The sequence below is a fragment of the Neovison vison genome, chromosome 12 (genome assembly GCF_020171115.1).
Source record: "Neovison vison isolate M4711 chromosome 12, ASM_NN_V1, whole genome shotgun sequence".
In the NCBI taxonomy this organism is placed as follows: Eukaryota; Metazoa; Chordata; class Mammalia; order Carnivora; family Mustelidae; genus Neogale; species Neogale vison.
The window spans coordinates 137933835-138201828 of NC_058102.1; the positions used below are offsets into that span (position 1 = coordinate 137933835).

The 267994-nt window shown below is 42.4% G+C and overlaps 1 protein-coding gene, 1 non-coding gene and 1 pseudogene across 4 annotated transcripts; 1 reads left to right on the forward strand and 2 right to left on the reverse strand.

Moving 5' to 3' along the window:
* Positions 1 to 72703: 72703 nt before the first annotated feature.
* On the reverse strand, positions 72704 to 73304 carry LOC122891053 (annotated as a pseudogene).
* A 15814-nt stretch (positions 73305 to 89118) lies between these two features.
* Positions 89119 to 243091, forward strand: USP6NL (USP6 N-terminal like). 3 transcript variants are annotated; one of them, XM_044229336.1, is made up of 15 exons: positions 89119 to 89142; positions 91053 to 91139; positions 169646 to 169713; positions 171739 to 171821; positions 181372 to 181411; positions 192647 to 192727; positions 200668 to 200775; positions 207133 to 207242; positions 209843 to 209891; positions 211417 to 211537; positions 215195 to 215289; positions 215951 to 216016; positions 216109 to 216208; positions 218904 to 219056; positions 239898 to 243091. In XM_044229336.1, the coding sequence occupies exons 2-15, from the start codon at positions 91136 to 91138 to the stop codon at positions 241304 to 241306; spliced, it is 2487 nt and encodes an 828-aa protein (XP_044085271.1). In that variant the 5' UTR covers positions 89119 to 89142; positions 91053 to 91135; the 3' UTR covers positions 241307 to 243091. The 3 variants fall into 3 exon arrangements, with proteins under 3 accessions (XP_044085271.1, XP_044085269.1, XP_044085270.1); XM_044229334.1 differs by lacking the exons at positions 89119 to 89142; positions 91053 to 91139 and adding an exon at positions 115469 to 115541; XM_044229335.1 differs by lacking the exons at positions 89119 to 89142; positions 91053 to 91139 and adding an exon at positions 165777 to 165905.
* LOC122892821 lies at positions 157508 to 157613 on the reverse strand. Its single transcript, XR_006381501.1, has one exon. It is a non-coding gene; the product is annotated as a U6 spliceosomal RNA (small nuclear RNA).
* Positions 243092 to 267994: the final 24903 nt, after the last annotated feature.

Here is a 267994-nt window from a genome sequence, read left to right on the forward strand (position 1 = left end):
ACTGTTGGGAGTCTCCTTCTGGAAGGTAGGTTAGCCCCAAGAATGCTTTTTTTTTTTTTTTTTTTTTTCCCCCTGGAAATCAGGAAGGCATTTGTAAGCCCAGGGAGACGCGGATCTTGCTGGACGGTGACATCACTAGTTCACGGTGTGTTTCTCCTTCCCACAGCTGTAGGGCAGCCCGGAGGGCCTGAGGAATGTCACTCAGCCCCCCGGGAGTTGCGGGGTGTCGGCGTGCGGCTTGTCCTCAGCTTGCCTTCTGTTCCCTCGCCAGCTCCGGAGCTGTGGCTGCGGGTCCAGCCACGGACCTAGAGGGCCGCCCCCCCCCCCCCGGGCTCTGTGCCCCGCAGGTGCGCTGGAGGGTGGAGAGCCGCGGGGCCCAGGGCGCACCGCCCGCTGCTTGCGGGGACGCGGTGGGACCTGGAACGTTGGGCTCAGGGCTTTGTCTCGGCGTCTTCGCCCCAAGAGCGGAGGGACGTGCGGCGCTTGGCGTGGCGCGTGACAAGCTCGACAGAAACGTTCGCTATTTTGGTGCCGAGTGATCCACACGCGGGTGCGCTCGGCGGTGACGTGCGCTTGGGGAGCTCAGGGGAGGGTTCGCTGCTGTTCTTTTTATATAATACAATGTCATCCAATTTCAAAATAGGTGGGAGTTATTTTCGGGAGCTTCCATGTGCGTTTCTGTGTTTCTTTCTTAGTCAGAGCTGCCTTTAAATTGTGTTTCTTTTCTCAACTCCCGGACCTGCCCTGGTTTGGGCGGGGGCCATACTCTGCCGCCCTCCAGCTCCGAGAATGGGTCCTGGTTTTTCTAAGCGGTTCAGGATGGTCCCACCCGACCCCACCCCCTACATGCGGATTGGTTCAGAGATGGGCACGTGGTTAACGGTGTCCATCAGGGGGATCTCCAGGACTTCTGATCCATTTGGGGGAGGGATATTTTCTTCCTACTCTGTGGGGCGGAGGCAACTTATCTAGTTACCTTATAACTAGAGAGGAGAAGGCCCTTGGAGGGAGCCAATCCCAGGAAAACAAACAGGGACAAGAGACGAAAAGCAAGATGGGCTCTTGGTGGCATTGTGAAATGCTGGATCCAGCCTCACCTAAAGCCTAATCTACCTTTGGGCTTTTCCTTTATGTAAACCAAGTTCCCCCTATTGGTGAAGCCACTTGGAGTTAGGTTTGCTCTTACTTGCCATTGGAAGAATCCCAACAGACAGAATGTGTTTAAGAATACAATGATTTTACAGAGTGGAGCAATGGGGTCCTCCCAGTTGGGGTCAACAGTGGAGTGAGGAGTGGCCCCTGGCAGAGCAGGGGGGCACCCTGTTGGAGGAACAGTGATCCCATGTGGAGCTCTGGATCAGATGGGGACAGCCCTTCTCCTTCCATCATCATACCTTCCCAAATACCCCAGACAGGTGACACTCAGAGGGAGGGAGAGTCTGGGCCTGAGTCACGCTGGGAGGCAGTGGGCAGTGGCTGGCACGTGTTTGCCCCAGGAAAGAGCTGTACCGTCTGCGTCCTCTGAGGCGGACTGGGCGCTAGAGCAGGTTTCATTCACCAGAGGACAGATTTGAGTTTTCCCTTCTTCAGCAAAGACTGTGCCTAAAAATTACCTCACTGTTCTGGGCTGAGTTATGTCCCCTCAGAATTCACGTGTTGCAGTCCTTACCCCCAGGACCAAGGTGGTGAATTTAGAGACAGCTTCTCTTCAGAGGTGATTAAGGTCCAATGAATTAAGGATCAGTGAAATGGGGCAGGTCTTAGTCCAATCTGTCTGGTGTCCTCGTAAGAAGAGGCGGTAGGCAGAGATCCGCTCGGGGCAGACAGACCATGGGAACACTCAGGGAGTGTTCATCTAAAGCCAAGAAACCAACCCTACCGACACCTTGATCTTGGACCTTTAGCCTCCAGAACTGTGAGAAGATAAATTTCAGTTAAGCTCCTCAATTTGTGGTATTTTTTTTTTTAGCAGTCCTCCAAACTAATACACTTATTTAAATATTTAGCAAATATTTATTGAGCACTGGGGTGCCTGGGTGGCTCAGTTGCTAAGCGTCTGCCTTGGGCTCAGCTCATGATCCCAGGCGCCCGGGATCGAGCCCCGCATTCCTGCTCGTCAGGAAGCCTGCTTCTCCCTCTCCCACTCCCCCTGCCTATGTTCTCTCTCTCACTGTGTCTCTCTCTGTCAAATAAATAAATAAAATCTTTTTAAAAATATATTGAGCGCTTTCTGGATATCAAGTACAAGGTCATGCTCTCACTGGGAAAATGGGAGTTGCTGAAGTGAATTTAGAACGTGAATAAGGGAGAAGTCGGGGCGTGGGACTCCCTACGAGGATGAGAGAAGGATGGGGTGGGAGGTTGAGGGACCTACTTCGGACCCAGTGTGCTGCTCAGGCGCTTGGCGCGGGCCATGAGAGCAGGCCTCTTAGAAGAGAGGGCGGCATGTTGGCGTCTATGAAGGGCCCTAAGAAAGGCAGACGTGGGTACCCTTGAGTCCCTAAAGGTGCTCCCTCTGGAGGAGGCAGAGCTGCATTTCTCAGCTGAGTTTGCACAGGAAAAGGGGATATGATTAGACACTTTGTTTCAGAGGATTTGAAAGGAAAAGCTGTCTCACTCCTGGGCCCCGTTCCAGGTTCCGGAGCGGACAGGAACCTGACCCAAGTGGCGCAGGCCTCCTGAGCGGGCCAAGGTCCCTGGCCGAGGGCTGAGTGGGATCTGAGAAGATGCTTATGTGGTGTTGAGGCCTGATTTGAGTCCTTCCATAATTCATAGGTAGAAACTCTCATCCCTGGTGCCTCAGAATGTGAGTGTATTTGGACTTAGGGTCTTTAAAGAGGTGGTTAAACTAAAATGAGGCTATTAGAGTGGGCCCTAATCTACCTGAGTGGTGTCCCTCCTCCCTTTTTTAAGGTTTTACTTATTTATTTATTAGAGGGAGAGGGAGCAAGAGCTCACACAAGCAGGGGAGGGGTAGTGTAGGCAGAGGGAGAAACAGACTCCCCGCAGAGCAGGGAGCCCGATGTGGGCCCATTCCTAGGACCCCGAGATCATGACCTGAGCCAAATGTAGATGCTTAACTGGTTGAGCCACCCAGACACCCCTAACCTGACTGGTGTCCTTTTCAGAGAAGGAAGTTTGGACACAGAGACATCAGGGAAGTACAGACAGAAAAAGGCCATATGAGGACATATGGAAAAAGCTGCCTTCTGCCTTGTCTCAGGAGAAACCAAACCTGCCAACACCTTGATCTTGGGCTTCCAGAACTGTGAGAAATAAAAGTCTGTCTTTCCAGCCCCCAGTCTGTGGTACTTCCTTATGGCCGTGTGAGAAAAGACACCTGAGTCCAATGGCGTTCCCCTAAAGATATGTCCACCAGACCTGAGAATATCACCTTATTTGGAAAAAGTGTCTTTGCAGACGTCATTAAGTCCAGGATCTCAAGATGAGAACATTCTGGAATGAGCAGGTGGGCCCTAAATCCAATGACACGTGTCCTTATAAGAGAGAGAAGAGAAGGAGAAACACAGAAGGCTGTGTGAAGAGGGAGGCAGGGATTGGAACGGCACAGCTACAGGAGTACTGGCCGCCAGCGCCAGCAAAGGAGAGAGGCCTGGACCGATTCTCCCTCTGAGCGCCCACAAACACCAGCTCTGCCCACACCTTGCTGGTGCATTTTTGTCTTCTGAAACCGTGAGAGAATACATTTCTGCTGTTTTCAGCCACCGGTTTGTGGTCTCTTATAGTGACAGACCTGTGCAACGGTACCCCTGAGAACCCATGTCTGGGGCACTCCGGGCTAGACGGGAGTCCCTAGGGAGTGGCTAACTCGACCTCTGGGAACTCAAGCAACTTGTGTGCAGCTCTGGCTGGTTGGTAGGATGAGAACGACCCGTCTCCAGCAGTAATGCTGTGTGCCCGTCAGAAGCGAAGACTTTTTATTTTTTTAAAGATTTTATTTACTTACCCGGGAGAGAGAAAGAGCAGGAGAGAGAGTGAGCAGGGGAGAGGAGCAGAGCAGGAGGGAGAAGCGGGCTTCGCACTGACAGGGGAGCCCAATGTGGGGCTCGATCCCAGGAACCCAGGATCACGACCTGAGCCGAAGGCAGACGCTTTACCGACCTGGCCCCCTGGGGGTCCCCAGAAGCAAAGACATTTTAGAACTCTGGGTTTTCTCTGCTCAGATGGTGTTGGCTTCTTGGGGTGAGGAGGGCAAGGGAGAGTCCCCCTGGAGATAAATGGATTTCCTGTGAATTAGACAGGGTCTGAGTCTTCAGGGTCTGAAACAGGTTGGTGGTGGGGGATGGGACCATATGGACACACTGATTGGAGCCATTTCTACCCATCATGAGGGGCTGGACCTGCTCTGCTAAGTCTGTTCCGAGAGCTGCTTTTGAAAGTGGAGACTCTGTGTGTCTCCAGACCTGTGAGAAACTTCTCGAAACAAACGTTCTTACAACACAGGTGCTCTGACGTTTACCATGCAACTTACTACCTAAGCCAGAGATGGGGCGGCGGGGTGCAGTGGGGTGCCCTGTGTCCTGGCCAAGCCGACACCCAGCCCCAGGTCCCTCCGTGCCAGCTCCAGGGCCCCGCACACCACGCGTGCAGAGCCTCACGCCTCCTGGCCCTGCCCGGTGGAGGAAGTCCTGTTGTCACAGGAGAGGCTGTGCCCCGGGCTCGGGTGAGGATTTCCTAACATCCCTGGCAGACAAGTGCGGGGTCTGCCAAGTATGGCTCCAACTCCCGCCGTGTTCCTTCTCCCGCTCTAGGCTTACGGCAGTGCTTGGCTCTGGGGCCCTGATTTCTTGCTCCATCTGACACTCTTTCTTGGTTTCTCTGCACCCGTGGCTGCGTCACACACTGTGTGAGTGTGAGGGAATATGCGATCGTGCCCCAAGATGGGGAACCTGATGCCGGGAGAGGCTGGAACCGACCCCAGGGCACACTGTCCACCAGGAGCCCTTCTTGGATGATGTGAAACCCAGATCAGGACAGGAAGCTTGTCCTTTGCTACAGAACCCCGAACTGTAGACTGTTTGCAATAATGGACTTTTGTTTTTGTTCTTGTTTGGAGAGAGAGCGGGCATGTGAGCAGGGGGAGGGGCGGCAGGAGAGGGAGAGAGAGAATTGCAAGCAGATTCCGCACCCATCGTGGGACCTGCCTGCGGGGCTCGATCTCATGACCCTGAGATCAGGACCTGAGCTGCAGTCATGACTGACGGACGCTTAACCAACTGAACCACCCAGGTGCCCCCAAATAATGGTTTTAAAAGACTGTACAAAGTTATGAGCTGATAATTCCTGAGGAAATGCTCTAGCATGCTTCTCCTCTCTCCCATCCCCACCCCGGGGGCAGCTCTCTGGCTGGAGAGGCAGGGTGACCCCGGTGTCTGTGTCAGGTACCGAGGACGTCAGGCCACATGGAGGCGGCTTTGCAAACTACACTCTCCCCTCATTTTTCACTTTGAAAAGGACATTTTTCATATTCCTAGCCCGAAATGCTGAAATCGCTAGTTCCTGCCTTGGGAAGATTCTTTGGTGGGGGAAGATAGAATCCCGCACACCTGTTGAAGGAACAGAGAGTGTGGGACCTTTACGAGGTCTTGCTGAGGTGACAGCCAGTGAAGTCATCCTTGTGGGCTGAGTGTGAGAAGGCCGACGAGTTTTGAGGGTGGAGGCTTCTGACAGAAATGAAAGGATTTCTTTCTCTCAGATGTCAGCGGAGTTGAAAGCAGGTCTCTGTTTCCCTGGCTGTGGTTGAGGCCAAGAGGAAGTTCATCTCCAGGACTGAAGGATGGCGAAGGTGTTGTTTGGTGGCCCTGGGGCCCACTGTTCAGAACCACGAGGTGACCCCGCAGCCTCGTATCCTGCTCTGTCCTTTGCTGCCCATACCCTGCTTGCTGGGACGCTGGTTTCTAACTCCACGGACCTGCATTTTCCTGAGGATAACCAAAGTCAGGCCACAGCTCTCTTTCTCTCCCCGAAGCCTAAGGAGATCAAGAGAACATGGTCCTGCCTGCAGAAATAAAACAAAACCCACGGCTGATGATCAGATACGGAAAGGAATACGGTCCCACAACGTCAGCTTTGACAGGTGGGCACCAAGGAAGGAAGCTTGATACCTGGAGGAGCTCCTGATGCCACCTGCCCCTCCCCCACACCCCTAAACCAGGATGTGAAAAGGAAGATTGATCAGTAAGATCTCTAGAATTCTCAGGAACACTCTCAAGTCAACGGAGCCGCCTAAAGAACGCCAACAGGGAAATCGCCTGAGGGTAAAAGCTCTCACTCACCCCCAAGGCTCTCGGGAGGTTAGCCCTTTTCCAGAGCTCCACAAAATTTGGAGGAATGACCAAATTTTTTAAGATGTTATGTATTTATTTAAGAGGGAGCGAGTGCACTAGTGGTGGGGGGGTTGGGGGCAGAGGGAGAGGAAGAAGCAGATTCCCGGCTGAGCAGGGAAGGTGGGGCCCTCCTTCCCCAGTGCAAGGCTCCATCCCAGGACCTTGAGATTGTGACCTGAGCCGAGGGCCCATACTTAACCGACTGAGCCACCCAGGCGTCCCTAGAAATGTTCTTAACAACGTGGGATGAAAACTGGACCAGGATATTTCACACAAAGAGAAGGCAGGCTGCAGCTTTGCCAACACAGTCCGTGCAGAAGCCCACAGCAGCTCTCTGCTGTGTTGTCCGTGCCAAGTCACCAGGCACTGAAAAGTGGCTATGGCCTCACGCCCTCCCCGCCCCCACCCCACCCCCAACCTGAAACCATATCTCAGAAGGGGAGACATAAAAGCAATCAGGTAAAGAGTAAGTATGTCCTGCAGGATTCACACTCTGAGACTCAGAGAGAGAGAGGAACAGAAGGTTGGAACAGCAGACATGCAGAAATAAGAAAAGGAACAAGGGGACGTAGAGACATCAGTACCGATGATGGAAGAAGAAACCTGTCTGGAGAAAAAAACAACAACAGCAGCAAAAAATGAACCAAAGGAACAGACTAAATTCAGATTCCCTTAATGTTCCATGCTGTGACAGACACCGGTGGCTTCTCCAGCGCCGCTCGGACAGGCCGTGTTGGCTGCTAACGGCGTCTAGCTGCCTCCTTGCCCAGGACGGTACGCAGCCTCCGTGATGGGCAGGGCAGCTGGAAGCCAACGACTGTCTGGTGACCAAAGGCTGTTGTGAGGTAGGACTACCCTTGTGGTGTGGTCCGGGCTCCAGCGTGCTAACCGATGTGGCCCACACCTTTGCAAATGACTTTGTTGGGCAATGCTAGAGGAACGTAGGAAAGCGACTGTTCCTACCAATTGGGAGTCATGGGTCATCTATTTTTTGATGAGCACAGAAAGTCTTATTCTTTCTGCATTATTTCTCTACCCAAGAAGAAATATTTCAAAGTCTCTGATGCAGCTGGGAAGGGAGGCATTTCTGCCTAGGCACTGGGTCTCCTGGAGGCTTTTCCTGGGCCTGGCGTCTGAGCCCAGTGTCAGCAGGCTGTGGGCGGTGAGCAGGAGTAACTGGTTCTCCAGGCAACAACAGGAATGAGGTCACCAGCAAGCCGTCCTTCCTGTGTGTTTAAATGACACAAGCCCAGAATCGCTGCATGCTTTTCTCCTGGGGTGATGAGTAGGAAACACACCTGGGGCCAGTCTGACTCTCGGCAGTGCCATTTTCTATTTCCAGATACTTCCCTCAGCCCTGTGTGTGAAGCTCCTTTGTCGGGAAGGTCTTCTCTTCTGGGAGTCAGAGCCCCCATCCCCCAGCACAGAGCACTACTGGGGCCACCCCAGACACAGCCCATGGCAGCTGGGTCACCCCTGTTCCCTGGCTAAGGAGATCATCTGAGGTAGTTAAGGAGAAAGGTCTGCGACACTGTGCAGTGGTTTCTCTTGGACAACTGGTCTACCCCACGGTACCTGGCCTGCTTTTGTGTGTGGCTCACAGGTGACAGCTCCTCAGTGAGCCTTAGGGGTTTAGGGGTTTCTCTGCAGCACGCCTCGCCCTGCCTCACACTTGGTGGAAACTCCTCCTCCTGCCATCTGAAATTCCAGGTAGACTCTATTCCTTTCTGTTTTAGACTTTTCCGGAGAAACAACAGGAGATAGGTAGATAGACAGACAGACACAAGGAGATTTGTGGGCAACGATGGAGGCTAGGAAGTCTCATCAGCTGCAGGCTCAAACCCAAAGGCCTGAGAAGCAGGATGGCCCATGGTGAAAGTCTCAGTCCAAGCCGAGAGGCCCAAGAACCAGTGGGGGCAGGAGGCATGTCCCGGCCCAAGGCTAAGGAACGAAGAACCAGGAGTGTCAGTGTCCCTGGGCAGAAGAAGATGGAAAGATGGACGTCCCAGTTCAAGCACTGAGCAAATCATGTTCCCTCTGCCTTTTTATTCTCCTCAGGCCCTCAGAGGAGCAGAGGACACCCACCCACCCTCAGGAGGGCCATCTTCTTTCCTCAGTCTACCGATTCGAACACTAATCTCTTTTGGAAACACCCTCCCAGACCACCCAGAAATTCATGTTTTCCAGCTACCTGGGCATCCCTTGGCCTGGTCAAGTTGGTACATAAAGTTAGCCATCGCCTCTTCCTGGAGGTTTTCTCGAGAATACAGATGCTGCTCAGAAAGTTCCAGCAGCCAAAGTTCAGCCACTTAATGTTTTGGTGAAGGGCCATGGTAGTTTGCTTAAAGCCTAAGCTGGAGGAGAACACAAGCCTGGGCCGGGGACTGCCTGGCAAAGGAAAGGAATGCTAGACCCCCAGGTGGTCAGGCTGAGGATGCATTTTACATGCTTTGCACTTTGGCTCTGGGCACGTCCAGCTGTGGGCCGGATGCGGGAGAGAGGGTCAGCGGGAAGACGAGCCCGTGAGAAGCCTGCCCCTGTGCACCTCCTCCTGGGCACGTACCACACCTTAGCCTGGCTTCACTGCTGCCGTGGGGAGCCCTGGTGAGCTCTGGGGGCCGTCAGGAAGCCAACCCCACCTCTCCAGCCCGTCCAGTTACAAAGGAGGAAGCACCAGGAGCACGGCCACCGTGGCTTCCTGCCCGGGGACCCCGCCTCGCCTCTGAAGACCAGTCTTATGGGTCGGGTTTGTTATCACGTTTGGCTCCTGGATTGTATTTTTAAGACGTTTGAAGTCCTTTGATGAGCTGGTGTTTATACTTCATGTTCTTTCTTGCCAAGTGAGTACTTATTATTATCTAGAATTACAAAAGCATTTGGTGTTTTCCAAGCGTAGGCAGCTAGCTTCAGAATCCAAGAATATCTTGCATAGAGGCGTCCAAAAAAGTATGTATATAAATCGGATTTCAGACAATTTGGTAATATTTGAAATTCACTAGAGAAGCGACCAAAGGGAAGCTTGGGTTTGTTTTTTTTTTTTTTTTTTTTTTTTGGTGATTGGTAGCAAAATGAAATAATCACATTCTGTAAGGCACGTAATCGCCTCTCTACTAGACCCAAAGTGTTGTCAATTGAGGTCTGGGTTGGTGTTTTCGGAGTTGGGCCACTGACATCAATGTTTCCTTGCCTTGTGCTCCCTACATAGTTCTGGCTTTTCTCTCCATCTTTCTGCCTCAGCCACTTTTGTTCTAATTGCACTGTGACTCACGTAACAAGTCAAGTGCTTTGGAAGCCAGACCAAGACGTTCAGGGATAGTCCCAAGAACCCAGGCTGGCAGTCCCCACAGCTGTAGGGGAAGTCATCCGTTTCCCGGACCGGTCCAACTGGCAAAGGGTGATTACAGTCCGAGCTGCTTGTTAAAGCCACGGGTGCACTGAGAACAGGTTGGGCTGCCCCTTTGTTTCCAGCCCACGACAAATGAAACAACTCCTGTCCCCAGCCCCATCCCACAGCACTGGGGGGAAACTACTTCCCAGCACATCTTTGCAACTTGGCCTTGAATGCAAGTCCCCACTGCCTGGAGGCAGGAGCATGGGGCAGGGTCTTCGCACTTGGCTCCAGGTTCTTCCTAAGCCTGGGGATCTTGGGATTCTAGATCCTATAGGAAGGGAGGGCCACGGGAGCCAGGGTCCTGAAGGACTTGCCAAGGGAAGAAGCAGTGACTCATAGGGTCAATGACGGTTTTAAGGTGCGAGGCAGCTGGCTCATTTAGATGAAATGTAGTCACCTTCTGTCTTCTCTAAGAGGGAGCAGTCACAGCCCTGGCTTAACAGGGACTCCAGAGGTCCCTAGGAACAAAGGACACTCAGCCCGCAGACCTGGTTTAGAGGTTGCTTGTGCAAGCCCTCAGGGTAGGGCCACCCCCATGACTCTTGGCCCAGCCCTCCTGCAGCCCCACGGTCCCCAGTGGCCTGCACTCTGGCGTGAGGCAGGTGGCTGTCAAGGGGCTGCTTTTCTCCACGATTCAGGAGACCTAGAATCTAAAAGTGGGTCTTCCTCTTTGTTATACACACAAGGGTGCACACACGCGTGTGCATGGGAACAAGAAGGGTTAGTGTCCACAGAGGACAGAACAGGTCTCCCAACCCAAGCCTTCTCCAGAATCTTCCTAAACTGAAACTCTGTTCCCATTCAGCAATAGTCCACCATCCCTTGTCCCCCAGCCCCCTCTGTTTAACACAGGTGGGAGCAGGGCAGTGCCAGAGGCTTAGGTCCATGTCACCCCACCAGCACAGAAAGAAGCACAGACCAGATGGTGACGCAGACCCGTGTAGGCCTCTGTGACGGGAGGCAGAGATTGGGAAGGGAACAGCATATACAAGTCCTTCTGTTCTGCTCGGCTTAGTGTTGGTGGGCAGAGAGGAAGAGGAGATGCGCGCTGGGGGGCAGGCTCTGGAGACAGGCGATGGGATGAGGGCTGAGTTCATCTTGCAGCTTTGTGCCTTCTTAGGACACAGAGATTTATTTGCTCAGTGCCCTGCCTGGGAAACCGGCTGGGTATAGCGTCTCAGTTGCCTGGATGGGACCTTTTGGGGAAAAGCTAAAACAAAAGCCAAGGGACGGCAGAGTGCTGTCCCTCATCCGACCACGGCTCCCGGGATGCTGTGTTGAGAAGCGCTCTGAGTCTCGGTCTTAACTTTCGGGTTTCGCCAAGGCTGTCAGGAGGCTCAGGAGGTCCTCAGACGGCAGGCTGTCTCATGAGGACGTGAGGAGGCTCGTGAGGAGGCTGTGTTCATCTGTCCTTAGCCCCACCACGCACATGATGCCGGTCACAAGAGTGCTGTTTCGGGGGCCTTCGGGTCCCCTTTCTCCAGAGCATGGTGACATCTGGGCCGGGAGGCAGCGGCGGGCAGAGACTGGCAGGCTGAGCCGGCCGCGAGATGGGGGCCTCCTCTCATGAAGTACTGGCCGGTTGGGGCAGCGGATTCAATCACTGGCTGGGGACAGGAGCATAGAGAAGGCTGTGTTCTCTCTTCCCGGAGAGAGCCGGGCCTGAAGCCCAGCATGGCGGGCTGAGGGGGTGGGGAGGTGGTGGGCGACCACTCTGGCGTGTGACCAGGTGTGGCTGCCGGCGACCTTACACAGAACCCAGGGGATACTGTTTGGGATTAAATAAACTGAAGCTTTTATAGCACTCAGGGCAGGGCTGATATGTATTAGGTGCTCAGTGAAGTTAAATCATTTTTAACTTCTCTTTTTTATTTTATTACTTTTTATTTATTTATTTTTTAAGGATTTTATTTATTTTTATTTGAGAGAGAGAGAGAGTGAGAAAGAGCATGGGTCGGGGGAGGGAGAGGGAGAAGCAGATTCCCTGCTGAGCAGGGAGCCTGGTGCAGGGCTCCGTCCCGGGACCCCAGAATCATGACCGAGCCGAAGACGGACACTTAACCAACCGAGCCATCCAGGTACCTTGCCTTCTCTCTTCTCTCTCTCTCTCTTTTTTTTAAGAATGTGATAAAATATATATAACATGAAACTGACCCTTTTAACCATTTTTAAGAGTATAGTCCAATGGCCTTAAGGACCTCCACACTGATGAGGAGCTGTCACCACCATCCTTCTCTGGAATGTTCCTAAACTGAAACTCTGGCCCCGTTAGGCGGTAACTCCCCATTTCCCATCCCCAGCCCTGCCAGCCTTCGCTGTCCTTTCTGCCTCTGTGGTTTCGGCGGCTCTAGGTGCCTCTTGTAAGCGGAATCACACAGTATCTGCCCTTTCGGGACTGGCTTCTTCCGGTGACTGCCGAGTACTCCTCCGTGCTCCTCGGTGCTCCAGCGCGTGTCGGGCTGTCCTGTCTCCGTAAGGCTGTGGCGTGTTCCTTCCTACATAGGGATCAAGTTTGGTTCCTCCGTGCATCCCTCAGCGGGCGACCAGGCTGTTTGCACCTCGTGGCTGTTGTGAACAGCGCTGCTACGAACCTGCGCGGACAAAAAATGATCTTCTCCAGTCCCTGTTTTCCACGCTTTTGTGTCTATACCCAGAAGGGGGTCCTCTCTCTTGAAACTCACCGGGGGCACATTTGACTTTCAAGAACGTTAACGGACACGATGGAAGTAGCCATCTGCCCACTGGGGTCCGGTTCCTGCGCGGGTCCTCACTCTCCCCCAAAGACACCTTTCATCTCCCTCGGCCCCTGGAACATTCACGGATCAGCCTAAACCCCTCACCTGGCCAGGCTTCCCCCATGCAGGGGCCACAGTGGCGGCCTTCCTTCCTTCCAGCCTGCGTCCTGGCCCCCTGTCTCGGTTCCTGCAGATCCGCCTTTCCAATCAGCCCGAGACTCCCCGGCTATGATGCCGTGGGACCCCATCACTTCCCACTGCCCGCGGGGCACAGGCTGAGCTCGGGAGCGGCGCCCCACTGCGCCTCCCCGCCTCTCACCGTTCACACCATGGTTACTCATAGTTTCACCGCGTCTGTGGCTTCTCTGCTGTCCCCTCCGAATGCCATCCACCTGCCACTCCCAAACCCATGCCTCCAAGTTCACCGATCTCTCCTGTGAGACTCAGGTGGAGAACACGCTCCTCTGGAAAGCTTCGTTCTGTGGCTGGACACACAGAGACCTCAGATGAGCAGCATCGCCCGCGCTGTCTTTCCTGGCGAAATGCACTCACCATCTGAATACTGTCTTAGAGGCTGTCCTGCCTGTGCAGGGCGTGGGCTCGGGGGAGTCCCGCTGGGCAGCCGTCCCTCCTCAGGTGCACAGTCCCGTGTCCTTGGAAGAGGTTAACAGAAACACGGAGAAGCCGGCAAAGGACGCTGCGTGATCAGAAGCTGGCCGTGGGATCTAGCGGGGTGGCCATGGCCCTTGAAGGCATCACTGTAGAAACATACAGGCGTGGCTCTGTGTGCGGATCTCTGTGCATGGACCTCGCTCCACAGGAGTCTTTAGGCTTTCTCGGGGAGCCATGAACAGCACCGGCTCCCTGACGAGTCCCCTGGCCCCCAGGGCCTGGCGTGGGAGCCGGAGCAGGGCGGCTCATCCAGGAAACACTGCTTGTGCCATCTGGGTTGTGACACATATTAAGAACTCCATTTCTCGGTGTCCTCGATCTGGTGGGTTAGACCTCCGCTGCGGGCTGCTTGCCCTACATGTGAGCACATTCTCCCTTGTTCTCTGCAGTATTTCATGCTTAACCACTGCCCTTTGCAAGGAAGGGGATCGCCGGGGTGAGGCGGTGAGAGTCAGATGGTTGATTTCAGCAGCGGTGACTTCGCCTCTCTCTGTCACGCCAGCTTCGCCATCAGCCCCGCGTCTGTGCTCGACCCTGTATCTGGGGGCTGCTTTAAAATCCCCGGAGGAGAGGGGCTCCGAACGCAGCCGCCTTGGCTTTAAACCAAGATCAACCTAACGTTTGAGGGTCTGTTCTGTCGACGGGGAAGCCCAAGCCATTGTGACATGGATTGAACCGTTTAACCTCAGGGTCGTGGGCAGTCCGTGTCTGGCGGTTTCTGTCTTCCGACTGTTAAATAAAAATAGTGTCCCAAAACCCTGTGCGAGGAGCACAGACTTTCCTTTCCTTTCATACCTGCTAGCTGAGGCCGGGAGAGAGGGGGCAGATCTCCCTGGGAATGGGCCTCCCTGCACCAGCCAGCCTGCTGTGGTCCCCCAGGCGGGCTCTCGCTTCGTTCCAAGTCTGTCCTAACAGGGAGTCCATCCGTAACGTGCATCATTCCCTAACCTGTGGCGTAGCGCAGGGAAGACACCTCCCACTCATTTCTCACACTTCTCCCCTCCGTTCTTTCTTCTGCCTGGTCTCTGCCCTCGGGAAGGTCACGGATAGATGGGGACGGTGGGCAAGTAAATAGATTGTTACAGGGCAAAAGGCCAGGTCAGTGCAGGAAAGTTGAGGGCACCAGGAGAGCCAGGTGAAGTCCCCTCGCCCAGGCCACAGGAGGGGAGCTCAGGCATTCTAAAGGAGAATTTAGGGGGTGGGGAACACAGTGGGGAACGTTTCTTAACTCCTGGTATTTTCCTTCCATGTAGAGGGAGCTCTGCCAGCATAATACTTCTGGTCTCTGTCTGCCATGTCTGCTCCCAGAGGAAGCAGGATCACTTAGATTTGGAAAGAGAAACTGGGATTGCAGAGTCCCGATGTCCTCCTCTCTCCTCGGAGGGCCAGCCTGCCTGCAGACGGTGCAGCGGCCCCCCCAACCAGGACCCCCAGGGGGAGGTCTGCCGGGACACAGCGCAGCCTGTGACTGGGTGGACAGTGTACTCGAACGCAGGGCTGGTACGAGGAAGCCACTTGTTTGCAGATACAGTCAGCCACTTCTCCGAGACTGATCCTGTCACTGATACATGGGGTATTGTTTTCTCTCCATCTGCTGGCATCTTCATTGGATTTCTCAAGGGCTCAGAACTTGGAAAGAAAGGAAGGGTGCTATTCTGGGGCTTTATGGAACTCCAATAGAGACAGTCAGCTCAGCCCCAAGCCCTGATAATGAAAAGGAAAAAGGAGATCGGGAGTAGGTTCTCTATCCAACGTGGCAGCCCCTGAGGTGTGTCGGGTGAGTGCACGGACAAGAGAAAACACAGATGCTCAAAGTGGAAAGAAGCAAAAGTATTCAGAGACGGATCAGCACTGAAGTTGCTGGAACATCATGACTGAGGACAGAATGATGGAGAAAAGGCTTGAGAAATCACCAGGTCAGATCACACAGGCTTTGTAGGCTTAGGAACAGAGTTTGAATTTTATTCGAAGGGCGATGGGAAGTCCGTGAAAGATTTACACAGGGCAAAGGTACGGTCTTCCTTATGCCTCTCTGTATCATTCTTTTTAAGTCTGCCAAGAATGGTCTGGGGGCGGGGCAATGAGAACAGAAGATCTGGGGACAAACCCTAAGTTCTGTCCGGGTGTGTAGACGGTTGTGGGTGTGATTGACAGAGTCGTCCAGGCTGGCAGGCGAAGGGGGAGGTAATGAAATTTCAGATGTTCCCAGACTGCTCAGTCAGTTGCTGGTCGGGTGTGGCCTCTGCTGCTCTGAGAGTCTTGTGGAACCCAACACTTCAGGATGCATGTGGAAGGACATCCATGCAAAGGAGACACAAGAACGGATCTCTCGCTCGTCCATGTCATCCTACCTGGATGGTCATTGACTAGAAAACAAGAGCAAAGCACTTTTTTTTTTTTAATTATTATCATTTAGCAGGGTTTGGGGCTGAATGATTCAACCTCCTTTGGAAAATCTTGCATGGAGAGCCTCACATTATAAAGAATGATTGCCAGATTTTGTTTGGAGGAGATTTCCCAACTTCCAGGATTTTTTTCTTCTTCTTTGTACAATAACTAGTTGCCAATCATTTTCCCGTCGAGGGCAAAGAACGCAGAAGACTTTTATTCATTACAATGGCTGTCTTTCGAAAAGGTCCCCGTAATTAATGTTTATATGGGGCGCATAGCTTTTTCAAAGACACCCGTCCCTTCCTGAGACACGCAGCTGTGTTTCAGAGCCCGATTTTTCACCCAGCTAAAGGTTCCCGCAGGGATCCACTATTCATCTCTGCCTCTGCCTCTCCATGGTCGTCTTAATGGAGCCACTTCCTTGCACAGCTCCTGCCGGCTGGATCCCATTCATCGCCATGAAAGGGGCTGCTGATATTGAAAGTTCGGCGCAGGAAGGTTGCATAATGAGACCTGGGGAAAATCACATAATCTCCTTTTAAAACATTTCCTTCCTCTGTTCTGCTGATAGAATCAAACAATTCCAAGCTCCATCTGCCTTGTAACAGGTCCAGATTGCCTGATGTGGTTTTGAAGCTATTTGTTTCCTTTGTTTCAGGGCACCTCTGGTGGGATCGCCTCCCCTCCTCGTTGTACTCAGACCGTGCCGTGTGAGCCTTGTGCTTGCCATTCCAGAAGCAACAGAATGAGCCCGCGTTGGAGGAAAATGTCACTCTGCCCCAGCAATCAGTACAGAGGGCTGGGGAGGGAAGTCAGGCTCCGAAGGAGAGTCCATTTTCATTTAAAGGAACAATTTTCCAAGTTAATATAAAAACACACAGGTTCTAAAGAGAACAACAAGGGGGCACCTGGGTGGCTCAGTGGGTTAAGCCTCTGCCTTGGGCTCAGGTTATGATCTCAGGGTCCTGGGATCGAGGCCCACATTGGGCTCTCTGCTTGGCAGGGAGCCTGCTTCCCCCCCTCTCTCTCTGCCTGCCTCTCTGCCTACTTGTGATCTCTGTCTGTCAAATAAATAAATAAAATCTTTGTAAAAAGAGAGAGAGAAAGAACAACAAGAAGCTAAATGCAGATCTGTCTGTAACGGGCTGACATGCTCCCGAGTGTTCACTAGTCTTTGTCCCTCCGCGGGCCTCTGAGTGACACCAGGAATCCTTCAGGCTACGTACGCACTGGTCCGAGAAGTCCCTGAGAGGATTTCCCTCCGAAATGTAGGTGGGAAGGGATCACCTCCTACAGCCCTGCCTGGTTGTTGCCTTCCCACTTCCCAGGTTCCCACTTTGCCTATCCCCTTCCCTCTAGCTTCCGGTTCCAGGGCTGGCAATTTTTCTTCTGTAAAGTGCTATGTCTTACCTGTTCAGGCTGTTAGAGCAAAATGCCACAGACTGGGTGGCTTATAAACAACGGACATTTCTTTCTTTCTTAAGATTTATTTATGTATTTTTAGAGAGAAAGAGAGAGAGAGAGAAAGCCGGGGGGGTGGGCAGAGGGAGCAGAGAAAGAGAAAATCTCCAGCAGGCTCTGCATTCAGTGGAGAGCCTGACATGGGGCTCGATCCCACAACCCATGAGATCATGACTGAGCCAAAATCAGGCGTTGGACAGTTAACTGAGTCACCCAGGTGCCCCACGACGTTTATTTCCTACAGGTGACTGGGAAGTCCAAGGTCAAGGTATGGCAGATTCAGTGTTTGGCGGGGACTCAGTTCCTTGACAGTGCCTTCTAGATATAACCTCACATGGCAGAAGTGGGGGAGGGGGCTCTGTGGGGCTTCCTTTATAAGGACAGGAACCCCATGCACGAAGGCCCCGCTCTCATGACCTCATCACCTGGCAAAGACCCTGCTTCCTCATATCATCTCATTGGACGTTAGGTTTCAACATGTAAATTTTGGAGGCACAGAAACATTCAGACCAATTGCAGGCAAAATGGTAAATATGTTAGGCCCCGTGGAACGCACGATCTCTTTTACTACTATTCAACTCCATCAAGTCACATGAAAGCAGCCACAGGCAGCGTGTAAAGGACGCAGGGTGACTGTAATCCAGCAAAACTATTTATGGACATCGAAATTTGAATTTCAAGTAATTTTCACATGTCACAAAATAGTAGACTTCTTTTGATTAAAAAAATTTTTTTAAAGGTTAAAAAAAAAGATAGTAAGAGGGTCCATGTGTTGTACAAAAAGAGGTAGTAGTAGAACAGATTTAGCCCATGAGCCCTAGTTAGCTGACCCTACTCTCGTTTGCAGCTTTCATGCTAATCTTCCTCCTGGCCACTAGGGGCGCACAACTTCCTTCTTCCACTCTGATGAAAATCCCTTCTCTACAAAGTCAGGGATGAGAGTAAGAGTTACTAACTGATTGCAGTGGAAAAGTAGAAGGATCATTCTTCTTTCTTTCTTTCTTTTCTTTTTCTTTTTTTTTTTTAAGATTTACTTATTTATTTTAGGTGGACGGGCCGGGGAAGAGGAAGAGAGATGGTCTCAAGCAGGCTCCACAGTGAGCATGGACCCCTGATGGGGGGCTGGAGCTCACAACCCTGAGATCATGACCTGAGCCAGAACCAAGGGTCCTGTCACTTAACCAACTGAGCCACCCAGTTGCCCCTCTATTTTTTTTTATTCTCATTTTCTACTGTTGTTTTTCCTCCTTGCTCTGCCATTCTTCCCACCCCAATTAAGGTTTTATCCTCTCCCATTTTGCTTTCTCTGATGTGCTTTCTAAATCCTCTTCCAAGGTGTTCTCCCCACATCTCACAGTTTGGGCTTCCCTCATGTCTTAGTCTGGGCACATGCAGACGGGACAGACAATGACACAAGTGTCTTAGGTTTGCCACCAAATGGGGAAAAAGGAGATGCTTGGGGGAGGTTTTCAGAAGCCTAAATATCTATTTTAAAGGAGCCTTCTTTATCCTGAGAGAATGGCTTTTATGTTTTGTGGAATTAAAATTTCTGGCCTTTTTTGAAGTGCTGGTAACTGTAGACCATTATGTTTCACAAAGTTGAATTCTTGACATTGTTGACAAGGCTCCTGCATATCTTCCATGCATCTGCTCTACGTCTAATATTGGAACCTCATTTCTCACCATGCCTAGGATGCTTAGTTTAATGTGTCAACTTAACTGGGCCACCGGGTGTCCAGATATTTGGTGAAACATTATTCTGGGTATTTCTGTGAGAGTGTTTTGGAGGAGATTAACACTGAATTGTTCAAGACAGATTGCTCGCCCTCCCTGGTGTGGTGGACCTCATCTAATCAGTTCACAGTTTGAATAGAACAACAGGCTGACCTCCCTAGAGCAGGGAGACGTCCTCCTGCCTAACAGCTTTTAGAATGGGACATCGGCTTTTCTCCTGCCTTTGGACTTAAACTACAACATCTACTCCCCCTGGGTGTCGAGTCTGCTAGAGGTGAGGCTGGGGTATGCCGTTGGCTCTCTTGGGTCTCCACCTTGCCAACTCATGGGCATATCTTGGGACTTGCCTGCCTTTGTAAACATGAACGTATTTCTTATAGGTTATACACAGCCTGTGTATATATACATATACATCCTATTGGTTCTGTTTCTCTGGAGAAATAATGCAATCCTTTTTCATTCTAATTATCTGCAGCCACAAATACCTTTCAGTTCCTTGAAAGCACTAAGTCCCTTATGTCCTGGCTAAAGGCTGCTCCACCTCAAGTCTCAGCCTAATCATCCCCTCCTTAAGCAAGCCTGCCCCCACTGGGTCCCCTCTACCCCCACTATCTGGACTAAGTCCCTCTAAACTTCACTCCGAATACTCACTATAACTGTAATTTAAATGTGTGTTGATGACTTGACTTATGTACTTATTTAATACCTGTGTCCCTTCCAGGACAATATGCTTCCTGAGGGCAGAGATCACAGCTGTCTTTTCACCACTGTGGTCCCAGCATGTGGCACAGGGCCACGCAGGGGGTGGGAGGAGCCCCTGTGCTTCTGGCTGGTGTTGACCAGAAATGATTATGTTCTGCAGAAGATGACAAAAATGTCAGGGCAAGGTGAAAAAATAAATTGCCTGCCCGCCTTAGTTTGTGTCAAGAGCTGTCGATCCTGAAGAGAAAGGTGTTTGTTCTTCTACTAGTTAGGAAAATCACTATTTCCTTCTGTCCCGGCTATGAAAAAACTCCATCGAATTAAGGCAACAAGGTGTTTTCTAGTTCGGTAATTTTTCTTGTAGTTTTTGTTGTTGTTGTTGTTGTTGTTTGTTTTTTTTACGTGTATGTCTAGCTTGGGGCGCCTGGGTGGCTCAGTCAGTTAAGTGTGTGTCTAGCTGGATGATAATCAATGGCTAGGATGAAATCCTGATTGTCATGTCTTCACTGTTTTCATCTTCCACTTTCCATAACGACTTCCATGTGAAGATATACACCATTCATAACTTGTGCTTTTAAGTAGAAATGTAGGGACTGTAGCTCCTTGGTATGTCTCATTCCTTTCTCTTAGTGGAGATTTCCTGTTAAGCCAGGTTGTCCCTAGGCTCTGAGGCGTCCTGGATACGGGGAAGAGTGAGGTCCAGCTCACTGATGCTGGGTTCCCGGTTCCCGTGGGTGGTCCAGCCACACCACTTGGTTGGCTTATCCAAAGTACTTTCCCTCCTTCTTCCATCTCTTCTGCCTCCTGCCTCCCTCTGTCCTCTCACATATGGCCTTGGCCTGTTTCTGTCGGTGGTTTGGAGTGGGCTCTTTCTTTTATTCCTTTATCGTGTCCTGTGTTCTAGTTACAGTTTGCCAAAGGACATAACATGAAATCAGCTGAAGAGAAGGGTTTCAAAATAGCAATGAAGATGCTGGTGATGTAGGAGGCCTTCAACTCATGACTGGCTAGCAGATGTGTTCTGAGAGCCTTCTCTGAAGTCTGTGCTATCATCATTGAATGGGAGTTGGAGAGTTTAGGATTATCTGTGTGTTCCCCACTTAATGTGCATTGGAAATATGTCACAAGCCGTGCAGAAGGTAGTGTTGGAGCTGGACGGTCAGCACTAAAGAGAAAAGGAAGGAAAGAAGGTCTGTTAGAGAACATGGCGTTGTGTGTGGGGTACTGAGTGCCCACGCTGAGATGAGACTCATGAGACTCAGTCCTGTGTAGCTTCCCTCTGCAGCCTGCCTGGAATGCTGTTCGCCCAGACACCTGCACGGCCAGCTGCCTCGCCTTCTTCCAGTCTCTTTGCAAATGTCATTTTGTCAACAAAGCCTCCTTGTCTGTGATATTCTGCCTTTTGTGTCTCCCCCAGAATCCCTGTGTTGGATCCCTAGAATGTGGAGGTGGGGCCTTTGCGAGGTGATCAGATCATGAGGGCGATGTCCTCAGGAGTGGGATTAGTGCCCTTAGAGAGAGAACCCAGAGAGGTCCTCCCACGGCTCCCACCGTGTGGGGACACAGAGAGAAGATGGCCATCCAGGAACATGAAAGTGTGCCCTCACCACACATGGAATCTGCCAGTGACTTTATCCTGGACTTCCCAGCCTCCAGACCTGTGAGAAACTTCTGTTACTTAGAAGCCACCCAGTCTGCAACATTCTGTCATAGCAGCTTGAACAGAGGAAGACACTCTCCATGCTCTTAATGCTATTTCAAATGACAACACTTCACCCCTCTAGAACATTCCTTGCCTTGCACTCTCAAATCCCCTGTGACCTTCCCAGTGTTTTCTTTTTATAGCATTTGTCATCTTCCAATATACTATCTAACATGCTTATTTATTTTGTACCTTCGTTATGTTTACTTCCAGAACCTGTGCTCTATGAGGGGTCATATGTTTTCTTGGTTGGCTTATCCAAAGTGTGTAGAAAGGTGTCTGCATATGGTCGATGGTCACCGAATCTGTGTTGAACACACACATGCTTACATAATTTTAGTGAATTTACTTTTGTTTACTTTTTTAAAAAAAAGATCTATTTATTTTAGAGAAAGAGTGGGGGGAGGGGCAGAGGGAGAGAGACTCTCAGCCAGGCTTTTCCCTGAGCGTGGGGCCCCATTGTGGGGCTTGAGGTGGGGCTTGATCTCACGACCCTGGGGTCATGACCTGAGCTGAAATCAAGAGTCGGAGGCCTAGGATCTACGCCACCCAGGCACCCCTACTTTTGTTTACCTTTAGAGTTATCCTGTCACTGAAATTGATGAATAATTTACCTACCAGCATCTGTTAGTGGTGCTCATTCATTTCATCTCCTGGTTTTTAAGTGGCTGAGAGGCAATCACCGAGGTGGTAATTTTATTGCTAATGGAAATGCTAAATTTGCCTCCAAGCAGCCAGTGTGTACTCTTTCTGGATGTTTACAGTTCAGACCTCAAGGGCTAATGACAGGGGAGGAGTGGGGAGGAAGGCCAAGGACGGGACTTGCCCGGCTCAAGTGGAGCTGGAGGAAGGTTCCGGAAGCATGGGCCCCGCAGGCAGAGGTGCGGTGGGGAAGACACGGAGCTGGTCAGAAAAGCAGCCTCATGACTGATGGGGGCAGGGTTGGGGGGCGTGGAGGCTGAGAACCTTGAAAGTCAAGCGGAAGAGTTCTGGCTCTTTGTGGCAAGTGGCAAAGAGAGAAGACGGGGATGAAAGCTCGTGGGAGAAGAGCCACGTGGCCACTCTGTAGAGGCCGGCCTGGAAACCGGGGTCAGAGAAAGTCTGAGAAACCAGCTGCATGGTCATCCCCCATAAGCAAGTGAGGGTCTGAGCAAAGTGCTGGTCAAGGGTGATCTGAAAGAGATTTTGAAAGTAACAACAGAAGTTTTTCTAAATTTTTATTATGAAAAATTTCAAACAGAGAAATATGTAAGATGTTGTTTATCATTATACATACATATGTATATAGACACACAGCCTCGATTTAACCACTGAAACAACAATTATAATTGGATCTTATTTAGCTTACTGAGAACCAAAAAATGGTGGGTTACAGTAAATAGGTTATAGATACAGAAGATTTTTCCCAGTTGTTATAGCCGGACTTCAGATTCAACATGTGATTATATTTTCTCATTAGAGTTTTAAATTCTTTTTTTTTAGAGGTTTTATTTATTTATTCGACAGAGATCACAAGTAGGCAGAGAGGCAGGCAGAGAGAGGGGGGGAAGCAGGCTCCCTGCTGAGCAGAGAGCCTGATGCGGGGCTCAATCCCAGGACCCTGAGATCATGACCTGAGCCTAAAGGCAGAGGCTTAACCCACTGAGCCACCTCATTAGAGTTTTAATAGGGAAGACTCTAATACCATTTGTAGTATACTTAGTCCTTTGCTATGAACCTCCAGATGAAGTCACATTTCATGAAATCAGCGAGGAAGGCAATGTGAGGCTCTTTGGCCTAGTGCATCTGTGTTTGTAATCTTTTGCCAGCAAAATATTTTTAAAACGTTCACATTAGGTGGGTCGAGATGAAAAATATTGTTTTGTTCCTCTCTAAGGAAAACAAGAGCTTGTGTGGTTAAGATTTTATGCCAAATGTTTTCTGAGGACGAAGGGTTCATTCATGCTTTACCAACTGAACCTCTCATGTGAAAAAAAGAAAAGTAAAAGCGTGAAGAATAAAGGTGAAATTACTGGGGAGAATGATACTCACTGGCCTGCCTTGTGCCGGTCTTCCTCAACTTACAATGAGGCTGAGACCCGATAAACCCATCAGAGGTCAAAACCAGTATCCATGGACAATGCATTTCTCACCTCTGGTCCACCAGGCATCACAGCTTATGTAGCCTGGCCTGCCGTAACGTGCCCACAACACTCCCATCTGCCGGAAGGTGCGTCAGTCACCCCGCACAAAGTCTATTTGATCATCAAGAGTCAACTGTCTCGCATCATGTGTTCAGGACGGCCCTGAAAGTGACAGATGGGTAGAGAAGGTTGTCAGGACGGATCATCTGTCCTTGTGATCGCTAGCTGCCTGGGCTGCGGCTCGCTGCCCAGCGTCCGAGAGAGGACCGATTGCACATCACTGGCCAGGGACAAGGTCCAACGTCAAAATCCCAAGTACAGTTTCTACTGAATGGTTGCAGTTTTGCAACATCATACAGTAAAAAATCGTAAGTTGGACCATCGTTGAGTTGGGGACTATCTGTAGTATTTTTTTAATTTCCAGTTTCTGTCCTCATTTAGGTTTTTTTTTTTTTTATTGCTTGTTTTAAGTTGTTTTTATTGCTGCTTTTTTCTTTGTTTGTTTTTCAGTCTGACCCAGCGTTGCTTTCCCTGTCTGTCAGTTCTTAGGCGGGAGAGAAGTGCACCATTTATTAAAATGCCAATTCCATAAATGCAAGCCTTTCTAGCATCTCTGTTTTAAAATCACAGATACCTTGGAGTCCCGAAGCTTGAGTAGTGTGAGGTGAGGTCCTTTGGATTCCTTATGTGATGAGACTCCCCTAGAGGAGGGTCAAGAAGAATGATCTGACGTTCAGGTGGGAGCTATAGATAGTTCTATAAAGTGAGGCTCCTCCCAGTGAGGTTCCCACAGCCATCCTTGGGCCTGTGTATGCCCCATTCTGAGGGAGTGGGAGTGCCATCTGTGGGATTACAGTGCTTCAGAATAAATGACTGGGGCTGCCCAGCTCATGGAGATAGGTAGGACCCGTGTGTCAAACATCCGGTCCACTCTGGAAATAGAGGGCATGAGGGAGAAAATGGAGACCCTCTTGGTTAGTTGCTTGGGAGGAAGCGCCATCCTTTTCAGTGGTCAACTCTATTTATTTGCCTCATGAAGACAGATGCTCTTTTGTTTCTTTCCCATTCTTTTAAAATTCATTTTTACTTGCACAAGTAGGGATGCCTGGATGGTTCAGTTGTTTAAGCATCTGCGTTCAGCTTGGGTCATGATTCCGGGGTCCTGGGATCGAGTACCACATTGGGCTCCTTGCTCAAGGGGAAAGCCTGCTTCTCCCTCTGCCTGCTGCTCCCCCTCCTTGTGCTTTCTCTTTCTTTCTTTCACAAATGGATAAATAAAACCTTTAAAAAATAAAATTCATTTTTACTTGCACAAGTAACACATGAATATATTCTCATTGTAAAGGAAACTTCTATACAGATTTAAAAAAAAAAAAAAAAACCTCTTAACTCCCCAATTCCCAACCTATTCTTTGCTCAGAAGTCATCACTATGATCAGTTTGGTATAAATCTGTCCAGATTTTCTTGTTTGCATTTGCATGACTGTGTTTACATAGAGAAATGTATAGTCTTCTGTATGCATTGCATAGATGATGTCATGCTTCCTCTAGACTTCCCCACCAGCGGCTTTCAGGGAACCGTATGTCTCTGAGGTCTTTCCATGAGATCATTTGTGTGGTCTTTTCCATGTAAATTCACTTCATTCTCTTTCTACTGCTACATTATATTCCATGGATATTCCAAACTGTAACCAATCTGCCTAGCGATGGCTATTTAAGTTTGTTTCCTTTTTTAAAACATTTTAAACACTGCTATAAGAAATATTCTTTGCCTTTTTTGTGCATACACTTGACTGATGCTCTAGAACAGATAGAAACTGGGAGACACGGGGAAATGAATTGTTGGATGAAAGGCATGGCCATTTCATAAGGATAGACACTGCCAAATTGCCATCCCCAAAAAGTGTTAGGAGTATAGCACCAGCACATAAGACAGAATCTATTTCTCCACTGTGGCTGTGGATAATTTTGAATGTTTACCGCTCTGTTTTGCCAAAATGTAGTATCTCGCTGCCTATCATAATCTGTATTTCCATGAGAACTGGTGGGGGTTGAGCAAACTTACTGCCCACAACCCCAGTCTTTTTTTTTTTTTTTCCTCATGAAGATGCCTTAGATGTTTCTTTCCACAAATGTGTGCGTGCATAATTACAGAAAGATGTGCATGATCTGAGGGGGTTGAAATGGAGATTCAGTCATCTTGGACCTGGCCCCCCTGCCACCAGCTACAGTACTTATGTTTGGGGTCTGGACTGTGGTGGGACCAGGGGTCCTGCCATTGACCTAGAATAGGGTTTTGTTTGTTTTTTTAGTTTGACAGACAGAGATTACAAGTAGGCAGAGAGACAGGCAGAGAGAGGGGGGGAAGCAGGCTCCCCGCCGCAGAGAGCCCAATGCGGGGCTTGATCCCAGGACCCTGGGACATGACCCAAGCCAAAGGCAGAGGCCTTAACCCACTGAGCCACCCAGGTGCCCCGACCTTGAATAGTTTTGAAGGCTTATAGTTACTAATTAGTAAACATGATGGCTTTTATTTTTTTTTTAATTTTTCAAAGATTTTATTTATTTATTTGACAGAGAGAGAGAGAGAGAGAGAGCATGTGAGCATAAGCAGGGGGAGCCACAGAGGGAGAAGGAGAAGCAGGTTTCCCATTGAGCAAGGAGCCTGAGGCGGGACTTGAACCCAGGACTCTTGGGATTATGCCCTGATCCAAACGCATATGCTTAAACACTGAGCCACCCAGGTGCCCCAGCATGACGGCTTTTAATGACAAAATTCTTGGGGTACCTGGGTGGCTCAGTGGGTTAAGTCCCTGCCTCCGGCTCAGATCATGGTCTTGGGGTCCTGGGATCGAGCCCCACATTGGGCTCTCTGCACAACAGGGAGCCTGCTTCCTCCTCTCTCTCTGCCTGCCTCTCTCTCTGCCTGCCTCTCTCTCTGCCTACTTGTGATCTCTGTCTGTCAAATAAATAAATAAAATTTTTAAAAATTAAAAAAAAAAAGACAGAATTCTCTCGTACTTTCGAGGCTGTTGATGCCGAGTCAGCTTTTGCTAATTCTCCATATTGCTTTCACAGGGTCTGATGCTCACTCCGGTCAGCTGGTCAAAGGAAACCTTACGTCTCCTGTTCATCCTCTGCTCTGTGTTTTTCACTCACCTGCAGAAATACCTGGGCCTTTGCTGGGAGCTTCTCGTCATCAACAGCAGATCCAAGGATGTTGTCCTCCTGGCTAACCAGGCTGGGGTTGATCCTGTCACTGACCAGCATTTCCTCTGGGCAGGACATGTTTTCATCCTGTTCCCTCTTTGATGTCCAATCACACGTTTTAAGCTTGACCTACGCCCTCTTCTCCATTTCCACCAATGAGCATTCTAGAAATCACCTTGGGTCTTGAGCACAGCTGAAGGCTGGAGAACTCCCTGGGCTGGAGGCGTGGTTTTGTTTCCCTCCCACCTCACCCCGCAACAGCCCTCTCTGCTCCTCTGCTAGCCACACCCTTGCTGTGCGCCCTCTGCGCCTCCTCCTCATCCAGCCCAGCCGCGTATCCCAACTGCGTCCTGCCTGCCTTCAACGCCATCCTGCAGCCCCCCTGCCCACCAGGAGACTGACCTGGCATCTTCTGAGAGGTGTGGGCAGTGTCTACCACTGGACATAGGCATCCCTAGAAACCCAACAGCGACTCGCCCCTGGACGCTCTCTTTCCTGGCTCCCTGCCCTGAAAATGCGCTGACATTGACCCTGTGGATGGACTCACCGGTGTCCGGGACCTGGCGTGCTCTCAGTTCCCCACTCAGTTCCCCATCTGCTCTCCTTGTGTCCTGAACCTGGTGGCCCAGGTGAGCGCAAACTCCCTTTCCCTGATAAAGTCTTTGAAAAGGGGAGGGTCAGACTGACTGGTTCAATGCAGTCGTCTTTCAACAGGGCTTAGCCTCAGGCTATAAGCAATTAGGTACTGGGGGAAATGCTTCCTGGTGGTAGAATATGAAATCTACAAAAAATTATTTCTTTAATTATGTCATTCTTGGACTTTCTTGGACTTACCTCTTGGCTGGTTGGAAGGTGGGTGGAAGAGGGGTACAATGCTGGTAATTATTTTTGAAGACTTTTTCCCAGGGGTCGAATGTCTGCTTTTCATCTATTCATCTATTCCTTGGAGATGTAAATTGTCTTTCCAAAGTCAGGGTCACATTTAGTCCCCGAAGGAGCTGCCATGCCCAGATCCGAACACACATGAACGAGGCTCTCCCCATCCTCGGCATGACGTCACTCCAGTTCTGCTTTGGAGACTGAACCAGATCGCAGGGGAAGGCATCTTTCCCCATCCCTGTGCCTCCCAGACTCTCTCGAGAAAGTCTTCCGTGGCTAGGGGATTCTGCTTTCTGTCAGATTCTTCTTTTTTAACAGTAAATGTCTACAACTGAAGGACTTGTTTAAATTTACACAACTTAAAGAATTTTTTGAAAAGTATGACATTTTTTTGGAGAGGGCTGTGGGCGTATGTGTTTTATTTGAAGACGGAATGTTTTAGAGGAGGTATATGGTATTTGGAATCAGAAAAAGCTGTGGGTTTTTGTTTTGGGTTGTTTGTTTTCGTTTATGAAACTTAACCCTTCTTATGGTGCCTGGGTGGCTCAGTTGGTTAAGTGTCTGCTTTTGGCTCAGGTCACGATCCCCGCGTCGTGGGATCGAGTCCCGCATCAGTAGGGAGTTTGCTGTCCCTCTGGCCAGGCAGCCCCTCCCCTGCTCATGCTTGCTCATGCACAAAAAAAATAAATTAAATCTATAAAATTTAAAAAAAGGAACTTAACCCTTCCCAGCTTCTCCTGTGTCACAACAGAACATGTGTAGTAACATTTGAAAAGGTGTGAGTAGACTCATCTATGACCTCTTACAGCTTTATGTCCCTCCTCATGAGGCACTCCCAGCGTGCCAGGCAGACAAGGATAAGACTTGGGGCTGGCGACTGGGGTGTTCTCCCCTTGATCCAACCCAGCGCCCCACCTTGAGATGTGAGACTGTTGGTTTCGCCGTGTGAGTTGGAGTTCTAAGGTGGGAATTGTAACAGCAGGTGGACGTCTGTCACCCTGGGCAACCCAGGAAAAAAATTGCTGAGTGAATGCAGAATAGAAAGGGAGCCCGTGTTTAAAGGGTTTGTCCCCGGACGGTGTGGCATAGCTTTAAACAAACAGAAAAGAGCCCACGACTTCCTGGCGGGTGGTCTAGTGCCCGGGGCCAGATGTTTGATGGGACGGGAAGTGGAGGGAAAAGCTCTAAGAACGTGCACTCTCGCAAGCGGCCGGCTAGCCTGGCATCAAGGGACCATCTCTGGCCACTTTGTGAACGTGGTTCCTCCTGGATCCGTGAATGACCCTGGGGTGAGGGCTGGGGACACCGTTGCTTGGGAGCCGGGTGTTAGGGAAAGATCACGCAGGCCTTCGCCACTGCTGACCCCCAGGGTGGTCCCAAGGCCTGTGCTCCCTGGGCTGGTCCATGGGCATGTCCATAGGCTCCCTGGAGGACAGGGAGGTCCGGTGTCAGATTCTGAATGGGAGAGAGACACAAAGGTGGAGAGGTGTTTGCATGTTGGTGCGCGGGAGTGGGAGACTGGTATTAAAACAAACAAACAAACAAACAAAAAAACCAGGAGAAGGAAAGCAAGCTCTCTTGTCCCATTTAACTTAATTTTTATTTCAAAATTCAAAATTCTTACAAAATTTTTTTTTTCCTGATGCTTTATTCCCAGCTGTCTCTTTCACTTCATTTCCTAATGTTCTGACAATCGCTTTGGGGCGCCTGATTCCGTTGCTCCCCTGGCCCTTTGTCTGGTTCCCACTTTTGCTGCATTCATCCAGCTTATTTTTTTCCCCTTCCTGCTGGTTCCTGCAGTTTCCAGAACATACTTTAGAGACAGCACTTGTCTCTGGCATTGGGCGAAAAGCTCTGTTTTTTATAAGAGCATATTTTCCCCTTTCTCTTAAAAAACAAAACAAAAAAACCTTCTCTTTACCTCCCTCTGATTTCCAAAGTCTCATTGTTCATTTCCCCCTACGTCGACTTAATCCTTTACCCCCTTACCCTCACCGCGAGTTGCTTTCTCTGCAGTGGCTTTATTGAGATGTAATTCACGGACCACACCATTCATCCATTTCAAGTGCACCATTCAGTGGTTTGGGGTATATTCACAGAACTGTGTATCCATCCCCACAAGCAACTTCAAATCACTTTCATTCCCCCAAAAGAAATCCTGCACCCACTGGCATTCCCCCTCCTCCCGGCCCCTGGCACCCATGTTCTATTTTCTGTCTCTCTGGACTTGCCTCCTCTAGACATTTCACATTAATGGAATCATTATGTAGCGTTTGTCTGTTGTGACTGGCTTCTTTCACTTTGCCTGTGTTTTTAAGATTCCTCGGCGCCTTAGTATGCCTCAGTGCCTTGTTTTTATTGCCAACGCCCAGAGACGTCCTGTGTCCTCATGGCGTGGACAAAGGCAGGGCCAAGAGTCCAAGGGGGTGAGGAGAAACATGAATCCCATGGAAAGGATTGCAAAGAGATGGTTTATTGAGATATGAGGAAGAGCCTTTGCCGAGGCGCTGACAAACCTACCATCTTAGAAGCATGTAGAGGACCATTAAATGCACCCTGGCAGAAGCTAGGATGTCATCTCCAGAATAGAGAAGGGGCTCGGTCTAGAAAGTTCTTTCCTGCCAATCTCAATGCTCCCAACTCCCTTCCCTTGTCCCTATCTCCCTTCTTCCCTCCGGTCTTTCTGTGCACAGGAGCAGCAGCCGTCTGCTTGGGACCACGTGCCCCTGGGGTTGTACCTACGTGAGGGAGTTTCCGTTCTGGTCTTGGTGGAGAAGGAGGGAAACGATTCCTTTCCTGGGAATTTGGAAGGGCCCAAATGAAGACGTGGAGCTAGATTGAAAAAGAAATCTGTTCTCAAGTCAAGAGGAGATGAAAAAAGACCCAAGACATTGAAAGGAGAGAGCCGGGAAACCTAATGTCTGGCAGGGCACCTGCGAGGGAACTTGGGTCGCTGTGTGTGGAGAGGGAGTTGAGGACACAGTGTCTTGGATTTCCTTTGTTTTCCTGGCAGAGGTCAGACACCTTCCCAGGGCCTCCCGCATAGCCTTCAGAAACAAAACAACTGATGTGTTTAAAGTTAAGAATGACAAGCCGTTGGTGTGACTTGGCACCCTAGGCTAAGAAGGGACTCTGTGAGCAGGATGGGAAAGTTCTCCTCTTGCCAGAGTATCTCAAAAATTATATTAATAGTTACAAAATCCATTACAGTTAAATATGATTAACTTGATGAATGTGGCTCCAAAACATTCGTAGAGGAAAAGAAAGGGCCGTTTTTCAAGCTCTTTGATGGCTGAAATCTGAGATCTTTTGAGTTTGGATTGGAGAGAAAGAGAAGACAGAGTGTCACTGACCCCGCCTCCCCAGCAGGGAAACTGCTGCTGTGAAGCCTGAAAATCTGAGACTCATCTTGGGAAGCTCTCCTCTGTCTGTCCTGCTCCCTAAAGGTCCCATGTGGTGTTGCTGAGGCTCCCAAAGTGTCACAGAATTTGCGCAATGGCTTCTGCGTCATTGACAGTCTGGGGTAGCTCCAGGACCCAGACAAGTACCCCCAGAGCTGGGAAGCGAGAGATTCTACTCACAATCACTGTACTGTACTCAGAACTCATTCATTTACTCAAATATGTCATGAGCAGGTATGCCCACCAGGATCCTTAAACTGGGTGCTAGGGACAAAGCCATACATAAATATTCATAGGCCTGACCACAGACTGAATGTGTGACCTCCCTCATACACCCCCAAATTCCTATGCTGAAGTCCTAACCCCCCAGTGATGGTACTCGGAGGCCAGGCAGTACTCTGGGAATGATTAGGTCACGAGAGGGAAGCCCTGCAAATGGGATTAGTACCCTCACAAAAAAGAAGCTGGAGACCTCCCTCACTTCCTCCCGGTGATGTAGACGATGCCATCTGTGAGCCAGGAAGTGGGTCTTCACCAGATGCTGGATCTGTGGGCACCTTGATTTTGGACTTCCAGCCTCTAGAACTGTAAGACAGAAGTGCTTGTTGTCCACAAGCCACCTGGCCTGTGGCTCTCTTAGATTTCTCTCCTTCTGTAAGACGCCTGGAAGAACAGAGACAGACCCGCGCTGGCAGCTGTCAGTGCAGGAGGAGAGGCATTACACGCGTTTAGAGGTAATTGCAGGAAATGCTACGAAGACTAGCGGTGAGACTGTATTATGGGGGACCTACCACAGTTGGAAATGTGCTCTTGCCTCCTGAGGAGTCAGGTGCCTGGGGCCTGGATCTTTCCACATTTAAAATAAGTTCTCAGCCCCCTTGCCCGTCTCTCGGCTACCCTGCTATGTTTCCAGACCTGCCCACGTATATGCCATCATAGGACGGGGTGATAGTCGGAGCTCAAGCTGAGATCCCTACTATGTAGGTGACAGGTATTTGAAACGCTTTCTCTTTTGTCTTTATTGTGACAAAAAATATAGATATAACATAAAAGTTGCCATGGTAACTATTGCTAAGGGCACAGCGTCAACTATGTTCGCATCTTCGTGCAGCCATCACTGCCAGCCCTCTCCCGACCTTTCCATCTTTCCCAGCTGAAACTGTCACCCTCCCCTCAGCCCCTGGCAACGCCATTTTTCTTGCTATTTGACTATTCTAGGTGCCTCATGTAAGTGGCTTCATAACAGATTTTATGTCTGGCTTGTTTCACTTGGTCTAATGTCTTCAAAGTTCATCTGTGTTGTAGCAGAAGATTTGTGTGTTTGTGTGTGTGTATTGTGTGTTTGTGTGTGTTGTGTGTGTGTATTCAATTCTAAGTATTTCCAAGGCCCCTTCCCCACTCTGTTGTCAGGGTCCCTGCAGGAAATACATGGTTTTAGATACTGACATGGACATTGAACAGAATTTAATGAAGGGATCATTTATAAGGCTGTGGGTTTAAGGAGGCCAACAGGGGTGAGGGGTGATGATTACCTGTAGGGGTACTGCCTGGAGGGGTAGGGGGTAATGATTACTAGAACCTGGAGGGAGAATTGTAGTTGGAGGTAAGGCCACCAGACAGGAGCTGAAGCCTTGGGGTGAGGGGAGCAGAGACCCCCACCTCCTTCCTCCTTCACCCACCATGCTTTGTGGTACCCAACCCAACCAGGAGCCAGAGGGCAGGGCTGGCCTTCCCTGGCACAGGCACTGTGCAGAAGGGTGGAAATGGGATCTGGAGGGGCAAATGATGTATCCAACACACCCACCTTCCACAAGGAGTTGAGTGACGGGTGAACAGGGATGCAGGACAGGGAAGCTGAGAACAGAAATGGCTGAGTTCCTTGAAGAGAGAAAGAGTGGAAGATACTCAGAAGGAAAATAGGTTGGGAGGGAGAGGGGAGATGGGGAGAATGAAGAGAAAGTCCAGTTAAGAGTTCCCATTAGGAATGCTGGGTAGAAAGTTCAGGAAGAAGAGACAGTTAAAGAGAATTTTCTGTGTGAGGACCTAGAACTCCCTTCTCAGTGTCCTCAAGGGATCTTCAGTAAAGATCCATCCTTTATGGTCAGGGTTTTTGTAGACTTGTGAGTGTAACACCATGTCGGAGTATAACTGGGAATAAGAAAGTCCAAGACAGAATAGGTACCCCCAAACGTGTCCACATCCCAATCCTGGAACCCGTGAATATTGTCAGTTTATGTGGAAAAGGGGAGTTAAGTTTGAAGATGGAATTAAGGCTGCTAATCAGCTGACCTTGAAGTGGGAAGGTTATCCTGGTTGTCTGGGTGGGCCCAATGGAATCACAAGGGCTCTTCGTGGGGAAGAGGGAGGCTGAAGAGTCAGTGTCACAGCCATGTGATGTGCAAATGACTCAACCGGTGGTTGCTGGCTTCTAAGATGGAAGCAAGACACAAGGCAGTGAGGCGCAGCCTCTGGGAATTGGAAAATCCCTCAGAACACCCTGATTTTAGACCAGTAGGACCCACTTCAGAGATCCAACCTCTGGAACTATAAGATAATATATTTGTGCTGTTTAATAAAGCCACTGAATGTGTCGTACTTGTTACAGCAGCAATAAGAGACTAATACACTTGGGTTTTATGAGTTTGGGGCGAAGTTAGCTAAATTTAGGATAAAAATATGGAGCTGTTTATAATTACCATAAGTACTGTATTTACAGCAAAACTTGTAAACTTGACCAATGAAGGCTTTGATTAACTATCAGACTCCTCAGTAAGCAGCTACCCAGCTCAAGCAGGCCAGGCCTCCCTCTTGCTCCCGGGGCTGTAGGAGACCCATTGTTCTTGGCATCCGGATTCTCATTCAGCTGCTGTCACCCTGATTCCTTGATCAACGTGGTTTTCATTTTGCATCTTCATCTGTCCCCTTTGAGATACCAGGGCTGTGGCCCAATTCTGAGCCCCGCACTCTGTTTTTAGAGCCCTCCCTGGGGGCAGGTTCATTACCAATCCACCTTGCAAACATCTTGCTGGTTTTGGGGAGCCTCTTTTTTGCCTGCATAAACTCTCATTTCAATCTGTTGGACATAAAAATATAGCAGACTTATGGTGGAAAGGATTAAGAGATTGGCGCTCTGGCAGTAGACAATACCCACGGAGTAAACCTTCCGATCTCGGTTTCTGAAACAGTTATGCTTCTCCGCATCAGCATTTTTGTGCTGATCGAGGCATTTTCAGGCACGGCTGGCAAGAGTACAGAGCCTTTAAACAACGAACGAGGAGAGTTAGAAATATTTAATAAAACAAAATCAAATGGGTCTTCTTACTGGGCTGGAATCAAGGTGACAGAAGGGCTGCATTTCCTGGCGTCAAGCAAACAAGCTTAGATCATTTTATTCTGAAGAAATGCCCCGCAGAATGCAAAACAACATACAGAAGAAAGGTTATTGATTGTGGAATTGTGTTACAATCACACATACTGAAAACACAATCAAAGCTCCTGCCCGTCCGAGACTGGTTGAATCAGTCATGGAATAGCCACAGACTAGAGTATCACACAGCCACGAGAAAAGACTAGAAGACTCTGGGAACTGATGGGAAAGGATTTCTAAGCCATACTGTTAAGTGAAGAATGTAATGTGGAAAAGAACATGTAAAATATGTTGCCAGTTATATACCAAAAGGTCGGGTAGGGATTTTCGTGTGTGTGTGTTTCCTGTTCTCATCAGAATCACAGGAAAGGTAAACCAGAAACAAAGGAAAACGACCTGGAGAGTCATAGGTGTGAACAGCACGGAAAAAAGAAGGATGAGAGGGACCGTGAACTTCTCTGAGGATCTTTTCATGCAGTTCTGAATTTTGAACCATGTAAATGTTTTATTTTATTTTACCTTTTTACTTTACTTTATTTTATTTATTATTTATTATTTTATTTAGGACAGAAAGTTTGCTTTAAATATTTCTTTGGAGGAGAGGGCACCATACTTCTACTCCATTAAGAAACACTTTTTTAGGGTCGCCTGGGTGGCTCAGTGGTTTAAGCCTCTGCCTTCAACTCAGGTCATGATCTCAGGGTTCTGGGATCGAGCCCCACATCGGGCTCTCTGCTCAGCAAGGAGCCTGCTTCCCCCTCTCTCTCTGCCTGCCTCTCTGCCTACTTGTGATCTCTCCTTGCCTATCAAATAAATAAATAAAAATCTTTAAAAAAAAAAAAAGAAACACATTTTTATAGTCTTGAGGTCTTTTATTTTTTTTTACGCTTATCATGCCTTGCATTCCCAAGGGATGGGCTTAGGCAGCTCCGGCTCCTTCCATCAGCTCTCACATAGCAGGCTTCTCTGGGTGGGGCTGGCTGGTGTTTCCGCTGAACCCAAGTACCTTTCTCTTTGGCTTGCATCCGATCATTTTCCTTCGCCCTTTTCAGGAAGTTTTCTCTGCTCTTTGAGCACTTAATATGCTCCATGCGTATACTAATCCAATCTTACCAATCCTCTTGGTAAGAATCTTGCCTTTAACTTGTTTGTTTGTAACAACGCCAATAGCAAGCCGGGTAACACTGTGGACTCTTCCGGTTTTGAGCATAGCAATATTGTGGGACGCCCCTTCATGAACAGTGCCATTCCTTGATGTCCACGCCATCACTTTTTTCCTTACAGAGTCTCATGTAAGCGGCCAAAGAAACAATTCTATGTTTTCTAAGAGGCCTAGAGAACGGCGCCTGGGGTGGCTCGTCGGTTGGACATCTGCCTTGCGCTGATCTCTGCCTTGTCATGATCTCAGAGTCCTGGGATCAAGCCCCAACCCCCCATCAAGCTCCAGCCTCCCATCAGGCTCCCTGCTCAGCGGGGAATCTGCTTCTCCCTCTCCCCTCCCTCTGTGCTCTCTCTCAAATACATAAAATCTTAAAAAATGATTTTATGTATTTGAGAGAGAGTAAACAAGACAGAGAGAGTGTGTGTGAGTGAGCCAGGGGATGGGCGGAGGGAGAGAGAATCTCCAGCAGACTCCAGGCTGAGGGCAGAGCCTGACGTGGGGCTCGATCTCACCACCATGATATCATGACCTGAGACAAAAACCAAGAGATGGAGGCTTAACTGAGCCACCCAGAGGCCCAATAAATAAAATCTTAAAAAAATGTTTTGTTTTTTTTTTCTAAAAAAAAAAAAAAAAAAAGACCTAAAGAACATAGAGCAGGTACCTCTTTTCTTTCCTTTTGTGTTGGTTGTTTTGGTGAGTTACTGGAAGATGGCAGTTCAGGCCAAAAGGAAACTGAACCATGTTGCTTTTTTTAAATATTTAAAAAATTTAAAGATAATTAAGAAAAATGTTGAACCTGCACAGAAATGAAGGAATCTAAGTGATTAGAAAATTGATGGCATGAGGAGGATGTCAGTAACTCTTGAACCCCATGCTCTGGCTAATGGGGTACGGTCAAAGGGAAAACAGACTTGCAGGAGGCTTATGCGTTTGGGTTGTAGTTGGTAGTAATACCAGTGTCAACACGACGAAACTCTTCTCTCTGTGTTATAAGACCTGGAAAATGCATAAATACACTGACTGTGTGGGGGCGACCTCGGACTGTCGAGGTCAGAGGAGGGGGTGTTACATGGAATGGAGAAATGCTGTGCTCCTGCATTAGAATCGGAGGCATTGGTATGAGTTCACAGTTTCCCAGCTCTATCTGCTGTCCAAGATTATCCAAGATAAACCGGGACATTAGTTAAGCTTTAAAAGCAGATTTTATACAAGACCTACTGACCGTAGGGACAAGATCTGAGTCCTGTACTGATTTGTATAGGGTAACTTGGTGTTTTAAAGTGAGAACGAGGCCATGGAGAGGGGGACAGAGGGGTGCTCAGTGAAAAATGACAAAGGATCCGTCAGTGTCAGTGTGACTTAGGCCAGTTGTGCCTGCAGGCTGGCAGTAAGAGGAGTCAGGATTCTTCCTCCCACAGAGACTGGGAGACAGAGAGGCCCCATCCTGGCTGCTGATTGCCTTCCACAGGCATGATTTTCAGAGCCCCAGGAAAGGCATTCCTGAGTTGTGGGAGAGGCACATACATCTCAAAGGGTCCAGGGAAGGCTTCACAATTCTTTTTTTTTTAAGGGTTCACAATTCTAAGCCCTTTTTAGTGAATGCTTTAAGACAGAGGAGTCAGTAGCCTATCTCAAGTTGTTGGCTGGAATGAACAGAATTCTCCTGGCAGTGCTGAACTTTCCAGACAGGCATATGAGGGAGGGGCGGGGGACCAAACAAGGAGTTTGGTGTCCCTTAGCCTAGAGGTTTGGAAGGGATGGTTGTGTTCAGTTCTTACTACTGAAAGTGACTTGAAGCAGTGTCACTCCCAGACCAAAGGACGCATTAGTCCTCAGATCTTGGTTTCTAAATACCTTTCCCTTTAAAAGGAACAAGTCTCCTTGGATAAATCGGTTGATTCCAGATTAGGGACAGGGAAAGTACAATGTATTTGGAACATCTTGTCTAGAAAGAAAGTCTCAAAGACCAGTAGGTGGGACCAGCTGTGTAATTTGCAGGACCCAGTCCAGTGAAAATGCAGGCCCCTTTTTGAAAAATGACCGGGAATGTCAGAATAGTAATAGCAGAGCAGTGAGGCAAGCAGGTGGCTTCCCTAAGGGCAAGGTCTTGTGCAACCACCCAGGTCACATGCCTCGATGCTGACCCTGATAATGGAAGATGTGTTAGAAGTTCAGAGGAGCCAGCTCGAACGGGCTCCTGCTGGTTAATTTTGGGACGATTTGAGCACTGAAAACAATAATAACAGCAGTGGGTTTCAAAGCACAAAGTCAGAAAGGAAGCCATGAGTTTATAATGATACTTAAAGGATGTGTATGGAAGGGATGGAAAATTTTAGGAAGAATGTCTGCTGATAAATGTAGACAGAATGATAAAGAATTGGGGACATTACCATTTTTTGCAGTCACCAATGTAACAGTGATGCTATAAAACCATTGGATTAAAGATTGTTGAGGAAAAGAATATGCACACAATTGATGTCTGCCTTTATTACCCCAGAGGTTACTTGTTAATTACAAATGGGGAAAGATGCTTTCACAATAAAGATGCTTTCACCTTTACCAAGTGAACAATTCTGTATGGCTGACAATGAGACAATATGTCCATCATGTGTCTCTTGATAGAAATACCATGTAGTGTTTGGCCCAAGACACTGACTGTGAATCTGATCATGAGAAAGCCATCAACCAAACAAGGCAACTGGCCTGAACCCTTCCAAAATGAAAGAAAAGAGAAAAAAAGAAAAAAAGAAGAGAAAAACACCCCAGGGCTGTTTTGGATAAAAGGAGGATAAAGAAACATGAGAACCAAGTGAATTGCGTGACTTTTAATGACCTAGATTGAAAAGGACTTATGGAGGACTTTCAGGGGACGACTCAGGAAACTGGGATTTGGGAGCACAGATAACGCTATGCATCAGTGTTAAATTTCTTGGGTGTTACGATCGTGTAGGAGAATGTCTTTGTTTTTTGAAGATACATGCCAACAATTTTAAAGTGAAATGCCCTGATGTCTGCAGCTTGGCTTCAGATGAAAGGGACGGGGGAAAGGAAAGAGAGAGGGAGGCACAGAGGGAGAGATTCAGAGGGGGAGAAAAAGGTTGCGGTGGGGAGAGGGATAGAGAGGGCAAATGTAGCAAAATGCTAGCAGTGTTTGAATGCGGGCCAAGAGTATATAGCTATTATACTATTTTTTTTTCACTTTTCTGTAGGACAGACTTTTTAAAAATAAACTAAGCAGAAAAGTTTTCTAAGCTAAAGTTACATATCAAGGAGGAACAGAGTTCCTAGCCCATTAAGGGCAGAAAGGCTCTCTAGCTTGATTGACAGGACCCCTGAAGGGGCAGACATGCCTCCAGGCACCTTAACATAAGTCAAGTGTGTCTCCGATCTGTGTGCCCAGCACCATCAGCCGTGGTGAGCAGAGCAGAGCTGACAGCAGACAGCAGTGTCTTTCCCCAGCGCGGACTAACGAAAGGAGAGCTGAGACTGGGGTTGGTTGACCAGCTGGCCGGGGCTGAGGTTCCTTCTGCGCTCAGCTGCCAGTGCAGGCTTGGACAGCTTCTTTGGTCTTACTTGAAAATTGGAGAAAATAAGCCTGCTCTACTTATGCCACAGAGATTGAATAAGATAATGTACGAGGCAAAACATTCTTATTTCATAGATTTATGTTGTAGATTATCTCATTATATTTTATTTTATGGATTTTAATTCTGGAAGTAAGAGATTTTTAAAATATATATGAGCTCTTATAAATGTTCTTGCTGTTTGTAGTCTTGTTATAATTTGTGTCCTGTAAATACGGGATTTATGATCATTCTATTTCACACAATTTCCATCAAAAAGAAAAAAAGCGCAGTGCATCTAAAATGGTCATCTTAGCAGCACATTTCAAATTTGTTTTTCCTCTTTACTACCTGTATCGTTTCAGGGCTGGGTATAGTGGGACACGTTCATGTCATGACATACCTTCTGCTTGAATCAGCCTAATGAACAATAGGGATATCCCTGGAAGCCACCCCCAGACGAGGATGGCTACTAATCATCATACACCCAGCTGATTGTGAATCACGGAGCTCTACCCCACCAACCCCTGGCATCCCTGCCTCAACTTCCCCTTTTTGCTTTTTTAAAGATTTTGTTTATTTATTTGTTAGATAGAGCACATGCGTATGAGCAGGGGGAGGGGCAGAGGGAGAAGGAGAAGCCGACTTCCCACTGAACAGGGAGCACGATGCAGGACTCTGTCCCAGGACTCTGAGATGGTGACCTGAGCCAAAGGCAGACACTTAAGTGACTAAGCCAACCGGGCACCCCTCACTCAACTTCTCCTTAGCTGGAGTCCAAAATGTCACAGTCATTCCAGTGGTATCTGTACTGGGGAAAGTATGATGGAGAGAAAATCCAAGAGGACAGAGATAATGGTATTAACCAATTATAGTTAAAATATCTTACTTAAGGGGTGCCTGGGTGGCTCAGTGGGTTAAGCCTCTGCCTTCGGCTCAGGTAATGATCTCAGGGTCCAGGGATCGAGCCTCTCATGGGGCTCTCTGCTCAGCGGGGAGCCTGCTTCCTCCTCTCTCTCTGCCTGCCTCTCTGCCTACTTGCGATCTCTGTCAATTAAATTAAAAAAAAAAGTTAAAAAAATTCCTACTTAAAAAAAAAAAAAGAAAGAGAGTGAAAGACCAAGACAACGGAGAGAGTTTATCAGCATTCGTGACATGAAATGGGAGGTAGAGGCATCCGTCCCGCAGTCAGAAATGTGGATTTGAAGAGATGATGGATGGCAATGGAGAGATGAGGAAGTCGTTTCACAATCATTGTGGTGGCATGAGTGGATGAGCTCCCCCAAAAGAAAGGGTGTGGAAGAAGAGAAGCGAACTAAGGGCAGGACGGTGGGTGATGCCTGGATTCCGTTGCGAGGTGTGAGAGAGGAGACTGCTGTGAAATCTTGGGCCAAAAAGCTGATCCTAGCCAAGATAAGAGGGCTGGACAGGATGAGCACAATCAAGTTGATTTGGGTTTTTGTCACTTACAGTGGAAAGGTTTTGATAATACACACATTTGAATATTGAAAACTGGATGTAAACCCATGTTTATAGCTCTTACACGATTATAAAATCAAAACATATAAGATGCTAGCAAAACTACGAAACTCATAAAGTAAAAATTAGCATTCAGTATGACAGATGGAATTGTTTTGTTGAAATAAAATCACTGCTCTTGGTGGTAATATCTCTTGGTAGAAATATCTATTCATATGGTCAAGACTTCACTTGTTGGTTTGGCTGTGTTGATTTTGAATGTACTGCCCATCCTTTGAGTAATTGTCATGATCTGTGCTGACATTTCTTCTCTTTTTTAAAAATTTATTTATTTATTTTTATTTTCTCTTTAACAAAGTTTGTTTTACATCCCTTATCTGTTCTTTAGAAGGGGTAGTCTAATAGTGTATCTCAAACATGATGACAAAATCTATTCATTGATTGTTCACTCTGCCCCTGAATGATGTGTGGTAAGTCGGTATGTGTTCTTACCATGCGATCCTTATTCCTCATGGATCACGGTATGAATGTGGAACTCGTCACTGGATGCCCACTTCTGAGGTCCATGTGCTTCTATCATCAGACGTATTTCGATGACTCCGTTCTCCCGCCATTCTTCTCCCATCAAACTACTACAGTACCTTCATCTTGATAGTCTGACTTCAGATGGCCTGCAAATACTTAACTATATAAAGAAAAGAACTAAAGTTACATGGTCTGCTAAAACTGGGGATGGAGAGAAGCTCAGAAGGGAGAAGAAAGGAGAGACCTACTAATGCACCATTGCTCAAAAAAGGTGTCCATACTGTCCAGAGGATGTATATGCCAACCTTCCCATGTCAAAGGCTTTTTGGGAGGCAGCGTGATGTGGTAACAAGGGGCATAAATTTGGGAGTGAGACAACTCTGATTTTGCCTGATGCTCTCACTGACTTTGACACTGCGAAGTTATTTATTTATTTATTTTGGATTTTATTTATTTATTTTTCAGAGAGAGACACAGCAAGAGAGGGAACACAAGCAGGGGAGCACAAGAGGGAGAAGCAGGCTTCCCACTGCCGAGCGAGGAGCCCAATACAGGGCTCGATCCCAGGACCCTGGGATCATGACCAGAGCCAAAGGCAGACATTTAATGACTGAGCACCCCAGTTTTTTAAATTACTTGGTTTTCTTGTCTGTAGAGTAGTGTTACAATGATTAAGTGAGATCTTATAGGAGCCCCTGGGTGGCTTGGTTGGTTCTATGACCGACCTTGTTTTCAGCTCTGGTCATGATCTCAGGGTCATGGGATTGAGTCCTATGTCAGGCTCTGGACTTAGCTTGGAGTCTGCTTGGCTCTCTCTCTCCCTTTCCTTCTGCTCTTTCCTGTGCTTACACATGTGTGCTCTCTCTCTCTCCCTCTAAAATAAATAAATAAATCTTTAAAAATAAAAATAAACAAAATAAATGAGGTCTTGTAGCTGATATGTGTAAATCTGTGTCTGCTACAGAGTTCTATTAGTGTCTACTAATAGTAGTTATTATCAGTTATAGACATCGAGAAGGACTAGAATAAATGTGGAACTCAAAATGGTGGCAGATTAGGTAAGTAAGGCTCAGAGGTATGATGGTTTTGACCATAGAGAGGGCTCTGTCCAATCAGACCCACTGAGCAAAGGGTGGGTGTTGGCACCTAGGGCTACCGACTACAGATCCACATTATTGCCCGTTCTGATGTTTGACCCGCATTGTAATGCCCCACTGTATTTGTGTCAAGATAGTTTCTCCTGTTCCAAACTGTCCAAAAACCCAGCATTAATCGCAGTATTTTAAATGAATTTTTTGTCAAATTGGGAAAATCTTTGGTACACTGTCCATTCCTGCGGATTAAGATAATTATGTCTTTTGTCTTTGAGGATTATAATGCTTCTGGTCTTCTTTGCAGTTTTTTCTTAAGGAACTAATTTGTATTCTTTGTTGTTGTCGTTATTGTAAAGAATTCAGTCCTAATCATGTAGGAGCTGAGGTTCAATGCAAGCAGACCTGGCTTTCATCCTCGCTGTCTGATGTTTTTGAGCACTGATTTCCTAACCTGGCAGATTAGGAGTAATAACGCCCACCTCCTCTGGATTGGTATGAGGATTAAATGAGATGATGTCTCGAAAGCTCTGGGCTGATCAGCAGCAGTATCAATAAATAACTTTAGTGCCATTATTCATATCCTCCAAACTCCTCCCATCCCAACTAGAGAGCTCTTTGCAAGATGAGCCGTTCTTTGGCATAAATATAGAATATTATATATATATTAATATATATATTTCTTTATATTTTATTTTATTTTTGTAAGTAAGTAATCTCTGTACCCAATGTGAGGTTTGAACTCACAACCCCAACATCAAGAGTCACACGCTCTACTGACTTCACCAGCCAGACACCCTCCCCCTACCAAACATTTAATTCACAGTGAGAAAATATTAAAAACTATAGTACCAGGCTTAATCTTAACCACATTTGAGAAAATCAGAGAGGAATTTTTAATTATAAGCTTACTTTGTCCACGATGAAGAGATACTAGAATTCCTGGGCAAGGGGAAAAAAATCTGCCGTTAACCTAAATATGTGATAATCATCAGAATTTCCTTTTTCCTGAGGAGTACAGCTAAAACATAAATGATTCCCAGAAATTATCCACAAACACATTTACTGAGAGGCAGTAGGGTGCAGGAGAGTCGCTAATGAGTCATACAATCTAAGCAAGTCACTGCCTCTGCCCTTCTTCTTGTTTCCTTGCCATCCAGTGAGGTGGTTACCCTTTAGCTGGGGAGGCGAGGGTGGTTGGGAATATGTGTAGGACGTTTCTGTTATTGGTAGCCTCTGGACATATTCTGTATATGGTAGCCATTTTCTAAGATGGCCTCCAGCGACCTCTGCTTCTGCTGGTCACACCACTTTGTGGTACCTCCCATGGTGCAGCAGAGTTGGTCTATGTGACCAGTAGGATGGCACAGAAGTGAAGGAAGATCAGCCACTTCCAAAGGTTAGAAGAGGTGTTGCAGCTCCCCTTTTGGACTCTCTCTAACGAGTTGCTCTGTCGAAAGCCTCCTTGTGAGCAGCTCTATGGAGTTGACCGTGTGGAAAGGAACTGAAACCTGCCGCAAAGCAGCCATGTGAGTGACCTTGGAAGCAGGCCCTCCAGACCCAATCAAGTCTTAGATGACTGCGGCCCCAGCTGACCTCTGGAGTGCAGGTTTGTGAAGACCCCGAGCTTGAACCACCCAGCTAAGGTGCTCTGACCTAGAGAAACCAAGACAATAAAAGGTCATTTTTTTTAAGACGCTAAGTTTAAAGAGACTTGTTGTAAAGAGTCAAGGATGCTAGGTGTCCTGCAGTCTTTGGAACAATCCTATTCAGTGAAGCCTTGTCCTACCTTCTCATAGACTGAATGTTTGTGTCCCCCACAAAACTCCTATGTAGAAACCTAATCCCCAAGGTAATGGTATTTGGAAATGAGGACTTTGTGACTGGGTCAGGAGGTGGGGGAGCCCTCAGGAATGGGGTTAGTGCCCTTATAAAAGGACTTGGAGAACTCGCTTGCCCCTTCTGCCTTATGGGGGCACAGCAAGAAGACAGCTGTGAATCAGGAAGTGAACCTTCACCAGACCAGAAATCTGTCACTACGTTGACCTTGGACTTCACAGCCTCCAGAACTGTGAGAAAGAGATGTTTACTGTTGAAGTCACAGAGTCCATGGTATTTTTACTGTAGTCATCCAAATGGACTAAGACACACCCCAATGTGGGATTCAGGCCTTTGTTCACCCTGGCATGATCCTTTGGGTTTGAAATGTGTAGGATTGTATCCATTCCTCTACTCAAAGCACAGCTCCCTTGGTCATTGGCTGGATGCATTTTTATCTTTGCAGGCTTTTGCCAGATAAAACATAGGATAACTGAGGAGGCCTCATTCATTATCAACCAACAAAGCTTGGAGTTCTGTCTCCAAAGTCCAAATGTGTACAAACAATGGAGATGAAGATGAAAGTAACATGTGTGACCAAGAGAAGCTGAAAGTTTTGATTTCTGTGTGAAGATAAGGCAGCAGAGATCAAGAGTACAAATGATAAATAGAACCTAAAGATGAGAGATATGGAAACAAAGAAAAAAAAAAGATGAAGGAAGACAATTTCTAAAGATTTGGTTGATCACTTCATCAAGATCAAGACCATCATCTTAAGAAAATATAAAATGTGTGTGTTTTGGGTTGTTTGAGAACCAAGACTCCCAACGTGCCCTCTTGGCCTGGGGTTCATTATCAATAACACTTGTTCCAGAGAGTGAGACCTTGTGTTTTTTCTCCCCACAACACACAAACACCTCACTCAGGAGAGGAAACGCACATTCAGTGAAGGACTATGTCAAAAACACAACCCATAAGAGAATGGACAAAGCACTTCTTTTGTGTGGAATTAAATTATTGGAAGGCAGCCAAGGAAGTGACACATTCACCTCCTGTTTCTGGCTGAACGAACAATCCTTAAACCCACAGTAGTGGTTCATCAAATCATTTTGGGTCTTAGGTACTGTAGGTTAATGAATTTATTTCCCAGTCAACAAATTTTAATTTTCTCATATTTCCATAAGGAGATGAGATACAGTACCTTTATGTCGATTGTAAATCTATTCTACCTTTTATTAAAACTAGGGGGAAAATATCCTTTGCTTGAACAGGAGTTTGGCTCCTACCTTGAGCAGGCTAGTGTTGATTTTTCAGATTTTTTAAGTAACTTCTCTCTGACTTAGTCAAGGCAGAAAATAAATCCTATTTCTGGCATGTTTTTCTGAATGTAATTGACTTTTCACTCCCTGTCAATAGTTCTAGCGTCCTCATTTGTAAAACACAAGCATTTACTATAAAGACCACATACATACCCTATACATTTTATACTGTAAACATGTGTATAGAGATGAAAATACTTGTGAACAGTAAGTGATAGAAAAATGCTAACGACTTTGTTTCCAATCCAGTGTATGGGAGTTGACTATTTTTTCCCTAAATCTAGGACAGGATAAGTTTGTATATATGAGAAAGCATTTCAAGCCTAAGTCAGTGGAGTAGAAAGTGAAAAGAGCCAGTTGGATACATGACTTTTTTTTTTTTTTAAGATTTTTTAAAAAATTTAATTATTTGTCAGAGAGATAGAGGATGTGAACAGGGGGAGAGGCAGAGGGAGAGGGAGAAGCAGGGTCCCTGCTGAGCAGGACTCCATCCCAAGATCCTGGGATCATGATCTGAGCCAAAAGTGGACTCTTAACCGACTGAGCCCCCCAGACTTCTCTGGATACATGGTTCTTAGAGTTGGGCCAGGGGTCTAAGCTGGGTAAATCAGAGATGCAGATTAGGTGCCATAAGGAGGAGAATGTATAGAACCAAAAGAGGTGAGGATGACCAGGGACTGAACCCTAACTAATACCAGCTGTTTGAGGTAGAGGTCTTTAACCAGGATAGAGCACTCCTTGTGAAGACTTCTGATGGGGTACGTGTACTCCGGTGTTTTAAGGGAGTCCAGCTGGTGAAGCTTGTCTTATTCTTGAGACCAGTAATACTAGCAGATGACTAAACTTGGCGGGGGGAACATGTATATCTCTCCAATCCCAGAAATTAAGAGATACATTTCTGTCTTAGTTCAGGCTGTTGTAACAAACAAACAAAAAAAACACACTGGGTGGCTTATAAACAACAGGGATTTATTTCCCAAGGGGCACTGGGAAGTCCAAGATCAAGATGCTGGCAGACTCTAGTATGGTAAGAACCTTCTTCCTGGTTCATACATGACATCTTTTCCCTGGGTCTTCACCTGGGGGAAGGGGCAAGGGAGCTCTGTGGTGTCTCTTTATAAAGCTACTAATCCCTCCGACCTAATCACCCCAAAAGGGTCCTACCTCCTAATACCATCACATGGAGGATTAGGAATTTAACATGTGAATTAGGGGGAGACATCAACATCCAGACCACAGCAATTTCCAATAAATGTTTGTTTAGGGCAAAACTGTAGTGACTTCTAGAAGGCAGATCAGTGAGTGGTTGCCTAGCGTCAGGAGTAAGAGTTGAGGATTGTCTGCAAAGAGGCAAGAGGGAGGTTTTATTTATTTATTTTTTTAAGATTTTATTTATTTATTTGACAGAGATCACAGTAGGCAGAGAGGCAGGCGGGGGCGGGGCAGGGAAGCAGTCTCCCTGCTGAGCAGGGAGCCCGATGTGGGGCTCGATCCCAGGACACTGGGATCATGACCTGAGCAGAAGGCAAAGACTTTAGCCCACTGAGCCACCCAGGCGCCCCAAGAGGGAGGTTTTAGAGTAAAGTTTTATATCTTGATTTTGATTGTGGTGTTGGTTATGGAAGTGAACACAATTGTCCAAATTTATCAGTATGTCCACCTAAAGTAGGTGAAGTGTTTTTAGATGTATCTTCTTGCATGTAACTAATTTATTTAATGATCTCACTAAAGCTGGGGAAAAGGTTTTCTTTTCTGTTTAGTTTTTATTTATCAAATTTATGGTATTTATGTTGTTTTGCTCAATTATGTACCAGTAATCAATGTAATGGCAACTCAACACAGAAGAAATTTTTAACATTTAGAGGCTTGTGGCTATGGGAAACATAGCAGATTTTAATTCATACTTTTTCCCCAGAGCTATAAAATATAAAATATATTAAGATTAAATTCTGTGGGAAGGGAAATACAATATCAAAGGGGAAAAGAAGCCTTATAAAATGCCAAAGGTTAAAATAGAGGTTGGTTCAATGGTTTAAAATATGAATGATAGTGAATTATAAACAAACACCACGTTTCATAGATTCCATTAGATTTATTTATAAGAATGATGTAACATGAGATGCCTGGAAGGCTCAGTTGGTTAAGTGTCTACCTTCAGCTCAGGTCATGATCCCAGCGTCCTAGGATCAAGTCTTGCATCAGGCTCCTTGCTCAGCGGGGAGCCTGCTTCTTCCTCTGCCTGCCACCACCGCTCCCCCTCCCCCGGCTTGTGCTGCCTCTGTCTCTTTCTCTGACAGATAAATAAATAAAATCTTTTAAAAAAAGAATGATATCACAGTTTCATTTTCAGATAATGAGATTTACAGTATACTGGAGAATTCATTCTTCGTAACTATTTGGACTTAGGATAACACTTTAAAAATATCAACTTACAAATGTACAGGAACAGTATATAATCTTTCCGGGTATTTTTATTTTTATTTTTTTTTAAAGATTTCTTGATTGATTTGAGAGAAAGAGAAAGCATGAGGGGGGAGGGGAGAGAGGCAGACAGAGGAAGACAAGTAGACCCCTGTCTTCACTGGGCATGGAGCCCAAAGCAGGGCTCAATCCCAGGACTTAATTAAGCCAAGACCGAGAGCTGGACACAACTGACTGAGATGCCCAGGTGCCCCTCAAGGTACTTTTAAGAATAATAATAGGGGCGGGGGCGCCTGGGTGGCTCAGTGGGTTAAGCCGCTGCCTTCGGCTCAGGTCATGATCTCAGGGTCCTGGGATCGAGTCCCGCATTCAGGCTGTCTGCTCAGCAGGGAGCCTGCTTCCCTCTCTCTCTCTGCCTGCCACTCTGCCTACTTGTGATCTCTCTCTGTCAAATAAATAAATAAAATCTTTAAAAAAAAAAAGAATAATAATAGGGGCATCTGGGTGGCTCAGTGGGTTAAAGCCTCTGCCTTCGGCTCAGGTCCTGATCCCAGGGTTCTGGGATCGAGCCCCGCATCGGGCTCTCTGCTCAGCATGGAGCCTGCTTCCTCCTCTCTTTCTCTGCCTGCTTCTCTGCCTACTTGTGATCTCTGTCTGTCAAATAAATAAATAAAATCTTTAAAAAAAAAAAAAAAGAAGAAGAAGAAGAATAAATTGGCAGAGCAAAGAGGACCAAGAAAGAATAACCACAGAGAAAGAAGGGAAACTCAGAATGTGCAGACTTTTGAGGAAGGAGAATTGTTCTATACCTCAGAGAGACTCAGGCAGGTAGGTGCCACAGCATCACCTCCTGAGGCTTTGGCTCATGAGTGTGTGTCGGTGGGAGATATCTTTGCCTTTCGATTGTCCAAGCGGGGATGTTGAGTTTGGAGATCAAGCATTCCTTAGCCCCTCTAAGGACTGAGAAGTTGATCTGTTTGAGAGCAGAGAGGGGCTCCAAGGAGATTGCAAACTTGAGGGTGATTGGGGTGCCTCAGTCAGCCAAAGTGTCCTAAAGGGTGGGGGAATGAACCCAGGCCCAAGGACCCTGAGAGCAGTGGGGTTCAAGGCCTTCCTGCTTAGGATCCCCAGGGCAGGTGCCAGGTACAGTGTGGACCTAAGAACACCCAGTGTTCAGTCTAGACAGCACCTGCTGTGCCCAGCTGTGACTAGAAGGAGGGGTGACACTTGTCCCCAAGGAAAGTAGACTTGGACTCTTATGAACCAAATACCTTATCCCCAGTGTTCTGGTCTATCTAAACCCCTCTTGACTCTTGAGTGACCCAAGACCTGGGAACCCTAATCATGGCTACGATCAGACGTCTTCCCTGCCCAGTGGGAAAGGGAAGCTTAGCAATATTGAGTTTTAGAGGCCGAAACACAAACAATTCTTGAGGTCTGCATGTTGTTGTTTACTGAAAGCCGCTCCATAAGGGCTGACTTGTGTTGGGTTGACTGTGACAGTGAGGAGGTCACAGTGCAGCTTTGGCAGAGTGGGGGACAAGATCTACATTGTACAAAATTATGGAATGAGCGAGAGGTGAGGATGTGGGGACAATGCATGTAGACAGCTCTTCCAAGAAAGCTGGCTGTGACTGGAAGGTGAGGGATGGGAAGGAAGCTTGAGGAGGACGCTGGTTAGAGGATTCAGCTGGGAGGCCATGGCCAGCCGTGTTCTAGTATGCTTTCTTGCCTACTGTTGCTCTCTTGTCCAGCTTCTCTGGGAAACTTTCATTTCCCTGGCATTTATAAAAGTGACTGAGGGTAAGTGAGCTGCTGTTAAGGAACCCCCACATCTCAGTCACTTAACATAGTGAAGTTTTCTTTCTCATGAAGGCAAAGCCCAGTTGGGGCTTCCTACTGGGTGGTCATGTTCTCCTGCAGAGAGGCAGGGGCCCAGGCTCACTCTGTCCATCTGATCTTGCACACTCAGCTTCCAGAGCTGCCCCAGGAAGGAAAGTAGCATAGGGAATTGCCTGTAGGAGGCTTACATGGGCCAGAACTGGAAATGGTGGACATCATTTCTGCCCACTTTGAGCAGAGCAGTTGCGTGACCATGCATCACTGCAGTGGGCTGGAAACTGCCACGTGGCTGTGTACTACTTCAAGATATGGGTCTGATGAACGTGCACTAGTCTCCGCCACATTATTCTGCCCCTTCATTACTGTGACCCCCTTAGCCCACACCTTAGCCTCTTAGGACCTTGCCCTTGGTTTGGACTGGTATCTTGACTGGGGTACCTAACGCTCAGACTCCTGTGCCAACCTGTTTCCAGCCTGACACTTTCAAGTCTCAGAGTTTCTTTTTTCTTTTCTTTTTTTCCTTTTAGGATATATTTATTTATTTATTTTAGAGAGGGGCAGAGGGAACGAGGCAAGCAGACTCCCTGCTGAACGTGGAGCCTGACTTGGGGTTCGATCCCAGAACTCTGAGATCACGACCTGAGCTAAAATCAAGATTCAGATGCTTGGGCGCCTGGTGGTTCAGTGGGTTAAGCCTCTGCCTTTGGCTCAGGTCATGATCTCAGAGTCCTGGGATCGAGTCCCGCATCGGGCTCTCTGCTCAGCAGGGAGCCTGCTTCCTCCTCTCTCTCTCTCTCTCTCTGCCCGCCTCTCTACCTACTTGTGATCTCTGTCTGTCAAATAAATAAATAAAATCTTAAAAAAAAAAGTTTCAGATGCTTAACCAACAGAGCCATCCAGGTGCCCCTCAGAGTTTCTTATAGAGACTGTAAGGGGATCATCTCTGCTTGTAAATCAAGTCACAAAACGCCTAAGATCTTGGCTTGGGAGGTACCAGAGGGAAAGGCTTATGGGGTTGGGTGTGATAGGCAGCAGGAGCAAACAACTTCCCGTGAAACACGGGCATTTCACTTTTTCCTTGTGGTTCTCTGCTGTGATGACCATTGTTGGCACCAGGGCCACAGGAACTTTCTCCATGAGCATCCCACACCTGGTAAAAACAAGACCCAGACTCACACAGCTGGGATAAGATGGCATTTCCAAGAGACTTTGCCAAATTTGAAGGGAGGACACATGGAAATAAATAGAGGTGTTGTGGGTAACCAGAGGTCGCTGTTCAGGCACAGCTGCAGAATTACTGTCCCCCTCTTTAAGAAGTGCTGCCCTCATGGCCAGCAGACTTCTCAGTGGGGACTGCTGGGTTTGGTCTGACTCTAGACATTCTGCTAGTCTTTGCTGCCTGACTCTTATGCACCATTGTATCGGGTTGGCTTACTGAGGAATCATCGTGTTCGTTTTGGTGTCCGGGATGAATTTGAAATGAAAAGATAAAATTTTTAATAGTTCAAATTCTTTTGTCTTTCATTCATAGTGTTCTTTTTCTCTTTTGGTAAGAATTTGCCTGAGGAGCCTAACAGTGATGAGAAAATTGTTTGGAGAGAATAGAACCTGAGTAAAGGGTGTTGAAGGGCTTTTAATGATAGTTCATCCAGGCCATGATAGGATTTGGAAAATCATCTCCATAAGAACTATGTGGTATAGATTTTTCTTGTGGAAATATCCCTTAGGTGTAGCATTTCCTCTTGATGGGTGAGGTTGAATAAGCACAACTTCTTGCCATTTGATTCTTTTTTTCCCCAAGAATTAATGTGTGTGTGTGTGTGTGTGTGTGTGTGTGTATTCTTTTTAAGTAGCCTCCCAGCGTGGAGCCCAATGCAGAGCTTAAACTCACGATCCTGAGATCAAGTCCTGACCTGAGATCAAGAGTCAAATGCTTAAAGGACTGAGGCCACCCAGGCGTCCCTAGACGTCTACCTTTACATTTGAGGACTTGTTTTCTATTTGGTGTTAAGTTAGTTAACTTTGGATTCATTCTATTTAATCAAATTGAGGATTAGGACATGGTTTAAATTTCACAGTAGTGCTTTGGGCAAGTTATTAATATCTCCAGATAGGTAATCTCATTCTGAATTTTTCTTTTTAATTTTCCTATTGAGCCATAATTGACAAAAAATATAATCCCCCCTTTTAAAGTGATTAGAGTTTTTTTTTTAGTATATTCATAGGGCTGTGTCATCACTGCTGCTAATTCCAGAACATTTTCATCAACTTAAAAAAGAAACCACACTCAATTAGAAGTCACTCTTCATTCCCTTGCCCCCAACCCCTTGCAACTACTTATTTTCTGTCTGTATGGATTTGCTTAACCTGTGTATTTCAGATAAACGGAATCATATAATAGGTGGCCTTTTACATTTCACTTCTTTCAATTAGCATAATGGTTTAGGTTTATCTGTGTTGTAGCGTGTATCACGTATCATTACTTCGTTCCTTTTTGTGGCTGGATCATATTTCATTGTATGGAGAGGCCGCATTTGGATTATTAATTTGTCATTTGATAGACATTGCGCAGTTTTGACTTTTAGGCTATTCTGAATTATGCCGCTATGAACATTCACAGACAAATTTGGATCCGAACACTTGTTCTCAACCCTCTTGGGTATATACCTCTGAGTAGAACTTCTGGGTCATATAATAAATCTGTGTTTTGCTTTTTCAGGAACTGTCAAAATGTTTTCCAAAGCAGCTGCATCATTTCTCATTTCCACCAGCAGTACACAAAGGTTTCAGTTTCTCCTCAGCCTTGCCAACATTTGTTATTTTTGTTGTTTTGATTATGGCTTTAATGTGTATTTCCCAAATGGCTAAGGATTTTAAGCATCTTTTTCTGTGCTTTTTGGCCACAGGATAAATGTGTATCCAAGTATTCTGCCCAATTTTTTTTGTATTTTGCCCATTTTTAATTGTCTTCTAAAAATTTTTTTTAAAATTATAGTTGTAAGAGTTCTTTATATAGGGGGACCTGGGTGGCTCAGTTGGTTAAGCATCTGCCTTTGGCTCCAATCATGATCTCAGGGTTCTGGGATTGAGGCCTGCGTCAGGCTCCCTGCTGTGCAGGGAGTATGCTTCTCTCTCTGCCTCCCATTTCTGCTCACACTCTCTTTCAAATAAATAAATAAAATCTTTTTAAAAAGGAGTTATATATATGTATATATATATATTAAAGTATTAAGTTTTCTATTTCTTTGTTCATCTTCTGTCTAGTTGTCACCATTTTTTAAAGATTTTTTTTAAAAATTTATTCATTTGAGAAGAAAGAGAAAGAGCACAAGCAGGAGGAGAGTCAGAGGGAGAACCAGACTCTCCACTGAGCAGGGCACCTGATGCGGGACTCAATCCCAGGACCAGAGAAAGCCAAAGGCAGACACTTAACCATCTGAGCCACCCAGACATCCCTGGTTGTCACTATTAAAAATGGAGTCCTGAAGTCTTCAACTATCATTGTTGAGTTGTTTGCTTCTCCTCTGATTTCTGACAGTTTTTGCTTCATGTATTTTAGGGCTCCATTATTCAGTGCAGTGTTTTCATAACTATTATATTTTCTTAATGGATTGACACTTTTATCATCATAAAATGTCCTTCTTTGCTGCAAGTAGTGATTTTTTACTTAAAATCTATTTTTCCAGATATGTAGTATAGTCACTACAGCTTTCTTTTGGTTACTATTTGCATGGTGTGCTTTTCCATTTTTTTTACTTGAAACCTATCAGTATCTTTGTATCTAAAAGGTGTGTCTCTTGTAGACTGCGTATAGGTGGATCATGTGTTTTTATCCATCCTTCCAGTCCTTGCCACTTTTAATTGGAATGTTTAATCCATTTATGTTTAATGTAATTATTGGTAAGGTAAGATTTGATTCTGTCATTTCACTATTTGCTTTCTCTATGTCTTTTGCCTTTTGTGTTCCTCTATTCCTCTGTTACTGTCTTCTTTTTAAAGATATTTTCTAGAGTAGAATTTAAATTCTACTTAAATTGTCATTTATTATCTTTTCTGAGTTACTTTCTTAATGCTTGACCAGTGGATTTTAATTAAACTTTTACTTTATAACAAACTAGGTTCAAATTAATACCAAATTAATTTCAGTAGTATATCAAACCTTTATTCTTATGTATCTCTCTTCCTTCCCCCTCCTTTGTGTTATTATTTTTGTACCAATTATATCTTTATATTTTACATTCCCACCCCAGGATTATTGGTGTTTATTGTTGACTCTTAGATCAGGTGGGAGGAAAAAGTTATAAACAAAATATACAGTTATGCTGTCTGTATGTTCCACACCTTTAGTGATTTTTATTGATGCTCTTTATTCATGTGAATATAAGTTACTATCTTGTGTCCTTCCATTTCAGCCTTCCTTTAGAATGTCTTGTATTTCAGGTATGCTAATAACAAATTCCCTCTGTTTTTGTTTATTGAGTAATGACCTGATTTCTCCTTTAATTTTGAAAAATAATTTTCTGGTTATAGAATTCTTGGTTGATGGTTTTCTCACTCATCAACTTTGAGTACATCATCCCATTACCTTCTGGCCTCCGTGGTTCTAATGAAATTCGGCTATTTATCTTGTTGAAGATCGCTTGTATGTGATGAGTTACTTCTCTCTTGCTGCTTTCGAGTCTTTGTATTTTCGACAGTTTATATTGTGTCTAGATGTGGATCTCTTTGAATTTACCCTACTTCTTGGATAACAATTTCTTGGATGTGTAGATTAATGTTTTGCTTCACATTTGGGAAGTTTGGGGTCATTAGTTCTTCAAATATTCTTTCTTCTTTTTGTTCCTAATGATTGTCATTATAGTCTGTTGGTATGCTTGATGGTGTTCTACAGGTCTCTGAAGTTGTATATAGATTCCGTTTTCTACATTCTTTTTTTCTTTTTCTCAGACTTGATATTCTTGGTTGATATATATTCAAGTTTTCTGTTTCTTCCATCTGATCCAAACTTCTTTTGAGCCTCTTTAGAGTGAATTGTTTTATTTCCATTATTGCACATTCAATTCCAGAACTTCTATCTGGTTTTTCTTTGTGAGGTAAGGTTAGAATGTGAGAAGGTAAGGTAGGAATGTGAGAAGTCACAGCAACTGAATCCCCAATTTAGTATAGTTGAAATATCAAATGGGTGGGAATAGATAAGATGCTTTGAAAATCACCATGTTTGATAATAATTTATTCATACATTCTTTATCATCAGAAATCTAATGACAAGGCATCAAACAAATTGAAACTGAGGAATCTTTCTGCAAAATAACAACCCTATAGTCTTCAAAAATGTCACTGTTACAAAAGGCAAAAGAAGGCCAAGTGACTATTCTGAGTTAAAAAGTCTAAGGAGACATATCTACTAAGCATAGTCTGTGATGATGGACTGAATCTTCTGTTAGGAAAAAATTTTGCCATAAAAGACATTATTGGGATCATTGATAAGATTTGAATATGAAATGTATATTCATCAGCTTGTTAAATTTCTTATTTTGATCATTGTGCTGTGATTATGTCCTTATTCTTGGAAGGCATGTGTTTAAATATTTGAAAGCAAAAAAGCATGATGCTTACATATTATATTCAAATGGTTCAGAATATGTGTGTGTGTGAGAGAGAGTGTGCATGAGCACAAATGTAAAAATGTTAATAATGAATTTGGTTAAAGCATATATGGAAGTTCTTTGTACTTTTTTGAGGTAGATTTTCTATACATTTGAGATTTTATCAAAACCAAAAGGTAAAAAATAATTTTTACAGACTTAGGTTATGCCAGACATTCTAATTATTGAGACACAGCAGTTTACAAAAGAAAACTCTGGCCATCAGGTCATTTACTTCCTAATGCAGGAGACAGAATGAACTAAAGAAGTAAAATGATATTGTATTTTGGATGGTGATAAGTGAAATGAAGACAAATAAGCAGGTGAGAGTGATAAATTCCAGAGTGAGATATTTACAATTTTAAATAGACGGTGGGTTAGACACCTCTTCTGTCTTTAAATCTCTGGACTGCAGACTCTGATCAGCCAGATACAGGTACAACCTGGTAGCCACCACCTTCCTCTTGTCTCCCAGTCTAGGGCTGCTCTGTTGTTGACAAGATGTGGGACACACCTCCCAGTGCCCAGTCCTATGCATGCCTGACCCAGATTGTGGGTCACCCACATACGTGCAGGGCAAGAAGAGACCAAAGAAAGAGACAGGCTATTCCAGATTGGTAGGTGGCTGGTTTCGTAAGAAAGGGGACTTACATATGTGACTTTTGTAGATGGAGGCAAGATGAGTAGACCTCCACACCTGCCTGCCACGTTTTAAAAGCCTACAGAGGCCTTAAGTGGGTTCAGTCACAAATACCATCTAGATATAGCAATAACACCTTACCTTCTCAAGGCCGAGTCTTTGGAAGAGCTCCAACTCTGAGGACTGTAGGCAGAGTGTACTTCTTAAGGACAGGGGTGGGGGTGAGCACCTCTGACTGCGCAGGTCCAGCTTGAGGTTCAACCAGGGGTCATGTCCTCTAGATTACTTTCTCCTACACCAACAGGGGCTAACCTTGGAGCTGACAGATACATGCTTCCTCCTTTCTTTTCTACCTGCCCCCATAAATGAAGGCTTCTGACAGATCTGTTGAAAGACTTCTCAGTTGGTCCTAAAGGACTGAGTGACCAGTCATCAATTTCATTTTTGTTTTGGCCCATTCTCCCTGCTTTGCCCCTTCCCTCTGTCTTCTGATCTCCAAAGTTACAATCCCCAATAAAGTACACAGAAGCATCTTTCTCAGATTCTGGCCCTTTTGGTGGAATCTAAGCCAAGATCATAGCAGGAAAGGGCCCATTGAGAAGACGCCTTCTTAAATGGGAATTCATTGAGCATTTAAAATGGTTCAGTGATCGGGGCACCTGGGTGGCTCAGTGGGTTAAGCCTCTGCCTTTGGCTCAGGTCATGATCCCAGGGTCCTGGGATCGAGCCCTGACTGGGCTCTCTGCTCAGCGGGGAGCCTGCTTCCCCATCTCCCTCTGCCTGCCTCTCTGCCTACTTGTGATTTCTGTCTGTCAAATAAATAAATAAAATCTTTTTTAAAAAATGGTTCAGTGATCTAGGTTCTATTACTATCATCTCTTATTTTATTGTTAAGGAACCTGGGGTTTGGGGGGATGGCGCAGCTGCCCCAGGGTCACACAGTGTAGAAGAAGACATGGAACCCAGCTAGTCTGTCTCCTGGCTCACTCTCATTCTGCCCCCTCTTTTTTCCCCATTGCATTTATTACTGCCTTTTCAAAAGTTCCAGTTTTACCAGTGAAGTCAACAGGAACGTAAGAAAGAGTTATTTTCATGTCAGGATCTCACTTAAAGGAAAATTTATAATGAGGATCCAGGTGCTAGTAATCATCATCATCATCATCATCATCATCATCTTACTGTGTTAGTTAGTATAGGTTAGACTTTGCTGTACTAACAAAAAACTCCAGAATTTCAGTGGCTGAACATAAGATCTCATTTTTGTCCATGATATATTTCTACGGTAGAACAAGCAGGGGTTTCCACTCTGCATTGCTTCGTAATCCAGGCTAATGGAGCAGCCACCAGCTGGAGCATTGCTGGTTGCTCTAGAGGAGGCAAAGGGTGCCCTGGAGGGTCTCACACCAGCAATTAAGTATTCTGTATGGAAGTTACATATGCCACATCTGTTCACAGTTCATTAGCCAGGGCGACTGTACCCAACCCACTGGGGCCAGGAAGCAGTCCTACTCTATGTACAGAGATATTTGTTGAACAGTGTTAATGACTGTGTCACACCCACTGAGAAATCTTCAAGGGGAAATGAAACTCGGTGATAGAGGCAGGTTCTCCACTGTTATCATCTTATCCTCTTATAGAGGTTGTCTCTGTATATCTCTATATCTCTTATAGAGAGCATCTTCTCTCTGAGATGAGGGAGATGGTACTATATGTCCTGGAGTGTGGGGCTGGCTAGTCGGTAGAACAGGTGACTCTTGGTCTCCGAGTGGTGAGTTCAAGCCCCACATTGGGCATAAGGCTTGCTTAAACAATGAAAGTAAGGAGGCCTGGGTGACAGAGACCATTAAGTGTCAGACTCTTGGTGTTGGCTGAGGTTGTGACGTCGGAGTCATAGGACTGAGCCCTGAGTCGGGCTGTGGGCTCAGCATGGAGTCAGCTTAGGTTTCGCCATCCTTCTGTCTCTGCCCCTCTTTCCCCCCATTCCTGTGTATGCTCTCTCTAAAATAAATAAACCTCAGAAAAGGATACCCTGCTTTTTTAAAAAATTATTTTCTGAGTGTTTATCTTAAAATGCCTAGTGCTTAGCTTAAAATGCCTTTTCAGTTGATTTTTATTATTAATATTTTAAGGAAGGATAGCAGTTTCTCCAAACCTCCACAGGCATCAATACTTCTGGAATAAATGATGACATTCCTTTTAACCTCAACATGGTTATGTTTTATTTATTGTTTTATTTGTATATGCCCTATTTACTCAATGACACTCACAAGTTATACATTGCCCAAGTAAGTACACGATGCAGAAGGCTTATCACTAGCTATTATCTATAACATCAGCCACCATTTTGAGCCTATCTAAGTGTAGATTTTGTTATTCAGTTTCTTGATATAAGGAAAATGAGAGAGGGTTCCTATATTGATTTGATTCTTTGTTCTAGATTTTGAAACACTGGAAAAGGCGAGTTTTTTTTCTAAGGTTTTATTTATTTATTGGTCAGAGAGAGAGTATACAAGCCGGGGGAGTGGCAGGCAGAGGGAGAAGCAAGCTCCCCGCTGAGCAAGGAGCCTGATGTGGGACTCGATCCTAGGACTCTGGGATCATGACCTGAGCTGAAGGTGGACACTTAACTGACAGAGCCACCCAAGTGTCCCAGAAAAGGTGGATTTTAACGTTTCCTTTGTAAAAGAGTATATTTGCTGTTCTTTGAGAAATGCCTTGGTGTTGGCATCCCATACGAAACCGAAGTTAGCTACCTTCAGCTGAGGTGCATTGTCCCAGCTTTGTCGGACAACATCCCATCAGAATCTTTATTGCAGAGTAGATTGTATCCGTTATAGCTATGGCTTCTTCCTTACCATCGCAGCTTGTCAGTTCATCCTGGAAAGAATTGAAATTCTTGTTAATTATTGTTACATGGCTTACACTTTCCCAACCTCGGTTAGCTGCTCCTTATGCCTTTATTTCCTCTTCCTTTTATTTGGAAATGAATTATTTCATAGTTTATCTTAGTATCTTCCAGGTAGCGAAAACTCAATGCATGATATGTAATTACCAAAGTGATCTTTTATTTTTCTACTTTACTTTTTTAAAGATTTTATTTATTTATTTAACAGACAGAGATCACAAGTGGGCAGAGAGAGAGGGAGGAAGCAGCCTCCCTGCTGAGCAGAGAGCCTGATGCGGGACTTGATCCCAGGACCTGACACCATGACCTGAGCCAAAGGCAGAGGCTTAATCCACTGAGCCACCCTATTATTTCTCTTTATTATTTTTCAGCCCCTATTTTCTCACTTTAAAAATGCCTTTTTCGGGACGCCTGGGTGGCTCAGTTGGTTAAGCAGCTGCCTTCGGCTCAGGTCATGATCCCAGTGTCCTGGGATCGGGTCCCACATCGGGCTCCTTGCTCGGCAGGGAGCCTGCTTCTCCCTCTGCCTCTGCCTGCCTCTCTGTCTGCCTGTGCTCGCTTGCCCTCTCTCCCTCTATCCCTGACAAATAAATAAATAAAATATTTTAAAAAATTTTTTTAAATGCCTTTTTCCAATTCTAGGCATGTTGGGTCCTCTCTTACACCCACAAAAAGTTGTTGTGACCTTGTATGACATACCAGTGTCCCCTTTGAACTTCTTCTTGTGGGATAGTGAAAAATATGAACAAGTAACATGTAACAGAACCTAAGAACACCTGTTTTGACGCTTTGCCTGGAGACCAGCTGGCATTTGATTATTATAATAATAATAATAATAATAATATAGATTATTATTATTATTTGATTAGCCGAAAGCTATCCCAGATTGGAAAGGGCTGGCAATCTTGTTCCATGGAGAGTCCTCCCTTTCTTTGGTAAATCAGTTAGTCATTTATTGAATATTTACCCAACATTTCATTCTGAAGCTCAGAATGGGTGAGTGAATGCTGCGGTCAGGTTTAAATTTTAGGAAAATTGTGCTGTAGCAGTGTGAGGCATAGGCTGGAAATGAGAGTTGTAGTGACCCACACACTAAGTGATGAGAGACCGAATTAGAATGGTGGTGGTGGGAATAATGAGGAGGGAATGGGTTCTGGAACTCTCCAGAGGGAGGATCTACACTTCTTGACTTGTTGGCTACGGGGAGCGATGAGACGGAGCACGAAGCAGGAGGCTCAGTGGTTAGCCTGACAACTAGGTGCATGGTGGTACCATTCCATTCATTGAAGTGAACACCCAAGGAAGAATGTGTGTGTGTGTGTGTGTGTGTGTGTGTGTGTGGTATCGAGTTAGTAGCAGAGGAGCTGTTGAGAGAGACATGAGGAGTTAATTATTTGGAACCGGAAGCCAGCAGAAAGTTTCATCGGTGTAATACACTTTCCTTGTATGCCTGGGCTCTGGCTATAGAGTGTAGGGATTCCATACCAGTGGTAGTTAAAACCATGGTGTGGATGAGACCAGATCAAGACCACGGGTGGACTGAGAAGAGCTCCCCCTCCTCTGTTCCCCTACTGGATGCTTCTCTCAGCTCTCATTGTTTCCTGCCTCAGAAACCCTCTCTGGACCGCCCCTCCCCTCCATTACCTATCCCCCGTCCAACCCTCTCCCACGTGGCTTGGCCATTGCACCCAGCCTGCTCTGGCTAAGGCAGCCGGGTTTTCTGTCTGTGTTGCGGCATCTGAGGAAAATGCCAGCGTTCCGGCCTTGAAATGCCCGGATGGGGCAGCATTCCCAGAGGCCTTCAGTGCTCCTTCATGCTGCTCTTTGTCCTCCTCTGTGTCACCTGCCGTACACCCTGTCTGAGCACTGTAGGGACACTGTTTATACCTCTCTGTCTCACATGTCCCCAGGGAAAACATCTCGTGAGTCCTTGCTTGTGGCCTATCTTGCCATTAGGTTCGACCTAGTCTGGAGGCCTGGACTGTAGGTTGGATCCTAATTATCCCCTTCCTCCTCCTTCCAGACCCTTCCATGACTTCCTATTCTCCCCCATTCTTGCTCCCTGCCCACCCTCATAGAGTGACATATAAACTGCCCTAGGGTCTAGTTTTTCCATGAAAATTCCCTTGCAAATATAAAATAGAATGAGTTTTAGAGGGGAGGAGCTTTTAAAGGAACATAGGCTTGCTGCAGAAATCATTCAGAAAATGTAACAATGTACAAATAAAAATTTCTAGTATAATTACCCAGAAATCATCACTCCACATTTTTAGTAATTTCCTTCCCATGATGTACCTCACATTTATTTTACTTAAAAGTAAGATTATACTATACATGTAGTTTTTTTTTATATAGGTAGTTTTTAAAAAGTCAGTTAAATGTGTTGTTGTTAATAAATATAGATGACGTGATTTTTAATGGAATTGCACTTTGTTGGATGTTACTCTCTTTTAATCAATCCTTTATTAACAGGTAAGTTCCAATTTTTAAAAATATTTTATTTATTTATTTGAGAGAGAGAGCATGAGAAGAGGGAGGGTCAGAGGGAGAAGCAGACTCCCTGCTGAGCAGGAAGCCTGATGTGGGACTTGATCCCAGGACTCCAGGATCATGACCTGAGCTGAAGACAGTCACTTAAGCAACGGAGCCACCCAGGCACCCGGTTCCGATTTTTTATATTGTAAACAAGGCTATGCTGAATGGCCTTATATGTAAATCTCTGTGGGCTTTATTTGTGTATATGTGTGACTTACTTCCTTAGGAAATACTCCTAGAAGGTAAGTTACTACATCAAACTATTTATACTATAAAACCTAAACTCTATTGCCAAGATTCCCTTCACTTAACTTCTACCAATTTACGCTCCTGCCAGCAATGTATGGGAGTATCCTGATCATCATAGCTTTGACACATTCTGGGTGTTTTAAAATCTCCACCAAAGGGCACCTGGGTGGTGTAGTTGGTTAAGCATTTGACCCTTGGTTTGGGCCCAGGTCATGATCTCAGGGTCCTGAGGTCAAACCCTGCATTGGGCTCCATGCTCAGCTTGGAGTCTGCTTAAGACTCTCTCTTCCCGGCCTCTGCCTTCAGCTCAGGTCGTGATCTCAGGGTCCTGGGTTCGAGTCCCGCATCAGGCTCTTTGCTAGGCAGGGAGCCTATGCCTTCCTCTCTCTATCTCTACTTGTGATCTCTCTCTGTCAAATGAATAAAATCTTTGGGAAAAAAAGAGACTCTCTCTTCACTCCCTCTGCCCCTACCATGCTTATGCTCGTGTTCTCTCGAATAAATCAATCAATCTTAAAAAAAAAAAAAGAATATGTCAAAACAGGACAACAGTGATTATTGTTATTACTTCGAGGTTGAGGTTAAGTAAAATCTTTTAGGTGAAGCCCGTGTCGCCTCATCCAAATAGGGCTAAAGAGTGACCTCTCTGTAGTGAGGTATCAGCTGGCCTTGGAGGACTTAGAAGAGGGATGGATTAGCTTGACAAGGCACATGGAGGTTTCCGTCAGGTTTGGGAACTCTGGTTTGAATGCTTTCTTACCTTGTTTCCCATTGACTGTGAGTGACAGTTCTGACCCAGAATGTAATGCTTTCCCAAGGCAGATGAGACAGTAGAATCTGATGCCATGATGACATAGATGACAGGCTCTCCAGAGGCCTGTAGCCTTGACCGGGGCAATGACATTACTATTTTTCACCATTGAGTGTCCAGCTACTGCCAGAACAGTGCCAGGCACACATTAGATGATCAATATTTGCCAAGTGAATGAGCAGGTTTCAATTCTTTATTAACAGGTAGGTTCCAATTTTTTAAATGATTTTATTTATTTATTTGAGAGAGAGAATAAGTAGATAAGTAGCTTATCAAATAGCAAGACCTAGCATTAGCATGAATTCTTCTAAAACTCTTTCATTTCATACAGTTTTAATTAGAGAAATACTTTTTTTTTCTGAGAATAAGGTTATTTTCTTTTTCTTTTTGTTGCTTGAGTAATTGAGTCTACATTGCTTAGTCAGGCGTTTGAAGTCCTCCATTATGATATGTTCTCAAGTTACTGTGCTGGGCTTACTAACTTTCAACTGACACCCGTGGTCCAACTAAAACGGAAGATTATTCCCTATTTTTATAAATGAGCCCTCACACTGTTCTTCTTTTCATTGAATACAAGTTTGTTTTATTTATTTAAATAAATAAATAAATATTTGTTTATTTATTGTGTTAGTCACCACACAGTACATCATTGGTTTTTGATGCAGTGGTCCAAGATTCATTGCTTATGTACAATGCTCAATACTCCATGTGGTACTTGCCCTCCTTAATACCCATCACCAGGCTCACCCATCCCCCCAACCCCTTCCTTCTAAAACTCTCCATTTGTTTCCCGGAGTCCGTGGTCTCGCATGGTCCGTCTCCCATTCCGATTTCTCCCCTTTCCTTTTTCCCTTCTCCTCATGTCCTCATGCTATTCCTTATGTTCCACAAATAAGTGAAACCATATGATATTTTACTTTCTCTGTTTGACTTATGTCACCCAGCATAGTCTCCTCCAGTCCTACCCAAGCTGATGCAAAAGTTGGGTATTCATCCTTTCTGAAGGCTGAGTAATATTCCGTTGTCACCCTGTTATTCTATTCAATTCCCTCTGACCAGATCCCTTCTCTTCTGTTAAGACGTCTCTGAGATGACCTGTGACGAACATTGTGATGACACCCTCATATCCATTCCTGTTTTCTTTGTCACTTGCCCAATTTCCATTTGAGAACCGTATCTTCCCCTTGTGGGAAGAAGTCCGATTTCATTCTGATGTAAACAGCAGTGAAAGCAATTGATGTAATCATACCTCCCGGCCATAAGTCAACAGTTACGGCATGTGAACAACAGCAATGGGCATGTGAATCAGGCCCTACCCGCAAGAGGCAGAGACGAGAATTAGCTGGGGTTTTCTCCCTTTCCCTGACTGAGATGGGGATGCACGTAGCTCTGGAAGTAGCTGGCAGCCATCTTGGTTGGATGGAGCTGACAGGATGGGAGGTAGAGAAAGAAGCTGGTCCTTGACAAAATCCTCGGACACCACAGAGCCCATCTTCTGTTGGCTTTCAGTGCCATGAGCCAATAACTCATCTGTATTATTGTATATCTGACCCAGTTTGAGTTGGCTTTGTTTTTCTTCTTTTAATTTGAACATAATGCTCCTCTTCTCATACGCTGGCAATTTCATCTTTCTTGTTAGCACTTCTACAATCTTCCTGTTAGTCTATAAGAATAATAGACTCTACTAATACATAGTATATGCACTAATACACATATGTGTGTATAGTCTACAGATATACATACTATCTAGTATAGTGATTTGTTCACAGCCATGGCTAAACCCTTTTTTTTTTTTTAAAATGACTCAAGGGTGAGTGAATTTCAATGGTTATAGAGTTAATCTAGGTCAGTGGATTTACCTTATTTCTCTGAAAATTTTATGGTGAGGTTTAAATTGTATATAAATATAAAGGCTAAGACATAAACCTCTTAGGAGAAAACATGAGGGTAAATACCCATGATCTTAGATTTGAAGTTGATTCATAGATATGAAGTAAAAGCAAAAGAAAAGAAAGAAATAGGTAAATTGGACTTTATCAAAATTGAAAGCCTTTGCCCATCAGAGAACATTACCAACAACGTAAAAAGGAAACCTACAGAACAGGAGAAGGTATTTGTAAATCTCCTATCTGAGAAGGGTCAGAATACAGACAAAACTTTCACAACTCCATAGTAAAGAAGATAACCCAATTTTTAAAAAAAAATTTATTTATTTATTTGACAGATAGAGATCACAAGTAGGCAGAGAAGCAGGGAGAGAGAGAGAGAGAGGAGGAAGCAGGCTCCCTCCTGAGCAGAGAGCCCGATGCGGGGCTCGATCCCAGGACCCTGGGATCATGACCTGAGCCGAAGGCAGAAGCTTTAACCCAGTGAGCCACCCAGGTGCCCCGATAACCCAATTTTTTAAATGGGCATAGGACTTGAAAAGGCATTTCTCCAAGAATGATACACAAATGGCCAGTAAACACATGAAAAGATGCTGAGTGCCATTAGTAATTAGTGAAACGGAAAGACATCATTTTACACTCACACACTTGTGAGGGCTATGATCACGAAAGCAGAGAGTAAATAGCATTGGCAAGGATGTGGAATGTCCCTGCTGGCGGGAACGTAAAAGGGTTCTGCCACTATGGGAAACAGTTGGGTAGTTAGTTCCTCAGAAAGGTGAACATAGACTCACCATACTATCCCACACTTCAGTCCTCAGTGTACATCCAAAGTAACTGTGGAACAGATACCAAACGAGATACATCTGCATGCATGTTCCTAGCTGCACTGTTCACAGTAGCCCAAGGTTGGAGACAACTCAAGTGTTCATCCCTGGATGAATCAGTAAGTAAATGTGGTCTATCCATCAATGCGGTGTTTTTCAGCCATAACAAGGCATGAGGGACTGGTACACGCTACAGTGTGTATGAACTGCGGAAACATTATGCTTAGTGAGAGAAGACGGAAGGTCATATATTGTATCATTCCATTCACACGTATCATCCGGGGTAATTCCGTAGAGACAGAAAGCAGGTTAGTGGTTGCCGGAGCCTGGGGAGAGAGAAAAGGGAAAGTAGCTGGTTACTGGGTATAGTTTCTTTTTGGGGTGATACGTATGTTTTGGAACTGCATACAGGTGGTGATTGTACAACATTGCAAATGTATTAAATGCTACTGAATTGTTCACTTTGTTTTTTTAAAAATATCTTTTATTTATTTTTTTAAAGATTTTATTTATTTATTTGACAGAGAGAGAGAGCGTGCACAAGCAGGGTGAGGGGCAGGCAGTGTGAGAGGGAGAAGCAGGCTCCCTGCAGAGCAGGGGAAGCTGGATCTGGGACTCTATCCTAGGACTCCAGGATCATGACCAGAGCCAAAGTCAGTGGCTTAACCAACTGGGCCACCCAGGTGCCCTATTAAAATATTTTTTATTTATTAATTTGACAGAGAGAGCACAAGCAGAGGGAGTAGCAGAGGGAGAGGGAGGGGCAGGTCCCCTACCAACCAGGGAGCCTGATGTGGGGCTCGATCCCAGAACCCTGGAATTATGACCTGAGCTGAAGGCAGACGCCCCACCAACTGAGCCACTCAGCCCCTGAATTGTTTGCTTTGAAATGGTTTCTGTGATGGGGATTTTACCTCCACATGAAAAATGTCTTCTGTGAATGAGTCAGTAGGAGCAACACATGCTGTCATGTGTTTAATACCTGGTTAATAAGTACTTTTCAAAATTGAATTAATCAATACCCTGATTCTGAGCTCAACTTTCAAAATTGATAGGATGGAAGTCAGGGTTACCTGAAGTGTGGGATGTACTTGGAAGTACAAGGATGTACTTGGAAGGTAACATGGGCAAGAAAGGCTTTAAATAACTTTGCCTCATACGGTGAGAAATTTAATTTCTTTTCAAGGATTTTAGTCAAGGTTTAGGCCTGTGAATGTGTCACTGAGAGAGGCTCAGTTTTGTGTTGGGATGTTTGCTGTTAGTTTGTCTAGCCTCTCCAGCACATGCTAAGCCCAATTTTCAACAAAGAGAGAGCAGGCTTCAGGCTCAGTGCCCTCTGAGTGGGCACTGCTGAGTGAGCAGTGCTGTCTAAGTGATCTGAATATCATGGTTGTTTTCTGTACGTTTATTTTTACTTTTATCTTGCATTTATGTTACGTGACACCTGTTTTCTACTTCAGTGCTTTGCATTAGACTTCGACAGTGATGCAAAATTTCCTATATAAATTAATTTCAGGAGAAATGTGAGTCAACAACAATGTGTAAATGATAATATAAATGGTGTGAGGACTTGGGGAAAAACCTGGGACTCCGATGAGCACCAGCATAAAGATACACTTTAGATTTGGAATATGTGCTCCTGAGTGTCTCGCTACACGGCCAGCCATGGACCTGCCGCTCAGCCCCCCTGTGCTCTCAGTTTCTGCGTACCTCGTGGAACCTTTACGGCGGATACTTTACAAATGTAAATCATTATTGTTAAATTATTTGTGTTGGATAGCGTCTGTATTGCAAGAGCTGCATTTCCCTTGCCAGCACCTTTCTGGTAAGGTGTTATTCTTCCAGGGAGATGCCCTCCTGGGATGGGAAAGGCACACGGAGTGTGTCTTTCTTCCTCTGGCAGCCGGGGCTGAAATAAGGCTTTGGAAGACACGTATTTTTGCAGGGAGGCGAGACTACAAAGAACGCCCCTGACAGTTACCAGCTTCCAAGCTGCAGGGCAGCCGTGACATTGGCAGTGATTCCATGTCATTTCCTGTGATTTCTGACTATGGGGCAGCAGTTTCCTGACAACGATCGGGTCCACATCGAGTGGTGGGCTGACCCGGGAGTTGGTGCTGGTCCCCTTCCCCCTTTCAATCCTCCCAAAGATTTCGTGCCTCTGATTCCCTGTGTTAAATATCTTCCTGCTGGGATGAGCCTCTGCCTTCAGCTCAGCTCAGCTCAGGGTCCTGGGATTGAGCCCTGCCTCCTCAGGCTCTCTGCTCAGCGGGAAGCCTGCTTCCCCCTACCTCTCTCTGCCTGCCTCTGCCTACTTGTGATCTCTCTCTCTCTCTCTCTCAAATAAATAAAATCTTTAAATATCTTCCTGCTGGTAATACCTTGAGTAGTTTCCTGAACCCTAATGGAGATATGATTAGTTGTGTTGAATTTTTTAAGAAGCTTCTGTTGAATCATAGTAAATAAGAGTTAACATTTGTTGAGTGTTTACTAACTCCTAGTCATTGGGATAAGCCATGTACATGTATAACCTCATTCAGTTCTTTTATGAGGTAATTCTATTACTGTCTTCATTTAGCAGAGGGGGAAACCGAGGCAGATGGTTACTCCCTCACCTGGGCTCAGAAGTGACAAACAGTAGAGGAAGGATTTGAACTCAGGCTGTCTGCATCGCGTGTTCAATGACTCCACATTATATCGTCTCACACCTGCGCACACAAAAAACGTTACTTCAGGTCTCCAATAAGGTCTGCTGTAGGTCTGAAACCAGAACTGCTTTGGATTTCAGAACTTTTGATTTTTAGAAGGGTGGCAGGAGCTAGTAATCAAACACACTGCTAGCTGTGTAATGGGATGAGGGTTCATATGGAATAAAATAGAGGCCATACATAGCCAAAGGAACGTGCAGTTGCTACCAAAGGAGTTTAGGTGCCACACTTAGGGGGAAAATACTTTTGGTTTTCAGAGCTTTTTAGATTTCAAAATTGCTGAATAGGAATTATGGACCAGCAATCTTCAAGAAGTATTAGCAAATAGAAAAGAGAAGTTGAGTAGATAAAAAAAATATTTTTCCCCCATCTATTGTCTCGTTTTCATTGAATCTGTCGTACTGGCTACTTGTGACCACTCCTTTCTTTTTTTAGCCAAAGCATGTGGGCAGGAACTTGGTTCATGTCTGTCTAAGTCACAGTGAATTGCGAGTACATTTACTTTGTAGACACCAGAAGGTTAAGGTTGTTGTGACGTTTCACTTGTCCAGAGTGGCACCCCTCCTCACAGGACGAGAGCCCACGAAACCAGCAGAAAGACACCCTGGAGTGCCTTAGGATCTTTTACGGTTCACCTTGTTTGTTTATAACTTGACCTTCTTACACCATATTTCTGTTAGTTTGGGTGACGTTATTTATTAAGGGTTCAGCTTAAATACAGCTAAGTGTAGCTTTAGTACTTCATATTTAATTAGCTTATTCCAGTTATCAGTATGTGGGTAGCAAACCGCCCATACTCAGGGGCTTAAAACAATTACTTGTTGCTTCCATTGTTCATGGGTTGACGAGGCTCACCTGAGTGCCTGAGATGTCTTGACCCCATGTTCCTCATGGGGTCCCAGGCGCTCACAGCATTTGAAGGCTCAGCTGTGATTGCCCAGGATGGCTCACGCACATGCCTAGCAATTTGGTGCTGGCTGTCGGGTGGGGGCACAGCAAAGGTTGTCACCTGTATGGGACCACGATGGGGAAGCTGAGTTCGGGGAGGGAGGCCACTACTACGGGTCTCTCTCGGAGAGATAAGACTTCTTATCATTCTGGCCTTAGAAAACATTCAGCATCACTTCTGCCCTATTCTTTTGGTCAGAAGAGAGTCACAGAGCCAGCACAGATTCCAGAGGAGGACGGTATACAAAGATGTGAACATTGGAAGCACGGGTCCCGGGGTGGGAGAGTCTTTGAAAATTAACTGCCACACAGCTCACATGGATGCAGGTACACGAGGGTTTAAACATTAATTAAAAAATCATACACACAGGGGCAAAAATTTTATCACTGTAAAATGGGGACAAAAATGCCTTGAAATAGTACTGCATGTTTATTTCAATATCATATAGTACTTTTAAAATACAACTCTTTTTTTTTTTTTAAGGATTTTATTTATTTATTTGACAGACAGAGATCACAAGTGGGCAGAGAGAGAGGAGGAAGCGGTCTCCCTGCTGAGTGGAGAGCCCCATGTGGGATCCCAGGACCCTGAGACCATGACCTGAGCTGAAGGCAGAGGCTTTAACCCACTGAGCCACCCAGGCGCCCCAAAATATAACTCTGTTTGAGGAGATTTAAAAAAAATAAAGGGCATGGTGTCAAGGAGGTGGTCAAATGGAGACTTTAAGCACGACATCTTTAAGTCGAGCAGGGAGAGCAATTCTCTAGAGCTACAAAAACATAATGAGACCCTTTCCAAAAGATAGGGCACCATTGTGGATTTCTGGCAAACCGTGATAACCATTTCGTTATGTGAGCGGGGTGGCGGGTGAGCCAAAGGGCAGAGGAGATAATGAGGGCCACCTCTGTAGTTGGAAACCAGTGATTCTTATTTGGGTTGTTGTTGGTTTGTTTTGGTTTTTGTTTATGTTTTTGTTTTGTTTTGTTTTGTTTTGAGTCACAGACCCTTTTGAGCTTATGATGGGAGTTAGGAAATGTTTACCCAGAGAACATGGATATTTGTATACCTTTGTTCCTCCCTCCCTCCTCCTTCTCTTCATTCCTTCTACAGTTATTTTTAGAGAGTTGTTTCTGTACCAGACACTGATCTGGACCAAAGGATAAAATAGGGAAGAAGACAGATAAGTTACCCAATCTCATGTCATGCACATTCTTAAGATAGAACCCCACCCCCCACCCCAGGGGTGCCTGGGTGGTGCAGACAGTTCAGCGTCTGACTCTTGCTTTCGGCTCAGGTCAGGGGATCCAGCACTGGGCTCTGAGCTCAGCGTGGGGTCTGCTTGAGATTCTTTCCCCCTCTGCCCCTCCCACTCGTGCTGTCTCTCTCTCTCTCTCGTATAAATAAAATCTTAAAAAAAAAAACAAAACCAAGTACACCAATACATAAGACAACTCCAGCTAGTTGCAAGTAATGAGCTACGAACACAGCATCTTACATACAATTTTACAGAGCTCACTTTCCTCCACAGACTTTTTCCTCACTCTGCATCAGTAACTTCTCTTTTGAACCAAAGGGGAACTTTTTCCTCTGAGCAGGGTGGATGTGGCTGGTGGCTCTCCGTCGCTTTTTCACTTACACCAGGTGCACGGTCTGTCTTTTTCCCAACAGCGAAGAACAATTATATGCAGCGTCATTGTAGGTGACTTTCCTAACTAATGGGAACGGCATCGGTTCCTTATGAAATTTCAGAACGTACTGCTTCTCGTGAGGATGAAAACGTGCACAGCAGAATTTTCCACATAGCCACGGGTTCACGTTTCAAATTCTCAGTTTACAGGAGACTCAAGGGACCTATACTGTCATCTACATTCTGAAGATGACAGGGAAGGAAGGATGATTTGGAGCATTTTTTTCTTTATGTTCTTATGTTCTCACTTCAAATTGTACTTCTGGCTTCAGTGAATATAGCATCCTATGGGGTAGGGTTTAACATGTACTCTTACCTTTGTCAACATTTTGATTATTTCCATTATCCTCACATAACTTTTGCAAAAATGAAATGCAAATATCCGTCTATCTTATTCCATTGGAGTACATGAGATGTAGTTCTCAGCCTTTAGTATTAACAAAATATTTTAACTGGTAATACAAACTTACTCTGTAGGTCTTTTGACTTTTTGGTGCTTTCTTGATATCAAGCTTTTACCCTTTGTATTTTAATATCTGGCATTTCACATTGGAGTGACTATAAAAATGGAATGAATCTAATATAAATATAATGATTTAGGGGTCAGCAAAATAAATACCCGTTTATTTTCATGAGTAAGTTTTTAGTAGAATAAAGTCCACTCATCCTGTTAGATATTGTCTACAGTTGCCCTCATGTTTACTGTGTTTCCCCTTTAAGAAAAAGTTTGCCCATCGCTGATTTGGAGGAAAAATGATTTTATCTTTATTTCCTTGATAATCATTGACATCAATTCTATGTTTACTGTATGTCACAGAGTAGTGAACACTAGATATATAAAGACAAAAATCTGTGTTTGCCATTTAACAGTACCTTCAAGATGCTTAAATACACAAAAATTTTGACAAGCCCCTGAAGTTATACCTATGAACAAATACTAGTTTTATATTGAAATGACACTTTTTTGATTTGGGGGAAAAGGTGGGGATTTCTGAACTTGAACTGTACTATAGCGTCAGAGGCGATTATTGAAGCATAAAATTGAATCAGTGGTGCTCATAATTAGGTCCAAAATAAAGTTTTAAAAAATTACCCATGTAAGTTTTGGAAAAAACATCTGAAATTTCCACTTTATTTTGCCAAATAAGCCTCTGGCCAGAGTTGTTCATACCAGAATCCCATTAACTAGTGACTTGGGGTTCCTGTTAAATGATGTTTGCAGTGATGTCCCTTGAGTAATATTTCTTGTGTGTCTCTGTGGTTCCCAAGGTCTCCTTAAATTATTACACTCAGCCAAAGACAGGGCCATTTAATTCAATAAACACTGAAGGCCTATAGTATGCAAAGAAAACTGCTGGTCCAGCAGGGCTACAAAGCTGTATGAGTGTGTGTGTGGGGGCTCCTGCCTTTTAGAAATTCAAGTTATCTCAATCTGGGTAATCGCTAATCAGAGCACTCCAGAACTTCTGGAGAAGTGTTTCCCAAGTGTTTTTGGAGAAGAAGTTTCCCATGACCTGCAAGCTCTTGATCTCTTTTTACCCCAATTCCTATATCCAGTTTTGGATCAGACTTACTAAACATTAGTCTTCACAAATCTGGCTTAAATGAATAGTCAAAGGGAAGTATTAATTTAAGGAGTATATGTGCAAGTAAGATCAACACTTCTGAGCTACAAGGAGCCTTGGAGACCATCTAAGACCCAGTCTTATGCACAGGTGGTGAAGTTTGTGTCCTCCAACAGAGACTGTGACCCTACTTCTCTCCATCCTCTGTTTCCATATTGCACACAGCACCCAGTTTTTTGGTGTCCGTTTTCACCAGCTGGAAAAAGATAATGACAACAGTGCAGAGTTGCCAGCTTTGGTAATTCTAGTTCCTGGAATCAAGGACAGGAAGCCTTTGTTATTTGCACACCCTAACTTTTCTAGCTTCTATTGAATAAATCACTTAACTGTCAGCTAATTACAGTGTTGGAAAGTTTACATCATTCATCTTTTTATGGCACCTCTTAATGGAAGACTCCGGAGATTAAAACTCTTGACAATTTCCATGACATAAAAAAGGAAAGCTGACCTAGAGAAAGATGGGACAAAAGATGAACATTCGGGAAATTTTCGGCAGCAGTGGGATCTGAAACAGTAGCCTATTTAAAGTCGCATAATTTGAACACTTGAAGTTCCTGAAAAATGACAGGAATGTGATTTCCGTAAGAAGCAATACCATTTTATTGAAGGAATGATCATTTTGCACCTACTAACGACCTGGCACTTCCCTGTTCCAGGAGATAACCTGATGAGGAAATCACTATTATTATGTCACTTTACAAATGAAGAAACCGAGGCACAGAGAAAATTAAAGTGTGCAAGCTCTGACAGCTAGTAAGATGACCCAGAAATGAAACACGCGGCAATCTGGCCACTGCTCCGCCGGCCTCACCCCTGCCCTCACCCATCGCTTGACCTTTTCGATTGGACAGCCTAAGTGGGTCGTTTCCGCGCGCTGCCTCGAAGCCCCGCTCCAGGTTCAGGGTCTGCAGTGCAGAGCGGATCCCTCTCCCCTCGGCCGCCGAGGGTCAGACGCCCCAGGATCCCGGGGAGCTGCGCCCGCATCCCGCAGCCCTGGAAGCGCGCCCCCGCGGACGGCGGGAACGCGGGAGCGGCGCGCACGTGCCGCCGGGAAGAGGCCGCCCGGCCGCGCCAAGATGGCGGCGGCCGCGGCCGCAGCGGCGACGGTTGGCGGCGGCCCGTGAGGCGGGCGGGGCCGGCGGCGCGGAGGCGGGGTCCCGGGCGAGCCGCCCTGGGAGGCGGGGGCCGTTTCCATAGCGGCGGCAGGAGGTGTAGCGCCGGGGAACTTCCTGGTTCCCGGGCTCGGCTTCGCCGGGATCCTCTTGGAAGGGAAACAATGGGGCGGAGGGCACTGCGGTAGCCGCCGCCGCGCCGGGACCTGCTCGGCTGCCCCGACTCCCCGCTCTGTCCCCTCCCACAGCCTCCGCCGACGGGACCGGCCGGAGGTAACTTCATTTCCTCATCTCCCACCGCAGGGGGCCGGCCGGCGGCGGCGGCGGTCTCCGGGGTTTCCTCCGGGCAGGGACTAGGGTTGGCCCCGGGGAGCCGGACGCCGCCATTCCCGGCCCCGGGGAGGTGGACGGAGCCTCGGCTCCCTGCCTCAGCCCTCGAGGGTCAGGCTCCGGAAACGTGCGCGGGGCCGTGCCGGTGCCCCCTGGAACCGCGATCGTGGGGCTCTGCGGGCATGACTGGCAGGCGGGCGGGCGCCGGGTGGGGGGCGGCGGGGGTCCGGGGGGCGTGTGGGGAGGGTCTGTGGGGGACGCTGCGCAGGGGGACCTGGTTGCCGGGGAAGGGGGCGGGGGGAAGGGGCCGGGGTCTGCCAGGTCCTGGGGGAGGGGAGCCCCGCCGCCTCCCCCTCCCCCGCGGAGCCGGCTCGGGTCCCCCGGAGACGTGTCTCCCTTGCAAGTTTCACTTGCGTCCGGCGGAGTCCGAGTGGGCAGGACTGAGGCAAACTTCGTTCTTTTAAATTACTGCCTTCGAGCCGCGGAACTTTGTTTCGACTCCGCTGGAGGATGGGGTGAATGAGGGATCGGGAGAGCCTGGAAATCTGAGCGCCTTTGCGAAGTTTGCAAAGTAGTTTAGAGCTAACAGCCGCGCGCGATGGTGCGGCATATCGAGCTCGCGGGTATTTTAATGCCAGGAACTTCGAGGCGTCCGTGGATCCACGTTTCTATAAATGCAAAGATATTTCTATAAATTGGATATGAGCTCTTTCCGTCCCCCCCTTCTCCCCCATTTTAAATCCACAGTTGCCTTTTAGTGAGTAGACTTGAACAGGAGTGAGATGAGCCCCTTCTGGGACTGGGAGGGATGTTTGAATTGGGGGCAAGACCCAGTCATGGGGAATAATGTGACACAAATGGGGGGAAAAAGTGGGGACACGATCCTGAATATTTTGCTTGCTGGAAGAAAGCGATTTTAATCCTGTATTAATCCGTTTATTAATGGAATTAAGTCTCTGGGATGCATACTTAATATTTTCTCGCTCAGAAAAGTTGCACAGTAACTTCAGAGATCATCGTGGCCAGACCCTCACACGTTGAATCTCTGGGAAGTTCTATCAGAGGGTACTTTTTTTTCTTTTGTGAAATCGTTTTAATAAGAATTAAGCTAGCCAGCATCAAATGAACAGTGGTTTACTTGCTTTTCTCACTCTGTCAGACCCTAAAATTAAAAATATTTCTGAGTTTGCTGTTTTTGATAATAAAGTTTGTAAGCATGGTTTATTTAGTTCATGTTTTAGTTCATGTTTTTACTTAAAATGAAAATAAAAACTATATTATAGTCTACCTAGGCAAGTGAAATACGTCAACATATAAAAGAAAATATGCTAATAAAAGTATAAATTTTGGGGCACCTGGGTGGCTCAGGGGGTTAAAGCCTCTGCCTTCGGCTCAGGTCATGATCCCAGAGTCCTGGGATAGAGCCCCCCCATCGCATCGGGCTCTCTGCTCAGCGGGGAGCCTGCTATCCTCCTCCCTCTCTGCCTGCCTCTCTGCCTACTTGTGATCTGTTTGTCAAATAAATAAAATCTTTAAAAAAAGAAGTATAAATTTTTAAAAGAAAGCAGGTATCTTGAGTTAACAGACATTCCTTTGCTGATTATACAAAAAATTAGTGAGTCGTCCCAAAGGCATTTAAAGGAGCATCTTTGCCAAACATTAAGGATTTGGGCCCTGAGTCTTGGTGTTTATGCCTACTTACTGTCTTGAGCGAGCCTGTCAGACTCCCTGGTGTACTTGTTTCTGAAAAGGATAGTCCATTATCAGTTTTAACAGTGTTTTGATGTGGAATGTCTCCTAGTGAGGACAACTGCCACTGCTTCAAACAAGCCAGTAAGTGCAAGCGTCAGCCATCTGTTAATTGACGGATCATCCCTAGCGTTTTTGGGGAACCAGGACAACTTCCTGGCAGGGCAGATTCAGTCTGGGCCTCCTGTGCCAAGCAGGGTTTGTTCTGACACTCTTGGTCACCGTGTGCCCATCTATCTCACATTCCTGTTCTGTGTTGTAGCCTGTGAAGGTGGTTGAAAAAGAGGCCAGTAAATTAGTGGCAAACTGAAAACAAAATGACTGGTTAAAATGGGCTAGGCATCTTAAAACGGTCTGAAGCTGGCAGAAGTCTTTGCCACAGCCTTAAAAGTTTGGGAATTGCTACTGCAGTTAGAGAGCAAGAGGCAGGTTATGTATGCAATTTAACTTTAACCATTCTTGGTTTGTTTTAGTGCAGTGGTATTGTTATCAACAATATTCTAACCACTTATTACCAGAATGTTATCGTTTGTCCCTTCAGGGTGATTTTTGAAAGGCATATTCCATTTAGATAGAATTCACTTGTATTTAGAATCTTTTTTCCCCCATTAAAAATTATCTCACTTTTTACAGTAGAAGTCAGTTAAAAGGAATATGAATTTGAAAGAAATCTGTCTTCTACCACATTTCCTTATAGTACATGGGTGCCACAGCATGGGAATTAGAGTTGCAAACACTTGGATTCTCGACTTCTATGCCATTTCCATGTAAATTACTTAATTTTTCAGATAAATAATTTTTAAGGGCTTGTTTCTTTGTAAAATCAGGGGGAATCATAAATTCGGATTTGTTCATTCAGCAAGGATTTTTCTCCAGTGGCTGCCTTGTACCTCACGAACCCCTGTTAGGTACCTTGTTTTCAACTACAGGGGGATAAGTCCTTTGTAGTAAAGCACAGGGAGCTGTAAAACCCGTGACTCGGGAACCTAGCCTGACTTGGGGGTGCTGGGGCAAGCCTTCCTGAGGGCGTGACTTGTAAGAGCTGAAGGATACGGAGGAGTTCATAGGTGAAAAGGGGAGGGGAGTGGGTAGGACACCCAGGATAAGAGAAGAGCGCGAACACAGTGCCTGGAGAGACTGTCAGTGGAGGTTAGATAAGGATGCGCGTGTGTAAGTTAGCTCCCCACACGGCTTGGCAGCAACTACTGTTCCTCGCGTCGAGAAGGCTCTTGGCACCATACTCCAGCCATCTGAGCGAAGGGCTCAGGCTTGTTCTGCAGCCATTATGGAAAGGGAGTCAGCCCAGTTGACTCTAGCCACAGTAGACCTGCAAATGACTCTCTGTACACTTAGGTGTCTAGTTTATTAAACTGGCACCATTCACTTGTGAGTTTCTGTATCTGAAAGACGGAAATTAAATGTTGAATAAGATTCTTTGATTTCTTTACAGAGATACTATATGATAGGAATATAGCATTTTGATTTAAATTTGTTAGCATGTTTCTTTGGAAGAGCTTAGGCTACCTTACTTAAAATATCTACTTCTCCCAAGATGATAGTAGTAATCCATCCTAAAATGAAATATATTTATTAAGTGGCAGGTAGTTTCGTTTGCCTATAGGAAGATCAGGAGTGACTAGAGTTTCATATCTTGTTTGCTTTCGTGTTTTTGGCACTAAATAGATGTTTAGTTATTCTCTGGTAGAGGTACCTGTTGCACCTGTGTCTTGCTGACATTTGGGGGTGTGTAGAAAAAGTTGTAATTGTATCCTGGAATTTTCCTCTCACTAAATTAACAGGTGAATTTAAAAATATAAGAGTACTATTTTTCATGAAATAAGTGAAAGAAGATTGTTTTTAAGCTTCTTAATATATTAATTTCAGTAATTTTATATAGATCAGTAGTGGCAAATTAATATTTTATTATGGAATTAATGCACTATTTATAAGCTAGTTGGCTCCCCGGGGTTTTTTTTCCCCTTCCTTTTTATTCAGTTTGGACATTTTAATGCTTGTTAGCATATCTGTAGTAAGATCAGAAAAGAGAAGGTGAAGTAAAATTTTGAGAAGTCAGTCACAGTGGGAAGAAATTGAATAGATGTGGTTAAAATTTATAAGAGTTAGGTATATATACATTGGCCAGGTAGTTTTGTGTCTTTTGCTTATGACTTATAAAAATGAATTGGCATACAATAACTGTTGACGTTAATGTTTAAAAATTAAAAAAAATCTATTTGTCTTTCCTGTTTTTTTTGTGTTTCTTTTTTCTCATTTTAGCTTTGTTTTTGGTTTGAGAGGAGAGTGCATGGGTATAAGTGGGGGGGGGGGAGGGCTTCAGGGAGAGGGACAGAAAGAATTCCAAGCAGGCTCCACAGTCACTGTGGAACCAGATGTGGGGCTCAGTCTCATGACTCAGATTGTGACCTGAGCTGAAATCGAGTCAGACACTTACCTGATTGAGCCACTCAGGCACCTCTAGATTGTCTTTTTAAAAATGATTATTTCATTTACCTCTTTTTTATTAGCTTGGGATTTTGTATTCCTTTGCTGTTTCTTACGTGTTTGCCTAAGAAATTCTAATATGTTTTCTCATCTTATCAGAGTGTAGTATTAATTGAGATTTCCCCTCTCTTTTCCAGAGAACGAACCATTTTAAAACATTTAAGTTAATTTTCTTTCTTATTTCTTTTAACCCATTTCATTGTTACCGTGTTTTAAAATGCATATATATTTTAAACCCCAAAGCTGTATTTTTTACATTGTCATTATTCAGTTAGACTTACTTCATTTTCTTTTCCTTCATTCCTTCTCGTGTTACTGACCTTCCAATTGAAATAATTTTCCTTCTGCCTGAAGAATACTCTTTAGTGTTTTCTTTAAAGTAGGTATTGTATTGACAAATTTTCAAACTTTTTATTTGAGAATGTTTTTATTTCACCTGCATTCTTGAGAGATACATTTTGCTAGGTATAGAATTCTAGACTAGAGGGGTGCCTGGGTGGCTTAGCAGGTTAAGCCTCTGCCTTCGGCTCAGGTCATGATCTCAGAGTCCTGGGATCGAGCCCAGGATCTCTCTGCTCAGCAGGGAGGCTGCTGCCCCCCCACCCCCACCTGCCTCTCTGTCTACTTGTGATCTCTGTCTGTCAAATAAATAAATAAAATTCTTAAAAAAAAAGAAAAAAGAATTCTAGACTAGAGATACATACATACGTAAAGTTACATATTAGTCCTTTAGAGAAGAGATTATTCTCTAATATTTGGCCTTGTTTCTATTGATAGGTCAGTTATAAAACTATAACTGGAAGGAAGACAAAATGTCAGAGTACAGGATCCACCAAGGGAGCCTCTAGACAATCTAGAGGTGTTTATCACTTCTTTATTGGTAACATGTTTCTTTCTCAGGCTGTTTTTGAGATTTTCTTTTTGTCTTTGGATTTCAAGTAATCTTGTCTTGCTTGGGATGTATACCTTTTAGTGATGCGTCTGGATGTCTTTCATCAGTTTTGGATGGTTCTTGGCTATCTCTTCAGATACTGCTTCGTCCCCATTTTCTTGCTTACTCTTGCTGGGACTTCAGCTCCGTGGTGTCAGAGATCACCGACTCCTCTGCGTATTTCACTTGTCTTTTGGATTTTCCACTTTTCTGTTTCTTTTCTGTAATGGGTATTTTCTTGTGGTTTCTCTTCCATTTACTAAGTTAGTCTTTACCTCAGTCTAAGCTGCTCTAAATGTTATTCTCCGGGCTCTTAATTTTGGTTAATTGTATTTTGCAGAATTTTGTAGAATTCCAGTTTGGTTCCTTTTAAAATATGCCATGCCGCTTTCATAATTTCTAATTCCCTTTTCAAAATTTTCAAGCTTTGCACATATCTCTTTGAACAGAATAAGCTCTCCCATAAGTTTTGTCTGTGATCTTTTATTTCTTGAGGGTCTTATCTCCCTATGTGCCTGCTTATCTTTGATTGCATGCTGTTCATTCTATTTGAAGAGATATTTCCAGAAGTAATTACAGATTTAGGTAAAGATTTTTCTGTTGCTTTTGCCTGGCACTTGGGATTACCTTTATTCAAACTGAGGTCTTTTGGTGTCTATGGAAGGACTGGTTTAGTTTACTTCTGTGTTATCTCTTCTGGGATCAGCTTTTTGGGGTCTTATTCCAAAGCAGGGGATGGCTCCCTTGGTGGATCTTGTACTCTGACATTTTGTCTTCCTTCCAGTTTTTTGGTTAGGCAAACATTTCCAGGAGCGAAGAAACCCCAGGGTGCTGTGCTCCTCTCTATTCTCTTGGACTGTGCCTGGTAATTCCTTATTACTCTGTCGGTTCTTTGATTACCATCCTACCCCACTTTTTTTTTTTTTTTTAAAGGTTTTATTTATTTATTTATTTGACAGACAAAAAGCGCACAGAGGGAGGCAGAGCAGCAGGCAGGGGGAGAGGGAGAAGCAGGCTTCCCGCTGAGCAGAGAGCCCAACATGGGGCTCAGTTCCAGGACCCCGAGATCATGACCTGAGCTGAAGGCAGTCATTTAACTGACTGAGCCACTCAGGTGCCCCCCACCCCACTTTTTAAATTAAGGTGTCATATACATATTATAGTGTGCACTAATCTTAAATGTATACCCTAAAGGATTTTTATAAATGTAATGAAATGTATAATCGTACCCAGTTGCTCAGTATATAGAACATTTTTGCCACCCCAGAAGGCCATGACACACACCTTCCCCATCCATAGTACCTTCCTTCCCTGCCTCAGGTAACAATTACTCCGTTCTCTATCCCCATAGACCAGTTTTGCATTTTTTGGTTTTCTCGTCAAAATAGTATCACAGGGTATGTTCTATTCCCTTGTGTCTGATCTAGCTTCTATCATTCAGCATTGTGTAGTATCACTGAAATTTAGCTATGTTGTTGCACATAGCACTAGTGTTTCTCTTTTGTTGCCCTGTACTTGTTCTAGTTACTGTGGCACCTAAGAAATTGCCTCAAAACTCCGTGATGTAAGCAGAGACAGCATTTATGTTCTGCCCAACGCTGTAATTTGGGCAGTGCTTGTCTTAGCTTCTTTGGCTTCAAGTTGGGCTGCTCGAAGGCTGGGCCTAATAGTATTTAAAGGTTTGCTCACATGTCTGTTGCTTGATGATACAACACCTAAATGTGGCCCGAGTGTGCTCACAGCTCGGTGGTGGCAGTGTTCCAAGGGCCCGTCCTGCACCCGCGTGCGGTGGGGGGAGGGGTGGAGGGCCCATGAGCCAGACAGACGCTGGATTGCCTCTTATAACTTGGCTTTGAAGCTTAATGCAGTTCTCCTAACATTGCGGTCTATTCTCTGAGGCAGTTAGGAGCCTGCCTAGGTTTAAAAGAGAGGTGAAGCCAACTATACCTCTTGATGGCGAGAGTTGAGATTCTGGAAGAGCATGTGAGACCAGAAACACTGTAGTCACCATTATTGGAAAATACAGTGTGCCATGGGAGTAGCCTCATATGCAAAACTGTCACAGTTTATCCGTTCTGCTCTCAGTAGGCATTTCCATTATTTCCAGTTTGGGGCCATTACAGTAAGGCAGTTGTGAGTACTCTTCTATGTGTATTTTGTTGGATTTATGCACTTCCTTCTTTTGGAAGTATCCTTGGGTATGGCACTGTTGAATAATGAGTAGATATAATTTAGCTTCTGTAGTTATTATCAGTTTTTCAAAGTGGTTACGCCATTTAATATCCTCTGATATTTTTAAGAATTAAAGTATATATATATATTTGTCTAGCTTTTTTTAAAAATTTTTATTGTTTATAAACATATATTTTTATCCCCAGGGGTACAGGTCTGTGAATCGCCAGGTTTACACACTTCACAGCACTCACCAAAGCACATACCCTCCCCAATGTCCATAAGTTTTTTGTTTTTTTTTTTTTAAGATTTTATTTATTGATTTGTCAGAGAGAGGGAGCACAAGCAGGGGGAGCAGCAGGCAGAGGGAAAAGCAGGCTTTCTGCTGAGCAGGGAGCCCAATACAGGACTCGATCCCAGGACCCTGGAATCATGACCTGAGCTGAAGGCAGACACTTAACCGACTGAGCCACACAGGTGTCCCTTTGTCTAGCTTTTTAATTTGTCTTTAAAGCAAGAGGATTGGTGTGTAATATGTGGTCTAGCTTTGTTGGAAATGTAGGTCCCTTATCTTATCTTTTGCTTTCCCAGCCAAATGCTTAATTATTAGAAAATGGGGACTAGGTAGAATAGTCTGATTGTGAAGTAACAGTAGCAGTAATTTTTAAAGAAGCATTTTAGAATATGTGTTCAAATTAGTGCTATTTATAGCTAGCATTAGCGGGCCATCTGCATTAATTGCTGACAAAAAATTTCTGAAATTTCTTTTTACAATTTGCTTTCTGGGACTATTGAACCCCGTCCCTCAATTTATATCACATTTTGTTTTTGATCCAATGCTATATCATGAGTTCGAATTCTAAATTCACCAGACTTGCTTGGGAAATATTTTTCAATCGCACAAAATCTTTCCTATAAAATTTATAATCTGCCATCACAAAGGATTGCCAGAAGAATGCCATCCAGGTTCTTCCCTCAGACTCAGGGTTACTTTTGACTACTTCACTACTAATAGTCATTTTAACTTTTTTCCAAGTGTCATTTGAATCTTTGAATCTGATTTGCTTGCTCGCTCTTTCTTTCTTTCAACCAACATTTTAGACCAGTTTGTTTCAGCTCATACCTGGTTTTCTGCAATAATTTATTGATTGATCCTACTAATAATAATGTTTAGGAAGTTAGCATTCTCCTAGTTATTCATTGCATCAAGATTGGTTTTTAGGTCATAAATCTTACAGTTCTAGAAAGAGAACTTAGGGCGCCTGGGTGGCTCAGTGGGTTAAGTCTCTGCCTTCGGCTCAGGTCATGATCCCAGGGTCCTGGGATCGAGCCCCGCATCGGGCTCTCTGCTCAGCAGGGAGCCTGCTTGCCCCTCGCTCTCTGCCTGCATCTTTGCCTACTTGTGATCTTTCTGTCTGTTAAATAAATAAATAAAATCTTTAAATTAAAAAAAAAAAAAAGAATGAGAGCTTAAAAATCATTTCAACTTGGGGTGCCTGGGTGGCTTAGGTAGTTAAGCTTCTCTTAATTTTGGCTTGGGTCATGATACGGAGTTGTGCGATGGAGCCCTGTGCCCTGTTGCCTGCTCAGCATGGAGTCTGCTTGAGTTTCTTTTCTCCCTCTTATTCCCCCACCCCCGCCCCCTGCCACCCTTCCCCACACTTGTGTGTGCTCTCTCAAATCAGTAAATAAAAAAGATTTTATTTACTGATTTGAGAGAGAGAGAGAGCGAGAGAGCGAGCGCGAGCATGAGCAGGGGGAGGGGCAGAGAGAGAAGCAGACTCCCTGCCGAGGGGGGGCGCCATGTGGAGCTCCATCCCTGAACTCTGGGATCATGACCTGACCCAAGGCAGATGCTTAACTGACGCCACCCAGGCGCCCCTACATAAATGAAATCTTAAAAAATATCATTTCAACTTATTTACTTAATAATAAGACCAGAATAAAGCTGAGTCAGTAGTAGTTTATAAAAAATATTTAGTCTACCAAATCATTCTTTTGCGCATAATCCCTTGACAGTCTTGAGTGGTAGGTGGGTTAGAAATTTTAACTCTCATTTCACAGATGAAGACACTCTCCGAGCACTGAAGTGGCTTGATCTAAACTCCTAGAGCTGGGTAACGGCAGAGCTGTGCCTCTTGCATCTAGGACTTTTTATATGTGGAGTGATTTTTCTTGCAAGGCTCACAATCTGTTGAATTCCGATTTTATTGACTACATGAATTTTCCTCTCTTCAGCTTTCAGTATTTACATTTTATGGCTCATAAATTTACTCATTTTCATTCAGCACAGGGTCTTTGCATGACCTGAAGCTCTTCACTCCAGTTTCCCCCACAGTACTTGTGTCCTGGTTATGTTTTGTTAGTGGCAAGATGGCTGGGACCGGGTTTGTCTTGATTTTTTTTTTTTATCTCAAGCCCCTTGAGAAGTTTTTGCATATTGTCTAGCTGAATAAGTATTTATTGAATGGATGGATGGATTCTTGTATTTAGAATCTAACTGGAGATAGTTTGGAATTTTTAGCTGACTTTTTAAAATGGTGCCAGGCCTCTGAAAATCAGATATATTGTATCCCTCATTTTAGCTTTTATCTGCAGAGCTCAGGCATTATATGTAGTTCTGATAGTATGTATCAACTGGATTAAGCAAATACAACATGTGAACAAGTTATAAGCTTCTTTTGAAAGGTTCTCCCTCTGTAACTATAAGTAAGGAAGTTTGGGAAAGGATTTTTGTTTTTCTAAATACCTAGAAATGACCTGTTTACCAGTGTATAGCTACTAGAATTTGATAAGCCCTTCTGGAAACCTAACTGGAATTCTACCTGCAGGAGGGGAAATTAGACCTCCTTCTTATCTGATGCTTCATTAACATACACGTGTAAACAAACCAAGGAAATCAAATGATTTCACATTTTTCCTATCTCATTCTCAATCTTATTAGCAGGAAATATGTTGTTGATTTAGTGAATAGGATAAACAAACCTCCTTTCACTCTAGTGATGATGGAAGATTCCCTTTACTTCTCTTGAGCTGGGAAACTATTTAAAGCTGTTTGAATTTAGCTTTGTGTTTCAGGGGATATAAATTGTAGAAAGAACACTTTTTATAGAATGACCAAGAATTGGCCAAGTACAGTGGGGAGACTTTCTGCGTCAGTAAATGATGAGTTTAATACTAACTGAAGTTCTTTCTTTATCTGAGTGAGAAGGCATTACCTGGGAATTTTGCCTCGACATACATTTGAACTAATGAACTGTGAATCTGAATTAAGAAAGAAAGGTAGTAGAATTACTGTGTTGTAAGTGCCACAGGGATAGATAGGATCTTTGTTCTGCTCTTGGCTGTGTCTCCAGAGCCTAGAACACTGCCTGGCTCATAATAGCTGCTCAGTAAATATTTATTGAAGGAATAGAAAACTTCTGTATTATTTATGTGTTTTAAATTTAAAAACCTAACATAAATCATTTAAGGTTTATAGGCCTCTGGGAAATAAATTTAAATTGGTTGAGGCATCATTTCTGATAATTCTTGCTGTGAGAAAGTTGCATAAAGTACAGTGCTGAGCACTCATTCACTCTCTGTCATTAAATTTTCTTGTGACATTCAAAAATGGATATCTGAAAAAAAAACGGATATATGCGAGTCTATTATTTTATAATATTATACATATTATTATTATATATTATATTTATATATAAATTAAAAGTGGTTCATTTAGTCCATCCCTTATTATTGGACATTTAAGTTGGTTTTTTTTTTTTTTTTTTTTTGCTGTTACAAATAATGGCTCAATGAAGGAAATTTTCTTAAGCTCTTTCTTGGGATGGCAGTTCAACACATAGCAATGTTGCAAAACAGGATCTAGGAATTTCTACTAGAAAATGAACTTGGATTGTACAACTCTGAAGGTGAGATCAGAAGCTTTAGTGATCAGACAGCTGAGTTCAGCCAGCACAAATGGTAATAATTCTTTTCTGCTTTTAAGTGTGGATAATGTATAATCATCAGTCTTTGCACAGGAAAGCTCTCTTGCAATTAGTAGTAGAGCTGCCTACCACTTAGTATTGTCTTAGCTTTTAGAGAATGAATGAGTCACTACAACTCTTTCTACCTCTTAATTATAGTTTAAAGATCATAAATGCATTTAACTCCTTTATATAGGTGAGTACACATGTTATGTGACCTTTATTCTTCCTTTCTTTGAGAGAGAGAGAGTGAGAGAGAGAGAGAGAGAGAATGAGCAGGGGAGGGGCAGAGGCAGAGAGAGAAGGGCTCCCCACTGAGCAGGGAGCCTGATGCAGGGTGTGATCCCAGGACCCTGGGATGGATCACAATGGATGGAGCCACCCAGGCGCCCCATGTTGTGTTACTTTTATTTATAATCATTTCACTTATGAATTTTATTGGAAATTTTTTGCTTTTTTATATGGAAATATCATAAAATATTATGTTTATACAAAAAACTGTGTGTAAGGTGTGTTACATAATGATGTCTGTACTATCTGGCCCTTCAACTTAAATGATAGGAGAACATGATCTGTACCCTTTAGGATCGCATCTCTGCTTCTCCTCTATCCCACTATTTGTCCTCAGGAAACCAGCAGCCTCAACATTCAGGTCTAACATTCTCTTGCTTTTCTGTTAAAGTATATGTCTATATGTCCCTAAACAACTTATTGTTAATTTTATGTATTTTGGAAATTCATGTAAATAGATCACTATATGAGTGTGTATATGTTCATAAATTTAGTGAGTAAAGTTTTCTAGTAAAACTAAAACTCACAAATTGAATTTACATTTAAAGTTAATGTCCTTCTTCTCTGTATTAGTCATCTTTTGCAGTAATAATGCTTTGTAACAAACCACTGCAAAATTCCAGTAGTGTAAAATGACACACATTTTTTTTTTTTTTAGCTCATGGGTTTGGCAGTCTCTGCTAGGTGTGGCTGGCTTTGTCTATAAGCTGTGGGGTGGGTTCGGTTATATGCTAGGTGTCTACTCATTCTAGGTCCAGTAGCTATCTGGGGTGTGTGGTCGGAGAGCAAGAGAACTCAGACAAGCACAGTGCTCTTAGAATCTCCACTTAGGACCGGTGCAGTGTCAGTCCAACATGTGTATGGTCAAGTCCCCAAATCCATGAGGTGGGGAGTATATGCCCCTCCTGGGGAAGCCACAGCAAGAGCGGTGGGGGAAGGAAGACGAAGGAACAAAAGACAGTGTCTGCCATATCTTCCTTCTGAATAACAGCATAAAAACTTGGGATATTTCCATTCTTATTACCTCCCTTCTAGATTACATGCTGTTGGTCAGTACTTTAACTCCTTTGTTTTTGTTTTTGTTTTTGGTAACTCCTAATTTAGAAATCTTATCTCAAATACTTGTTTGCATTTAGTCATGTTTACAGTTTTTTTCTCACCATCCTTTCCTGTATTTCACTCCTTTTTGGCATCATTTTCCCACTTTGTGACTATAGTTTTGGAAGCATCCTTACCGAGGATCTGTTTACTGTATATTCTGTATATATCTGAAATTTTCTTTATTTTGTCATTTTTCTCGAAAAGATAGTTTAGCTGAGTATATAATTATAGCTAACGTTTCTTCCTCTTAGAACTTTGAAGATATTATTCTAGTGTCTTCTGGCTCCTGTTGCAGTTAATAAATTAGGTGTAAGTCTGTTGCTTTGTAAGCAATCTGTCTTTTGTTTCTGGTTGTTTTTAAGAACTCTTTGTATTTGATGTTTCACAGTTTCACAATGATATCTCTCAGGGTCAGTTTCCATTTTATTTATACTTTCTGGAATTTGCTGAACTTGAGTCTGTACATTAGTATCTTTCATCAATTCAGGAAAATTCTTAGCTGTTCTCTTTTTGCAGATTATCACTCCCTCATTCTTAATGTTCTCTTTCTAAAACTCCACTTAGATATACATATTAGATGTTTTAATTTGTTTTTCATGTCCCTTAATCTTCCTTTATGTTTTTTATCTTTCTTTGTTGGATTTTGGGTAATTTTAGATCTGTCTTCCGGTTCAGGGGCATCTTGGCAGGCTTAGTTGGGAGACCATGTGACTCTTGATCTGTGGATTGTGAATTTGAGCCCTGTGTTGGGTATAGAGATTTCAACAAAAATAAATTAACCTAAAAAAAAAAAAGTTATCAGATCTATCATCTAGTCCATTAATTCTCTGTTTACCAGAACCTACTTTGCTGAACTTGTCTATTGAGGTTTAATTTTAGTTATCCTGTTTTTCACCTGATTCTTTTCCTAATCTGTTGCCTTCTTTTTTGCTCGTATTTTCCATTTCCTGTTGTATTTTGGAACATTACTGTCCTTTCCTTTTTAACTGTTTGTGATTACTTAATTCTCTTGAATCTCGCTTATGCCTGTTTTTAAAAGTTTGAGCTAATTTTTACTGTAACTGTATCTGTGGAAATGCTTGTGAGACCTGGCTTACGAGTGCTTTCTCCCAGAAAGAATTTGTGGTTTGAGGACATTGTTAAACCAGGGTGACTTGATTTCTAGGCTTGAGACTTTTATAACATGCAAGTGTATGGATTTGAACTTGAAACTTGTGTGAAGTTTGATTTTGGTTACAGATCTACAGTGAATTCTCTCTTCCCCTTCTCCAAATACAAATAAACCTAGACTCAGGAGAAAATTCTCCTTCATCCTTCCTTTGGGACAGATTTTTTTTTTTCATAGTTTATTCTTTTTATTGAAGACGTAGTTCTTCAGGGGCAGGCTTTATATGCTTAACTGTAGTCTGACTTCCCATGTTGTACAGTGTGAAGCTTTGACTTTGTCCCATGCATGACTGTCAACACTGAAAGCCCTTCAGCATTGTCCAGTAGATTTTCTGTGATGATGGAAATGTTACACATCTCTGCTAATACAGCAACCAGTAGCCACATTAGAAATCCTGTAGTATGACAAAGGAATGGAATTTTAAATTTTACATGGTGTTAATGAATTTAAATTTTAAAAGTTATGTGTGGCTAGTGGCTACAGTATTGGACAGTGCAGCTTGGTTATGGGAGATTGTCAAATGCCTCTAAGGCCGTTGCTGGCAACATTGCCTACTGATCATTCTCTTTTGTGCTCCTGTTCATGTTTTTGGTCTCTAAGGATTTCTCTTAGTTGCTTATGAGCTTTGCTATGCACTTAAAAGAATAAACCTTGTATTTTATAAAATATGTTTGATGTCATGTCGCAAGAGGGTTGGTTCCCAGTCCATTTGGACATGAGAATCTCAGACACAAGTACCTGACAACTGTATTTTTAGTTGGAGAGGTACTTATCTTGAATGATAAAAATTGGAAAGTTTGATTTTTTTTATTTGTATTTTTTTATTGTGGTAAAATATACACAAGATTTAACATTTTAACCTTTTTTAAGTACCCAGTTCAGTGGTTTTAAGCACATTTACATTGATGTACAACCATCACTATCCATTTCCAGAACTCTTCTCATCTTCCCAAACTGAAATTCTGTCCCCATTAAACACCAACTCCCATTTTCCCCACCCCCCAGCTTCTGGCAGCCACCATTGTACTTTCTGTCCCTGAATTTGACTTTTTGAGGTGCCTTATGTAAGTGGAATAATAGGATGTTCATCTTACATAGGAATGGCTTATTTCACTTAGCATAATTGTTCTCAAGATTAAATTGGATTTTCTAAAATTATAATTTGTGATGAGAGTGAAAGGAGGGGGAGAGTCTATCAGCTTGCAGTGGACATTGACATTCTTGTGTATTTCTTTCAGTAGAAGTTCATCAACAATCAAATAAGTTACTGTGAGTTTGGTCTCCTGAAAGAATATTATTAGAAACAATAGAATGTGATACCATATGTTGTGGTTCATAATTCTGTTCAATTTAAGTTTTAACATAATTAACATAGGGACCGCTGAGCTCGTTCTAGAATAGATTATCTGGTGTTATAAAAAGCAGAAGTCCTTTCAGATCCTTTGGGAGGTTTTAACTGTCTAAAAGTATCAGGAATTATTTTTAGGTCATGTAGTGCCTGCAATAAAGAAAAGGGTTTGGTGGAGTTTGCTTTACTTTTAAGTAGACCCTGAGTGCCCAGTCAGGATGGGTTGGGTATCCTTACTTAGGCCGGCTCGTCATTCATGTCTATCAAGTTTTGTCAGAAAAGTTAGAGGAGTCACTTGAAAGAACCAGGATTAGGTTCACATGATTATAAATTCTCATGCTGAGAATGAACAGCTTGGCACAAGTTCCTAGAAAATGAGTTTAAAGGCCAGATTTTGTGGAAATATGCCAACATACCTTTTATGCGAAGCTGTGGAATTAAGACAAATTACTTTTTTTTTTCCCCTCTTGGATGGTGTGAAAAACAAAGATAGTTTTTTTTTCTTTTTTGTATGTCCAGTGGGAGGGAATAGCATTTAGAGAAGGAGAAAGAGAATGCGCACATTTTATGCCATGTTCTTCTGAATTGCCGTGTTGCTTGAAGAGTTCCCAGACTACCTGCTTTGAGAGCAGATAGAAGACCTGCATTTCAAAGCTGTGATTAGGGTAAAGAATCTTAAACCAGTGTATTCAGTTATAAGTAATTTCAAAGTATATTACTAACTAAGAACTATTCCATGACATTGCGCAGTCATTCCGGTACATGCATTGTTGCAGATTTGTAAGGTATATTCATCACTTTAAATGGCAAGATTATCAATGCACTGTTTATGAGTTTTATTATCCTGGCATTTTTGAAGTTACTAATTTCAGTGCTAAGAAAATTCTTGATATTTTAGGAACTTCAAGTCTTGAATACGTATTTGTTCAGCATTTTATGGTTATGGGTAGGAGGGGCGCACTTCTTAGTGCATTGTGCTTTGATGTTGCCCTTTAGGAATTTTAAATTTAAGATTGAAAACTTCAACATAAACAGGATAAAAAGTCCCCAGCTAAAGAGACTCTTAGAGAGGAAGGGAACTTCTGGATCATCTACCAACGTTAATCTCCTTTGTGTATCTGTGACGTGGGGTTGCCTTTCCATGACGTCATCATTCAGCATGTTCCGGGGGTCAGCGTGTCTGACCTCATAGTGCCCTGGGAGGGAAAACAGGTCTGATGGACCCTGTGAAGTACCATCAAGAGAGTGTATTTATAGTGAGAAGCTTACATCCCGTATTCTAAAACTAACATGTAGATTATATGTTGTTTTAGATTTTCCATACAACTTCTCATTTCCTTTGGGATAAGTGGGTTATCTGGAAATGAAAATCATAGTATTTACTGCATAGATAAAGAAGAAAGCGTGTGGGGTGGGGGTCAGGTGATTATGCAGCAGCTCCATGATTATATGCCGTTGCTAATTACAGCCTGCGAGTCATGCTGCGCATACAGATTTTCATTTTGTAAATTTGTATTTCTCATGTATGTTACATGGCACGAGTAAAGAAGTATATAGATGAGACAAGCATTATTTCTTCAAAAAATGTTACCTGAACTTTAATCGATTTCAGAATCAGAGGTCCTTAGTACTAGGCTATTTTCTTAATCGTCTTAGAAGATAATCGTCACTTCTTGTAGTTGCAAAAAGTAGTTTATCAGTTAGTGAAGAAAGCTGTACATGAGGAAGCACAGTGCAAATTTTATACCAAATTTTAATTTATCTGTGGAATCTTATTATTAGATCTGGGAGGCACTTATCATCCATGGATATGTTGAAATACAGCATTAATCTTTATGCCTCATTTAAAAAAATATGTTAATGAAGTAAGGAAGATACAGTTTGTATTTATACTAATACAGGTTGATGCTTTATCTTACCTTGAAGTGAAAAGAACCAAATATGAAATGTTTTATGCAGTATTTTTGAAGTGTATTTTAAGAATACTTACAGAAAATCCCTTGAAAGGAAACGTGCCCCACATAGTTGCATAGATGTAATGGTGTTGTGTGGTGAGAGAATTTTTCTATTTTGCTGCTGTTTACAGTTTTTTAAAACAATGAAACGATATTTTATAATGAGGAAAATGCCCAATATTAGAGAAGGCTTATAGGAATAACTTTGGTCGTTTTATTTTGATAGTTTATATGAATTATTTATGTGTAATCCAAATAAATCTAGCAGCTGTGATGTGCTATATCTACCCGATATGGAGTGCTTCCTTTCTAGGACTCACTTATGTGGGAAAGGGGGAAGGAATAAGATTTTAGTAAGTGAAGACCAAGGACACCTGTTAATAAGTTTCTGTGTGATAATTACTTTATACACACTATTTGCTTTTGAGATAACTTCTTACAAAGGAAAAGATGAATGTTAAAGATTGATAGGTCTTTTTTTTAATATTTAGATGACACCAGAGGGTTCTTTTAGAAATAGAAAATTGTCGAAATGATTATTTTCATTTCCTTTTAGAAGATTTTATTTTAAATGCTGACCTTTAGAAAAGATGATTTCTTTCTCTTTGTTTTCTGACCAGGACATGTATTCTTCTGAGAAGATTTGGGCAGCAGATTCTGGTTTATTCTCCGATCGGGACAGCCTACAGGGACATTTCCAGTCATGAGTAAGTGTTCATCTTTGTTTAATTTCAGGGGCCTCAGGAGCATTTGTGGAGTACTCAAAGAGAAGAAAAAGTTTGTTATGGGACAGACTGGAATTATGTCACTTCAACAGAGATTGTATAATCTGGTTCAGCCCAGTTGTGCACCTGTCTCTGTTAGAACAAGGAGATCCTTTCTGATGTTTCATTTATTTGGAGAAGTTAGATGTACTGAGGAAATCTGTGTCATTAATTTCTTGGCTGATTTAGTTCTGTTCCCCAAATATTCTGTTGACTAGTCATTGGAAAGGGACTTGTTAGAAATATGAAGAGGGAAACAGACTCATAAATATAGAGGACAAGCTAGTGGTTGCCAGAGGAGAAGTGGGTGGGGGAAAAAGAAAGAAATTTGAAGAGGGAAAATTTAAGTTTAAGTTAACCTAATTAGCAGAGGTTTAATTGTGTGAAGCTTAATCATTAGATAACATGGGTCAGTATTGTATTTAAGAAAAAAAAAAGAAAGATGTCTTTGATAGTGTCTTTGGTGGAATGAGAACCAAGTATATCCTAAAAGACTTCGCAGATTTGATACAGATTATATGTTCTCAGTTTAAGGGGATTTTACTATATGTAATATTTTCTGCCATTCCAATCCACTATTTCCAATGAGGAGGAGAGCTGGATTTTACTCTTTTGTATTAACTGTTTACTTTTAGAGAGTGAGGGAAGAATTAAGATTTTTACCCTAACTGTGATCATATGATAGTTTTGATGTACTTTTTAAAAAGTACAGAATTTCTGGTTACGAGAACTTCGGAATAGAGTGAGCATTTCCTACTGGGGAATGTAATGTTGGAGAGTTCAAAAATTTTCACATGTAATTCATAATGATTATATTTATTTTAATACGAATAGTTATTCTTAACATCGATTGAAATAATTAGGCTGTTTTTGACAAATGAAAATGAGGCTGTTGTTATTGTGAAATCTTTGAGTGCTTTCTGCTAAGAATAATATTGCAAGAAGTGAGCTCTGATTTTTGAGACTTTTCCGTGGGCTACTTTGTCAGTGGTGTGCTTTGAATAAACTAGGATAGTTTGCTAGATGAGTTCAAATACCGATTAGAGGAGAAGCAGCTTTTGATATTTCCACTCCATTGATACGAAATTTTGTCGAACGTTTGTCTACCAAAGAGTGCCTGCTCATAGTAAAGATGGAAGTAGGAATTTATGAAGGCTAAGAAATGTCAGGCATTTTAACTTAAAAATGCTTACTTCATTTTGGGAAATTTTCATTTTACTTTGGAATCTTAGTGCTCAGTTAGCATCACCATTACAGAGTTCTTTGAGGCCGGGTACACTCTGTCTTTCATTTTTGAATCTCAGAGTCTAACAGTGTCCTGTACGCCGCTGCCCTTAGAAATTCAGAGCCCTGTGTGGACAAGGGCAGAGGTGAGGGATAGCTCGTTAGGTGACTAATAATAAATTGTCTGAACCTTGTACAAGTTTTTACTTGCAAACACAATGGCTGTATTTCATTTGTAAGATTTTTGTCTTTTTTTATATCCATTAGTTCTTTTCTCATTTCTGCTTGTTTTTATTTAAAAAATTTGGTTCTTTTATTAGTCTTGTATCTCTTTGTGGATCTTTATGTGCTTATTTTGAAGTCTCTTTCAGATCACTTGATTATTTTTTGTTTTGTCTCCGGTGAATTTATATTGTGGTTGTTGATGCTGTTGGCGTTTTCATCATGTTCTGCAATTTTGCAGGCTCATTCTGATGAAAATTCTTTCTCTTTCTCCTAGGTCTTTGTCTTTTTGTGATTTTCCCTGCTGGTCTGGCAGCTTTCCTGCCTTTGGAGTTCCCAGATCAGAATCAGGTCTTGTGTTAGTGGATCAGAGCACCAGCCCCGTGGTGGTGCTGGTGATATCACAGATTCTCTCACCGAGTCAGCTGGCATTAGGTCAGCAACTTCCTCAGTGGGGGCTTCAGCACGCTTAGCAAAAAAACCTTCTTCAGTCCAGTTTCATAATCCAGGACGAGTGCCACCCCTGCCCCTGGTTTTAGGCAAGGACCCTGCTTCGCACGGAACTCCTTTATGTACAGTTACCCCATGGGATTTACTTCCTGCTGCCTTTTCCTGCTTTGGGGCCTCACACTTGGTGTTCCTGTTAGATTTCTGATCGAGAGATGTTGAACATGTTTAGGGGCATAGGTGGGTCATTTTAGTGACTTCTTTTTTATGTTTTATCTGGTTACTTCTCTGCGTATTGTGAAGACCAGAGAGTCATAAAGAGTGAACATATAGTTGGAAGTTTATGAACATAAAGTTCAAACTTCTTACTTTGCGTTGAAGATTAAAAACCCCCCAGCCAGTTTCTGCTTAGTTCCCCAGCTCCTAGGGTTCCTCTTTGTTATCCTTGCATCACGTTTCCTTGCTAGTCGAGCCCCATCATGCTTCCTCCTGTAGCACCCTGCTTGCCTCACCCTAGTTCCTGTCCTACTCTTCAAAATCACACGGTTGTTCATTCTTATTTTCATGTAGTGTAAGATCCTTGAGGCCAAAGATTTTTATTACTAGCATGAAACACTTTTCCTGGCACATAATAGGTGCTCAATAAATAACGCATGGCTTTGGGTGTTCCTAAGTAACATCCTTTAGTATGGGGTAGCTGTTCCATGTGTTACTATCTTTAGGTGAAATTTAAGCTGATCCCATGTGAAGGGAGATTGAGGGCCGGGGTGAGGGGGTGGAGAGAGAGAGAGAGAGAGTGTGTGTGTGTGTGTGTGTGCGCGCGCGCTTGTGTGTGTGGAGTGTGGCATAGGATAGAGTGTTGGCGAGGAAGTGAGACAGTGTGAGAAAGGCATGAAGGCATAACTATGCGTGGTTGAGCATTTGGGAGCATAGAAATGAGGAATGACGTAGAGACAGGGAGAGAGAAAGCTGGAGGAGGTGTAGTCAGGGTCTGGGGCAGGGACGTTCCAGAAGTTCGCACTTCACCCTGCAGGGCTTAAGGAGCTGTTGAAGGATTTCAGTTAGGGGAGCAACTGAAAATTTCATTATGGAAAAATTACTCTGACAAATAGACATTTTTGTTAGATATAAGTTAAAAAGATTGGTCATAGGCTGTATTTGCCTTGTAGCTTTTTTCTTAGTTTTCAGCCCATTTTAGACTTTCTTTGAAGTAGGCTGTGAGTTTCTCATTCTTGCCAATGTGATGGCTTTCTGTACTGACAGAAGTCATTCTTGAGTAGACCACTGTGACCATAGGTTAGGGAGTGTTACTGTGTCTGTGTTAAGATATAGTTTTTAGGGGGTTGTAAGTTTTCAAAATGGTGGAAACTGAATATACCAGAGTTTTGGTTTTTGAAAAAAAAAAAAAATAGTGAAGAATCATAGTACAGGTTAAAAAATAGGAAGATACATCTTTGAAGTCTAGATAGGATTTCCAAACCTGCATCTGGGTGAGAATGATGGGTAACTAAAGTTTTGGGGTTTTTTTTTGTTTGTTTGTTTTCTTCAGTATTTCTGTAGAGATTAAAAGAAAGGTTGATACTTGTTATGTCTGGGTGGGTTTTTCTCAGAAGCATTTCCTAGCCCTTTCCGTGTCATGAACTGTGTGGTGGAAGTTGCCCTGCATGCGGGTAAGCTGATGGAGCTGTGCGGGGCTCCGAGGCAGTGGGCTCTGCCCCCTCAGACCAGGCTTGTGCCCAACTGTCCTGTAAGCGGCAGGGATCCCTTCTCTGCACACGTGGGCACCCTGGGCACACCTGGGCACACCTGGGCACCCTGGTTGGGATGCCCCAAGCTAAACCCTAGAGAACTGCTTAAATGTTTTAAAATGTTTTTCAGCTTTTGCTCTAGATTTTTATATATTCTGCCCCATTTTGAGGCAAGATATTTATCTGGTGGAAGATGTATTATGTGTGTGCTATGAGTTGTGCATTTCATTGTGGATTGTTGACTATTACAATCCACAAAAAGCCTTTTGATTTTTAGTGCTTAAATTGTTTCTGTTTTTCTGTATTTGCATATGTTGCAATGTTAAACACTTGTCAACTTTTTTTTTTTCTTCAAAGTTTTGTTTTATCAGGTAGGTGGTGCCCAAGATAAAGTATTTATCTGAAAGTTGTTATATTTAAACTGGGCTATAATTTGTAATGGACCTCTTAGATCTTTAATGGAGATTGTAACAACAGGAGTTGTTACACAGCATTGTACAACAGTTTCCAGATGATTATTTTGGTGGAACGGGTTAAACAAAAACAAGCCTAAAAAACACCAAAACCCAAAAATGATGATTTAGGGTACTATTTAATTTTATTTTAACATGAAAAAAATAAAGTATCTTATCTCCTCTACTATTTGTAAATTTTATCATACATACTGTATTTCATTTTCTTTAGGAAACTTTGGTTCTGTGAGTCATAATGACATATTTTCTAAGAGAGGACTTCTGTGTCAAGTTTCTTCTGACTTGGCAATCCAGGAGTGAATCTTGCACTGGAGTGTTTGATCCGCCCTTTGGCCTAAATAAAGGAGTGAGTTTTTTGAGGTCACTTCTGAATATGAAACATTTCTCATTTAAGTGAGGAGAAAGTAATGGCAGTGAATAATTTGGGGTGTAATCTGTTTGTGGCTTTCTAACAGAGTAGGAACAAATACCTTCATTCTGCGGAGCAGTACACTTTAAGTTCATGCTGAAGTGAGAACAATTTAATATTTGTTAGAACAGATAATGTTATAAATAAGTGATAGATTACTTAGTCCTTCAGTGGTGGCAGAAGGATTCTTCTGAGTCTTACTAATGGAACGAATAATATAAGGCTTTCCCTAAGTACTGGCTGAAATTTCTGTGTAGGATAATTTTGAAGATATATATCTTGTTTTATGGAAGAGCTGTGTACCTTAGAAGATGGGTAGAGGTTACAGAAAAGAAAACTTACGTTGAATTGTGTTTTGAACACTGGGGTATTTGCATTTAACAGACTCTTGAAAGAAATCCCTTTGTAAAGTGTACATATCTATTTGTTATATTAAGACATTTATGCTTGATAAGTTTGGATTTTGGAAGATAAAATTTTAAATGTTACCTAAGTGAATATATACTTGACCCTTGAATAACACAGGTTTGAACAGGGCCAGTCCTCTTGTATCGTGGAAGTTTTGGATGAGTACGATATAGGACGCTATGGTGACAGATGGTAGGTAGGCCTGTGGAGAGCATAGCACACGGAGTTAGAGCTGTCTGACCCCTGTATGGTACCCTTGAAATAATGTAACAGTGTGTGGTGACTCTACTTAAAGAAATACAGCGCAGTACTCTAAATGTCTTTTCCTCTTGATTTTCATAATAGTTTCATCTCTCTAGCCTACTTTATTGTAGGAATACAGCACGCGGGACCTCTGAGGAAGTATATGTTAATCAATTCTGTATCTGTAAGGCTTCTCTTCCAGAGTACTTAACTATTAGTAGTTAAATTTTGGGGGACTCAGAAGTTAAAGGCAGATTTTCAAACTGTGTCAGGGTTCGGTGCCCTTAACTCCCACCACGTTCAAGGGTCAAGTGTAAAATCAGAATTTTCATGGGCGGGATGGGGATTTGGAAGTGTATGGAGAATTTCTGGTTGTCATAGTTACTGGGGAGACCTGCTGGCGTTTAGTGGGCTGGGCCAGGTCCAGTGTATACCAGTCTGTGTTGAGAAACAGCCTGTGTCTAAGCCATCAGAGCTGTGGCACAGTACACTGTAGGTGCGGTGGTGAAGAATGCCAGCAAAAATTGCTTCTCAGATAATTTATTTGATCAGTTTCTTAGTTTAAGGCACTTCACTGTGTTAGTACTGACATTTGAAAATGAAATAGACTTTACTTTTAGCTAATTTATCATCTTTTTGACCACTTGCTGCAAAAAAATGAGTAATTCTTAGTTTGGTAACTGTGGGAAATTTAACATGATTTTAATGTAGTATTTCTTATAGAGTATATTCAATTATAGCATTCAAATATAAGTATAGTATTAAGTTTTTATTGAGATGATTTGCATCATCTAGTGTCTTCTTGTTTCAATAGGTTTTCAAACTTGTAACAAGAAAAGTTGTAAAATTTTAGAACCCAAATTCTTCATATATCTTTTATCCAGTGTACCGATTGTTCACACTTTGTCCATTTAATTCTTTTTTTTTTTTAAGGTTTTATTTATTTGACAGAGAGAGATCACAAGTAGGCAGAGAGAGAGAGAGAGAGAGGAGGAAGCAGGCTCCCTGCCAATCAGAGAGCCAGATGCGGGACTCAATCCCAGGACCCTGAGATCATGACCTGAGCCGAAGGCAGAGACTTTAACCCACTGAGCCACCCAGGCGCCCCATGTCCATTTAATTCTTTCCTGGTCTCCTTTTTCTTCCTCTTTGTGTCACACACACTCACACATTTACATATATATAAAATAAATTGGTTTGTAGTTAAACAGAACATTTTCTATGAAAATCTAGTTTTCTTTTTTATCAGAAGTCATTTAAATTTGTAGCATAAATGTCACTTACTGTACTATTACAATATAATGTCAGTAAAGCTTCTTAATTACTTTTCCTAGCTAAATCTTAAAATTTCAAATCATTTACCTGCTATTGTTGTTTAAAAATGACATTATTTACATAGGTTTTGCAAGTCTGTCATTAACATTTTTGTTTTAAGCTACACTATATTGCATAATATAGATAAACTTGGTATCTAAATTAACTTTAATTAAAATTCGTTAGTATAACACAAACTAGTGCACTCCAGCCTCTTTATAATAGTTTTAAGATACTCTGTTTTTCTTTTTCTTTTTTTGACAGAGACATAGTGATAGAGGGAACAGAAGCAGAGGGAGCGGGAGAGGGAGAAAGCAGGCTTCTCTCGGAACAGGGAGCCCAATGCGGGGCCCAATCCCAGGATGCTAGGATCATGCCCTGAGCCGAAGGCAGATGCTTAACAACTGAGCCACTCCAGCACCCCAAGATACTCTGTTCTTAAGAGAAATTCTTTAAAATCCCATTTTGAGAGAGTAAGTTTTCCAGTAACAGTCTTCTTTAAGGGTCCCAGAGACCTGGATTGGCTTTGCTGTTAACTAGCCATGTTAGGTCTGGCCATTGGCTTGACCTCTTGAATGAGCCTCCACTCTCCGCCCCACGCCCCCCACACCTCCTGCTGCACCCTTGCCCATTTTCTTGTTTTAAATATGGGGACTGGCCTACATTGTCTGGAAGCCTTCTAGTTCTAAAATTTATGATAATATCTGTGAGAAAATTTTCATTTCCAATTTTGCCTGGTAGGAACACAGCTATTCAGTGAAACGAGAAATGCCTCTGTTCGACTAAATTAAGAAAACTTAAACATGCAGTTTTCAGGGTTTGGGGGCCTACATCTGTTGCTCCTTGTTGTCCTGGTTACTTTCAGAGGCACCTTGTTCCAACTGTAGGCACATGTTCTCTGTTCTTCCTGCTTATTCTCTAGGCAAGTAGAGATGGAGCAGAATATTTATTTAAAATTAATGCTCTTAAATATTCATCATGTTATCTCTTTCATTAATTTCAGAAAATATTTTGATTTATATGGCTTATACTTGAAGCGTGTTATTAGAATTGATGTACTGGCTTAAAATTTTCCATTTCTCTTTTACATTAACTTCTCTAAAAATGAATTTCTGTATGAAAATATTATGTAATGACTTTTGGTATTTCTCATTTATCGAAAGACATAGTGGAAAGCACACCTTAGTAAGTGATTTTTTTTTTTTTTTGGTACAGTTGTTTATACCAATTCAACAAAGGTAAAACCACATAAGGGAAGGTCTAAGGAAAAACACCTTACAACAATGGCACCGAGGAAGGCATAACTTTACGCTAGAAAATAGCTGTGTTACAAACCTTAAGTGAGAACTCAACTCACTTCAGAGGAGAGGAAAAAGGAAAAGAAAGGCTGTGTTGGATCATTTCTTCTACTTCTTGACTCACTGTATAAATTAGATCTGTGTAGAGGACAAGAGCTCATGCTGGATGCAGAACTCTCCTGAGTGCAAAGGCTGAAGTCTGAATTGAAAAATTTTGAGACATAAGTGAATTTTATGCAGAGGAGACTTGGCAAAGTGTCTTACTTCAACTATAACTAACATAAGTAAATGATACATATTATATGGTCTGGCTAATAAATCCACATATATTAATATTTAGTGTTTTTTTTTTTTAATAGAATCTGGACAGCTGTATATTACACTTTTTTGCCTTAAACATAAGTAGATGTTTTCTGGTAAGGGAATTTGAACCCGTCAACTTGTATGGTGCATGTTGTTATATAATTTTTTCCGCCTTTCCTAGAAGTGTGGAATTGATATTTCCAAGCCTGTATCTTTCTCCCTCAAAACTGATCTAAAATAGTGTTTTGATATTCCATTCTTTTTTTCTTTTTTGGAGATTGACAAGGTGACTATGAAAGTAATTCTTTCTAGCTTCTCATTAAAGCTGTTGGTTAGAAGGGGTCAGGAATAGAGTGAAAGGATCTTCCCTATTCTTCCCCTAGTCCAGTCTCCTTCTCCTACTTTGAGCACTGAGTCATAGGTTAGTTATTAAATTCGTGTTCAGAGATAGTGGTCATGTGTAGGCAGTTGATTGTAGAGTGCTATTTTTTGCCCCTGAATTCAGAAGCTGACTTTGCTGGCATTACCTAGGTACCCTGGAGTCGAACTAGTTTTCTTTCCTACTCACATGTTTGGATCATTCAGAATGTTAAAGCATTCACTTTAAACAGTGAAACATGGAAAGATTTCAGTAAGACACTGATGTACACTCATGTTTCATTTGTATTAAATTGTAGAGCATTTGGTGTCACAATGTCTTTTAAAAAATACAGTTGCCTATTGAAGATTCTAGAAGAATAGGATAGAAATGGAAGTTATAGGACATGTTAGTAAGGGTTTTGACAGTCAGTCTCCAGTAAAGTACTGTGTTTGATGTCTTCACTGGTTAACCTTGTTACGTTCTAATGCAAAGTGAAGTAGAATATGATTGATTCGAATCTAAAAGAAATTTGAGAATGCACACATGTACACACACACTAAGTTTTTATATAAATTCATAGTAGTTGGTGTTGTGTATTTTCTTTAGGTAATAACTTTTTGTCATTTTCTTTATGTATTATGTAGATCTAATGAGGTGGGATGTGTTCTGGATTAGGAAAGGAGGGGCTGGGTCTTACTAGTGTGGGAAGAACATTGCAAACTTGCAAACTTGTTTACTCATGACAATTTTGGTACCACAGAATTTCAATTTGATTTTCAAACCAGCTTGAATTTGTTGTTTTAACTGTATCAACATAACTTTATATGCCAAATGATTGATTGATACTATTAAAATATGATCACTGAAATGTATTTCATTGGCACGCTTTGTTATAAAAAAATGTTGTTTCTGATGGTAGAAATAACCTAGATGCTATTTAAAAGAAGGTTTCTTTACTGCTAAGTAAGGGGAAGTCTTCCTTGTCACAGAATCTCCTGAGGAAAGATGCTTCTCCATTGTCATGGTCTTGGTCCAGGTTACCTCGTATAGAGTCAGCAGGGTCATTTTGATTTTCTTGTTTTTACCCAAATCAGCCTTAGACCTTTTATGGGAACTTTGCACCTACATGTACCTATAGGTGTGTGTACTGATACATATGGGGAACATTGCCCAGGTCAGGAGAATCCACTCCAACTTTTTAGGTACCCAGACTGACTGTTAAGAAGAACTTGGGTCTCAAATGATTTCTTAGTAGAGGTAACTCTGTAGTTAAAAAAATTACTTTAAGATGTTTGATATGTGGGGCGCCTGGGTGGCTCGGTGGGTTGAGCTTCTCTCTTCCTTTGGCTTGGGTCATTGTCTCAGGGTCCTGGGATTTAGCTCAGCATTAGGCTCTCTGCTCAGTGGGGAGCCTGCTTCCCGCCCCCTCCGCCTGCCTCGCTGTCAAATTAAAAAATATATATATCTTTAAAAAATAATAAAATAAAACGTTTGATTTGTATTACAAAGGTGAAGTCATTCTTGTCTTTCCCCCTAAAATGTGCTGTAAAATTATTAGCCATCAGAGGTTTTCATCGAACTGTAGAGATGTGCTTTTCTAACTCAGTGCTGAACTGCATTCTGATGGAAAATGACAATGTTAAGATCTGCAAAGTTTTCCTTCTTATTTCTTCCTTTGATTAGAGTGTATCTCTTTTTAGCATGTGAAATTCTGCCTCTCTTTCCCAACCAGTGCAGCTTAATTTTTTTTAACAGGATCAATTCTTTATTTTTTTGTATTTCTGAAAATATATAAAAAATTTCATATATACAAAAAATTATTTTGTAACTCTTTGAAGTAGGTTGTGTGTATATCACACTCCTCTACCCATTTGTCCTTCAGCGTGTAGCTTTGGAGAACAAGGACATTCTTTTTCGTAACCACAGTAAAATGACTACATAGGTGAATTATGTTTATCTAGTCTACAGTCCTTCTGTTGTTGTTCTGTTTCCCAGCAGTGTCCTGGAGAGCAGATTTGCTGCCAGTGCAGGGCCCATCTGGGTGTTACCCACCAGCTTCATTCCCTTGTTGGCCTTCTGTAGTCTCCTTGAACCTGGGACAGTCCCTCAGGAATTCCTAATCTTTCACAATACTGGTGTTTAGAGTAGCCCTCAGGTGTGGGTTGTCAGCGGGGGGGGGGGGGGGGGGGGATGTCCTCTAATGAATGGGGTCTTTCCGAACGTGTGTGATGGTTTGGAGGCATTCTTTCAGGAAGCTTGTCTGGAAGAGAAAGGAAGACAGTATGGTGATCTCTCTGCTTTTTTCCATTTAGCTCTTTAACAGAAAAAATTCCCATTTCTTCCTTAGTTGAAATAGGATTCATAATGTTGCATAAGAATGGGATTTATTGTCTGCTTTACTAGTTTGTTTTGCTTTTATTTTGAAGGCTTGAGAAAAAAGGTGGTGAGATATTTTCTAGAATATGAGATTGACCCAGAAAGGGGACAGCATTCAACTTTTATTGAGAGAAGTTTCTTTCTGCACAATTCCCATTTTGAATTATGTTGACAAAATCTCAAGATGCTGTTGAACAAATATTTTGAAGGTAAAAGGTGTAGCAATATTGAATTGGCTTTGTAGCAGTAAACAGCGGAAGCTCTTTATCACTTGAGATCGCTTTTCTAAGGATTAGCTTTTCTTATAACCTGGTGCCTCTTTGTCTTTGTCCTAATAAATTTTCCTCAGCTAAAAATAGAATAAATGAACGTATCAAGACTGGTTCTCGTTAGGTTTTAGAGATTTATGGGTTATATTAGATTTTAATGTGAAATGTCAGGATAGTTACCATCTATAGTTACAACTCTTAAAAGTTTAATAATTGCAGGGTGTAGTGAAAGCTGGAAAATTTGGAATATTGCAGAGTATAAGAGATTTAAATCTTGCTTTTTCGACAACTTGGAGACACATGATGCTGTAAATTGATTTCTTAAAAGAAGAGTGATGGTGTTAAATCTGATTTTTAAGACAAATTTTAAGGAAGGGAATATATAATTTTGAATAAATAATATCTTTTAGAATGAGCGTCTCCTGGTATACTACTGTGGGGTTGGTCTTTGGGGATATAGACGAGAACAAGACGAACGTGGTCGGTGGCCTCTAGAGCACAGAACTTGTGGGGAAGACGAGTAATGCACAAGTAGCATGGTATGATTAATATGAAAAGGGGAAATGCAGGAATCTGGGGGTGCAAGGGAACCTATCTGCAGGAAGGGCAGGAGGACTACTGTTAGGAAATCACATTCCAGCTGAGGTCTGGCTAAGTGAAGAGGAGGAGGGAGAGATTTTGTTTGGTCTTGTTTTTTTTAAGATTTATGTATTTATTTATTTGAGAGAAAGAGCATGGTCCTGCATGCGATAGGGGAGGGGCAGATGGAGGGACTCTTTCAAGCAGTCTCGGAGCTGAGTGCAGAGCCGATGTGGAGCTTGATCTTCCATAACCCCTTCCCCCTCTCCCGACCCCCCTCCCCCCAGCAACCCTCAGTTTGTTTTGTGAGATGAAGAGTCTCTTATGGTTTGTCTCCCTCCCGATCCCATCTTGTTTCATTGATTCTTTTACTACCCCCCCAAATCCCCACGTTGCATCTCCTCTTCCTCATATCAGGGAGATCATATGATAGTTGCCTTTCTCCGATTGACTTATTTCACTCAGCGTAATACCCTCTAGTTCCATCCACGTCGGCACAAAGGGCAAGATTTCATTTCTTTTGATGGCTGCGTAGTATTCCATTGCGCGCGCGCGCGTGTGTGTGTGTGTGTGTGTGTGTGCGCTGCGTGCACACAGTGTCTTCTTTATCCATTCATCTGTTGATGGACATCTAGGTTCTTTCCATAGTTTGGCTATTGTGGACATTGCTGCTATAAACATTCGGGTGCACGTGCCCCTTCGGATCACTGCATTTGTATCTTTAGGGTAAATACCCAGTTGTGCAATTGCTGGGTCATAGGGTAGCTCTATTTTCAGGGACCTATGAGATCTTGATCTGAGCCGAAACCAAGAGTCCGTGCTTATCCTTCTGAGCCACCCAGGTGCCCTGGGAGAGGGTTTTGAATAGAGGGAACAGAGTGCGTGAAGACCTGGAGTTGAGAGGTTGAGATTAAGTTTAGGAAATGAAGGAGAATTTAGCATTGGTAGAGTTAAGTAGTGGGAGGAGATTAAGTTGTAATTTTAGTTTAGATAAACACCACAATGTTGCCTCCATTTTATATTTTATTTCACCTGAAACTAATCTGTTTCCTTCATCTTTACAGTCCCCCTTTCCTGTTGTTTTTAAAGTATAATCACGACAATAAAGTAAATGCATTTTGGAGGTAGGGAGAAAAGAAATTGTAACCCCCTTACATTAAAGCAGCCTTTTGGTTTTTGCATATGACCCTGTGGTCTTATCCAGATAACGCGCAAGCGTGTGTGTGCGCGCACGCGCGTGTGTGTATTTTTAAGATTGATTGATTTATTAGGAAGAGAGTGGAGGGAGGGGCAGCGATAAAGAATCCTTACGCAGACCCCCACTGAGCATGGAACCTGAAATGGGACTGGATCTCATGACCTCAAGATCATAGCCTGAGTGAAACCAAGAGTCAGATGCTCAACTGACAGAGCCACCCAGGTGCCCCCAATGCTATATATTTTTATATAATTGGATTCATAATGTATATACAATTTTATATTTGGATTTCTGACATTGAGTTGTATTTAGACAGTTCTCCTATTTCTATAATTGTTTTTCTTTATTCAAATTCCTAATTATCATATTCATTAAACATAATGATGCATGGTGACTTACTTAACTGTTTCCCTATTGTTTGGTTATTTAGGATGCTTCAGTTTTTAAAAAAATATTTACACAATGAGTATCACTGGTGAATTCTCCCCTTTTCTTAATAAAACAAACTAGAGCGAATTCCTTAGGCTAGATTTACAGTACTGACATGTTTTTGCCTATGTCTGCCTGTCTCTCTTAAAAGACTGTGCTAATTTACAGTTTCTGTGGTAATTGGTATCGAAGGATATATTTCACTATGACTAGTTTAGTAGGCTCAAAATGGCATTAAAAGTTGCTTTTAGTTGCTTATATTTGATTTTTAGACAGGATAACTTTTTTGTCTAAATTGTAAAATACATATAACATAAAATTTACCCTCCTGTTTGTAAGTGTATGGTTCAGTAGTGTTAAGGATATTTACATCGTCGTGCGGCCGGTCTCCAGAAGTCTTTTTATCATGAAAACCTGACACTCTGTGCTTATTAAAGAACTTACTAAGCAACTTCCCATTTCCCTTCTTCCATCTCTTGGCCCCCACCATTCATCCTACTTTCTGTCTCCATGAATTTGATTACTCTTGATACCTCATGTAAATGGGATCAGACAGTATTTGTCCTTCTGTGACTGTCATTTCACTCAGTGTAATGTCTTCATAGTTCACCCATGTTGTAGCAGGCACCAGAATTTCCTTCCTTTTAAAGACTGAATAACTATTTCATTGTTTGGATTACCCCATTTTGGGAATGGACAAGTTGGTCTGCTTCCACCTTTTGGCTATTACGAACAATGCTCCTATGAGCATAGGTGTACAAATGTCTCCTACGAGCATAGGTGTACAAAAGCATAGGTGTACCTTTCTTTTGAGTATATACCCAGTTCTTTTGAGTGTATACCCAGAAGTGGAATTGCTGGATCATTTGGTAATTCTGTGTTTAATGTTTTGAGGAACTGCGTATGGTTTTCCATAGTGGCTGCGCCATTTGACCTTGCACAAGGGTTCCAGTTTCTCCACATCCTGGCCAACTCTCTTGTTTTCTGGTTTTTTGATAGCCGCCGTCCTAATGGGTGTTGAGGCGCTATCTCATTGTTAGGATAACTTTTTTCATGTGTTCACTGTTTACATTTTTTCTTGTATCATATCCTTTTAAAATAGACCTTTCTACCAAATGCTTATTGGAAAATCAGATTTTTAACTCTGGATGATGCTTTTGTATCTCCAAAAATTTATTATGAAACAATTTAGTTTTTCAATATGTGCATTGGAACTTTAATATGTTTCTTTGGGGACATGGGTCATTTTGTGATGGTTAGCAGAGAGGCACAATGCATAGTATCCAGAAAAGTCAGAGAGAGGAAAAAGGTTTCATAAAGGAAGGAAGAGTGGAGAGTAATAGGTACCAAAGATCAGTTTTGCCTGATGTATTGTTCTGTCAGGGACTCTGTTGGTGGTCTTACTTCCTGTTAAAATTAATATATTATGGTGAATTTTAGATTCTGTGTAGTGGAAACTCCAGAAAGATCTTTTTGAATGTTAGAGGGACTTCTGTGTTTAAATACACAAAACACTTTGGTAAATTCTGTGGAAATTCCTATGTCTTTATATTTTTTATACATATGTTTGTGTGCATATGGACATTTGATCTTTGATGTTATATTGAATTATTCATCTAAATTGAGTTATGATTTATTCTAAGACTTGACTGCTTTTCAGTATGTGTTTTTTACGGTAATGAATTTTTAAGAGCTAATAATGTTATTTGACAGCTTTGTTAGAATCTGGGGTAGGTCAGATTGTTTGGATGGTGTGTTTGAGTCCTTGATTTTGCAATAAAGTTATATTTAAATTTCCTCATTATGCCTAGAAAGCCTCTTTACCTTGTAACTTTTTTGTCCATCTGCATGTGGCTTTGGAAAGTCAGAAGAGTCAATTTCTACATAAAGGTTTCTTTAAAAATTCAAAATGTGCTCATTCAGGAATTGGGATATGTTCATTTACAATGTGCTGTGTGTATCCTTTAATTTCTGCTATTTTTCTACTTAAGGACACTCTCCTGTCATTCTGTTCTTACTTGCAGGAGTTATTTCAATTGTAATTCAATGGCTAATTATGTAAATGTGTTTAGTGTCAGTTTCTTTAGGTAGAGTGGAAGGAGGTTGATCACCCTTGTAGTACCAGCAACTAGCATTGTACTTGGTTCGTGCTTAATAGTTTTTTATGGATGAGCAACATTTTATTGCCTTTAAAATGAACTTGCGATATGTACATGAAGAATTTCTGGGTGTTATGAGGATAAATTGGGATGATATATTTTCATTCTCCACATTTTTGAAGCGTACTTTGAGCGTATTTATGGCAGGTTCCGCTGAGCCACAGAAAGTACAGAAGCTTCTACCAAGCTACCGAGGTTTCTTGGCTGCTTGTTATAAGCAGAATGAATTGCCCTTTTATAAAATACCTTTAAAAACTGGGTTTGAAAGAACTTCTAACTTAATTACATTAATGCAGTTACTTCTGTTTATAAACAGTTACTGCCGTCTAATATGCTTTGAGATTATGTGAAAGAGGAATAATGTCATCCGTAACACATACTCTGCGGCTCTTTCCACATACTGCAACTTCAGGACATTTTTATTTATTTTTATTTTTTTATTTTTAAAGATTTTATTTATTTATTTGAGAGAGAGACAGTGAGAGAGAGAGCATGAGCGAGGACAAGGTCAGAGGGAGAAGCAGACTCCCCGTGGAGCCCGATGCGGGACTCAATCCGGGGTCTCCGGGATTATGACCCGAGCCGAAGGCAGTTGTCCAACCCACTGAGCCACCCAGGCATCCCAACTTCAGGACATTTTACCTTCCTATCTTTTTAAATTTTATCTTACTTTTTTTCTGTGAAAAAACCTGCAAAGATAGTTGCTTCGCTTTGAGAGTGTTGATTTTTAAATACCCCATATAAATTATTAGGAATTACTGTAAGAGCACCTCAGCACTATTTAGACAGAAAATATTATAGATACTTGGTATGGAAAAAGGAATATGGACACAAGTCAACGTTTATTTTTATGATCAACATACATTTTATTCTATATTGATGAGTTATAGTGATTGGTTTTCAAAATTGTAGAACAAAGTGTTTATATCCCACCTGTAAAAGCTAAGTAGAATGAAAAAGGAATGAAGTATATTAAGCTGATTTATTAACCCAAGAGGAGAACAGTCAGAAATGGGTTTATGGTTTGATATTCAAAAGCCTTTTTCTATTTGCTGGTCAGTTGACGTTCTATTTACAGATCGTTTTTGTCACAACAAGTGTGGCCTTTCACATTTTTTTTTTCCCCTCATTTATCTACATGTTCTGGAAAAACTGACAGTAGTTTAATTCTAAAATATATTTCCAGGAAAGCCAAAACAGTTTTCTGAAAAGTGTGTAGAAAAAACCCTAAATCATTGCCAAGAATGGAAAGATGCTGGGTTGTTACTCATATGATCAAAAAATTTTTTGGACAAAACACAGTACAAATATCCTTGTCTGTGTTTATTTTAGAAAAAAGATGTTGATGAAGTATTCTAAAGTGTGAAAACATACCGATTCCAAATGAGTATATATATAATGTTACCTCATTTTTGTAAAAGCAACCAAAAAATACACAGGTAAGTCTAAAAGGTAGTCTTTGTATGGTATAGGTCTAAGAGAGATTTTATTTTATTTATTTATTTAAAAAATTTTTAAAAAGAGATTATTTATTTATTTATTTATTTGAAAAAGAGAGAGAGAGACAGAGAGCAGGAGAGGGGAGAGGGTCAGAGGGAGAGACAGACTCCCTGCTGAGCAGGGAGCCTGATTGTGACCGATCCTGGGACTCCAGGATAATGACCTAAGCAGAAGGCAGCTGCTTAACCAACTGAGCTACCCAGGGACCTGAGAGATTTTCTTTTCTTTGGGTTTGTTTTCATATACTTATTTTCTACTGTGAACCTGCATTATTTTAGTAATAAGAATAACTATTAGAGATGTATATTTACAGAAAGAAGATAGAGACCTTTTATTTATTTATTTAAAAATATTTTTATTTATTTATTTGATAGAGACCACAAGTAGTCAGAGAGGCAGGCAGAGAGAGAGGAGGAAGCAGGCTCCCTGCTGAACAGAGAGCCCGATCCCAGGACCCTAACTAAGACCATGACCTGAGCTGCAGGCAGAGGCTTTAACCCACTGAGCCACCCAGGTGCCCCGATAGAGACTTTTTAAATTAGTTTGTAATACTTTAAAGATTCGGGTGTTGGTCTGAATTATCTACAGCATTATTTGTGGAGAATAATAATATAATTTTATTTTAAGATATACTGATCCTCCAAATTTCTTTTCACGTGGGGCCAAGAAAGATGGTCCAGTGAATTTGGTTATGGTTTTATTAAATGAATGAGAGAAAGAAAATAAATGAGATCAAAGTCAATCTTGTTTTCTTTCTTTTCCTGGTGTTTTGTTTGGTTTTGTTTTGTGGTGAGTGAGAAATGGTAGGAAAAGATTTCTCTCCTCTGCCTAACTGATTTTTCTTTATATCATTTGACATATAATTCCTGTTTTTGATCCCTTTTGAGCAGACAGAAGTTGACTTTGGCTTTGTGTTTTCATTGGGAGAAAGGAAAGTGACATGACCTGGAGCGTCCCTCTAGGTGTGTGGGGGGCATGACTACCTGACCGCCTGTGGCACTTCTCTCTGTGCTCTTGTCTCATTCTGGGCCCTCCGCAGCTTCTTCCCTTTGCCCCACTCTGGGAATGCTGGATTGGGAAGTGATGAGGAGGAAGCTTTCGGGGCTTGTCTAAAGTTTGTGGTTTTGAGGATGGCCATCTTTAAAAAAAAAAATACAAACATAGGAAACAAGATTGAAGAAAGAATTTTTCTTAGCAAAAAAGAACTAGCTCACAGCTGGTTGCAGGTAGTCCATTGGGAGGGCACGGACTCTATTTCTTGTCTACGGAGCCACATTGGAGCTCTCATGTGTAGCAATGTTTTTGTATTAAGCACTCCAGCTAAACTCTGTACTTTTTTGGATTTATCATTGCAGTGTTTCAGATATCGATTATGAAGTACATATTAAATGAGATTTTCAGAGACTATGTTTTAGAACACTTTTAGGTCTACAGAAAAGGGGTGGAGACTGCTAGGTGTTCTCTCATATCCCCTAAGAATACTCCCACCTTCCCGGTTTCCTCTGTTACTACCATCTTGCATTTGTATGATTCATTTATGGCAGTTGATGAGCCAGTATCAGTGCTTTCTTGTTAAAGTCCATAGATTAAATGAAGGGTCACTCTTGGTGTTGTAGGTTTTATGGGTTTTGACAAATGTATAATGACATGTATCTACCATTACAGTAGCATACATAGTAGTTTCTCTACCATAAAAATTCCTGGTGCCCTCCTAACCCATTCATCCTTCTCTTCCTCTCCCTGGCAACTGTTAATCACTTTACTGTCTCCATAGGTTTGCCTTTTCCAGAATGTCATATAATTAGAATCATACACTATGTAGCCATTTCAGATGGGCTTTCTTTACTTAACATTTAAAGTTCCTCCATGGTGTGTGTGTGTGTGTGTGTGTGTGTGTGTGTCTCAATAGCTCATTTCCTTTTACTGCTGAACAGTATTCCATAACCTGAATGTAGGAGTTTGTCTGTCCATTCATGCCCTGAAGAACATGTGATTGCTTCTAAATTCTAGCAATTACAAATAAAAAACTGCTGTAAACCTTCGTCTACAGGTTTGTGTATGGATTTAAGTTTTTAACTTATTTGGGTAAATAACAAAGAATACAATTATTGCATAAAATGGTGTTTGTTTAGTTTTGTAAGAAACCACCAAACTGTTTTCCAAAGTGTCTGTATCATTTTGTATTCCTGCCAGCAGTTAATGAGAATTCCTGTTCCTCCACATCTTTGGCAGCATTTGGTGTTGTCAGTGTTTTACATTATAGTCATTCTAATAGATGTGTAGGGGTATGTCAGTGTCTTAATTTGAAATTTCCTAATGACATGTGATGTTGAACCAACTTTCTTCATATGCCAACTTGCCATCTGTGTATCCTTTTTGGTGAGATGATATGGAATATTTAAAAACCAAAATATTCATTTTTTTAAATAGTAAAATGTGTTCTGTGTAGAAAAGTATAGTAAAATGAAGACAGTGAAAATTGATATATAATACCACTGTTTAGAGGAAAAGTGGTTGGTAACATTTTGGTATTTTTTCTTTGTGCATACATCTTTCTCTCTGTGTGTGTGTGTGTGTGTGTGTATAATTCTGTAATGGTGGAATAATAATAATGGAATCATAATATTTGGACCTTTCATGTTTACTTGTACACATTAACTTTCCCTATGTCATTCTAGAACAGTGGTCCTTGGCTGAATGTTAGGATCATTTGAGGGAAACTTTAAAGTTTATGATATTTGGGCTGCACCTGGGACAGTGAAGTCCAGATCCCTGTAGATGGACCAAGGCATCATACTTTTTAAAACTTCCCAGGGGTTTTCAATTTGTAGTGAAGATTTAAAACCGCTGGTCTCAATATGTAAGAAAAAATATCACTCCTCAAAGATAGCATGAACTGTGGTAGCCTTTTTATAAAGTTTGGAACAAAACAGCAACACAGGGTCTGTGTGTGTTTGTGTGTATAAGATGGGGGAGGAGAGAATATTAGATCGATTGATACAAGGGGAATCAAGGGAATCAGGGAGTTTTATTAGAAACTCTTTTTTTTTTTTTTTCCTGGATTTAGAATGTTTGTTACTTTGGGTTGAAGCAAGAGGGTGGGTTAGTGGTTGGGGGGACTGTAGATTAAATGCAGATTATTGTTAATGTCCTAGTTTTTTGTTTTGTTTTATTTTGTTTTGAGTGGTTGCTTTGTGGTGTATTATTAAAAATAAATAATTGAATGCATAAATAAAACTGGGCCGTGCACGGACCCATGATAAGATCCAAGGAATGTGATTAAACCAATTCTTTGTGCCAGAGGGCCAGTAAGGAAAAATAATAGATTAGCAAAACTATCACATTCCTCTTATAAGTGTATCTAGTAGGGTTTGATTTTCACAGTGGTTTGATACCCAGTGCCATCCAGTTGAAAAGTGAAGAAGAAAGGGGAGCCTGGGTGGCTCAGTTGGTTAAGTGTCTGATTTTGATTTCAGTTTAGGTTATGATTCCAGGGTCATGAGATCAAGCCCGGTGTCTGGCTCTGTGCTGGGTGTGGAATCTGTTTAAGATTCTTCCCATTGTGGATATTTTCTCTCTCTTAAAAAAAAAAAAAAGAAAAGAAAAGAAATAAACAAGCTATGCCTTAGTAGCCAGAGATTTTATATACTTTTCTCTGAAATTCTGTATCCATTCTAGTTTCCTCACAGAGGTCTTTCCTAATGTACTTTGTCAAAACAACAAGTATATGATGAATTTTGATGAATAATTATTTACTTTAAATGAATTTTTAGCTGATGTTTCTTACTGTGCTTTGATTAAAGGAATCATTGGGTTATTTTTGTTCCCCATCTCCCATGTTTCTCCTGTTGGAGCACTGTGCCACAGTGAGGTGCCTGAGGGTTGGCCTTTTTCTTGCAAAGTGGGTCAAAGGTGATTGCATCAAGGGAGATGGAGATGGAGATGGGCCCCTGCTGCCTGTGTCTCCTCAAGCAGCTCAGCTGTAGTGATGAGTACATGTACAAGTTAAGGATCTGGAAATTAATTCTTTGAAGAGTGCCTATGCCAGACAGAGTAAGCCCAGAGGTATGTGTGTTTTCACAATTTGCATTCCAGGAGGATGCAGAATGATCTTTGGGGCAAAGGAAGCATATGAGAATGCATATAAATGTGTGTATGTGTATATACACATACACAGATTTATCAGAGCTTTTATACAAATGTGGAGTTCTCTTTTATATTATCTAAATATCTTCTAAAAATCTTCTAAAAATCTTCTGCTTTGTATGATTTCAGTATACATAAATATGAATATATACCCTTTATAAACAAATACATATACATAGATTGGGCAAAGTACACAGAATTTAAGTTTATTTTGAAATAATTTCAGACTTAGGAAAATGTTGTAAGAGTGACACAACAATTATCTTATTCCTTTACCTGGATTTGCCAAATGCTAAGATTTTACCACATTTATTTTCTCATTCTGTATTAATATAATTTTTTTTCTGGGCCCGTAGGGGGTATATTGAAATATTTACCCCTAAATGCTTCAGGGTGTCTTCCTAAAACCCAGGATGTTCTGTTACGTGCAGTGGTCATAGTCAGGAAATTAACACTGATAAGCTGTAGATGGTGTTCACACTTTACGAGTTGTCCCCAAATGTCACACATTTTCCCTTGTCCCTGGTCCAGTATCTAACCTGGCATCATGTGTTCATTCTAGTTAACCTGACTCTTGAATTTCTTCTGAACTGTAATAATTCCTTTGTCTTTCTTTGCCTTTCATAATCTTGACATTTAAAAAAAAATACTTATTTATTTGTCAGAGAGAGATAGTGCACAAGTAGGGGGAGCAGCAGCTGAGGGAGAAGCAGGCTCCCCGCTGAGCAGGGAGCCTGATGTGGGACTCGGTCCCAGAACCCTGGGATCATGACCTGAGCTAAAGGCAGATGCTTAACTGACTGAGCCATCCAGCTACCCCGATCTTGACATATTATTTTTATTTATTCATTTCTTAAAAGATTTAATTAATTAATTTGAGAGAGAGAGTGTGTGAGAGATAGAGATCATGAGCAGGGAGGCGGGTAGAAGGAGAAGCAGACTCCTTTGGGCAGCGGGGGCCGATACGGGACTCGATCCCAGGATCCTGGGATTATGACCGGAGCCGAAGGCAGATGCTTAACTGAGGCCACCCAGGTGCCCTGATCTTGACAGTTGAGACTACAACTTGGTTATATCTACTCGATTATAGGCAGTCAGATACATTTACTGTTGCAACATGTGATTTAAAAAAAAAATGAGGAGAGAATGAGAGAAACAAGAGAAGCTATTGGTTGCGTAGCAGAAGTTAAGGACTGACAATAGTGAGTCAAACTGATTGCGATTTTCATTTTCGAAACTAATACTGTTATCAGGGAGATAGGGGTGATGATAATTGAAATTTGTGGAAACATGAATATAGATAGTCTTCTCTTTATTGGTCAGAGATCTGGAGGAGAGAGTTGATCAAAGATAATGCCCTATAGATCCCTCTCACTGCATGGAAGGAGAGATACAGTGGGAGAGAGCAAAGCTAACAGAAAGTAACTTTCAAAAACATTATGTTTTTCTAGAAAAGTGGAAGTGATTTTTCTGGAGCTGGAAATGCAAAGACATGAAAATAAAGTGAGTGTATACCTAACATCTATTTCATGTTCTGAACTGCCCGGGAGATGGGGCCAAGGGTAGAAAGACCTGGGGGATCTTGATTTAAATGCTGATTTGTTTGTAGTGGGTCTGCAGAGGGAGTCCAAAGAGCACAGTTTTGATTTGAGGTTTGAAACTTGGTCATTGACTCCTCTGAACTTTCTGATTTAGTTTGCAAGTACAGATATCCTCTTTAAAGATAACAGGTAGTTAGGACAATTGCCCAGTTTTGTCCTCCATTTGCAAACAGTTTCTCACTGCCATGGATCTGTAATCTGATGTCTTAAATTACCACCCATATGGAGAATACATTATGGGCGGATATATATGCACATGTTATAGCACCTCTTTTTTGAAGAGCTGAAAACTTCACCCTGAATTTTAAAACTATCCATTTTGACAGGAAAGGCGTGATACCAGAGAAAGCAGAAGTCTTTGAGTTTTGGATTCTGTGTTTTACTTCCAACCCTGGTTGATTGACTGCGTACCTCGGTTGTCCAATTGGAAAATGGGAAAATAACAAATTAGCTTTCAAGCGTGTAGGCAAAAGTACTACCTTCGGTTTCCTCCGGGATCCATTATGTAATGATACATTAAGAATATCAAAATGATGAACGGGAAAGAAGGAAAACTAGGAGGACAGTTGGCAGTATGGTAAGGGGAACAAATTGCTGATGGAGATTCACTTTACTAAACAGGACATTTAATGACATGAACCCGATGTCAGTTCTCTCTCAGTTAAGCCTCTAGGTTGACTTTGACTGTGTGGTGAACAGAGTATGTATTGAAGGTATTCAGTATTAACAGCATTGGTGCAGCTTGGTTGTTGAAAACCGAGTGGGGAGAATGGTGGTTCTGCTCGATTTGAAAAATCTCGCCCATGCCTCTTCTGGTGAGGCCAGCGAATTTACAAACCCTTTAGGAATTTCTAGAGTGAAGCATGAATGTGGACTTCTCCTCAGGGACTAGGATGTCAGTCAGAGGTGTCTGTGTGAGGAGGAGGGCAAGGAGTTTATAGGATAGTTCTTGAAGTTTCATATCTGTTAGGCAGACCTGGGAGCTTGGAGTTAGCCAAATAGTGCTTTATTTTTATCCGCATTTTACTTTCTGCATTTCAAATATGAGATTTTTGAGAAATGGGAAAAAAGTATTAAGGCTTTGCAGTGCAGGGTATTTTGGTTGACTACTGAGTGCTTTTAAAAACTTGCACATAGCATCTGTGATCGGCTCTATGAGAATTTATAGCATAGCACTTTGTTTCTCCTGTCATGACTTTGGTGGGAAAATGTTTTCATTCACTGTGCTTGGTGATTTGCAGCAGATCACCCACATTTTGTTTTGTTTATAACCGGTTAATGCTTTGTAAAACGATACATTTGGACTTTGAGGATGGTGGTTTTCATATGTGCTGAAATCACTTTGAATCCATTTCAAGAAGATACAGCCTGTCCTTCCGTTTGGTTCTTATTAACTGCTTCCGAGCCTGCACGGAGAGCTAAGCAGAGCTTGTAATGTGTTTCTCTGAAGTTCAACTGTGCCCCTGCCCGAGCTTCCTGAAAGCAGAGACAGCCGTGAGCTCGTGGTGATGAAACCTGTTGGATTTCTGGAGGAAGCAGTGGAGTCTTTGGCTTGTTAACTAGCAATGATTCAAGTCTTGCAGATCGTGAAGGAGCTGGTGACACCATCGAGGCAAAAAGCAGCCCGAGGGAAGGAAGGTAGGAACATCGTCAGAATGAACAGCCGGAGCACTCAGGGGTTTTTACAAATATCGACCTAAAGAACAGCTTTATAAGAAAGGAGTTTTGAGGTTTTTTGCTCTTCTTATATAATGGTACTGAAAAGGATCAGGTAATGGCATAACTGTAAACCCGTCTTATTATTCCGATTTTTAAATGGCAAATTAGAAGCATATCTTCTTATTAAAAGGGATGAAGAGTAAGGAGAGGTTATGACATATCTACTGCAGTAGTATTTTTCACACTGGAAAAATCCTCTTTTATTATGTATTTTGGAGGAGGGAGAATAATTTATATAATCCTCTTCTTAATTTTAAAATATAAATGTTCATGGCAGAAATCAGAAAGGAACAAGCTAGGATTCTTCCTGTAGCAGGGCAAAAGAACTAGATGGTTCTTATTTGTGTGGCCAGCTGATGAAATAATAGTTACAAATATTAATTCAGCCACTGAATGGTAGGGTTTTTTTTTTGCCTTTTTCAGTGAATAGTTACTTTTTTCTGTTTAGGATTATGTGCTTAATCAATGCTGCTTATATTTAAGATAGTTTTATATTTATAGCCTGTGTCAGTTTGGGATATGTTGAAATCCATTTTCAGAACCTTTCTAAGTTGCACGTCTGACTTACAGATCTTAAAATGAACTAATGCAGATAGACCTTTGAAGAAGTAGTTGTGTTTTTGCTTTTTTAAACATTTGAAATAGTAACTCTCCCAAATGACAGCTGGGAATTGATTTAACAAATATAAGTTTATAAACTTAGTTTATAATGCTGTCAGTTTCATGAATTTAATCTATGATTTAAAATCAGTCAGTTGATAAATTTGTATATCAGCTTTTTCACATGTAAAAGATGTAGCATTCTGTCTTTATATGATTCAAATAGCATAAATATACCTCAGATAATATAAAATACAGATTATTTTGGATTTTTAAAAAAACTTGAGATGATCTGTGTTTGAAGTAGATCTTATGAGATTCCTTAAGTCTTGTGCAACATTATTTGGGGTGAAGGTATGAAATGATATTGTGACATATACTATAATTAGCCACATGTAGAGTACTACAGCTGAAAGAAACCCTAGCCCATCTTGTCTTTTCTTCATTTTATGGAAGGACATGGTATTCAAATGGACAAAAATGCATGTCAAAAGGCAGAGAAACTGTTGTCATTTACCTTTGAAAAAATAATATTTAGGATACTTTACAGTTACCTCCTGTTTTCTACTTTATTTCTTCTTTTTGTTCTATAATAAAAAGTACTGTCTTCCTATCTGAATAGCAGGATTCTAGCAATTAGGCACTTAAAAAAGCCGACTGCTTTTACTAATTCAAGGGAATATAAATTAGTTAATTTAACTGCAATCTGTTTGAAAATGTCAAATTCATATGGTTTAACCTCTACAGATGGATTTTTTTTTTTATTGGAATGTTTCATCTAGTTTATAAGTTTTTGGTCATAATCATAATTACTTGGAATACACCCAGGGAAAAAAAGTAGTAATATTCTTGTTTTTCAGAATGCATATACATACACAGCATAATCATATTTGATAGGAAATGCCATATGAATATAGAAAAAATAGTACTAAAAGATGCTATATACTAAAGTAGTAGAACAGCTTCGGTTCTTAGATTCTTTTTCTTATTTTTTTTCAGGCAGAATTTTCTGTGACCAGGAAAAACAGAGGCAAATTGTATATGGATTTTTTTTCACAGACACTTCTTTTTTTCAAACCTATTCTGACAGTTTTTTAATCATTTAACTAGTATATTTACTGTTAGTTTTATCCTTTTGTAAAATATTGTTACATTTTACCAATTTTCAATATTGATAAACTGAGAAAAACAAAGTTCTATAAACAAATATGAAGCAATGACCTATAAAAAGAGAGTTTTTAAACTAAATTCTTTAAAATACAGTATGAATTTGGATGAATTAGAGCAACATTTCAAAGTATTTGGTCACATTCATATGAGCAAATAGTATGGAAAAATTGCTGTGTGAAGGAAAGTATCAAAGTTGGGGATGAAATATTTATGTTATGATAAATAGTTTGAAAATGTTTCATAAATTAGTTTTCCTTCACTATAAATAGGACTCAACAGTTTGGTGAAGGATTATCTTGAGGAAGGAGGGGAATTATGCAATATTCATGAATATTTTTCTTTGAAATTTTCAAAATATATGCCAAATGACTGTTCTGTCATTTAGTTGAAGTATCCTAACCTACCCAGCACTTAGTGAAATACATGCTTAGAGTTCATGTTAATGTTCTTTAGGAAACGTAGAGTTTTGCAGCAGTTAGCATTAAAAGGAAGGAGAGAACTAGTAATGTTATTCGAAGGGTAATTTTAGTGGATCTACATTCTTTTTTCCAATAATGCATTGGGGAGGCGATGGAAATGATTGACATTTGTAAGATGGTTGAAATGGATAGGCATATATGTTTTGTAATACAACCTTGGGCAAAATAAAGGAAGACTAAGCAAAGAATAAGGGGTCTTTGGAAAAGTATTCTTGCCTTATTGGAGAGAGGGCCCCATATACATGCACATGCTCACTGGTTTGTCCATTCATCAATCTCTCATGTGATTATTCTTAAAGCCCTTAGCAGGTGTCCACTATTTGCAGGTCACTGTGTTATTCACTGGGGACACAAGAAAAGATAGCATCCCTGCGCATGCCTGGGGCATAGTACACTCTCAGCTGTTTGTTGAATAAATGAGTCAGTCAGTGAATGGAAGAATATACATTTGTTAAGATGAACTAGTCTGAGAGTTAAAGCAATGTGTTCTTGTAGACCAAAGAAAGGGATGGAGTGAGCAATTTATGCTAAGTGGAAGCACAAACTGGCACAGTTTTCCTCTTGAATGTCCTGGTGAGGCTCCATCTTCAGGGCCACGCTTGAGCGGATCGGGAAGGCTCAGTACCATGGAATGACTCAAGTAAAACTGTACAGTCTGTTCAAATGTACTTGAGGCACACATGCAAGCGTTGTGGCTGTGTAGTAGTCAGGGGCCTGGTTTTCGCCTTTAAAAGCTTCATGTCTGTTTGGATAAAAATATTTAAATAATAACATGTTTCCCTATCTTGTAAAATGAAAGTCTGCTAAATATAAGTATGGTTCAAGTTCTTTATTTAAAATATTTTTTTGTAGGGTGCAAAAGCTGATGACCATGTTTTTTAAAATTATTCTTATACAATGGAATACTATGCAGCCATCAAAAGAAATGAAATCTTGCCATTTGCTATTGAAAGTCAATCAGAGAAATACAATTATGTGATCTCTCTGATACGGGGAATTTGAGAGTCAGGGCAGGGGTTTGGGGGATAGGGAAGGAAAAAATGAAACAAGATGGGATCAGGAGGGAGACAAAGAGATTAAGAGACTCTTAATCTCATAGAACAAACTGAGTGTAGCTGGGGGTTGGGCAGTAGGGAGAGGGTGGTTGGGTGATGGACATTGAGGAGGGTATGTGCTATGGTGAGTGCTGTGACGTGTGTAAACTTGACGATTCACAGACATGTACCCCTGGGCAAATAATACATTCTATGTTAATAAAAAAATTATTCTTAGAGGAAGAGTAGATTTAGAGTGACACCTGTTAGTAAAACCTAAGAGCTTTGGTATCCTTCTATTCCTACTTTCATGCCTTAATACCTCTCCTCTAGATTATTAAACTAGTCTCCTCACTCATTCTATTTCATAAACATTCACTGAACACTTATGACTTCTTAGATGGAAGGATCCAGTAGCCTCAAGAAATGCATGTGCAATAGCAAGAGGCAAAAGTCAGTAATTACAATGGTATGATAGGTGTTATGGTAGACAGAGTGTCGAGGGAACCCCACAGGGAACGGGCCCTCGTTTGGTAATTAGAGCAGAGGAATTAAACTCTTAGTGAAGTGACAGATGTTTTCACTTGAGCCAAGTATCAGGATGCATAAAAAGCTAGCGAGTTGGGGCATGGAGTGGCGGAAAGTGCGTACAAGCATCCTGAGCAAAATCCACAGTAGAGGGGAGCTCAGGTAGCCCAGCATGGGAGGCTTACATTCCAGGTGAAGACGTTTGCAAACTTTTTTAGATGATTGTGGGAGAAAGTGAGAAGAGTGGTCACGTTGTATTCGGTCATTTAACCTTGTATTCCATCCTTCCCTTGCTATGTGAAATAGCTTTCTGAAAGTTTTCTTGGAACATGGAGTTTGAACTTGCTGTGTATTTCTAGCTGTCTTACCGGCTCTCCCCGTGCAGCCTGTGTGTCAGCTCTGCAAAATGCTGCTTGTTTCTGCCGCGCTGCTCCAGGAGGCTGGCGGGTCCTTTCCCTCCTCCAACAAGTAGCTCTCTTACCAGCTCAGCCGACGAGGCTCCAGTGCCAGCCCTCCAGGAAGCATTCCCTAACTTTCTCCCCTCACCCTTCTAGGTCGGAATTAATCATTCCTTTGTATTCTCTTAGCATTTTACTTTGGCTTCTTATTATACCTTTAACATTCTCTACATTATGGTTATATTTGTTAAGTTGATCAATGTTAATTGAAATAGTTGACCTTGTACAGTGTGGGAGTTAGGGGTCCCAACCCCCACACAGTTGACAATCTACATATTACTTCTGACTCTTCGAAACTTGAGTACTAACAGCCTACTGTTGACCGGAAGGAAGCCTTATCAATAACATAAACTGTCGATTAATACATATTTTGTGTGTTACAGATATTATACACTGTATTCTTACAGTAAAGCTAGAGAAAAGAAAATGTTATCAAGAAAATCATAAGGAAAATATACTTACAGTACTGTTCTGTACAGTACTGTAAGAGTACATCATCTGTTTATAAGATGAATCATCTGTGAGTACCTACATCAGTATTGTCTTATATGATACAGAACATTGTAGCTTGTCTTACTAACACTAGATGTCAAAAATGGAAAGATACAGTGGCAAAGAAACTCCTATCAGGTGTAACGATTCATGCATTGATAATAAGAAAGCAGCAGTATGATTGCTTTATGGTAGCCTAGTGTAATCAATATGACTGCTTCATGGGAACCTAGACTGTACGCTAATGAATAAATCATCTAAAATTTTTATGGCATACAGTGTTATGGTCATATTCCTGATATAGTATAGGCAACATTGTTAGGTTTTTTAAGAAAAAGCACTTACCTGTGATGCTAGACTGATAGGCAGTTCCTTCAAGCATACTATAATGTAATTCTTTGAAAAGAAAGTTATAAACCGTAAGGAAACTAACACATTACTGATTTCATACTAAAAATCGCTCACCTTACGCTTGTCTAAGGCTAGGCTATCCTCTTCCGTAGGAGTCTTGGGCATGATGCTCTACATGACGAATACTTAGGTGATGATGATGACCCAGTTCTTGCCCACAGCTCTTGCCTGCAGTTACGAGACATTCACATGAAGACACACCTACACAACAGATACGTTTATTAACTATATGACATGATGATTATTTACTGTTTATGAAGTGGCAGTGGGTCATCATAGGAGGTCTTCATCCTCACTGTCCTCACACCGAGTAGGCAGCGGAGGAAGAGCAAGCAGGGTTCTCCTTGGTCAGCTCTGTCGTAAATCCTGTGAATCACACACCACATCTGGATACAGTTTTCTCCTGTAAGAATTTATTGTTTTGGTCTTGATGGCTTTTATGGCTTTTTCCTATAATGACGATGGCATCTTCAATAGTGGAATATTTCCAGACTTTCATAATGTTCTTCTCTCTATCTCTTTTCCATAGTGATAACAATCTTTCCTTTAGCGTGCTGTGTAATGAGCCTTCAAGGTCCCTATGACCACTGGTGTAGAGGCGGAGTTAGAGATGTTGTGTTTGGAGGCGAGTAGACCACTTTGACACCTCTGGCGTTGAACTCATGGGGTGCTGGGTGGCCAGGGTCATTGTTCAAAAGAACTTCAAAAGGCAGTCTTTTAGTGGCAAGGTACTTCCTCACTTCAGAGACAAACCTTCGGTGGAACCAGTCCAGAAAAAGGGTTCTCATTGTCCAGGCCTTTTTGTTGTACCACGCAGAAACTGGCAGCCGATGTTCTCTTTTCCCTTCAAGGCTCAGGCTTCATAGATGAGGACACTCGGATCATAAACCTGACTCCATTTGCACGAAACAGTACAGTTAGCCTGTCCCTTCCTTCCTTAAATCCTGATGCTCCTTTCTCTTCCTTACTAATAAATGTCCTTTGTGTCATTCTTTATTTTTTCTTCCGGGGAGGTGGGGGAGGGGACTTCCATTTAAAACCTGTTCAGGCAGCTCTCCTGTCTCCTCAGTGATTTTCTTAATGGTATCTGGAAACTCGTGGTCTGCTGCCTGTTGGAGAGTAGAAGCTGCTTCTCCTGTTATCTTGACATTTATTAAGCCAAACCTTTTTCTAAAATTACTAAACCATCCTTTGCTGGCATTAAATCATCTGACTTGAGTTCCTTCATCCTCTTTTTTTCTTTAAGTTATTACATAATGACTTTGCTTTTTCTCCAGTCGTATTAGGCTCTCTATAGGTATGCCTTTCTTACAGCAATTCTGCACCCACATAAATGCTGCATTTTCAATCTGAGATAAAACGTATTTCATAAAAAGTGCACAGTTTTCATGTCTGGTGGCATAGCTGAGGCAATGGCTTAACAGATTTCCTTTTCTTTTCATTCTTTTCTTTTTTTTTTTTCCTGCAATGGTCCTTACGCCAGATTCCTTTCTCTTGCAGTGGCGCGGACCTGCACTTGCAGGCCTCAGTCTAGGGTACGTGTCCTTGTGATGTCCTGACTGGTCCCTGCTTGGTGGGTGCGCTTCCAGCATCACTACCGGCACTTCATGTAGGTCCCATGGTGCTACTCAGAGTTGACGGGATGGGACTAAACGTGATGAAAAATACGCGAAAACCACCCGAAATTACTTTTTACTGCTGTATGCAATTCATAGGCAAGACGGACTCCTCACGTGGAAATGATGAGCATCACGTGGTTGGCATTTTACGTGGACACTTGCAACACTTGAACTCACCACAGTGGCAGCAGGGGGTGGCTATGAAGTTATTACAGTGGTACAGTTAATTTAATGCAATTATGTTTAATACTGGATCTTTTTTTTTTTTTTGAAAGACTGCATCTTTACATTTGTTTATATTAGATTGTGATGGTGCCCTTTATGGTCCGTAAGTGTGTGCGGATGTTTTGATAAATTTTAACTTTTTTTAAATTATAGATTTGTATATATTTTATGGTAGTAAATGATAAAATAGACTAGTATCTACATATATTTCATACATCTATAGCACACCTTTTTAAAATTTTTTTTCTGTATTTCTAGGCTATGCTGTTCATCTGTGAATTTTTTCAGATTGCCTCAGATCTCCAAAAAGTTTTCCTGTGTGTTTATTGAAGAAAACCTGTGTAGGACTGTATAACTCAAACCCATATTGTCCAAGGGTCAACTGTAAATGTTACGGATCTGAACGTTTTTGCTTCCATTCTGTCTTTTAGCTGTGTTTTAGAAAAGAGTTAAGATTTTTGGCAGCTGATCTTTAGATAAATGAAATATCCTAGCTAATGACTTAACAGTGGGCAGGGAAAGGTTTGATTCCTTTTGAGGTATTTTGTAGTATCTGAGATAATGGTTTTCAGCTGATAGGTAATGATTTTCTGTTTATATTTAAAACACACATATTTTGCTGCACATATTGACTAAGCTTAAAAAACTGAAGTCAGAGCATCTGGTATTCTTTTTTGTTTTAAAGATTTTATTTATTTTAGAGAAAGAGAGAGAGAGAAGATGCATGCGTAAGTGTTGGGGGGAGGGGCGGAGGGAGAGGGAGAGAAAGAATCTCAAGCAGACTCCCTGCCCAACCCAGAGTCGGACCCGGGGCTCCATCCCAGGATCCTGCCATCAGGACCTGAGCCAAAATCAGGAGTTGGCCGCTTAACTGACTGAGCCAGCCGGGTGCCCCAGCATCTAGTATTCTTGATTTTGTTGTTCGTTTGAAGTTTTTTTAATGATTTACAAAGAATTTCAAGCCGTTGGCAAAAAAAAAAAAATTTCTTAATGAAAAGTTGAGAAATGAGTACTTGTGGCAAACACTGTTTATTGCCTACCCCGTATCCAATCAAATCTTTCCTAATGACAAGATGGTGATTTTGTTTGGAGTGAGATTGTGTTCAGTTAAAAAAACAAACCAATTAAACTATATTTTCTGAGGTGGAAATAAAAGGCTGCTGGAGATTCAGGGAAAACTTTGCTTTTTGAGACAGTTGTCATCTCTGCTTCCTCTTACATCTTTTGTTTGTTTGTTTCCTACCTGGAACATGAATGGAATTCCTGGAGTTGTAGCAACCATAATGTGACCATGAGGACAAAAGCAGTACGGTGGGAAAGAAATGTAGAAGTCTGGTCTTTTGTGAAACCAACGGGGCCCGTGAGCCACCTGGTTTCGTATCACCTTGACTTACCTCTAATTTATTTCTTGTAGTCAAAGCAGTCCTCACAAGTATGTGTCCAGTCTGATAAAAAAATAAGAGGCAAAGTGTATCTTTTAAATAGCAGAATTTCTTAAATGCAACTCAAGCCCTGTTACAGTCCATTTTGTTTTTTGTTGGGGTTGGGTAGTCTTAATGAAGAGTAGCATTTATCCTAAGTTAAAACACAGATGTAGCCATTATAGTAGGATGGGAGGGAATCAGAAGACCTCTGATTAGTTCTACCATCATGTGACTTTAGGCAAGTCAATGACTGTCTCTGTGTCACGGAGTTTTCCATCTATTCTATTACGAGGTGTCCCCTAAGATCTCAGAGAGCACTGACATTCATATTCTTCTTAAAGCCATTTTTCCCCTTTCTGGTAACCTCTTAGGTTAAAATAGCAGATTCATAATGCTAACCTGGCTATCTTCACTTTTTCTACACACACACATAGTAAATTGGGTTGCAGAAATCTTAGAAGGTTGTGTAATTGGCTTAAGTATAAAAAGCCTTCATAAGTTTTTCCCAACTTACTGCTAAGTTGATACACTATAGTGTGAGTGATTTAATGAAGAGAAAGGCAGCACAGAAGAGGCTAATTGAGGTCATGGACTATATTCGAGGAGATTGAGGTTTCAACCCTGCAGTTGGTTTGCACCTACTAGCTGTGTGACCTTTGGCAAGTTACTTAATGTCACTGTGCATCAGATTCTGTATCTGAAGTAGGGATGATGGTAGGATGTACTTCATAAGAGTTGTGAGGATTGAGATGAGGATTGGTAGAAAGGACCTGCGTAGTGGCTGGCATGTGGTAAGAGCTGCATGTAAACTGCCCTTAGTGTTCTCGTTAGTTCTCTTTCCTTTTTTGTTTTGTTGTCATTCTTATTGCCATTGATGCTGCGCTCTTGATATGTTCTTTGGCTACTAACTTGCTTACAGGTGTTTGTGTCCAGGATAGAACACAGGGTTCTTTGTGCATAGTGGACAGACTCCGTATCTTTATAACAGTTTCTTTTCTTTTATACTTGGACAACTTTAAATAGTTCGTTTATTCTTTAAATTTAGGTATGTATTATTTGAAGTCAAAGTTGTGTGTGTGTGCTGTGGGCAAAGTTAATTGATACAAGTTTTATCAAAACTTTGTGTCAGGGAAGTATATTTCTATGTACAGATCTTAATTAATATTACCTGTTTTAAAAGATACTTAAAGTTTTAAAGAAACACAGGTTCATTTTATTGTTCATTGGTCCAGCGTGTCACTCTCTTAACTATGGTAAAGAATTTCAGAAGTAATGCAGTGAATTTTGCAATCACTCATTGCTTAAAACTCTGAATTATTTGCAAAGTTTTCTGTAGGTTGTTTAAACTTAAAATTGAGTGCAGTGGACATCCTAAGTAACTTTCCTTTCTTGCTTTGCAGTATGGTTGTCCTCTGTAGTAATTAAGAGCATCATCTGAACTCTATCCAACATGTACCCTAGCCACTAGTGCATGGTTATTTAGACTTCAACAACTTAATAACTTACATAATTAAAGTTAAGGAAAATAAAAAATTCAGCTCCTCAGTCATGCTAGCCACATCGTAAGTGCCCAGTAGCCATGTTGCAGAAAGTTCTGTTGGACACCACAGGATAGATTGTATAGTGAGACTGCCTGGGCTTATATCTTGAATCTGCTACCTTCTAGTCATGTGACTTTAGACAAGTTTATTAATCTTCCTGTGCCTCAGTCTCCTCACATGTAAACTTGTATCAGTAACAGCAGACAAAAGTTCTCAGAAGGTTGTTAATGAGGAGTAGATGAATCAACATTTGTAAAGTGCTTAGAACAGCCCCTGGCACATAGTAGCTATGCGTTTGTTAAATAAACAAATATGCATGGTGTATTAGATTTATCACGCTTTGTAGTTAGTAATGTGTAGTGATTATATTTTTGTCCTTAATGTATTTTTTTCATTGTCTGTTTGAGAAAAAAATTTATATATACCAACCCGTTTGGGTGCATTTTTCATGTTTATATTGGACCACCGTGTTGAGTAATGTTTCTGTCATGCATTTTAGCTTAAAACTTCATTGTGAGTGTTCATTGCTCTCAGGGTGAAGCGGAGTCTCCTTTGTTAGGCATTTTGGGAGTTCCATCTGCCTGTCCCAACTCATTTTTCACTACCGTCAATTCTAGCCCTTTGTTCCATTTTTTAAGTTAACCACTGCCTTAGTTGTTAAAAATACTTAATGGCGATGGTTTCACTCTTGAAACGGTATAGAAGCTCTTCCCAGAATGTGCATGTAGTGTTAGGGTCTATGCGTTCAGTAAATGCTCAGAGTATGCTTGTTGCATAAAAGAATCTTCAGATTTTTGAAATGCAATCAGTATTGCTATTAATATCAAAACACATTTGTTCGAGTAATCTCTGAAGTAAAGGGAATTCAGAACCCCTTCCACCATCTGTGATGTCGGTATCCGGAATGTGTTCCATCGCGCGGGACTCTGCCACTCGTCTGTGTTCCTCTCAGTGGGGAGGGGCCCGGGTAATAGTTCTTGTCGCTGTAGGTCTCTACGTTACAGTGTGGTGACATGAAAAGCAGCCTTTGGTGACACATTTGGTGATTTTCTGGATGATACTTTTATTTTTTAATTTTATTTATTTACTTGACAGAGACAGAGAGATCACAAGGAGGCAGAGAGGCAGAGAGAGAGAGGAGGAAGCAGGCTCCCTGCCTCACAGAGAGCCCGATGCAGGGCTTGATCCCAGGACCCTGAGATCATGACCTGAGCCGAAGGCAGAGGCTTTAACCCACTGAGCCACCCGGGTGCCCCTGGATGATACATTTTTAAAGGATGCAGATTTTATCTTGGTTTCCTCACTTCTTTAAGTGATCTTCCACACTCTTCTGTCTGCTCTTTGTCTCTCTCTGTGTTTTTCCTGATTGGACTCAAGTGCCTATCAGAGGGATATAACAAACGGGGGAAAAAATCAAATCAAAAGGAGAAAATACCATCTCATATAACAAGGAAAACTTTTTGTTTTGTTTTTTTTTATTTTTTTTATAATAATGACATCTAGGTATAATTTATTTTTCCCTTTAAACAGGTTATTATCTCCATAAGAGGAAAAAAGTGTAAAAACTTGAGTGGAAACTTCTGCTGTGGAATGGTGTGTGCCTGCGGTGTAAGGTCGTGCGCAATGTCTCTTACTACAAGTTGCTTCATGTGAGAGAATAGCAGAGGCAATCCGTGATCATCTCTGGATTGGTGCATTTTCAAGTGTGTGTGCTGTCACAAATGCACGTGCAAGTGACCATGTGTTGTACATTATATCATGGAGTAAAGAGTGGTTATTATAAAACCAGTGACGCGAGTCAGATTTATATGTGGTCTTGCAGTGTCATTGGACAGTCTCAGACATCTCTTCTAAGACACCGATTCAATATCCTCTGTTGCTTTGTTGGGGTCTTTAGAGATGGCATGGGGTCATAGCTGGGAACTGGTAGGATAGAGGTTCTAAGTTCTACCAGACAATGATTTAGAGTAACCCTCTGCATGGATCTCTGCTTATTCTCATATAACATATGTACTCATGCTTGCTTCCTAAAGTGCTGTGCCTTTATTAAGCTGTGAGCTTCATGAAGGCAAGGACCACAATTCATTCATTATGTTAGAGAAAAGTTAATTCTGAGGAATGCAGTGGCTCATGAGCTTGCCTGGTATTTGTTTCGCTATAGCTTATTAGCAAAGTGATGAATGCACATATGGATAATAGATAATTGGGATGTTTAATCAGTTACCTAATGACTGAGGGGATTTGATTCTTACTTTGTATTATTTTATTACTGAAACAGACTGCCCAGTCAATATTATAAACATTCTCTAGAGAACAATTAGGTTTGCAATGAGTTATTTTACTTAGAATGCTGGTTGGAATTAAATGTTTATTTGTACCACCATCTTGCTATACTCTAAGTGTAATTTAAAAGCATGCAGTGTTTTCATTCAGGTAACTTGTTACCCTTTAAAAATGGGCTGCTCCACTATTGTTTCTCTTACATTTGGCAGTCACCAGATGCAGTAATTAATAAAGGTCATTATGCTACTTAGTCGTGGAGAGCCTTTAATGACTATTACCTGAACATATGCTGGTTTCATCATTGCATTTACCAAAAACATCCAATACAGTATAGATGCTGTACTTTGGAAATCTGACTTAGGCTAATCTAAATTACTATGTAAGAACATTTAAAAATTCTTTAAATTTTAAATAATTAAGGGAAAGCTCTTATCTTTCAGTACATTGAACAATCAAAAATGTCAGTGAATCACTTTTAGAATGGTTATACTTGGTAAGCCTGGCATTCTCTGGGCTGAATTCTCAGTGTCTAGGAATTTTTTGTGCAGAATTGGGTGGGGGGAAGCAGTGACTTTCTCATGCATTCTGCTTATCCTCTGAAATCTTGACTGGAAATGTGGGGTTTAGAGTGGAGTTGAAAGAAAAGAAAAGTTCATCCAGACTCTGCTGGGACAAGGTTGAAGAGCGAGAGTTGGTATATTGATTATGGGGTTTTCAAAAATAGGACCAAGTATTTTTTTTAATTTTGAAACAATTACAGTGCTACAATTGGCATATACTAAAATTGAAATAATTATAGAGCACAGCAAGTAGCAAAACATCGTACTGAGAGGTCCTATGTACCCTTCACCCATCCCCCGCCATGAGAACACGTTACAGATCTGTAGGTAAATATGAAAACCGGGATATTGTTGCAACGTAACAGTTCTGCTTGCATTGTGTGTGTATTGTGTAGTTTATGTATGGATTTGTGTGACCACCACGCCTGCAATCAGGCAGAATGGCTGAAAGTCCAGGGAGGGTACACTCTGCAGGGTACTTACAGGGGTAGAGTGATGCCTTGAGTAACTCAGCTCTTTGCATTTTTCTCTTCCATCACACTCAGTGTTTGTCCTGATGTTTGCAAGATAGCTGCTGCATCTCCTTCCTTAGGTCCAAGAGCCAGACCAGAAGAAAAAGGAAAAGGGGAAACCCAGCATGGGTGTCACATGTATAAAGAAAGCATAAGTGTTTCCTTAAACTGCCAGCCAGAACTGTATCACATGGCTGCAAGGTGGCCTAAGTAGCAAGTATTTTTTAACTTGAAAGATTGTTACTGAAAAGATTTGGGTAAAAGATGTTGGTAAGGGCAATGTAGGAATACTGGATAGGCAACTAGCAGTGTTCGTTGGGGAATGCAGTTTTAAAAAGCAATGAAATATCATGTGTACCTAAGACTGGCTGAATTTAAAAAATATGAATAATGTTCAGAGTGATGAAAGGTACTAGCATACTGTTTGGTATACCTTTTTGGTGGGCAATTGTGGTATTCTTCGTCAGAATTAAAAATAGTGCTTCATCTGGCCCATCATTTCAAACCTGTTACTCTGTTTTATAGAACACACTGTTCTTGCATATGTACATAAAGATCTGTGGCATTGTTTATATAATATGAAACCTCCTGAAATTATCTGAATAATTATCAGGAGAAAGGTTACTACAAAATTTTATATCCGTTCAGTGGAGTACAGTACAGCCAGCCATCAAAAATAATGAGCTTGGGGGGTGCCTGGGTGGTGCAGTTGGTTGAATGAACTGCACCGAAACCGACCCTTGGTTTCGGCTCAGGTTGTGATCTCAGGGTTGTGAGATCAAGCCCTGCCTTGGGCTCCCTTCTCAGTGGGGAGTCTGCTTAGGATTCTCTTTCTCCCTCTGCCTCTCTCCTTGCTCATGCTTATGTGTGTGTGTACTATCTGTAAAATAAAGAAATCTTAAAAAAAAAAAGTTTGATTTGTATGAACGGATCTGGAAAATAGCCATGAGATATAGTGAGTAGAAACAAATTATGGAAGAGTGTGCATAGTTTGGTTCTGTTGCCTGCCCACTGGTATGTATGGATGTGTTTATGTATGTGTTCTTCTGCACGAGTGCGTGCGTGCATGTGTGTGTGTGTGTGTGTGTGGTATGATTATATCTGTTTTGGAATATGCAGAAGAAAAAGATTTTATAGATACACACCAAAAACAGTTAACACTGGGAAGTTGGTTTGGGAAGGCAGTATGTGGGAGAGAGATTTTACTTTCTTTATGCCCATCTGTATTGTCTGACTATTCTATAAGTATGTAATAACTGTTTCGTTAGGAAATGAAGTGTTCTATAATGTAGTTTTTTTTGGATGCTTGAAGTACAAACTTTTATTTTAACTTTCTGGATGAAACTACTTAAATTTTTATTTTGCCATTTTATGCCGTAGAGAATACTAAATATTTTTTCTGAGTAACTCAGGATCTAATGAGATATTTAGGGCTGCCGAATTTACTCCAAATAGATTTAGATTAAATGCTTTTTAAAATCATCCTTTTAAATTTTTTAACTTTCTGAACTTTAGGCAGGCAGTTACTTGTACATTATCAGTGTATCTGCCTCTAAGAGTCCTTCCTATTCTAATTTTCTGCTTTAATCTTCTTTGACTTGGGAATGATGCAACTATCAACCTGGTTTTAACTATTTCTAAAAACAGTTTTGAATAAAAGCCGGATAAATTAGTTCTGAGTGAAAGTTTTGAGGCATGTTCTGAGAATGTACACAGACTTTATTGTTTGAACACCTGTTTTTTGGAGGCCTTTTGTTCTTTGGCTAGCTGTGTTTTAGTTATTGGTGGGGGTTTGATGTGAAGGTTGCTACATCTCTAGGGATCTTTTACAAACAGATAACCCAACAGTGTCGTCTCCTAGAGAAACATACTGCGGTGGTAAGGAAAGGACACAGGGTGTTTTAGGGCAGGGTTGTGTAAGGAAAAAAAAAACAATCCCTAAACCTTCAAATACTTGCATTTTCTTTTTGTTCCTTCATGATAAGATGATTCTTTCCTTCATTGCCAAGTTCGTAATTAACCACTATAATGTGTCTAGAGCCTGTAGGTCAGCTGGGGTTCGAATCCTGGCTCTGTTACGTACTAGCCGAGTGACTTTTCTGATCTTCAGTTTTAAAGCCTATTTTACTTACTGTCAGTACATACTTTGTAATTGCCTAAATGACACTTTCAGAGATTGCTGTGAACATGAAGTGGACATAGTTTATGGGATGTATCTGGTACACACTGAGACCCACATAGTTGACTGTTCTTGTATGGGATAATATGAAATTTGAGATCTGTGTAATGTATTGTGCTTTTTGGAAATAGAACAAAACTCTCTTTTTTTTAAATTTTATTTTTAAGAGAATTATTATCCTTCATGCAGAAAACCTAGAGAACACAGAACACACAGGGAAGGATTTTGTTGGAGATCCTTAAATTTCCTTACAGGAAAGATCTTTGTTAATATTTTATTGTGTCTCATTCTAGCTTTTTTTCCATGTGCAACTACTACTTGCTTTATAGACTAGACCCTGAATCCTTAAAACAACCTTGCATGGTGTGGTGGTATCTCAGTTTTACCAATAAGGAAAATGAGTCTGAGAGAGGTTAAGATATCGTTGCTGGTAAGCGGTAGAGCTTGCGTTCATCATCAAGGCTAATGCAGCACTGGAGCGATCCAGGGCTTCCCTCCCCCTCTAGCTGAAAGTAGTCCTCTCTCTCTCTGATCATTTTTATAGCAGTTTGTCTTTATAAGATGTTTAGGTTTACTTTATGATTCGTCCAGAAAGCAAAGAAGCTTTGGGCTTAATGCATTGTTTTCCCATATATTATTGTAATATAATGTTACTTAGATGATAATGTGTGTTTGGAGCTATGGAAAGTCTTATTACTTTGGTGCCTAGACAGCATACACCTAAGATGTTGAATTACTGAATGGTTTAGAAAATGATTTTATTTATTTATTTTGATTTTATTCATTTATTTGACAGAGAGAGCCACAGCGAGAGAGGGAACATAAGCAGGGGGAGTGGCAGGAGGAGAAGCAGGCTTCCCACCGAGCAGGGAGTCTGATGCCGGGTTAGATTCCAGCACCCTGGGATCATGACCTGAGCCAAAGGCAGATGGTTAGCAACTGAGCTACCCAGGCGCCCCTGGAAAGTGATTTTAAAGTTAATATTTTATTGTACTCAAAAAATGATGAAGTAAGTTATATTCTTATTTTTATGACGTTTTTGAATTTCTGGTTTTCCTGTTCATGGTAAGAAGGAGAAATTGTTATTTGGGCTAATAAATATTGCCTTTAATTTAAACAACTTAAAGCATTTACATATTTGTTTATAATATTTAGAAGCCCAGCTAGTTTTTATATTATATTGTATATTTTGCTTACATGATACTTTAGGTAGAGACACACACACACACACACACACACACAAATCTTTTTCCTTACCAGGACTTGACCTTCATTGCTACACTTGGACCTTTACTTAGAAGATTTTACAGTCTGTTATTTCTAGTATTTTGAGGATTGTACTGTCATTATTATAGAAGTATGTAACCAAGCTTGACTTAATGGCTTTCATTGCTTTTTAAATGATTTTTTGTTCACAAGCAAGGTTTTGTTTTGTTTTTATTTATATATTTTTAAAAGATTTTTTAAAAAGATTATTTAAAAGGTTATTTGAGGGAGCACACGCAGGGAGAGGGAGAGGAGCAGAGGCGGAGGCGGAGGGAAATGGAGAAGCAGATTCCTGGCCGATCAGGGAGCCCAAGGGGACCTTGGGATCCTAACCTATCTGATCTGAAGGCAGAACACTTTAACTACTGAGCCAGCCAGGCACCCCTTTTGTTTTGTTTTTAAATAATGTAGTTGATTGGCATGTGTTCATCTAGGCAGTTATAAAATATGAACTAATATTAAGCAGAATAAGCTATGCTTCATTGTAGAAATTATGCTTTGAACGTAGAATTATACTTTGAACTCACAAAAACTCCAGAGAAAAAGTACTGCATTTGTTCTGTATCTGTAGCAGAGGAGGGCTGGATCTGAGTTCTTTAGACACTTCAGTGTAATGTGACTTTCAGCAGGATTAGGATTAAGTGAGTACAGTTTATATGAAGTTAACGTAGCGAATTAGCTGTGATCATGTGTAGCGGTGTGAGGTTGTTCAGGGGCGGACTGTGTCTGGGGGAGAAGTGTAGTGTGTCTTGCTGATGGGGTCCGTGGATGGGGGACTGTAGGGGATGTGTTGGAAATTCCACGGCCATAAACTGGGACCAGACTCCAAGGATTATTTCTGACATACTGAGATGTATCCTGTAGCGATCCAGGTGTAGATGCCGGTGAGCAGCAGGACGCGGAGTTAGCATTCAGGCGGCATAGGGTGGAGGGACAGAGGAGGACGAGTCCTCGTTTCGGGAACGTGTGTGTCACTCATGGGGGAGACGATGAGGAGAGACAGCCTAAGGAGACGCTGTCAGTCCGGGAGACAGACCCCTGAGGCGACGGTCTTCTCCTGCACGAGGACACGCGTGCCTGTGCCCGTGCAGGTGGAATTTAGCCGGGAGCAGGGGAGCAAGAGGCCGGAGCTCCGAGTGCTTTCGGTACTTTCCAGCAGGGCTCTCGGCAGCCCTGCGTCCACTGTGTTTGTACCTGTGCGTCTGCACGTGCCTGGAGAATCCCGCACAGCATTCTCACTACTTGTGCTTTACATTCGTTGTCATGAACGTGAGGCGGCCTCTCCTGCTGCTCGCTGTCGCTCTGGGTTCTTCTTGCCTTCCTGTCCGCGACGTCTCGGTTTCTCCGTCTTCTCAAACCTCGTCCCCGTACCCACTTCTCATCTGGTTGTTGTCCTCCTTTACTAAGAAACGTGAAGCCGATTGCTTCAGCGGACTGCCCGCCCGGCGCTGTCAGAGCTCGGAACGTCCCAACAGCTGAGCCCCAGTACCGCGCCTGCTCTTCCCGCAGGTGGACGTCCCCGTCCCCGTGCCGTGCGGCCCCTCCTTGCGCACTGTCCTCCGGCCTCTCCCACGCGCCGCGGCCGCACGGAGCTCCCTCCGCTCGCTCTCCCGTCCCTGTGTCACCGGTGTCGCTCGCTCTCCCGTCCCCGTGTCATCGGTGTCGCTCGCTCTCCCGTCCCTGTGTCAGCGGTGTCGCTCTCTCTCCCGTCCCTGTGTCAGCGGTGTCGCTCTCTCTCCCGTCCCTGTGTCAGCGGTGTCGCTCTCTCTCCCGTCCCTGTGTCACCGGTGTCGCTCTCTCTCCCGTCCCTGTGTCAGCGGTGTCGCTCTCTCTCCCGTCCCTGTGTCAGCGGTGTCGCTCTCTCTCCCGTCCCTGTGTCAGCGGTGTCGCTCTCTCTCCCGTCCCTGTGTCACCGGTGTCGCTCTCTCTCCCGTCCCTGTGTCACCGGTGTCGCTCTCTCTCCCGTCCCTGTGTCACCGGTGTCGCTCTCTCTCCCGTCCCTGTGTCACCGGTGTCGCTCTCTCTCCCGTCCCTGTGTCACCGGTGTCGCTCTCTCTCCCGTCCCTGTGTCACCGGTGTCGCTCTCTCTCCCGTCCCTGTGTCATCGGTGTCGCTCTCTCTCCCGTCCCTGTGTCACCGGTGTCGCTCTCTCTCCCGTCCCTGTGTCATCGGTGTCCCTCCTCTAATGGATCCTTCCGGTCATTACACCATAGGTTGTTACTTCTCTCAATAAACGAGACGATGAAGAATTGCTTCGTTTGAATTTTCCTTTCTTGCCAGCAGCTGTTCCATTTCTTTGTTTCCTTTCGCAGTAAAACTCCTCCAGGGAGTTGTCCGAACTCGCTGTCTTCAATGTCTGCTCTTCCATTTCCCTTTAAATCTGCCTTAGCCAGACTTTCAGGCCCATGTCTCCAACTTAACATTGATGATAATCCAATTTAAAATTTGCTCTTAAAATCATAAGCCTCATTTGAATTAGAATATGTTATTCATGCCACTTTATATTCCTGTGTTAAGTGTAATATATTTACGGAAATGTGTAGACTTTACCATTCATCTGTAGTTGCTATGGTTGTATCATAAAGAGGAACTTAAAATGGAAACAAATTTTAATTGCTGTTCTGTCATATTGGGTACCACACTTGTTGGCTTTGTAATATTGGGCCCCATATGTCCTTTTTGTGACTGTTCCTTAATCCTTCCTACTACTAAGAAGTTGTTTAGCTTTGACCAAACAGATGGTGTCAGGTTTCCCTCTAATATGTTGAATGATGTTTTGAATGAATAACTGAGCTGAGTGAGCATGAAAGTAATTCGTGTGCAGGAGGTTTAGTACTGAAAGAAAACAGAATATTCAGCAAAGTTAATCTGATGCATAATTAATTATATCCATAATTGATACAGAGCTGTACGGTTTAGCTTTTAGTAATCTGTTAAAAATTCTTTTGAGAATATGGTATTGTTTTAGAATTATTTGAAAATCCTCTGGTTACAACCCCAAAGGAAATAGTCAGTGGGCTTTTTCCTTTCACAAAAAGAATATAAAAACTCCTGTTCCTCAGTTGTTGGTACCCCTGAAGTTCGGAGGAAGATTAATTGGCTCAAAAGTATTGAGTCTAATTAATTTGTTGTTAAAGAGAGATCTATAGAGGTCTGGTTCTTTCTGACCTTTGTGTATGTTAAAATCTTTCACTCTGTGAATCAGTCTGTTTTTCCATTTAATGCTGCCATTTGGGGGCTTTATATATTTTGAACCTGTGTTCATCTTTATGTCTTTCTCCTGGATTGATTCTGTTGTTGCTGTGAAATGTTCCTTTTTATCTCTGGTGATGATTCTTGCCTCAGTCTGCTTTGTCTAGCAAGCATACAGTGATAACAACTTTAAATTCACATTTGCATCATATAGCTTTTCCCATTCCTATTACTTTCAAACTTTCCATCCTTATATTTAAGATAGGTCTCTTCTTCCTCCTCTTTGTCTTCTATACCTTCTATACCTTCTCCTCCTCCTTCTTTTTAAAAAATATTTGAGAGAGAGAGAGAGCATGAGTGGGGGGCAGAGGTAGAAGCAGACTCCCTGCTGAGCAGGGAGCCCGATGCAGGGCTTGATTCTGGGACCCTAAGATCATGACCTGAGCCAAAGGCTAACTGCTTAACCAACTGAGCCACCCAGGTACCCCAAGATAGGTCTTTTCTAAGTAGTATATATCTATATGGTTTTTAAAAAACTGATTATTTTAGGGGCACCTGGGTGGCTCAGTCAGTTGTGCATCTGCCTTCGGCTCAGGTCATGATCCTGGGGTTCCAGAATCAAGCCCTACATCAGGCTCCCTGCTCGGTGGGGAGTTTACTTCTCCCTCTTCCTCTGCCCCTCACCTAACTTGTGCTCTCTCTCTCACTCTCAAATAAATGAATAAAAACCGTTTAAAAATAAAAACTGATTATTTTAATCTTTTAATTGGAATGGCTCAGTCTGTTTATATATATTACTATCATGTTTGGGTCTAAATCTGATGTTCTATCTTCCCACCTATTTTAAATTCTTTTTCTGTCATTTCTTACCATCTTTTACATCATTCAAATAATTTTTGTTATCCATTTTCAAACCTATTAGTTTAATTATAAATTCTTTTGCTATTCTTTGGTGTTACCCTAGATTGCATTATTCATCTTGACTTATTTGAATATATAATAAATCAGTGCTGTTCCTCACTTCCCAGAAAAATCCAGGAACCTTAAAACACTTTAACTCCACTTGTCTCACCTGCCATTAGGCATCATTCATGTATGCTTTAATTCTATATATATTTTAAGTTCCATGTTCTTAATATCCATGCATTTACCTTTTCTTTTATTTCTTTCTTTTATTTATTTATTTCTTTATGTTTACTTTATTTCTTTTTATTTCCTGTATTTCCTTCATGTCTGTTCTTCTGTCAGTGTTTATACTCTTCCACCTGAACAAGTCCTTTTTATTATTTTAGTACATGTAGGATGACCGTGAAGTATGTCAGATGTTGTTTGTCTGGAAATGTCTTAATTTTGGATTCACTTTTGAAGGATTTAAAAAAATTTCTTGAAATTCTAAGTTGCTCGCTATTTTCTTTCAGAACTTTAAAGGGTTATATCAGGGTCTTCTGACTTTTCAGAGTTTTGGTTTAGAAATTTGCTGTAAGTCTTATTGCTGTACCTTTGAAGGTTATCTCTTTTTGTTGTTTTTGTTTTTTGTTGTTGCTGGGTTTTGATGCTTTTAAGGCTTCTTTGTCTTTAGATTTCACAGGTTATACTCTGATGTGTCCAGGTGTTTTTTCCTTTGTTTGCATTTTGCTTGGAGTTTGTGTTGCTTTTTGAATCTGTGGATTGCCATTCCCTCCCCCCCGCCTTTTTTAAGACTTATTTGTTTATTTATTTGACAAAAAGAGAGAGAGAGAGAACAAGCAGGAGAGGGCAGGCAGAGGGAGAGGGAGAAGCAGGCTCCCCACTGATTAGAGAGCCCAGTGTGGTACTCCCAGGACCCTGAGATCATGGCCTGAGCTGAAGGCAGACACTTAACCAACTGAGCCACCCAGGCGCCCCTGGGTTGCCATTTTTGCATATTAGTTCTTTAAAACTGTTTCTGCCCTATTTTCTCTATCTTCTCTTTTAGGACTCTGATTACTTGTGTGCTAGACCATTTTCTAGTATGTAAATGTGTCCTATGCTCTTTCATGTATTTTCCATCCTTTTATCTCTTCTTGTTTCAATCTATATATTTTCTTTTGATTTGTTTTCTAGATTATTAGTCCTCTCTTTAGCTGTGTCTAATCTGTTAAACCTGTCTGCTGAATTTTTAATTCAGTGATTGTATTTTTCAGTCCTAGAATATTCATATGATTCTTAAAAATATAAAGAAGAAGAAAAGATTATAAATCTTTGGTGAAAATATCCATCTTGTTATCACTTTTCCTGAACATATTAATTACAGGTTAAAAAAAAATTTTGATAATGCATTATGTGTCTTACCTTGTAGGTGTCCCCCTTGCCATTTTTTGGGAAATTATTCCCTTATATGCCTGCTAAGTTTTTATTAAATGGTAGTTATTATATATCAAAAGTTTATAGAGATTTTGGATAAACTTGTAGCTCTTGGCAGGCAGTTAGAGAAAAGGCAGAGCAATTTAGTCCATCATACCTGAGCTGTCTGAATTTTAGGATTTTTAAGGCCTGTTTATTTCTAGCTCTCCATGAATCTTAAGGTACAGTCATTCAGGGACCTGAGCTGGAAGTCTAGCTACTAGATTCCTGCCTCAGTGGTGGGTCCTGAACTCCAATTTTTGTCTTCTTAGGACTTTGAGATTGACACCAATTCTATTTTAGCTTTTTCAGTGCTGTTGATACTGTCTGCTTGGCAGTCTGTGATGCTTATGACAGGGCAAATGTGTTGAGGAGTTAAGCAGCTGAAATTTTAGGTTAACTTCTCTTTGTTTTCTTGCTCTGTAGGATCTTGGTCCTCAGGTCCTGGCTACCCTGAGCTTTAGTGTGAGACTGAGAAATGCTGATTTTCTGTCTCTTAGCAGTTTTTATCTGGGTCAGGCAGTATTTTTACTCCTTTTCTTTGGTGCAGACTGTTCTCTTGCACCACCCCCACCCCCCACCGCAGTCCCCCCGCCCACTACACATTTTTTTTCATTTTTACTATCTATATTACAAATATGATGGCTGGAGATCTGGTAGCCATCTTGGCACCATGAGGTGACTGTGAGGATATAAGCCTTAAAGAGGGTGTGGAGAAGAAAGATAGAAAGATTGAGAAGCCTGAATTCCTGTTGACTAAATAGAGTCCTCATATCAGACCTGGATAACTTAGTTCTAGATTCCCTAGACATTAGGAAAGAAATCAACATCTTCTCTTGTTTTAGCCTTGTGATTGTAAGTTTTGTGATATACCCAGGTGAATTTAATACCGATTAATAAAATGAGGATTCCTGGAATCAGTATAAGTATATATTCACATAACTTATTAAGAATCACTACTCAGGGTGCCTGGGTGGCTCAGTGGGTTGGGCCTCTGCCTTTGGCTCAGATCATGATCTCAGGGTCCTGGGATCGAGTCCCGCATCCGGCTCTCCGCTCAGCAGGAAGCCTGCTTCCTCCTCTCTCTCTCTGCCTGCCTCTCTGCCTACTTGTGATCTCTCTCTGTGTCAAATAAATAAATAAAATTAAAAAAAATAAAAAGAATCACTACTCAATCTTTTATTTAGTTGTGACATACAAAACAAGTGTCGTGCACCTGAGTGCATAATCTTTTTTTTTTTTAAGATTTTATTTATCTATTTGACAGAGAGAGATCACAAGTAGGCAGAGAGGCAGGCAGAGAGAGAGAGAGGGAGAGGGAAGCAGGCTCCCTCCTTAGCAGAGAGCCTGATGCAGGACTTGATCCCAGGACCCTGAGATCATGACCTGAGCCGAAGGCAGCGGCTCAACCCACTGAGCCACCCAGGCACACCCTGAGTGCATAATCTTATGGACAGGTCCTCTTAATATATCTGGTGTACTTTCCCAAAGGCTATTACTTTAATTCCCTGAGAAGGGAACATGAAAATTCAGATTAGTGAGAGGAATGTTCCTATAAGGAAAGACTTGACAAATTCTAGTGTTGTCATTTATTGCTATTGGCAAGTTACTTATACCTACCACACTATCCCAGTAGAACATTCAGGGGGATTATAGTGCACTCTCTTGAAACAGTGTTTTTCTTTCATTCAACAATACCATTCTATGGATAAAATATGGTTGTAGACTAATATGGTAGTGGGGGGAATGAAAAAAGCAAGGGGTGATTGAAACAAATATTCAGAAATTAGTGACACATTACATGTAGAGAGATCAAAGAAAAAATTTAAAGATGATGCTAAGCTTTTGAACATAAAATCTGGCATAGTAATGCTATTGGTACAGAAATAGGCAAATTAGGGAGGGGTTCCTTGCAAGGAATAAATGTTTCACTACTTGAAATTAAGAATATGTTCAATTTAAGAAATAATTCTTCCTCTTGGTACATATGAATTCTCTGTATAATGCGAGTTACATCACGCCAACATAAAAGAGTTTTCTTGAACTTATTCTCACCCTGAAGGATCCTGCAGGACTTTACCTGCCCTCAGCTTGCAGCTGCTCTTTCACATATTCGAAAGCTGCTTCTATCCGTAGACAGTATTTTATTTTATTTTCATAGACCGTATTCTAGAAACTAGTTTTAAAACCATTTACATTTGAATGTATGTGGTAGAACTATGATTCCATTGAAAACAGGAATTCACCATAAAGCAGCATTATGTCTGTGTTTTGACAAAGACTATAATTAGCATCTTAGGACTTACGGTAGTATCTGTTCAACATTTTTGAGGTATACACTTAAGAATGACTCACTATCTTGACTCACTTGTTTAAGTTCACTGTCATTCAAAAGCTCTTTCATTCTGCTTTTCTTTTTCTGGCTTTTCTTTTTTCCCCCCCAATGAATAGAATTACTGTAGTAAGTCTCACATTGCTGAATATAACCTTTGTTTTTTCTTAATTGGTGCGTATATGCCACGCCTCTAGGCATATTCAAAGCTTTTACTTTTGATGGCTGGCATTTTGCTGTTCAGTCTTGGCAGGAAATATAGCAGAGTGACGGCTAGTAGTGTGTAAGAATAGTGAGATGAGTTCATTTGTTAATAAAATGAATGTATAAATACTATATAATTTATGTTAGTGAACATATACATCTTTTGTTTTGGAGTGTACTATAAATTCAGTTTTTACCCAATTTAGTTGTACCCAGTTAAAGCCTACTCCAGGAAGCCTGATGATAATCAGGCTTCATCACTGAGCTGGCCCGATTGTTTGAAAGAATATTTGCTCCAAACAAAATTCTAGGCAAATAATCTGAATAGTTTTTAGAGTTTATGATAGGATCCAACCAATAACTTAAGACTCGGTGAGCAGACCTAAACAATCGATTATATAAATTCAGCGAGTTTTGCTACCCTGCATATAGACATTAACATTTGGTTACTTGCACAAGATTTTGAGACCTAGAAACCTGTTTGTGGTACCACTGCTTAATGGCTCTATAATCACCATCCAGTATTAACCTGTCCAATGCTCAGTCTTCTCTACAATGGTACCTGTGTCACTAGAGTTGTGATTGGGATTAAATTAGAAAATTCTTGTTCCTTCATTTAGTCATTCGGGATGTTTACCGAAGCTCAGTTATGTGTCAGTTACTGTGCTAGGCACTGATTTAGAGTGGTAAATGAAATGGTACGGACTGCTGTGTGGGTTCCGTGGGGGAAGACTGAAAACAAAAAGAAAATAATTACAACTTGTATTTTCTGTGAAGAACGTATCAAGATGCCATGAAAGAGAACAGCTGAGGAGGAACTCCCTGAAGTGGTAGCTCGTAGGTTGACATGGGGAGCGTGGTAGCTGTGAGCCATGTAAAGAGGAGAGAGAATTCCAGACAGACGGAATAGAAGAATGTGGGATGGCCCTGCGGCAAAATGAAGAAGGGGGTGCTGTGCTAGTAAGAACTAAAATAAGGCCTGTGTAGTGGGAGTTCTTGTTCGGAGACAGTGGAAAGTGGGATAGGCAGCTGTTCGTGATCCGTGCAGTGCCTAGCCATGGCCCCTGACGGAAGTTAGTTGCTATCAGTGTTACACTGACAATCATTTCTTTATTTAGAGGTCACTTAAAAACTTAAAGGAAGCAAATAGCTTCCAAAGCAGATTCAGCAAAGTCAACGCTTTGAAACTTGAGTTTGTGTGTAGAGACCATTAGTCCCTCACTTGGGGCCTGTTGATTATTTCTTACGTTGTTCACTTAAGTTTGGTTATTTGATTTTGTTACAGCCTAGAAGTGGTAAATTGGGTGTAAATTTAGAGAATCTCCACAAACAGCAAGACATTGCAGTAATAAAAATAAAACTCAAAGGGATAAGTGATTGTTAAAAATGTGATGTTATGGTGGTGCCTGGGTGGCTCAGTGGGTTAAGCCTCTGCCTTCAGCTCAGGTCATGATCTCGGGGTCCTGGGATCGAGCCCCGCATCGGGCTCTCTGCTAGGCGGGGAGCCTGCTTCCTCCTCTCTCTCTTTGCCTGCCTCTCTGCCTGCTTGTGATCTCTGTCAAATAAATAAAATCTTAAAAAAAAAAAAGTAGGTTATGAAACCTTTTAAAAAAAGATTTATTGAGGTGCAGTTTGCAGATAATGAAATTTCTCTATTTAAAGCATGGAGCTTTGATGAATTTTGGTAATTTTATGAAGTCAGGGCACCACCACCACATCTCGATATAGAAAAGTTCCATCAAGAATCCTGAAAGTTCTTGTTTTCTTCCATCTCTTTGCCCTACCACCAGCCTCACTCACACAGCCCTTAATGTGTTTTCTGTCGCTATAATTTTGTGTTTTCTAGGCTTGGATATGAGTGGAATTATATATATTATGAGGCTTTTGTGTTTTATTTATGTTGCTGCATGTATTAGTAAATTTGTTCCTTTGTTTTGTTGGGTGGTGTTCAAGTACAGATTAACCGTAATTTATCTGTTTGACAGTTTATGGACATTTGGGTTAGTTTCTTGCCTGTTATGAATAAGGTATTCACATAAAATTCTTTATGAATATGTTTTCATTTTGGGCACCCTGTGTAGTAAGATCTTCTCCTGTATCATCTTCTAGAAGTTTGATAGTTTTTGCTCATACATGTAAATCTCTTGTTAGAGTACGGCGTTAGTTTCTAACAGGATACCCGGAGGCCAGCATGGAGGAGGTCTTGGCCAGCTATAGGGATAGCCTGTCCTGGCAGCATTCCACAAAAAGCCAGGTCGATCCAGGCAGGCCCAAGATGGTGGCTCCCACATGACAGGAAACTCCTGACCATATAAGGAAGAAATGGCAAGAAACCCTGCTTCCAAGAAATCCCTATCCCAAGTAATGAATGTTCTGATCCCTAGTTAACAACTGTCAGTAAAAGACAGAAGCCCCCAGGGCGTGCGACTCCCTCTCTTGAACTTACCCACTCTCTCACATCTCTAGATGATACACTTCTCACTTTAAGAAACTTTCCTGCTTGTGTCACTCGTCCACTGTGTTGCATCTCTGTCCTTGAATTCTTTCTTGTAACAAGACCAGGAACATTTGGTGACCCCTTTGCGATGGGCCAGCTCAAGGTCGCAGGGCCCAGGGTCTCCCCATTTCATCGGACAAATACTGAATTTTTTCAAGTTAATTTTTGTGTACTGTGTGAGGTTAAGAGCCAAAGTTTGTTTTTTTCCTGTATAGATATCTAGTTATTCCAGCATCATTTATTGAAAAGATATTTTCTCCATGAATTATTATGAAACCTTGAAACTATGAGATCTTGTTATCATCTGTAACCATTTTCTTTCAACAAGAATTTGAGCCTGACAATAGAGCTTATCAAATAGAAATAAATCCATCTTGTAATCTTACTGATAAGTGTATATTTTAGGAGGCTGTGCGAATAATGAAAGGAACTGCTTTTCAGGGCTAATTCAAGTTAATAAGAAAGTGCTTGTTGGTGAGGTTCAAGTGCTGATAACTTCTGAGAATTTGTAAAATGCTAAGGAATGAAATTCTGTGCCAAGTTAGTGATATATAATTATCTTTAGAAAAGTGAATTAGAAAAATGGAAGAGTTGGGGCGCCTGGGTGGCTCAGTGGGTTGAGTCACTGCCTTCAGCTCAGGTCATGATCTCAGGGTCCTGGGATCAAGCCCCACATCGGGCTCTCTGCTCAGTGGGGAGCCTGCTTCTCCCTCTCTCTCTGTCTGCCTCTCTGCCTGCTTGTGATCTCTCTGTCAAATAAATAAAATCTTTAAAAAAAAAAAAAAAAAGAAAAATGGAAGAGTAAAGGTGGTCTTCCATACATTTGCAGACTTTAAAAGGAGACCCGGACCAATTAAAAAAACAAAAAAGGAAAAAAAAAATCTGCAGCGGTTACCGATTCTAAGAAGAAAGAAATGATAAAGGAATTTATACTGAATAAGTGAAAATACACATAAAAGCTGTTGAAGGTACAGTATTGTAACCTATACTGAATGAACGAGAGTAGTAGGTGCTTTAAAAAATAGTGTCAGGAAGAATCAGGAGCAAGTGAATTGATATCTGTGAACATTTTGGGGTATGAGAAAAACAAATGAAAAAGCATAGTTTGATTCCTGGAAATCTGTACTGACCACACAGGCCTGCTATTCAGAGCAGGTCATTTAATGTAAACATGAGAGGGAAAGAATATGTCTCAGACTCTTTTTCTTCCATCTGCTTGTTTTGGTTTTTGCCTTTGTTTGTTAAAGCAGAAACTTTCTTCTAGGTTGTTCGATTTGTTGATGTATACTTATTTCAGTAGTGTCTTATGGATCCTGTGAGTTTTTGTGGTGTCAGTTGTAAGTTCTCCTTTTTTGTTTTTTATTTTGTTCGTTAGAGCCCTCTCTTTTTTCTCAGTTAGTCTAGCTAAACATTTGTTAATTTTGTTTGTCCTTTCTTTTTTCTTTTTTTTTTTTTTTTTAAGATTTTATTAATTTATTTGCCAGAGAGAGGTCACAAGTGGGCAGCGAGGCAGGCAGAGAGAGAGGAAGGGAAGCAGGTTCCGGCCTTGATCCCAGGACTCTTGGATCATGACCTGAGCCAAAGGCAGAGGCTTTAATCCACTGAGCCACCCAGGAGCCTTGTTTGTTTTTTCCAAGAACCAACTTTTAGTTTCATTAATTTCTTCCTTCTTTTCTTAATTTCTGTTTTGTTTATTTCTGCTTCAATCCTTACTTTATTACTTTTACTGACTTTGCCTTCCCCACCCCCTTCTTTTTTCTCCCTAGCTCCTTTGGGTGTTAAGTTAGATGGGTTATATGAGATCTTTCTTGTCACTTGAGGTAGGCCTGTATTGTTACAATATACCCTCTTAGAACCATTTTTGCTGCATTTCAAAGATCTTGATATATTGTATTTCTATTTTAATTTGTCTCTAGGTGTATTTTGTATTTCTTTGATGATCCATTTGTTCACAGCGTGTTTAATGTTCACATTTTTTGCGTGTTTTTTCCAGTTTTCTTTTTGTAGTTGATTTCTAGTTTTATTCTATTGCGGTTGGAGAAGATGCTTGATATGATTTCAGTCTCCTTGAATTTACTGAGACTTGTTTTGTAGCCTAGCATGTGGTCTGTTTTGGAGAATATTACATGGGCACTTGAAAAGGCTGTGTATTCTCTTGCTTTGGGATATGGTGTTCTGTATATGTCTACTAAGTCCATCTGGTCTAATGTGTCATTTAAGGCTGATATTTCTTTTTAATTTTTTGTTTGGATCTATCCATTAATATAAATGAGGTGTTAAAGTATGCTACATTGTCAGATGTCAATTTCTCCTTTTAGGTCTGTTGATATTCGGTTAATGTATCTTGGTTGTGTGCAGGTATGTTGCATGCATATGTACTGATAAATGTTATGTCTTGTTGGATTGATTGCTTTATCATTATGTAATGGCCTTCTTCATCTACTATTACAGTCTTTGTTTTAAAGTTTGTTTGTCTGCCCTGGGTATAGCTACTCCTGTAATCCCTATCGTTTTCATTTCTATTTTCATGGAATATCTTTCTCTACCCTTCACTTTCAGTCTATGTGTGTCCTTCTGATGTGAGTCTCTTGCAGGCAGCGTATAGGTGTGTCTTGTTTTCTAATCCATTCAACTACTCCTTGTCTTTTGATTGAATAGTTTAGTCCATTTACATTTAAAATAATTATTGATAGAGAGGTACTTATGGCCATTTTATTTGTTGTTTTCTGGCTGATTTCATAGCTCCTCTCTGTTCTTTTCTCTTTCTATCTCCTCGGTGGTTTGATGGCTTTCTTTAGTTTTATGTTAGATGTCTTTGTTATTTTCTTTTGTGTGTTTTCTCTAAGTTTTTGGGTTGTGGTTACTGTGAGGTTTGTATATAACTTATCAAGTATATATAGTCTGGTTAGTTGATAACAACTTAAATTTTAGTACATTCCAAAACTATACTTTTTTCTCAGTGCCTCCCACATTTTATAGTTTTGGTCATATTTTAGATCTTTTTATGTGCCTCATCTAATTACTATAATTTTATTTATTTTTACTCTTATTGTCTTTTAACCTTCATACTTGCTTTATATACTTTATATACCTTTATTGTATATTTACCTATATTCTAGTAAGATTTTACTTTTGGATGTTTTCTTAAGTAGTGCCATTTCTTTTTGGTTTAGGGACTTACTTCCCTTTAACATTTCTTATAAGGCCAGTTTGATGGTGATGAACTTTTTAAGCTTTTGTTTATCTGGAAAATGCTTACTTCATTTCTGAATGATAATCTTGCCAGGTAGAGAATTCTTGTTTGGAAGTTTTTCCATTTTAGCATTTTGAATATGTCATGCCACTCTCTTTTGGCCTCCAGAGTTTCTACTGAAAAATCTGCTCTTGCATTATGGGATTTCCCTTGTGTGTAATTAAGATTTTCTCTTTATCTTTTTATCACTTTAATTATAACATATCTTAATATGGATCACTTTGGGTTCATCGGTTTTGGGAACTGTCTGGGCTTCCTGGACCTGTACATTTATTTCATTTTTCAGATGAGGAAGTTTTCAGCTGTTATTTCTTCAAATAAGTTTTCTGGCCCCTTCTCTTGTTCCTTTCCTTCTGGGACCCTTATATTGTGATGGTTATTCTCCTTGATGGTATCCCAAAGATCCCTTAAGTTTTCTTTGTTTTTTAGAAGTTGTTTTCTTCTTGCTGCTCTGTCTGGGTGAGTTCTATTGCTTTGTGTTATAGATCACTGACCCAGTCATTGACCCACCCACTTTGCTGTTGAACGCCTTTTGTATTTTTCAGTTCAGTTATTCTTTAGCTCTATAACTTTTGTTTCTCTCGCGGCCAGCGCGACAAATCCACCAGGAACGTGAGGGTAAGAGGATGAAAAAAGAATTCAAGAAGCAAAGAAATCGGGGCAGGAGGAGCACTGAGGAGGATGTCCAACAGTGCTAAGTTTATTCAAAGCACTAAGGCCATATATATAGTGATAATAGGAGAAGCAATACACCTGTGTCTAGTTGAACAACCCCGAGTTTCCATAATAAGTTTCACATTTAACTATAAGCAGATCTCATGATGCCAAACAGCTGATGCCAGTACACTTGTTCTGAATTGATACAGCAAACCTGAAAGTAATTTATGGGCTGTACTAGGGCATCAAGGACCAGCCATGAACTTATGACCCCAACCGAATTGTTCTCATTTGTTTAGCAAACGTGTGGGAAGTCATGTAGGCGAGCACACAACACATAGCACAGACCCTTTCTCAGTGCTACTCAATTTCTCCTGTCCTAAACCTTTTGTTAGGTTATTCGGGCTTTAAAGGAGGCACAAGTCAGGGCCTGGTTTGGTCCTCGTCTCAAGCCTTATTGCGGCCTCCCACATGTTTCAAACTGACTTATATTTTCTGTCTCTTTGTTAAGGATCTCACTGCCTTCATTCTTCTCTGAGTACAGTAAGCATCTTTATGGCAATTACTCTGAACTCTTTATTAGGTAGTTTGCTTTTTTTCTCTGTTTCATTAAAGTCTTTGCCCGATTTTTTTTTTCTTGTCCTTTCTTTGGAGCACATTCCTTTATCTGTTCATTTTGCCTCTTTGTGTTTGTTTTTAATGTATTAGATAAATCAACTCCCTTTCCCAGTCTTTTTTTTTTTTTTAAGATTTTTTTTTTTTTTTTTTAATTTACTTGACAGAGATCACCAGTAGGCAGAGAGGCAGACAGAGAGAGAGAGAGAGAGAGAGAGAAGCAGACTCTCCACTGAGCAGAGAGCCAGTGCGGGGCTCGATCCCAGGACCCCAAGATCATGACCTGAGCCGAAGACAGAGGCCTAACCCACTGAGCCACCCAGGCTCCCCATCCCTTTCCCAACCTTGAAGGAGTGGCATTGTGTAGGAGATTTCATGTGGAGCCCAGTGGTGGAATCCCGTCTCACCAGCAGATCTTAACACCCAAGGGGTGTTCCCTGCGTGGGCTGCTGGCACTCATCTCATGTGGCAAAGGTTTGGGAGGAAAGCTGGCGCCTGGCCCAGCTGTGACTTGCTGGCTGTGCTGTGTGAATGAGTGGGCTTTCAGTTGGGTGCCCCCTGGGTCTAACAGGTTAGGGAGATAGTTCCAAAAGGAGCCTACTGGTGCTGAGTTTAGCAAGTTAGGATGAGGTGGTAAAAATGGCACCACCCTGGAGAAAAAGAGTTTCCATCCCCAGAGAAACCCTCAGTGGTTTCCTGCCTGTGTGACAGGTGTTTTTAATAAGTGGGTCTCCGCATAAAATCTAAGTACTTTTCAGACTGGTGGTGTTTGCACTGGGTCCTGGGGTGAGTGAAGTCTGTGTGACATTCCTTATGATGGGTTCTCCATTCCCTACAGTTTAATGGCTTTCCTGGATGTAATCCCTGTTGGTTTTCAAAGCCCAGTGTTTAGGAGGGTCTTCTGGGATTCAGGGTCTAAGTGATGGCTGATTGATAAAGAGCACAAACCCCTCACTCGTGAGCGAAAAGTTCTTTGTTATCAAGATCCCTCCTGATTATACCTGGGGTGTGCTTTTGCCTCTTTCTTTCTTCCTTTTCCCCATCCTTCCTTCTTCTTCTTCTTTCTCTTTTCTCCCTTCCTTTCCCTTTCTTCTCTTCCCTCCTCCCTTTTCTCCTTCTCTCCCTTCCCACTTTCCTCTCTTTTCTCTCTCTTGCTGTCTTTGCCTTTCCTATCCTTGATGCTGTCCTCTGTTGTGGAGACTCTGTTCAATTGTTTTTCTGGTCTTTCTCAGAGCAAATTATTCTATCTGTAGTTGTATATTTGTTGTATCCATAGGAGGAAGTGAGTTCAGGATCTTACTATCTTGATCCCAACCCACCAAGAGATAGGTTTTATGTGGGTGTTAGAAACATACTTGATAAAGGCTTCTGCAGTGCCACCGCAGACTACAAGAAGTGATAGGTCTTGTAAGGATTTTACATTTGATTGATGAATCATATTTAAATCAACTTATTCTGTCAGAGTCAGGATCTTTGTAATATGTCCTAGGATTTTAACTTATTTAGCAGTTTTTCAGTGGTCAGGGAGAAAATTTCACTGTCATCAGTGGGTTTGTGAAGGAAGAGATAGAGTACAGTTTTGATAGAGATAGCTAAAGTAAGGTTATAAAATTGAGATTTGCCAAGATCTTTTCAGGCTAGAATAATAGACTAGAGTGAAAACAAGATTAAAAATGATAAAATGTCATGTTCTACACTGTGATTGATATAGCCCCCAAGGGAGGACTGAGATAATTCAATTAAGCATATGCCAAATACGAGCTCAGTAAATTGACTACCAGCCTGGAAAGAAAAGTGAATTTAGGTGCAGATCAAGAAAGGTGATAGAGCTGTTGTTTTCCCAACATTAGACCTGTTCAAGGATTTTATGTTGAATTTGGGTGTCACATTTTAAAGGGGACTTTAATAAAATGTCGTGGTTGAAAAGTGTGACTATCATAGTGGTTTATATTTATAGGCTTATCATGTGGAAAAGCCTAATTTTGTTTAGAGCTGAAAGGATGACATTTCTAATAATAATTAGAACATTTCGAGATGGAATGGGCTGACTTGTGAGTTGGGGAAATTTTCATCTCTGGAGGCATTAATGGAGAAATTCTGTGACAGCTTATTAAGAGTGTCATCCAGCAGATATTAACATTTGTGGAAAGTTGAACTAGATACACTTGAAGGTCCTTTACAATTCCTTTAACTTTTTTTTTTTAACTTAAATTTTTGCTTTGATACCTCCACAGTCAATTTTCACCAGTCTTGTCCTTAAAACTTTATTAATAATAAATACCCCTTCTTACATGACACCAAAAGTTATAAAATACTTTATGAGCCCGGTTAAATGTGATGTTCACAAGAATTCTACAAGTTGGGCAGAAGATGTTTTAATGGTTTTTAAGCAGCTGTACCTTAATTATTTTGAGTGTGGCTTCTGGATCCCAGACCATTTGGGCTCTGCCACCTGCCATGAGACCTTCAGAAACATGTGTCTCTCTTTCCTCATCTGGAATGTGGCGATATATTATTCTCTCAGTATGGTGTCTATACCATAGGTTTGTTTGCGTTGATGATCACATGCTTGAGAATATATGCCCAGAACATGATATGCTTAGACTAGTATCTGACACATAGCAGACATTTAGTTAATGTAGCTAGTGCTCTTATTGTCATAATTTCTCGTCTACAGGTGAAAACACTGATGCTCATGCAGTGTGTAACTTGCCCAAGTTTCTATCAGTAATGAGTGGTAGATCAGTTATTACTTATTCTATTGAATGGAACAAAACCAAAATCAGATAGGAGTTATAGTGCTGGTATATGGACTAATTTTGTATTAATTTGTATGAAAGTATTAATTTCATTTTGATTTGTTATATGTATTCATCAGACCCTTGTGAAACTATTATTACAGATTTGGGGGAAAGCTTTGTTTTGCATAGGTTTATATATATACACACACATTCCAGGCATAATTCAGTAGGAAAATACTTTCTAAAGCATGTTGTAAATAAAGATAACCATACTTTCCAAAAGATTTATGGTGCTTGATAGCATGAAAAAGGAAGTAGGCAAATAACTTTGGTTTGTGTTGGCATTCCAGTATACTTGCCAGGCAATTTGAGCTTCTGATTGCTAGATTTATCATTAGGTCTCTAGAGGGATATAAGTCAATCTGAAGGCATCTCCTAGAAGTCCAAATTGGCTCTCATTTATAGTGTTGAAATGAACAAAAACGATCTCACTAAAATTCTGTTCTATCTTTAGATAATCCCCTTTAATAATTCATTCATTAGATGTTCTCTGGTTTTCTAGTCGTGTTAGAAATAGTTTGCATGGTATAGTAACATACTTGTCCCCAGCAGACTGTGTGTGTGCTTTAAGAAAGATTGTTACTTTTGTCTTTTTCTCCTTGCTGGTAAGGTCCTGTGGGGAACACATCCCTTAAGGTAATGATTCTTTTATTCATTTACAAGGTTGTGAACATCTGGAGGGCAGAAAGGGGGTCTTAATAGTCTATGTTTCTCAGTACTTGCAAAGAGCCTTTGTCCACACTGAGTTTGTGAGATTGTCAAAGCATTGGTGATTTTATTGGAAGCCAAGGGACTCATTAGATTGGCTGTATTAAAAATGGTCATTTAGAGTAACTTACCATTCACAGTGAGAGTAATGTAGTCCATTTGTCTGCAAGTTTATTAAAGTTATGCTTTTGAAAAGAATGGCTGTTGGCAAAATTGCATTTGACAAGATCAGTGTCATACGAAAAAAAGTTTAAGGGGGAAAAAAAAAACCCTCTAAAAGGCTTTAAAGGCATTTCGAGAACACTATAAATGAAAGTTCTAGGAGACATGGATTTCAAAAATAACCTAGATGTGTCAGCGATAAAAATCCCATTGAATAAGTAAGTGAATTGGTTAGGAAAGTTGTAGTATGATCTGCTGAAGCAGGTTTTCCTGTAAATCTTGTTATTTGGTTGTACTTTTTTTTTTTTTTTTTTAAGCTAGCTCTGTGCCTTAACATGGGGTTTGAACTCATGACCCAAGATCAAAACTTATGTTGTACTTACTGAGGCAGCCAGAGGCCCCCAGGCTTGTATATTTATTTTTAAGGTGTTTGATCTAGCCCGTGATAGCCTAAAATTTAATGACTTCAGCATTTGTATTATCCTTTTTGTAGTTTTTGCCATTCTCAGTAAAATATTGACTGTTTGACAAATCATTGTGTTGGATAAAGACCTGTTTCTCTGGGCCTGGTTTTCTGTTCATATATCGAGAAGGTAGGATATAGAGTCTTAATTGTTCTCTTTCTGCACCATTACAGCCCCTGTGCCGGAATGGCCTGCTAGAGGATAAAGTACTAATGGGTTTTCTCATGGTTATGAGATGGAAACAGTTACGCACTTGACATAGTTTTTCTCTCTTTGAATTTACATTCTTCCTTTCCTTCCTTTAGAACAGTAAGGAAAACTGGAAGATGAAGGCATCTATCATAAAAGCTGACGTGGCCCTGTGCTTGACCCTCCTCCTGTTTCAGGTCCCTGCAGGCTAGAAGAAGGGTTGGTAGAGAAGGGAACATTTGCTTGTGTAGAGGGAGCTACGCTGTAGTCGTATGAAACCTTAATCTTTTCCTGAGGAGGGATTTTTCTCCTAACGTTAATTATGTTTACAATTGTTAATATATATATTTTTTCTATTTTGATAAGGTGGTATACGTACCTGATAAACAACTCAAGGTGTACGCAAGATTAGCCATTGAAAAATAAGTGTCCTTTCCATTCACTCTGCTGGTTTTAATCTCCCCAGGACCACCACTGTTAGTTTTGTGTATTTTGGGGCATTCCTAACCCCCAGCAGGGTGTTACATGCACTAATCTGAACCTTTGCCCTTTTTTTCTCCCTATTTCCAGTATATCTTGGAAATGAATCCAAATCAGTATGTAATTTTACATCATGATTTTTAATAGCTGAATTGAGGGACACTTACGTTGTTCCCAGTCTTTTTTGATGGCTTGTGGAGTTGGTCATGCTTATTTTCTTGTAAAAGAGGAATTGGGGTGGTTGTTATAAATGTATTCTGTATCTTCCGATGGTATACGCAGTGAGTAGGAAGGAGACAGTGTTTTCTAAGAAATGTTTTCCTCAGTGAGCAGGATGCTGGCAGGTCTTTTATGTAGAATGGGTTTTTATAATCAGTCTCCCTGGCGTGTGGTGGTATTTCATGTGGGATTTGGTAGAACTCATCAGGTGTAGCATTCTCAAAGAAACTTTTTTCCTCTACTTTAATCATGTCTTTGAGTTTACTCTTTAACTGATATAATAAAAAATTCACTTAGAGTTTCATGTAACCTGTGACTATAGTTTTGGCCAGGTAATTGAGCGTGAGACATTGGGATGGGGATAAGATATATAGCTTAACAGTAAAGAAACCTAAGTTGGAATTTCAGGATATCCAGACAAGATGTCATCTGGAGCCCAGTGGTAGCCCTTTGCTCTTCTTTCATGGGTCAGTTGCATCTAAGATTATTGTCTTTTAAAAAATCCTGAGTATAGTGGTGCTGCTTTCTGTGGAAATCTACATTCTACCACTGCTATCTTTCTCAAGGAAAATAATGTATATGGTGGATTGTGTTGGCATAATATTGAAGGAATATTTATTTGAATGTGCTTAGATTGGTTTTTAAATTGGCTTTTGGAACAGAATTTGCATCACTAAAATAGGTTTCCATTTGCCATTATCTCAGTCATTTAATTTTTAATGACTCAGGTCGTAATGAATGAATATCCAAGTAGTGATGATATGTTGGTAGTATCAGAACCAAGTTATTAAATTTTTACTATGTTTATTTTGCTTTTTTTACGGCCTCAAACTAATTTCTGATCCTGAATTGTTGCCTTTTGTTCTTCTCCTGCATACACTTAACTTTTGCCCCAGGGTATTGCCTTTTGTCCTGTTGTACTGGGTAGAATATCATTAAAGGAGAAATGATATAAGTTAGGAGACTCAGCTTTTTTACCCCAGCGGTGGACATTGCAGTTGAAATAGACGAATAGATGAACCTCTGTATTTATGCATATCCCTAACCCCCAGCAGGTGTTACATGCGCTATTCTGTTTCCTTCTATGGACCCTACCTCTTTACTAACACATTGTGACTTTCTGTCCTTGTCCACATGCTTAAGTATCTACCGTTCTTGGAAGGCGTGGCTCAAATGTTGCCTTGTAGTGAAAATCTTTTTCTGTCTTCCTTTTCTTTCCTGTTAATTTCTCTGTAGCATTTTTAAAAAGACCTCTATGAAGGGAGATTTATCACATTATTTACAGTGATTCTTTATGTGTTTGATCCCCTCAGGAGACTGTGATCTTTATGAAAAACTACGTTTTATCCATATTTATTTTCATAGTAACTTAGTGCAGTGGCAGTAGTTTTTGATTTAATGAATATCAGAAAATGTAATCTACCATTTTCCAGGGGAAGCTGGTCTTTATATTCTTAATCTAATCTTCACTCACTTACATGACTTATTACTTGGTATTCCAAGTAGAATTTTAGGTGTTCATAGAGATAGGGGAGAATTATTTTGATGACTATAGATAACTTTCTTCAAAAAATGTTTTATAGATTTCCATCTAAAACCTCATTAGAGAACTGGGGAGCAAGTTTGTTTCCCAGGCAGCATACTGTTTTATGAAAAAGCTTAAAATGTATTTGGGGAAAAAATGGTTTTTAATTTTTTGACTTATGGTATTAATGTGATCTGTCTTTATATTAAAATACACTTTATAATAAAAGTAATATATACTTACAAATGACCATGCAGAAAAAAAATACACAAGGGTAAGAAGAAAATAAAATTGTCTTTAGTTCATCCTCTCAGAGGAATTCAGAGAGTTAAAATGATTGTTAGCATTATGATGCATGTCATTCTTGTTTTTGTTTTTGTTTTTAAAGAATTTATTTTTAAGTAATCTCTTCACCCTACCAGGGGCTCAGACTCACAGCCCTGAGAACAAGAGTTGCATGTGACTTGTCTCTTTTCTGTTCATGTGCTTTTTTTGTTTTGTTTCCCATGGTAGTTGATTATTGTTTTATTGTTTGGTATTGAAGTAACTTTATCGTTTACATTGCATGACCTCTGTAGGTCACATCTCGGGGGTTTATGCTGTGTTACCATAGCAGATCAGAGGTACTTCAAAATACTACCTGCTTTCTTTTTGAGGCCCCTAAATTTTGTGTTTTGCTTTGGTTTTATTTCACTCCCACCATGGGATTTGGTGTTTGTAAAATGAGTGGAGAAAAACAAAGCTACTTTGGTGGGCACTAACTAGACATCTAGGCTCCCTCGTCAGCTAGGTGACCCGCTTTCGTAAACACAGTCCATGATTCAGATTCATGCCTAAGGAAAGTTACCAGTTGTTACATATGATGACCTTTAGGAGTGTTGAAACTGATGAAACATTAAAATCTTCAGATGTCAATGATGAAAGCTGGAGTGTCTTGTGCAATATTTATATACTACAAATTGCCAGTAGTAGTGTGTTGGAAATGTTGTATTTTAAAGTTTGGTATAATTTAAAATTAATGAATCTTTATACTGAAGAACCTATGTGTTGTACTTAGGGGGAAAAAAGATGCAGTTAAAAGGGTTTTAAAAAAAATAAATACAAGACTGAATTTTAAATAGAGGGTATAAATCAAAGACAGCTAAAAACCATTGACAGGAAACCCATGTTTCCCTGCTCCCTTCCCAGGGTGTGGTGATTAGCAGCTGGTAAAGCATTAAAAAAAAAAAAAAAAAAAAAAAAAGGTTTGATTGTATCAATATTGAGCTGCTCCAGTGTAACATTTGGAAATTTTTGCTTGCTTGTTTGTAATAATCACAAACTAGGAAAATGCATTTTGTGTGTGTGTAAAACTCTATGGCGCTTTCTAATATCAGTAAGGAAACTTTGAGGACGTGGTTATCTGAAAGTGCACAGGAATAAGGAATTTTCGGAAGTCATTTTCAGGTCTAGGAAGATTTTTCTTTTTATTGGAGGAGGATATTCATTTGCGGAAACACAGCACACATAGGTTTGAGCACACTGACTCAGCCAAACCACTTCCTGGTTACGGTGCATTAGTTTCTTGGTAGCTTATACCTTATCAATTTACAGATATGCAGACATTCTCTTTCTCACTTCACTTTTATGGCGTTATTGGCCAGGGGATAGGCTTTGTAGCCTTCCAGATAATGGGTTTGTATTGAGACTTTGACCCATAATGTAGCTTTAGACCAGTTGCTTAACCTCTCAAGTTTCATTTTCTCATCTGTAAAATATAAATGCTAATAGGCTGTTTGAGCATTCAGTGAGCTATTGTATGTACCTAGCACAGTGCCTGCTGAGTTACAGAAGCTCAATAACATGAGCTGTTAATAAGCACATTCTTCTTCCTTCCCGAGCAGCCTTCAGTGTAGCTGCAACTTCTGGCCAGTTTTCCCTTTAAAACACCTCCTTGGCTTCCTGTTGATTGGAGGGCATTTCCTTGGCCTCTTGGCCTGATTTAATGCTACTTTGAGGATCCCTTTTGACAGATTCTCTTGACAAACCTTTGTACATTTGCTTGCCATTTCATTTATTCAGAGATTACGTGGAGTGATTAGAGCACTCTCGGGCCTTATTGCATAGGCCCAGTGCCACTGCAGAGCGGTGTGATCTTGCAAGTTAATTAACCTAACAATTTTCTTGTCTGTGAAATGAACAATAATGATACCTACCTCACAGTTTGGACGTGAGATCATTACGCAAAATAACATACATAAGATGTTTAGATCGTGCAAAAGAAATGCTAGCTGTTATTATGAGCCAGACTCTTAGTTGGTATTTCTTATATCTAGTCTCCTGATCAGTGACTTTCTTATGTGTATAGCACATTTGATGTTTGTTCTGTAAAATAAATCTCACTTATACAAGGCAGGCCAACACAAATTTATTGGTACAGTAACAGTAACAATGGAGAGAATGCATGTTTTATTAAACATACATACAAATGTGAGATGTGCATTTATAGTGTTCTTAGGGTTTATTACAGGAGGCAATGACTGTAATTCTATGTTATGAGAGTTATGTGGTTCTGTGCTTAAAGCTTAGGGCACTTTTGTAAAAAAAATATTTGAATGGATGACAGCTTCAGTGTGATATGAACACTTCGATTTATTATTTTCCAAGTTGCTGGCTTTTGATAGCTTTTTTCTTTTTTTTTTTTTTTAAAGAGTGTCCATGCCCAGCACGAGCCCAGTGCAGGGCTTGAACTTACAACCTTGAGATCAGGACCTAAACTGAGATTAAAAGTTGGATGCTTAACTGACTGAGCCACCTAGGCACTCTTCAATGGCCTTATATTCTGATTTGAACCTAAGAGCCATTCAGGAACCAAATAATACTTGAATAGTCATACTTTTAAAAAATGTCATACTTCAAAAAAAAATTTTTTTTAATCCAATTTTCTGTGTGTGCTACTTTGTTGTACTAGGTGATACTGAGTTCTTGTTTTTGTATGCCATTTTAGGCACAGTATACTATTTGCTTATCATTTTTTTATTTAAAGAGTGGAAAATTTACCATTAGGTTGAAAATAGGGTTTGCCATATTATCTGTGGAATTCGTTCTGTACTACTGAGGTGGGCATTCTGTGAATTCTCTTCCATCCCCTTTGCCTTATGCGTGGTCTACAGGAATCCGCTATAATTGCTTTGTTTCTTGTTGGTATCCAAAGGGCTGAATTCAACACGAACTTATAGTGAATATAACTGTACATGCTTTCAGTTCTGAATGAGCTGAAAGTTGTGGAAGTCAAGTAAATGAAGTAGATTCAACAGAATTCTTTCCATAGTCCTAGAAATTAATTGTGAGGGCATTTGAGCTAGTATCTACTAAATGCGTAAAGTTTTTTAGCAGAGTTAAATTTAGTATCCATGTGGTGACTGGTCACTCAACTATTTTTGCAGGTTTTTTGGTTGTATTTGTGTGTTTTTTGGAATGCTTCATGTATTTGCATGTCATCCTTGTGTAGGGGCCACGCTAATCCTATGTATTGTTCCAGTTTTCAGAACGTGTGCTGCTGAAGCGAGCACCGCATGTTTCTTGAACATTTCCTATTATCCTAAAACATACAGCTTACAATATAGGAGGTACAATTGCTTAGGATCACAAAGAATATTTCATAAAGGTGTTCTTGGACTCTGCATCATTGAAGTCCATTTTGCACAAATAGTAGACAGTTCAGCATGGTCAGTTTAGAAGGCTGCTGGAAAGAAAACAACTGTTAGAATCACAGATAGATTTATTTCTAAGAAAAAAGATGTAAGGACCAGCGGAGGTGAGAAGAAATATAAAAAGATCAACCATTTGTACTTCAGCAAAATAGCTTGGTGGTTGAAAACAGGGCTTTGATGTCAGATAGCCTTGACTTTTAAGTCCTGTTCTGCTACTTACTTCCGCTAGGGCCAGGGTGACTTAACCTTTCCACACCTCAGGCTTCCCATGTGTAAACTGGGGATAGAACTACAACTACGAGAATAGCTTGTGTATGTGAGGTTATGCGTAGTAAATGCTCAGCACAGTGTCTGGCACCTAGTAAACTCTCACTAGATAGGTTGTAAAGTATCCACAAACAGAGAGTTGTTACCAGTGAGTCTTGTGTCATCTTCTAAAGCAATCACACTGCTGGAAAAGCAGCTAAGGTATAATCCCGAGTTTGCCAGCGACCTGTAGGCGGATCTAAGTGAGTAAAATGACTCATAAGCTTGTCTTGGTGCTAAGTATCTGTTGTTGACAATTTTGTCATTCAACCCTACCCCCAAATGTGGGAGTTAGACTCATATTCAACAGCTAGTAATTATGCTTCTCATCAGTAGTAATGGTATTTAAATATTGTTGCGTCACTCCATATCCTTTTTCTCTATGAATCACCTTACACATAGGCGTAGGAGGTTCTAGTCTGATTTGGGGAGTTCTAGGGAACCGAGAGTGATACTGTTTCTTTTCTTTAAGAGATACAACACAAGAGACTGACAGATAGAGGTCAAAATGTCTGCTCTGTTGGCTGATCTGAGGACAGGACATTAGAGCGGAAGTGAAAAGGACTTAGTAGCCCATCGTGACTTAGACTTCCGCTGTGACTAGCACGGCCGGGCAGCTGCAGGCCTCCCCTCAAGATGGGTGCCTTCATGCATGAAGAGTAGACCAGTAGACCATGCCCCCTGGCATGCCCCCAGGGGGACTGAGAGAGAGAGAGAGAGAGCGAGGAGTTCAACCAAGCCAACCTCCAAAGTCTTTCTGACCCCGTGAGAGGAGTGAGGGAGAAGTGGCCGGAGAGTTCTAGAGCGTTCCTTTAGCTGAAGTGTCTCCACATAGACTTGAAGCACGATGGTAGCACACTCAGCCAAGTGAACAGGACTTCCTGTCAAGAAAGTGAGACTGCAGGATTCTATGAGTAGATTGGGGAGCTGGCCCAAGGACGACGTGAGGAAGGGAGTAGATTGGAACACAAACATCACACATAAGTCTGTGGTTTTCATCTTTCAAGAGGCTCCCCTATCTTTCTTTTTCTCTCTCTCTCTCTTTCTCTCTCATTTCCTTCCTACTCCCTTCTTTTCTTCCTTCCTTCCTTCTTCCTTAATGGATACAAAGGACTTGTAATTAATTAGAAGTGCTAATCAGAAATACGTTGTGATTTCTTGTATCTGAATTTTAAAGTCTTAATAAAAATTTTTTTTAAAGATTTTATTTATTTATTTGACACAGAGAGAGAGAGAGACAGACAGACAGACAGACAGCACACAAGTAGGCAGAGAGGCAGGCAGAGAGAAAAGTAGGCTCCGCACTGAGCAAGGACCCCAATGCGGAACTCGATCCCAGGCCCCTGAGATCATGACCAGAGCTGAAGGCAGACACTTAACCAACTGAGCCACCCATGTGCTTTAATAAAAAAAAATTTTTTTAAAAGATTTTATTTATTTATTTGACAGGCAGAGATCACAAGTAGGCAGAGAGGCAGGCAGAGAGAGAGAGAGGAGGAAGCAGGCTCTCCGCGGAGCAGACAGCCTGATGCAGGGCTCGATCCCAGGACCCTGGGATCATGACCTGAGCCGAAGGCAGAGGCTTTAACCCACTGAGCCAGCCAGGCGCCCCTAATAAAAAATTTTTAATGCTACCTTGAAATAGAATAAAAAACAAAGCTGATAATCTTTAGTAAGGGTATGCTTTCTGCAGTGAAAGTGTGTCTGGAAAATAGTTTAAAATCTAATTGTTCAGGCAACTGGTCAATCAGTTGAGTGTCCAACTCTTGGTTTTGGCTCAGGTTGTGATCAAGGTCATGGGATGGAGCTCTGCTGCCTTCAGGCTTGGTGCTCAGCATAAAGTCTGCTTAAGAGGTTCTCTCTCTCCCTCTCCCTCCCCTTCAGGTCCTCCCCAGGTTCATGCTCTCTCTCAACTAAATAAAATAAAATAAAAATCTAATTGTTAAAAATGAATTGATATTTTAGTGTTTAGTTGGTTGAATAGTTCACAATAGTGATACATTTTGAGGAGATATTTTTATCTTATTAAGATATATTTGGTGGGCGCCTGGGTGGCTCAGTGGATTAAGCCGCTGCCTTCGGCTCAGGTCATGATCTCAGGGTCCTGGGATCGAGTCCCGCATCGGGCTCTCTGCTCAGCAGGGAGCCTGCTTCCCTCTCTCTCTCTCTCTCTGACTGCCTCTCTCTCCGTCTACTTGTGATCTCTCTCTGTCAAATAAATAAATAAAATCTTAAAAAAAAAAGATATATTTGGTGAGCAGCTACCCTGTGTTAGGCACTGTGATAGTGATACCAAGGTGAATGAGATAACTATCTTTTGTTCATGACACTTACAGTTAAATAGACATGTCAATAAATGTATTCAATGAGATATTATGGGTATCAGTTTGGAAGTACGCTAGAACAAATGAAGCAGTGGCCAGTTTTCCCTTATACCAGTGGGCACTGGTAAGGTAGGTCCACTATAATTCAAGATTGAATTTGAGAAAAAATGATCTTCTCAAATATAATAGTCAGTAATTTTTTTATTTTAAAAATTATTTTGTTTCTCATCCTTCTAGAAATTAGGAAGCAAGTAATAGAAGCCTACCCAGGAATTATTGTTAAAACTATAAGTATCTTCTTAGTTATGGCAATATTAAATACCTTTGCCGATACCAGGTACTCTGTATTTAAAATATTAGTGCTTAAAATACCTGTGTTCTGAAGGGTCTTAAAAGTATATGCTTACAAACACAATAAAACAAACAGCCAACCTATCAATTATAAAATGTTGATCTTTTTATTTGTATAAGGAAGACTCAGACCTTGAGACTTATGGGGGAGACTCTGTGAAAGGGAGCTTGAGATGTAGTTGGGAAGCAGATTGGAAGAGAAGTCATATGAGCAGTAGTTTTCTTTACCAAGGTGCGCAAAAAAGAAGGCCAGTGGGTACAGCTTCCTCTGGCCTGTATAGCACTGTAGGTCTGTGCAGATCTCTTGGATCACTGTGGAAGAAAGAGGGAGATCAAGTCAGGGGAACTTTGCTCCCTTTCTCCTTAACCTTACCTACCAGCTTTGCTGGGCAATTGGGCTTCTGTGTAAGAAGTTGTTTGAAGTAATGTGTTCTGCAAATTTAATGAAAAATTTAAAAACTATTCATTTAAAGCATGATATAGTAGAAAATATTGATACCATGCTGATAGTGCTGTAATAGAAATATTTTGAGTGGCAAGAGACAAATCCTCTTCACACTGATAATTAAAATAAAACCTGAAATTGAAGAGTATTTAAGCTTATATATTTTGAATTTTTTTATGGTATCAGACAATGCATATTAAACCAGAGAAATATGAAGCTATTGTACAGACACTTGTGTGGCTGTTTTGAGAGCAAATCTGGGCATTTCTGAAGACTGGGTTATGGCATTGGTTCTTTCATATATTTAGCTTCCTGCCTTTGGCTGTCCCTTCCTTGATCACGATTATTTATAGTAGTCTTATAATTGCAACCATGATCCGAATCTTTTGTTGTCTTATTCCCAGTGAACATGAAAAAGAGAGAAGGATGCCAATGACTTTTCTAAGATTATTAACTCTAGTGGAGGGAGGAAGAAGGAGAGAAGTAGGTTTTGGGGGGGGTTGAACAGTTTTTGATAAGATGTTGTTTAATATGGAATTGAGTTATGAGAGATGAAAGTGGGGCTGGGCTGGAGTGCCAAGGAATGTTGGATTACAGATGACCTCCCAGTGGAGGGAATGGGCGGAGACCCTGGGTTAGTTGGCACAGGACCGGCAGGGGGTTGGTATCCCATGGTATCCTGCCATGCCGTTTCAGAATAAGCTTTTAGGGGCTGGTGCTTGGGTATATGGAACTTGTAGGTGCCCACACCTGATGTCATCTCACGCAGAGTGACCAGTCACAGTAAGTGGCATTTCACGTTCTCTTGTGACTAGTGCACCTGCTTTTATTTAATTTGTTTTTAGTTATGTTTTCATGTTAATCTTCTTAACTCTGCCTATTCCTCCTTCCAGTATTCCTTCCAGCCTCGGATCTCACGCATGACCAAAACCAATGCTGACGTCTTTAGGAGTGGTGCCTGTTAAGATTTTACCATTGAAAGAGCCTCATTTTTGGTCCGTCTTAGTCCAGGGCGTGCTAAGCAAGTGATCACAAACACCCGAAGCCTACGGAGGCCCCGTCGGTGCCAAGGGCCTCTTTGGGTTGAAAGGTGGGGTGGAATGAAGGAACTCAGATCATAGACGAGAATAACTTACTCAAATTATTTCAAGATAAAAGAGCATTCTTTGTATTGAGCCGGAAGTGAAAGCCACTGGGAACTGAAGCATGAAGCAGCTTCGGGGAGAGGTCCTTCTGTCTCTTTTTTTAAGTCGTGGTGACTCGCTTTGCTCTGCATGCCAGGTACTGTTTTCCTCACTGCAGCAGCTGCTTTCTCAGTTTGCTGGTCGTTTTTTTACTTCCTGTTTTCCCCCTAGCCTTTGGTCACCACTGCCTAGTAAGCCCTTCACCTCCTGATGTTTTATCTTTAACCCCCACTGGAAATGGACTCCCGTTTTATCCTCGTTCACCTCCCTTAGAGAAGACTGGTCAAAGAACTTAAGGCATCAGGAAGCTTTGCACCTGTGGAAAGGTTGCGGTAGATACTGCTGAAGTGTTTGAGCCTGCGGAACTGTGTCTTCTGTGCCTGCGCTCTGTCGCTTGCCGATCAGCCACCACAGTGCTGGGAGCAGCTGTCTGGAAGTTGGGAGATGCTGCAAACTAGGTCCCTGAGCCCTTACTTCTTCCCTCTAAGAATCGGTTGCTTCTTAGTGGTATTGGCACACCACTGGGTAGATCTGTAGATGCTGATATGCACAATCTCCAAGATGAACTGTTAAAAATGAAAAAAGAGGGGATGCCTGGGTGGCTCAGTTGGTTGGACGACTGCCTTCGGCTCAGGGCGTGATCCTGGAGTCCCGGGATCGAGTCCCACATCAGGCTCCCAGCTCCATGGGGAGTCTGCTTCGCTCTCTGACCTTCTCCCCTCTCATGCTCTCTCTCACTGTCTCTCTCTCTCAAATAAATAAATAAAATCTTTAAAAAAAAAAATGAAAAAAGAGTAAGGTGTAGAATTATTTGTAGAACGTTTCTATTTTTTTTACTAGAAAAGGGAAATTGATGTCTGTGTGTACGCATGGATACAGGCAGGGTCCTTATAGTGCAAAGAATGTTTTTCATAGGTCACAGCAGCTGCTTTTGGGAAGGGGACATAGGTTTGGAGTGGGGTCTGGGTTTGCAGATCAGAGTTTGGTTTTGGACACTTGGTCTGAAATTGATTGTGAACTTTAAAAGTTGACAAAATTCTTCCGTGATCAGAATAATGTCAGTATCATATGATCACAATAATGTCAGTATCATTTACCTCAGTCTCAAATGTTATGATGTACCTAGGAAGGAAGTAAAATCCTACTGTTGAAAGTGTCAAGGTCTCTTGAATTCATTTCTCTTATCTGCATCCAATTCAAATGTAAAAATGCCTTGTATGCATTTCTTTACATTTGACTGTGACTTTTATCACTTTATGCTTTGCTTGTTCTGAGATTTCCAAGTCCTTTTACCCTCTTTTTGGAGTCTTTTATGTATAAGCTTTTACTGTATCACTAATAATACCCACTTTCTTCCTGAAGACACCTTGTATTCCCTGTTCAAATGTAGGCTGGCTGCTCTCTAGGCAACTACACAGTTGGCATCTGGAAATGTCTAATTTTAGCCTCCTGTGTCTGCCCCCCTTTTTGATTCTGTTAAAGAAAAAATTCTGGCACTTGTTAAAACAACAAAGAAGACTTTGTTCAGGACGATTGCAGTTAGTGTTGAGACTGTTGTCAATATGGTAGAGAGATTGGGCTCCCCTCCAGACACAGTAAGGACAACGGGGGGGTTATAGTCAACAGGCAGAGCAAAGGAGTCTGCAGGGAGAGGTGACATCGAGGGTACGGGGTCCTTGCGACACTGACTGAACAGGACCCTGGGTGGAGGCAATGCCAGAATGACCAGCTACAGACTCCTGCTACAGCTCGGCTACGCGGGCTGGACACAGGCTGAGGCCTCGTCAAGAGGAGGGTTAGGAGGGCCCTGACTGAAGTTTGAAAAAGGAGAGAGTCTCTGTCAGCAATTTCTGTTGTTGTCTTGTTTTTCTGTCGTGTGTCCTGAAATTCTTTTTAAAAGAAACATTGCATAGGCAGTGAACTTTGAACCATTGTATTGGTTTCCTGTCACTGCAATAACAAATGACCACAAACGTGGTGGCTTAGAACAACATAGATTGACTCTGTTACAGATCTGGAGGCCAGAGCCTGTAATCAGTTTTACTGGGCCAAAGGCAAGGTGTCTGTCTGGCTGGTTCCTTCTGGAACCACCAGGGGAGAGTCTGTTCCTAGTCCGTTCTAACTTCTAGAACGGACTTCTAGTGCTGTCTTTGGCTGGTGACCCCTTCCTCACAGCACTCCGGCCTCTTCCATTGTCACGTTTTCTTGTCTCCCTTGTATTTGGTGCCTTATGATTACGTCGGACCTGTCTGCATGATCCAGAATATTCTCCCCATCGGAGGAGCCTTACGTAATTACGTCTGCAAAGCTCTGCAGATCCCTTTTGCCTTGTAAGGTACACTCATAGGTTCCAGGGGTTGGATGTGGACATCTTCTGGGGAGGAGGTGTCATTCTTGAGCTCAGCACAGCTCATAATATCTAGAAATATTTTTATTTTTTCTTCATGCTTCATTGATAGTTGGGCTTGGTATAGAATTCTAAGTAAATGATAATTTTTCTTAAAACTTTGGAAGCAGAGTTTCATTATCTTTTAGCTGGTAAGAAGTTTGATACCAGTTTGATTCTCATTCCTTAGTATATGACTTGAAATTTTTCCCTCTCTCTAAGCTTCTGAGATCTTTTGCTTATATTAAATGTTACAGATGAGTTCAGCTGAGTGTAAACTTAATGCATTAAGTGTCCAGTTACGTGTAATTAACGTTTACAAGCATGCCTGTAACATGGCTGTTGTGTTTGCAAAGTGGTTTCCAAAGTGTAGGCCCTTGACCATCTGAAAGATGGAAGCATTGAAGGGAAGACAGAATAAATAGAATGGAAGAGAACATTTCACAGTGCCATCCTACAGTAATTACACATTGTTTCACAAAACAAGTGTTTCACTTGTATATGTGTGGTGTCTTAAAACTTCCCCAAACTTTCCAAAACCTTCCAAAATTTAGCATGTATTCTACTTAGTGTCTGAAACAGAGGCTGCAGTTTTCATGTTAAAAATTATGTTAAGATGTTACACGTGTTTGAGGGGAACATTTCTACTTAGCTTTAGTTTAATGTTTTCAATTAAAATTGTCTTTGTTGCTTCATGACAAATTTTATGCAAAGTGGTAAGCATGGGGCTGATTCTGCAGTACAAGATGACATGTTGTAAAGCTGCTTGCTTCAAGCTCCTGTTTGTTGTCAGATGGAATGCTGGGTGTAGGCTGGTGTGGCTCATACTCGGGATCTAGCCTGAAAGACATGTTTTTACCCTCAACAAACATCATCTTTGTTTGGGTATCTGTAGTCCGTGCAACCACAGAAAGATCTTTTCTTCTCCCCTAGAAACGTTTTCTTTCTTGTACTTGTTTCACAAAGTGTTTAAAGCAGAGCTGCCTTCCACTTTTCGGTTTCAGTTTGTTGCCAGAATGTGTGAGGCACCACCTAACACTCCTGGTGTGCTTGAGAACTGTAAAATAATAATGAGATCTTGGAGTAGATAAGTCTACTCTATGAGGACCGAAGCTGCCGGTCATTCCCAAGGCCAGACCAATTGTCTAACAAAGGGTAAAGTACTTCTTGCATTGGAATAGTTGATTTATACATAATAATTATCTGTCAGACCGTGCGGGAGGAAAAATGTCTGTTGTCAATTTTGTTTTAGTGGACTGAATTTGAAATTTAATAACTTTGACTGACTTGTTCATTACAATTTGCGATTAATTGAGCGATACTGAGTTACAGTGCCTGCTTTTAAAAAATGCCATTCAGGAGGATGCTTGCTTCTTAAAAGTTCTTGTATTTAAAGGGAATTAGATGTCTTCTTAAAATGTTGTAGTTGTCAGTTTTTTATATGTGTCTTAAGACGCAGTAGCTGTCATTATCTTCCATAAATTTGTACCCAGGTATGTTTTCCTGTATACTTGAGTATTTAATCCAATGTCTTTTGATTTTTACTGCTTCAGATATGCCTCTTTTACTTTGGAACATTGTTAACGTTAGATGGGAAGTCAATAAAAATAATTTGATTTAATTTGGCTTGAGTAAAGTAATAGCGATTTCTTAAATTTAATAATGGCATGTGATTTAAGTACTGAGTAACACAACTGTCTTTGTTAAATAGGTGCCTGGAACTTTGTGCACACTTGCGCCCAGACACAAGACAGCTGCTGATATCCCTTTGTAATCAATGTTTTAGGGCACTCTTTGTTCTTGCAGTGGAATTTCTAAATAAGCACTCAAAATGAAACCAAAGGGAGGATTCTGGTATGATTCTTAATAAACTTCTCAACTACAGATCAGACATTATGAAACAATATAACTACAGTGAAGTCTGCATAGGGATATTACTTCTTACTCTAAAGATTATTGCCTCACAATGTGGATTACTAAATTATGTCTCTACTACTCCCTCTTGGAAAGAATTGGCATTTAGATGTAGTCTCTTCAAAGAATCAGGTTTGGCTGTATTTTATAAAATCAATTTGACTTCAGATCCATGCTTTTTTTTTTTTTTAGAACACATTTGTCAACATTACAGAATTTTCTCTCCACAGGGAAATGCAATGATAAGAAATTTCTAAAGGAATTTAAAGATTTAGAACTTACTTTCTTTGATTTAGAGCCATGTCAACTACTCTAATCATATGAAAGTACATGATCTTTCTCTCATAAAATTAAGATAGAATTTCATTCAGTTCCAGTATGGCCTGTTACATGGTTAGGTTTTCCTTTCCCGAAATCTCTAGACTAGAGATCATCCGTGGAAAGCTTGCTATCTTTCAGCTCACCACAATGATGCTTTCTCGGGATACTTTGCATCTTATCAGCTCCTTACTGTTTCTAGTTCTTGTCTTTATACTTTTAAACTTGTCCTTGTTAAGTAGGAAATAGGGTTCAGACTCTAGGACTGGTAGCAGGAATGAAGGTGGTATTGACCGTATTCAAAGAACACACTCATCCATTGACTCTCGCCTATCACCATAGATACGCACGCTTAGTTGTTCTGATAATGGAAGTGGAATTTAATAAGTAGTCAACTTTCCTAGTTTGAGTTTAATTTCTATTAATTTGCTCTCCCTACGCCTTTGTAGAAGCAGGGGTGTAATGTTGTAAAGCTGGGCAATAGAAGAGGGAAAAGGTATTGACAGGGGTCTGTAAATCTGGACTAGGATTATGAATATATAATTGAGTTGATTATCCCGGACTTCTGACTACATTAGTTCACTGTGAAAATCTAAACTAGTCTGAATTTTTGTTATTTTATTGAACCATTCTATTACTTACTCACGTTTCCCCCAAAGGATAGCATATGGACACTTTGTAGTCTGAGAAAAGCAGTGAATAAGCATTTTTTCCCCCAATAAACGTTTAAAAATTTACAGATTTCCCCTTTTTCCAATTTTTATTGTTATATCGATGATCTCATGGGCCTAACTCCCTAGACTTGGAATTGTTGGGGGTATACCTGTTTTTAAGATTCTGCAGACATGTTATCAAATTGCTTTCCACAAAGATTTTTATACACTGATAAATCTCCCCTCAGAGTAAGCGGCTGCCGATTTCCCCACACTCTTGTCAACATTGAGTAACATCAGTGCGGTTTTTGGTCAGTCTGAGATAAGTACAAAGATATTTTAAAGCTTGTATTTCTTTAGTTTCTAATAAGTTTGATTTCTTTTCCCCATGCCTTGGCTTTTATATTTAGATTTTATTTTTACCAGAGCTATACTTGGTTTAAAGATTCAGCAGTCTGTATGGCTTATTTTGAAAAATAGCTGACTGCCATACTCCTCCCTCCTCACAGTCCGCCGCCCGGAAGTAACCACCGTCCACTCCCCGGCCTGCTGCGTTTTCTGTTTTCTTCCATGGTGCCAGATGCACGCCTTGTCGCCCTTCCTGCTTCCGCAGTCAAGCCGGGTCCGCTGGTCTCCTGATCTGGAGGGCCAACGTGGGGCTCTCTTCCCTGCACCCAAACTCTTTCACACATCCCTTCTGTCTTGCACATCCCTTCAGTCTCAGGGACTTGACCCCTTTCGTCCACGCTCTGTGTTCAACCCCATCCTTCCCCTCCTTAGGAGCCACCATTTGCTGGGCCTTTGAGGGAGGGGATTTAAAGAATCCCTCTGTTGTCATCCAAGAAGAATGGATATAAAATGTGCGTTCCATCGGCCATCTCTCCCTGGAAGGCCTTCCTTGTGTCTTTAGTAATCATTTTTAGAAAGTAACCCTTAAAAATACTGGCTATGAAGTCCATTGTAGCTGGATGTGAATCCCTTTGTGCTCTTTATTAGTTCTGTGACCTTCGACAAGTTCGCTAAAATCGCTAGGCTTCATGTTTTTCTGTCTGAGTGATAGAATTCATGTGATACCTCTCTTAGAGGGTCGTCGTGAGAAATAAATGTGATAAGACATGTAAAGTGCTTTTCACAGTATCTGAAGCCTGGCGACCTCCTGCCGTCTGCCAGAGAGTTCCCGAGAACACAGACATGCTTGCGGCTGCTCTCGTTAACTCTTGGGAATTTCTCGCTCGTGGCCTTTGCCCAAATTTCCAGTGAAATGCTTGTCTTTTTTCTCCTTGAGAAGAGGTGCCTTTGATATAGCCTGTTATTATTGGTCTTTTGTTTTTCCATATGGTACTTGGGATGTATCATAAGCATACTATTTCATGTTGTGATCTCCACTGCTGCTGTCAGGTTTGTGTTTCTCACAAAGATACAGGGTGGTAGTAAGACAGAAGGTCTGTCTGTGCGGGAAGACTGGAGATTATCCTAGCACTTGGGACAGCTGATGAGGGGGACCTCAGAGGCCAAATGAAGAAGTAATTATTTTCATCATGTAGGAGAAATAATTTTTTTTTTTAACTCCTGAAGTATATAGTATGCTGGTTTGTTCTGTGGACAAATGACCTGTTTGTAAAAGCCTTCTTGAATGTTCTCATCATCTACCCAGATGGATTTCATGTGAAAACTTAGAGCTTTCCGTTTGTTTCTACTTTAATACTTATTTCTCTGAAATTGGATCCAACATTGATTCTTAAGGGATAAAATTTATCATCTCCCCTAAGTTAATGCTATGTTAACAAATTTGCTTTTTTAAAATATCTGTACTATTGAAATGGCAGATGCGTCGATATTTCATAGTTGTAGTTACAGATACTTAACTCAGCCTTTTAAGTTTATTTGATTTTGCTAGTTTGTCCTTTTAGGCAATACCAATTTATTGTTTTATTTCTCTTTTGTCTTAGTTTTATAATAATTAACTTTTGGTTCTTTAAATAACGGATCATCTAAATTTGATCTCCACAGATTCGGACCAGGATGTAGCACTCAAACTTGCCCAGGAGCGAGCTGAAATAGTTGCTAAATATGACAGAGTAAGTATTCATATTTACTCTGAGTAAGTATTTATTAGGAAAAGACATAAATAGAAATGGATTTCGTGTTTGGAGAGCTTAAATTCAGAAGCAGTTTGTTTACTTCATGGGGCAGTTGAAGTCATCTTTCTTTCTCTTACTTCATCTCCAGATTTTCTCTCCCACTTTCCCTGTGCTGTGGCCACTCTGGTCTCTGCGGTTCTTCCAACACACCAGGCTTGCTCCTGCCTCTGGGCCTTTGCACTGGCTGTTTCTTCTGCCTAGAACACTTTATCCTGGATATTCTCATGGCTCATTGCCTCACCTTTTTCAGATCTTTACCCAGATGCTGCTGTCTTAGTGAGGTCTTCTCTGACCACACTGTTTAATAATTCCTCAGCTCTCTGGATCTCTGTTCTCTTCTTTATTTCTCACTATAGCACTTACCATATCAGCATACTTCATATTACACTTATTTTGTGTGTTGTCTGCTCTCACTCCTACAATGTACACTCTGAGGGTAAGGATTTCTTTTGTTTGACTTACTCTTCTATCCTAAATATCTGGAATAGTTCCTAGCACATGCTAGGTATTCAGTAAATTTTTGATCATGGCACCATATAGAATTAAATACCCATTTTATTTATAATTTATATATGCTCTTAAAATTTTAACACACATCTGAAAATTTGAACTTATACATTATGTATACTCTCCATTAGCATTTTATCTCTAAGTTAGTTATGGAATCTGGTTTTTGGTGCCCTAGAATATCATAGTTGTTGACAATTTACCTGTATTCTTATTATTACTTTACTCCTTGAGGTCTATAATGGGTTGGAGGCAGTGATTTATAAATGTCATGTTTTATATTTATCTCAGTTGCATGTAATTACATATCTGTTATTTTTGATTATTTGGGAGAGTAACAGGAACATGAAATTACAGAAAGCCATCTGGACTGTGCCCTGCTCCTGGAGAGGCCTACAGGCAGGCACTGCTCTACTTAATAGTTACATTCCCAGAGTTTGTTTTTGAATTGGTTGTTTGGAGCATCAGACACAATTTCCCATTATTGTGAATAGGTTTTAGTGGAGTCTGTGAAAAAACTAATTAATTCATTCAACTGCTTAACTAATTTAAAACCAATAGGACTATCATTCATTCATGTTTGCATGCACTTTTTTCCCTCCATGCAGTTAAATCATAGTTAGGAACTAGGCTAGCCATTGTGCAGTCATTGATAAAATATATGCACACGGAGGGGTCCACAAGACAGCTGGGTATTGAGTCTAAAATTTGATGGACCAGTGTAGACATTTGATGTTCCTTCTCTAATCCATGCTAATTAATGGCCTCAAAAGTAGAACGAGAAGAGCAATGGGCTGAGGGCAGAGCTGTGGGCACACTGACGGTTAAGGGGGACCCATGAAGACCCATGAAAAGAAGAGTTGGATGGTATGAGGAGAGCCAAGAGAGGCTGGTGTGATGAAGTTTGAGGAATGGGGGCGAGCAACATGGACAAACGCACTGAACGGAATCTACTAGATAGGAACTGAACAGCATCCACTGGATTGAACAGTGGCAGATAATTTTTGACGTTGGCAAGAGTAATGTCAAGGCTGATGTAGCTGTGAAGTAAAGAAGTAGAGAGACAAGGTGGATAGCTTACTCTTCTGGGAAGTTTGGATGAGAAGAAATAGTTTTTTTCTGCAACACATGTTTTAGTCAGAGTGGCTTTCTTACCCTTCATTGCTCTGTCTTTCTCAGTTGACTTCTCACGTAAACCCAAGTCCGATCAGGGCTTAGCTGCATGTCAGCTGTTGCTGCCTTACAGGATCTTCTGAAGCTTGTCACTGGGAAATAGTGATTTAATTGCCAAAAGTAGTTTTTTTTTTTTTTAAAGTTAATTTAGGCTGATAGTGCCTTATTTCTAGCCCTTATTATTAATTCATAAGAAAGCTCCTGTTTTGTGGACTTTTTCTTTTAAGTAACTGTTCAGTTTTATAAATTCCCAATAATACCCTTCTTTGTCCCCAATTACAGGGACGAGAAGGTGCAGAGATTGAACCTTGGGAGGATGCTGATTACCTTGTTTACAAAGTCACGGATAGATTTGGCTTTTTACAGTAAGTTGCATCGATTGAAAGCTAACTTTTTTATTATAATGTTTCTATGGTGACCTGTTATATTGATTTTCGCACGGCTATGAATAAGTTTCCAGGAGTAGTTCTGCATGTGCTTTTGTTATTAAATTCCTGGCATTTTTAACCTCTATGATTAACATTGAATTATATTGTTAAGAATACAGTCTTTAATACTTATTGTGTTTTAGTAAGAACATAAAGTGTAATAAGTGAGTTGTATTAATAATTTAGCAGAATTTAAATGGAAATGAATAATAATTTGCATTTCAAAAATAATTACAAGACATTTCATTTTATGTAAATGCATTTTAAAAATAATTAGCAGTTAGAACTTCAGTGTTATGTAGCCTAAAAATTAGCTATGAAAGGAAATGCCGTTGATCTTTCCCATAGTTATAAATGTCTTTGTGTTATTGCTTCTCATAATTAATTCCATTTATCCTGAGTATGTTATATAAAGAGTTGAGAGAGGTCTGGACTACTGTAAAGGGCCTAACGTGATTTTGACTCTTGAGAACATCCTGCTAATGATGTGAATTCTGCCTGTTCTGGTTCCGGTGGTATTTGGGCAGATCCCTACAGTCTAGATCTAGAATTCAACTCTATAGTTTGCTTGCTTCCATCCAATTTAGTGAGTAATTTCTCATTCAAATTTATTCTTTTCCAGTCTCATTAATTTTAAATAGGAAAAAGCTAGAGTTTTTTTTTTTTTTTAAATGTTAGGATATATGATTACATTTTGAAGGAAAAAATACAATTTTTTTGATAGTTCATAGCAGTAACTTGTAGTACTCAGACTTTGTTTTCTCCTTCTGTTGAGTTTTCTTGCATTTGGAAAGTATTTTTCGGTATCTTGTTTTTCTTTGGATAGAGCAAGTGAACAAAGTGAAGAGAAACAGTTCTGGGAGTTAGAGAATGTGTGCCCTTCTAGTGCCTTCGCTTGTTGCAGTTAACCCTTTCACGCCTCGTTTGTAAAATAGAATCACCACTGCTCTGCATTGTAAAATGGAATCACCACTGCTCTGCATACTTTAGAATATGGTCGGATCTTTGAAGAAATAAAATGATAGAATGCCATATAAGTAATGCCATCTAAAGGTCTGGACAAATATAAGGTGTTATTATTATACTTATTGACATAAGCAGAGTGTTCCCTTTAGTAGTTAAAATTAGAAGACTTTGAACATAACAGACTAGCAGAGCAGTATTTAACTATGATGAAACACTATTCTTAAATTAAACCCCCACTTCCACTTTTTTTTTTTTTAATAAATCAAGCTTGACCACAAATGTGGCAGGAAATGGTTACATATTTGGGTGGGTTAGTGTGCAGATCTGAGGTATGTGATGGAGTTAAAGGACAGTTTGAGCTTTTGGCCCTATCAGGATCAGTGGGTCCCAAACTTGTCTGCACACTAGAGTCATCTGAGAAATTTTTCTTAAAAATAAATTTCTGGGCTCTGTCCCAGATTTCGATTCAGAGGGTACACTATAACTTACCTGATTTTGGGACGCCTGGGTGGCTCAGTTGGTTGAGCGGCTGCCTTTGGCTCAGGTCATGATCCCAGCGTCCTGGGATCGAGTCCCACATCGGGCTCCTTGCTCAGCAGGGAGCCTGCTTCTCTCTCTGCCTGCCTCTCTGCCTGCCTGTGCTCACTCTCTCTCCCTCTCTCTCTGACAAATAAATAAATAAAATCTTTAAAAAAAAAAAAAAAAACTTACCTGATTTTGACCTTCTCAAGTGACTGTATTTTGGGAGCGAACCACCAAAAGAGATGTTTATATCATAAAATGGTCTAATATAATACAAACTACATGTGAAAAACCTGTGTATTCCAAAAGGATCTAGTAATTACCTAAAAATCTCTTTTTCTCATTGCTTGAAACATGTTTAGTCAGTCCATTATTTATCTTAATAATATTAGGTAGTATTTATTGAGAACAGGCACCGTTCTAAGCCCTTTACACAGGTAGCTCATTTCTCTGAAAAACTCTATGGGGTAGGTACTCTTTTTATCTTTTTTTCAGATGAAACTGAAGCAGAAAGAGGTCAACCACCTGGCCCGAGTTGTGTTGACCGTGTTAGATGTGGGATGTAGTTGACCGTGTTAGGTGTGGGATGTAGTTGACCGTGTTAGGTGTGGGATGTAGTTGACCGTGTTAGATGTGGGATGTAGACCTTTGCAGTCTTACAGCAGGGCCTGTGTTCTGAACTTCTGCAGTATACTGCCTGTTACTACCTGTTACTGCTGTCCTGTATTTTAAATAAGAGAAACACAAAAGTGCTTTGACATGCCTGGAAAGAAATTTGAAGGTAGTCACTTGTATGAAGGTAAAGTCAGATAGCTAAGCTCACCACTTCTTTGCAAATGAAACCAGTTGGTACCAGTTCTCATACGATCACACTAATTTTTAAATTTATACCATGGTACCGTCCTTCAGCATCCAGCACAAATGAAAATAATGAAGCAGAGAAATGCATTTTAATATAATGTTAGGCTTTGTTAAATTTCACCAAACTAATTGATTTTTGTTACAATGCCTAATATAAGTAAAACACTTTCCTCGAGAGATTGCTGCTGGTGCCTTCCATTGCTTGTCACTGTAGCCTAAAGTTTTTTTGCATTGTTGAATAAATAAATAAACTTGGCCTAGGCATTTAGATACTGCTTTCTATCACACCTTGACCAAAGAGCACTTTTTTCTGCTCTTTTAGTTGTGTGCAATTTTTCATTGGTTCTGCAGTGAATTGGGTTTTAAGTGTCAATGCCAATACAATACAGTGGCCAAAAGTAACTTTGTGATCTTCTCCGAAGGCTGCTGACTTCATATCTGATTATAGTTTTAGTAATTTAAATTGCTTGTTATGATATGTGACAGTACTAACAACTGCAGTATAGGCCTAACTTGGCTTTTTAAGAGATTTCACAATAAATATAAAAATTGTTGCCAAACCAGCTTGGCTTGATGCTGCAACAGGAAGGTCTTTGTTTAGGATTCAGAAATGGGGAGTTATCCCTGGTCTGCATGCCTGTGACAGAGTTACATCTGGAGAATGGAGAAACCAAGCACATTTAAGAGTTAGAGAAATTTCGAAATTTGAACTTTCAGCATTGTTATAAAAAATAGTCACTGCTAGTCTGTTCAGCTTGGAATGCTTGGAATTTGGATAATGATAGAGCTTTTAGGTCAGAAGTTATTAATAGAATTAGAAGGAAATTGTATCAAAAATAAAGATAAAATTAATATCAAGCTTCAGATTTTCAACTAATCAAAACATGTATATTTACAAAAATTAGCAGATTGTTTGTAATTTACTATGACTACATAAATATTTGAAAGCCAAAATACAGGTGTTTTTGTTCTTGAAGAACCTCTGTTTTGATGACAAGAGCTTGTGAACTCTTTGTCTAATCCTTGTGATTAGAGCAAATCTTAACTTAGACATACTTAACTGCAGACACAAAATTTAGTCAACATATTCAGTTTACTGATTTTAACAAATTAAGTTTTAGTTTCCCACTGAAAGTTTGTCTTACAGAAATATGCCACCTGAGATATTGAAAAGTAACAGGCACATGTACTCTAGTTAATAATTCTTTTAAGTTTAAAGCAGATGAAAACAGATTGAGTTAAGGCCCCTCTCTTTCCAGGGATGACCATGTTGTTGTTTTTACTTAATGTGTTTCTATGAGGCATGGCTTCTTGCTCTCAGCTTGGCATTGTCTTTTAGCAACTTCTATGGACCTCTTTCCTTCAGAGGACAAACCTTCATTTTTTAAAGTGGGATTAGGTAAACATTCTCTTTAAAGAGTTGGATGTGAAATATTTTGGCTTTGTAGACCTTGTGATCTTTGTGATTCAAACTTAATGATTCAACTCTACTGGTGTAGCATGTAAACAACCACAGACCATCCATGAGCGAGCATGGCAGTGTTCATCGAAACTTTATTTCCAAATGCAGGCCATGGGGCAGATTTGACCCATGGGGCTGTAGTTTGCTCACCTGAAGGAATACTCTGCACTCATCCAGACTTCAGTCTTTCCTTCGTCTGCTTGGAGAATACTTATGTGGCAAGGGGAAGGTGCATATATGCGTGCCAGTAAGGGTTCACCCTTTTTTTTTTTTTCATATGATCACTCAGCAGCGTTGAGTGCCCTCCTGCAGCCTGCCAGCCACTGTGTTTGAGGTTGGTGCCGGGCTTTACATGGTATTTTAGACATCGGATGTAGCTTTGGGGAAGGCAGCAGTCCTCTGCTTTCTCCCTAAGGCTGTGAAGATTAATGCACGCCATCACAGAAGTTTGAGGAGGGAAAATTCTGTGGCATTCAGTGTTGTGCACACAGCAGATTTTGTATAAAAGGTTTTAGATATGGAGCAATAATGCAAGAGAATCCATATGGGAAAACTTTACCACCTTGTTGCTCTTTCATCCATCGAAGCAGTCTCAAGAGTGTTTTCACAATTCAGCATCTATCGAGTGTGGAGGGAATGGACCCCATAAGGAATAAGGCCACATAAGACACACCCACAGCTAACATCATACCCAGTGGTAAGCAGCTGAAGCTTTTCCTCCAAGATCAGGAACAGGACAAAGATGCCCACTCTTCCCACTTTTATTCGCATAGTGCTGGAAGTTCTCACCAGAACAGTTAGGCAAGAAAAAGAAATAAAAATCCAGATTGAAACAGAAGAAGTAAAACTGTCTCTATTTGCAAATGAAATGATTTTATATATAGAAAACTGTAAAGACTCCACCAGAAAATTGTTAGAACTGATAAATGAATTCAGTAAGGTTGTGGCATACAAAATCAATATATAAAAATCAGTTGCATTTGTATACATCGTAAAAACTATCAAAAAGAAATGAAGAAAATAATTCTGTTTATAACTGCATCAAAGAGAATAAAATGGGTAGGAATCAATTTAACCGAGGAGAAAAAGACATACTATGAAAACTGTAAGACATTGATGAAAGAAATGTAAGATGATACAAATAAATGCAAAGAAGTTCCATACTCATGGATTGGAAGAATTGCTTTGTTAAAATGTCCATACTACCCAATGCTATATACAGATTCAGTGTAATGCCTGCAAAATGCCCAATGACCTGTTTCACAGAAATACAATGTGTATAGTCTTAACATTGTATGGAACCACACAAGACCAAAATAGCTAAAGCAGTCTTGAGAAAAAAGAACAAAGCTGGAGGCATCATGCTTCATGATTTCAAACTCTGTTACAGATCTTGAGTAGTCAAAGCATTATGGTATTGGTGTAAAAATAGAGACATAGATTGATGGAACAGAATTGAGAGTCCAGAAATAAACCTATGCATTTATGGTCAGTTAATTTACAACAAAGCAGCCAAGAATATACAATGGGGATCACAAAGATCACTCTTCATTAAGTGGTGGTAGGAAAACTGGGCAGCCACATGCAGAAGAGCGAGTAGATTAAAGGCTTAAACCTAAGAACAGAAACCATAAAACTCCTAGAAGAAAACGTAGGCTGTAAGCTCCTTGACATTGGTCTTGGCTCTGATTTTTTGGATCTGATACCAAGAACAGAGACAACAAAAGCAAAAATAAACAAGTGGAACTACATCAAACCAAAAAGCTTCTGTACAGCATCTAAAAAGGGCAACCTACCAAATGAGAGATAGTATTTTCAAATTAGGTATCTGATAAGAGATTAATATCTGAAATATATAAAGAACTCATGCAAATAAGTTAAAAAAAAATCTGATTAAATAATGGGTAAAGGACCTGAATAGACATTTTCCCAAAGAAGACATAAAAATGGCTGCCAGACACATGAAGATATGCTTAACATCCCCTATTATCGGGAAATCCAAATGAAAATCACAGTGAGGTATCACCTCATACCTGTTAGAATAGCTATAATCAAAAAGATAAGAAATAACAGCTTTTGGCAAGGATGTGAAGAAAAGGGAGCCCCCGTGCACTGCCTGTAGGAGTGAAATTGGTGCAGTTACTATGAAAGAAGACAGTATGGAGGTTTCTTAAAAAATTAAAACTAGAACTACTTAGGGAAGCCTGGGTGGCTCAGTCAGTTAAGCATCTGCCTTCAGCTCAGCTCATGATCCCAGGGTCCTGCGATTGAGTCTGGCATTGGGCTCTCTGCTCAGTGGGGAGCCTGCTTTCCCTCTGCCTGCTGATCCCCCTTCTTGTGCTCTCTCACAAATAAATAAAATCTTCACCCGCTCCCCCAAAATAGAACTACTTATGATCCAGCTATTCTACTTCTGGGTATTTATCCAAAGGGAAATTACTATCTCAGAAAGATTTTTGTACCCTGCCCCCTGCCATTAATTGCTTCATTGTTTACAGTAGCCAAAACATGGAAATAACCTAAGTTGTCCGTTGATGGATGAACGGATAAGGAAAATATGTGTACACACACACACAGACACACACACGCACAGAGGCATATTATTCGGCCTCTGAAATTTTACCATTTTGACAACATGGATGGACCTTGAGGACATTATGCTAAGTGAAATAAATCAGAGAAAGACAAATATTGTATGTTATCATTTATATGTGGAATCTAAAGCAACCAAACAAACAAACAAAAATGAACTAATAGATAGAGAGAACAGGTTGCTCGTTGCCAGAGATGGGATGGGGAGTGGCGGTGGTGCTGGGAGGGAGGCAAAATGGGAAAAAATGGTCAAAAAGTACAAGTTTCTAGTAATAAGGTAAATGAGTCCTGGAAATGGAGTGTACAGCGTGGCGGCTATAGTTAATAATACTGTGTTGTATATTTCACAGTTGCTAAGGGAGTAGATCTTAAAAGTTTTTATCACAAGGGAAAACCCAAAACATCTGTAGCTGTGTGTGGTAATAGATGCTAACTAAACTTAAAATAATAATCATTTTGTGATATATATATCATTGTCTTGTACATCTAAAACTCATACAATGTTGTATGTCAGTTATATCTCAATCAAAAATTTAAAAAATAAATTTTAAAAATGCATATGAAAAAAGGTTTGGTTAGTAGGAGTTCAGTAACTCTCTGGGGATATGATGATGTTCCTGCACAGGCAAGCAGATCCTGGGGTGGGGGTTGTGACAGGGCAAAAGGAAATCACGTACTATATCAAGATGGAAAGAAATCCAACACCCGGTGTGTCTACTAATGGATGTTGCCGCCGGCTGACTTCAGTGGTGCGTTTGGTCCTGCATCTCTCTCTCCCAGGGCTTTGCGGGGTATGGCTTGATGGTAAGGTGGGGCGGGATGCCAAGAGCAGTGCTGTCGCATGTTGAATTTCACAGGTGAAATTCACATCTGTAGGACGTGAGCACCACAGGCCACGTGGCCCGAGCAGATAGATGATCAGCCCCACTCCACAGACGAGTGCGGAGGTTGGTTCTGATTCAATGCTGGGAACAGGCACAGTGAGGTCTAGTGAGTCAGTAGGAGGACGCCAAAGAGCTGTACCCAGCGCTTTCAAAGAGCTAGTCATGCGGTAAGCCGCGGGGGTCGGCGCTTCATTTGCAGTTGGGAAAGTTCAAACAAACAGTTATCAGGAGCTGCTCAAATCAGCTGCACAAAAAGCTGCTCTTGCCCAGGGCAGCCTGCTCACCCCAGAAATACCGGTCTCAGTGTGCGCAAAGGGTGTCAGATGTTCCTAGTCGTTCAAGATGTCCCTGCTGACCCTGTTCACCTAAGAAACAAATTCCAGCGGTGCCGATAAGCCCTTTTTCTGCCAGTAAGTGAAGAAGGGATAGATGTACTTTTAAATTAGAAGTTACATCCTGTACCATTCATACATCGTTGGCTCTAGTAATCAGGAATACAGATTGATTAGCAGGGAAATGTAGACTATGAGTATAATGAAAATTTAATAAACAAAACAACAACAACAACAAAAAAAACCCCGGTGTCACCTTCAGTAAGGTGAGAGTGGACATTTTACATTAAAAAAACAAAAACTTTTATATTAAATCCTCAAATCCTTTTTTCTTTTTGAGAATTGGTTTCTAAGCCTTTTCTCCATATACCGCTCCACAAACCGAAGATCTTGTTCATCCTGGTTTGAACCCACAGGGCTAGAGCGATAGGATTGCACATCTCTGTATTAGGCTAAATGACTGTAACTAAGTGAAATGTTAGCTTCTTATCTCTGAAGTGAAGGGTTTGGACTATCTCTTGAAGATCTCCTTTGGCTGTTGGAATTTCTGTCAGTTCCATTGCTGTAGGTTGGTTTGTGGTTCACCTGAGGACTCTTCAAAGTAGCAGAAGAGTGCCTTCGAACATACTGGATTCTGGAATACTGATGTGCGTGGTATTATGTGGTTTAAGAGAAACTAAGAGGAGACTCTGTATCATTGCCCAACCATCAGTATTACTGAGGTTACAGCTCAATGCTCAGAACTTTTTTACAGATAGTGCATTGTTTTTCTGTTAATACAAGAGGCTTAGCATGTTTCAGGTTAGAGCTGATACCATAGTATTACTGTATCAGGGAAGGAATATGATCTTTTGTTGCATATTTAAAAATCTCCTCCCCATTGGAGTTTTGACAGATGAAGCTTTCCTGATGTATAGAATCAGATTTTCCTTTTTCATTCCTGAATCTGTTGGAGGCTGATTTATTTATTTATTTAAGATTTTAATTTATTTATTTGAGACACAGAGCAGGAGTGGGAAAGAGAAGGAGGAGCAGACTCTCCTCCTTGAGCAGAGAGCCCAATGCGGGGCTTGATCCCAGGACCCTGGGATCATGACCCGAGCCGGAGGCAGACAATTAACTGACTGAGCCACGCAGGTGCCCCGATCCTTTTATCATTTTGTGAAAAGCAGTCATTTGTTATAGGCCATAGTTTGAGCCATGGAGTGGAGGTGATGTTGTCAAGTAGAGGTTGGCAAACTGTGACCATATCACAGTCAGCTCACCACCTGTTTTTGAAAATGTTTTGTGAGAATAAAACCGCACTTAGTATATTATTACCTGTCTGTGCAATACAACGTAACAGTTCAATAGTTAATGACAAAGACTATATGGTGTGCAAAGCCCATTGTATTTACTGTTTAAATATTTACCTTCCCAGAAGAAGGTTGCTGACTCCTATTCTGTAGGAGTGTTGTCCAGTAGGACTTTTCCTGCAGTGGTGGGAATATTCTTTCTATATACACAGTGTTCAAAACAATAGCCTCTTTCTGCATGACTGTCTTGCACTTGAACTGTGGCTGGGGTGAGACTGAAAAACTGAATTGTTATTTTTATTTAATTTGAACTTAACATTTAAGATTAAAAAGCCACATGTGGCTGGAGAAGACTATCTTGGACAGTGTATATCTAGAGATTGGGGGATAGGGGACCTTGTGGGTTCAAGGTCACTAATTGTTTTATATTGAATTTGGTACCATGGAAGCTTATGTAGTGTGATCCATTCTTGTGATGGTGGTCATGTATATCATCTGTATCTATACGTATATAATATTTAAAAAGTTCGCTATGATTTTAACTGTTTCATATCTACTCTTCTTCCTTTGTAGTGAGGAGGAGCTCCCGAATCACAACGCAGCTGCGGAACGCGTGAGTCCAGCTCTGCATGTTTTTATCATCATTGGTGAATTATGTTATCAGAGGATTAAAATTTCTACCTTGGTGACTTTGAATGCCGTGTTATGTAAATGGTGCGGCCATTTAAATTTGACCCAGAGTGTATCACTAAGAAAGTGATTAACGGTGAATCAATTTTAGGAGATTTTTTGGAATTTCTGATAGATACTTGAAAGAAAGGAAGGTAGCAGTTCTCAGAGACTTGTTTGCTAGACAATCTCAGTCTAGGAGTGCTTTGAATGTAGAGCCTTTGAAGAGCGCAGGTGCTTGGGGACCCTCCTCCATCTGTTAGGTCAGACTCTCTGGGCAGGAGCCCAGGTAGGTCATTTGCGGAAAGCTTTGCAAGTGATTCTCATGTGCTCTGTAGCTAGTAAAGCAGGATTCTAGACCTGCAGCTTTTTTTAATAGAGCTATTCCATGAGCTTATAACCAAATTTCCTATAAACAACAACAGAAGTTTGCTTTAGTCAAATAAGCCCATTAGCTTTTAAGGACTTTAAAAAAATCTTATGTATAGTAAACTTGTCACTTTTTTTTTTAAACTCAGTATTCCCCCACTGTGTTCATTATACTTGGCCAAGGAGCTTGTCCCATAGCTGTGTGTGCATGAGAACTAGGGATTGAATATTTTAAGGAATCTCCTTCCCTTTCTCTCTCTCTCTTTCTTTCTTTCTTTTTTTTTTTTTCCTGCACTAAAAAATGAATTGCAGAATGAAAGGCAGGCTACTGATTGGGATTATCTTCGGTTTGCTTATATTTGATCAGGGAAAGAGGCCGAGTTTCAGATGATGGAGGTAAAGAATTAGAATGAGAATTCGAAAAACACTTTAGAAAAATCTTTCTGAAGTCAAAAATTTCTGAAAATAAGAAAATGAAGCGTACCTTTAAGATGCAGACACAATTGTCCTTTGAAATATATAAAGATCCTTACAGGTACTTCCTGCGGATGGATGGATTCTCTTGTGTTTGCCTCGTCTTCTCCCCATATCAGAACCTTGATGTTCTGGCAGATGAGTTTCTTACAGTAGGTACATTGAGTAGCAGCTGTGTATCAAGCAGCGGACCAGGTGCTGCCTAGAATACTAGGGTCAAATAAGAGGTAGTTTCTGCTGTGGAGCCACTCACTGTCATCCGATGACTAGAGGAAGGTCAAGTGAGACACTGGGCGGGAGATTCTTGATGGCCAGTATCAGTCCCGTTTGAAGTGGGAATCTGCGGATCTCTCCCCACTCTGTGACCGTTTTCTCTCTTGTCCGTGTTCTGACTTCAGTTATCCTTGAACCTCACTGATACGACCACTGTTACGTTATCCCTCACCAAGCTCATGGCTTCATTCCCTCTCTCCCCAGCTGAACTTCTGCTGTAGGTCCGCGCAATCACTCCACGTACCTTTACTCCCTCGTCTCTATTGCTTCTTCCGGACTAAAGTCCAGCCCTGATTCCGGCCAACTTGCACATTAGGAAAGCATGCTGTTCCTAGTCAGGTTTTGCTCCATTTCAACTACTGGAACATTCTCTTTCCTCCTCAAACTTCCAGTACTTCCTTTGTCCTCTCGGCTCATCTTCTTCTTGTGTCTTATAAGAAAATAGAAGCAATCGGAGAACGTACACAGAGTTCCACAGCCACACCTGCCCACCTGTCTTCATCTGTGCTTAGAGGCTCTTGTCACTGTGAGTGATTACACTTGTTCACTGACATCACTTGAGCTGTTCTTCTCTCCATCTCCCGAGTTCTTTCTCTTTCTGCTTGATGTTCCCAGCAGAGTAAAATTTCTTATTTCTCCTGTAAACAACACCCCAGTACCAGTCTTCTTTTGTTCCATTTCCTCCTCAGAACTACCCAGATTCTCTGTTGGTCTTACAGCAAAACTCCTTGAAAGAGGTGTCTATACCCTTTCTATTCCATTTCATTCCTGCTTTTCCTTCTTGCGTCCATTCTTATCCGATTTGTAACTCCCACCCTTTCCCCAAGCCCCCTCCTGGCCTGTCTTAGGGTCTCGAATTACCAGCACACGGTGTCATCAGGTAGGCAGTTTCAGTCTTCCCCTTGACCTACCAGCAGCTTTTGATGTGGTTGGCTCCGGTCTCATTCTTACACATTCTTCCTTCCCAGCCTTCAGACGCTCAGGCTCTCCGCTTGTTCTCAGTTTCCTCTGCTTGTTCCTTCTCATCTCCTAGATCTCTGTACCTCGAGGTACCCCTGGGCCCAGGCCTTGGAACTTCTCTTTTCTGTCTGAATTTTTTCCTTTTGGTCTCATCTCGTCTTTTGGTTTTAAATGCCGCCATCCATATCTGTGGCTCCCTGAATCCCATACTTGTATATCCTTGCATATACATTTAAATGTCTACACTTAAATGTCTGACTTAATCTGTGCACTTAGATGTCTAACAAATGTCCAAACAGGAGTCTGGTATTTTCTTTAAATCCATTCTGTTAACACACTTCCCTGTGTCAATAAATGGGAGCTCCGCTTTTCTGCTTGTTCAATCTAAAACCTCTTAAGTTACCTTTGACTTTCTCTCTTTCATAGTCTGCATTTCATCAACGCTGTGAGCTCTTCCTTCAAGATGTATTCAGAATGTGATGACTTACCATCACCACTTCTGCCGCCCTGTTCACTGTAACCTCTCTTCTGGAATTTCCTGTCTTCCTGCTTCTGCCGTTGTCCCCCTTTCTCCACCATGATCTTCCTGTTCACCAACAGAGACAGTATGAGCCTGTTAAAATACGTAAGATCATGACACTCAGATTGGAACATTGTGTTGCCTCTCAGTCATATCCACAGTAAAACAGGAAGGCCTTAGAGTGGTCTTCAAAGCTCTTTATGACGTGGTCTTTGTTAAGGCTCTCATTTCCTCCTCAGTGCCTCCTCTTCCTTACTCACTGGCCTCCGTAGTGGTTCCAGAGCATGCCTGCCATATTGTTTCTTTGGCTGCTTCCTCTTCTGGGGCGCTTTCCTGCCTCACCGCCCAGTAGCTATGAGATACATTCCATTTCCTTTGCTATTTTCTCACATGTCACCTTCAGAATAAGACCCTCCTCCGTGACCGTCATATCGAAAATTGGGAACTCCCTCCCCCCACAAGTGCTAATTATCCCTCTCTTTCCTGTTTTTCTCTTTAGCACTTAAAACTATTTCACATTTTAAATATGTTACTCACGTCTTTAATTTGTCTGTTTGCTCACTAAGATGTCATCTCTTTGGGGGGGTTATCTACTCTGTTCACTGCTGTACCCCCAGAACACAGAGCCCTGCATATAGTATATATATGCTTAGTAAGTGATGGCCGAATGCATAATTCAGTGAACATATCGGCTGCTTTTTAACACTAAATATGGTGACCTAGACACTTTTGAATATTACAATGGCATTTATTTGAGAGATTAGGGAGAGTAGAATTAGAAGGTATCTTTTAACAAAATAATATCCATATTTGGCAAAATGAAATCTGGCAACTCCGTGTAGACTCCTCCCTTCGGTGCCTCTGCTTCTCTTTTTCTTTTGCATAGTTTTCTGGTGCAGGAAGTTCAGAAGTCTGGGAACTGGTGGTACAGATGATTCAAGAAGGGTGACAGTGAGGGAAAGAAGAAGCAGAAGACAAAAACTAGTGGAGGATGCATGCCTGAGGGAGGTTGTCTTTACATTTTTGTTTTTTAAGAGACTTGCCTGTAGAATAAAAGACCCACCCAGTACAATTATGCTTATAATTAATTGGTGGTTTGCTTTAAAGAGCATAATAGGAAGTCACTAAAAAAAACCTATGCATACCCTAATAATTTAACATTAAGATGTAATTTTATATGCACTTGCCAGTCTTTTACTGAGAAAGATGCAGGATGCCGAGGCTGCTCATTGAGATTCCATTTATGCCTTTTGTAGAAGTTTTGTCTCCTATTACATGACCTGCCTTGTATACTTTTGGTCTCTTTAGAGTGGAATGAGAACTTTAGACATATGCAAAGCAGTCTAAGACTGTAAACTTTTGAGTTTATCAGAATTTCCCCCAGTTTTTCTGGGTTAAGTTTAGTTCATTGTTTTTCAGTGACTGCCTAGCCCTAATAGCCAAGCCTACGGTTTCCAGGAAGCTAATAAAAAATTCTGCATGTATTTTTTTTTTAAGATTTTATTTATTTATTTACTGGACAGACAGAGATCACAAGCAGGCAGAGAGGCAAGCAGAGAGAGAGGAGGAAAGCAGGCTCCCTGCTGAGCAGAGAGCCCGATGTGAGGCTCGATCCCAGGACCCTGAGATCATGACCTGAGCTGAAGGCAGAGGCTTAACCCACTGACCCACCCAGGTGCCCAAAAATTCTGCATGTATTACTTCATTGAATAACATCGGTGGAGATAGTACCTTGCTGAATCTTACACGTGTTTATTAATCTTTACAAAGCATAGCCTTGAAGCATGCGTTACTGCCACTGGGGAAGATTTGCATACTAGCGCCTGGTCATGGCGTCCTGGTTCTAGTTCCAGCTTCATCCTGCACTGTTTTGCCCAAGGCCGTTCTGCGTTTAAAATAGGGGAAGTAGTGGGCAGCCCCTCATAAGAGGATTCGTGTTGATGTTTGCAGAGTGCTTTGGAGTCCCCCAAACAGGCATTTAAACAAACAATTACACTTATTATATTTACTCAGCAGAGAACAATATTAATAATGGATTATATTATTTCTTTGAGCTTATTGATGTTTTTAATAAAGAGGAAAGGGTATGTAAGGCTATGAATTTTCATGAATTCAGCTATTCCTCTATGTAATGCAGTATTTTGCATAGCTTATGGAATATTGGAGCCTATTCATATCTTTAAAAACTGTATCTTAATTTTATGTGCTGTGAAATCTTACTCCAAATACAGGACCAGTAGACGTTTCAGTGTCGTTCTTCTGTCAAAACGGGACTCTCTTTCCAGTACTTCTTGTCCTCTCCTGACCTCTGCTGGTGAGGTCTAGGTGTATGTGACTCTGGTCCGCTGTCCTCAGTCACTCGTCCTAATCCTCAAACAGAGAGACAGGAAAGGATCTGAAGACTTGAACTTTGGTAACGTTCCAAGATTTCTTATTCTAGAAGAGAAGGCCATTTGATATCCACCTGTGTGTGGTGCGTATGTGTACATGTGTATGTGTGTAGCTGTTACTCTCAGGGTTATTGATGTTGTCAGTGATAGGAAAGCCTGTGACTGCGCAGGGGATATGTTAATACCACGGGGATGCAGCAGTTTCTACGCATTTACTGTTCAGTTGGTCCTGCCTAGGGTGAAAAATATAGTCTGAAATCACTGGAGATTGAGAAGCAGCAAGGGAGACATTGGTCGCAGTCAGTTTTAATCCTTTATACCTTTCTTGCCTGAGCAGGAGGGACCAGTCCAATTCTGAGGGGCATCACTTAGGACAATCGGGTATCAGATTGCAAACTTCAAGTGGAAGTTTAGTCCTTTTCTGAAAACAGCTCATGGGAGGAAAAGTGCACAACAATATACCGTTTCCATAGTCAGTGGAGGTGACAGAGAGGTAGCAAAGGGAATATAGGATAGATACAAAGACTTCGGCATTATTTTCCTCTTGATATATGTTGTTTTTACATTCTTGGGAGAATAGAATTTTCCTATACTAATGTGGCTTCTATCTGCTTTTAACAGTTGTAATGATGAACTCACCTAGTACCCAGATCTTAGTTTTTGAAAACCATTCCCCATTAAAAAGAACGACTATTTCTTTTCTTTTTTCTTTTTCTTTTTTTTAAACAAGACTTTTATTTATTTGAGCATGAGAGAGTGTACCAGCTGGGTGAGGGGCAAAGGGAGAGGGAGAAGTAGACTCCCTGCAGAGCAAGGAGCCCAATGTGGGGCTCCGTCCCAGGCCCCGGGATCATTGAGCTGAAGGCAGACACTTAACTCACTGAACCACCCAGGCACACTGAACCACTATTTCTTAAAGAAGTGGCTAATCTAGGGTTAGCGTAGAAAAAGTAAAAAGTAAAGTGAACCTGATTATTTTGTGCCACATAGAGCATGTCTAAAGGATCTGCTTCAATTAAAGGAGGAAATCTCCAACCAGGTAAGAGGAAGTCCTGCCAAATTTGGGACAATTTGAGCTTCTAAAAGAATAATGACGATAATGAGTTTTAACACATTGAATGAAATAGTTCTTTTATACCATAGTGCTGTTTGAAAGGGAGGAGGAGCTAGAAGGGAAAGCTTTGAAATAGAAAAGTATCAGTTAGTAATATAGAAGGAATCATCAGAAAAAAAAAAAAAAACCCGCATCATTTTAGCACCATCAGAATCAGAACCTATTCAGGCAGAGATTATCAGTGTTTGATAAGACCACGGACTTGTTAAGGACCAGGATGTTCACAGTCCCTCACAGTGTGTCACACAGATTACAGTTGACCGTTGACCATACAGCAGAGTGACCCCTCATGAAGTTGGAAGTCCACATACAACTTTAGACTCCCCCAGATCTGAACTACTTAGGCTGCTCTTGACCAGAAGCTTCATGGGTGACACGAACAGTCAATTAACTTAATCAATGTATTTAATATATTAATATATATTAGTGTATTTTATATGCTCTATGTGTTAAATCCTGTATTCTTACAATAAAGTAAGCTAGAGACAAGAAAATGTTTTAAGAAGATCGTAAGGAAGAGAAAAATACATTTACAGTCCCCTGCTGTCGTCAGCATATAAGAGGACCCATGCAGTTCAGACCCGTGTTGTTCAAGGGGGAACTGTAGAAGTATACAGTGTGCTGTTCTTCTAACCTTCTGTGGGTTTAAAGTATTTCAAAATAAAAGTTAGGAGCAGTAAGATGTCTGTAGTGGAAGTCAACAGAGTTATATACTATCGGTTTTGTACGGACTTCTAACATTAGTAGTTCTGCCTTTTGGCAGTACTTTGAAAAGTGTTGCCAATATGAAGGACTGATACCATTTTTACCATTATGCAACATAAGAGAGATATTATAGTTCATTTCTGGTTATTTCTCTCTCACGGTGATTGAATTGCTGTCATAAGAATTTATGATCTTGTTCCATCCATTCATCTTCTTTCTCCTTCCGACCCCTCTACCACTGGGATCACAGAACGCTATTAATTGTTTCACAGTGCTGTTTACTTATGTTTTCTTACATAAATTATGTTTATATTTATTTGACTTTTAAAGTAAAAGTGCCACTATTTCAGGTGATAAAATTAAAAGAAGAGTATATGATATGGTTCCTGTTCTCAAGGAGTTTATACTTGAATAATAATAATAACAACAATAAGATTTGGGTATTTAGGGCAACTAAAGCACAGCTGTTAGGTGTTAGAACAATAATCATAATAATTCTTATTTTTATAGACAAGACAACTAGGATATAGAGAGATTAAGTAACTTGCCCCAAATGAAACAGATAGGAAGGGGCAGAATTAAGATTTGCATCCAGGCCACTAGGATATAGAGAGATTAAGTAACTTGCCCCTAATGAAATGGATAGAAAGGGGCAGAATTAAGATTTGAATCCAGGCCAGCTGGGAACTTAGTCCATGCCATGCTGAGGAACAGTTAATTCTGGTTGGAGGATGGAGGCATTTGAGAAAGGTTCCAAACTTTTGACATCTGACTGGGTCTTGAGAGGATACATTTTACCTAAATGATGGTGGGGAAGAGCATCACTGGCAGACAAATAGCCAACTTTGGTTAAAGAGGCATGACATGAGATCATGTGCTGAGAGTGACAGGGATTTCAGAGTGGCCAGGTCATACAAGTAGCAAGAAGTAAAGCTGGAAGGCAAATGGGACCATGAAGGGCCATCCATGTAGAAGTTTGAACTTCATTTGTAGATCGTGAGTAGCCATGGAAGGGTTTTTAACCGTGACACATTCTGAAAGTTTTGGTAGACGGGATTGAAGACTATCAGGGCTACGAGTAAGGAGTTAGTGCCTTCATCTAGGAGTTAGGATGCTGAACTGGGGTAGGGGGCGTGTTGAAAGCAGGAGCCGGGATTGGGACCAGCAGAGTGTGGTTTGGGGAGTGGGATGGAAGGGAAAGGATGATGAAAACCAAGAAAAACTAGAACGTTTGGTGGCCTTAGTTGGTAGTGATGCTGTTCTTTCATGTTTGGGAAGAGCAGGGTGACAGAGGCATGGTCAGGGAAGTAGTTTTGGATATGATGAGATGGAGTGTCTGCTGAGCTTGTACGTCAAGATTCTCACTTGCTCTCTCTTATAGTCTAGTTTGTCTTGATGTTACTGAGTCCACGACAAGATGGGGTTCCTTACCCTGTTTTTCTAGAGCAATCTAGAAACCATTTATTGGGTTACCATGGAGTAACCATTTGTTACTTGTGATTTTAGTTACTTCTTACTTCAGAATAAGTTCTGGAACAGTTAGTTGTAGCATGTTTGGTGATAAAGTATATTTTATCCTCGAGTTAGAGATTCATGAGTGGGGTAGGGGGACAGATACTTGCATTCAAGTCAGTTGTGGTTGACTTGATGGCATTATGGAATTAACATTTAAACCTGATGGAACTGCTGATACATAATTTTTAAGTCCTGCAGCTGGGAGCTTTTCCAAGATGTGTCTTTTTTTTTTTTTTTTCCTTCCCTGTAGGGGAAAGAAAAGCATACTTTATTAATGGTTTTTAAAATTGTGTGTGTGTCTGTGTTTTGCCCTTGCATGTTAATGTATAGCATTTAACATTATGTATATGGTAGGAATTGGAATACAGAATATGTCTTTAAAAAAAAGAATAACTATTTTTTAAAGTGATTCATTGATAATTCATAGTCATAAAAATGAAAGATAGCAAGAGACCTGCTAGGTCTCAGCAGGGTTGTTCCTGGCAAGTGTCTGTTATTATACTCTTGGGTTGGCTTGAATTATTTGGTGTTTTCCTGTTGGAGGAGAAAGGGACTGTGCTTTGAAGAAGTCAGGGGAGGAAGTACAGAACAACAACAAAAAAATACTTAACTTAGATCAATCTTAATTTTTCACAGCTTGGCCTTCTCTAAAGTCACATTTAGCCGAAACATTAATTAGATTTCAGTGCCTCACCGAGCTTTACAATTAAACATATTTCTGGAACCATCTGCAACATTTTATCACTAATAATATAATGAAGAATATGCTTAGTCTTTTGAAATGTGGGAATTATAGCAATATGTTTTGCTCACGAATGATCATCTTTTATTATGAAAAACCCATCACAATTTTTAGAAAGAGTTAAGTAATTAAAGAGTCTAAAAAAATGTGCCTAAAAGTAAAATTCCCTAAAAATATTTTCATTTTTGGAAAATGAGGATCTTTTCCTAAAATCGGGATTTTCTTTGGGATTTTATGCTTCTTCTAAATCTAAAAATACTGTTGGTGGGCAAATGTCATCTGCCTGTGTGGGTCTGTGTTGAAGACCGTTGATAAGGAGCCATTGCTTTCATTGGAAACCTTAGTCACGTGACCTGTGCAGAGGCCTCGTGGGAACAGGAGACCTCGCTATGGTGGCTCAGAGGGCAGGTCCTGAAGCCAAACTGCCTGGCTGTGAACCGCTCTTCGCACTTGAATTTACTACATAGGGGACTCTGAAAGACAATAAACCACCTTGTGCCTCTGTTTCCTTATTTGTAAAATAGAGACGATTGTACGTACTTCGTAGGGTTGTAACGCACACCGTTTTGAGCCTAAAGTAGATCTTCAGAACTGTTTTCTGTGCTGTCTAGTCTTTCATTTCCTTTGTTTTTGACTCATAGACCTATGTAGACTTACAGAGTCCTCCAGAAAAGAAAATGGTGGGCATTGGGAATTAACAAAATAGCAGAATCTCAGCTCACTCATAAGAAACGATCACATTGGTCTCATTTCATGAAAATGAAATAGTTCAACGCTGCTCTGTGCCTGGCACTGTTCCAGGGACTGGGGAAAACGCCCACGTGTCTGTCTTCCTGGGGCACACAGGCCTTAGGGGAGAATGCAGGTGAGGTGTGCAGCAGATGTGGGCACCCTAACTCGGAAGCCTGGTAGGAGACAGTCCTACCACCTGGTCCCAGACAGGTCACCGCCAACTTCCTGGCTGAGGAGGGTGTTTTCCCCAGTCTGAAAGGATGGAATACAAATGTGCCTTCTGAGCATTCAGGCTTTCACAGGGACAAAGGAGCTGTATATGCCCAGACCTTTTTCTAAACTTACTAATTAAACAAGTCACTTTACCACCTTAAGAGTGAATAAGAGATTGGATAGCAGGTCCAAATAATTAGGAAAAAAAAAACATTCCTTCTCCTGGAAGCCAAAGAAGGGAGGAAGAAGAATTTTCTGTACCACCTTCCCCGTTCCCCAGCTTTGCCCCAGTCCCAGTCTGGTGTGCCATCCAAGACCCCTGCCTACATTTCCAGCCCCATCTTCTGATGCTTCCTTTTTTAGCCTTTTAGAACTACTGTAGGCCGCCCACGGTGCCCTACTGTCTCAGAACATTTATCCATGCTTCATGGAATATTCAGTCCCGTGTTGCACGTGATAAAAATTCTAATAATCTTTCAGCAAACCACAGATCTTCATTCAGGGCTTATCTTCCTTAACATCCCTCGCTGGATTTGACTTCTTCTTGCATTGTGACCTTATGGTCACCTTTTCTGACTGTGTTGTCATACCTGTCACAGTACCATCAATGTCCATGACAGTTGCCCTGAACTTTATTCGGGGCAGCAACTCTTACTTACTTTGGATAAATTTTTCACAACATTTTGCTAGGTGGATATCACTTGCTCCACAAAACGAACACTCAGCTCTCCTTTAAAGAATCATCTCCGTCACTGTAAATGTTAAGATGGTAGAATTCAGGAAAATGTCAGAGAATGGAATTTTAAGTTGTTTTTTCTGTTGTTGCTGCATAAAAAATATTGCACAATATTTTAGAACTTCCTTTTGGTTTAATTTTGTAGAATACATGGAGTTTTCAGTGATTAGTTTAAAAGCATTAGAAAATTGAAATAATTCCTTTCTCTTTACCTGTCCCATTGGAGCATCTTCCATATATTTTACTTTGGTTGTGGAATACTACTGCTACAACTATAATCACTTATCCGTCTTTTTAAAGTTAGATACCGTATTTGCAATCTAAGTGCTTAACTGTTTCAGTAGGTTTTTTTTAAGCAGCATTTTCTTTGACCTTTTTTTGTACTTTGTAAGTATGAAGCCTCAAACAGTAACAATGAATCTCAATTTTATTTTAGCAAAAGCAACTGGAAATTGAAAGAACTACTAAGTGGTTGAAAATGCTAAAAGGATGGGAAAAATACAAGAACACCGAAAAGGTAATTAAAATAATGTTACTTCTCTCTGAAACTGCGCAAATTCAATGTGGATTGTCCCAATAAAAGTTTCTTTTAAATTATATAAGTATTAGTGTTCATATTCCTTCTAAAACTTTCAGTAGAATTTAATTTAGTGGGATGCCTCCAATTAGGAGTCGTTACGTTATAACAGAATATCCAGGTCAGATCAGTTTCAGCACTTTAGAGGATGTCCCGGGTGGCCCGGAGCTGGATGGTTTCAGGAAGGATTCGCTTCAGACGCTCCTTCGTGTTGCCTGTGACGTCATGTCGCTCCCTCTCTCTTCTCTGCCTTCCCCAGTGCCAGCTTTACCTTGAGGTCGGCTTCCCCCTGGGATCCAAATCCTTGCGGCAGTTCCGGGCTTCATAGCCACAGGTCACACTGCTCAGGAAGAAGGCTGGCCTCCTGAAGCAGGAGGAGTCTTTCCGAAATCTTTTTGCCCTGCAGAGTTGGTGCTGAGTTTTAAACCAGTTAAAACGTAACACGCACATTTATTCCTGTCACTGCCACTCATCACAAAACTCTTTAAATATTGGGAAGCTGTGGAGTTCTTGGTGGCAGAAGTTTTTCTTAAAAGAGGAAAGGTCTCTAGTTCAATAAAGGTGGGAATACCAGAGCTAACCCAAGTGAAGCAAAGTCAAGTCCTTTACGACAGGACTCCTCAGAGTCTTTACTGTTGTAACATGTGGCAGGGAGAGCACACCTTCAAGACAGACCTTAAACTGAGTGGAACTTATTCAACCATGGATATCTTTTTGTCAGAGGGCATCTCACAGGACTAGTGCCCCTTTTCTTTTTGAGCATTCCAAAATAACCTTACTTAACGTCTGTTAGACTCTTTTATTATTTTATTTTCATCAGGAGTAAGCTCGTTTTGAGGTTGTTGGTTTTATTAAATGTGTTTGAGCGTTAAGGTTGGAACTCAAGATGTTCTTTTGAGAGGAATCCGTTCAAAGTAGAATGTTAGTTACAACATCTGTGCCCTTGTTCATTATCATGCTGTCTCCCAGAGTGGCCTAAAGTTGGCGCCTACTTTACTCCATGTCTGTGGGAAGATTACTCAACTGGTAACTACAGGGTAAATGTTGATGTGCGGCACCTCCACTTTCATCTCAACATTTGGTCTAGGAAGAGATTTGTAGACGTCTATGGCTTTATGTTCTTCTCGAGCATACATATATCTGTGAAAGTACGTAAGCCGGTATAAAAATGAGCAATTCTACCATTATTCTGACAACAGTTCTGGCTAATGTAGTTCCCAGTAAGAGAGACTTTTAACAGAACAGTTTCCTTGATGTATAATTTTAAAGCACTTTCTCACAACTATAATGCTAGAATTATTTGATAATATATGGTCCAGTTTGGTGAGCAACAGAATGTACCTTCTTTTTTTTTTTTTTTAACATTCTTTTTTTTTTTTTCCCCAATTTATTTATTTTCAGAAAAACAGTATTCATTATTTTTTCACCACACCCAGTGCTCCATGCAAGCTGTGCCCTCTATAATACCCACCACCTGGTACCCCAACCTCCCACCCCCCCGCCACTTCAAACCCCTCAGACTGTTTTTCAGAGTCCATAGTCTCTCATGGTTCACCTCCCCTTCCAATTTACCCAAATTCCCTACTCCTCTCTAACGCCCCTTGTCCTCCATGCTATTGGTTATGCTCCACAAATGAGTGAAACCATATGATAATTGACTCTCTCTGCTTGACTGATTTCACTCAGCATAATCTCTTCCAGTCCCGTCCATGTTGCTACAAAAGTTGGATATTCGTCCTTTCTGATGGAGGCATAATACTCCATAGTGTATATGGACCACATCTTCCTTATCCACTCATCCGTTGAAGGGCATCTTGGTTCTTTCCATAGTTTGGCGACTGTGGCCAGAATGTACCTTCTAAAAGAATTGCTGCTTTCAATTCATACCTCGTTTTAAATTGCATTGAGGAAAAAAAAAAAAGGAGCGTGTGTGTTTTTCTTCTCTTCCAAGAGGAGGTGGAAGTTTTCTGTCCACACATTCCTTACTTATATAATGGTAATACAAAGAAATTTCTAAAAGTGTCTTGAAATTAAAATATAGCTGTGATAAAAATATTTGGATCTTTAGAATCTAAACTTTAATGAAAGACAGTTTCCATTAAGGTTGTTTGTGTTGCCTGTGTCACAGTTCTCACGGCCCCTGGTTCAGTAGTACTGGGTTTAAAAAATACAGTCTATTAAGTGAAGTCATCTCTGTTAAGTGGAGACATTATGATTTAATTAGTCGTGGTATAATTGTGTCTGAGCTATGTCACAGCAGAGTACCTATGACAGATAAAGTTTGTTCCCATTTTTTAAGTCAAGTAATTGAAGGGACCTTATATTAGTTTGCATTTTATTTTACTAATGGGAGGATGGAGGCACCAAATTTATAAATAAATTTCTTAAGGTCACACAGATTGTTAGTCGCAGCAGGAGGTCCCATGTCCACACGCGAAGGCTCGTTTACTGTACCATCTTGCACGTTTGCTTTCCGTTTGGTGTTTGTCAATAAAAAGTCAGAAGGAAATAGAATGTGCTTATAAGAGCCAATAGGGCCTTGTGTATGGTTTAAAACTTTTTTCACATCTGGCCTTGAGAGGGGCTCGTGCCCATCTGGAGGCCGAGATGGAGACGCGGATGGAACAGGGGTGTGCACAGAAAACGGAGAGGCGGTAAAGAGATAGCAGCTCAGCACGAACTCTTGTCTCCTGCTAATACACTTGGGGTGTTGCATGTCCCCCACATGGAACCCTTCTGGGCTGGCTACAAAGTTTGCTCGCGGGCCAGCATGTGATGTGGACTGGCACGTTCATCACGACTGTGAAGTCACTAAGGTTAGAAAGAGTTATTGGAAATGTTAGGTCAGTCAGTGGAATTTTTTTTACTTGATGGATGCTTAAATATATCTGTGACTGAAATAAATTACTTGTTTCTGTTGGCAAGGGAACAGAGATACTAAAAGCAAAAGGTAGATTTCAGGGAACCTTAATTTATTTTTTCTTGAAGATTTTATGTATCCTATCCCTAAAAAAAAAAATTCTAACAGGATTTTAGAGGTACTGCTTTTTAATTTAGAATATTAAAATGCTGTTTAAATCCAACATACAGAAATTCTGTATCATGGTTGTTAAAACTGCTGTCGGGCAAAGTCGGTAAAGAGCCCAACTCTTGGTTTCAGCTCAGGTTGTGAAACCGAGTCCTGTGTCAGGCTTCGTGAGCAGCATGGGGGGGTCTCCTGGAGATTCTCTCTCTCCCTCTTCCACTCATGCTCTCTCTCTCTCACATATAAGTAAATAAATCTTGAAAACAAAACCAGACCGTAAGAGACTCTTAATCTCAGGAAACAAACCTAGGGTTGCTGGGGTTGGAGGTGTAGGGAGAGGGTGGTTGGGTTATGGACATTGGGGAGGGGGTGTGCTATGGTGAGTGCTGTGAAGTGTGTAAACCTGGCGATTCACAGACCTGTACCCCTGGGGCTAATAATACATTATATGTTAATTTAAAAAAAAAAGACAACAAACAAACAAAACAACAAAACCAGAAACTATGGTCCCTGAAGTCAGACTAACTGGATTTCAGTTCTTCTATAATTTGTTAGTTGTATGATTTGGTGTTCCTGTTCCGCATCTTCATTTGCTCATCCGTAACATGGGGATGCTAACAATAGCCTGTTCCTCTTCGGGGTGCGATGGTACAGGCTCCCTGCTTCCCCGGCTGCTCCTACTGCTTGTGTGCCCTCGCCCTCTCTGACAAATAAACAAAGAAAATATTAAAAAAAGAAAATGCGATAGTATGACAAGGATTAAATTGATATAGAAACATATATGCAGGCTCCTAATAAATAATCACAAAGTGTTAGCATAACATTTATTATTAAAGTCATTTTTACTGGATTCATTATTTTCCTCGCCCTCATCTCCGCATTGCCCCTTCCTGCCAGATCCCTGTGGGTCCTTCAGTATTGATCCTCGCCGACTCGGTCACGTAGAATTCATCCCTCCCTTCCTCCGATACAGTATTTCTCATACAGCCTCAAGGGGAGAGCCGCTGTGTTGGTCTGATGAGAAGTCACCACCGCGTTCACTGCCCTCGCCCCAACAGCTTTATTCCTCAACTTTTTCCAGTTTTCCCCTCCAGTCTCTTGTGTCCTGTAACAGAAGGGCTAACAGCTCGTGCACATTGAGGCAGTGCAGTGCCTACTGTTATCCTTTTCCCACTCTGGCCCCCTCTGGGGAGTCTGTCTCTGTCCCGACTTCTCCCATCAGAGTGTGACGCCCAGCTCTGTAGCAGGGAGTATTTTATAATAAAGGGCTATCAGTTTATGGTATCAGTTTATCTGCCTACACACCAATTTTCCCCCCCTACTGTGAGCTCCACAGAATTTCTTCATGTTCTAGCCAGAGCACCTACCTAGTAAGTGTTGGCCACAGAGCAGGCAGTCATTACCAAGCTCCTTTTTAGAATGAATGAGCGATGTTCATTTATGAGTTGGGATAAACACCTACCACCTGCTGCTGCTGAAGTCTACTTAATTTAAAGCTGTGATCTCTTAAGAGGCTGTGGGATTTGGCAGAAGTGCCCTGAAATTGGACTAAGAGGAGAAATTCTTTGACTGAGGCGAGCCACTTCTCAGTGCCATGGTCCCCCAGCACTGAAAGTACTCGCTTTGCCTACACTCCAGGCTATCGCAGAAAAGATGAGGTATTACTTTGTCAGTTGAAGGATTCTCGGCAAATGTAAACTGGACACTGTTCTGGAGAAGAAGCAAATTTTATTTGTGTATGTCATACTTGATATAATTCCTACGTTGTTTTACAAAATTTTCCAAAATTTCTATGATGGTCGAAAATTATGTTTCTATAATGTCTTTCTGTCCTGTAAGAGTTGTATTTGAAAAACAGTAGGTATAATTTATTTTTTTTTTCATAATTTAAAATTCTTATTTTAAGGTCTCATAATTTAATCCTTGTTCTGGTATATGTGACTTTGTATGCATGTTTTTTATTTCACTGCCTCCTAAAGCTGAATTCCAGATGCATCCCTTTCTATATTCTTTTTTTTTTTTTAATTGAAGTAGAGTTGACTCACAGTGTTACATGAATTTCAGGAGTGCAGCATGATGATTTGACAACTCTGTGTTATGCTTCCTTTTAAATACAGTTTCATTGTCATTATTTTAATGCTTTCTGCTCTTGGATTCCCTTAGTATTTTCTGATCTGTGTATTTTAGTAAGTTCACTTGAGCGGAACAGTGGGTACTAGCTACATGCAAAATGGTCTTGGAAAGATGGTCTTTGTTTTTTGTAAAATGTAAAATAAATACCTTTTGCTAAAAGATGGTGATATCTTGTGTGTGCCTTGGGCACATTACTTAACTTTTTTGTGATTCACTTTCACCATCTGTAAAATTGGGATAATAAAATATGGAATTGTTGATGTGATTAAATAAGAGAAACATCTATATATGGTTTAAAATAGTTTCCTATATATAGTAAAAGACCAGTAAAAGTTGTGCCTCATTTTTCTAGCCCTGGAGTAGCACTGAGACCATTAATTTTTGCTTTCTACCAGAAATTTCTCTGTATTTATTTATTTATTTATTTATTTTAAGATTTTGTGTATTTATTCAGCAGAGAACACAAAAAGTAGGGGGAGTGGCAAGCAGAGGGATAGGTGCCTTGCTGAGCAGGGAGCCCAGTGAGGGACTTGACGCCTCGGATCATGACCTGAGCTGAAGGCAGCCTGAGCCACCCATGTGCCCCTATTATTTCTCATTAATATAATCATAATTTAATTTTTAAAAAATATACATACTTTACGATGAAAAATAGACATATATAGTTGGTGAATACAGAATTGGTTTAAAAGCAATAAAATAACGTTTGAAGTCTTTTCAAGTAACACAATGTGAGAAAGACATGTCCGAACTCTTGTTTTACTCATTGAAAATACGAGCCTGATGGAGATTCACGTCCATCGAAGTTAATCTGCTCACTGTCATCATATTCTACTTGGTTATTAAAGTTTCACTTTTCACTTTTGTAGTAGTTTCCACATCTTCTGATACTCATATTGGATGCTTAGAATAGAGCATCTTCACTTTAGAAGTTCAGGAGATAAATTGAAAATACTTCTAGTATAATGGTAAATGTTACGACTTTGGAATGAATGTAGATGACAGACTTTGTTTAGGAACATAATTCTTAAATTCATTTTCTTTTTTTTTTTAAATGACAGCTTGCAATTAAAGGTGGTAGCTGTTTTCCTATGTGGGAAATGTTGCACGTAGCAGAGTCTGGTTTACACAGAACTTTTCTGTATATATTCTTCCAGTCAGAGCTACTGCACGAGTTCAAAAAACTTCCAGGATTCTAATCAGTATCTACTGAAATTTCAAATTTGAGGCATAGTGTGTTTATACCAAAAGAACAAAGCCAGAACTCCATATGGAATTACCTAATTCAAGGTCATTCATATGGAATTACCTAATTCAAGAGTTGTTCTAGGGGTGCCTGGGTGGTTCAGTGGGTTAAGCCTCTGCCTTCAGTTCGGGTCATGATCCCAGGTTCCTGGGATTGAGCCCCGCATCGTGCTCTCTGCTCCGTGGAGAGCCTGCTTCCTCCTCTCTCTCTGCCTGCCTCTCTGCCTACTTGTGATCTCTGTCTGTCAAACGAATAAATAAAATTTTTTTAAAAATTGTTAAAAAAAAAAAAGAGTTGTTCTACATTGTTACTCATTCTAAGTCACAGCATCAGTTTATAAAACTACACCATGACTTAGGTTCTGAAGCTTTAAATTAAAAAAATTTTCAAAGTGAGGTAGTATAGGGTAGTAGTAGTTGAAACTCTGCTTCTTAACTCATAACTCGTCAGCGTTTCAATTACTAGAATTTCCTGTTTTCCTAGCCATCCTATTCAAATATATTATTTTGATCATGAAGGTAAATATGTACCTATTCTTACCTCAGTCCCCAAGGTTTCAGCCATAATTTGTTTAGTCCTTTCTTTGTTTAGACATGTTCTTTTAAATTTCAAAGTTTTATTGTGCACAACTTTGTGATAACCATAATAGATGTGTATGTTATTTGAATATATAGCTTTGCGGAGGAAGGATACATTATAGGAAGATGGAGAAGCAGGTGGAGTCTTAGGATTCATAGAGTGACGGCGTACAAGGATCCGAAGAGTTGACAAAACTGATGATTTATTCCTTGTCCCATTCAAAAGTGATGGCAGGTTATTCCTGGAGAACTGCCAAAATCAAAGAGGAGAGGGAGACGGGAGTATGGGGTAGAGTTGTGGAGGGGAGAGGAGGGACAGGGAGTTGGGGAGTGGGGGAGAGAACTAAAGATTGTGGGGGGACCTTAGCCGAGTCGTGAGCACAGGGTGTGTTACGTTGATAGGCTCTGGAAAGCCCCAGAGAGAAGACGCCGCAGGAAAGGATATTAGGGCTACACTATTCTCTACACTCCCATGAAAACAGTTTGGGGACAAAGAAATCTGTTTGCTATTTGAAGCCTTTTAGATGTGTGGGAGAAAAGGAAGAAAGTATGTAACTAGTTAATTATATCAACAGGGAGTGTGTAAGTCAGATGTTCACACCTTAAAAAAGAACACTGATCGTGCTGTGTGAGGAGCACCTTTGTAACCGTATGAAAATACTCACGTCCTCGGCGTACCTAACGTTTTCCTTGTGGTGTACTCTGCCGGCCTGTGTGTGCGCCTCCCAGCCAGGATCCGAGAAGTAGAGATGGTGGGATCCAGGTGTCCTGTGTCAAAATGTATCAGTTATCATGGGTGCTTTGAAAATAAAGGACTAACAGGTATTAATTAGTTGATTTGAGGGCTCAGTCTAAGATTTTTGTCATTTATAACCTTCAATTTATTTATTTCATCAAGTTTCATAGGAGAATTTACAAAGGAATCCCACTCCAGCTCAGAGGTGAAGTCTGGGCTCTGCTTCTGGAGATCCCTAAAATGAAAGAAGAAACAAGAGACCTCTATAGTGTGAGTATTGAAAGCTAACTTGTTATTTTGAAATTGAAAAGTAAACCCCCTTTCTTTTCACTTTCAAGGTGATATAAGATATTCGTATCATTTGAAGTTATAGTGAAATGATATTACATTGAGTTGTAGAAGCCTATTATTTTCTTGATTGTTTGGTTTAGTGCCATGTAATTCCTGACTTGTGAACAAATACTTCAGGGAAAATGATACTTTCTGTATCAGTCAGTAACTGTCCAGTGCTTTTCAAATACTTGAAATGACTAGTGTTGGGACATAGTCATGAGGAAAATGGACTAACACCTGAGCGTAGCTGCGTGTGTGCCATGTAGTGTTTTGTGTTTTTTTTTTTTTAAGATTTTATTTATTTATTTGACAGAGAGATCACAAGTAGGCAGGGGGGTAGGGGGTAAGCAAGCTCCCTGCCAAGCAGAGAGCCCGATGTGGGGCTCGATCCCAGGACCCTGGGATCATGACCTGAGCCACCCAGGTGCCCCCCATGTAGTGTTAATAAAGAGATCTACAGGGTTGCTTCTAGACTTTGTGGGAAAACCGCAGTGGGATTCAGTTTGTCCAACGGCTGCCTAGACGTGGTTGACTGTTTGCTTCTGGGTGTGAGAAAAGAATTTTTCTCCAAGACTAGTAGGTATCTCTCGGTTTGGTTGTTTGTTAATCGAAGGGCAAACTTTTAACTCAGTGATCAGTAATGCTTTCCTTAAATTAGGCGACACATCTCGTTCACCTCCTTGTCATCTCAGGTACATCCCTTTCTAAGTCTGCAGTTTATAGTAACCTTTGAAAGGAATGAGTATCTGAAAATCTTTTTGAAATATGTCCCTCAGAAAGTGAATATAAAGAGAATAAAATGGGTGAAAGAAAAATTGCTTATAATTTAAACTCAAAACTAATTAGAAAAGGAACTTTGGAATACTCTTGATATTTTCTTTCCTTTTTCATGAAGTGTGTTTGTGTGTGTAAGATTTAATCAAGGTGAAAGATGGTAAGTACTGGCTAATTTAAAGGGTCACTTATTTTGTGTGTCTAAAAGGTTGTTTAAATTAGCTGTTGGGGCCCTACACAGACTATGAGTTTATGTGTTAGAGTTTTAGAGTTTCAAGTTATTTTAGTCTGTTGATTAAGTACTTGCTTTTAGTATCATAGTCTTAAAGCCAGTATTGAAAATGGTGTCTGAGAGAACATATAAAATCTAACCCCAGGGTGCCTGGGTGGCTTCTGTTAAATATCTGCCTTCGGCTCAAGTCATGATCCCAGAGTTCCGGGATCGAGCCCTGCATCCAGCTCCCTGCTCAGCAGAAGCCTGCCTCTCCCTCTCCCACTCCCCCTGCTTGTGTTCCCGCTCTCGCTGTGTCTCTCTCTGTCAAATAAATAAATAAAATCTCTTTAAAAAAAAAATCTAACCCTAGCACCTAGCACAGTGTGTCGTAAATGGTAGGTGCTCATTAAATTCTTGTTTAATAAATGAGAGAAGACAGTTACTCTTCTTCTGCGTGCTGTTTTTGTTTCCTAGTGCCACAAACTGAGTGGCTCCCAACAGCAGCACCGTCTTCTCTCGCATGTCTGGAGGCTGGAAGTCAGACGCCAGGGTGTCAGCAGGTCCCTAGATTGTCTCAAGGCTTGGGGAGAATCCTTCCTCACCTCTTCCTAAATTCTGGCATTGCTGGCACCATTCTGGGGCTCTCCGCTGCCTCAGTCTGCTCTGCCTCCCTCCTCACGTGGCCTTTTCCGTGTGTGTGTGTGTCTGTATGTCTGTCTGCGTGTCGGACCTGATAACGGACGCCAGTTCTCGGACGTGGGGCCACCCTCGTCCAGCATATGTCATCTTCACTCAGACATCTGCGGAGACCCTGTTTCCAAATCAGGTCCATTCACAGGTTCTGGGTAGACATGAGTTTGGGAAAGGGGCACTGTTCAATCCAGCACACGTTCTAATAGCAGAACTTTGCTTTCAGCGATCTTTTAGACCTTTTCTACATGGAATAAAATGATCCTGACACTGGTTGACATGAGGGATCTATTTAGTACATGGCAGACATACAGTAACAATAGCAAAAGAAATGACTTGCCTTCCAGTACTTTTTTAAGGGTTATTTTTTCTAACACTTTCATTTTTTTTAAATTAAATTAATTTATTTATTTTCAGAAAAACAGTATTCATTATTTTTTCACCACACCCAGTGCTCCATGCAAGCCGAGCCCTCTATAATACCCACCACCTGGTTCCCCAACCTCCACCCCTCAGATTGTTTTTCAGAGTCCATAGTCTCTCATGGTTCACCTCCCCTTCCAATTTACCCCAACTCCCTTCTCCTCTCTAACACCCCTTGTCCTCCATGATATTTGTTATGCTCCACAAATAAGTGAAATCATATGATAATTGACTCTCTCTGCTTGACTTATTTCACTCAGCATAATCTCTTCCAGTCCCGGCCATGTTGCTACAAAATTGGGTATTCATCCTTTCTGATGGAGGCATAATACTCCATAGTGTATATGGACCACATCTTCCTTATCCATTCGTCCATTGAAGGGCATCTTGGTTCTTTCCATAGTTTGGCGACCGTGGCCATTGCTGCTATAAGCATTGGGGTACAGTTGGCCCTTCTTTTCACGACATCTGTATCTTTGGGGTAAATACCCAGGAGTGCAATTGCAGGGTCATAGGGAAGTTCTATTTTAAGGGTTATTTTTTTCTAACACTTTCTAACACTTTCATAAAAAATTTTTAAAATTTGTATTCTTTGAGTTTTCCTGGCACCCTTATTTGGTGGTCTTCCCTTCCCACTCTTTCTTACTCTGTCTCTCCAAAGGTGATCAGAGTTGCTCTCTGCAGGTGGGAGCTTGAGGAGGAAGAGAACTACTAAGATTTTTCTCGGGGGGTGAGACTGTCGCTGGTCCCGAGCTGGCACTCTCATCCGCCACTTCCTCCTGTTCTTTCAGGTGTCCCTCAGTGTCACTTGTCTCTTGTGTGTGTCGTGGTAGAGCCCTGGTGGCAGTTCTGTCTCTTGTGGTTAACAACCTCACCTATGGCCTTCCTGGGGCTTCATAATCTTGTTGGCCAAAGGAACCACGATACCGTGGAGCTTTCGTGTGAATGGTTTCCACTCTCCTTCCACTTCAGGTTTATAGATTCCCTAGATCCTATTTCTTTTTAAATAAAATGTATATTCTTGTATTATTGTGACACTCATGGGTCTCGGCCCACCCAATCTCAGAGATAACTGTAGAAGCTGCTTTACCTCCTTGCACTAAGATAAGAAATATGCTTGATTTCCTGTATTCTGTACATTCATTGGTAAATATTCTAGGACATAATCTTTCTGACCTACTATTTTTTTATCTGCTAACTTGCTTCTGTCTTGAGGCTTTTTTATGTTGGATTTTCTTGTTCTCTAGAGAAACTGATACTGTAGGTGTGTTTGGGTGATTTTCTGCCTTTGAACTAAATTTTATTGTAAAGAACATTTTATCATGACCTGTCAGACATTTTCTTTCTATGTTTTGACATCTCATTTTTTAACAGGAGGCCTGTAGAACAATAACTGAAACCTTTTTACTTGCCTATTACCCTTAAAAAAAAAAAATGAACAGATTACCATTTTTAAACTAAATTTTGGTAATATCTTTTGGACTGACTTTTATCAGCGATAGTGTACAGTAATATTTTAGTGGTCGTAAATATTACTAAATATTTAGTAATATTTAGTGGTCGTGTGATTCTCATCCAATATTATAAATATCTTCCTGTGTATTTAGCACTCTGAATTATACTGTGATTACTCTTCATGATTTTAAAAGCTACAGAAGCTGCCCTTGTCTGAGCTCCCACCTCAAGACACAGAAAGTACACAGAGTTACAAAACCCTTGACACAGACACCCATATTCCAGATAGCCTGCTTCTTCCTGCTTTCAGCTAAAGTCAGGAATTAGCCAGTTATGTTTTCATATGTATTTATTGGAGTTGATTCAGGCAGAGATCTGTATCACCAGCACATGGTAACCCGAGTCAGTATAATATATGTATATAGGTGCATAATTATACATTAGCATGGTTAAGTATAGATTAGTATACATTTTAATCTCTTTTATCTAGTTCAGTTTGGGAGATTAAATATCCTCATTCAGCTCCCTTTCCCTGAAATGCCACGAAACTGACCGCAGGGAGTTTCTGAAGGGCAGAGCCCACAAGGAGTAAGAATCAGGAGAGAGAATGGCCGCCAGTGTCTGGAAACCAGACAGGCCCTTACTATTCTCAGCAAACCCAGGAAAATGGAAGCCCCGGCTGCCTGATTTCGATCTCAGAATCTCCAGGATCCTTGGTAAGTGTCAACTTCAGGTGCCTCGGGGAGCGGAGGTGAAGCTCAGAACCGTGGAAGCGGCCCGGAGTCCGTGGCCGAAGGAGTTAGAGCCTGGACGTCACCCCGGCCCGGCGCAAGTCCGAGGTTTACCATTTGGAGAGAATGAACGCCGGGGCCTCTGGGCTGGAGAGGACCCAGATGTTCCCCGGGCGGGGGCGGGGGGGGGGCGCAGAGGAACTGCGTATCCTGAGCTGCTGCCGTGCTGGCCTCCTCCCATCTCCTTGGTGGCCAGGTGCTGGTCTTCCTGACCGGAGACCAGAAGAAACTTCTCTGAGGAATCTGCCCAGCCGCGGGACATAACCCAGAGACACTGACTTCAGGGGAGCCCCAGCGACCCTGCCCGGTCGGATCGCTCTGCAGTGGAGACACCGTCGTGAAGCCCCGCCTCCGCACACAGAGCTCGCCATCAGCTTTCTGCTGTTCTACGTTTAGATAGAAGCGGACAGCCAAATACTGCTGTTCACTTGAGGAAAGGAGCTAACAGAAAGACACACGAGAACAAATGGACAAAAGAAACGTGTTAGAAACAGACTATAGAGCAAGAAGACAACTTAGAAGAATGATCACAAGCATCTTCAGAGGGATCAAAATAGGTATGACATCCATAAAGCAAGTATAAAAGCCTATAAAAGGGAACCTTTGAGAAAAACAAAGAGCTTTTTAGTTATAAAAAATTATAATAGAACTGAAAGATTTGAGAGGATGTTTGAGAGTAACAATTGAAGGAATTTCCCAGAAAGCAGATGATAAAGTCAAAGAAATGGAAAATAATAGAGAAAATACAAGAAAGTTAAATGACAGCTGGAGATTCCACCCTGTAATAATAAGTTCCAGAAAGGAAATGGGAGTTCAGGCGGGAGGGTGAAGAAACCGACAACGGAATGACTGAAGAAATCACTCAGAACTGAGAGACGGGAGTCTCCATTTATAAGATTGAAAAGATCCATCAAGTGCCAGCCCTGTGGATAAAAATAGATACAAATCAAGCACAAAAGTGTGAAGTTTCAGGACAGTGGAGAGAAAAATGCCTACGAACTTCTAGAGAAAAAACAGATTTCGTACAAAGAAGCCAGAATTAGAATGGCAACGCTAGAAACTAGAAGGCAGTAAAGGCAGTGCCTTCGGAGCAAAAATATTTTCCAGTTTAGAATTCTAAAACAGCCCAGCAGTTGAGTAAGAAGGAGGTAGTAGTACCAGACATTTGAAGTTTCAAAACAATTTATCTTCCCTACACCCTTCCACAGGGGCTACTAGAGGATGTGCTTCTCTGGGACAAGGGAATAAACCAAGAAAGAAGATGACGTGAGACGCAGGGGACAGGGGACCCAAGCGAAGGAAGGCCTAGCAGAGGGTGAAGGGGGACCCCAAGACCCCAGCTGTGCAGCAGGCCCAGAGGTCCAGGAGCCCAAGGCTGGAGCAGGTCTGAAGGCTCTGGAGAGACATCTGCACAAAGTTGAAATCAGAGAGTATCTTTTCCATTGCAATTTTCCAGCGCCCGGGGAGATGGATGTGGTTTAAAGTGAGTTTGGGATCGGATTAGCAACAAGCCTGTAGAAAATGAAGCAGATCAAGAAACAAGGCAATGATTAGTTCAAGGGAAAACAAAAATACTGTGCCAGAAAGAAAAAAGAAATCCTAGTAGACTCTGTGGCTCAGCTGTGAAGAGCTTTTACGTAGTCTTATCAAGGCAGACTCCGAAAAGTGCTTCATTCCTAATTAAAATTGAATTGTATTGTTAAGATGGGAAGGGAAAGGTGGTGGTTAGAGGGAAGGGATGGATGTGGGAGAGATGGGGACATGGCTCGGAGGGAAGATCTTCATTGTGTGCCTTTCCACGTTCATTGGTGAACCACAGGCGTGGTTTTCCTAAACCAAGACCGCTTTTCACAAGAATTATTTTATGATTTCATATTTTAATGAAAATTATTTTCAATAACTGATTTCCTTAAAAATGTGCTTTCTTCCTCTTTTTTTTCTCTTCAGAAATTAAAACACAGAGCCCGGGGTTGTTCACCTGATATCAGACAGATAGACCTTGATGTCAACCGCACATTTAGGGACCATATTATGTTTAGAGACAGATACGGTGTTAAGTAAGTAAACTTTCATGTGATGAAATGTAAATGGCATTTATAAAGAGTATTAAAGTCTTTGTTCACTTAAAACATGAATGAGTAGAATGTCTTGTGTGAACTATAATTTTGATGTAGGTCCTAAAGGTTTAAGCTTTTGCAGATTGTTTGGTCCGTGTTGTGTGACACCTAGTGTCTAGGTTCGCTTAAATTTTTTAGCCTTTGACATAGTAGATGCTATTTGGTTGGCAAAGAGTCATTTTATGATCTGGGAATTCTTAAAAATGTAGTAGCTACTTTTACTAAAATCTTAGTGAAGAAATGGGAAATTGTGTTTGAGGACCAGGTCAGAGACAAATAGATCCCTATGAACTTGACCCCAATGCATCGCTGAAACTAAAACAGATGAGGAGTGAATGTCTGCAATGAGTATTACAGTTTATGCATGAGCAGTGTAGTTTTGCTGACCTCTGTATTGGCCGAGTTCAACATGAGAAACAGAAACCAGTAAGAGATGTGTATTCAGAGACTTATTGAGAGGAACTGGCTTGGTAGCAGGGTTGACTAGGTAAGTCCCATATCTGGAGAACAGGCCACCAGCAGGGACAGCCTGCAACTCCTGAGCCGAGCTATTGTCCACAGGAAGAGCTACTTCAGGGAGGCCTCACATCTGCTCTTACAACCTATCACCTGATTAGATCAGGCCCACCAAGACGATCTAGGAACTAGGATCATCTCTGCTACTTAAAGTCAAATCCTGCTTACAGATTTTAATTACATCTACAAAATGCCTTTTTTACAGCCACATGTGGGTTAGCTTTTGAATAATTGGGGGCTATACCCTAGCCAGGGTGACACCAATGGTGTACTGACCATTATAGTACATCCTTGGCAACTCAGTTTCCAAATACAGGTTAATACAAGGTCATGCTTCACCTAACATGATATAACTCTTTAGCCTGGGACTGAAACTAGTCTAACCCTTTCCCCACAAGAGGATACAAAGTCCTTGGTGATGTTTACTCTTTTGCTTTGATGCTCTAAAACTTAAACACTGCAATATAAAATTAACTGTTAATAATACATCTGTCTAATATAGCTAATATGTTAGATGAAAAGGGAAAAGGAAGGAGGAAAACAAATATTTTAAAATACGTATGTATAAACATACACCAAAATAAGGAAGAAATGCTCACAAAAATTATAATCATCATCTCTTTTTTTTTTTTTTTAACAAGATTTTACTTATTAGAGAGCGAACAGGGGGGGAGGAGTAGAGGGAAAAGGAGAAGCAGGCTTCCTGCTGAGCAGGGAGCCTGGTGTGGGGCTTGATCCCAAGACCCTGGGATTATGACCTGAGCCGAAGTTGGACACTTAACAAGCTGAGCCACCCGGGTGCCCCTAATCATTTCTGTGGCTGGGTATGTAGTTATGACTGATTTCCACCACCCATTTCATATTCCCTTTGTCCTCCACAGGCACGTGGTCATGATACTGTACCTGGTGGGGTGACCTACATTTTCATTCTGGACCATCACAGTCCTGCCCGAGTTAGATTGCTATAGTTTTCCATTGACTTTAATCCCACTGTGCTAAGAGACACCCCAAGTATTCTCCTGCGAACTAGGCCTACTCTTCCTTACATCTAGTGTATAGTAGCAACTCAGTTTCTCCTTCGTAATCCGGCTCATTTGCTCCAGCTGGTACAGTCACCTCCTTCTTTGCTTGTTGATTCAGAGGCACAAGGAGCTCCAAGTGGCTGGGTAGCAGTTTCGGCTTCCAGTTCAGTGGAATCATTGTGTCTCCTGATGAAAGTATTTCTCTCTTTGGAACTAGGAGTCCTGGACCAGCAGAGCTTAAGGCTGACGGAATGGGAAGTGAACATTTTGCTAGTGGACCACTAGGGAAAATAGTGGATAGAGTCATCCCCGTTTCTGCCCCTTGAATCTTGGACCCCAGCATCCTGGCTGTGGGAGAGAGCGCTAGATACCGTGGCTGGTGGAGAGCATAAAGTGCCTCCCAGAGGATGCCGCAGCCCTCGTGCCTAGCGGCCACTGTAACACAGGCTTCCCAGGGCCTCCGCAGGCTGCCTGCTCCCGTGGGGATGATTTCAGTGAGGGTGGTTGCCCTCCTTCACTGGAAGGAGGGTAACAAATTGAAGAGACTGTGAAGCCGTTTATTTTTTTTTTTTTGGCATAAATTGTATCAGAATGAATGTCAGGGGTACCTGGGTGGCTCAGTTGGTTAAGCTTCAGTCCGACTCTTGATTTTGGCTCAGATCATGATCTCAGGGTCATGAGGTCGAGCCCTCACAGGGCTCCGTGCTGGGCATGGAACCTGCTTGAGATTCTTTCTCTCCCTCTGCTCCTCCACCCCCTTAAAGAAAAAAAAAAGAATGTCATCTAAATCTAATATAAATCTAAATAAATCTTAAATTTAGACTGTACAGAGTGTTGTGTACATTTGAGCTTGGGATCATTTCTTTATTACAGTAGTACTTTTGTCTGGATTATCTGTTTTCTGGCAGACTACATTTATTATTATACATTTTTTTAAGTTTGTAATTTTAAAACTACGTGAAATAACCAAAATGTATTCAACATGAACTTTGTTTTCTCTAGGCAACAGTCACTGTTCCATGTTCTCGCCGCGTACTCGATTTATAACACGGTAAGTCAGAGCACAGCCACTCAGGTCTTTTTGAGGAGCTGGGGGGGAACTCTCTGGGCACCCCTGCCTCTGTGGATCTTTTCAAGGCTTCTCTGGTGACCTTGGGATCTCAGAAAAGAGCTGATTTAGAAGCAGGAAAAACCACTGTATACCAGCGAAGCTCTCATTTTCCTCCTTTCTCTGAATTATTCTGTTGTGGTGTTATTTGTTACCTTGTTTTTATTTTACACAGTTGTGAGGAGAGTGAGGAGGGCTGGAAGTTTTAAGAAGTCGGTGGGCAGATAAATTTTTGCTTGACCCTTGCGCTGTCTTCGTCACCCGCCGGGAGTTTGCGTTTCAAGGTCACATTTTGTTTACTCAGCGAGGGCCAAAGAGGAGACCTTGTGTAGCTACTTGCTAACCCTCGGAGTAGGCTAAAAGTACACGTTCTGACAATAGAACATGTTGTCCTTAACATCCCTGTCATTCAGGGGGGGATGATAATTTGGGGAGAGACCAGTTAGTGTTGAACCTAACGAAGATGTTAGATGCTTGTTGAGTAGATTCTATGCAGGACAACCTTGAATCTTGGGTGTGTAATTTCTATTAAAACCTCTAAGTTATAAGAAATTTCAAATTAGGGAAAGTTTAAAAAGAGTTATTAAAGGCCTTTTCATAGAAAAGAAGCAATAGTTGGGCCTCCTGGGACTTGGAGCTGGAAAGTGAGAAGCCTTTGCTGAGAAAGTACTACTACACGCTCTGCAGCTCTTCTGCTCTGGGGCCACGTGGTAACTGACTATCTCCGTAAACTGCTGTTCCACTGTTTCCTCTCCAGATTGCTTTCTTTGCCTACTTTTCGGTTTTCCCCTGGCTGAAATTGCCCCCACAGACTCAACATGACCATTCTGTTTAAATGCCATCTCACCCTCTGATCACAGCTGTCCTGGAGGGAGGATGTGATCAGCCTTGCCCAATTAACTGCTCTCCTGGGGTCAGGTGACCTCTGCTGCTCCATCAGCTTCGGTTCATACGGCACACACAAGAAGCTCTGAGGCCACATTACAAGCAGGGTCTATGGGGAGAGTAGGCAGTTCTCCGAGAAGGGACATGGACTGGCTGGGTATCCCAAAATGTGTCTCTCTAAGGGCTGAGAAATCAGAGGTGACGAGACAGCAACTTAGGAGCTGTAACAGGGGAGAAACTTGCCAGCATTTGAACAAAGAGGGGGAATATTGAACTGAGAATAATATATACAAAGGAAAAATAAACGATGCGTCCTCTTTACAGAAGGTATAATGGTATTGAATAGGGACAACAAAAATACACGTAGCTTGACACTTGGTCCACAGTTCTGCATTTATTTTTGATGTATAGCTCAATGAGATGTAGCTCCATGTTGTAGAAACTGTGGTCTTTATCCGTAGACTTGTCCGTTATTTAATTGTTCAGGCATTTTCTGACTGTTTTGGTGGGCAGGTTTTTCATGTGGGTATGCATGTATTTGGATCTTAAAATCCCCAGTTTCTTTGTTCTCATTTATCTTCAGGAAGTTGGATACTGTCAGGGGATGAGCCAGATCACAGCTTTGCTCCTTATGTATATGAACGAAGAAGATGCCTTCTGGGCCCTGGTCAAACTGTTCTCAGGCCCCAAACATGCCATGCATGGTAAGAAAGCCCTGTAGTTTACCAAAAGCAGTAAACAAGGAAGGGAGAAAAAGGTTATTAAAGCAGAATCAAACTTTGGAAGATGCGTGGTAGCGTAAAGCACAGAAACGGGATGTCTGGGGCCGTTCAGTCAGTCAGTGTTTGTGAGTCACTTCTTACTTCCGCCAATATTGAACTTGGCTGCACTTTTCTGTTCACATTTATATTCCTTTGTGCTTACCTCAAGGCACACTGTTGGCATTTTGAAATCCTTCCTTACTTGCCCCCAGTCAAAATAAACTAATGTAGGTTTGGAGGAATTTAGGAAAGCTCTGTTACCTGGAGAAATAAAAGATGCTGTAGACTTTTAGACTGTCATGCAGTGATCATTACAGTGAAATGCGTGTTTAGGTTCTTCTAGCCATAAAATCGATTCCATTTTACGATAAAATGCTGCTGCTAACAGTCGTGGGTTCTTCATTATTTATCTCTCAAAACTTGCGTGAGTTTTTGGTTTTCAAGTTAGATGGTTTTTAATAACCTTTCCCTTCCATCTGCCAAGCTTATACCAGAAGCTTTAGAGTTTGGATGGCATCTTCCTCGGGAAATAAAAGTGGCATTTGCCCATTTAGTGCAAAGTGCCATCCATGTGATAATACGAAGTTAAAAACAAACTTTTAACACGAATCACTTGAAGAATGGATCATCTAAGTTCCATTTGTAAGTGAGCCTTGGGTCGTGAGGAGCCTGCCACATGTTGATAGTGATATTGTAACATTTTCAAAGTTACGACTGTAGTTTATTAATTTCCACATTCTTACCATGTGGTTTTTGTGGTGGTATTGTGTGTGTGTGTTTGTGTGTGTGTGCACGCGCTCGCACACGCATTTCGCCATCTCCCTCACTTTTCCTTGTGAGTATTTTTGAAATGGATACCGCTACTGAGAACTGTTTCTGGACACTTTGCATCCCATTAAGAGACTCCAAAGGTAAGACGCACTGTATCGAACTGCCATCCGAGAGTATCATTTGAAAAGGCATCTTGAAGAAAAATAACTCCCCCTCATCCGCCTTTATTTTGCTTTACCGTGGACTGAAGGGTGCTGTGGTCTGTGTGGGAAGTGCCGAGCGATGTTGCAGTTTCAGTAGTGTGTAATGACGTGGAACCTGCCCAAGTCGAGGAACGTCATTTCTTTTGAACACACCTGATAGCTTATGTTCGGCATTGGTCACCAGCCTCATCTAGAAAGTAATAGTAATTTTACTACCCTAATATTTGCATTCACAGTGCAGCTTAGGTCACTATTTTGCTGACGTTTGTATTTAGAGATGTTTGTTTGTAGGTCTGCCCGTGGAGTTTTCTCACAGAGGCTTGCCTCAGTTCTTTGCATCCTTTACATGAGGATGACGTCACTTATAAATGTACAGAATAAAGTGAGGGCTGAAGAAAATGAGATTTTAAAATATCAAGCCTGGGATATCGCTAACAAGCGAAGGAATGTTAGCTCTCCTTGAGCTAGTGTTTATTACTGAGGGCATTGCCTTTTTCACAATAAGACTTTTTCTTGAAATCCTTCTAATTCCCATTCCTATCAAACTGACCACGAAAGTGGCACAGATAGATACATACATGCATTTTTTTTTTTTATGACATCAGAAAATGTTACTATGGGAGAAACAGAATCTCTCTCTGGAAATTTTTACACATAAAGGATGTTTCTTGGGTTCTTGGAAAAACACAGTTTCACTGGTTAGGAAGCAGATGTTCTGTAGGGAGAAAAAATGGGATTCCCAGATCAAATCAGTCTGGCAGAAGGAGTGACTCAAGCAAACCAACCAAGTTTCTTTAGAAAGCACGTTAAAAAGATTGAGAAGCCCTTACATGTCATGAACATACCAGAAGGGTTTGTGGAACACACAGCACTTCCCTAGATGCTTTTTAAAAAACACGGGCCAGCTCTTAACATCTGTCAAAGCTACATAAAACCCAGGGTGAAGATAACTAATGTGGAGAAATGATCAATCTGTTGAGTGTATGACCTTTTTAATGGCTCATGTAGACTCTGTGAAAGGAAACTCGTAAGAAAGAATAGACATAAAGGTCCATGAATTAGATACACGAAATCGGTACTAACTTAACCATTTACAATTAGTTACTTCCTAGAGATCTTAGAGATTCTGTTGTATAAGGAGATGGGATAAACTCCAGTTTCTGATATAACATCGATCATTAGTGTCATTATGTCTTAGCTGAATATTACAGAAGGGATTAAAAAGTGATAAAAACTTTGGAGACATGATACTAATGAAGCTTTTAGAGTAACCTGAAAAAAAGCAATAAAATATTTGTTATGTAGCGTATTGACAATAAAACAAAATAAGTCCTCAAGATTAGAATAACTCAACCCACACGAAACAGACAAACACATCAAAAAATGGGCAGAAGATATGAACAGACACTTCTCCAATCAAGAAATACAAATGGCTATCAGACACATGAAAAAATGCTCATCATCATTAGCCCTCAGGGAGATTCAAATTAAAACCACATTGAGATATCACCTTACACCAGTTAGAATGGCCAAAATTAACAAAACAGGAAATAACATGTGTTGGAGAGGATGTGGAGAAAGGGGAACCCTCTTCCACTGTTGGTGGGAATGCAAGTTGGTGCAGCCTCTTTGGAGAACAGTGTGGAGATTCCTCAAGAAATTAAAAATAGAGCTTCCCTACGACCCTGCAATTGCACTCCTGGGTATTTACCCCAAAGATACAGATGTCGTGAAAAGAAGGGCCATCTGTACCCCAATGTTTATAGCAGCAATGGCCACAGTCGCCAAACTATGGAAAGAACCAAGATGCCCTTCAACGGATGAATGGATAAGGAAGATGTGGTCCATATACACTATGGAGTATTATGCCTCCATCAGAAAGGACGAATATCCAACTTTTGTAGCAACATGGACGGGACTGGAAGAGATTATGCTGAGTGAAATAAGTCAAGCAGAGAGAGTCAATTATCATATGGTTTCACTCATTTGTGGAGCATAACCAATAGCATGGAGGACAAGGGGCGTTAGAGAGTAGTAGGGAATTTGGGTAAATTGGAAGGGGAGGTGAACCATGAGAGACTATGGACTCTGAAAAACAGTCTGAGGGGTTTGAAGTGGCGGGGGGGTGGGAGGTTGGGGTACCAGGTGGTGGGTATTATAGAGGGCACAGCTTGCATGGAGCACTGGGTGTGGTGAAAAAATAATGAATACTGTTTTTCTGAAAATAAATAAATTGGGAAAAAAAAAAGATTAGAATAACCTTTAAAAAATTTTGCACTTTTAAGATATGTTTTAAGATACTTGAAGAGAACAGACAGTCCTGATAAATGGCTTCAGTTTTCATTTTTTTTCTTGGTTTCTAAGTTTCCCTTTTGATTCAGAAATAGTCTGTTCTCTTTTATATTTTTACAAGGTTGAAGGAGATCTTTAGCAAACAAGTACTAGATTGCAAATTTTATTACCCAGAGCTTACACACAATCATTTCCTTGGTGATGAGGACAAGTATCTTAGTAACTACTGGATTTTTGCTGTTACAGTTAAAAATGAAAGAAATGTGTTGCGTTTTGAAAGAGGGGTTTTTGTTGCTATTGTTTATGAAATACTGTTTTTATGTTTGTATTCTAGGCTTTTTTGTTCAAGGTTTTCCTAAACTCTTGAGGTTTCAAGAACATCATGAAAAAATACTGAATAAATTTCTATCCAAGCTTAAGCAACACTTGGTAGGTAGATGTGACATCGACTTGTACCCACTTACATCAAGAACAAAGCTAGAAGAATTGAGTGCAGCCTTTGGTCCCAATTACTTTATTGATTTGCAGTGTTATCCATTTCATTTACTATGCAGTTGTAATTCCCAGGTGTTTGAAGAGCATGAGATTTGTGGAATTTAGTATTGATGAACCATCACAGCCCTCACTCATAAAATCAGACCATTTCTTTGCAGATGATATATACAAATGGTGCAGCTTTTAAAGACATATGATTTCTCAGTAATTTGGGAGGCCTTTTTATTGCACCAAAAATACTTTAAGGGTCATACAGACTCGTCCTTAGTGAACCATACACGTGCTCTACTATAAAACATGGTAATTTAGTGAAGCACACATGCTTCACTGTAAAATATATTATAGAGAATCAAAATGTTGTATTACCATCCTATAGGAGAAGGATTTATTATTAAGGTGATTTCCAAAAGTGAGATTGAGGGAGAGGGAGGAAGGAGAAAAAACTAGAAATACTCCAGCATGTAAAAGATTTGAGATGAAACGGTTTTGTGCTTAGCTTTGACAGCTGCCTCCAACAGCTTTCCTAACTTTTCGTATTAGATTGTCATATTTTGTTTGCTGCAATCCAGAAGTTTGAAGCCCTTGTTTTTTTCAGGACTCTCAAGAAATCTACACAAGTTTTTACACAATGAAATGGTTTTTTCAATGTTTCCTTGATCGTGTGAGTATTTCTTTACAAAACCCAATCATAAAATTATAAATACCAGACAAGAGTGAGCTGTTAATCTTATCTTGTTTTGTTTTTAATTATAGACTCCCTTTACACTAAACCTCAGAATATGGGATATCTACATCTTTGAAGGAGAACGAGTTCTTACCGCTATGTCTTACACAATCTTAAAATTACACAAAAGTAAGAAAATGTTTAAGTATAAAGATTTCACAAAGGTCAAGGCTTGACTTAACTCTGATTTCTCATTCCTCACCCAACTTCAGATTCATTTTCTTTTAGTGGTGAATTTAAAAAATTCTTGAAAGTGAAGAAATCCTGTCCAGTTGGTAATCGGCTTCCATCGGTCCTTTCTTCTGGCTAGAAGCTCATTCGTTACATTGCAGAGGTCTTTGATTTTTTTTTTTCCTATTTCAGTTTAATTTTCCCACTTAAGCAGTAGAATGCAATGTGTTGGTTGCACTAATAATATTATGCCTACTGAGTATTTGTTTCCATACTCATAATACTGCTTTTCATCAGTCTCAGTCTCTGGTTTGTAATCAGAGAACTGAGAGACCAAAGGAACCAGGCCCTTAGTTAAAAAGTGTAGTGGAGACATTTTCCCATCTTTGTTTCCTCCATCCAAGCAAAAAGCACCCAGCTCCAGGCTGTAGACCAAAGGGGATCTACACCTCCTGCTTGTCTCTCTGCTTAACTGCATGGTGGCCTCTGGGGCAAGTATAGTCACTTATTGCCTAAATGCAAGGGTCAGTTGCAGAATTTCAAGGGCCCTGTACATTGGGCATGCAGTGCCTTACTTTAAAAGTCAAGAAATGAGAGTTTTCTTCTTGAATGTGAAGAACCTTACTCATCTTAAAGTCTCAGTTCAGTCTTTAAAATTACAACTCCTCCTAGTACCTCCTCTTGTAACTCTGCAGAGAAGAGAATCTTCGAAAGCTTTAGAACTTCAAGGAGCACTTGGAGTCCAGGTCTTACAATGAGGTTTCACATTCATTGATCATTCTCCTCCCTTAGGTTATTCTTGAATGATTCTTCTGTTCAGCTGCCCAACTGAAATTATAAGCTAATTGAGTACTTGGGATCACGTTTTTGTGTGTATTTTCTTTCCCTGTTGTGCTTGACATTGTTCTAAGTACATGTTTGGTATCTTAATATATAATTGTTGGATTGCTTACTTGAAAAGCAGGCCTTTGGATTATGCAAACTTTAGAGAGAAATGAAAACTCCCTTTAAAATCAAGTTTGTATTGCTTCTTCGGAAAGATAAGGATTCAGAAGTGCTGTGGTTCATTTCCCTTACACCCGCTCCTCACTCCGCCAGCGCACAAACCACAGTCCTGGGACAGCTGTCTCCCAAGGCTCAGGGTCTGTCGGAAAACCACAGTCCACCTCTGTCTCTCCCCCACCTGACCTCCCCACCTCCTCCTCTTCTCTTCCCTCACCTGCCTTTCCTTCTCTCCCTGTCTTTCCTCTCCTTCTGGATTATGAACTGACCAAGATGTGGAACAAAAGTATACTTTTTTATTAAGATATATGCATATTCGTTTAATGTTCACTCAACAGCAAGAAAGTGGAAACATGATGTATTTCTCCATAGGTCTGTTCTCCATCTGAAATTCTGTTTTATGTATGAGTCTTGATTAATTTTGGCAACTGGGAAGTTTCTTCACCCTTTGCAAATAGACTTAAAGCCTAATAGCTACTTTATATCCCATCGTATCATCAGACTAAATAATGTCGTTTTTTTTCCTCAGGAAGACAAAAGCTCAGGGACTTAATTACATGAACTTTCTTCACTGCTGTATGATGCTTCATAAACTTTCTGGGCAACTTAACCAAGAGTTTAGCTAAAGCTCCTAAGATTTTGTTCTTTTTTTTTTTTCCTGATTGTTTTATCAACATGTAGAGACATTGTTATAGCAGGTTTATCACACACTACTAGTTTTAAGTAGTAAAAAAAAAATGAGTAATAACCTAAATGTCCAGTATTAGAAAACTGATTAAGCGGATTATAGTACATTATAGTATATCCGATGGACTTAAAGTATAATCAATTTTTTAAATTGATCCGTGTCCACACATCTACTTATAGGGCAGTGGCTAGTGGGGTCATAGCTGATTTTTGCTTTCTACTTTGTATCTGTAATCTGAATTTTTTTATTCTTTTATTTTTTAAAATTTTCTTTTTTATCTTTTTAAGATTTTATTTATTTATTTGACAGAGAGGTAGAGAGCACAAGTAGGCAGAGTGACAGGCAGAGGGAGAGAGAGAAGCAGGCTCTCACCTGAGCAGAGAGCCCCACGCAGGGCTGCATCTCAGGACCCTGGGATCATGACCTGAGCCGAAGGCTGACACTTAACCGACTGAGCCACTCAGGCGAGGCGCCATAATCTGAATTTTTTAAAATAAAACTAATTTCATAAGTAGAAATACAAATAAGGTTAGTAATCCAGATTTTTTAGAAATTCGGAAACTGTAATTAGAAACCCTTGAAATAGGTGTCCTGTGGGAGGCGGAGCTCCGTAACAATGAAACAGAGAGCCCTCATGTCAACCTGGTGGCCCGTGTCTCTGAGAAGGACTTGCTCTCGGTTAATATTGATGTCTAAGGTGTGACATTCTTAAATAAACCCATAAGAAGGTACTTATTAGTAATCACTTCTCCCTGTCTTCCCGAAGAATAGATGTGACTGCTTGAGTATCATAAAATACTTCATCTTACTGAGTGTCAGTGACGGTCACAGTGCTATGTGTAAGTTGTATGCTGTGCCCCTTTTAAAAAATAAAATATTTTTTATTTTAGAATAGAATATGTTACCTTCTCAACCTGAGAAACTGTTAACCCAGCATTTGTATTTCTCTGATTTTGTTCTTAGAACATCTAATGAAATTGTCTATGGAAGAACTTGTAGAATTTCTTCAGGAGACCCTGGCAAAGGATTTTTTCTTCGAGGATGACTTTGTAATAGAGCAACTTCAGATTTCTATGGTGGAACTAAAGCGTGCAAAATTAGACCTTCCAGAACCTGGTAAGAAATCCTCAAACACTTTATCTAAGTCGTAATTAAAGTTGGGAAACGGTGCAGTGAACACAGGTCTTTTCTGTTTCAGAACATAAACATTATGCGTATTTGTAATGGCAAGCTGTTTATGGCTTTGTGCTTATTTTAAGAAAAAGCAAATAAATGCATTAATGAAATCTGCCTCTCCTAATAGCATAACTGTACTATCCCTTCTTAAATTTGGAAGGTTTGGATGGCAAATAATACGGATCAAGAGAAGTAATTGTGGTGCTTTAAATGAGCATAAACAACAACCTTTACTTTCAGCCTCTCAATCTGTAAAACCGTAAGGAATAGCAGAGAAAATAAAAGATCACATTTTATAGACGAGGACCCGGATACTGACGCGCTTCTGTCTGAAGCTACAGACCCCGCAGATGGCGTAACTGACACCGGCGTCCAAGCCTCCTGACTGCTGACCCAGGGCTCTTGGCAGGATCTTGCCATGTAGATAATATTTTATTTGCTTATTTCAGAACCTCTTCCAGCACCTCCTAGTAGATTTTCTGTGAGGTGCTGGGCAGGAAATTCAGCAACTGAAGAGAAAGACATGCTTCTTATCTCGAGGTGCACACAGGGGAGACGATTTATGTGACTGATAGCAAATGAAGTCTAAGTAAACAGGACAAATGGGGAGGGAACAAAGGAGGGGTCAGAGGAAAGGGGAGAGAAAGAAAATGTGGAAAGATCACAGCAGGAATAACTCAAAAGTTGGCGAGATATAATTTGACAAGAAATGGTTTCTTGAGAGAGAGTCCTTTTTCGCCCATTTCTTCTCTTGTCTTTGTTTCAAGGCAATCCAGCTGTTACGTTCTCAGGTAGAGTTGGAGGTAGCATTTCCCAGTCAGTCTGGCCCGTATTTTGATGTCTTCTTAGCGATGTCTGTGCAGAACGAGCACACGCACGTTCATGGAAAGCACATCTTTTCTTCCCTTTTGTAAAAACCAAGATGCTCTGCTTTTTGGTACTTCATTTTGAGGGCTCTAATCCGTGTTTCTCCCAAGTTCGTTCTGGGTCATCAAGAACCACTAGAAAACAAACCGTCACAGCAGTGGTTGCTGGTGGTCAGAGGCCTTGGCAAGCCTCACGTTTGCTAAGTGAGGACACCGCTCTCGTGCCCAGTGCGATAACATCCGTTGCCCGCTGATTCTTTACTGTAGCGGGGCACACCCGTGGGACAGCAGTGGACTAAGTGTGTTAACATTTGGTCCAAATGTTAAACATTTGGTCCACGTTTTAGTAAGAGGCATACAGAGAGAAAAAATATATATAGTAGCACTATTCAAGCATGAGAATAAAATATTGCAGAATAGGATGTTCAGCATCCAAGTAGCAGATATTACTTACTGAATGCTTAGCCTGGGCCACAGACTACATGCACTATCTCGTTTAATCCCTAAAAATAGCTCTGAAAAAGTACTCACCCACCTTTTACACGTGAACAAACTTAGTAGTAGTAGTTTGTAAGATCTTTTTACTAGGAGGTGATAGACTAGGGGTTGAGGGGGAGGTGCGGATAAAGGGAGACCAGGCCCATAACACTAGGCCCATCGGCTAAAGCTTGTCCTGATCTTACTGACAAAGGGCAAAGTGGTGAGGCGGCTCTGCACTTTCTCTGGGACGATAATCCGTGTCTTCTCTGTATCTCTACTTCTACGACCTCGACTATCTGGGCTTTGTGCTCTGCAGCCTGGCCACTGGTATCCTCTTTAAATTATTGCAAGCTGTCTGTGAACATTAAGGCCATTAAATGGTCATTGTAGTAAGACATTTTAACCTCCCATCATCTTAAAAGCACACATAAGCATCTTTTGTTTTTGTGGCTCCTGATGGGCTGCCTCAGTTCACACTCGGTTTTCCCAGCCCCGCACAGCACATGGTATTTTGAATTGTTCATTTTTTTCCCCCGTTGGATCAAGTTTTTCATTGTTTTGATTTGCACTTCTTTAATTTTGATTGAGTGTCTTTCCTTTATTTCTATTGGGCATTTTATTTCTTTCTCTCTAAACTGTTCATCTTGTGCCCATTTTTTCCTGCTGTATCCACGCACATCTTCCTAAGTAAAGGAAATTAATTAGCCAGTTTATTGTATGTATTACAGATACTTTTCATATAGAATTTTTAAAAATTTAATCAGTCTTTCCCTTTATGACATCTCACTTCTGTGTCCTAGGTAAAGAATTTTCCACATGCTGAGTGAAAGATTTTTGGTTACCCACATTTTCTCTTGCAACTTTTATGTTTTTGCTTTTTTATGCTTAAGTCCTTAGCCCTATCTCAAATTACTTTTTTTTTTTTTAAGATTTTATTTTATTTATTTGACAGAGAGAGATCACAAGTAGGCAGAGAGGCAGGCAGAGAGAGAGAGAGGAGGAAGCAGGCTCCCCGCTGAGCAGAGAGCCCAATGTGGGACTCGATCCCAGGACCCTGAGATCATGACCTGAGCCGAAGGCAGCGGCTTAACCCACTGAGCCACCCAGGCGCCCTCAAATTACTTTTAAGGGAAGAGTTTTAAGGGTGTGTTTTTAATTTCCAGGAATTTACGAATTTTCCAGTTTTACTTCTGTTGACTGACCTCTAACTTTATCCTGTCATGCTCAGAGAAGATACTTTATAGGAAATCTGTCTCTTAAAATCTGTTTGAGCTCCGTTTGTGATGTAACATGTAATAGAAAATGTTTCACATGCACTTAAGCAGAATGTGTATGCTGGGGCGCCTGGGTGGCTCAGTCCGTTAAGCATCTGCCTTTTGGCTCAGGTCTGGGCTCCCTAGTTCAACAGGGAGCCTGCTTCTCCCTCTGCCTACTGCTACCCCTGCTTGTACTCTCTCCTCTCTTTCTCTCTGACAAATAAATAAATAAAATCTTTAAAAAAAAAAAAAGTGTGTATGCTGTAGTTGTTGGGTAGGGAGTTCTGTAATTGTCTGTTAGATCTGGCTGGTTTATTGTGTTGTTTACATCCTCTGTGTCCTCATGTTCCACCTGGTTGTTCTGTCGCTTGCTGTGGGCCAGTTACTGAAGTTTTCAGCTATTATTGTAGAACTATTTCTCCCTTCACTTCTGTCAGTTTGTGTGGCATATATTTTGATAGTCTATTATTAGGGGCATACATGTTGGCCATTATTATATCTGCTTGCTGTATTGAACATTTTATTAAGATATAATGTCCCTTTTTTGTCTCTTGTAACCTTTTTTAGATGTATAGTCTATTTTGTCTGCTGTAGTATAGCTACCCCTACTCCCTTTTGTTACTTTTTGCTTGGAATGTTTTTTTCCATCCTTGCGCTTTCAGTGTGTGGGTGTCTTTTGATCCAAAGAGAGTCTCCCGAAGGTAACATAGAGTTGGATCATGTGTCTTTATCCATTCTGCCAATCTCTGTCTTTTGATTTAAGAGTTTAAACCATTTACTTTTAAAGTAATTACTGACAGGGAAGGACTTCTGTCATTTTGGTATTTATTTTCTATATACTTTAAAGAATTTTGTCTCTTATTTCCTGGATTACTATCTTACTTTCCATTTTGGTTGATTGTTTTATTGTGAAATTTTGAAATTACTTATTTTCTTCTGTATATATTCTATAGGTATTTGTGGTAGGGGAGGTTAAAGGAGTTATGGTTAACATCCTAAAGTTAGAACTCTCTAATTTCAGTTTGGGGATTAACTTCAATAACATATAAGAACTCTGCTCCTTTACAGCTCCATTCCCCAATCCTTTCAGTTGTGGATGTTTCCACATGACATTTTTATACATTCTGTGCCTGAAACCTTAAAATAATAATAATTTTATAATTTTAAGCTTTATTTTTTTTTTAAGATTTTATTTATTTATTTGTCAGAGAGAGAGGGAGAGAGAGCGTGAGCACAGGCAGAGGCAGAGGGAGAAGCAGGCTCCCTGCCGAGCAAGGAGCCCGGTGTGGGACTCGATCCCAGGACGCTGGGATCGTGACCTGAGCCAAAGGCAGCTGCTTAACCAACTGAGCCACCCAGGCGTCCCGCTTTATTTTTTTATTATTAACATATAATGTATTATTTGTTTCAGGGGTACAGGTCTGTGATTATCAATCTTACACAGCGCTCACCACAACACATACCCTCCCCATTGTCCATTACTCAGCCACCCCATCCCTCACAACCCCGTCCACTCCAGCAATAACTTTTTAAAATGCATTAGTCTCTTAAATTATGGAGAAAACAAAATGTGGAGTTGCAAACTGAAGTTACAACAATACTAGCTTTTACAAATAATTGTTTTTTAAAAACTATTATTCTCTTAAATCATGTAGACAAACGAAGTGGAGTTATAAATCATTGTTATAGTAATAATAACTTTTATAATTCCCCATGTTTTTTCCTGTATTGCTATCTTTCTTTTTTTAATTTAAATTCAACATGTACTACATCATTAGTTTTTGATGTAATGTTCAATAATTCATGAGTTAGGGGCACCTGGGTGGCTCAGTGGATTAAGCCGCTGCCTTCAGCTCAGGTCGTGATCTCAGGGTTCTGGGATCGAGCCCCACATCAGGCTCTCTGCTCAGAAGGGAGCCTGCTTCCTCTTCTCTCTCTGCCTAACTCTCTGCCTACTTGTGAACTCTCTTTCTCTATCAAATAAATAAATAAAATCTTTAAAAAAAATAATTCATGAGTTGCATATAACAACTAGTGCTCATCACATCTTTATTTCTTTTTATGCCTTTGAATTTCTGAGTAATGTCCTTTCATTTAACACTGCACCCTTAAACATTTCTTTCAAGGCAGGTCTAGTGGTAATAGATTCCTTCCACTTTTGTTTATCTGGGATTGTCTAAATTTTCCCCTCACTATTAAAAGTCAGTTGTAATAGATATAGGATTCTTGGTTGATAGTTTTTTCTTTTTAATGCTTTGAATATGTTGGCTGACTGCCTTCTGGCCCCCAAAGTTTCTGATGAGAAATCTGCTTATAACCTTATTAGGATACCTTGTATATGATAGCTATTGTATATGAACTATATGATACTACTATATATACTACTATACCCTACTGTATGATATGTTGCTTCTCTCTTACTGCTTTCAAGATTCTGTCTTTTGAAAGTTTAACTGTAATGTGTCTCAGTGTGAGTTTCTTTGAGTTCATTTTACTTGGAAATCTTTAAGCTTCTTGGATATTTATATTCATGTCCTTAATTAAATTTGGGAAGTTTTCAGCCATTATTTTGTCAAATATTTTCTCTTTCCAGTCTCTCTCTCCTTCTGGGACTCCCATAATGCATTTGTCTATCGGCCTGATGGTTTCCACAGTCCCTTAGGCTCTGTTCACTTTTCTTCAATGTTTCTTCTTTCTATTCCTCAGACTTCATAATTTCCATTGTCCTATCTTCAAGTTGGCTGATTCTTTCTTCTGCTGCTTAAATCTGCCTTTGAAGGCTCTAGTGATTATTTAATTTCATTTATTGTATTTTTCAGTTCCACAATTTTTTATGTGTTCTATCTCTTTATTCATATTATCATTTTGTTCATACATGATTTTCTTAACCTTAATCACATCTTCCTTTGGTTCTTTGATCTTAAGACACTTATTTTAAAGTTTTTGTCTAGTTTATCTGCCATTGGTCTTTTTTAGGACAGTTTTCAGGAACAAAATTCAATTTGATTTTTTCCCCCCTTTGAATGAGCCATGCTTTCCTGTTTCTTTGTATCTCTGGTGATTTTTTTGGTTGTTGAAAACTGGACATTTGTATCCAGTGCTATAATTCTGGAGCTTTCTCCGTTTTCCCCAAGTTTGCTGTTTTTTGTTGTTTTGTTTGTTTGTTTTATTGTTGTATGCTGTGTCTGTGGCAAGGATGAGCCACAAATGTAAACTTAAGTTCTTCTCAGAACCTTTTCTGAAACTTTCCCTGAACATGTATAGTCATCACTTTCTAATTTTCCCCACGTATGTTGTACTTTTCAAATGTCCTAGTCTTTAATATCTGCCTCCCAGAAGGGGAGAAAAGTAAAGAGAAGAAGAAAAAGGGAACTGACCCTTTAAAGTCCCTGAAAGTCACCTAGAGGGGCTTGTAGCAATGGGGGAGGTACAATAAAAGAGGCCTCCATCTCTTTGTCCACACCTCTCTGATAGATAGTGACTTTGTTTTTAATCTTTCCCTCGATGGTTTTAGCCTCCATTAATAATCTTTGCCAAAAACAAATAGGGGCTCTTTAGTTACCCTACGATGTATTTCCTGCTGAAGGGGCAGAATAAATGCTTAATTGTATTCTATTACCAATTTTCAGAGTTAGGAGTTGATGTTCTTGATTATCTCCAGTGGCAGAAAGTGAGCTTTTGTTTTGGCTTTCTCACTGTGAATCCATGGAATTTGCTATATTCTTAATGTATCAATCAGATACAGTTGTTACTGTTTTAATGCCCACGTTATTCTCTGTTTGGCCAGTGGGAGCTACCTTAAACTGATTTCTGTGTTCTTCTGACTCAACACTATTCGTCCTTGAATATTTCCTTGCTTTTATGTGCAACAAGATAGTTCTGGCTTACCCAAAAAATCCCCTGTTCCTCAGTTTTATTACAGAAATAATTTATGAATATATCCTCATAAGAACTGTAGATAATCTTTGCAGTATGTTGAGTGAAGTATGAAGGCTTTCCATTAGTTCAGGTTGGTGAATATTCTTTGAGTCCTTTTCCTTTGCTTTTACCTATAAACTTGTATTGAAAGCACTTATATTTACATAAATGTACACAGCTTTTTCGTAACTGTCTTTTGTCAACAAATGTTTCCTTCTCTTCCTAATTTGCTGTTTATCTTTATATTCTTGTGTTGTCACTCTTTGTTTATTAGGAGTATATCAAGCCTTTCCTGTATGTTGCTTATCTGATTTCCAGCCATTTGTGTTTTGTCTTATGTTGTTTCTGTTTTACTGATTAATTTTATCATGCCGTTCTTTTTGACCGGTGCTGCAGTAACCATGTATAAAGTAGTTAGAAAGTTTTATCTTTCCATCTCTTAATGTAACTCATTTCTGAAGACCCCAGTTTAAATAAGTGTACAACTAAAGCATTAAGATGACTCCCATCGTTTCCCACATACCCCACTGGCTCGCGATCTTGAGGTCAAACTATCCCTTGGTTCTCATCAGCTATCTTCTATTCAGAAGAGACTGTCTGACAAAGACTTTGTCAGTTAGGGAAGTCACTCTGGTTAGAAAGCCCATGTTGATCCATGGTGACTGCCTGCCCGTTTGGCCCAGCTCTAGCTTATGACCATATCACCTTAAAGAATCAAGAGCAAATTTTTCTTACAATAGAGAGAGCCCTTTTAATTTTTATCTTTTATTTTAGGTATCAGAAAACATGAAACTTAAGGAACTTTGTTCAGAAAGCAAAGTATTTTGTTGCTTTTAGCTGTGGGAAATGTCCTTTTTCATCCTAGGGAAATTGGATTTTTAAAATTTTGTCTCTTTACAGCAAAACTTTGCCAGCTTCAGATTGCCTTTTCCCTTTTGTATGGTTTTTTGTAATGGTCACCAGAAGTTTTGACAGGAATGGAGGAAGAATATGTTCATTTTCCCATTTTTTTCCTGTTTATTTCCTATCATGGTAAAATGTTCAACTTTACCCCATCTTCATAGTCTCCAGAATCCCCCCATCATCCCCTCTTACTAGTACTTCACCCGGTGACAGTTCATTCAAACACTCAGACACCAGGTTTTATGTTTCTTTTGATGCCTCCTCTCCAGCCTCACTGTGGGGCGGAGTCGTCCACACCCAGAGCACGGACTCCAGGGCTGCCCCTTACCTTGCCAGAGCCATCAGGGGGCGCTGCTGTGTCGGACAGAGAAGGTGAGGCTCCCTCGTTTGACCTCAGATACTTTCCAGTCTGCCGTCTGCTTATTTTCCTATTTCCATCCTTCCCACCTCCTCAGACACATTTAACATAGTAACAATAATGGCAGACTTTTGAGTCTTAAATGGTAGTCTTCTCGCAAAATGCGTTCTTTACATATTCGTGTCACTTAATTTTTTTCAACAGCCCTTTGGAATAAGGTTTTTTGTTGACTCAGGTTTGTTAATATCCCTTGAGGACAGTTTTTGGTGCACAGAATTATTGAGATTTCTAAAAATTAGTATTTGATTTCTTAAAGTTACAAATTCTGAAACCTAGTTCTTCTTTTAGTCTGGTAATCCAGTTTATAAAAGTCAGTAGATTGTTTTTAAATTTGGGAAAATTTACCGTTCTCTTTTAAAGGGCACATTAATGTTTGGTTAATGTTAATGGTAGTTAACATTTGGTTCCATTTACAGATGAAGTCCTACAAACATTTTAAATTGCATTTATAAATTTAAAATATGCAGTTCCTTAAACATAACTTTTAAATTTCAAAACAAAGCCTTCCCTAGTTCTTAAAGAACTTCTGTGATAAATTTAAGAATTTGCTGAACCTCCAGTCCCTTAAAAATTAGTTACACTACTATTTATAAATTTCACATCATAAGTTCAAATCTGTTTGGCATAAAAAAGCAACTTGGGCCAAATTCTCTTAATGTTAATATATAAAATACTAAATATGGACAGATTCCTTAATGCAAAAAATACAGAATTAAACCTGTATTTAATTCTCTTCAGTTTTTCTATACTTAATTCTAGATCTTTATGAATGAAAAAAATGAATTTCAAATACATTTGGAAGGTACTTTGTCAGTTGAAATACGAGCCAGGACTCCAACTGAATTCTCATCAGTCACGAACTTATAGGCAGAACCACTTTTTATTATCACTGCTTTCTTCTCCTTGAGGAATTCTGCAGCTTTCGACCTGGGAGGATTGGACTTAGCTTTTGTTTTTTGGGGGGTTTTTGGACTTTTACTTTTACCTTTTACCTTTCAACATCTTTGAACATGATGGAATCCTGTGTTCCTTTGTTTTTTTTATCTGAAAGGACCATAAATCTTTTTTTTTTTTTTTTTAAGATTAGTGTGGGTCTGTTGGGGAGGTGGGCAGGGAGGGGAAGGGAGTTTGCGCGCACACACACACACACACACACACACACACACACACACACGAGTGGGTGGGGGAGGGGCAGAGGGAGAAGCAGGCATGCCTGGGAACCAGGATCCTGGGATCATGACCTGAGCTGGAAGCAGACTGACTGAGCCACCCAGGCACCCATGAAGGACCCTAAATCTTGTATTAGGAGACGTTTTAATTTAATTTTGAATAGCTTTCGTGCTTGTTCTGGCATCAGTAGTAGTAGTAGCAGCTTAGAGATTAGGAACCTGGGGCTTGGAGCTTAAGCAGTGCCCAAGGTCCCACCCCGGTGACCAGGCCTGATTGCCAGGCCAGCTCCCTACCTTACAGCAGACCGCCTGCCCCCTCAGGGCCCCGCTGCGTGTCATGCGCTCCTACTACTTTGCCTTGGGATATGCTTTTCCCCCAAGGACACCCTGGACAATTCTCCAGGTGCCTCTGTCCCCCTCCATTCTGTTTTAGTTTTCACGACTTGGCTTAAGCATCATCTCCTCCTCCTGCCTTGTCAGCCAGCTGCAGCCTCCCGAGCCACAGAACTCAAGCCCCGGGTTTTGTCGCTGGTGCGCACCCTGTGTGCGCTCCCAGTGCGCTTCGTGTCACCAGCACCTACTTCGGTGCCCGGAGAATGGGCAGTCAGTGTTTTTTAATGAACTAATGAAGTTTAATCTATTCTTTAGATAATAAAGGCTGCCATCTACAAACGGTTAGCTCGCATGAGGCAGTGTTTTGAGGTAATGGAACTGGTTCGTATCCTGATCACATACACACATACAAAGGAGTCAACTGTGTTGCTTGTTAGTTAAAAAAAAAAAAAAAAAAAAAAAACCTGTCACACTTTTTGAGGGTTTAGGTGGGTTTTCACTTTTGTTTATATAATAGAAATTGATATCAAATGTGCTCAGCAGGTTTTTTGTTTTTTTTTTAACATATGTATACGTGTGAATTCAAACACTAGGATCACAAAGTGCAGATTTTAAAAATTATTTCAGGGGCACCCGAGTGGCACAGTCACTTGAGTATCTGACTCTTGGTTTCGGCTCAGCTTGGCTGTCCGCTATGGACCGAATGTCAGGGTCGCGCGATGGAACCCCGCATGGGCTCTGTGCTTAGTGGGGAGTCTGCTTGAGACTTCCTCTCCCGCTCCTCTGCTCCCCGACACTCCTGTGCTTTTGCTCTCTCTAAATAAGTCAGTCTTAAAAATAGTTATTTCACAAACATGTATTGATTTTTGTGGCATTAAATGGTTTTATAAGAGATTTATAAATGTGTTTAACTAATTCTCTCCTTTCTGTTTCCCATCTTCTAAGTTTTGTGTGATGAGAAAAAAAAGTCAAGCCTATGTACTAACTACAATGATGAAAGAACATATTTTTTCCCTATTATAGCTGTAAATACAGCACACTATTTCCCTATAGAAAGGAGGTATGATTGTTGATGGCTATAATAATTCTTGAATTGTATATTTTTCTAGCTAATGGTACATTAAACAGAAATAAAGCCATTTGACTTTTCAGAGGTAAACGTGAAACCACTGATTTTGTGACAATGTTTTCAAACTCGACTTCATATTTGATCTGGGAAGGAATAAGATGACTCCCAGGATAATTTTCCTGACAACGGCCCCTGCCATTTCTTACTGAAAACTGTTAGAACAGTGAGAGTACATATATTCTATTGTTGAAATTGAAGAGTAGGGGTCACTCGTAAGAGAGAGCACTTTGAGCGCTTTGCTGTAATTCTGGGTCTCTTGTTGAGAGAATGAAACTGGTAATGCCTTCCGAGACCTCTGACTTGCAAGGCTCGTAATTTGGTGTCGTGCCCACAGCGTGGCAGCAGAGACCTGCGTAAGAGCAAAGATGACCAAACCCGGGGGAGTTTGAGGGATTCTCTCATTTTTTGTTTTGTTTTGTTTTGTTTGTTTTGTTTAAGGGATGGTTAGACTATTCTTTCTCTTGTCCCCCCTCTTTTTTTAAGAAAAAAAGTTCCAAAAAACCAACTAACAAGCTCTTTTGTCTTTATTAAAATATGTCAAGGTGACAGTGGCATAAAAATACTTCTGTAATGTGATGTTTTCACAAAGATGTCCCTGTCGTATATGATGGGAATTGTGGCGCTTTCCCGCCCTTTAAGAGTAGGGCAGTAATTCTTTCAGACACCTCTGTTTTCAAGGGGAAGAAGAAAATTACATCACGGGCACGGAGTCTATAGTGGGACGCGCGCAGACAGTACCGTGGCTGTTGAGCTCAGGTGAAGAGCTCCGAATTTAAGTACGGAGATACATGTGGATCCACACTGCCTGTGTAGAGCCACCTCTTTTGACATCAGTTAGGCTCAGGCTCGAATCTTACAACTACCCTTGACCGCTTGGGGTGAAAGGAGCAGGTAAACCAGACAAAGCCAAGTTCAGCAGCGTTCATGGGTATGGGTGCGCAGGGTCAGATAGGTTAAGCTGGGTCTAAGGATAGTACAAGAATGTTTAATGCTTACTTGGGCCACATTTATGGGAAAATGGTGAGGACTATTTACTAGCATAGGAGAGTATTACGGGCGATGGCACTTGGCCTCCTTGAGCGGTTTACACAGTCTGTCTTCAGCTCAGCAAGGTTGAGTAATTCATCTTCAGGAAAGCACTGCCTTTATCACAAAGTCAGATAGAGTTTTCTTCCAGATTGCATCATTACCGAGGTCGGATTGCCCTGGCACCGGGTCCTCGAGTTTGGGTACTGCCGTGGGAATGGAGCGGCCTCTGCCCGCCCCGCCCGGTTTCTGTGAAACCCCAGCAGGTCCCCGCTCAGACATGAGCCTCTCCGGGAAGGGAGACGCTGGTCTGCTCCTCTCTTCCCTGTGGCCGCCTCCACTTTCTGCCCTTGGGCTCCCCTTCCTTCTCTTTCTGGTCCTGTCATTCACCTCTCCTCTCGCACCTGCTTTCTCTCCTCACCTCCTCTTTCCCCCTTTTCCTCTCTGGGCACTTCTTTCCCCCCCTTCTCATTTCCCCTCCCCTTGAGAGAGACAGCCCTCCTCCCCAGTCGTGTGGCCCCGGACGGCCAAGGTCCTGCGCTGAGGTACAGGCAACGTGTGTATGTTTTTGTTTTAAATTTTATTTTTTATTGACATATAATGTTCCATTAGCCCCAGGGGTGCAGCTCTGTGAATCATCAGGCTTACTCGCTTCACAGCACTCACCATAGTACATGCCCCCCCCAATGTCCATCACCCCAGCCACCTTCTAACGTGCGTATCTTCCATCACTGTCGGGTTACTGAGAATTCTGCGCCAGTTAGAGATGTGAGATCAGTTACGGGAATAACTCGAACTTAGCCTAATCCCACAGTGTCCTCAGGCAGCAGGCGTTTATGGAAAGTAGGTGCTGATGCCAGGACCCCGTGTTCGGGCCTCCTGTTAGTCTTCAGCACGCCCCCGGGTCACAGATGACTGTGGGAAGGAGGGCTGACCAGACACTGCCGTAAATTAAGCAAATCCCAGTCTGCAGTCTGGCCCTGGCGCCCGTGAATATCCTGGCCCTCCATAGTCTCACTTGTGTTATTATCTTTAAAATTGGGATGAACTGAATTTCTTAAGCCCCTGCATTTTGGAAGGTTCTTTCTTAAATCCCTGTCTACTGCCTCTTTCAAATTGTTTTACCTCCCTCCATTCTTGTTGAAAATCTCTTTGAGGACAGAGAGGCCATATCCTCTAAATGTCTTTGTACATTTGCGGTACTCACCCTGTGCCTGCTACAGGCCCCAGTGCCTAATGAGGGATTGCCGTTTAGAAATTAACTAAATGCAGTGTCATTTTGTCTGCATGGGATTTTTTTTCCCTTTAAACCCTGCTACATCTAGTTTCTTGGCTGGTAGATCTTGGGTATTTATAACCATTATGTTTCTGTGCCGTGCATAGGGACAGTGTGCCATTAGGCTACCATGAGAATGAATGGACATTTTGTCACCACATTACTTGTAATTCTGTGACTCTCTTAGATACTAGAGGTTGGGATATGGAGGAAGTCACTCGAAGCAGGTTATTGTCTACCAGGGGAAAGGGACATGTGTTTCTGGCTACCATGAAGGAGCTTGGAGATGCCACTTTTTGGATATTTTAGAACAGTCACAGAATTTTTTCCCCCATGTGGATTTGGGCCTCTTGCCCATTTGGTAAATGGAACATGTTAAAGTTTTCTTTGAATTCTGCGGTATGTAGATGCACAGAACATTAATGTCCCTTCCTCAGAAAACTTGCTCTATTGACTTGAGTATCAAGTGCTGTTGAATGCAGGGGGAAGGGGCACCTGGGAGGCTCAGTCCCTTAAGCACCTGCCTTTGGCTCAGGTCATGATCCCTGGATCTTGGGATCAGGCCCTACGTCGGGCTCCCTGCTTCTCCCTCTGCCTGTTGCTTCCCCTGCATTTGCGCACTCTCTCTCTTTGTCAAATAAATAAATAAAATCTTAAAAAAAAAATGAATGTGAGGTGAATACTTTTCCTACCTTTATATTGAAAAATTAACTCTCGCATGCATGTATGTACGACGCATACCTTTCAGTTTTGTTTTGTGCATGAATTACGGCCTCGGTCTCCCCATTACCCTTTTCTCAACCTTCTCATTTCTTCTCTTGAGAAATATATGCCTTATCTCTGTAATCCTACATCCTGTGAGTCTTTACCAATATGTGCTTTTCATGTAATTACAGGATTTCGGGACGCAAGTCTGTAGGTACTAGCGTACAGGAACAGTGTGCAACGTGGCCTTATTTTCCCGGGAGATGTTCCATTTTCTTTCACGGCCCTTTCTTCTCCCCACTTTCTTCCTTCCACCTACCCCAAGTTTTTTGTTGGTTTTTTGTTGAATTTTTCCGTGGATTGGTCCCTTAGTAACCCCTTTCTACTCTGATTCAGTTAGTCCAAACCTGGAATCTTGCTTAAATTCTGGGTTACACACTTACAAAGATGCCCTCTTGTGCCGTCGTTGTCACTAAGCCAGTGTAACTGCACGTCTGTGGAAAACGCTACGGAGGCCAGTCCTAGGTTCCCATCCCTAGCGCTACCATGGTAGCCACAGCACAGAAAATGGCATATGGGAACCTGCAAAGTAATGGATCGCGCATCACTGTGGATCTGTTTCTGCCTGTGTCTGCCTTCCCCATTTGTTCAGTTCGGTTGTCTTTTCGATGTGGTCATGTAAAATAAATTGTCATTACTCTAGTTGGCTTCATTACATTGTCGACACTGAAAATATGCTAGGACCGGAGTGGCTCAGTCGGTTAAAGCATCTGCCTTTGGCACAGGTCATGATCTCAGGGTCCTGGGATCAAGTCCTGCTTTGGGCTCTCTGCTCAGTGGGGAGCCTGCTTCTCCCTCTGCCACTAACCCTGCTTGTGTTCTCTCTCTTTCTCTGTCAAATAAATAAAATCTTTTTTAAAAAAGAAAAGAAAATATGCTGGGACCATAAAAGCAGATGATGATAAATAATGAAACGTGATTTTTAACTAGCAGAAAAAGGCAATCCATAAAATCTGTTTGGTACAGCAAATCAGTTTTGAGATTGAGGATATAGACTCTAGGGTAATATCTTTGTTCCAATTGCTCTAATAGAAATAGCACAGATTGAGTGCCTTTAACAACAGAGGAATGTTTTCTCATAGTTCTGGAGTTGGGGAAGTCAAGAATCAAAGTGTTGGCAAGATTGGTTTCTTCCATCCTTGGCATTAGCTGGGCGTTTTCCTACAGGGTCTTCCCTCCGTGCCTGTCTGTGACCGGACACCTCTCCTGAGAAGGACGTCAGCCATATTGGATCAGAGGCCCGCCCCAATGACCCCATTTACCTTAATCACCTCTGTAAAGGCCTTATCTCCAAGGCCTTGTATCCTGTTGTATACTGAGGGATTAGGGTTTGAACACATGAATTCTGAGGGGACGTAATTCAGCCCAGAACCCAGAACAGTGAGGTAATTTTTAGGCACAGTCTTTGCTGAAGAAGGGAAAACTCAAATCCATCCTCTGGTGAATGAAACCTGCTCTAGCGCCCAGTTCGCCTCAGAGGTCGCAGATGTACAGCTCTTTCCTGGGGCAGACACGTGCCGGCCACTGCCCACTGCCTCCCAGCGTGACTCAGGCCCAGACTCTCCCTCCCTCTGAGTGTCACCTGGCTGTGGTATTTGGGAAGCTATGATGACGGAAGGAGAAGGGTTGTCCCCCAACTGGCCCAGAGCTCCCTGTCTGACCGCTGTTCCTCCAACAAGGTGTCCTCCCTGCTCTGCCAGGGGCCACTCCTCAGTCCACTGTTGACCCCAACTGGGAGGACCCCGTCAGCTGCAGTCCTTGTGGTGAAGTCTGGTGACTCTTAAAAGCCTTCACAGAGGGGGCAGTAAAAGCAGGGCAGATGAGACCTCTTTGTGGCCTTGTCCCCTGCCCCATCTGAAGAGAGGTGAGGGCACTGATCCCATCATGAGGTCTCTCCCGGATGACCTAATTGTCTTCCAAACCCCATCTCCAAATACCATATTCCATGGGGGGGGTTCCCGTATATGAATTTGGGGGGGGGGTGGACACTAACTTTCAATCCATAGCAGAGAGCGAACCTTTGAACAACCTAATTACAAGTGAATCCGGCTTCCGTGGGTTGTGCACCGATGCCCGTGGAGACCCTGAAGACATCCAGTGCGGGCTGCGAAACGCTGGCGGCTCGGCCCCGTGGCCTGATGACGTCCGGGGAGGCCCCGTGCGCGGCGCAGCACCGGGGGGCGGCGTGGGGGTGGTGTGCGAGCGGCGGGGTCGGGAGAGCCGCCGGTGGGGGCCGCGCTGCGCGGAGCGGCTGGGGTGGCGCGGGGAGGAGCCGCTCGCAGGGCTCCGCGGGAGAGTCCCTCCAGCGAAGCCAGCTTGGTCCCTGTAACGACACATCTCGCAGGCAGGATTAACCCCTCTCTGGGCGCCGCTGCTTTCCCTTTCCGTTTAATGGTTCTGGCTGTGGCCAGGCTCCCCCTCGCCCTCCGGGAAGGGCGTCGCGGTGACCGGCTGACGCTTCTCCCCGACGGGCTGCCCGCCGGCCCTTGCGTTTGCCACCCAGGTTACCGCGTTGTGCCCTGAGAAAACTGCCTGAGTGGGGGCCACGAGGAGATTCCCAAGTGCAGTTTTTCTTTTATATAGATCTTTATATCTTCCTGATCATTTGTTTGTTGGTATTACCCGCCTACAAGGAAGAAGGAATTCCTGTGTTTTTCTGGGACACAGTGGATAACTGTCTGTAGAGCTGGTGAAAGCTTTTTGGGGGACACAGATTCTGATTTTATTTTTGTTGCTGGTTTTTTAACCCAGTAGGCTAAAAACTCCTTGTGAATATTCTGGACTCGGGGTGCTTTTGGCTTTGGAGTCCCCTTCTTTACCTTGATTCTAGCTGTTTCTTACGAGGCTGGTTAAACACTAAACTGGAATTGCCTCAGACTATTTCACAGACAGACATGGACAATTTGTTTTATTTTATTTTATTTTATTTTATTTCATTTGTCAGAGAGAGAGAGAGAGCATGAGCAGGGAGAGCAGCAGGCAGAGGGAGAAGCAGGCGTCCTGCGGAGCAAGGAGCCTGACGTGGTACTCGATCCCAGGACTCTGGGATCCTGACCTGAGCCCAAGGAGGATGCTTAACCGACTGAGCCCCCCAGTCATTCCAACATGGACAACCTTTAAAGTTTGGGTTATCACTTAAAATATTGTGTCCACATACCATAAAATGTCTTTTTTATAAAAAGATAGAAGAACAAGGAGGCCTGGGTGACTCGGTTGGTTAAGCATCTGCCTTCAGCTCAGTTCATGATCCCAGGGTCCTGGGATTGAGTCCTACATTAGGCTCCCTGCTCAGGGTGGGGTGGGGCGGGGGAGCCTGCTTCTCCCCTCTGCCTACCACTCCTCTGCTTGTGCTCTCTCTCTCTCTCTGGCAAATAAATAGATAAAACCTTAAAAAAAAAAGGAGAACAGTATTGGTCGTACCCTCTGTCACTGAGCAGTATCTTCCAGCCCCCAGGGCCCCTGTGGTCCCTTCATCCCTTAGCCCACGCCTAGCACAGGAGCAAGTGTGTGGCCCTGACCTTATGGTATATGCAAGAAGCAGTGCTTTCTCTTGCCTTCCATCCAGAGGGCTCTGCAGTCAGCTCTGGGTTTGAACTGTGCGTCTGCCACTTACCAGCTGGGAGCCCCTGAGTGGGTTCACTTCTGCCTTCATTTCCTCCTCTCTCGAGTGAGAGTCACAGTGGTGACTGAACCCCCCAGTCATTCCAACCGACATATTGCTGAATGCTGTATGGACAGCTTTTTGAACAGTGGCTAACACATGGTAAGTGCGTGATGAATATTAGCCATTATTGTTACTGTTATCAACACTAATTATTACATACCCCAAGTCCCACCAAGGTGAACTTGGTAAGATAGGTATCAGATGATGTCACTCTCCTGTCGAAGAGCCCTTAGTAGGTTGCGGTTAACTTAGGAAGAAATTCAGAGTCTGTACCGTGGTCTTCAAGGCCCTGTGTGATGTGACTCTTCGTTCCTCCAGCCTCGCCCCAGTGTTCTCTCCCACTCAAGGCACAGGGCGCCCTTGCTCTTGCCCGAGCTCTGTCCTGCTCGGCCCCGCCCCACCCCACATCATTCTGTCTTCTCCTGGTACTTCTAGGACTGTCTTCCTAGCTCGGCACAACCAGCATATGCTCCAGGAGGACAGGGACTTCATCCTTTGTGTCCCCTCTGGATGGCCAGCTTCCCAAGCAGTGCCTGGCACGTTGTAGTTGCTCGATGCATACATATTAATAGAGACATGAGCAACACAACCTGTAATTGCCAGTTCACTGGGCAGGCTTTCAAATGTGCAAAATACAGGGCTTGTGCAAATATTGCCAAAGTAAAGTTAGATTCAGTTAAAATCATCAAAAGGATCTCTGGAGTTTAATTAATGTGACATAAATGGCAGAGCTGGAATGAAACCACCGGGTCCTGGTTCTCATCCAGTGTCTGCCACAAAAGATCACACGCGGGCCACCTGGGTGGCTCAGTCACTGCGTGTCTGCCTTCGGCTCAGGTTATGGTCCCGGGATCCTGGGATCGAGCCCCGCATCGGGCTCCCTTGCTCAATGGGGAGCTGCTTCTCCCTTTCCCTCTGCTTGCTTCTCCCTCTGCTTATGCTCTCTCTGTCAAATAAGTGAATAAAATGTTTAAAAAAAAAAGAGAGAGAGAGAGAGATCTCCCAGCTGCTCTGAGACTCTGCTTCCCACCTCTAACTACAGGCAGAACTAGCTCTCCAGCCCTCGGTCTCTGCACAGCTCAGCTGAGGGAAGAGGTAAAAGGGGTGACTTTCCACTTTGATCAGAGCAGCTGTGTTTATATTTTCTCTATATATTGGGGCTTCTTATGGAATTCGCTGTGAAAAGAAAAGGGTCTGCTTTTAAAAAGTGTAAAGACTATTGGATTAGAAGAATACAAAGGTAGGGGCGCCGCAGGGGACGCGGGGGGCTCCAACTGTTGGTCCTCAGCTCAGGTCTTGATCTCAGGGTCGTGGGCTCAAACCCTGCACTGGGCTCCGTGGCCAGCCCAGCGTGGAGCCTGCTTAGAAAAAAAGGAAAAGGAAAAAGAAAAGAGCACAAAGGTCATTTTTAGCTTAATAATTCTGATTCCTGTAGCTAAATTCCTTAAAGGATATTGTTTCTTCATCACTCTGTTCTCCATCCCCCAAAGAAAAGTTCACTGAATATTTTTTTTTAAAAAATCTTAGAAGTAGATATGCGGGTAAATGACAAAATTCTTATCATCCAGACCGTGAGCTACGTGAAAATAAAGACCGTGTCTATTTGCTCGCGTCTCGTGGACGCGTCACGTAGCACACGCCGAAACCGAGCTCACGGGTCAGTGCTCCGGGCGGCAGCGGGAGGAGAGCGGCCGCGTACTGTTAAGGGAGACTCGCGTTCTCTGAAATGTGAAAAACGTGTTTTAAACCACGGAATGTTTACAAACGGAGCCCGTCGTTTCTTCAGGATGATATTTCCTGGATATCTACATTATTATTTTCCATGTTTTAATTTTTTTAAACTCTTGGAAGTTTTGTATTTTACTTCCAGTAGAGTTACCGTACGGGGCTATAGTCGCTTCAGGTGTCCAGTTTCCAGCAGGGCCGTGTATGACCCGTGCGCCCCGTAACGAATGTGCTCGTAATCCCGGCTCTCCTGCCCCCCCGCCGCCCCTGTGGGAGCCGGCAGTTTGTCCTCTGCAGTGAAGAATCTGCCTTGGTTTCTCCTCTGCTAATAGTCACAGTTTTACTTCTTCCTTGCCAATTTGAATGCCATTTATTCCTTTTTCTTGTGTGACTGTGGCTAGGACTTCAAGTATTGTGTTGAATCAAAGTCGTGAGCCTGAACATCCTAAAACTGTTTACTGAAAGACCAGTATATTGTACCTTCCTTTAGTTCTTCGTTAATTTTTTTCAAGATTTTATTTATTTATTTGGCAGACATCACAAGTAGGCAGAGAGGCAGGCAGAGAGAGAGGGGGAAGCAGGCTCCCTGCTGAGCAGAGCCCGATGCGGGGCTCAATCCCAGGACCCTGAGATCATGACCTGAGCCGAAGGCAGAGGCTTTAACCCTCTGAGCTTCCCAGGCGCCCCTCTTCATTAATTTTCTGATGTTCGTTATGTAAAATGTAAAACTAAAAGTAGTCAGTATGATTTTCTTTCTTTTTCTAATTTATCTTTCCTTTTTTGCATTTGCACCTAGGATATTTTAGAGTTATAAACTTTGACATGAAGTCCTCTGGCAGGTACTTGAGAGAATAATAATAATAGTAAATAATAAGCTGTTTTGGGACAATGTTGAGACTACAGTTGGTTATTCCCTCCCTTTTCAATTTTTCAGACCTGCCTAAAGTTGATAGGAGAGGTTTTACTGATTTCAAAACCATTTTAGTGGAGGTAGATTAAAGCAAAAGTAATATAATGGTAAGATATTGAACTACTGACCTGCACCATTGTTTTGGTAATAAAAAGAGAATGAGTATCAGCTTTGCATTCTTGAAAAAGCAAGCAACAATAGATCTTTTTTCTTTTTTTAAGATTTTATTCATTTACTTGACAGACAGAGATCACAAGTAGGCAGAGAGGCAGGCGGGGGAAAGGGGGCAGGAAGCAGGCTCCCTGCCAAGCAGAGAGCCCTACTCGGGGCTTGATCCCAGCACCCTGGGATCAGATCATGACCCAAGCTGAAGGCAGAGGCTTAACCCATTGAGGCACCCAGGTGGCCACCCAGGAACAATAGATCTTAAAAAAAAACAAACCAAGAATCATGCGTTTCATCATTGTATAAACCTTACTCATTAGTTCATAAAATATTTCCACCTGCCTGCCATGTAAAAAGATTTTGAGTTTTGCTGTGTTTTAGTATCAGTTTCTCTAAATAATGCTTCTTCTCGTGGCGCCTGGGTGGCTCAGTGGGTTAAAACCTCTGCCTCTGGCTCAGGTCATGGTCAAGGGACCTGGGATCGAGCCCCACATCCGGCTTTCTGCTCAGCGGGGAGCCTGCTTTCCCCCTCCTGCTCTGCCTGCCTCTCTGCCTACTTGTGATCTCTCTCTCTCTCTCTCTGTCAAATAAATAAATAAATAAAGTCTTTTAAAAAAATAAATAAATAAATAGTGCTGCTTCTAAACCCGTACAATCCTGCAGCGTGTAGATACGTGTGCACGTATGAAAAGCACTCAGTTGTTCTGTTGTGGTTCTTACATTTGATACCATTTACTCCCTGTATCTATTTTACTTATGAATCTGTCTTTCTCTTTAGGGAAAGAGGATGAGTATCCGAAGAAACCTTTGGGACAGCTGCCACCTGAATCTGCTTGCATCAGTCACCTGAGCAATGGACAGAGAAGTGTGGGCAGGCCAAGTCCGCATACGAGCAGCAGAAGAGGAAGCGGCTCATCACCTCACAAAAAGCACGAGCCTTCCCCTCTCCATGCGAGCAGGACAGGTACACCAGAACGAGTAAGAGCACCGAGACGGAAATCGGAAGATGAAGACAGTAAAAAGCTTCAAGATGAAGCAGATCTTCAAAGAAAACCTCCATCAGGTCCTCAGGACAGTTCCAGGCAGTACAATCACGCAGCTGCTAACCAGAATAGCAATGCCACGTCCAATACCAGGAAGGAATTTGTGCCCAAGTGGAACAAACCGTCAGATACTTCAGCTGTTGAGAAAACTGCCAAATATGCCATCGAAGGCAAAAGTAGGTCAGGACACCCGGCACTCACGGTTTCCATCCCAAGTTGTGCTGACCCTCGGGTATCAAACGTGAAGCAGAAGATGAAGGGTTTGGATGCCGATGAAGGGAAGCGGGGCTCTAATGCGTCCCAGTACGACAACGTACCTGAAAATGACAACAGCGCTTCCATCGAAGAGGCACTAGAAAGAGCCTACTCCCAAAGTCCACGGAACGTGGTTCACTCTCACAGCCCAAGGAAGTATGTGGAGCCAAGTTCTAGTCCGTCGCGAGTATCAAACAAGTTTACTTTTAAAGTGCAGCCTGCAGGTTACACAAAATACCCCCCTCCGCTGGATGGCGAGGATCGCAGGACAGTGCTCCCGCCGACCTACAGTAACCCCCCCGGTTACCACGGCAGTTCTCCCAGACACGTCCCTGCTGCTAACAGCAGCTTCGCCTCCCCGCCGCCTACCCATGGGACTCAAATGCATCCTTCCCGGAGACCTTACGGTTCGACTCTTTCAGTCAATATTTCTCCCGAGAAGCCGCACGGCCGCCCGCTCCCTGTCGTGCTGCCCTCCAGCCGCATAGAAGTCCTTCCCGTTGACCCTGGCGCCGGGGGGTACGCAGGCAATCCAGAGTCGCCCAAGAATGGACGGTTCATCATTCCTCCAGTGGATTATCTGCCGGATAACAGAAAGTGGTCGGAGGTCAGTTACACCTACAGACCCGAGACTCACGGACCGTTGTGGACTCAAGACACTACCCGGGGCCACTTGAGCAACTTACCAAAATATTCCACCTTCCAGCACGTTCCCTTCCAGGACCACAGCCTGCCGGCGGTTTCAGTGGACAGTCCAGTGCGATACAGAACTTCCCCAGGCTTAGAAGACGCCGGCTCCTCTGGCTGCCAATATTCAGGGCCCTCGCCTCCAGTGTACCACTACAGAAATCGCGATGGACTTTCTATTCAAGAATCAGTATTGCTGTGAGAATTTATCTATACTTGGTAAAGACAGGAGACTAGAAACCATTTAAACCTACATTGCTATGTTTATAATTGCCAAAGCAGTATTTTATACTATTGTAAACATCTTGCAGAGTTGCGGCGTCTGCGGATGCTAGGAATACATGGGAGCCTTTGAGCCCACGTAGATGCGGTTTGTGATGACCATTTTTAGACTGCAGCATCACTGAACCTGTTGAACTGAATTCAACCCAGAAACGTAGCAATAGCATTTAGGGATGCACACATAATGATAATTCGGGACTCAGTTTCACTTACATCTTCCTCCAGAACCTGAGCATTTTTGCGCCATTAGCCCATCCTGTTCTGAGTAACGTTACAGACACTGAGAAACTGTGTAGAATAGACACTTTCAAGGCTATATGTAGTGTGCGTGTCTTCAGTAGATACCAAAAAGCCTCCAGGCACACACATTTGAACACAGAACTAAAGAAACTAATTTTAAAAAATTAATTTTAATCTACGTCCGTGGAATAATTTACTATTCTTCCTTTCCTTAACTTGTCTTCCAGCCAAGCTTTTTGGTTTTTGTTTTTTTCTTTTTCTCCCTTATATTTTTCACCCAGATCCTAGAGTGCCGTCGGGGTTTGCCCCGACTTCATTCAGCTTCTCTGCAGTTGTGGCCATTTTCTTTCCTTCTGAAAATTAAAGACGCTGGAGAGAAAAGCTCGCCACTGAATGGTGCTTAAACACTGGGGCACAGAACAGGCTCCTTGGACATCGTTTGATAGCAGGCTTAATGCTGTGGTCGCGTCTTACTTCTGCCCTGTAAATTCCTGCAGGGCCCGGGCTGTTGACTTACTTGAGCTTTTCCTGGCACTCTTTCTTTAAAGGTGGTAATCAAGGGGTATGGCTGCACCTAGGCCATTAAATTATCATTGTGTAAACTTGTAAAAAATGATCCTAATTATTAGTAAGGAGTCTAAGATTTTAATCTTTAAAAAAATAGTGTGACTTTCATACTTCTAAAAATCTCCTTTTTTTTTCTTTTGCAATGAGAACAAATTCAGGTTCATGGTTAAAAAATTAGCAACGTCTTTCAAAAACAGTCTATTACACTACAATTACCAAAACACAGGGACAGTTTTAGGCATCCCCAGAAAGTCTGACTTTGTGTTTAATGGGAGAGCTTATTCTCAACATGCTTTCCCCGTGTTTGAACAAGGACAAGAGTAGAAAACCTAACACCACGGGCTCTTCTGGTTGCAAGTTGGGGCTTTAAACTTTCAAGGTACCGAAGTATGTCTTTTCAGATGAGAGTAACATTTGTTTAGCTAGTGAATGTGACAATATTTTTTATGTATATAATGAGTCTAATGTAATTTTAATCAACTTGGTAATGATGTTATTAAACAGCAAAACAAATGGCCGCGTGTTAGCAGCTCAGCTCTCTGCTGAAGCATGCACAAACCCCTGCTCTCCCTGGGCCTCCATTCAGATCATGTGGAGGCTCAGAAAGAATTGTACATCGGACGTATAGCTGAGGATGTTAATTCCAGTTTTTAAACCATGATTCTGTGACTCGTAATAAACCAAGCTGTATAATTTAGGATATGATAGTAGCATCTGAGCTGCTCCAAAATATATATGTCAACAGTGGTAAATACTGTAGATTTATATATATACATATATATATATGCAAAATATATATATACACACACTATTTTCTTATGTCATCTATGACATTTTTATCTGTATACTTTTTTGGATGTGATTGTTTTTAACATGCTAAAAGTAATAAGTATATTTTGTTTTGTGTCTTTCATGTGCTTTTTTTCATATGTAGAAATGCTCTCCATCTCTGATGCTTCTAAGCTAATTTTCTTCTAATTGAGGCGATGTGCTCAGTGTTTGCCTACGTGACTTTATACATCACAGTTGTATGTCAAACGCTTTATTAATTTCTAGGAGCTCTGTATTTAGAACTACATTACCTTTCCTTTATTTTAACCTGCCATTGTTAATAGCAATAAGGTATTTCCAGTCTTCCCCACTATAAAATGTAGCTCTCTGTTTGTTTTCCAAGTAGGAAAATTTAATTGGAGCTTATTTTGCCACCGTACAATTTTAGTCTTTCACACTTATCTTTTAGTGAAAGATAAATAACGGAATGGTGATTAAAGATGAACTCGTATTGGTAAAGTGGGTTAACTGGGATCACCACCCTGGATTTGGTGAGGACCCCCGCGGAGGAGGCTGGGCACTGTCAGCTGCGGGCGCTGTGAGTACTTTGTCCTTATTCACTCCCTTCTTCACAGCAGTCTTGCCTCGCGCGATGAGCACTTTGGTATGGTTTTTGTTTTTGTTTAAAGATTTTATTTATTTACTTGACATACAGATCACAAGCAGGCAGAGAGGCAGGCAGAGAGAGAGGAGGAAGCAGGCTCCCCATGGAGCAGAGAGCCCAATGCGGGGCTCGATCCCAGGACCCTGGGATCATGACCTGAGCTGAAAGCAGAGGCTTTAACCCAATGAGCCACCCAGGCACCCCGGTATGGTTTTTGTTTTAATATTTAGTTTGAAACGTTAGAGAGGCTTTACCCACAGTCTCCAAGGGTTTTAAAACTTTGACTCTTTTGGGTACTATTTTTTTTTTTTAATTAAAAAAAATTTTTTTAATTTTAAAAAAATGGATGTTTAAAGCTGAGAGAGATGTATATACATAAATGTAAAGTCAGATATCGAAGTATTGTAGAGGAAGAAAATAAATTATTTTTTCCTCCACCTGCGGGGTTCTCCAGCCAGGCCCTGCAAACGGTCTGACGAAAGCAGATCAACAAGAGAAAAACCGTCGCTTATTGACGGGGGCCTCCTGCATCCACATGGCGCCCAGCCCTCAGCAACTCAAGGGAGGCTCGGACGTGGGGTCGGTGCACCTAACGTAGCAGGGAGAGGGAGGAGGAGAAGGGCCCGGGACTGTCTGGAAAGATCAGTGGACCCTTAGGAGGAGAGATGGGCGGTGTGCTGGTGTGTGGCAGGGTGTGGGTGCGGTGCCGGGAGACAGCACAGTTGCCTGTGGAGGGGATTTATGACCGTTGAATTTTGTGGGGAGGCTCTGCTTTCAGGCAGATAAGCAATTTCAGGAACTCAGAGGCTTTCAGCTCAAAATCGTTCTTACGCCAAAGTGGTGTGTTTTGGGGTGATGTGCCCTGATCTCCCTCAGTGGCAATGATAGAATGTTTCCTGGAAGAATTTAAAAAAAGATTGAATAGGACATTTCAGGAGAAGAAAAATAGATGTTTACAGGATGTGGTGTGATTGCTTTAACTTTTTTCATTTTAAGGAGATTCTAATACTAAATTTTATGTCATACTCAGTATAATCTTAAAGTGAAGTTTTGTATTTGTCATTTCAGATCTCTCCCCCAGGGCCCATTGAAATGCAAGCATGGAAATAGTACCTCTTCAATACTTTGCTGTGATCTCCTTTCATATCCATGACTAGAGAAAAACATGCCATGCCCACAAATAGGGATTTATTCACAGAGGACCTACAGCTCAGTCTTCTGGAAATATTATTAATCTCCGTTATCTTTCCGACTCACACTTTTATTTTTAGTATGCATTTGTTTGTGGGTTAATTAAGATTACAGTTTGGGGATCTTTTTTTTTAAATCCTGTAATGGATTATAATGGATTTTAAATGCCCCTCTGTAATATGGCTATTAATGCTTATCGATCAGGTGGTTTTAATAAATCAGACTTTATTTTTTCAGTGACCCATGGTAGTGAGAATAAAAAGAAAGGACTCCACTTAACATTTAGTTATGAATTGTGCTTTCAGAAGATTTTTCAGTTATCCATAAATCCAAGCATAACTGTCGCTGTTTTATACATAAGAACAATGAGGCATAAAGGAACACATTTTAGATTTCATAGGAGTGCATCTCAACCCTTGCTACTCTTTAGTATTATCTGGGGAACTTACAAAAGGTTCTTCTTGGTTTCTTCTTTAGGCCACTTAAATCAGAATCTCTGGGGTGAAACCCAGACATCAGGTAATTATTTTTTCCCCATTCCGTCAGCAAAACTCTTAAAAAAAAAAAAAAAAAAAGTCCTCCTAAATTTGATTTTGATTGTCTTAGATTCTCACTATGAACTGTCTCAAAAATTCTCAACAGATCAATTTCAGATTTAGAAACTCTGATTTCAGGTAAGTTAGGAAAAATTCCACTGGAAAGATTCATGTTACCAGCCATTTCTGTAAATTTTGATGAACTACCGACAGTTCTGGAAAGCATAAATGGCTTCAAATAGAGGGAGTTATGACCCTGTGTCTTTTCTCATTACTGCTTACAGTAGTGCCTCAAACGAGGTAGAGCCTTACTAAGGTTTCCATTTTCTTGGACAACCTCTGTCATTTTCCTTAAGCGACATGCTAAAAATACGCCTGAGCTTTTTGCAAACCTAAGTGCATTTTCCCTATCGAGCAGCTGAGAAAATGTGATGGTCTGCTTATTCACCCAGCCAGGCGGCATTTTATTGAGCACCTACACTATCCTAGCTGTTTCAGGGACTGCTAGGCTAACTCTTCAAGATGGGAGATACGTTCTTTAAGCTGTGCGCCTCCGTTCGGTTTTGGAGACATGCGCAGGTGATTATCACAGGCATGGGAAGGTCGCACCTCAGAAGGAGCAGTGGAGTCTGGCTGGGGAGTTGCTTCCATTGCTGAGCCTGAGGATTAGGAGAACAGACAGACGAAGGGAAGGGAGGGCTGGGACACGGCTGCCGAGGGCATATTGCATGAGCACCCGCATGGTACGTAGGGGGATGTTTGCCACTGTGATGTGTGTGCGCCGGTGGAGTGGAGTGTTTCAGAAAGAGACTGTCTGGCAGGGACCTTCCGTGCCATTGAACTAGACACCGGAAGCCGGTGTTCTGTGATATGTTCCCATTTGCTGGGGGATCTGTGGAGGCGGCGCGTGAGGGAGTGAGCCTGGAGGAGGTTAGGAAGACCGTAGCAAGATGTTCATGTTCATGTTCATGTTCATGTCCAAGGTGGTACGGAGTGTGCGGGAAGCAGTTTCAGAGAAAAGGGGATTAACTTGAGAATTACTAAGAAAAGTTGGCCCGACTTGGTAATTGTTTGAATGTCATCATGATAATCATAATAAGAAAAGCAGTGAACATTACTGAGTGCTCGTTGTGTGTCCAGCCCTCTGTCGAAACACTGAACCTGCATTAGCTCATTGAATTCTCAGCCTAATTCCGTGAGGGTTGGGCCCTCTAAGCCACTGTTCATCTGGGACAACAGGTGGTTGAGGCAACTCGCGCCCTGTGACACGGCCAGCCCGCATCAGCCGGGATTTCAGTCCACATGGTCTAAGTCGAGAGCCTCTGCTTCTTCCCCAGCGCAGCAGTTTTCAGGGGCTCTGGTTTACCTGCCCTGTTAGCGTACACGTCAAGGATTTTTTAGTAAATTTACACAGCTGCGCAACCATTACAGCAAACCAATTCTAGAACATCTCCATCACCTGCAAAAGATTTCTTACACCCATGTGCGATCAGGCTCCCTTCCTGCCCCCAGCCTCCGGCAACCACGAAGCCACTTCCTCTCCCTCCCTGGTTTGCCTTTTCTGGACATTTCCTACACATGGAATCAGGCAGTCTGTGGCTTCCCACATCTGACTTCACACCCCTGCATGTCGTAGGGGGTGTGAGGAATTCCTTTTAATTGCTGCGTAGTGTTGCGTCGTGGGACTACATCACATTTTGTTCGTTCACTCCGCCCGCCGTAGACACGTGGGTTGTCTTTGCATGCTGCTGTGACCCTTTGTGTCCAAGTCTCTGTGGGGGCATGGGTTCATTTCTCTTGGGCTGTTGCTGGCTTTTATGGTAAGTTTATGCTTGACTTCTTAAGGAAGTGCCAGACTCTTTTCGAAAGTGTCTGCGCCATTTTAGATCACCATCAACATTGTACGAGGGTTCGAATTTCTCCACATCGACCGACATGTGTTATTTTTTTTTTTATTATAACCATTCTAGTGATATCTCCTCGTGGCCTTGATTTGAATTTCTCTAAGAGCCAATGATGGTGAACACCTTTTCATGTACTCATGGGCCATTCTTGTATCTTCTTTGGGGAAATGTCTGTTCAGATCCTTTGCTCACTTTTGAATTGGGTTATTTTCCTATTATCGAGTAGTAAGATTCTTAATATATTCTGGATACATGTCCTTATAAGACGTGATTTGTAAATATCTTCTCCAAGTCTGTCTTATGGTTTCTTCTGTGGTGCAAATGTTTTTAATTTTAATGAAGTCCAATTTTTTCAGTTTTTTTCTATATGAATCATGCTTTTAGTATTGTATCTTTCTGCCTAACCCAAGGTCACAAAGGATGTTCTCCTGTTTTATTCTCTTAAGAAGTTTCATAATTTTAGTTGTTCCATGTGGGTTTATGAGCCATTTTGAATGAATTTTTGTGTATGGTGTGAGGTAAGGACCTAAATTCATGGGAATGTCACGTGTCACAGAAAGACCATGCTTTCTCCATTTGAATTGGGTACCTTGGTACTTCTGTCAGATTCATTTGACCATATTTATAAGTGTTTATTTTAAGGTTTGAAATCAAAAAGTGTACCTCCTTCAAATTTGTTCTTTTTCAAATGTTTTTTGCTACCCTGGGTCCTTTGCATTTCTATATATGTTTTGAGATCAGCTTGCCATTGTCTGGAAAAAAAAAAAAAAAGAAGAAGAAAAAGAAGAAGCAAAGGAAAAACTGGGATTTTTTTGGTAGGTGTTACTTTGACTCCATGGATCCGCCTGGGAAGAAATGCCATCTTACCAATGTGGAGCCTTCCAAGCCGTAGACATAGTCTCTACATCTATTTTCATCTTCTTTAATTGCTCTTGGCAACATTTTGTGGCTTTAGTATGTCTCGCACTTCTTTTGTCCCTGAGTATTTTATTTTTCTTGCTCTCGTGCATGGATTGTTTCCTGCGGAGCCCACGTGCTTCCCCGTCATTCTGTACCGGCGAGGGGAGAGCCAGGGATACGGTTGGGTTCTGCGGCGCCCAGCTTGGGTGGTGGGCCTGATCGGGGGCCCGCCGTCTGATAGACAGCACTCAGAAGAGGGAGCAGGCTCAGACTTAGTGAGAAAATGGCATGTTTTGACATGTAGAATGTGAGGAATAGGGGATTGACAGATGGTGGTGTCTGACAGACAGCTGACCGTTCAGGGAGATGTGGGACTTGCTTGCCAGCACGTAGGAGGTCAAGCTGTGAGAGTGAGTGCTCGTCTGGGGAGATGAGCTAGCTAAGGACGGGGAGATGGGGGGGGCTGACATTTAAGAGGTGCCAGAGAGAAAGGAGTGTGTGCAGGACTCAGGGAGCGCTCGCGGGCAGGCTCTGCGAGAGCTCAGTGCCCAGTGACTGACCCGTGGCCTCTGGAGCCAGAGAGGCTCAAGCCTGCTCTTGGCATCGGTGGTGTGTTCGGGATGTGACACAGCAACACGGTCCCCGTCCTTGGGGGGCCGGTGCTCTGGTCCACCTCCCCATCTACAGATGACGACTGGTCTTCATTTCACGGAGCCGTGAGTTGGATGAGTTACTTCGCGTGACGTGTTCAGCACAGCCTCGTCACACAGGAATCATTTCAAATGTGATCCACAGTCACAGGCCACGACCGTGCGAGGTTTCGTGACGAGAGCATGGGCTTTGACGTCCTGCAGCCGAGTCTGGTGAGGAGTGCGGACCTAGACCAGCAGGAACGTGAACGTGACACAGAAGAGGGCTGGAGGAGCGAGACTTCCAGAAGGAAACGTTCGGCAGCAGGATGGCCCGGTGACTGGGCCTGAAGAGAATTTGGATCTGACACCTGCTGTCATTCCTCCTGCCTCAGATGGCAGGGTTGGTAGACACAAGTGGGGGGCAATGCGGCTCTCTCCAGAGGCTTCCATGAGAATGGGAGGGCGGGCTGAATGGGAGCTGGGGGGCCTGATGGGTAAAGGTGGGGACGGGGTCAGAAGGTGTTGACACAGAAAAAAGTCATGCTAGTTGGAAATGAGTTCTGACCGTTCAAACACTCCAGTTCTCGTACAGGCAGCCCTCGGTTTTATTCCAGTTTGCTACTTGATGTACTCATGAGTATAAAAAGACCCATCATGAAACTTTCTGTAATTCTGAGTTTTCACTTTAACGTGGAGGCCAGTTGGCACAATCAGTGTAAAACCCGCTGTATCAAGAAAGCCCTTGAGTGCTGCGCGTGGATATCCTTGACGGTGTGGGGCACTTGCTTGTACCTTGCTGTCTCCCGATGAGAATGGCGCAGAAGGAGCGGGCGTGCGGACCATGGAGCGGTGAGCTGCCCTCGGCTGGCTAGGAGTCGGCAACGGCTGCGGCTCACCAGAAAGCCCCGTCACTCTTGAATGAGTCCCTAAGCTCTGCCACAAATCCACGGTGGGACTTGGAGCAGATCCTGAGACCCTCTGGGACTCCGTTTTTGCTCGTAATCTCTGGAGGTGCGGAAGGGGAGGTGTCAAGGGTTCTGCCCCAAACACTAAGGAGAGTGCCCGAGGCCTCTCTGCTTTGTGCCGGGCGTCCTGCCGAGCGCCAGGAGAGCGGTGGTGAGCAAGGGCCAGAGGTCCCCGCTCTCGGGGGCAGACAGTGTTGTGGGGAAGGCTCACGTGAACTACGTGGTTACCAGCACATCAGACCTGCACGCGTGGCCGGGACCTGGGAGGAGGCACGCCCAGCACGCGGAGGGCCTGGGACGGTGGCAAGCAGGAAGATGAGGCCCACGGGACGCAGCCTGGCCTGAGCTGGACACTTGGGGGAAGCAGCCACAGTGATGGGCAGAGGACGCCGGCATGTTACCGTGGAAGATGAGCCAGTTCTCCCAGCGCCGCCCGGGAGTGAGGAGGGCCGTGTAACCAGCACGGACCCGAACAGCTCCTACCCTGCAGACAGTTCTATGCTGTCAGCCAGTGTGCACCTGCGAGTCAGGCCCTTAGTGCAGTCACCTTGGAGAGGGGAGGACAGCGGTGGCCCTGTGCATTCGCAGCTTGGGGTTCATCAGATCTGCACTGGGGTTCGAGTTTGCCACTGACCAGCAGTGTGATCTTGGGCAAGTGCTGTTCCCTTTCCAGGCTCGCTTTCTTCCACCATAACACGTGGGCGTTAGAGCGTGAACAGTCGGTGGAGGTGGTCTAGGACTGCGGATCCCGGCCGTGGCTGCAAGTGAGCATCGCCTGGAAGCTGCCGAAAGTGTTCATGCCTGGGCCTACCCCAGACCAGTCACATTGCAATCCCCCCGGGGTGGGCCCAGGCCTTAGGGTTGCATACCTAGAGCTCAACAAGGCAATTGTGTAGAATACACTGGAACAAACCATGCGAAAAGTGGGCCGCAGAGCAAGAAAGGAGATACCACTCTCTCCAGGCCCCATGCAGTCTTCTAGCTCCCATATTCTCCTACTACTACCAGGAAAACACCTGAAGATCATATTAAGGCATTTTTATTTAGAGATTTTGAGAGGCGCGATGAAAAAACTTGGACCTGAAAACAAACTTGGAGACGTCTCAGGACCTGTCTCGTGAACAAAATGGGAAAAATGAGGCATTCCCTACCAGGTTGTCCTGAAGATGAATTCAGATGACGCACGTATCACAGTGCCTGGAACAGAGATGCTTTCGAAGTGTTCAGTGATGAATGTGTCTGTATGAGGAAAGGGCTGGTATTCATATTTTAAGGGCTTTTTTTTTCTTTGAGACTCGTACCCCCAAATGGAATGTGGGCAAAGAATATTAAACAACAAGGTCAGATGAAGAAGTCCAAAGCTACTAAACATGTTCTACATCCCCATTAATTAAGGAAATTGAAATTGAAACAGTGATTGGCAAAGACAGCGGAAAGGATGTCCATGCCCAGCTGGCGTGAGGAAAATTGCATCCCCCGAACGTCCCACTTTCCAGTGTCTCCGTTTACATGTTGTATCTTCTGTCCAGCTGTACTACCATGAACGAAAATACAAGTAGAGGAAATACATGTGAAAGGCTAATTCTTGCACCGGCATTTGTAATTGAGAAAAATTAGAAATTAATGTGCATGCCCACCAATAAGTGATGCATTAAATTTGGTATAACCACGTGAAAGAATACTGTTCACCCTTTAAGGATATGCAGGTGACTTTACATGTATAGATGTGGAGAGATGTCCATGATTTACCACTCGGCGAAAACAGCTACAAACAGCATTCACTTAGCCCTTGGCTGCCTTTCCAGCTTCTGGCTATAGCTCAGCTCAGCCTTGTGGTGGTGAAGGTCATGGGTGCCCTGGCCATGGCTGCTGCTCACTATTGGTTTAGGCACCGTGGGCTCTCTAGGAGGGCCGTGGAAGTTCAGTTTGCATGAAGGCTTTAGGGCCTTTTAGGACTAACAGGGAAGAAAGGTTTAGAATATGGGATGAAAGAATCAGTTGAAGCAAGACAGGGAGGTGAGGAGGGGCATCAGCCCTAAGAAGGGGCAGGGCTTGTCCCAGGTGGACAGGACTAGGAAGTGGGAGCAAAGCAGAACTGGGGCCACCATCTAGGCTTTTACCAAAAGTGAACACGACAAGGCTTCCTGGGGAACTCAGCGAATGCCGGTCCTCAACGGAGAGGTTCTCAGACTTCTTTCCTTTCCCCTCAGCAGTGTCGTTTGCTCCTGGTCTTTGGAACGGACGGGCAAGAAAATCACAGAAGTTCCTGCCCACAGCTCTGGCAGGCAGCAGGTGGTCACGAGCCAGGAGCTCAGGGTAGCCTAGGGGTCAAAGGGCACTCTTGTTTCTACCTTTGAGGCTGAAGGTCAGTGATGCCCATGAGTGAATGTTAGAAAAGCGGTGATAAGTTTTTCGAAAGGCAGAAATCTTAGAAAGACCTGGAAACTTGGGGGAGGTCGGGCGCCTCCTACCGTCTTCCTGCTGCACTAGTCCGTGTTGGATTTAAGGGCTTCTATTTAAAAGCCCATCTGGGAAGCCAATCTCTTCCTCCCTGGCCGGCCCTGACGGGAGACAATGGCCACTGTTTGTTGGTACCAGAAAAGGATGGAGGTTTTGAGCCTGGACTTAACCCATACTTTAAATATGACTGGATGCTCTATTAGTCCAGGGTATGCTTTTCCTTTGGATTTTATGGGTCAGTAGAAATTATTCCCCAAGATCTGAGGTGCTGTCACAGGGCTTTCCATTTTAATTTTTCCAATAGGTTTATTAAAAATACATTAAAAATATTATAACACACATGAAAGAGAAGAAAGCATAAACTCAGAAAAAAAATGTTCCTTACATTGAATATACTTACCCTTCTAATATATTGAGTTCTTTTTAACACCTCATTCCAAGAGGGTGAAAACTCTATGGCTCAGCTCTGATGCACACATCAGCGTTTAAAGGCCACTGAATCAGTGTTTGTTTCAATACCAGATGATATGATTAGATTGTGTGGTTTATAGAAAATTAAATTCTTTAGCCAAACCAGATGCTAAGCTTCTGCCCAGAATCAATATGCTATTAGAAGTCCCGGAAACTAATAAACACGCCATAACTATTAATTTATGGATAGGTTGTTGGCAAATAAGCTTAGAGGAGGAATCCAGGCTTGAAACGGCTTTTGGAACACCAGATGGAGTGTGCAAGTTTAATCGGAGTCCTGAGAAGGGATCTGTGCTGTGTGAGTTAAATCGGAGATATGCTGAGAGAGCATGGAGAAGTAGAACCTAATGGAAGCTGATCCAGGAAATCCTAACTCCTGCAAAGAAAAGCAGGTGTTACTTTGACCATGAAGTATGTTGGTGAGAAGCAGAGACAATGGACCTCTCCCGAATCTCATCACCGGGCAGCTTCACCGGAACACATGAGGCCAAAAGGAACCTTGCCTGAGCAAGCACACGTCCCCCATGTTTGCCTGTCAGAGCACCTCTCAGTGCCGCCCACAGCCAAGCCCAGGAAGCCTGTCTGTCTGCAGTGGGCTCAACCCCTCACGTGCTTCCCGTTTTTGCAGTAGGCAGTTCACAGGTGAAGAAACAAGCCCATAATTGTCCAGTGACTTGACCTTGAGCAAAGGACCAGAACTTCCCTTTCCCCACCGTGGCTCCTTCCCACAGCATATGGAAGGCGGACTGGGTGTGCCCTACCTGGGGCCAGAGAGCCCTCGCCTGACGGAAGCCCAGTCATTTGGAGAACCAACCAACCAGCAAGCCCAGGCGCCAGTGTTCAAGAAACGGTATTTTGGCCCAGTTAATATGGGTGAAAATCGCTTAACGACCTTCAAGGTTTAAATGCAGCTCCGTGTAGATTGGCCTGTGTAATGGTGTCGCTCTACACTCACTCACTCAACCCTGTGTTACTGGATGCCTGCCATGTGCCCCTTGGAATAAATGAGTATCCATCAGAATAAAGTGGCATTTTGCTCACTATACTCCCAATTTAAAAAAAAAGACAACAAACAACCCACTTTGGAGTCTTCAGTCCACCTGACCTATTACTGCAACAACTTGCTACTCAACCGCACAATTTCAAATCATACTTTCCAAACCCGTTCGGATTAGGTCTGTCTCCTGCTTCACCCACCTTCAGAGGCTCCCCACGACCGGCAGATTGAATGTCCTCGGCCTGGCTTTCGAGGAGCCCCTGACACGATGTCAGCTTCCTGTCCGAGCCGCCCAGAGCCCCAGCCTCCCCAGCAATGACTCAGACAGTGATGCACGTGGGGGTTGGAGGTTTGGGTGAGAAGTAAGGGGCTTCCGCGGCAGAAGAGGTCGGCAAGAGCTGGACTCCTAGCTTCGTGGACTGCTGGTTTCCAAACTCGGCCAATGCCCCAAACTCCACAGCACCCAACAGTGGGCAGGCCACCGTCCGTGGCACCCAGGCCACCGGCAATTTTACAGAGCCTGGTCTGCCTGCAGGGCTCCCCACCCCGTCCTGTCTAGTCTGTGACGCTTCGAACCTCCTCTCGCATCCGAGACTCTCACCACTTCTGGGGGCACTTCTCTTGCAGACTTTGACATTAATATTCAATCCAGCAGCTTAGGTGTTTCATAGACCTTGATCTTCTTACAGTTTCAAGGTAGGAAGTTTCTAGGAAAGAGTCAGCTTTAAGTTGGAAGCTGGACTGCCCCTCTATTGTCCAACTCACTGACTTCTTTTTTTAAAAGATTTTATTTATTTATTTGAGAGAGAGACAGAAAGCGTGCATGAGTGAGCACATGCGGGGGGAGGGGGAGAGGGACAGGCAGACTCCCCGCTGAACAGCAAACCTGATGCGGGGTTGGACTCCAGAACCCCGGGATCATGACGTGAGCCAAAGTCAGACACTCAACCGACCAAGCCACCCAGGTGCCCCCAAGTCACTGATTCTTAAGTTTTTTTTTTCTTTTTAATATGCACAGAGAAGCCCTGGGGATCTTGCTGAAATGCACTTTGCTCTGAGGTTCCCTATCCCTAGGAGCTCTCGCCTGCCGTTGATGCAGCTGGACAGGACACCACACCGAGAAACAGGACGTTCAAGTTCCCGAGCCCCATCCCGCTCACACCAGAGGGCCACGCATTTGCCGGGAACCTGAGGCCGATGACTGCTGTGGCTCGTAAAGCACACAGCCGCCGGCCTCTGCTCACGGGCACCGGCGAGATGGCTGCGTGTCTTCTCCGTCCGGGGCTCTGCGCACTTACAGGCCTGCACCTTTGGAGGCTCTGGTCTGGCTGTTGGAGACGGTGCTTCTCCTCTCTGGAAGGCGACCCAGCAAGGTCTTGAGGAGAAAGGGTAAACCATTGCCCTTGGGGGGTTCCTGCAGCAGTTTCCTGCAAGCAAAGGAAGTACCTATTGCCATTTCCTCCCTAAAACAAATTTTTCTTCCCTTCCTCCACCCAGATGGGCCAGACCGTCCAAGCAACAGTTTCTGGGTGTCTGGCAGCCAGCCCCGCTTTACTTCTCTACGTGTGTTTCTACGGAAAGGGAAGATGTTGAAATTTAGCTGCAGCAGGCTGTAGTTGGGAAGTTATAACCTACCTAATTCCTTAATTAAGCTATCAATTAAAGCTGTGTCCGTGCCACCTGCTATGCCTGGGCCTCGTGCCGCGTGGTAGGTGCCAACTCTGAGAAACCCATCCCTGCGAACCCCGAGCTTCTGACACGTCTGCCTGCGGTAACTCTTCAGGCTTCCTCTCCTTGCCTCCCCCAACTGCTTTCTCCTAAAGTGCTTTTTGAAGTTCGCCTGCAGATGGGCCGCCCAGCCCCATTTATCGTGCACATGGGGTTACACAATGTCAGCCTCTGCCAGCGGATTTCAGCTGGGCCTTCCGAGGGTTCTAACTTCAGCAGCTTCTCTGCTGACCGTCCAGCAAGGAGCCAGTCGCCTTTCTCGGGTGGAGGTCCCCCGAGCTTCACCGCAGGGAGAGGCGCGGCGTAGACCGCTCTGAGAGAGAAAATGGAGTCAAGGACACGGGAAACGAGGCTTCTCTGAAGGTGAGCTCTGTTGCAAACTGCTGTTACCTAGGTGGATGTTAAATAAGCACTTGTGGAAAGAATGAATGAGTGAGAATAAGAAAAGCAAGAAGGAAAAGCTTTTGTATCAAAGCGCGGTTGTCCCCGCCGAAGGTCTCAGGTGGCCTCCTGTTTCCCCACTAGTGGCGTGTACGGCTCTCGTCCGAAACTGCTGGGCTCTCGGAGACATCTGCGACGTCACCCTCCCGAGAAGGTGGAGAGCAGCTCCGCTCGCGGGTCGTGGCACGGTCCTCGGATGTAGAGGGGCCTCCTGCAGGTCGGGGAGCCCGTGGATCTGGTCCGTGTCGGAGCTGATGGGACCCTGACCGCAGCTCCCGTGCTTTCTGATGGAGCGGGCTGTCAGTAACATCCAGGAAATGCTCACTCCGCCCTGAGTGACTCAGAGACCGGCCACGGACTGTGTCAGAGGCCCCCCAAGAACTAGCATCCCAGAGGAAGACTTGACCTGCTCTTCACCTTGAGCGAGCATCTTTATCGCAGAGGTCACCTCTGCCCCCACATGCAGATGAGGATGATGCCTACGGCCAGCAGGAGGGGGAACCACAGGCTAGAGGTGATTCCGCTGCACCTGCAACCACGTGAACGATGAAGGGAAACATACCCAAGGGGCCGCCCTCTTTCCCTCACCTACTGAAGACGCACAGACGTTTTCACCATCTCAGTTTAGAGACCAGGCAAGGATCCACAAGGATCGGCTTGGATTTTTCCTACATCATTTGAGGCAAAGAAACAATATGCTGTATTCCCTCCCCTGCCCCCACGAACGCTTATTGAGCCCTTGCCACGTACTGGGCACAGTTTTGAGGTGCTGGGAATGGAGCAGTGTGCCCCAGGCCCCACACCCTCCTGAGCTCACATTCCAGGCCGGGAGGGGAAACAAGGCAAAGTCGTTCCATAGTTTGGTCGACCGTGAGAAGGGCTATGGCAGAAAGGAAAGCGTGGGGGAAACATAGAGAGGGTTGGGAGGGATTGCGTTTGTAATGAGGATGATTGGCAAAGCCCTCCCAGAGAAGGTGACTGGGAGAAGCTGAGGAAGCAAGCCCTTCAGATATTTGATGAGAGCTTGGACAGAGGAAGAGCAGCCACTGGGAGAAGGGGTCAGTTCTGAATCCGTTTGGAAGGTAGAATCAAAACGCACTGCCATTCGGTCACACGTGGAATGGGAGAGAAGGAAAGGAGACGGCATCCCCCGCAGTGTTGGGGTTTTTCAGCTGAGTAAGTTGACGGAGGACGTGGCCTTAGCCGGGACGGGGCAGATGGGGAAGGGGATGCCCAGAGCTCGGCGCGGGGCACATCAAGCTTGAGATAGGCTGTCCTGAGAGTAAGAAACGCCTGCGTTCCTTGAGCTCTTGCTGCATGCCAGGCACGGGGTGAAGCACCCCCCGTATATCGTCCCCCTTGTGGCAGCGCCGTTCCCAGCTGTGTTCTAGAGATGACAAAACCGGCCGTGGTGGCCATGTGCAGCCTTACAGGAGCTCGCGCCTCTACAACCACAAAAGGCCGATCTTTCCAGTTTAAATTCTCTGTCCCGGCTGCACAAATTCCTGGTTGTCATCGGCTCATCCCCCTGCTAATGGAAGGAAGAGTTTTCTCTCCTCGCTTGTATGCAACGGTGAGAGATTATCAGCTTCGTTCTGCTCCTGGAGCCCGTGGACGCTCCAGAAACAGCAGCTCGAGGGAGTGTGGAGGCAGGTGGAAGTTGTCGGCGCCAACCGGGCCTGCCCGGACCCGACCACGCGCTTGTGCGGGGAGGAGCCCAGGGATGGGAGACAGCGGCTCACCAGGCGCGTGGTGGGCGCAGGAGAGAGCAGAGCTTGGCAGCTCCAGTTAGCGACCAAGGGACCAGCTGGGCTTTGTAACCGCAGGTGTCTCAGAAAGTAGGAGTCAACCCCGAGGAGGCGAGCGGCATGAAGCAAGGTGTGAGTGATGGGGGCGGGGAGGCAGTTCAAGGCTAAGTCCGCGCGGTGTTCCTTTGTAGGTGAGCTCCTCTAGCTGGGGGAGTCTTCTAGGGGCCAACAGTGTGTGCCGAGGAAAAGAGAAGTAGAAAGGGCTCCAACGGCGCCCCACTCAAGGAGTGCGTTAGCTCTCTAGGGCCAAGTATCCGATCACCCCAAACCTCATGGCTTGAGACAACCATGAACGTGCGTCATCTCACCCAGTGCAGGAGCAGCAGGTGGGGGCACCCGGTGGTACCTGGGCGGAACGAGCCGGAGCTCCTTATCCTCAGGCATCGCTCGATGTGGTCTCCACTCTTCGCCTTTCCGGCATGGCGTCTTCCAGGTGGTGACCCTTCCTATGTGGCAGCTCAGGGTTCCAAAGCTGTGTGTCCCCAGAGAGAGAGAGACAACTAGGAGGAAGCTGTCCCCTTTTTCTGACCTTGGGAGACAGGCAGCCAGCTCTCCTGCTGCAGTCTCTCAGGAGCAAGGGCCCCCCACTGGCCCTTCTTCACAGGAAGGGGAATCAGATGCCACCTTTTGCTGGGGGGCGTATTTAAGAAATTTCTGGCATGTTTTGTTACTGCACAGAAGCCTGTGACATAGTCTGGGGTCCTCCTAGGCATGTTTGGATCAATGGAAAGTCTCTTGGTGTCTGCAGTGGCCGGAGATTGACATCAGGTGTGCGGAGGGACGAGGGGGCACGTGGACAAGGAGCGTCGATTTCTTGTGTCGGAGTAGATTGTGAAGCAGTGATCCCACAGTGTTGTGCCCACAGGTACAAGACAGTGTTAGGGACGCAGGGAACTGTAGAGACTGAGCAGGAAGGGGCCTTGGCTTCGGCGTGGCTTTGATGTGTGGCCCAGCAGCGGAGAAGGCCTGTCCTGGGAAGACGGTGGTACCCTAGACCCACGGCAGCCACCAGCTGTCTCCACGACGGTTAAAGCCATTGGTAAGCGAGGCCTGGCACCACCAGACCCTCATGCTACTGACGCCCATGTGAATGGCACATAGGCTTCCACGGCAGAAATTGGACTGTGGATCATTGTTTTGTTAGAGGGGAATTGGGAGGCGTAGCGCGTGCAAATGTATTTCCGAGCAGCATTTGGAAGCCTCATGGAAGGACACTGATCACACCGGGCGATGTTGGCCTGATGCCAGCTAATTAGGAAAAGCCATTGTGGACCTCGCTAGAGTGAGCCCAGGGAAGGATAAACAGAGTGGCTGTCAGCGTCCCCAGCGTAGCTCACAGTCTCCTTACCTCGATCCACTTCACTCTGCTCACGGACGTTCGCCGAAGGCCACCACGTCCCAGCGTGCTAGGCCGTTGCCAAAGGGTCATAGCGCTAACGGCTGGGGTTCCTATCAGCTGCTGCTGAATGAGGAGGAGGAACCTGACCGTCACCACGCGCGATCCCCTGGACCGTTTGGCACTGTCTGCAGATGGGCCCAGACATCATCACTGTGGGGTCGACGCGGGTTGGCAGAGACCGGATGACACCGGAAATTTTCCACATTGGGGTCCAGGTCCGGCATTATGACTGGCTTCCCATAAGGCTGGACCCCAGACAAGCATTTCTTAGTGTGGGATTGGTGGGATGTGGTCGGGCAAGTAGTGCATGTGCTCTGCAGGAAGGAGTTAATCGGTCAACAATACATGCAGAGAGAAAGAGAAAGTGAGCAAATAAATTTGGAAAGGTGGCCTCAAGAAAGGGAGCGTTTTGCTTCTTTTGAAACCAGATCTTTCAGAGCCTTTTATTCATTGTGACTGCCCAAAAAGAGATCTAGCATTTTCCACACCTCATCTGACCAGCGGAACCATCTGCTTGTGACCACCTTGGGTGACTTAGTCGGCGAGCGATGACTTCGGGATGCCCTGTCCTACACCAGAGCTGCTTCGAGGGTAGCCCCGGACTGGTGGTCTGCAGCGGGGGAAGCTTTTAGCCTCTGTTCTAGCAATTGCACAGAGTAATTTGTATTTGCCTGTTGATCCTGATAACAATGTCACAGGGCTTATATTTTCTATTTCTTTGTTTTATTAATTTCATGTTCCTAGTAGTTAGGTTTTTAGGGTTCTTGACAGAAAACATCCATCTGCAACACCCTGAAAATGTGCAAAAATAGCCCTCGTCCTCATAATCTGAGAGCATCCCCACCAGCATCTAGATCTTTCCGGCACCCCACCAAGAGCGCAGAGGTGATCCCAGATGGAATCCGCACTACCTCCTAGCAGCCCCGGTCGCTGCCCGTTGTGGCCCGTCCGCCCCGTGGCCCAGAACAGGAGCCCTGGTGCGGGTGCCCCATCAGAAGAGAAGTTCAGGAGGTACCAGAAGGAGACGCGCGGCTCCGCTCACGTGCCGCTCGGCCTCCCACCCTGGGAAGATTGCTGACAGCTCTTTGAAAACTTAAGAAACTAGGACAGGCTTTCAGGAACGGTAACTTCCCACCACAGCACGGAGGCATGGGAGGATTTAAGCAGCTTTAAACAATGCTTGGCTTTTGTTCTCCCTAATCGTGCTGGTCATGTGGGTTTTTTCCACAGCCTTCTGAAGTGTTCTCCAATAGAGGACTTCAGGCTTTTAAAAACAGTAATTTTGGTAACAATGGTAATTACTGTAATTGGAGTTCTTTAAAGGTAGATCCTTCTCGCCCACCTCGTCTTAAGACGTGCAGCATGTTGTCACCCAGCGCGTCGCTCCGAACCAGTGCCGTGTTCTTTCCTCTTTAGAGCTATTAACGGGCATGGTAGGAAGGGAGTCAAAAAAACTTCCAGAACGCACTATTTTTTAGTCTAGAATAATTACAAGTAATTTTTCCCTTGTTTCCAGGTAGGGGGAGATAATCAGCTTTATGTGTGGAAAATACGCACATTAACTATGACTGGGCTCCCCAGTTAGACCTTTCACAGAAGATTAGGACTCTCGATGCCCTACTGGGCTCCATTTCATCATGAAAGCCTTTGGCACAATCTGTTGGGCTGTCATGTTTCTGGGAGCCTTGTGTGGTTATTAGGTGACATTAGGTAGCCCTGCATAAGGTCTTTTTCCACAAATAGTCACATTCTTTAGAATAGTTCTTTGAGCTGCTTGACATACATTAGGGAAGCAAGCAATGTATGATAACCTTCCCTTTCTGTAGGAGACAGGTGAAGGGCAGCAGAACCTTCCGGAAGGAACCCCATGGCTGTGGCATCAGGGAGCTCATAGTTCCAAAAGGACCAGCCTTCCTTCAGGGCCCATCTGGACAACTTCCTCTGCTCCCCGCCTATCCTATGACAATGGGCCCACCCTTTGGTTCTCAAACTTCTATTTCATACATCCTGGTTGGTGTTGGGTGAAACTGCTGTGAAATGTGTCCATCACACATTCCTAGAGCAGAGGACCCCTGGGGAATTTTGAACTTGGCCTCTGGAGCATCTTCTGGATTATGACGAGTGAAAGCAAGTAATTTGCCTTCTGTGGTTCTCACTCATTTATGTTTTCACATCCTTTCTTTGCCCCTTGCCCACATTTTAGGGAGATAATTAATATAAATGTTCCCTTGTGCACTAGAGAAGAACATGTATTCTGTTGCTTTGGGATGGAATGTTGTGAATATATCTGTGATGTCCGTCTGGTCCAGTGTGTCATTTAAGGCCTTTATTTCCTTGTTGGTCTTTTGATTTGAAGATCTTTCCATTTCAGTGATGGGGGTGTTAAAGTCCCCTACTATTATTGTATTATTGTTGATGTGTTTCTTTGATTTTGTTATTAATTTGTTTATATAATTGGCTGCTCCCATGTTAGGGGCATATTTAAATAGAGATTTTAAATTGCCAGATCTTCTTGTTGCACAGACCCTTTAAGTATGATATAGTGTCCTTCCCCATTTCTTATTATAGTCTTCAGCTTAAAATATTATTTATCTGATTTAAGGATTACCACCCCAGATTTCTTTTGATGTCCATTAGCATGGTAGCTTGTTTTACACCCCCCTCACTTTAAATCTGGAGATGTCCTTGGGTCTAAAATGAGTTTCTTGCAGACAGCATATCAATGGTCTTTTTTTTTTTTCCAATCCCTAGCCATTGGTATTGCCTCTTGTTCTTTTTCTTTTTCTTTTTTTTTTTTGAGGTGAGTTTTTCTGCTTTTTCATTTTATCCATATAAGACTAGATGAATGAGAGAAAAAATACTAAAAGGGTAGAATGACCTCAGAAAAATATACACTAACCAAATTGGAAGGGACCTGAAACAGAGGGGAAAGAAAGGAGGGGGGAAGAAGTCATATATATATGACTGGTGAATAGAACAGAGCCACACACACTTGATTCTGGGTGTATTTTGGTCTATTAGAAGAAACTGCCTCCCAAAATTTTAAAGAAAGAAAAACTTACATATATACAAAAAGAAGGGTAAACGTGATAAAGGTATGGAATATGACTGTAAAGATGAAAATTTAAAAAGATTCTAAAAAAGGAATTTATAAGAAGTTCATTGAAAAAAGAAAAGGGGAAAAAAAGGAGAGAATGTGATCATCACATGTGAGAGGATGTGATCACGGCTGGAGACTAGAACAAAGCCATGAGCTACATTTAGAGTATATTTTGATCTATTAGATGAAATTTTATCCCAAAATTTTTTAGGAAAAAAAAAACAACCTATATGTATACAAAAAATAAGGTTAAATACAATGAAGGGATAAAATATGACAGTGAAAATTTAAAAAGATTTTTAAAAAGGTATTGATAAGATCGAGTAGTTTAAAAAATGTTAAAATAGGAACAAGGAAAAGTTTAAAAAACAGAATAATGAAAAAATAAAAGTAAAAAAAAATTAACTTTGAAAGACTTAAAGATCATGGGGAAAAAAGCCATGAATTCTGTGTTGCTTTTTCCTAACTCTGGAGTTCCGCAGTTCTCCTTGATCCGTGAACTTGGGCTCCGCTGGATGTTCTTACTGATCTTCTGGGGCCTGTTGCTGAGATTCTCAAATGTCTTTGCCTGAGGTGGAATTGACCCTTGCCAAGGGCCAGGCTAAGTCATCTGCGCGGTTTTGTTCTCGGAACTTTTGTTCCCTGAGTGCTTTCCGTAGAGCTTTGGAGGATGGGAAGGAAGATGGCGGCGCCCAGTCTCCGGCCGGAGGAGCTGCGCGCTCGGGCCCCACCCCTCAGTGCGCCCTCGGAGAAAAGCCGTCAGTCCCTCCCGTCTCCCTGGTGTCCCGCCTCGCTCGGAGCTCACCCGGCCTGTGACGCAGTGTTTTTCTCTCTGGCGCACGGTTCCGTTTGGAGTCTCCGAACCCAGCAGATTCCTGTGCCGTCCTCCCGCGCTGCTCCTCCCAGGGGAGGGAGGCGAGTCTCCCCAGATCTACCACGTGTGGGGTCCCTACACAAAAAGCAGTGTCCTGACCGTGTCTCGGATCACGGTGTAAGGTAAGCCCGAGCGGAGAGCCCCTCCTCGGCTCCGTCTCTGCCGCGGCTTCCCCGCTCTGGTACCTGCGAGCTCTGCCACCCTCACACACCCTTGGTCTGTGGGTGACCCCGCGGGTCCTGAGACCACACTGTCCCTGCGAGGTCCCCACCCCCGCAACCCCCCCAACCCCCACTTAGCCTCGGGAGTGAGGTCCCTCAGTGGAGCAGCCTCTAAAAGCTCCGATGTTGTGCTCTGGGGCTCCACGGCTTGCGGGGAACCAGCCCCTCCCCTCGCAGTCTCTCTGCCCACCTGTCGCCTCGGATGCGCTTCTCCGCTCGTCCTGCCTTCCAGAAAGTGGTTGCTTTTCTGTTCCTAGAATCGCTGCTCTTCTTCCTTTCCATCTCCCGTTGAGTGTGTAGGTGTTCCGAATGGTTTAATAACTAGCCGAACTCCTGAGACCCAATGACATTTAGTCTCCTACTCCTCTGCCATCTTGCTCCTTCCCGCTCTCTTTCTCTGTCTCTTTCTCTTCTTTCAGGGAGGCTCCATGGCCAGCATGGAGCCCAATGCAGGGCTTGAACTCATGACCCTGAGATCAAGACCTGAGCTGAGATCAAGAGTCAGGCGCTTAACTGAGTGAGCTACCCAGGTGCCCCATACCTGCTATTTCTCAAGACTTTTAACTCAAATAATCAATATACCAAAGTGGCCTCCTTTGGGGGACATGCTCTGAACACTTCACCATCGTCCTTTATCTCTGTCTGTCTACATGCCTCTCTGCCCACCCACCCACCCATCCATCCTCTCCACCTCTGTCTCTGCCTGTCTGTCTATCCATCATTCACCAATAGCCTACCTGTCTGGGTCTTACCACCCTCAACCACACTTTGTGTTTCCATGAATTTCTCAGTGGCACATTAGTCTTGGGAATTGTTAACCTTGGGTCTCCTCTGTGCCCAGAATCTCAGTCCCCCTGAGATCTCTCAGAGTTCTGATTTGGAGGTTGTGGTGGTACGTACATGCTCTGTCATTGGGCCAGGCCACGCTCACTCTCCCTCAGGCTGCTGTCCTTACCAGCAAGCCAGCTTGGGCACTTGGCACTGCATTTTAGGCATAGAACAGACTTTTCCCTTAAGTTCCTCCCTCACAACAGGAACCAGATTGGGTTGACGAGCTAGGAAGAAAGAGGGGGAAGAGGGTAGAGCATAGGTAAGTGATAAGCCTACTGGATGTGGCTACTCTTGGAGTTTCTAGGTGGGTCTGTCCGGGTGTCCTTTCCAGGGCTCCCCCACCTGGCTTCCACATGGCCTTCATGGGAAGGAGGGGTCCCCCCTCCCCAGAAGGGCTTTGTGGATGTCCCGGATTCCAGCTGCTCGGATGCCCAGAAAGAAGGGATGTCTCTCTTGTCAGAGGCTGGCCTCCCTGATCCTCATTCCCTAGCTCAAGACCAGCCCATTCCCAGGATGACTGACAATAGAAGTGACCCTAGGTTTGAGGGATACCCCCTTGGCCTCTGGAGAGCCCCCTTGCCTTCTGGTCCCTGATGAAACTAGCCCATCGGAATGTAACTATCCAGCAGGAGACTTAACTGGGCCTTAAAACTAAGCTTAGCCCCATAGCATCCACAAAGGCTAAGTGAAATGAGCCCCACCCAGACTCCTGTCCTAGCCTTCCTTCCTTCCCTTGCGGGGGAATTCTCCAACCCAGGCTGGCCTCCAGCAGACACATCACCCCACAGGCTATAGGTACAGTCACAGCAAACTGATTCCTCTACTCCTTACTGACCAATTTTTTCTCCCCAGGTCCAGTTCTGATTCTGCCATTTACTCTGCACAGAATGTGGAGCTTCTCCGCCTCAAACGTCCACCTACAGGCCAACAGACTCAACAAGCATGGTGAGTATTTGCGTTACGCTTCGTCATCGAAGTCATGGTTTTCCTGCGAGATTGCCGCATGGGACAGCTGGGAAGGAATTCTTGAGACTTTGTATGGTGCAACTTAGTAAGTTTATTTCAGTAGTGTGGGGACAGGGCCCGTGGGCAGAAAGAGCTGCACTTTTGCTGTGTGAGGCTGGTGGTTATACACTTGGTGCTCAAGAGGTGGGGGGGGGCGCCTGGGTGGCTCAGTGGGTTAAAGCCTCTGCCTTCAGCTCAGGTCATGATCTCAGGGTCCTGGGATCGAGCCCCGCATCGGGCTCTCTGCTCAGCAGTGAGCCTGCTTCCTCCTCTCTCTCTCTGCCTGCCTCTCTGCCCACTTGTGATCTGTCTGTCAAATAAATAAATAAAATCTTTAAAAAAAAAAAAAAGAGGGAGGGGAGGGGACGGGCAGGGAGTGTTAGATCATAAATAACTTCCTCGAATTTCTGCTCATAGAACTACGTTTGCACGATTTCTCTGCTGCTTATCATTCAGCTCGACATTAACTAGGGGTGAGATGTACAGGCAATCACAAGACCCTTTAAGAATGTAGCAACCAGCACGTATTTGATCCTTACCGGAACTAAGCAGGCTGTAGGTCAGCCTTCTGGGCTAAGAGTGAACATTTTTCTGCTTCTATCCCTCATCAGTTTAAAGGGGAATTCATTTAAGGAATTCATGTAATGGTTCCTTTCAAAACAAAGACTCAATCTGCCCCCAAAGGTGAATTCAAATTTCTTCTTTTTCTTTTTTTTTTCAGAGAGGAAAAAAATCATACCGATTTTTATTAGATAAATACTGATTGCCTGTTTAAAATGATTTTGAAAAGGTAGCAAACAAAACCCAAAAAACGTTGGTTAGGGTCTGAGGTCCTCTTTGGGAATTCTATTCCTCTTCTTACCTTTCTATTGGCTAACAACTCATCTTCCTGCCTGAGGTGCTTGGAGACAAGTCTTTATCGATAATGCCGCATGGCTTACCCTGGAAGCTCTGTGACCCCGTGCCCTGCTCTGACTGTGTTTGCCCTGTTTACCCATTCTTTCCTGGCCCCTTCTGGATGGGGGTGAAGGAGACCATGTCACATGTCCAGTTTTAGTTGGAGGCAGCAGCAGGGCCTGAAACCCCCTTTCCTTGGAAGCATCAATTGGGAGGGAGCATCGGCTCTCGGCTCTCCGCTCACAGATGCTTGTTATGCGAGAGTATGTGTAACTTGGAAATGAGGCCCAAAAGTGGAGGCATATCATGTCAGTGTCAAAATGAGCATCATTGGATAGGTCTGCCCAAGGATGCTTAATGATCTGAGGCAGTGGTTCTCAACCCTGGGTCCTTCAGGGGACATTTGCAATGTCTAGAGACATGTTTGATTGTCACGACTGGCGCGGAGCGCGGTGTGGAGGGGGCGGTCACTGACAAGTAGTGTATAAGGCAGTGATGCTCCTGAATGTGCCGGAAGCCATGGAGCAGCCTCTCCCTGCATAGAATGACTCTATTCCCTGCTTTTTGTAGATTCAAGGTGTCGGAAGTTCTGTGTGAACTTTGGATGTTTGACTGACACAGATGAAACTAGTTTCTGTTTGGTGGAAAGATAACCCAAAGGTGGCTGTTCATTACCCCATAGGGCAGGAACTGGTTTTATATTATTTTGTCTGAACCCAGCCCTTGGACTCTAAACTGTCCTTAAACTGTCCATAAGCATCAAGTTCCTCAGGTGCTCTGGGAACCGAATTCCTATTTTCATCATTGTTAGTTAATGAATTGAATGAAATCTTCGATGTGTTTATTTACATCCTGTAATAGTTACCTGTTGCTGGGTAACAAATTACCCCACATCGTAGTGCTCGAAACCAATACTAAATGTGTTGTTATTATTTGGACATAGTGCCTGTGGGGCAGGAATTGGAGAGCACTTTCATACAATTGTGGGGCTTGGGTTCTCTCCCGAGGTTGCCATGAAAGGGCCAGCCAGCCTGGGCCCTGCGGCCATCTGAAGGAGGCCGGCGGATCGGCCCACCATGATGGCTCCCGCGCGGTGGCAAGTCTGTGCTCTCTGTGGGCAGAGGCCTCAGTCTCTCATCAGGTGGGCCTGGCAGAGACCTGCTCAGGTATTGTCTGCATGACGTGACTGCTGCCTTCTCCCAGAGCATGGACCCCGGACACGGGTCAGTCCCATTCCAGAAGGGAAGGACAACACAGGCCTGAGAACACCGGAGGGAGGAGTCAGTAGGGGCATCTGAGAGGCGGGCGGCCACACTTGCCCTCTGTCCCACCGTGGTTCAGGGCCTTCCCATAGGCAAGATGTGCTCAGCCTCTCCCAAGACCCCCAAACTCTCATCTTGTCCAAACCAGATCCATACTAATGAGGCTCTTTGATCTCTCAAATCCGGTTCTCTTTGATCTGAGATTTGTGAGCTAGAGACACTAGCTATCCGCCCCCTTCCACATTCAACAACAGGCAGTGATGGGAGAAGCAGAGGGTGACGCCGTGGGCCCTCCTGTTCGGCCTGGATGGAAGGTGGGGATACACCCAGGTCATGGCCTCAGAGCACTTATGAAAGGAAGGCGGGCACCAGTGGGTGGCTCCGGGATACTTTCCTTGGCTCTCAGACTCACTCCGCCATCCTGTTTCTCTGGGTCATCCTTCCTTTCCCAGGGGCTTCCTTTTCTCAGCCGGCTTCCCGCCTGTACAGGGTCCGGAGGCCGAAGACGTCATTTCAGTGTGTGCTGTCTGTGCCTTTTAGCCCGAACTGGCCACATTCCTCCAATGTCAATCCTCCACGAGACTTTGTGGGTCTCCAGTCTTTTCGGGGCTCATTCCATCCGGAAAGAGAGGAGCCTCAGCTGTCCTATAAGCCCTTCAGAGGACAGGGTTGTTCTAGTCCCCGTCCGTGGGCCTTACTGCTATTTGTCATGTCATCCAAGCAGATGCAGACCAGTCACACTTC

Coding starts and splice junctions, on each gene's coding strand:
- USP6NL (XM_044229334.1), top strand. CDS start 115,469: ATGATTCAAGTCTTGCAGATCGTGAAGGAGCTGGTGACACCATCGAGG. Junction 207,243..209,842: donor AGAGACAGATACGGTGTTAA/GTAAGTAAACTT, acceptor TGTTTTCTCTAG/GCAACAGTCACTGTTCCATG. Junction 215,290..215,950: donor CCAAGCTTAAGCAACACTTG/GTAGGTAGATGT, acceptor TGTTTTTTTCAG/GACTCTCAAGAAATCTACAC.